Source organism: Sabethes cyaneus, chromosome 2, assembly GCF_943734655.1.
Source record: "Sabethes cyaneus chromosome 2, idSabCyanKW18_F2, whole genome shotgun sequence".
NCBI lineage: Eukaryota > Metazoa > Arthropoda > Insecta > Diptera > Culicidae > Sabethes > Sabethes cyaneus.
In genome coordinates, this window is record NC_071354.1 from 184241242 (window position 1) to 184529599 (window position 288358).

The following is a 288358-nucleotide window of genomic DNA, read 5'->3' on the forward strand; positions in this document are numbered from 1 at the left end:
CTCTCCAGCTATTTTTGTACACCAAGGAACTCAAAAAACCGAAGAAAGCTTCGATTGGGCGACACTGAGGTAGATTTGTGGGGTTGTGGTTTTTGGGTACAAATGGGCTCGAATGAGTATTCAGGAGCATTTGTGTTTGTTTGACGTAATCCGATTATGCTTGATCCAGTCGAAACACGTAGGGTAGATGATCCATTAGTTGCGCCACTAAGCACAATATAACTTCATTTTGCTTGTTTATTGAGGTATATGCTTCAATTAATGCTTGTGGGATATAAATTTATCAAATACAAGGTATTTGTCACAAGGCAAGACAATTGCTTTCGTTGTACGAGAAGCTTTATAAAGAAAAAATGAATTTTCCGATTCAATTATATTGTACCAACAGTTGCGCTAATGTTTCCTTAATTAAATTTGATGTTCCTTTAATTGTGGTATTCCATATACATTGCTAGGTTGCTAAGTGAAAAAGCATCGTAGCAAAACTATAGATGAGCGCCTATAGTTGTGCGTTCCAACTGCGCGTTGGATTTTGGAAAATTGGCATTTTAGCAAATAATATTTTAATTTTAAATGGTGTAGTCTATCTACCAATACTTCTAAAAACCTGTTTTATATAATGAATGTAATTGTTTTATCTAAAATTCTGCGGTGACGAAAATATGCATTAATAATGAATAGTAGCGCAACTATTGGATCAACTACCCTATTATCCAACTGCATGATATTTTTATAGAAACGGGATCAACATTTTCTTCAAACATTCATTCTGGTACACATCTTGATGGTTATCAATCAAGACCAGAGAGCTTGAACCATGGCATGCCTGTCTCGGAAATGGCAATGCACAGCATCACTTTCTGTTCAAACGTATGTTTAAACGTGTATTTTATATTCGGAGATGCAGTAGTATCGATCATTTCCGGGAATATGCGTCTTCGAAAGAGGGAAGTAATTTTCGTCATCCAAAACAACGCATTTTCCGGATTTTTTTTTTCAACCAGCGGCATTGTCCCTCAGTGTATTCCAGGGCTCTTGTCTTCTTTCAGCGCTTTATTTCGACTTTTTTTTTAAATATTTTGGAGATGTACAGGTGGGAACAGTTGAACTTTTTTGCGGCATCCCATTGGCTCACGGAATCCTTGTTGTCGAAGGCACGAGAAAAAGAACGAAGTCCTTCTGCGTCCAAATTTCAGACTGGTCTTCCATTACCTTACTTGCGAGTAATTGTTGGGGATCTTAGGATATGGTAAATAGTCGAAATAGCAACATAGAAGCGGATAACGCGCTCGCGAAATGCTTCTTGTTTGGACGCCATTTTGAGCAAAACTTGACAATCATGAACGAAACAAAAAATATTGGCAGAAAGAGGAGAGAGAGCTAACACTTACACACTCTCATTTCTCGTAGAGCTCGTTTGTTGTTGTGCATAGGGCCCCAGAATAAATTCCAAAATTTTAGTTGCCACCCGTTATTCAACCTGTGGTGAATATTTGGGACATCCTGTCAGACTATCGTAAACGATGCACACCGAAGCTTGATATGGGTAGGACCTAGGAGGGACAAACGATAAGAGTGTCTTTCCTCTCGACCTTAACCCATTATGACCCAGCGTATGATATATCATACCTCGTCTTCAAAACCTGTTTACTGCTAAATTTCAATAGTTAGCATTGTTAATATATCACTACAAGAGAGATAAGACATCAATCTGATGTGTGTGTGATATAATTTGTCAGTTTTTGTCATTTCATCTGTATTTTCAGCAGTGCAAAGTTGTGACAAATGGCGGAAAAAAAGTTGAAAAATTGGCGAAAAAATTTTTGTCTCCAAAACGCATGGAAAAGTCTACATTTAGTGACGAAACATTACCTGACATGTAAATTAGTATTTATATGTAAAGTCTATCACAAAATTCGGTAAGAAATCTGTAAAAAACTTTGTAATTTGTTTGTTTGAAACAGAGCCTATAAAATATTTAACCTGCGATATTTTGGCCTTGAAAGCATTCCAAATGATGATTTTGCGTTTCCCGACACATTCGAGCCATAATATAATAGATTACAGAGTTTCACTTCATTTGGTCCAAATTTAGGTATACCCGGGTCATAATGGGTTAAAGAGATTCAGCAAGAAGTGGGATAGACTAATTAAAGCACCGACTCCCGTCTGAACTCTACAAAAATGGGAAAGAACCAGCTGCTTACGGTACATCATTAATAAATTTCATGATTTAGAAGGAAGAGAAACTATCGAATAAAGAAACTGACTAAAGAAGTGACAGGTAACTCATTTTCGGTTCGTCGAAACCAAGTGCGCATGAATCTCGATGAAACCTTCTGAATCTTTTGCTCGAAAACTTGCGGAGTATCAGTCGATGAACGCGACTGAAAATAATGACTGCAAGCAAACGACAACAAATATCATCGTATCATCACGAAATCAATCCGTGCTGCCTAACGAAAACACCAGGCAATCAAATTTGTATCGTACAGTTCATAAAATCGCCTAAATGTTCAAACTCGAAAAAATATTGTTCGAACTTTTCCTTGCAACTTTGAACAGAGTCACGCACAACAATCATCGTTGAGCAAATCAGGTTTAATGATGACAGGAGGCCGCGAGTGACTGAGCTCCAATGTCTTTTCTTTAGTCAAATTCTTTACTATCGAAGGAAGATGTGGTTTGTCTCATGTAGCGATGGGCTACGTTACGCGATTATGCGGAGGTACTCTCGATTTCTTTCGAATCGCGCAGAAGGATGTGGCAAGGTGATGTCTTGTATGTTATTTAACATCGCTGTTAAAGGCGTGATTCGGCAAGCGGGCATCGAAACAAGAGGAACGCTAAATCTTCCGCTAAATTAACCCACGATTTTTCTTTTTTCCTAAACTTACATTTTTGTTCGTTTTCAAATTCTACTCAGTCTCTCTACGAAGGAGTACTCTGGTATTCGTTCGAAGGTTTTAAATATAAAATAAAAACGAAAAGGTGATTTCATTCGAAATACGAACGTTTTATTTAAGCTAAGGATTATGATGATCAACATTTTTGACCTATATGGCACAAATTTCTTCAACTTTGTTCTTTTATTACCATATCTGAATCAACCGCAAATAATCTAACTGTGAAAAAAAAACTTTTTATCAGTGCATTTCTCTTTTGCATAACCAAAAATGATAAGATTGGGTGCGACGGTCAGGTAGATCAGTATAACTCGTTGCAGTTTGTGGTTCTCTTCTAGGTGGTTCGCCGGCAATGAAGTCCGTTTTGGTGATAATTTGTTTCTGTTTAATGTTGGTTCTGTCAATCGTTGATGGGTTCAACATTCTATACATCGTCGATTTAGCCTCTGAAGGTGAACTCATTTGGTGCGAGAAGTTTAACTGTGTGCTCAATCAGAGATAATTAATTTTTGTCATATTCCAGGAACAAACAATTGATGTACGGTCTAGCGGCCAAAGGTCACAACGTAACGGCGTTAACAATAGACGTAGATAAGAATGCTCCGAAAAATGTTCACTTTATACAATTGAAAGGAATACACGACACTAACAGGAATGATTGGATGAACGAAGGGAAACGATTGAGTCCATTCCAAACGTTGTACAATGAAGCAAAACTCTCGGTTAAGTCATGCGAAATGATTTATGAAACGAACGGATTTGCAAGGCTTTTAAACTACCCAGACGATTTTAGGTTTGATTTGATCATCAATACCAATACAGTTGGACCCTGTGTTGCCGCAGTTGCACAGCATAAATTCAAACTCTCTCCTCTGATGACGGTTACAGCTTCCAGTTCGCTGACGAGCACATCATTCAGTACCATTCCTAACCAACATTTTGACTCAACCGAAGATATGTGTTTTCTGAAACGTGCCAAGAATTTCCTTTACAATACATGGGAATATTTCCTTGAGCAGTGGTATGTGCTGCCAGCAATGGATAAACTAGCACGAAAAATCTTTCCAGATATTCAAAGTGTTGGAGAATTATCTCAGTTGGTTCGAATTCGTTTGATCAATGCCAACGCAGCAATTCAGTACCCCGAAGCGGCTTCTCCGGATGTTATTCCGGTGGGAGGTTTACACATTCAAAAGTCAGAATCACTTTCGAAAGAGCTTCAAAAGGTTTTGGATGATGCACCGAATGGTGTGATATTTTGTTCACTAGGTTCTGACGTTAACAGCGAAACGCTCAGTGATGTCCAAGTGAATGCAGTTCTGAATGCAATTAAGCAACTTTCGCAATATCACTTTTTGTGGCAATTCGAGCTCAAAACGCTCCCCGATGACGTGCCAAAGAATGTTCGCATTCAGCCACGATTTCCCCAAAATGATCTTCTCGCGCATCCCCATATGAAGCTTTTCATAGCTGAAAGCAGTGTTTTGAACAGTCAGGACGCTATCTGGTATGGAGTTCCAATGATTGGAATCCCATTGGCAGTCACTCAGTACAGGAACATTAACTATGGGGTGAAGCAAGGAGTAGCAAAGCGGCTGTCATTTGCTGACATTGAGGCTGGTCTTTTGAAATCAGCTATAGAGGAAGTGATGACCAACGTGTCGTGAGTAAAAGCAGTTTAGGTGCTAGGTTTAGAGGCTTTCTAATTTTATAAATTGCAGCTTCCTCGAAAATACGCAACTGATGTCGAAGACATTCCACGATCAACCGGACAATCCACTGGACCGGGCGATCTGGTGGATTGAATGGGTTGTGCGGAATCCGCACGTTGATCGGTACTGGCGATCGACCGGTAGTGCTGCAATGTGCTGGATTACCAGGAATGGCTACGATGTGCTGCTTGTGGTATTCGCAACGATTGCTATTTCGATGCATATCCTTACAGGCCTTATCTACAGAGTATTTTTCAAAAAGCAGTCGAAAAAAGTGAAAACAAAGCGGGAGTAAATTTAGTGATGTCCATTATCGTTTTCAAGATTAATTTAAAAATCTACCAAGTAATTTGTAAATGCTCAGATTGCTTAAACAAATAAATTACAAATTAATAACGGACATATGATATAATAATACATTTATAGTGAACAACATAAAACATAGTCGCACTTATGTGTTGAATTCATATTTGAAATTCGGAACACTCCCTGTGTTCCTTGTGCGTTCTTTAAACAGGGCATTTGTGATTGCAAAGTCATCCGGTGTTACATTTTCAAACATGTATACGAATTTTATTAGCATTTTTAGTTTTAATTACCATATTGTATTTTCCATGTACAATGAAGACTGACTTAGTTCTCGTTTTTTGTTTTTTGTGTTATTTTTTGCTTGTTTGTTTTTTTTATTCTTGTTTCACACACCATTTACACATTTATAATTGAATATAAGGTTTTACTTTTTGTTTAACATTTGTATTTCTGATACCGGATCGCTGGCCAAGGTCCAACCGGCGGTGAGTCGCGTAACGCGCGACCCCTGTGGTTGGACCCACCACTGTGGTTGAGGAAAGTGGGGGAACGGGGAGCAGGGAAATAGACATCCAATTACGAATTTCAAATATATTTTCATTCTATATAGAATCAGCCACTGACGATTATTTTGCTGGAGACTTTCACTCGTTATTTGATATTTGTTGTTTTGAGAGAAACTTGCAAGTTGTTTGCTATGAACTTCACACATTTACTGTATAGTCACGATCGGTCTGATAAGCATATCGTCATAGCGATAAGTGCGTTTTGTTTGATTCACTTTAACCCCCTGCTGGCCAGTAGTTCTTTCTCTGATATTTACAAGATCTGCTATGGAACTACCCAACTGAGCCAGCTGAGCTGAGATGGCGACCGTTTGTTTTTTCTGATACAATGCAAACATCCACACGATTGCTCATGATTTTGTCTTTACTTGAAGAGTTACCCTTACTTCGATATTCGTTTAGTTTACTACACTTATTTCGGTCTGAGTATGTTTTTAGACTTTGTAAATAATTATGTACAGGTAAAAGCTAAGATCTTTCCTTACGTGTAAAGATGTTGGATCTTTTTCACTGGTAAAACATAGTTTTTCCTCAATAGTTGTAGACGATTGCAGTAAAAACTGTTGCGAGAACAAAATTTTAACAAGTGTCGTTAACTATCACAGTCTTTGTATGTACGAATATTTGCTTTTGCTTTTTAATACTAGAAAATAAAATAAAACAGAATGGAAAATATGAGTAAAAGTTTTTTTAAATAGCATTTTTGCACTGTTTGGTTATTAAATGTTACAAAATAGAAGACTAGTTCTTTTTTCAAGTTTGTTAATACTTGCCAATTTGCATGTAGATATCACAAAAACGAACTGAAATATTTTCATGTTTTTTTAATACAATATTTTCCTATGTACAGACAATAAATAAGTTTCTTACAGTAATTAAATACCTACGATGACTCGACTATTCAAGAAGACTAGATCATTTTCTTTGTTGTTGTGTTGTGACATATGAGAATTGTTTGTTTTCGTTTACACCAAAAATATTGCTAGTATACACTGACTAGGGTCTTCGCTCTGTTCGGCTGCCTTGTATAATCTTACCATTTAAAATATGTATCTTAATATCTTTCTTTTGATTTTTTTTCTGTGTGTGTGAAAATTTAAAAGTTGAGACATTTGCTTAGATGGTCTAAAATACATTTATCTAGGTTGCGCCGGTAGAGCTGCTCGCACACACTGCTGTCGGCGGGTGGCTGATGCTGTTGCTATTATTCGTACGGTGACAGCTTTTTGTAGATGTCAAAGTTGTCGACCTGCGAGTGGTGATGGTGATGGGTGGAGGTGGTGGTAGTCGGTGACGGTCATGCGTAGTGCGGGTACGAACCCAGATGGGGCGCAACGTGAGACGGTGTCACGTGGGACATCGTGTGCGAGGGGTACAGATTGGTGGCTGGGCTGCCCCAGTTGCCCCAGGAGGCGGCCGACGGGAAGATGGAGGCTGCAACGAGGGAGACTGTGCGTTAATCGCCGCATTATTGTTTACTTGGTAATAGTTTGTTTAGAAATAGGTAAATTTAGAAATGAAAATCAAGATAATATCATTAAAGTTATTTGATTTTTAACGATCAAAAAACCTAAAAATAAAAAGCAAAATTGAAACAGGGATCACATTTTGAATGGCTCTTATTTTGTAATGAATTACTCCATTTGGTTAGAAATTCTTCTGATAATCGCTTGGTAATGGATTAATGGCCACCCTATTCCCCCTTTCAGAAATCCAGCCACTTGCACAACTACTATTGTTCTAAGTCGCCAAACGCGCTATTGTTCCAAATCTAAACACACCGCTTTTCCCAACCTTCCTCTTCTTCATAAGAGATCGTCTTCCTCTTTTGTTGACCTCGCCGCGCTTATTCTTTTATGTTAAAAAAATGTGTGTTGACAAACGTTTCAGACGTTCCGGAGTTATGATGGAACATACATTCATAGTCGCGTTCCGTGTCTCCCCCCGTTAGCTCCCTCTTCTGTCACGTAGCTAAATATGTATCGGTTTGCTCTATGAAAATTACTATAACGGAAACGATTCTCTTATGTCAAGTAACATTTGTGCCATGTTTGGTAGAGAACGATCAAGGCGTTCTGGAGTTATGGCGGAACATACAAACAAACATAATCACGCTCACTTTTATGGCAGACCCTAAATTTATGAAAGTATAGTTGTTGCCGTTCTCCATACATGTCAGATTGTGTTCGTCGCACGCGGTAATCTAGTGTGCTATGCGTGATGTAAGAGTTCGTGCAAACTATACGTTTAAAACGAAATTGCAACGAAACTAAAAGAGATAAGCGATTCACGCCAAAGACCGAATTGTAGATCGGTACCAGAGCTTCAAACTAATGATTAAAAGCAATCAGTTTTAATACACGTTTTAGGAGAAATTTGATAAAAACGTTTTGAGAAACACTTTTAAAGCCTTAGCCCTAGCCCTAGCCCAAGCCCTAGCCCTAGCCCTAGCCCTAGCCCTAGCCCTAGCCCTAGCCCTAGCCCTAGCCCTAGCCCTAGCCCTAGCCCTAGCCCTAGCCCTAGCCCTAGCCCTAGCCCTAGCCCTAGCCCTAATCCTAGCCCTAGCCCTAGCCCTAGCCCTAGCCCTAGCCCTAGCCCTAGCCCTAGCCCTAGCCCTAGCCCTAGCCCTAGCCCTAGCCCTAGCCCTAGCCCTAGCCCTAGCCCTAGCCCTAGCCCTAGCCCTAGCCCTAGCCCTAGCCCTAGCCCTAGCCCTAGCCCTAGCCCTAGCCCTAGCCCTAGCCCTAGCCCTAGCCCTAGCCCTAGCCCTAGCCCTAGCCCTAGCCCTAGCCCTAGCCCTAGCCCTAGCCCTAGCCCTAGCCCTAGCCCTAGCCCTAGCCCTAGCCCTAGCCCTAGCCCTAGCCCTAGCCCTAGCCCTAGCCCTAGCCCTAGCCCTAGCCCTAGCCCTAGCCCTAGCCCTAGCCCTAGCCCTAGCCCTAGCCCTAGCCCTAGCCCTAGCCCTAGCCCTAGCCCTAGCCCTAGCCCTAGCCCTAGCCCTAGCCCTAGCCCTAGCCCTAGCCCTAGCCCTAGCCCTAGCCCTAGCCCTAGCCCTAGCCCTAGCCCTAGCCCTAGCCCTAGCCCTAGCCCTAGCCCTAGCCCTAGCCCTAGCCCTAGCCCTAGCCCTAGCCCTAGCCCTAGCCCTAGCCCTAGCCCTAGCCCTAGCCCTAGCCCTAGCCCTAGCCCTAGCCCTAGCCCTAGCCCTAGCCCTAGCCCTAGCCCTAGCCCTAGCCCTAGCCCTAGCCCTAGCCCTAGCCCTAGCCCTAGCCCTAGCCCTAGCCCTAGCCCTAGCCCTAGCCCTAGCCCTAGCCCTAGCCCTAGCCCTAGCCCTAGCCCTAGCCCTAGCCCTAGCCCTAGCCCTAGCCCTAGCCCTAGCCCTAGCCCTAGCCCTAGCCCTAGCCCTAGCCCTAGCCCTAGCCCTAGCCCTAGCCCTAGCCCTAGCCCTAGCCCTAGCCCTAGCCCTAGCCCTAGCCCTAGCCCTAGCCCTAGCCCTAGCCCTAGCCCTAGCCCTAGCCCTAGCCCTAGCCCTAGCCCTAGCCCTAGCCCTAGCCCTACCCATAGCCCCAGCTAAATCAGTTCATGATACATCCGAGATTTGACTTACAGCCCAGCTAAATCCCTAGCTAAATCAGTTCATGATACATCCGAGATTTGACTTAAATTATTCAAGGACGCTTCCTATCGACTTTCGTTCTTGATCTTTAGTCATTCACATTTTGTCTTAGTTTTTCCGTCCTTCATCTTTCTTTGTTATGTGTACTCTGTCACCTTTTGCTGTCGTCTTCTTGTCTTTTTTTGTTGTCTTTAATTTCTTTTGGTCGTTTTTCGACCTTTCTAACACCTGGTTTCCTTGAATCTCTAAATCGTCTTGTAGTCTCTTTTCAGCGTTTTGTTGTCATCTGGCTCGTTTTGTCATCATTTATGGCCTTTTTTGGCATCTCTTGTCACTGTTTTACCTTCTTTTTGTCTGAAGTTTTGGAGCGTCTTAGTAGAATACGAAACCTTAAAATGAAAAATAAGAAAACTTATCCAATTTAATTCTACTATGTGTATTTTATTCACGACAGATACGTATTTCGCCTACGACTTGCAGGCTTCCTCAGTGTCTGTTTTCGAACACAGACACTGAGGAAGCCTGCAAGTTGTAGGCGATATACGTATCTGTCGTGAATAAAATACACATAGTAGAATTAAATTGGATAAGTTTTCTTATTTTTCATTTTTAGACTTCTTTTTGTATCGATTTTTCATCGCATGTTCTGCATCTATTTATACACTTGTCGTCGTTTTTTGTTTATTTTACATTTCTTGCGCTTCTTTGGTTTGGTTTTGGTTTCCAGCGTCTTCTCGTCGTCTTTTCATAATCTTACTGTTGTCTGCTTACTGTCTTTTTGTCATTCTTGTATCGTCCTTTCGTAACCTCACTATTATCTTTTCGACGATCTTTGAGTCATCTCTTTGTTGTATTTTTATTTGTTTTTGGTATCACATTTTTGGGCGGCTTTTTGTCACTTTTGTGGTATTTTTTGGCGCTATTTTGCCGTCTTTTCATCGTTATTTGGTCGTCCTTCTGTCGTATATTCGTCGTCTTTTTAACCCTGTTTAACATCTTTTCTGTCTGGTCGTTTCCTGTCGTGTTTTACATTATTTTTTGTCACTGTGTTGGAATCTTTTTGTCGTCTTTTCAACGGTTTTTTGTGTTTTCTGTTCAACAGCTTCCAATTATTGCGTAAAAAAATAAAGCTAATTAATACAAGTAGGACAATAATTTTCTGTGAAATTTGTGAAAAACCGTAAAAACGAGCACTTGCTCCGTAGGTAGACCTGGCTTTACTGTCAATTAGGGGCAGAGAGCGAAAGCTAAACGATACGATGCCTGCTGGGAATTCAAAGTGCATAATAATGGACGACGAAACATACGTGAAATTCGACTATAAATCCTGATCAGGGCTACAGTATTATACGTTGCGAGAAGGTCTGTTTGCAACGTCCAATGAAGTCGAAAAATTTAATAAAAAGGCTATGGTCGGGCTATTTGTGATTGCGATAACTAGGGTCTTGCCGTGACGAGAAATCATTGGTAGAGTGGTATATCTCAAAGGTTGTAACATTTGTTTCAAAGGTCATGAGTTTCGCAAATTGCTCGCAAATCCGACCAATTGAAGAATTATGTGCGTTGACGAAAACCTATCAAAGGAAACCTGTCTCTCCAGCAGAAACCAATAGACAATTGGAAATCAACTGGAAAAAAAAGTGTCCGAACTTGTAGCTAGGAAGCCGTTATTGAAACTCACGAAGAGCATTCGCTAAACGATGCGCCAGCTTGCATACAATCGATAAATAGTAGAAATTGACAACACCATATTGCACACTTATAATGGTGTGAGCAAATTTGGTGTAATAGAACCTAAATTGGTTATACGTGATTTCCGCGTGGTTGAGATTTGAATCCTGGTTCTCGGCGTGAGAAGCGTGAATGCTAACCACTATACCACAAGACCGCTTCGGTCTATGATCGATCTATTATTTGTGTGGATTAAAATTAATTTTTAAAATACTAATGTGGAATCCTAAAACAACATTAATTATTAAAAATACATGATTGTTTTTGTTCCATTACTTAATGGACCAAGCTTTCCTTTAATAGCACTGTTGGCTATTTGTCATTATCAGGGCCTTTTCTTAACTTTTCATTTAAACCACAGGGCTATATAATCATCGTTACTGAGCCCTACCGGAGCTGTCAAAAAACGCAGTTCCACACAGAGAAAGAAGAAGAAGAAGAACTTTTCATTTGTACTTTTCTATCAAATATTCAGAAGAAGGCCACCAACTTTGAATGCAAATAAATTGAATTTGAGTAACATTTCCTACAACGTAACGCATATTTTAATTAACCTAGTCAATATCGACAAATCGTGCCTGACTTTAAGTCGTCGTCAATTGAAACAGCTACCAATTTCAACTGAATCTTGCTTGAAACGTTCTGTTCAACAAAGGAAGCAACTCGCTTCATGTATGAAGCGAAGGTAAGAGGCAGTCAGCTTCATTTATTTGCTTCGACATTATTCGACTTAAGGGTGCAACGTGTTATGGAAATATGGCGCCGAAAATCTATTTTTGGGTAATCTGGTGTTTCGGTCGAGCAAAAAAAAAATCGAAATCATTTATTATTTCTATGAAGCAACAAAGGAATTTAAATTGTCTTAAATTGGAAATTAAAGTCTCAATGCACAATCAATTGTCTCAAAATCACAATAGCACAAGAATCTAAGTTTATTCGTTTCAAAACTTTAAAAAAAATTAAGTTCGACTTGGAAAAAATATCTGCCACAACCGTAGCGAAAATCGATACCAATTTTGCGTTCCCCCGGCGCTCCCTGTCGATACGTTCGCTTGTTCACTTGAAATCCAACTTTCACTAAACAAATCATATTTCCTATCCACCCAAATAACCGGGAAAACTAGCTCCTATTCGAGGCATCATATTCCACAACTCCAAACGCAAACTAAATTCTCCACTTCCCGTTAGACTTTCCCAATCAGTTCCTGCCGTCTCAGCCTTCAGACTTTAGTTTCCCCTTCCCTGCAGCCCAAACCATTCACGCATACATTGTAAATCCGGCTGAACTGATCGAATTTCCCATACCAGCTCAGAGGGCATCATCATTATCCCCGTCGAACACCCACACAACTGAGAGCCTGTCTGCGTGTACACACCAAATCACCGCAGCCAGCCACCGCACCCAGGCCCATGCCCGGTCGTTCGGCCGGTCGATGGTGTTGATTCGCTATCCCATCGAGCGGCTGAGAGCAGGAAACCTCCTTCATCCCGTCAAAGTGGGTGGAATCGACCGGCGCAGACGGAAGACCTCAAGTATCATCTTCTTTCCTTCGCATCCTGTCTCACTCTTCGGAGGGGCACGTATCGTCACCGCACACGGGTAGTCGTTGTCTCTTTCTTCCGCTTCGAAGGCAATATCTTTCCTACGCGCACAATTGTCAGAATCATTTCGTCGGTGCTTCTATTAGTTCTGCTCTGCAAAAGCTATACACTTCGGGGACCGTCACTCGGTTGCTGCTGGCAGCCTTGTTCCTTTTGGGGTTGGTTTGAGGGCGCCTATTGAATGCCTAGAAGAGGGCAGCCGTGCGACGTAGACCCCTAGCCACCATGCCCACACCGGACGAGTAGGAAACGAAATCGTTCCTCTGGCTTAATTTCTGTTTCCCTAACTAGTTCCGTTTCGGAACGGCTTGTTTGTTAGGAGCTTCCGAAGAGCCGTCATTTCTTCGTCAAAAAATATGCACCCATCGAAAGGGTGGTGGGGCATTGAGAAAACGAACGGGGAATTGCCTGGTTTAAATTATTTTTTCCCTCCAAACCGTTTTTTTTTTTTCCATGTGTGGACTCATTACTGCGACCAGTATAGTTGATCTATTGTAATATCGCCCGGGTGTTTGCTGTATGACCTGCACTGCATTTCTTTTTGCTATAATCGCTATTGAGTGAGCGATATGCTTATTTTAAATTGTATGCGTGCTTGCGTGTATTGGGGTTTACTCTTCCTTCAAAGCTTGATCTACTTTACCCACTTATTCCTCGCTGCCAGCACTATCCCATATTATAGCCGTCCCTGGCGAGGACTCATTCGTACCTCTTACCAGTATACTTAACTATAGGAGGGACATTTGCACTGTCAAGAGGCTTCAGAGGGTAAATATAGAATTCAGCACGAAGGAAGGGTAAATGGAGGGGCCTGAGAATAAACTCATGCTAAAGTCACTTGATATCGAATGGCTTGATTCTACTAAGATTCGAACTCACGACCACTCGCTTATCAAAGCAGACTCGGTAACCTTGCGGCTAAGGAGCCCCCCCTCCAAACCGTTTACTCAATCAAGTTTCGGTTGGCAAACGGCAGAACCTAGGTCCGCTGACCTTGCTTGGAAGGATACGATGGAATGGCCGGTGGTACCATATGATACTGACCTGTTTGATGATTCACTATCTATCCGGTGGAAGAAAATGATTAAATGTTATGACTTGTGATGTCATTGATTAGGTGAGTTCAAAAGAGTTATAAAATAATCTAACCATCTGCATCTTTTTGTATCATAGCAAGAAATCTGAAGCTGTGAATTTATTTTATTATTCTCTGCGTACCATTCTCGATGCCTTAGCATAGCATAAACAGGTGCACAAAATTGTAATTGGTGCCAGCAACACGAAATTTGGGGATACCAATATGAAATTTGGGGTTTAATTTCAGGCTCTTAAACAAAAGTCAAATCCCTCCAAAGCATGGTCACCGTCCTGGCAACGTCCTAGCAGCTGTTGGGAATGGTCAAGGAATATTAGCCCAACATTTACTTAAGAGAACCGCAAAGAACTCTACGTGCCCTCATAAATGTCCCGGGAGTTGGGAAATACTAATAAGTAAGGGAAACTCTAGGAAACATTTGGTAGATGTTGCGGGTTCAAAATGATTTTTATTAATTTGTAAATTATTTTAATGATAGTATAAAAATTTAAAAGATATATTTTTTAATATTTTTGTTGAAGATTTTTATTGAAGATTCTTGTCGATTGATTTACAATGCGCTTTTATTTGATGGCTAAAAGGTTAGAGAATTGCTTCTTGGTGATTTAATAACTAGCTCAAATTAAGATCTATTATTTTTTTTTAGTAGCAAATTGAACTCCAGACTTCAGATGAAAGGAGTGTTGCTATTTCTACTATAGCCGTAAACAAATAAGAAAAACTTTTAGGATTAGCGACAAGCTCATACGCGCCAACCAAACCGTATACGATCCAACAAGCTACTGAAGGAAAAAGTAATTTTTTTCATCATTCTCTGCGTACCATTCTCATTGCCATATCATCATAAATTTATTTGCTTAAATTGTTCACGGTAATTCGCAATAATTACTGCAACAACAAAGATCCGTTTTAAGTACTTTAAAGATTTTTACAGCGTCTACATAAAAAGAGCAAACATCAGGTGGCAAGAGAGCTGACAATTCATTAAAAAAAAAGAAACAGCAGTGGTCCAAGGTTGCTGTAGTTTGCCAGAGATGTTGCAGATCAAATAGAAAATCTTGAACCTGATCTTGTTACTCAGGCTACGGTGTATTACGTACGAGTGTAACCATTTGCAGAACGGTGCTGAAGCGCCCAGCTTTTCAGACCATACAAGGAGAATACCTCAGCGTCGGGGACTGCACTATTTCGTCAACGCGGTCCTTAAAACTCCAGGGAGTCATGGTCGACGACAAGCTCAAGTTCGGGAGCCACGTTGACTATGCCTGCAAGAAGACTTCCTCATCTATTTCGGCATTGTCTCGTATGATGTCTAATAGCTCTGCGGTATATGGCAGCAAGCGAAGGCTATTAGCCAACGTGGTCCACTCCATACTCAGGTATGGCGGTTAGGTACCAAAAGCTATCTAGCCAAGCTGGAAAGCACCTATCGTCTCTTGTGCTTGTGAGTGGCGAGTGCGTATCGCACAGTTTCACATGGCGCAATCTGCGTCTTAGCGGGTATGATGCCTATTGGTATCATCATTAGCGAGGACGTAGGTGCTTCAACCAACGTGGAACTAGAGGCATACGGAGTACCACAAGATCGGCCTCGATGACCACATGGCAGCGGGCATGGCCTAATTCCACAAAAGGCCGGTGGACACATCGACTTATCGCGGAACTATCCGGGTGGGTCAGCAGGCACCACGACGAAGTCAACTTCCACCTGACACCAATTCTGTCAGGGCATGGTTGTTTTAGACAGTATCTGCACAAGTTTGGGCATGCGGAGTCCCCCGCGTGTCCCGAATGCGTGGAAGCTGTGGAAACTGCAGAACATGCTTTCTTCATATGCCGTCGTTTCGCGGGCGAGAGAAGCAACATAATGGCAGTGAGCGGACAGGACACTACTCCGGATAACTTAGTCCAAAGGATGTGTTCTAGCTCGGACGTCTGGGGAGCGGTCAATGCGGCTGCTACCCAGATTCTACTTGAGCTACAAAACCGCTGGAAAGCCGATCAACGGCGAATAAACAGCCTAACTACCATAGTACAGTAGTTATCTAAGAGTGTGCTTTAAGCACATTAGCCCCTCCCTGAAGTTATACCGATAAGGTGGTGCCAAGGGGGATTGAGGCTGGAGACTTGAGTAGGGTTTTAGTGGGTCTGGATCCTCACGCCCCAGAAGGGGGGTCGGGATACCAAACCCCACTCCTTGAGTTGTCTTCTCAGGTGTCTGATAGCAGATTTCCAGAAGAAAAGAGGATACCGTGATCTACACGATCAAACGCTGCTTTCAGGTTCGTACATACTGGATCAACTTGTCAATTGCAAAAAAAAACACCGTTATAAAAAATTGATTATATGCCTGATAATGATATGCCTGACACAGACAAACAGATATAACACTCTCTGTTCCATTATTCGCATACTGGAACAGTCATTTCAAATTTGGTTTTTGGTTGGGAATGTCTCCGTATTCGTTGAAGTGGCGTTTTTCAAAAACTGACTGCAAAACACTCCGTGGGATACTTCTGTTGTAAGTTAATATTAGAGATGTCGTTTATAGATGGTGCTAGTGTGCAACCATGCGCCCGCATGCAAATATGCGTGACGATATTTTCGTAAGATTTTCTTCAAAGAGTTATGTATGTCTATCTATGATATAGAGGAGCTGACACCCTTTTGGTCTACTGTTGAAGTACAGCAATCTTCCGAATAGGGCGTTTCTCACTGTTTCTCACCGCAATTTTGCAGGTTTCTTCAAATAGATATGGCTGATTTTTGGTACGCGATTAGTCTTTGTTTATTGTTTATTGTGCAACTAAGGCTGTGAACCATTTCGCGAAATTTTTAACTTTTCAGTTAAAATTTGACAGCTCAATAGTTATTTCACCTTCTGTCGAAAATAACTCTCCTCTGGAGCATGGTTATTTTTGACAGTTCGATGGTTCTTCTGAGAGCCAATGAGATATGCACAGGTGAGGAAGAGAGCTTTGGTGTTTTTCACTGATTTTTCCTTGGATTTGTTTCAATGCATGGTTGCTTATCGTATAACAAATTTGATTCTTTAATTCGGGTTGAAATGAGATGATTTTTATCTATCAAATAAGAGCAAATGAACACCAAAAATTCATCCAGTTCTAAGCCGGACTGAATAAATAAACTCGCTGTCACAAAACATATCTCCTCACCTCTCCTCACCTTATATGCTCTCATTGAGCAAAACAACTATCCATGTGTTAAAATTTGAAATGGTTCGCATTCAGAATTTTCGTGAAATGGTTCACAGCCTAAGAAATTACGATAGGCTCACGCGTAGCACCACCCATTACGTTATAAGAGGGATTATTGTACGAGTGTTATGGTTATGGCTTGTTGCCTGCTGAAAATAGGATTCACATAGGCAGAAAATAGCGATGAAAATAGAATCGCAGGCTTAAAATAGTCGCCGCAAGCTCATCATTTATTCTGCCCATAACTCAAATTTAAAAGCGTTTTACCAAACTGCACTTCGAAATGTTATCAAACCAATTCGTATGAAAAACATGTCTCGAGTAAAAAAATTTCAATATAAATCATGAATATTGCTTAAACTGCCCTTAATAGGCTGAAAATAGGTCTTCTGCTTTATGTGTTTAATTCAATAGAGCAGTGACTTAATATTACAAAAGGTGAATTTGAAATAAAAGGACTTAAAGATGAATTTAAACTATAATATAATTTGAAAAACCATTATAAAGATTATAAATAATAAACTTTTATCGATTCGAATGAATCTTATATATAAAAATGGATTTCTGTCTGTCTGCCTGTCGGGATGTTCCTTATAGAAGCAAAAACTACTGAGCCAATCGGCGTGAAAATTTGCATGTAGAGGTTTTTGGGGCCAGGAAAGGTTTTAGTGATGGGTAGAGACCCCTCCCCCCACTAAGAGGGGTGGGGGGGCTCCCATACAAATTAAACACAAATTTCTGCATAACTCGAGAACTAATCAAGCAAATAGAACGAAATTTGGCATGTGGATATTTTAGGTGACAAGAATTTAGTCTATGGTAAATTGAAACCCCTCCCCTCTTTAGAAGGGAGAATTATGACTCCTCTCCCCTTCAAGAGTGGGGGCTTCCATACAAATGAAATACAAATTTCCTCATAACTCGAGAACTAATCAAGCAAATGGAACTAAATTTGGCATGTTGGTGTTTTTGGAGACAAATTTTTTTTCTATGATGAATTAGGACCCCTCCCCACTTTAGGAGGGGGGGCTCCTATACAAATGAAATACAAATTTCCTCATAACTCGAAAACTAATCAAGCAAATAGAACCAAATTTGGCATGTGAAGGTTTTAGGAGGCAAAAATGTTTTCTATGGTGAATTAGAACCCCTCCCCACTTTAAGAGGGGGGGCTTCTACACAAATGAAATACAAATTTCCTCATAATTCGAGAACTAATCAAGCAAATGTAACCATATTTGGCATGTGGGTGTTTTTGGAGGCAATCATTTTTTCTATGATGAATTAGAACCCCTTCCCACTTTAGGAAGGGCGGCTCCTATACAAATGAAATACAAATTTCGCCATAACTCGAGAATTAATCAATCAAATGGAACCAAATTTGACATGTAAGTGGTTTTGGAGGCAAGATTTTTTTCTATGGTGAATTGAGACCCCTCTCCTCTTTAGAAAGCGAGTTATGACCCATCTGCCCTTTTAGAGTGTGGGCTTTCATACAAATGAAATGCAAATTTCCTTTTATCTCGAGAGGAACCAAATTTGGCATGTGGGAGTTTTAGATGGCAGAAATTTTTTCTATGGTGAATTCCGACCCCTCCTCCTTTTAAGAGGGGGGCTCCCATACAAATGAAATTCAAATTTCCCTATAACTTGAGAACTAATCAAGCAAATGGAACCATATTTGGCATGTAGGAGATTTTGGAGTCTTGAATTTATTTTATGATAGTTAGACACCTCTCACCCCTGTGGTAGGGGGATATAGACTCTCATACAAATAAAACATAAATTTTTGCGAAATTTAAAAACTAATCGAACTCGAGAAATTCTAGACTCTTCCATAAAACATTAGTCAATAACAAGGCCACAAAAACGATCTATAGTAATACTAGATCATTCAGGACGAGACGGCCGCGAGTGTTGCCGGCGACCCGCCGTCGGAAGCGCCGCCCGCTGGGGGGAGGCAACTCCCCGCAGAAATCACTACTGTCTGGGTTTATTTGTTTTCCTTGGTCTATCTGGGTTTCCTGGAACGAGCGATAGCGAGTAAGGAAAGGATCGCGAAATGGTACTTTCCACAAAAAAGTTTTCGGTGAAATGGTACATTCCACTTAAGGTTTTTCGCAAAATGATAATCGGCGTAATGTTGTACAATCATGGCGAATATTACTATCCGCTATCTGGCTATGCAATGAGGGGATAGGGGAGTTGTTTTCTACTTTACTGTGAGGAAAAATTGCAAATTTGTATATTAAACTACCCATTCCTGGTAACTAATAAGCATTAACATAAGCAGCAAATCAGCATATCTGGCATTTTATACTGCACGTTGTTATATATTAGCTTTTTGACTGCACAGGTGTTGTAAATTGGCATCCAAAATTGTATTCAAATTCTTCGTGCCGGTAATTAGCTGTAAATTAGCATTGTCAGCACTATAATAAGGTTATCAGTAAAGTGGCTGTATATTTTGCCAAAACAACATTTAAGTAGCATTTAAGGCGACTAAATGCTTATTGATGGCCTACATTTGAATAGCATTGGTGATGCTTATTGGTTACCTGGGATACTTTCATAATTACGTAACTGCCAAAATGAATCATCTAAGGTTGAACTCCTCAGAAACTTGCAAAACTCGAGATTGTGACAAAGATCATCCGAGATTCATGATTTATGTACAACACAGGTTTATTTGTGGCAATACGAAGTTTGTCGGGTACAAATACAAATATACAAATACAAATACAAATATTATGTCAATCTGTGAAGAGGTATAAAAAATTGCACTATTAAGAATACCAAAAACACATAAAGATACAGTACCGCCCCGCTAATCCGACAAATTTATAGCCGGATTAGCGAATTTTGACTCGATAATCCGACAGTCAAACTGACGTCAGCGTGAGTTTGAAATGTGGTTTTGTTTACATCCATACGTATACAACTCCGGAAATTTTTGAAAATATTTGTCGTAAGTACGCAATAACTATGTTTTATACTCGGTAATACTCAATTTCGTCAACAAAATACTTTAAAATTCTTAGTTAGTGTCGAAATAAGCGCAAGCACATCAGTCTATTGAGAATAGCAATGAAAATATTATAGCCATGGCAAAAGTGAACGTAGTTAGAAGCAGCATCATGTACCATTTCCATTTAGTTAGAAAGAGTGCCATTCTGACTTTAACGGAGACGCCAAACGAAGGTAGTGTTCGATTGAAAGAAGTCAAGTACAATACGTTTTAATTCGGAATTTTCCGGATTAGCGAGATCCGGACTATCGAGTCGTCGGATTATTGGGTGTCGGATTAGCGGGGGGATACTGTATAGAAAAAATGGCAAAAGAATCAACATAAGACAAGAAATGACGCCAGAAGTTATTCCGAAATAAACTGAAACACCCCGTTGGGCGCCCGTTCAAGGCGATAAACTCACCGGAAGATGACGTCATGCTGTGGTGTGGGCTCATAAACGAGCTCAGCTTGGCCCCGTGGTGGTACGGCGACATGAACAGATCGCTCTGATACTTGTACGTCGGATCCGTTTGCGGTTGCGTTGCCGCGGCCAGTCCCTGAAAGTCGAATTTGTATGCGTAACGCTTGCCGTGCACTTTGGTCATGATGTTCTTATCGTAGTAATATCTGTAAAAGGAATAAAACCCGAAGGCGAAAAGAGTGTATGAGAAAAGTGTCTTAATCAGTGGTCGCACGTGAAATCCGGCGTGGACGAAGGAAGCGTGCAGCGGGGGGAAAGAAGGAAACTTGTCTACGATTGTCCTGATTTTCCGACCGTGATAAGCTACACGACATCGAGCTAATTTTCTCCGTTTTGAATGGCGATTGTAACGAACCACAAGCACGCTCTTTTGCTACGCTCCATTCTTCGCTCTACTAGCTCTGGGGTGGTTCGGGATGGTAAGTTAGTTGCTTCAGCCGAAGGGTACGTATTAAGGTCACACCCTACTGACGTACGAGTATTCGGGTTGTTGTGGTCCTGTCAACCAATCGTCACAGGATCCACGTGCTTGATAGAAGTCGAAAAGAAAATGCCACACAAAAGCAAAGCAAACTGAATTGATTCAATGGCTGGCTACTGCGCTCCGTTGAGAGAAGAAAAAAAAAACTAAAATAAAAGCCGACGGTTCTATTCACACACAAGGGACGTGTCGCGTCGTCGCTGTTCGGTGACTTTGAAGCGAGTAACATTTTCCTATATTGTGTTTTATTGTTGTGGCTGCATTGTCACTCGTGACGAGTCGTGACATTTTGATAGAAGTTACATGTTTCTGTGGCAACAAGGGCTGCTCGATCAACCGTGATATAGCGAGGTTATGGACTGCGGTGGATGATAGGATTCTGTTTTTCGGAACTAAAGTATAACTTTAATCGATATTAAAGGAAGCCGAATTGATATCATTGAAAGTGTGTCGTGAAAAAGTCACAGTGCGATAAAAATTTACACTGCTCTCGAAATTTTAGATTCAGACGATATATACTGACTGCGACAGTTCGCAACGTTGACAGTACAGTAACATAGATAATGTGTAAACACATTACCTACCAATTTTATACACTTGAGAAGAGTAAATATCGTAAAATCGTTGTCAATTCAAACGGTTTACGATTCGTAAGCGCACAGCTTAGCGCGCGGCCGGAGAAGCTCCGTTTTTCTCTCGACATGGAGAACATACATTTGCATTTTAACATCGCATCGTCGGGAATGATTGCTGCGGATGGCACATCATAGAACGGGAAAAATGTTTGCATGCACATACCTGTATGTATAGGAATTCTACTAGAGGGGAAAAGCTGGTAAATATTACTTTAGAAGGGTTTTGAAGAGTGTAAATTGTCGAAAGTAATGCAACAACGAAGAGGATTGGGTGTGGTTGATAGATATATGAGCATTTAAAATGCCAGTAAAGTAGCACCATATTCAGAAAAGTATTTTCAAGGTTTGTACAAACCAAAAAATATCGATTGACTTATGAATCCAATCTATGTGCTGTCTATAAATAGGCGAGAGCGAACGTAGATATAACGGATATGGAATATGAGAGATGATGCTGCAACCATGCCCTTAATAGATGTAATTTCGAATGTCGATTGACAACGAAAGGAATATGGAGTTTTATCTTTTCCAGTGGGAAATAGATGATATTTGTCGCCGAGTAAGGTCAATGCCTAGTGGATGTTGATTTTTCTTAGGATATATTCGATTAAGATTATTAGTAATGTTTATGTTGCTAAACCTTAATAAACAATGAATACAGGAATGAGGAACTTGAGAAAGCAATGCATAACAACATAACCTCAATTGTGCGGTTGTTTTATAATGATAAGCAGCCCTTAACTCAGGACAGATCCATGACATTTTTTTGGTGAAAAATTTTCTTATTGAAGAACAATTGCAAGTTACGTAGATTATAATCTTGACGCCCCTGAACTAAAAAATTAGGGTACTTTCCGTAAGACTTGACTTTATCTCTAATGGATTTCTATTGATTTTTATGCAACTAGTCTTAAAAGAACCACATTAGATCGGCCTTTCATTGGCCATCACTTTGTTATCACTGAGATACGTTTGCGTATCGCACGTGCCCAACGACAGGAGGGGAAAGTAGGGTGTTGTTACGACGTCCGCCGATTGGAGAATCTTCAGGTGAAAAGAGTCTTTGCCGAGCAACTAGAATCCCAAGCCACGGAGTTGCTACTTGGTGGAACCGTCTAACAGCAACATCGCGCAGCGGGTGGAAAAAGTGGATCTCGGATGAAACTTAGAGGAAGATCGATGAGCGGAGACAGGCGGCATTGAGCGAGTGCGGTTGAGACAGCTGCCTGTCAACGTTACGCCGAACCAGAGAAGGCTGTTAAATGAACTTGTAGGCGGGACAAGAGAGCCTGGACTAACTCCCTGGCCGAACAAGAAGAAACCACCGCCGCCTATGGTTTGTAATACGATATTTTTCACCGCCTTATTGTTGCCAGGATGAATACAAAAATGCCGCTAAAGGACAGAGCTGGTCAGCTACTAACTGACCGTATAAATCAGCCTAAGCGGTGGACTGAACACTTTGAACACCTCTTCCGAGTTTCAAATGTCAGAGACCAACAAAACCAGTAGCATATGACGCCAACAGTTCGTCGAATTTATCGCGTCAACTCGGAGGCGCCATCGCTGGACGAAAATGAATCAGCCATCAAGAGTATGAAATTCATAAGAGCGCTAGGGATAGATTATATTTCAGCCGAAATGCTCAAAGCTGACCTGTCTTGGTCAGTCCAGATGATGCACCAGCTTTTCTGCAATATATGGGAAACCGCAACTTTTCCGGTGGACTGGATGCAGGGCATATTGGTCAAAGTGCCTAGAAAGGAGACCTAACTGAATGCGGTAGCTGGCGTAGCATCACGTTGCCCGATCCAGAAGAAAATGGACGCAACTCTTCGGCGGCAGCAACCTGGATTCCATACTATCCGATCATGTGTAGACCATATCACAACGCTCCGCATTATATTGGACCAGATCAACGAACTCCAGCACTCTCTTTTGTTCGTTGGCTTCGAAAAAGCGCTTGATTATCTTAACCACGAAAACATCTGGGGCGCACTTAGGCGTAGAGGAGATCCAGATAAGCTAGTCCAGCTCATTGAGGCTCAGTACGAGGCACTCTCGTGCAAGGTGTTGCACAACGGCGTCTTGTCCAACCCTGTTAGAGTTACTTCTGGTGTGAGACAGGGCTGCATTTTATCACCACTGCTGTTCCTCATCGTTATGGACGAGATATTGGTAGGAGCGATTGACAGTGGTGGAGTAGATAGTAGACAACAAATTGAGTACATGGACGTCTTTCATTTATTTTGGTAGCCAGACAACGATGGTAGTACCAAAATTGATATAGACACACGGTTCAGGAAGGCCACAGGTGCCTTTGCAGGTCTGCGAAACATTTGGCGCATAAACTAGATCACTCTATATACGAAAACCCAAATTATCAATTCAAACGTTAAATCCGTATTGCTGTATGACTGCGAAACGTGGTGCGTCTCAGCGGAGACAACGCAAAAATTGCAGGTATTAATTAATCGGTTCCTGCGTTATATCATTCGTTCCTGGCGGCCTGACAACTGGATATCCAATGAGGAACTCCATCGTCGATGTCATCAACGGCCGATAGCAACAGAAATTCGTGAACGTAGGTGGAAGTGGATCGGACACACCTTGAGAAAAGGAGAGAACGAAATCTACCAGAGAAGCACTCGATCGGAATCCGCAATGACAACGTAGAAGAGGCAGACCCAGAGGCTCTTGGCGACGCTGCTTAGCCAACGACATCCAGGCTGTAGATGATAACCTATCCTGGCGACAGGTAAAAGTTATGGCGGGTAACCGTCAACAGTGCAGTTCTCGGATTTCATCTGCCGGACCGGCGGACATGGACACATAAATAAATAAAATATTCGGCAAGGCAGTCTTCAGAGAAAGTTATTGAGACAAAGCTTTGATGTTTTCCCGACGTTTCAGGGGCGGACTGGGAGCCAAAGGGCCCACCGGAACTTTCAGATTAGGGGCACCAGTTTGCAATATTCACATGATAGTAAATTAACATAAAAATGACATCTACTTAAAAGACATCTGCGTTACAAGGACAGTAAATCGAATGAATATGGGCGCTATTTTGTAAGTCATGTTGTGCAACTCGACTCGACTCAGGCACTGTCGAGTGTCGAGTACCGGGAGAACGGGCAGCATAGCGGCTCGATGCTCGAAACAAAACAAACTCAGTCGCTATTAGGACCGAGTCACCAGCTTCTAGCGTGTGAGTCATATTAGCGGTTCACGGTACTTTAGTTTGGACGCATTTTTCTTCAACCCAATGTTCGCTACTTTGAGTTTTAGTTTGTTCAGCCACCACCACAGATGTTGTTCTATCGACAATATCTATTTCATTGGCAAAGCAGACGAACTAACTAGATTTGCTGAAGATTGTGCCTGTGTTGCTCCTTTCATAACAGCCTGTAGCGGCATGTTGAACAGCCCACATGAGGGACCATCACGTTGACAAAGTCCCCTGCGAGGTTAGAATGGCCATGATTTTACGGTCGATGGTATCATACACAACTTTGAAATCAATGAAATAATTGTGCATTGAATTCTGTATTCATGGACTTTTTGGAAGATCTGCCGCAGCGTGAATATTTGATTTTTTACTGACCGTCTTTCAGCGAACCCAGAAGAGCACTTTCCACATTCTGATGAGTGTCACTGTGCATCTTTGCCACCATTGCAACGTTTTTCTCATCTATCACCCATTTATATTTCTGCAGATTTTAAGTTATAGGGTTAATTACATGCAAAATTGCAAGTATCAAATAAGCTGATTTTATAAATGATAGGATGTCAACAGTTCAATATATATGAGTAGCTTACTCCGTCTACACGTCAGAACAGAACAGTTCGTAGTGCAGACGATTCGCGTGCCGAGCTATAGCTATCCCTGAGATTCAACTTTCGGATTCTCCTACCGTCATCCGGGGATACTTGCAACACCGGGGTTACTTGCAACACTTTGGCGCATCGCACTTTTGACAGCTCTAACGCATTTGTTTGTTAACATAAAAATTTGTACCCAATGCCATTTTAAAGAAGGGACGTTTACCTATTGTTTAGTTAAGTTTAATTTATTATATCATTGTTTTGCTTGTTTCTATACGATTGGAAAGTAATTTCACTTTCAGAGTAGGAAAAATGGATTTGCAATGTTGCATCAGTTCATTGACATGAAATTATTTTTTATCGTTTGGTTCCTGTACACAGTTAGTGCATCTTATAAGCTAACAAATAGCAACTTTAAGCTTTCTTTATATTTTGAACTTGGAGAAGAAACGATGAATTCATGTTGTTATTTCCAATATGGCGCGGCTTGCAGCACTTGTAAAAATGAAAATTATCGTAATAGACAGTATGTACAAACTAAGTTTGCATCTGTACGATATTATTTTGTCTACCACCATCTCCAGAAAAATTAAAATTGTGAAAAATTTCACGTGTCTTGAAACGGCAATTTGGAGTTCGCCGACATGCTGCATTTTCACCGAATATCTTTAAAAAAGCGATAGACGAAATTGGGAAACAAAAAACGCCTCCAGTATCTCTTGTTTTACTACAAATGCATCCAAAATAACTAAAAATAGTCATTCGCGGTTTGAAATCAGATTTAATATCATAAGAAGCGCAAAATCAGAAAAGTGTTGCAAGTAACCCCGTTCACTGGGTAACTTGCAATACCCCTATTTTCGGTTCATTCTCCAGACTAATTTAGTTTATATTTTTTCTCACAATCATAAATCAAAAGTACTCACCACTATACAAGTTTTGGCTACTTACACTTGGACCTAAACGGTATACTTCGAAAGTTATACTAAGTCAAGGTCAAAAGTGTTGCAAGTATCCCCGGATGACGGTATAAGAATCCTGCTTCTATAAGCAAGGTATTCTGTGCGAATCCTGTGCAGAATTGCTTCACACGATTCCAATGTGAGGAATCCCAGAGACTCTGGGCGAATCTTTTCGGTTCGTCCTGGTAGAGCTGCGGAAAAAAAGAACTCACCGTCTAAAAACGCCAGTACGAAGAGCACGTGCCCGCTAGTCCAGAGGAGAGGTTCGCCAGCAACGGCAAACGGAGTTTCTACAAAACGGTCAGGTGCAAGAATTTTGCCATAGGTGATAGATGCTCTCCCTGTCCTGTGTTTTAGACTGAGACCGTTAGCGCTTGGTTTTCATGAGGGTCGCTTCACGATGGATCAGATATGTGTCTAGTAACTGACGAGTTCCGGGAGTACAACTTGCAGACTCATCATATTTTTATGGATTTCAAAGCGGCATACGATTCAGTCAAACGAAATGAGCTGAGTCAGTTAACGCTAGGACATGGTTTTCTCATAGAACTAGTTACGTTGATTCGTGTGACGCTGAATGAGTAAAAATTAAGAGTCAGAATAGCAGATGAGACCTCACGTGCTTTTTGATTTTGCGGATGACGTCGATATCACCGAAATCAAAAGAGAAATTGGGACTTACCATTAACACCGCCAAAACGAAGTACATGGTGTGTAAATCCAAATGGTGTTGCTGTCGAAGAGTAACTGAATATATTTTGGTATGCTCGTGACCTGTGACAACGATGTAAGTCGCAAACGACTAATTTCAGCTGCGAATTGGCCTTTACGCAGGTATTACATCTTGTAGCTGAAGTCCCGTAGCTTGCAAATTCGCATAAAACTGACGCTCTAGAGAACACTAATTCTCTCGGTAGCCCTTTACGGACTTGAATCATGGACGCTAAAAGAAGCTGATCGACGAATGCTTGGGGTTTTAGAGTAAAAATTTGGAAAATTCAAAATGGAATATAGCGCAGACGCATGAACCACGAGCTGTATTAAGAATGCAAATATGCTGTTATAATGAAGATAGTACAGTGTGGCAGTCTGCGCTGGGCTGGTCACGTGTCTAGAATGCCCGACGAAAGAGTAGCCAAAATTATTTTAAGCAGAGAATCAAGAAGAGGTCGTAGACTTTGGAGTAGACATCGCACTGATAGATGTGCGCTATCGAGGATGATGCACGTTCAGCTGGTGTTCGAGGGGTTTGAAGAAAGCTAGCCCTGGAATGAGTACTGGAGGATCATAATTCATTCGGCGCAGGATCGATAATGGACCGTCGCCACTGAAGTAAACTAAGTATGGAGCTTAAGCCTACAGTTCAATATTTATAAGTAGTCAAATAACTGCGGATGAAATACTTATTCTACTTTTAAATACTCCGCATTGAAGCTGGTAATATTTTCGGAGCTTGGACCCCAACAGCTCAACTTAAATGATTTCATGAATCATGGGGCCCCAGCAATTGAACATTCGTGAGTCATAGAAAAAGTTTAATTGAAATAGAATTTTTGGTTTAAAGTTCGGGGCCCCAACAGTCCCATTTGAAGCGGAATTTTCAATCATCAAATCGGTTGATTTCATAAATCATGGGGCCCCAGCAATTAAACATTCGTGAGTCGTAGAACGAGTTTAACTGAAATAAAAATTTTGGAAAATCTCATTTTGTGTAACGACAAAATTTTTACTGTCTTAGGACAATTCTCACCGTTTTTAACTGTTTTTAATCAATCATGTACAGAAGTTTCGATATTTGAAGACCTTGCCAATTTGATGGGCTTGCCAATTTGGCTTTAGCTCAGCCGTTCCAAGTCTGACGCTATTTTGTGCCGCTCTTAATTCAGCGATTCATCTTGCAGTAGTATTGCCATCATGAGCCGCCCCTAATCTGAGAAATATTTGGCCACAAAAATAGCTCTCCAAAATTTTGTTTTGTTTTGTGTTTGGCCTCGCCTGTGGTTTGATCCATTTCATCAAGCATTGGTAGAATCGGTAAGCTGACAAGGGCTGTGAGCTGTGACAGTTCTCGGTTAGAAGCGACGTTGCTTCTCCAAAATAGTGTCAGTATATTTATAGTATCATAACGTTTAGTGCAAGAAGGTTGGAAATTAATTATAGGTACGTTTATTAGACCATCTGGGCATCCAAATAGGTTAATACCAGCAAAAAGTGATATCTTAGTCCAACCTCGTGTTGTTTTGTCTTGACCTTTGTAATGAGGTTAGGCATTCAGTTAATTTTTTAAAACAACAGTGTTTTAAAATCGACAGAGAGAACGGTAGCAGAAAATAATGAAATAAAGGTGTTGATAGTATCTCCAGGGCGAGACGAGGCATGTAGGGGAAGCAGTGGAAAAATAGGGTAACGAGTGTCTTTGATGCAAAGCCTATTACGTATGTGTAGGTACCGTCCCTTTTTATCCAAGCTGAGAAATTGCTGATCGAACCAAACTATAATGGAATCCAATTATAACCGGATTCGGGGGGAGAAATTGAGTTCGACTCCAAATTACGGTACACTCAAGTACTTTTTTTAAACGGTTTGCTTTTTCGATTATCAAGAAAGGAGCAACTTGTAAACCGCTCATTTATTATTTGGAATGATACTTCTATATCTTTTTTGATTTTAACATTTACTCTTCAGTTATTAAAAATGGCGTACAAGGTAGAGGAGCAGCGTAGTGACAAATGCGAACTGCTTCCAAAACCGTTAATAGTGGCCAAATTAATTAATTGTCATCAACGTAGTAAGAGCGTTCGAGGAATGTTGGTCGACAACCAAGAAGCTTGGACCAGGGAAAACCGACAGCCAGAAGCTGCAGCGACGACAAAAAGAGTGATCGTCATCGTGGGTTCGAATCTCGACAGAGCGGTGCCGCTATTGAGTCAATAGGATCTTTACACTAGCTCCGTAGTTTTCCTGTACTCTAATAACCGGCTGCGAAGTCTGTGGATAAAGAAGGGTCAATTTCTAAAAGAGGTTTATACCCATGGCCTTTTGAGTGTCTGGAAAAACAACTGCTGCCTTTTCAGAATCAAGATTCGTGCTGCCTCGGCCAGATTTGGCATCCTGCCATTACGGAACAGAGACCATAGCCACCAACAACGCGCACGTGGTACCCAAGGACACGAATTCTCCCAACACGTTAAGCGGGACCTGAAGAAAACCCAAAAGACGGATGGAAGCGAGAAGCAGTTAAAGGAAGTGAACGAGGTGGTTGTATATAATTTGATGGCAGGAGTTCGGCTCAGGCTCAGTAGTTCGGATTTGGTCAGTCGGAAGCTAAGCTGAATATTTTGTCTGTGTTGAACGAACTTCGAATTTCACCTTTTACTGTCTCCTACTAGCACAGTTGCTACAACCCAGTTGTGGCAACCGATATACGACTATTTTTAGTCATAAATAAGTTACTACAACCAAAAATGTCATAAATGTGCTGCTTGGGTCGAATTTACAATTTTGAATTGTTTACCGATTCCAGTGTTTCGGTGTTCAAAATTTTTTTCGAATCCACCTCTGTAAAAAATCGACTGATTTGGATGAAGCTCTAAAAAGTTACAGATCGATAAAGAAGGACCAAGTCTTAAAAAGACGTTTAAGCCCAAGGCTTATTTAGTAGGTTTTTTGTGGCTTTTTATTTTGTTTCGTCATAGTTCAAAATGATTTGATAAACAGTCATAATTTCCCCGATATCATAAGATTATTCAGAAATATGTCAACTACATCGATCGCACTGCTGGGTGGATTCGCTTTGAAGCCGAATTTTTTTTTCTGCTCTGACTTTCCTCTGATACAGTGAGCTGTCAGGTCGCTCAGTGTACTCGCTGCCGCTGGTGCCAGTGGCTATTGAACATTCGTCGACCGTGTCGATGAAATGAATATCGCGAGCAATGCAATGCGATGCGATCAGGGCATTATTTCGCCTTCTGTCGATTTTTTTTCTGTGTGCTATTTTTGCATGCACGTCACGTGTGCTGTCTTTCGCGCAATTTGACATGATTTTTTTTCGAGTTTGTTCGCGTTCAGGATTGGCCTGGCTCTCGTTCGGTTATATACGAGCAACAAAAAAATAACACTTTCGCCGCGGGAAATTACCTCCCAGCTTGAGACGTCAATTTGCGATATTGCAATAAACCATACAAGTTGGACGGTTTCGAACGGATTTTTTTTTTGGTCGAATGGAGGCTAGGCAAAAAATTGAGCGCTGGAATTTTCGAAGGCTTATCGGACATTCGTTGCACCTAAATATCAGGGTATGTGAAGATGATTTATGCGTGATAGATTCCAGCGTTTGCCATCGAGGAACTTAGACATACAATATCGATCCATTTTTTTAGTAGTGAACGAACATAGTTGCTATTATGAACCCATTATGCAATGGCGGACGTTAAAATTTGGAAGCTTCCGGATATTTCAACACCTGCACATGTGAGTGCGCATTCTTTTCAAAACGAAGGCGTTTTAAATGCACCATATCACAGGCGGAAGTTGCATCGATTAGAACAGCACATATCAGCACATTTTCCCAAAAAAAAAATTATGGCAGAAGCCATCCATTCAAAAGTATGACCTATATCATACTACATAGTGAAGAACGTAGCACTGCGTCTTTGATGTCACATTTATTGCAATTTTCACTCAATTTCCCTCAATCGTCATGAATTAGCCGTAAAAGACAAGACTATAGAATCTTCCCCTTTTGCGATAGTTGAACAGGCAATAAAGCTTGTTGGTACGGTTTGCAGCCCACACAGAAGCCAATAAAACAGCGTTTCAGGCAATGGATTTCCTTGCGCTTCGGTTAGTTTTGGTTGGATTCACCCCTGTTTTTCTTGCCCATTTGACGGCACCATTGAATGAATTGTATGAATGTGCTCAGCACCGAACTAAGAATCGTACACAGCATCCACAACAAAAGAAATCATCACAGTAAATCAAATTGTCTTTAACGATCACCGCCTACTACCTACTACTCGTATTTAGGTTGTTTTGGCTTTTCGTGTGCGGGGTACAAAAAAGTATTTTTTCCGATTTTTCCCCGATTTTTTTTTCCTGGTTGCTCACACAACATGTTTCCCGCATTTGATCCCAAACGAAACATATCCTGCTGGGTGATGGGAGTTTGTGTGCGTGTGGGTGGAGGAAGGGAGAAATTTGTGCTACTCCTCCGCAATCAATGGCTTGCTGAGATTCGTTGCTCGCTGACAGCAAGCTGCCGATTTAGGTTATGTTTATAGCAGTATGTCTATAATGTAGCAACATTTTCGATTCGCTCGCCTACCGTGGTCCAGTAATGGGATTTTTATTCGGCAATAATGAGACGAATAGATAATTATCATTCTTGATTATTGTTGGTGAATTGGATTATCGTTTGCTGTAGGAGTTTCACTGTTGGATATCAGGATTTGTTTCGTTATTGCTAAATCTCAAAGTGGGCTACCAAAACGATAAGATTTTTTTGCATCGGTGAAACAGGACTTGGTGAAACTTTCGCAATGTAGCTTTTTCGAATTATATGACAAAAAAATAAAATAGACTATGAAGATTACAGCTTTATTGATGAATATTTAATCAATCAATTGCTATTTTAAATGGTCAAATGAACTGCCAATAACTCAATAAAAGTGTTCGGGGCATGAGTCAGTATACCTGGATCAGATGGAAATCGAAAACCGGAAGCCGCAGCAATGACAAAAAGAGTTGCCAGTGCTTTTAAGCGTAACACCAACCTCAACGTCCAAAATTTCGCAAACATGCTGGAAATGTCTTCCACAACCTTGCATTGAGCTATAAAACGAGCCGGATTGTCAACTTATTAGAAGGTATTGACTTATAATAGCGACGACAAACAAAACTTGATGACGACGATCAAAACGGCGAAGCTGGCGAAGTGCGATTGCGTGGGGATGGACGAAAAATCTTTGTCTAGGTTGACTTGATAAAGCTTGATGGGCATGAGTTTTATACCCCAAACGGAAGGCGAAAGATGATAGACATTTTCAAGCATATGAAACCGTCAACATTCACTAAGAAATTTTTAGTTTGGCAGGCTAACTGTACCTATGGCTGGAAAAGCGACATTTTCCTTACAACCGGAACTGTCAATTAGCAATTTACATAGGCGAGCGCCTGGAAAATCGCCTGTTATATTTCGTGATGCGACACGAATGTTCTGTGCTATTTTGGCCGGATTTGGGAACTTGGTAGAACAAAGGTGGTAGAGTGGTATGACGCTTGCAACGTGCAGGACGTGCCCAAAGACAAGAACGCTTCAGAGCGCCTCTCGCAATGGAGAAGCATTGAATCATAGTCAAGTAGAATCTGACGGAGAGCCAAAAGCTCACGGAAGTAAGAACCAACGTTAGGGAAACTGGCGTTCTGTGGCGAACAAAGTGGACGAAGTAGTTGTTCAAAACTAATGGCTGGATTTAAATAAACGGTCCTGCAATTCGAATTCGGTTTCCTGAAAGCTCAGTTGTAGAGTAGAGTAGAGTAGAGTAGAGTAGAGTAGAGTAGAGTAGAGTAGAGTAGAGTAGAGTAGAGTAGAGTAGAGTAGAGTAGAGTAGAGTAGAGTAGAGTAGAGTAGAGTAGAGTAGAGTAGAGTAGAGTAGAGTAGAGTAGAGTAGAGTAGAGTAGAGTAGAGTAGAGTAGAGTAGAGTAGAGTAGAGTAGAGTAGAGTAGAGTAGAGTAGAGTAGAGTAGAGTAGAGTAGAGTAGAGTAGAGTAGAGTAGAGTAGAGTAGAGTAGAGTAGAGTAGAGTAGAGTAGAGTAGAGTAGAGTAGAGTAGAGTAGAGTAGAGTAGAGTAGAGTAGAGTAGAGTAGAGTAGAGTAGAGTAGAGTAGAGTAGAGTAGAGTAGAGTAGAGTAGAGTAGAGTAGAGTAGAGTAGAGTAGAGTAGAGTAGAGTAGAGTAGAGTAGAGTAGAGTAGAGTAGAGTAGAGTAGAGTAGAGTAGAGTAGAGTAGAGTAGAGTAGAGTAGAGTAGAGTAGAGTAGAGTAGAGTAGAGTAGAGTAGAGTAGAGTAGAGTAGAGTAGAGTAGAGTAGAGTAGAGTAGAGTAGAGTAGAGTAGAGTAGAGTAGAGTAGAGTAGAGTAGAGTAGAGTAGAGTAGAGTAGAGTAGAGTAGAGTAGAGTAGAGTAGAGTAGAGTAGAGTAGAGTAGAGTAGAGTAGAGTAGAGTAGAGTAGAGTAGAGTAGAGTAGAGTAGAGTAGAGTAGAGTAGAGTAGAGTAGAGTAGAGTAGAGTAGAGTAGAGTAGAGTAGAGTAGAGTAGAGTAGAGTAGAGTAGAGTAGAGTAGAGTAGAGTAGAGTAGAGTAGAGTAGAGTAGAGTAGAGTAGAGTAGAGTAGAGTAGAGTAGAGTAGAGTAGAGTAGAGTAGAGTAGAGTAGAGTAGAGTAGAGTAGAGTAGAGTAGAGTAGAGTAGAGTAGAGTAGAGTAGAGTAGAGTAGAGTAGAGTAGAGTAGAGTAGAGTAGAGTAGAGTAGAGTAGAGTAGAGTAGAGTAGAGTAGAGTAGAGTAGAGTAGAGTAGAGTAGAGTAGAGTAGAGTAGAGTAGAGTAGAGTAGAGTAGAGTAGAGTAGAGTAGAGTAGAGTAGAGTAGAGTAGAGTAGAGTAGAGTAGAGTAGAGTAGAGTAGAGTAGAGTAGAGTAGAGTAGAGTAGAGTAGAGTAGAGTAGAGTAGAGTAGAGTAGAGTAGAGTAGAGTAGAGTAGAGTAGAGTAGAGTAGAGTAGAGTAGAGTAGAGTAGAGTAGAGTAGAGTAGAGTAGAGTAGAGTAGAGTAGAGTAGAGTAGAGTAGAGTAGAGTAGAGTAGAGTAGAGTAGAGTAGAGTAGAGTAGAGTAGAGTAGAGTAGAGTAGAGTAGAGTAGAGTAGAGTAGAGTAGAGTAGAGTAGAGTAGAGTAGAGTAGAGTAGAGTAGAGTAGAGTAGAGTAGAGTAGAGTAGAGTAGAGTAGAGTAGAGTAGAGTAGAGTAGAGTAGAGTAGAGTAGAGTAGAGTAGAGTAGAGTAGAGTAGAGTTAGAGTAGAGTAGAGTAGAGTAGAGTAGAGTAGAGTAGAGTAGAGTAGGAGTAGAGTAGAGTAGAGTAGAGTAGAGTAGAGTAGAGTAGAGTGGAGTAGAGTAGAGTAGAGTAGAGTAGAGTAGAGTAGAGTAGAGTAGAGTAGAGTAGAGTAGAGTAGAGTAGGAGTAGAGTAGAGTAGAGTAGAGTAGAGTAGAGTAGAGTAGAGTAGAGTAGAGTAGAGTAGAGTAGAGTAGAGTAGAGTAGAGTAGAGTAGAGTAGAGTAGAGTAGAGTAGAGTAGAGTAGAGTAGAGTAGAGTAGAGTAGAGTAGAGTAGAGTAAGAGTAGAGTAGAGTAGAGTAGAGTAGAGTAGAGTAGAGTAGAGTAGAGTAGAGTAGAGTAGAGTAGAGTAGAGTAGAGTAGAGTAGAGTAGAGTAGAGTAGAGTAGAGTAGAGTAGAGTAGAGTAGAGTAGAGTAGAGTAGAGTAGAGTAGAGTAGAGTAGAGTAGAGTAGAGTAGAGTAGAGTAGAGTAGAGTGAAGTAGAGTAGAGTAGAGTAGAGTAGAGTAGAGTAGAGTAGAGTAGAGTGGAGTAGAGTAGAGTAGAGTAGAGTAGAGTAGAGTAGAGTAGAGTAGAGTAGAGTAGAGTAGAGTAGAGTAGAGTAGTAGTAGAGTAGAGTAGTAGAGTAGAGTAGAGTAGAGTAGAGTAGAGTAGAGTAGAGTAGAGTAGAGTAGAGTAGAGTAGAGTAGAGTAGAGTAGAGTAGAGTAGAGTAGAGTAGAGTAGAGTAGAGTAGAGTAGAGTAGAGTAGAGTAGAGTAGAGTAGAGTAGAGTAGAGTAGAGTAGAGTAGAGTAGAGTAGAGTAGAGTAGAGTAGAGTAGAGTAGAGTAGAGTAGAGTAGAGTAGAGTAGAGTAGAGTAGAGTAGAGTAGAGCAGAGCAGAGCAGAGCAGAGCAGAGCAGACTAGACTAGACTTAGACGGCTGTTTTGCCCTTTGAGTTGGTCTGGTTGGTGTTTTTTTGTTGTTGTTTGAAGTCATTTTTGGTATTTCTTGGTTGTTCTTGTGAGGTTTTATCGTTTCTTTACTGCCTTTTCTGCATTTATTTATAACCTTCTTGCGTTTTTTTCGTGTTTTTAGGCGTCATTCCATCGCTTTTTGTCGGTTTTTGTTTATTTTCATCGTCCACTAGTGATTTTTTCGTTGTCTGTTCACTGTGTTTTTCGTCGTCTATTTGCTATTTTTGCGTCATTTTGTTAGACATCTTATTGTAGTCTTCTGTTATCTCTTATGGTGTCGACTTTTTACGGTCTTTTGGCTAACTTTACATTTTATTTTCGTCATTTGTTGACGTCTATTCGAGAAAACGAGAAAAATTGGATTTTTATTCATTCTACTATATTTTTATTTTGTTTTCTACTAAAACGCTCGAAAATTTGAAATTATTCTAACAAAAGTGTTGGTTTTTGCTGTCTTTTCGTCGTTCTTCCGTATTTTCGTTATCTTTTTCGCAGGTTTTGTGGCTTTTTACCGGTAACGTCCTTTGGTAATTTCAGATCTTTTTTTGTTTTATACGCTTTTTGACTTCTTTTTATCGTTTCTTCATTGTCATTTCTACGTCTTTTTACCATTCACTTTTTCGTCATTTGTTATCTCTTTTTCGTCATCATTTCATCGTCTTTACACCGTTTTTTTGCCGTCTCTTTGTTCTTCATATTTTAGTTTAGTTATAAAGAACAACGTAATGCGCTTGACAGTAGTAAAGGATTTTGAAGTTTTATTGCATTTACCGAAATTATATTAGGAACTGTCAAAATGTTTGTAGGAATGGAAATGACAATACTTTACTCTTTTCCTGCACTTTCCCGTAGGAGTAGGAGTTAAAATAGAAGTAGAAGTAGGAGTAGGAGTAGGAGTAAAAGTACAAGTAAAGTAGCAGTGGCAGCAGAACTAGAAGAACAAGGAGAAGTAGCAGAAGAAGTAGAAGTAGAAGAAGAAGTCGAAGTCCAAGTCCAAGTCCAAGTCCAAGTCCAAGTCCAAGTCCAAGTCCAAGTCCAAGTCCAAGTCCAAGTCCAAGTCCAAGTCCAAGTCCAAGTCCAAGTCCAAGTCCAAGTCCAAGTCCAAGTCCAAGTCCAAGTTCAAGTCCAAGTCCAAGTCCAAGTCCAAGTCCAAGTCCAAGTCCAAGTCCAAGTCCAAGTCCAAGTCCAAGTCCAAGTCCAAGTCCAAGTCCAAGTCCAAGTCCAAGTCCAAGTCCAAGTCCAAGTCCAAGTCCAAGTCCAAGTCCAAGTCCAAGTCCAAGTCCAAGTCCAAGTCCAAGTCCAAGTCCAAGTCCAAGTCCAAGTCCAAGTCCAAGTCCAAGTCCAAGTCCAAGTCCAAGTCCAAGTCCAAGTCCAAGTCCAAGTCCAAGTCCAAGTCCAAGTCCAAGTCCAAGTCCAAGTCCAAGTCCAAGTCCAAGTCCAAGTCCAAGTCCAAGTCCAAGTCCAAGTCCAAGTCCAAGTCCAAGTCCAAGTCCAAGTCCAAGTCCAAGTCCAAGTCCAAGTCCAAGTCCAAGTCCAAGTCCAACTCCAAGTCCAAGTGCAAGTCCAAGAAAGTAGAGTAAAGTTTCAACATTTGTTTTTCCAAAAATATTGCATTGGCTAGTATATTATCACGCTAAATGACTCCAAGATTTTGAAAGTGCCTTAGCTTAGTAGAATATAAAGGAATCAATCAACTCTGACTTACCTCAACGCCCGGCTCAGCTTGTCGTAGTTCATGTTTGGCTTGGATTTCCGTTCGCCCCAGCGCCTCGCCACCTCGTCCGGATCGGTCAGTTTGAACTCGCCGTTGGTTCCTTCCCACGTGATACAGGCGGCATTGGTGGAGTCGCTCAACAGTTCCAGCAGAAATTGCCACAGCTGAATTTGACCTGAACCTGAAAGCAAAAGCAAAACAGAAACACGGCACAAGTCGCAAATCAGTATGGGCTACCAACTTCAAGGATAGATTTAGTACAGGAACAAGTGGTTGACAACCATAAATCTCTCTGTTCAACAAGCAGTTAAACTTGCTCCGCTTACGACAACGTGGATTACCCTTCCCCTTAGCTAGCTCACACAGGAGGCAAAAATTAATAGCGACAGTAATAGCACGACAATACACAATGGGCTAATTATCATAACATCATCAATAATAACACCCCCGATGGGTTACCATATCGAACATGTGGAATGTTCCTAGGTCTGCTGGTTTTTTCACGCTATTCCGCCCATCACCATCATCATCATCATCATCGTCGTCATCGTGTTGCTTCTTCTCCCGTGAAGAACGTGAGTGGTTTTTTCGGGGCCATTTAGGAGCAATCTTGTTTAACATCGGCAGCTCCTGGATCTACGGAGGGTGCGAAACCGGCACAGGACCGAGGGCGCGCCCGGGCGAGTGGATTATGATTCATCATTAAGGTTCAGTTGTGCGGAACGCTCGTTTTGTGATCAAAGAAATGGCAAAAAAATGCATCCATCCCTTCTTTGTGCGAGGAACCTGCCGTCACGGGGTTGTGGAGCATTGATAATAATGGGTAATCGTTCTTAACAGGAGCTCGGATGGATTGAGATTTCGAAAAGAGTATGACAATACACATTCTGACCGTGAAGAACGATGTACCAAAAATGATGATAATATTAAACACAGCAAGTTACAGGATAGATCAAAATTGTAGAATTGTAAAAGCTGAAATATTACTGAAGTCACGGAGTCGAAGCGTACGAACCGTCAGGCTATATCGCATGTGAATATCCATTAACTTTCATGCAATTTAATACACACACACTGATTGACGTTGCCACGTGGCGAACCGTCGTCACGCTTATTTTCACAAGCTGTCCCCCGATAAAAATAACAATCAGCTTATTAATATGTATTTAAAACAATTGAACGAAATCAACTATGAATCATGAATGACTAAATGCACGGCAAAGCGATTGCAACGTGAACCCTTGGTCGGCTATTTTTTTGCTTGCTTACCGTGTTCTCGGTTTGTCCGGCGGTTCTCGTCGCGATCCACCCTAAGGCAACAGTCAACCCAATAAACCTTAAATTATTTGATCGAGATTTTTTAACACCCTCCTTCGGTAAACACCTTGTTGTCGTTCGTCCCCTAGCGGTATTTAACCCCTACCATATCTTCTACCACGTAGTACCAACGGAACCGATAATCGTTCCGCTGCCTGCTGCCGCTGTCTAACGTTGACCCCAAATAGAGAGCATTTCCAGTCTGCTTTTGCCCCCACTCTCGGTGGCGCGTTCTGTAATATACGAACGTCGTTGTCGTCCTGTGCGTGTAAGGTTCTAGGTTATGTTTGCTAGGTGTACCTTTTTGCCGCCTCCGCCGCCGACGACGACCGGCGTGGCGGTGTAGTATTTATACTGCCAAATGGAAAGGCAAACAGCAGCAGCAGACCTGCTGAATCCCGATTTGGCCATGAATATCCTTTGCTTTGTGCCCTGCAGAGGGTGCAGATAACTCGAAACACCAGCAATAATGCAATATTCATGAGCATCTGTAGTGGATTTCAAGGAATGACAGGGATAAGTGAAATAGCGCAGTTGAAGTTTTAAAATAAACCGATACAAATGGAATGCTAAAATTACCTCATTATGCACAGGTTCAAGCGGTTTTTCAATGTAACCCCTTTCGAAAAGAAAGACAAAAATACGAAAAAAAGGAAAAACAATATAATAATAAAGGAACAGAATTTAATCACGCTAAGGATCAACCAGTACCACCTGGTCACGGGGTGAGTGGGGCAGCGATGGGTGGTGTCTGGGACGGTTGTATATTTGATGATTCGTTTCCTGGTTTCCGTGTGGCAATGCAAATTTTACACCTGGTTCCATGTAATCGTAATGTACCAACTCGCATACATTAGGACCGGTGCTGGTGGTCATAAATTTTTCGAACTCTTTTCCCACCTGATTTCCAACCGTTTCATCGGATGAAGTGAAAGGTTTGTTCGAACGATTAGCTCAGGTTAGTGCCGTTTTTATTCGCTAATTAGTGTCCGAAATTTGGGTTGTTAATCGGATTTATCTCTAATTTAGTTTCATGAATTATTCCTGTCTAGTGTGCTGGTTTCTTTACTGTATTATAAAGTTAAATATTTACCAAGTACATAGGTTTTAAAAGCTAGAAACTATTCAGTGATTTCACAATTTGACTAATAAAAAAAATCCACGTAACAATTTTAGTCGCAAATAGCCACAAAGTAAATAGGGTAAGTGCACCCTTTGTGGAGGCAGTACCAATAGTGGTGGTACTTGAATAAAATATGCCCGTTATGAGCGAAAGTGCAATTATGCTTCCAAATAACATACATAAAATGGGCACCTGGGTTATACGGTTCTGAATTCTATTGTTTTTTAATATTATTTATTTATGAATTTACGAACTTTAAATCTGTCGAAAATATAAGGTGAGTACTTGCTCTCATACACACATAAAGATCCAGTTTGTATAAATTTTGGTTGCAGTAATTAAATGTTTAATGTATTACCTCCATTATGGGTAGGGGAGAGCAGTCAACAGTGAGACAACAGGAACAGTGAGTCAACGGGATCAGCTACGTCATAAAACATTCAAGATCCATGACATTTTCATGGAAAGTGAAGCTACATCGCATAATGTAGTTTGAGAAAAAATTGAGAAAAATCAGTTTTGGGGGGGTCAAAGTAATTTTTTTGCAATGATTTTGAAGTGATTTCCAACAACAAAATACATATTAAATTAAAATTAAAATTACTCCATGGCATTACATAGTAATAAGAGTTAAAATTTGAACTATTTTTCATAAAACATTCCTATTGGCAACGGTGAGACACAGAGACGTGGGCGACACTGAGACATAGCTTTCGCCATACACATTTTTTTTTTGTGTTCAATTGCAAATCAATCCATAGGGATTGACTGTAAATGAACTCTGAAGTGTAAGTTAAAAGTCAAATATCCAGGATTTGTCCTTTATATGAGTATAAATGTATATGTGAAAATAATCGGAATTTTAAATCATATTCAACAATAATGTATACGTATGCGACACAATAAACAGCACCACCTCTAAACTATTCCTTATTACACAAAAATATGGTTTGAATTGGTTTCAAATAGGTGTCTCAGATGCAATACTCGTTGTCTCACTCTTCCCACCTATTGGTGAAGAGTGACTGAAGTTTTTGGAGCGTCTTAGTAGAAGTTCGAAAACAGACACTGAGGAAGCCTGCAAGTCGTAGGCGAAATACGTATCTGTCGTGAATAAAATACACATAGTAGAATTAAATTGGATAAGTTTTCTTATTTTTTATTTTTAGGTGAAGAGTGAGACAAAAGGACACCTTCGCTTTGGTGGCTATAACTAATTTAGCTTATAACCAAAACGGTTGAAACTTTTTCTAACAACTAGAAGGATATACCTTTCAAATGGATTAAAGAGCTCGTTGGTAGCTATCATCAAAAATTTTTAAATTGTTTGGAAAAAAAGTGTGTCAATGTAGACGTCTCTCCCCTATACGATGCCTCCACACGAAGGATGCATGCATGTCCGAAGGTATTTATTATTTAACTTACATGCACATCAGATTTCTCTTCACAAGATATTAGTTTTAATCAAAACGATTAATTTAGAGAAGGTCTTAAAATATACTATCTTGGGTTTTTTTGAAAAATTCTATTTTCAAGGTTATTTAGGGGTCATCCCCTCTCAAGAGATCATATCCATTGTAATCGACCACCTCCGATTTTAACCAAATTTGGTATAATTGCCTATTCCGACCCCATATTATATTTCTTAAAGTTTTGTATGGATTGAACAATCCCCCTTGCCGTGACACGCAGTGAAAAATGAGTATTTTCGAAAATCTGAGAAAAATTGAGGAGCGTCACTGCAAGTGGGATTGATCAATCCGTACAAAACTTTGGGAAAATGAATGTGGGGTCGGAATGAGCAATTATACCAAATTTGGTTGAAATCGGAGGTGGTCTAATACAACGGATATGATCACTTGAGAGGGGATGACCCCTAAAAAACCTTGAAAATTGAATTTTTCAAAAAACTCAAGATAGAATATTTTAAGACCTTCTCTAAATTAATTGTTTTGATTAATACTAACATCTTGTGAAGAGAAATCTGAGGTGCATGTAAGTTAAATAAAAAGTGCCTTCAAACATAGCGTGCTCCACTGTAGGAATCATACCACCACTATAATCCAATCCAATCCAATTTTAGAATTAAAAAGTCTTTCACTTTCAAAAAATTGTATTTTCAATGATTCGAACCGTCATTTTTAGAAAGGCTAAGAACATTTCAATCATATAGTGTGCTAATGCATGTATCTTCATTCTGACATTACGGTATTTTGACTAAAAATTTGAAATTTTATTACTAAATGCACCACTACTGGTACGCTTACCCTAAATAGATTCTAATACAGGTCGGACTCGATTATTCGGGTGAAATTTTTTTTTTAAATGGGTTTTTTGAAATGTGTTTACGTTCAAAACGTGTTTAGCGTAATAATTTTTTCTTCACCCGGATAATCGAGTTCGACCTGTATTTTTAGTACAACTCTCGTGTAACATTTGTGAGATTCTCTTCGTAACATGTGTGAGATTCTTCCGCCTATCACGGTGACATAAATGTTTTCCAATACATTTTTACCTCTGTTATACTAGGGTTTATTTCTAATTCCCGTCGTATTAAGGAAAGCCACTCTAATTTTCATCATTCTTTAGGTGGATTTAATGAATACTCCAAAAGCTCTGCTGCTGATTTGACTCAAACACACTTACCTTCCGATCCGTGCCCTTGGAATTAACTGAAAAGTGATTAATAAAGCATTTGATTGAAATTACGCAACTGACTTTATATCTAAAATTTGTCGTACCGTTTTAAAATCCGTTAATCAAAATTTTTCATCGTTCGAACTAAAAATCACAATAATATTTACGAAGCTAGCGGGCATGTATTTGTGTAGGACAGCATGACAACTGTTATTCTGCAAAATTTCTGTAGGTTATGCAAGTTTTCCCGGCTACAGAATACTAACAATGGGTTGCGTGAGTTATTTTCATTTTATGAATGACGGCAATTGAAACGATTAGTCGACATTTTCTTTTTCGTCGCACGAAAAAACGTAGGAAATTTGGCTGGTAGGACTTCTTTAATGATAAAAAGCATTTAAATAGATCTCAGCTCACTTTGATTGATCGCGTGTGAGAGGCTACAAACTAAAATATTAGGGAATAACTAATTTTGCATTGTGTGTCATAAAAATCGCTGATATTTTTTATTAATTTGTGTTGGATAGGACGGGAATAGCCAATTACGACGAAGCAGCAACATACCCTATATAACAAAGGTTTAGGAATTGGTCGAAAAACACGAAGTGAGTGTGGGTGTGAGTGTGGATGATGTATGTGTGTGTGTGATGCCTGGATTTTCTGTCGCCTATTTCTCGGAGATAGCTAAACCGATTCGTGCGCTTTTATTTTTGTTTGAAAGGTATTACTGCCTAGTATATCACTATTGAATTGTTTCGTGGTCCGACTTTTTGTTTAATGAATTGATTTTTTGGTCACCGTGTCTTTATGTACTTCTTTGGAATTGACACTTTTCGGTGAAATACTCAAACTCCTTTAAGTACGTTTCGGCCTACCCATATTTTTATTCGGCCATCCTCAGATACTATATAAATATAACAATTTTTAATTTTACAAATTTTAAATAAAACGAAATAAAACTTACAAACAATATTGTATAATTAAACAATTTATCATTTTTTGTCGTCCGATGTTTGTTGCTGACGACGCTGTTTGCGCCGGTGTTTACCGTTCTCTTCTGCTCTGTTCAAAACTTCTGAGCTTGTTTAAAGCACCGTCGTACATGCAGGAGAAGCTCAGCGCGCCCCTCTGTAAATTTACCGTTTTATATAGTATCTGAGGATGGCCGAATAAAAATATGAGTAGGCCGAAACGTAATTAAAGGAGTTTGAGTATTTCACCGAAAAGTGTCAATTCCAAAGAAGTACTTTTTGTTTAAAAGTTATAAGTAAAAATGTGAAAATTACGCGACACGATTTTCTCCGGAATCGATTTCAACGATCTTAGTACCAAATGAGAGCTCTTACTATTAGTAAACTTTTAACCCAATTTTATTGAAAACAAACAAGTAGTTTAAAAGTTACCGTTAAAACCCCTGTTTTGGCTAAATACAAATGAACGCCTGTTTCTCAGAGACGGCCAAACCGATTTATGCGCTATTAGTCAAAGTAATATAGCCGGATATATCACTATTGAATTGTTTTTTGATTGGACGTTTAATTTGAAAGTTATGAGCAATCGTGTATACATCAAAATTAAGGGGGGACCCTACCCTGGAAAGTCGGAAAAATCGCATTTTATTTTTTTGCATTTTCGAGACGCTTACACCTTCAGAAATGTCATGCCAACAGGTTTTTTTAATATCTGATCTCGTTGAAAACTTATGGCAAATATTGTGGAGTCACGTCAAGCGAAGTCCATTGCTGTACGCAACTTTGAACGCGTTTTCCTCAAAACCATTTTTCTTTAGCTGGCGGTACGTGTATCTCAGAATCTAGTGGACCGATTTGGCTGACATTTTTTTTCAGCATGTAAAAATGGAATATCTAAATTGTTACGTAGCCGTTTTTTTGATATCTCAATTTTTCAATTTTTTAAGAGCTTTTTTTTTGGCGATTTTTGATGAAAAAACACCTTTCTTTTGGAAAAATTGCCGCCATTTTGGTAATTTTTCGAATTTTCAAAAACCGCTACGTAACAATTTAGGTATTAACCTAAAGCTTCAAAATCATCCTTGAAATCCGTTCTACGACACTCCGATGGTTTCCGGCACGTACCGCCAGCAAGGAACTATTTTCTAGAGGACATTCACGCGCCCACATGCCACCAGCATAATAATCTCTATTCTGGTATCCAAGCAATACAAAATATATCTTCAAATATACCTTAACTAATAACAAAAATACCCCAACACTAAACTATAATTCAAGCATCTGAAATTTTTTTACAAAAATCTTTTATTTTTCGGTCTTCCAGAGTAGGGCCCCCCTTAACAGTAATTTATAATGATTTTAACCAAGATAATTTAACTAGCTTCCATTATTTTAGTACTAGCTTACCCGACAAACTTCGTATTGCCACAAATTAAACTGTGTTGTACATTAATCCTGCATCTCGGATGACCTTTATCACAATCTCGAGTTTTGTAAGTTTCTGAGGAGTTCATGGGTGTTTTAATATACAAATTTTCCTAATAGTAAAATAGAAAACAACTCCCCCATTGCTTAGCCTGATAAAATAAAGCGGATAGCATTTAAATATTCGCCATCATTACAAACCATTTCGCCGAATACCATTTTGCGGAACACCAATGCTCAGTTGACCACAACGCGAAATATTGAGTTTCGCAGAATACCATTTCACGAAAAATTTTACGCGGGATGTACCATTTCACGGAAAATCTGTTCGTAGAAATAACATTTCGCAGGGATGACCCAACTGAAGGAAAGTAATAGAGGTCAGTAGATCTAGAAAAATAAATAAACCTAGATAGCGGTGATTTCTACGGGGGGCTGCCCCCCCGCATTGGCTGGCGCTTCCGACGGCAGGTCGCCAACAACACTGGTGGCCTGTATCCATCTCGCCCTGAATCATCTAATGTTACTATTGATAGTTTCTGGTGGTCTTTTTGAGAGTCCTCATCCCCCTACCACAGGGGTGAGGGGTCTCAAACCATTATAAAAAAATGCCTGCCTCCAAAACCCCCGACATGCCAAATTTGTTTCCATTTGCTTGATTAGTTCCCTAGTTATGAAGATAGGAGGAGCCCCCCCACTATTGCAGGAGGAGGGGTCATAATTTCCCTCCTAAAGAGGGAAGGGGTTATAATTGCCCTCCTAAAGAGGGGAGGGGTCTCAATTCACCATAGAAAAAAAATTTGCCTGCAAAAACACCCACATGCTAAATTTGGTTCCATTTGATTGATTAGTTCTGGAATGATGAGGAAAGTTGAATTTCGTTTGTATGGAAGCCCCCCTCTTAAAGGGGAGAGGGCTCATAATTCCCCTTCTAAAGAGGGGAGGGTCCCAATTCACCATAGAAAAAATTATTGTCTCCAAAAACACCCGCATGCCAAATTTTGTTTCATTTGCTTGATTAGTTCTCGCGTTTTCCAGAAATTTGTGTTTCATTTGTTTGGGAGCCCCCCCCCTCTTAGTGTGGGGAGGGGTCTCTAACCATCATAAGAACCTTCCTTGGTTCTAAAAACCTCTACATGCAAATTTTCACGCCGATTGGTTCAGTAGTTTTCGATTCTATAAGGAACATCCCGACAGACAGACAGACAGACAGAAATCCATTTTTGTCCAAATTTATTCAGAAAAACTTTACTGATACGAATCAGGGGTACCAAAACTCAAAAACGCGATAATTTACAATAGCGTAAAAATGTGCAATTGTACGCCCACCAGTATATACTTCGTTTTAGAAGTATTTACATTCAACCCAATCTTCTCTGCTTCGCGTTTTAGTCTGGCGTACTGATTTTCCACCGCCTGAAATGTACTACCGGCAGCATCCACGTCATCGGCGAAGTTGATAAATTGACTGGATTTATTAAAAATTGGGCCCCGCGATCGCCGCTCGTCTTAGAACACCTTTAAGCGCGATGTTGAATAGCAGGCAGGAAAGACCATCTCCTTGTTGAAGTCCCCTGCGAGAATCCACCCGAGATTCTCACACTGCACTGGGTCCTATCCATTGTAGCCATGATAAGTCTAGTAAGTTTACCAGGAAAACCGTTTTCGTCCAGAATTTTCCGTAGCTCTTATCGGTTTATACTATCACAGGCGGCTGTGAAATCAATGAATAGGTGATGCTTGTGGACTTGGAATTCGCGGCACTTCTGTAGAATCTGCTGCAGGGTGATGGTTTGATCCGTGGTAGACTGACCCTCCATGAAGCCGGCCTGATAACTTCCGACGAATCTATTGGCTATTGGTGACATTGATGATGAACGATGACTTGGGATAGCGCTTGGTAGGTGGCTTTCAGAATAGTGATCGCTCGGTAGTTCTCACAACTCAGTTTATCGCCTTTCTTGTAGATAGGGCAATTAATCTCGTCTTTTTACTCCTTCGGTAGCCGTTTCTTATCCCATATCTTGACAATCAATTGATGCAAACAGCTGGCCAAACTTTCCTGCCGCTTTGTTGTTCTTCAGCCTCTGGCTGGCTTCTTTGACTTTGCTTATCGATGGGGGTTGCACATCTCCGTTGCTTGCTGCACCAATGAAGTCACTTCCTCCACTATCATGGTCTTCCGCTTGCACACCATTCAGATATTTATCGTAATGTTCCATCTTTACCGCTGCACATTTCGGTTCGCTGCACAAAGCCTTTGCGTGATTCGTTGAGTCTCTGATGGAACCTCCGTGTGTCGTGAAAGTGATACAGCTACTCGAGTTCTTCGCACTCCTTCTCCTCCTTCATTGGGGCTTCTTCTTCTGGAAGAATTGAGTTCACTGTCTCCGCTTCTGTTTGTATCGCTCCACGTTCTGACGAGTGACTCTTCTCATCATCATAGGATTATTCCGGGCAAATAAAGTACAGTGCATTGAAGGCCGAAAGAATCTCGCATGTCGGATATGCCTAGGTGGTATGTTGAGTCGCAGTTGTCCTAACAGCTTCAAGCTATCAACATTGTTTTGCAGGTCAAAAATAAATAATCCTTGCGACATACTTTTCCAATTTGTCAAAGTGGGCAGGCGTATAAGAGTGCACTGAAGCTCGTGGGCCGGCAGAAGAACTGAGTTATTCCAGGGCAGCATTCGCAGAGCGTACCGGACGAAATTACGCTGGATGCGTTTATTCCGGTTGGTTCGACCTGCATGGTAGGGTGCTCGTAGAAGTACTTAGTACTCAAGAATACTGCGTACAAATGCACAATCGTAGAAGGACTGCTGGCTGTAGACATCTTGGAACGGTTGCGTATTCCGTTTGATAAAGTCTAGTACGGTATAAGCTTTAGCAGTAGTAACTGCGACGTGCTGGGCGTAAAAAAGTTTTCTATCTAGAAAAATGCACAAATCTTTCATGGAATCGACCGAGTGATACTGACCAATTTAGCAACGAATCAATGTCGGATTGTCGGATTGGCACAACAGTCAACTCTCGAAGTTACTACTCGGTAGAAGTACAGGTCCTCGACAAACATACAGTTAGGAGATTCAATCATAGAACTCCAATTGTCCACAAAAAGATAAATAGTAGTGGGCCCAGATGGCTTCCTTGGGGCAAACCAAATTGCATCTCAAATGGGAGGGATTTGTAGGCGACATCGAGAATGCTCATAGATAGTACTCATAGTTTATCTTGTCATCTTTCTTGTAGATCAGACAGATATCGTCATCCTACTATTCCTCGGTGTCCATGTTCGGTGTCCCAAACTTTTACAATCGACTGGTGCAGACTACCGTGGATTGGCAGTCAGGGGCTTATCCGAAATTAAAGTTCCAAACTGACATGAAAGTTTATTAGATTATGTCGTGTTTGACCTATCCTTTTTTTTAAATTCGAACGGCTAACAAAATGGGGGACATTCAAAAATAAAAGTCAGTTTTTTAGTCGAAAAAATTGATTTGAAACTTTTTTGTGTCCCCCGCGCGCAACCGATAAAAATTTTTTATAGGCTTGTTACTAGATATTCTCGTTGTTGTATGAGCTTTCCTTTTCCGTATTGCCTCGTTATTTTGAGGCTTTATTAAAAAAAAGGATAACAACAGCGTTGGGCTTTGTACTTTATGTGTTAAATCTTGCCAGGAGATTGGGTTTTAATCAATTCAGAAAACGATTGTTTCGAGAAACAAAGGTAAAAAGCGTTTAAAATTTCAAAACTGGCAGAAAAACAGCCTGGAAGTCATCAGGCTTTATAAGTTGAATCGCAACACATGAAAATTCGCTGTCAATAAACAAATGATCCTTCTCATAAATCGCTATTAAGTTATGTAATTGAATCTTTGTGTTGCCATATATAATCTAATTTTGTTTTGTTAGATTATAGTCACTTTAACCAGCTAGGGTCATTCGTGACTTCTGCGGGATAGGGATTTGAACCCGGTCCTCGGCGTGAGAGGCGTGAATGCTAACCACTACGCCGGGACTGACCCCAGATAATCTAATTTTGATTTTCTAAGCCATTCTTTTACTATTAGCATGACAATATCTTAACCTTTCATTTATTGCCCGGTTGTCATAAAAACTTCGAAACTTAGCCTGATTTATCGAAGCAGTAAACTTTAACATTTAAAGGAAGTGAACCACAAAACTTTCACCAAGCTGCGAAGTCCAAATTTATTTGTTGCTGGTTTCCGATCATTTCACACCTCTGCTATTCTCACTTCCTTCCCGATTCCTACTACGGTTTTCCTTCAACTTGTTGAAGGCCTTCCTGGGCCACGGTACAGCCTCGAATCAAATCACTTCCTGACTTCCGTTCATTTTCGGGCACGGCGGCGAATGAAACAGTATAAAAACAATAACCAAAACAGCAGAAATCACCACCACAAATGATACAAAATGAAACGAAATGAAACAAAAACGCGCGCGTTTTTCTTCTACCTACCTACATGGAAACACACCAAGATTTGGCTTTCGTGCACTAAATTTTCATGTTTATTTCTTCATTATCAAACCAAAATGGGAACCGAAACAATCGGAACGGACAGAGGAAGAAGGAGAACCTGACGAGGTACAAGATAAGATCTGCAGCGAAACACACGGCAAAACACGTTCACTTTCGTTACATTCCGCCCTTCACCTGGCGTGTCCCGAGAAGGGGTGGAAAAAAGCTTTTCTTGAACTTTAGTGTACCTACCCCGTTTCTTAAGTTGTGCGATCCGGTGCGGCCGAGGTTAGGAAAATGTACGTTGCTGCAAGCTGGAACGATTTCCAGGAATTATCGCCGGCCGACATGCAAACCGGACATAAATTCAATACTGTCTTCTATGTGCTCCATTTTGTGATTTATACCGATTTTCGAAACGAAAAACCAGCGCCAACAGCCATGAGATGGGGCTTTATAGTTTCTCGAATAATTTAACGGATAGGTTCGATTTCCTGGCAAGTTTATGTGTTTTTTTTTTGTTGTTCTAGATTACACAAGCATCAAGCATGTTGCTTAAATTTAGTGCCCCATAGAAAAGATTCAAAAAATCCACCAACCCACTCCCTGCAGCTTTGATATATTATTGTTGCCAGCGACTAATTATCGTCCGGTTGCACCCTCTAATTAGCCCCGTAGCATTCGCTGCTCGGCCAGAACAGAAAATACTTGCATTCTCCGTGCAAATGAGCTCCCCATGGTATAAGGAGTCGACCTGCAGTCTACGGAGGCGTCAAACCGCAAAGGTCCTGACAAAAGCCGCGAAAAACCGCAAAGCCCCGGAACGCCGGAGGGGAAAGGACACCGAAGCAAGGCGAAAAAAAAACTACGAAATCATGTTTTGTTGTATTTATTAATATTTATGAATGGAAAAGAGCAAGAAATATAAAGCGTTTAATTAAATTTCCGGCGACGGAGCGGCAGCCGCCAGAGCTCCTGTGACACAAAACACACACAGACACACATTACACCGCGCGAAACAGCAGCGACAAAAAAAAAATCGCTCGTGAAAAGCTTTTGCCGCTGGTAATTAGCACTGTTGGCACTGAACAACAACGCAATGGCAGGCAAAGTCGACTACCAGCAATGGATCTTGTCAAAGTGAATGGAGTGCGAGAGCGAAATAAAAAGTATGGCACAAAAACTCTCGTAATACATGAAGCTCTGGCGAAAGGAAATAAGACTTTTCATTACTAATTAAAAGTATTAATTATAGAATCTCATTAAGATAGGAGGTCGCAAATGTTGGCAGCACCAGTCTCAAGTGCGATTTCAGGGTATTTCGCAACGGCGCGAGAATCCTTCGCGGCAGGATCCGCTTGGCCGTAGGCCATCAACCAACGAACCGTGCGTCGGTCGGTCGTTGGCTGTGAAGTACTGCTTCCGGCCAACGATAGCGGCCAACTGCAATTCTTCATCGCTGGTAGCGGATGAGTAGGTGTAGGGTTGTTATTTGGAATATAATTGTTTCAGCGGTGCAATTAAGCTCATTACACGGGGAGTGAGTGCGCAAATCAAACAAAACCATGATATCACCACAAAAGGCAGACTCCGGCAGAGGCTGGCACCGGGCTTAGCGAGCCCGAGGTATCATACCTGGTGCCGTTGGAGAGAGGTTTGAATTGGTTGACAGTGTCTTTCATTTTCAATTCTTTTCTACTGTATTTGTTTATTGTTAATATATACATACAATAATATAATATAATATATAATGTTAATAATATACGTCTATTAATGTCTATTCAACGTCTTGGTAGCTAACGTTCCGCTTTCGTAACTTGGACCTACTGAATTTTCTTCGACAGGTTTAGTTTGAAAACTTTAGAGCTTCGGGTGCAATTGGATTTAGAATCAAAGTTGAAATTCGACTAGAACTTAGACTTAGAACTTGAATAAAAATTAGAGTTGAAAATGGACTTGGATTTGGAGTTGGATTTAGAGTCATTCTAACTAGAAATTTTACTTGAAATTAAACATGAAATCGGACTTAAAACAGAAATTGAAATTTTTATTTGAAACTGACCCGACAAACTTCATATTGCCACAAATTAAACTGTGCTGTTCATAAATCGTGAATCTCAGATAACCTTTGTCACAATCTCGAGTTTTGCAAGTTTCTGAGGAGTTCAACCTTAAAAGATTCATTTTAACAGTTACGTAACTATGAAAGCCTGGGTAGTTTAATATACAAATTTTCAATATTTGCTCACAGTAAAGTAGGAAACAACTCCTCCCATTGCTTAGCCAGATAAAATAAAGCGGATAGCATTTAAATATTCTCCGATATTGTATAACATTTCTCCGAATACCATTTTGCGGAAAACCGGTTCTCGGTTCTCGGTTGACCATAACGCTGAATATAGTCTTTCACGGAATGCCATGTTTTATGGAAGAGTCTAAAATTTCTTGAGTTCGATTAGTCTTTGAGTTATACAATAATTTCTGTTTTATTTGAATGAGAATCCTCACCCACTACCACAGTGGTGAGGGGTTTCAAACCATCATAATATAAATTTATGCCTCCAAAATCCCCCGCATGTCAAATTTGGTTCCACTTGCTTGCATAATTCTCGAGTTATGAGGAAATTTGTATTTCATTTGGAAATTAAATTCCAGGTTTCGTATTCTACTAAGACGCTCTAAAAACTTCAGTGTATTTCATTTGTTTGGAAGCTCCCTCCTCTTAAAAGGTTCTGGTTCCACTTGCTTGCATAATTCTCGAGTTATGAGGAAATTTGTATTTCATTTGAATGGCAACTCTCCCTCTTAGAGGGGGAGGGGTCTCTAACCATCATAAGAACCTTCCCTGTCCCCAAAAACCTCTGTATACGAGCTTTCACGCCGATCGGTTCACTAGTTTCCGAGTCTATAAGGAAGATACAGACAGACAGAAATTAATTTTATAGGTATAGATTGAAAGTGCATAGACTTGAAATTGGATTTGAACCTAAAATTAAAATTTGACTTGAATTTGGATTTGAAACTACGCTCAAAATTGAATTTAAACGCGGAATTGTAGTTGGACTTCAAATCAGGGTTTAATTTTGATTTAAAATTGAATTAAGTTGGACTTGAATCTGGATTAATTTGAATTTGAAGTTTTACTTCAAAACGGACATGAAAACAAAATTGACATTTTTCATCTTATTCTCTTAAACCTCTTTGCAGTTCCGTTTTTTTTCTCTTTTCCAGTCCCGTTTTGTCACTTTTTGTTCCCTTTTTTCTCCTTTTCTGTATCGTTTACTTGTTTTTGTTCTCATATTCCTTCCGTTTTTCCTCTTTTTCTTTCGTTTTACTTTTTTCTGTCCCGTATTTCCTGTCTTATTACTCTGTTTCACTTCGTTTCCGGTCTTATTTTTGTTAGTTTTCAGTACTCGTTTTCCTCCTATTTTTCACTCGCTTTTCATAATGTTTTTCCTGGTTTCTTCATCTCTGTTTTTCTCTTCTTGTTTCCAGTTTTCGTCTTATTCTAACTTCTTTTTATCTGCTGTTCTTCTCGTTTTCCGTTTTCGCTTGTTCCGTTTTTCCTCTTTTTGATGCCCTGTTTTTTGTGTTTTCTGTCATGCTTATTCAGTTTTCGGTTCCCTTTTGTCCCCAGTTTTCCTTTTTCATCACCCGTTTTTCGTCGTTTTCTCTTTCGTTTTACCTTTTTCCCTCAGTCTGCTCTTCCAGTTTTTCTTTTCTTCTTTATCTGTCCCATTGTCCTCGTTTCCACTGTTAGTTTTCTTTTTTCTCTCTTTTGCCTGACCATTTTTTACTTTTTTACATTTAGTACTTTTCTCCGACTGATATGCAGTTGAAGGTAAAACTCATTTTTTTGGAAGGGAAGAAGCGTATGGTGCGAAAAGTGATAAATTGGATGAACTGGGAAATTTAAATATGTAAACCAAAAATATATATTGATCAAGGATTTCAACCTACAACCTTTTGGTTGGAACCCGAAGGCTTCCCGTCGTCTTTTCCCGCTTATATTGGTAGTCCAATATCCAATTTTATTCCCCTAATTCTATCATTCCATATATGTACCACACGCTTCCTCACCTATCTTTTTCTTTTTGCGTTCACTAGTTTTCTATTCCGTATTCCCTTTCTTGTTATGTTTTCCTCTCTTTTCTTTCTCGTTTTTTTTTCTTACCGTTGTTTATTCCTTTTTTGCTCCTGTTTTCTTTTCTTTTCCAGCCCCATTTTTCGCTTTCGTATTTTTTCGTTTTTTGTCTTTCGTTTCACTTGTTTTTTAGCCCATTTTTCCTCTTTTTCTGTCTCGATTTTTTGCCATTTTCTGTCATTTTTCGGTCCCAGTCACAGACCACGAACTTCAGTTTTTAACTATAGTATACTTTTCTATCCAGTTTTTCCTTTTCGTCTGTTCCAGTCTTTCTTGTCATATCTTGCTTTTCCTTCTTCTCTGCCACGTTCTACTTTTCTCTTCTATTTCATGCCTTTTGTCTTCTGTTTTCATTTTTTTCTCTCGACTTTTTTTTGTCTCGTTTTTTGTCTATTTCTGTTCTCGTTTCTGCACTTTACTGTTCCCATATGTTCTCTTGTTGCTTAACTTGTACAACATCTGACTGCAGCTGTACACTGCTGTCTGTACGGAAACCCACATTTTCTTCATGTATTCCTCAGATTTGACATCCTTGGGATGCTTTTGAAATGCCTGCTTCATTCTAGCCCAGTATTTTTCGATGCGCCTTAGTTCCGGTGCATTGAGGGGGTTCATGTTTTTGTGTACAAAAGTAACTCCGTTGGCTTCATACCACTCCAGGACATGAATAGTGGCATGAAGCTAGATCCGGCCAGAAGATCGTAGGGCCCTCGTGTTGCTTCGACAGAGGAAGCAGACGCTTCTGTAGACACTCCTTGAGGTAGATTTGTCCGTTTACAGTCCCGGTAGTCACGAACGGAGCACTCCGTTTGCCACAGGAGCAGATGCCTTGCCAAATCATGTATTTCTTGGCAAAGTTTGAAACTTTCTGCATCCTTACTTCCTCCGGAATATCAGATTTGTGCTGGGCGGTGAAGTACAGTAGCCCCGGAAGCTGCCGGAAGTCCGTTTTGACGTAAGTCTCATCATCCATGATGAGAGAGTTGAGGATTTTCCAGGTGTTCGCGCAAAATTAATTTGCGACATTGCTTTTCAGGTGACGCCATTTTCCAATTTTCGAAAAACTGAGAGCGATAAAAATACAGTGTAAGCAATACACTCTAAACTACTTCTACCCAAATTTTTAAGAGAAAATACCCAATAGGTAATTTTCTACAGCGTTTCTTCCGTGGTGCAATTTGATGTGCGACACCCTTCATTTTTTTTTTCTCTTTTTATGTGTCATTGTCCTTCTCATTTTTGTCGTGTTTTATTTCATGCCATTTTTTTGTTGTTGTTACCTTATGGCTTTGTCTCAAAAATTGTGGAATAATAAGCTTAATTAGTTTCTGAAGCTGGTTTTGAAGAGTCCACATGCTATGTCTGAAAGCACTTATTATTTCACCTTCATGCACCTCAGTAGGATTATTGCTCTAACCCCGCAATTGTCCTGTACTCTAATAGCCAGCTGCGATGTCGGTCGATAAAGAAGGGTCAAGTCTTAAGAAAAACGTTTAAGCCCAAGGCACCCAAGGCTTTGCACCTCAGATTTCTCTTCACAGGATGTTATTATTGGTCCAAACAATGAATTTAGAGAAGGTCTTAAAATACTCTATCTTAGGTTTTTTACAAAATTCAATTTTTAAGTTTATGTCACTTGAGAGGGAGTGACCCCTATTATAAACTTGAAAATTGAATTTTGTAAAAAACTCATTATATTTGACCAATACTAACATCATGTGTAGAGAAATCGAAGAGGCATAAAAGTTACATAATAAGTGCCTTTGGACATTACTTACTTTACTTTAACAGCCGAGAGCCGCGGTGGCTCTTGCCGTATTAAGAATTCCTCTCCATTGTACTCGGTCCTGGGTTATTAGTCGCCAATTCGTTGCGCGTCTCGATACACGCAAGTAGGCTTCAACCTGGTCAAGCCATCTAGCATGTTGGGCCCCTCTATTCCTGGTGCCGGTGGGGTTCTTGAAGAGAACTGATTTCACTACACAGTCGAGCTGCATCCTTGCAACGTGGCCCGCCAGTTGTACGATGGGAATCTCTCCAAGCAGTGCCTGTAGCTCGTGATTCTTACAGCTCCGCGATTCTTCGCTTTCCGTTTGTACTCCGCTAAAAATAGTCCGCAGCACCTTTCGTTCAAATACGGCTAGTACACGTATGTCCTCCGTAAGCAAAGTTACCGTTTCAAGCCCGTAGAGGACTACCGGTCTTATTAGCGTTTTGTACATTGTCAGCTTTGTGCGGCGGCGTATGCTCCTAGATCGAAGCATCTTGCGGAGGGAAAAGTAGACTCGACTTCCAGATTGAATGCATCATTGGATCTCCTTACTCGTATTATTGTCGGTGGTGACCAGAGATCCCAAATATTCGAACTCATCAACCACCATCAACCATCAACCATCAACCAATCCAGTTCATCACCATCAATAGTCACTGTCCGTGGGAGGGAAATGTTGCTTTCTCTGGAGCTTCTTCCTACCATATATTTGTTTTTTCGACGCACTGATTTGTAACCCTATCCTCCAAGCCTCCGTTTTTGGTCTGGCGTAGATTGCCTCCGCCGTCCCAAGGTACCTAGTAATGATGTCGAGGTCGTCTGCGAAGGCTATGAGTTGGCTACTCTTGCTGAAGATTGTTCCTCTCGTTTCGATGCCCGCTCGCCGGATCACACCTTCAATAGCGATATTGAATAACATACAGGACAGTCCATCCCCTTGCCGCAACCCTCTGCTCGATTCGAAAGGACTCGAGAGTGTCCCCGAAACGCGCACGTAGCACATCACTCGCTCCTGAGTAACTTTGATCAGCCGCGTCAGTTTGTCCGGAAAACCGTACTCGTGCAATATCTGCCATAGCTGTTCTCGTTCAACTGTATCGTATGCTGCTCTGAAATCCACGAAAATATGATGCGTGGGCACGTTGTACTCTCGACATTTCTGGAGAATTTGTCGGAGAGTAAAAATGTGAACCGTAGTAGCACGGACCCCCATAGAGCCAGCCTGATACTGCCCTACGAATTCTCTTGCTATTGGGAATAGACGACGCAACAAAATCTGGGAGAGCACCTTGTAGGCAGCGTTGACCAACGTGATACCGCGTTAATTGCAGCAATCTAGCCGGTCGCCCTTTTTGTAGATGGGACAGACTACACCTTCCATCCACTCCTCCGGTAGTTTCTCTTCTTCCCAAATCCTAGAAATTATCTAATGAAGTGCCGTTGCTAGCGGCCATTATTGTAGAGCTCTACCGGGAGTCGGTTCTTTCCGGCAGCTCTGTATCATGTGATATCTAATAATTTGATTTAATACACAAAGAAGCTGTACAAATTGTAAATGAAAGGTAAACAATGATTAGTATGAAGTAAGCAAAAAAAAAAAAAAAAAAAAAAACTAAGTAGTGACAGGCGAGTAAGTAATGAGAAATGAGTAATAATAAATGAAAAGTGAGTAGTAGGAAGTAAGAACGACTGGTGAGAAAAGAGTAATGAAAAGTGTGAAAGCAGTGAAAAGTGTGTAATGACTATTGAGCAGTAAGAATTTAGTAATGAGAAGTTACCGCTCAGCTGTAAGTATTAACTAATAACAAGTAAGTACTGAGGTGTGAAGAGGTGAGTAGTGAGTAGTGATAAGTAAGTAGTGTGAAGTGAGAATTAAGTAGTAAAAGTAAGTAGTGAGAAGCGAGTAACTAAAGTACGTTGGTACGCTGTCACTGTCTGGTACTGGTACTGTCAGCGTAACTAGGAAAATGAACAAATCTAGACAGATAGGGGTTCTTTGTAGTGAACGCCTCACTCGCAGTGGTTGTCACTTTTGACTGTGAGTCGCCGACTTCGCATTGATATTCCTGACTTTTAAATCATTTTTCGCATCTCATCTGATAAGCTTCCATATTGTCCATTCTGTGGAGTTGCCTCCCAGGATTTCTGAAGCTGGTAACGATAAGCGGTGGGTAGTCACCGGGAGGACATAACTTTTAGAGGAAAATAATACCAAACCTTCAACTATTAAATATAATAAAGCAATATTTTATGTAGTTCTCTAATATGTTGCTGTTGCATTTTGCATTCTTTTGCAATTTTCCTAAATTAACTCGTTTAATTAATCAGGTATCAAACAAGATTTTTAAAATGAGAACTATAAGCGTTATTCTTAAACCATTAACGTTCATATCGCACTGGTTTTGTCAACGAACGAATTGTCCAGATCTAACACGATTAACAATGTTTTCTTCGAGGTAACTTTAACGATCACTAATTATTTACACCAGCCAGGAGAAGGAATTGGCTGATTTCCTTACCATCGCGGCATAGCGCCAACAAAATTACATCGCGACACCGACCACCAGAGAAAAAAAATTCCCGTAATGATGATTTTCCGACAGACTAGACTGGTGACCGCTGCGCTGGCTGCCGTGGGTTGTGACTTAATTTCTTCCAGCTTCTTGCCCGGACGGAACGGAAAGCCGACAAAACGTTGCCACTGTTGGAACTACTGACTCCCGGGTGGAGAGAGCGAGGTAAAAGAATTATAATTATTCTATAAAGAAAGCGGAAGCTAGTGCGGAGGGAAAAAAACTTTTGGAATTAATTTTCTGTCGTGCCTTGCCAGCCGCCCAATCGATGCACACGAGAGATTCTTGGCAGCCCACCACCACGGTTTGCCTGAGGCCGAGGCTCCATATCACGAGAAACACACGACGACAAGCGTGGCATGTCTGTTGCGGCTCGGTTGGTGGCCGGTGAACTCCGGCAAGCGGAAAGTTATCAAGATGGCTGTACAGCAAATCGGAAAGTGGAAGTTATGAATAATCACAGGGAAAACTGAGGGAAAAGAAAAAAAAAACATTTAAGAAGGAAACCGAAGAATAGCGGGGCGGAATACACTAGTGAAAGCTTAATGTATTTCTAACCCATAAAGGAAGTGGTAATTAATCAACAACAACTTCGTGTATGCTTTGGCCACACTACGGTTTGTGGTCCCTTTCTGGTTGGGTCAGGGAAAGAGAAAAACAGGAAACCGGCCGGAATTGGTTCGGAAATGTCGGAGCGCGAAGGCGTAAATAAAGGTCATGTTTCTTTATGCAAAGTTATCGATTTTCTGACAAAAGTACCGCTTCTGGAACATATAGCAGCGCGTGATTCGGAGTCGTGGGGGCACCCCCTTCAAACCGCCTTGTTCCGTAAGACGACGACGACTGTACGTGTTCATACAACAGGAAAGTCATATTTGGCACCTCTCTCTCGTGTCACGAAGTGTCGGAAGGAGTGTAGCCTCGAATTTCCTTGAACTGTTTTGAGCCACTGGATGAATTGGATTCTCGTTACCGATTCGTGTTCCGGGTTAGGACGCTGGTTGTTGAACAGAGTGACAATTTTTGTTTTTTTTTGGGAATTTTGCAACATACCTGAACTAGCTAGTCTACTGCTGGTGGGACCAAACATCTGATATGGATCTGAAAGAAGAGGCAGTAGAAGAGAAGAAATCAATGCTTAGACTTTTTGTCGTTGGTGCAGTGGTGCGATTTTGATTTTATGGTTGGTTTTGTTGTTCCGCGAAACCTTCAGAATATGTACGCATTAAAAATTTAATTCAAGCAACTCTTGTTGCTTATTAAACGAGCATTATTATATTTATTGGGTAAGAACGGTAGTGAATTCTTTAACGCGACAATTGTATTGGTAGTAACGACTCCGTCGCACTACATTTATAACACAATCCAAATCAAAGTCGAAAATGGGCCGGCAAAATAATTGACCAGTCGGACCAAAGTTTTCCGAGGTGTAATTTAATTTTATTATTGTGGAAATGTCTATATTACCCGCTCGATGCCAGACAACCAGCCAGCGCAGCGGCTCGAGTAGACGAAGGGGCATAGGAAGGAGCCTAGCAATAAAACGGCACCCTTCTTGCGATAATTCAGGCCTTCCGCTCGTGGTTCTTCGAGTCGGGCGGACCATTCCGCTTCGCCTGTCACGGTGTGGTCAAGTGGCAAGGTAACTCTCCAGGGTAACCGGCGCACGGGTTGTACACAAACCAGGGCGGCATCACATAAACAAGTGCTTGTGCGAATCATGATACAGTAGTCGAAAAGCCACATCGTTGTTGCTGCCGCCACCGCTCGCCGGTAGCCAGAATATTGCCAGAACATTGCACGCATACAGAGCCCCCGAGCGGCCTGGTTCGCTCCCTCACTTCCGGATTTGGTGCGAGGCGCGCTAACGACTTACGGAAGGAAGAAGGAAGAAATGCTGAGAAAATATTTAATAATAACTTTCCTCTCGGGCCCACCCCCCATGGACACTAGCCCTCAAAAGAACTTTATGCACTTAAGGCTGCCACCTAGCTATATGTATGTCTGTACATGCATCGACTGTGTATATACTTTAAACCGGAAATGACAAAGAAAATGCAGGTGAGAAAAATGGTTCGATTTATTTCAACCCTCAGCGCCCTCAACGTCCTCGAATTTTTCCGCTGGTGTTACCACCTTTCGGTTCGGTTAGGAGTTTTTAAGAATATGGTTTTGTGATTGTTGCAATGCCCGGATACGGTGATGAGGAATTTACTTATTAACGCCATAAGAAATGCAGGCACAACGGATGGTCAGAAATTTTATTGGAAGACCTCCTGCATGAACAGTGCTCATTCTTTATTGGAGTTGAAAAAATGGCATCGGCTCAGTATCGTGCATATTTTAGCTAATAATTTTTGTACAATTTCAAATTGGTGACTTCGTATGTTTTAATAGCATTTTCGTTCATAAGTCAATAAACTATACTCGTTTCAGTTTCTGTACGTACGCAGGCTTCATTTTGAGTTTTATGCTCAGTAGATGCTCATTTGACTGCAGCGCCTCAACGAAACAGAATTCGAAAAAGTAGTGTAATAGGTAATTGTAGAGTTAATTATTATCTACATTATTGTTGAAAAAAGCATAGTTCTATCTTTTGTATTTACGGCGCTATGGGGCTACTACCCTCTTGGTAACAGCGCTCATTTGGCTACCAACAGGGTAAGAATCGCATAGCGTCGTAAATACAAAAAATAAAACTACACTTTCTTCAACAATAATGTAGATACTAATTAGCTCTACAATTGCCCTTTATACTACTTTTTCGATTTCTGTTTAGTTAAGGCGCTGCAATCAAATGAGCATCTACTGAGCAAAAAAACTATAATGAAGTCTGTCTTTAGATTATTGTTAGACTTTTTGACATTGCTGATTTCTGGGCTTTGAAATTCTATTTTTTTTTATTAAAGGTGGAGGAGCGTTTGGTGAGGAAGAATGGTAGACTGGATGATATTGCGAAACTTCAATATGGGGCCAAAAATATATGGCGTAGTTCATTTGAAATTTGAAATTTTTCATGTTTTCAATTGGGTATTTTAATTTTCCCAAAAAAGTGGCTTTTTTCACCTCATTTGATAGCCCGTCGTATTCTGAATCTCACAGTTCTTTTTTTATTTCAATTAAGTCAATATTTAATGAAAAAATTAATAAAAATCAAAAATAAAATGATTTGCTGTTTGACAGATATCAAGCAAGCTGATTGATTGAAATGATGTCAGAAGTTCTCTACCTCTCTTCTATCTTTCTGATAGAGCTCTTCATTTTGACCGAGCTTTTGACAGCTCCCATATGAAACCTGTATCGTGCGATGACCATAGTTTATCTATTCACTGTGTTGTCTGAGGCGAGCTGAGAAGAAAGTGGTTTACTTATAAGCTATCGTCTTTTCCCAAAAAAAAATTTTAGATTAAAAAAAGGCTTTTTTTATTACTTTTACCCGTCAAATTTGAAAAAGTCTTCATGTGACGATACAGTGACATCATATATTACCATAATATGTGAAAATTGATATACCGTTAAAATACCCGATTGGCAGCTCAGCTTGTTATCTTTTCGAACTTTTCTATTATTCAACATTCAGACTTTTTCACCGACCGACATTTTGGTGTTTCGAGATTTTAGCTTTTTGATTTTTCAACCGTTCACTGCAACCAATTTTTCGATTACTGACTTTTCAAGGTTTAAAACTTTTAACTTCTCGATTTTACATTACTTTGATATTTGCTTTTATAACATTTTCAATTTCATAGCTTTTGAAATTTTCAATTCTCTTCAATTGATTTTTTCTATTGTTGACTTGACCTTATTACTCTTTATAATGTTTCAGTGTTTGGCTTTCCAACTATTCGACTGACGATTTATCGTTTCCTCGATGTTTGATTTTTTAAACTTTCCATTTTACTGAGATCTAAACTTCTCGACTATTCAATTTTTGGCTTTTCAGCTTTTTGATTTTTGACTTTTCGATCGGCAAACCATTCACTTTTTACGCTTTTGGAATTTCGTGTTTTCAATTTCTCGATTCTTTGGCTTGTTGACTTTTCGATTATTCGGCGTTGATTTTTGACTTAAAATATTTCTTTAATTTATCTTCTTTTAATTTGTTTTTCACTTTCTGCCTGTTTTTGACTACTTAACACATTGATTCCTTAACTTTCTAGTCTAGTTTTTTGATTCATCTACAGCGCCGTGCCATGCAGTTAGCCAGATTGGCCCCCGCCAAGGGCGCTAGCTCTAAGGGGCACTACTCTTGAGTGTAGCGAAGTATTGGATATGGGAAGTTGTACGAATCATGTAATACAATCTAATTCAAAATTTCATGGGAACATTGATTTAAGAAACGAGTTGGGAGGGGGGGTGGCGAGGTCTCCACAATGACACGCATCGTGGTCCAAAATTTGGTTTATAAGCTGACCTAGTTTGAGAGTCTGGTCCACAATTTGATCCAAAATCTGTCAAAAAATAATGCGTTAGAATCTAGTACAGGTTCAAATCTGGTCTTGGTCCAGATGTGAGATCAGATTCACATCTGATCCAAAATCTGATCGACAATGTGGTCCAAAATATTATCTAAAACCTGGTCCAAATGTAATAAAAATGTATTCCAAAATCTGGTCTGGAGGTGCAATATCTGGTTCAGGTCCAGAATCTGCTGCAAAATATGGCCAAAATCTAATTAAAAATATAGTCCAAAATCTAGTTCAAATCTGTTCCGAAGTTTGGAAAATCTGGAACAAAATTTGATAAAAACAAACGTGATCCGCAATCTAGTCCAGATCCAAAATACGTTTTAGGTCCAGAATCTGGTACAAAACTTGATCCAACAGCTGGTTGGTGGTTTGAAATCTGATCATAACTGTGGCCTAAAATCTGTTTTAAATTGTTTTATAAGGTCCAGTTCCAGAGTTTGGATCCAAATTTGATGCAAAATCTGGCACACAATCTGATAAAACATGTGGTTCAGAATCGGGGCAAGGTCCACAAACAGGTTCAGTTCTAGAAACTGGTCCAAAATTTGATTAAAAATGTGGTCCAAAATATTATCCAAAATCTAGTCCAAAACAGATAAAAGATCTTGTTGAGGTCCAGAATCATCAAAAATAAAAAATAAGGTCCAATATTTGATCAAAAATGTGCTATCTAGCAGCACCGCGCAGCCGAGATTCGAACATACGACGACTGGCTTGTTAGGCAACCATCGTATCTCGAAACCAACTAAGCGATGGTTCAAAATCTTATTTGGAATCTGATCCAAATCTGATGCAGGTTCAAAATGTGGTACAGACCCGGTCTTGAATCTGGGTTCGAACTCTTATCCAAAGTCTGATTCAAAACCTGGCCAAAAATATGGTACAAAATGTGGTCCAGAACCTAGTCGAAATCTGTTCCCAAATTTGTTACTAAATCTTCTTCTATATAATAAAACCAAGTTGGTTTGTTTGTTTGTAAGGGATAAACTCAAGAACGGCTTGACGGAATTGCATGGTTCTTTTTTCAGTTGTTGTGTTTTGGTCTGCGTCAGGTTTATATGTAAAAAAAGTAATAAAATTTCACGAGAAAAGCTGGAAAATAGTAAAAAACCGCTATTTTACTTTTCCCGCCATCCATTGTATAGACAATTTTTTAGATTGCTATGATTATTATTGGTGCAAATCAGCCGACCCGCATTCATTATGAAGCAACGTCGCGACGTTGCTGGGCAAACAAACACGTTGATGAAGGTAACTTGATTAAATAGTGAATTGTGCCGAATTTTCATAGAACATCTGTTCGTTATAACAGTGCTAAACCATTAGTTAGAAATGGTGTTCTTTCCAAAATCCGAATGATTACTGCCGAATATTCTTTGGAAACATGTGGAAAATGTTAATTTTTCAGTTCTTAGGACTCAACAGTTAAGCCGGCTGTCAATTTGTTTGTTGTAAAAGTAAACTCGATAGCTTTAGATTCCGTTCGATGTAGTTGATTGTCAAAATGATTATATTCAAACGAAATCTTATTCTTGCTAATAAACGATTTTATGAACTTGCAAGATTAGAAAATAATAAACGTTGTATGTGTTATGGGTTCAGTTTATCAAATAGCCTAACTGCCTAGAGCTAATTCTTTCACCTCATTTATCAAATTAATGTAACTAACCAAAACTGGAAACTTTCTACATTAGGTGAGTATCTAATGCATGTTTACAAATGTTTTACACACTAAATTGATTGAATAAAATATACTTAAAGCTATCTGACTGTCAAGTGAACAATATATTTTATGTAATAAAAAAATGTAAATAAAATTTTGTATTGGAAAGGAATATTGGCTGGATTAAATTGGCAGTAAAAAAGTTTTACAATGATGGTAACCCATTATAATAAATCGTATTTGAATATTGTTAATATTTTTTTGTCTTTTACACTTCCAAGTGGACTTCTTACAAGTGCAAAAAGGCTCATGAAATACCAAAGGAATAAAGAAAACAAGAAATGATTTAAAACAAAGCAAAGGTTTAATATCAAACAGAATTAAAGATCTAATAAATATTGACATCGGATACATATCCAAATTGACACATAAAAATTACTGTGGAAATCAAAACAAAACTCTGATTACGATAGAGGAAATGTGATCGACAGTGTCAAAAAATTATTTGTTTATTAAACCAACAATTTGCGTAAAAAACAACATGTAAAATTTCAACCTAATAATGGGCGAATGCACAAAAGCAAATAGAAAGCGTTTGAGGGCGGAAATGAAAATATAGTTGGTGGCGCAATGATTCTGTTCTCAAAAAGTTTTGAATATATATTGCATATCGTTAGTCGGTTAACCGCAGAAGACGAAATCGAGTTTACTTTTCCAAAAAATAAATTGACACCGAGCACTGCGAATTGAAAAATCGACATTTTTCACATGTTTTTAACGGATATTTGGCAATAAATGTTATGATTTCGTAAAGATTGCTATTCCCAACAAACATTTTATTTACTATAGTAGATTATTCAACCGTTATATAGTCAATGTTATATTAATAAGCAATTACATATACAGCTTTTGTTAAACGTTTGTTGGGTTTCTAACTAATTGCTAAACGATTGTAGAAAACAGACGTTCTGTGAAAACCCGGCATTTAATTAACCATTCCCTCAAACTTCTCAAAACAAGTACAAAACGTAATCTATACTTTAAAAACATCCGCGATTAACAATTTACGTCTTTTAATACAATTGGTGGCGGTACGAAGTTTGCCGGGTCAGCTAGTTTGGAATAAAATCTAACAAAAAATGTGGTGGTTTAAAATAAAAAATGTAGGGTACGAGAGGGTATTCCCATCACGCTACTAATTTCGGCATACATTACCTTTTTTGGCTATACTTCCCAGACTTTGCCGCTATATAACAATACTGAAACGAATGTAGCACTCATAGGCTTTAATGTGTTATAACTATTTTCATCAAAATGTAAGTAATTTCCTTAATTTTATTCAATAAACATCAAAACCACTGTTTTTCCACTAGCACGTAACCAGGCTGAAAAAACTAGCAGCAATCGCTTACGTGTATCCGCTCTTGATGATGGTTTGGAAAACACACAATTATGATCACGTTTACTTATTCTAGAAACTAAACAGCTGTGAATATGCTATCACAGAACAATTCTACTTCTTTTTATCACGGAAGAACACAAAAATTCCCCTCTGATATATAAATATAAATCAATTTTCATTCACTAGCCGTTAGCAGCATTTTGTTTTTAATTCCAGCGTATGGTGCGTTACTTACACTTCTACCAATATATGTGCTGACATATCTGGTATTTGAGTGACAACTGGCGCTAGTGTATATGACCGATTCAGTGATACACTAGCGCCAGCGGCAAGCTGTTGTCACTGCAAAACTAATTAACTACAATGAGCCCGGAATGTAGGCAATAGCGAGGATTTATTTTTCGGTCTCCCTTTTCTTGTCTCTTTTGATCTGTTTTTGAAAAGCATTTAGTCGCTGTGCTAGCTATTTCGGCCTGTCGGATTTAAAAAACACAGACACCACTATAGAAAATGGGCTCAATTTAGTCGCAGCGACTTCATCATTTCTCGCGACTATAACTCAAATTCAGTAGCGTTTTATTAAAACCAAAATACACGCCGATATTCAGTAAATATTATTCTATCAACTGGTACAAAAATCTTGTCTTGAATAAATATAGTTTTAACGTAGTTCCTGAATATTGTTCAGGCTACCGCTTAATGGGCTGGAAATACCCACCCGTACCCTATGGTCTAAAATATAATTTTTTTAATAAACTTAGAAGGAATAAACGAGTACTAAAGTGGATTTCTAAATCCTCTCCACAGTTTGAATTTGTAACCTGGTTTTTTGATTTGCTAACTGTATGGATTATCGAAAGATCGGCGGTGGCCAGGCGTTGGAAACAACATTTCGATGTACTGTTTAATGGTGAACAAGCAGAAGCTGTCGACAGAAGTAGGATAAAGATTGAGTTGTACAACTTTTATTAGCGATTACCGCTGTTTCTAGGGGGATGCTCCACGACGGACCAAATGTTCACCTTGCGTCAGATTCTCGATGAATTCCGGCACGTCAACTTGTAGACTCACTATTGTTCTCACTCACTGTTTATGGACTTCAAGGCAGCGTAGGATACAGTTAAACGAAATGAGTTATGGTAGTTTGTGCTCGAAAATGGTTTTGCAACAAAAGTGGTTAGGCTAATACGTTATTGTCTTGATGGTTCAATGATATGCGTCACAATAGCTAGTGGGATCAGGGCTTGAAAATTGATCCCAAGTTGACTGTGACTGCGTGAATGCGTACGCTTTCTGCATTCAACTTCAACTTCAAATATGATTATTTGACTATTTTCCGAATGCACTAAATGCTCAAGAGAATCCAACAGTCGTTCTCTCGCCGCTTTGTGTTCATATTAAAAAGTGTAAATGGCAAACTGACTTGAAGCATAAGGTGACGTTTTTTCGTTTCTCTTTTTGTCTCCAAATCGACTACTCAGCGTAAAAGTTTGTCGCCCGGCGTTGGTCCGACACAAGCAAAACGTTTGGCTTTGTCGGATGGAGGCTGACCGACTTCTTTCATGCACATGTAGTGGTTCTTTTTTTTTATAGTATTGAATCAAACGATAGCGCGGTTGCTTTTTGTTAGTGTGGTGACTGCCAGTCAGCTGACTGTTTTGCAGTCATTCGCCACACCAAACGGTAAAAGAAACTTAATGGAAACGAAAATGTAAAAAAAGATCAGAACGCATTCGTTCTGCTGTATATTCGGAGGTATGACTAAACGAAGGCTGGTGGTACTGTGCATAACGTTCCAACTTCAGCACAAAACAGACCCTATGAATTTGAATGAACGGTGGGGCTGACTGCTATAGAAAAAAAGGATCGGCAAAAATCCTGGGAGAGATATCGGTTTTTTTTGACGTTAGAAGGTTTGCAGCAAGGTAGCGAACTATCGGATTTACGAAAAATGAGAAACGAGAAATGAGGAACGACAAATGAGGAACGACAAATGAGAAGCGAGAAATGGGAAGCGAAAAATGCGAAGCAAGAAATGAGAAGCGAGAAATGGGAAGCGTGAAATGAGAAGCGAAAAATTGGGAGCGAGGAATGAGAAGCAAGAAATGAGAAGGAAGAAATGATAATCGAGAAATGAGAAGGGAGAAATGAGAAGGGAGAAATGAGGAGCGAGAAATGAGGAGCGAGAAATGAGGAGCGAGAAATGAGGAGCGAGAAATGAGGAGCGAGAAATGAGGAGCGAGAAATGAGGAGCGAGAAATGAGGAGCGAGAAATGAGGAGCGAGAAATGAGGAGCGAGAAATGAGGAGCGAGAAATGAGGAGCGAGAAATGAGGAGCGAGAAATGAGGAGCGAGAAATGAGGAGCGAGAAATGAGGAGCGAGAAATGAGGAGCGAGAAATGAGGAGCGAGAAATGAGGAGCGAGAAATGAGGAGCGAGAAATGAGGAGCGAGAAATGAGGAGCGAGAAATGAGGAGCGAGAAATGAGGAGCGAGAAATGAGGAGCGAGAAATGAGGAGCGAGAAATGAGGAGCGAGAAATGAGGAGCGAGAAATGAGAAGTAAGAAGTAAGAAGTAAGAAGTAAGAAGTAAGAAGTAAGAAGTAAGAAGTAAGAAGTAAGAAGTAAGAAGTAAGAAGTAAGAAGTAAGAAGTAAGAAGTAAGAAGTAAGAAGTAAGAAGTAAGAAGTAAGAAGTAAGAAGTAAGAAGTAAGAAGTAAGAAGTAAGAAGTAAGAAGTAAGAAGTAAGAAGTAAGAAGTAAGAAGTAAGAAGTAAGAAGTAAGAAGTAAGAAGTAAGAAGTAAGAAGTAAGAAGTAAGAAGTAAGAAGTAAGAAGTAAGAAGTAAGAAGTAAGAAGTAAGAAGTAAGAAGTAAGAAGTAAGAAGTAAGAAGTAAGAAGTAAGAAGTAAGAAGTAAGAAGTAAGAAGTAAGAAGTAAGAAGTAAGAAGTAAGAAGTAAGAAGTAAGAAGTAAGAAGTAAGAAGTAAGAAGTAAGAAGTAAGAAGTAAGAAATACCACGTTCTGCTTGCTTACCGACCAATTCCGTTTTGGCCCTTCATACAAGTCCTAGTAAATATGACCAATCGTTGAATATGTACAATTTTTTTTATCATGATCAGCCCGTGGTTATGAACTTTAGTTCTACTACAGTAGGTGGCAGTACCATTCATCATCATGATCATCACTTAGACTTGACGCAAGAACATTTCTTGAGTCAATAAGTTGACTCATTATGCAGCAAAAATAAGTTTGCTTTGCTTTTTCCGTGTAAATGGAAAGTAAAAAACTCTTTTATTCATACAGCCTGTTTTGATTCCATTTTTTTTCTCCATTTCAAGTTTTCGATATTTTGATATGAAGTTAATTTTACGACTGTTCATTGTTGTCTTTTTGATCCAAATTGCAACTAACTCAAATTGCAGGTTTTTTATTGTTAATCAGCAAACCTTTTATCTAAACCTAACCGTTCAATTCCTAATCTGAACATCAATCTGAACACGAATCAATATCACTACCGTTAGCAACTCTATATTAAATTTATTTCATACATACATACATTAACTGGTCAGTGCAAACGGTAGATCGACAATCAATCACAATAAAGAAGAAATTTAACAATAAGGTCGAACAGTAAATAAATGCCGGCAAATAAGCAAATAAAATCGTTCTTTCGTTCTGGACTTCTGGACGGTGTCAAAGCTGTTTTCGGAGCGGGGGGAAAATCCACCCTGCTAGTAGGGGTGTGCCTGCCAAATGGTCAAACAACTCCCACACACAACCATCAATTGTCAATAATCGCATAACCTAGGCTAACTATGTTTGTTCTTCAAATCAGCAAACGGTAAAACTTCCAATGCCATCTAGCAATAGTTGGCTGCTGCATTGTGAGCTAAAACGGGTCCGAGAAAGTAGACTGAAGGTTGATTGGGATTTACTTCCTCCTCGTCGTAGTGCAAATAAAATTATCGATTTCTTCTCCCGTGCTAAATTTAATCGTTCCTTCTCCATTTCGGCCGGTGTTTCACTGCACCATTCACGCTTTTCTAATGATTTCTTAATTCATCTTTAAAGTAACGATTTGTCACAATTTTGTTCTTCAACATCTCACCGCAATAATGCCATCAAGTACCCATTTACTCGCTTGTGCGCTACGCTGCGCTCAAATGTTGCAAAACTTTTAACTGTTATTTAAAATCGTGCACTCGTATTCATTTGTGGCGGTTCAAAAACTTCGGCGTTTCAAGTAGCTTAATGTTTGCCGTACTTGTCGCACGTGCCAGGCGCCTCTTATCGCTTAGGTAGGCACTCGCCTCTGATGTGTGGCGGGCGTAAAAAGCGACCGTTTTTCTCCCTTCATCGTCGACGACAATGGAACCATGTCACCCAGCGCAGCCTTAAAGAGGAGCATATCCTTGGCAAATTCGACCGAGCCGAGGTTTTTTTGTCCTTTTTGAAGAACCTCTTGAAAACGTTTCTTTTTTCCACCTCACTTTGCTCGCTATTATTGTATGCTGCAACCCACTGTGTGCAATGGTTGGTTGGTGGACTCTCGACAGAGAATGCTCTAAAGTTCGCACCAGATAGCAACTAATTGAATCTATATATTTATCCCAGCGAGGGTCCTGTTCTCCTTACTGCGATACCGAGACCACTTACGTTCTCGATTGGCATTGGATAAGTGCACTTGATGTGTCGGATTTGCAAGACATTCGGGGAAAGGTGCACGAAATTTAGGTTATTTCGAGCCGGATCGATCGTTGTCGATTGGATCGAGGATTGCGGGGCGGCGGCAGGCAGTTGGCAGACAGGCAGGCTTTAATGCGCGACAGTTTGACGATTGTGGTGCACCGAGAGGGTTTTTATTTTATTGTTATGCTTTTCGATTCAAAATAATTTTCATTTAATTTCACTCTATAAAAAATAGCCCGTCGCATTGCATCATTTTCAAATGTAAAAAAAAATAAAAAACTGCCTCGTAGCGCACATTCGAGCGGTGCTGAATGCAGCAGATAATAAAAAAATAGTACATCAAAAGTAATTACGCAACGGTAATTAATAGCGATTTTTATAACTGCAGCCTTGGAACGAATTAGGTTGACGCAGCACTGCGTTTCCAGTGGACGCTTCTAGTTGGTCGCCCGTAGATGTTTTGCGAACTGCTGAGTGCAGAGTTGAAGGGTCAGTTTTATAGTTTCTGGATTAACGGTAGTGCAGTAAAAATTTTACATCAAATATACCCATACATACACGGTTGGAAAAAAGCGGAAGCACAAGTCCCCACGGTCCTGCAGGACGAACAAAGTGCATAATCAGCCAAGCGTAGCGAAATATGCAAATTAAGACACTGCGCGGGTTACAGAGCAAAAGGCAAGTGAATTCATTATAAGTTATTAAATAATTATTGTGAAGTGTTGCGGAGCAACTCTTTTATGTGGATTACTGTTTGCGGCTAGCTTGACTGCTGTTTGTTCTTTTAATGGATAAATTTAAATGCTGCGGTTCAAGTTATCCAATTTGGTCGGGATCAGTTGCAATTATTTTCCGTCTCAGGACTCTAGATCTTAAAAGTGCGAAAGTTGAATGAATTCAGCAGATGATAGACGAGTTAATTTCATTCTTCAGTTATTACAGTGGCGTGAAATCAGCTTATGTTGAAGTACTTTGCTGAAAAAAGATAAGCAATAGCTCCTTCATGATCGGCAAAGGAAAGTTTCTTATCCATCAGAACTCCTAGGTCACTAACTTCGACTTCGACCTAGGTCTTCGACTCTGTTGAGCTTAATGCCTTCTATGTGGTAGTCGAAAATAATTGGTTATGCAATACGATGAAATGTCATGACGGAGCATTTAGGGACGCTGACAATCTGTTTGTTGCGTTAACACCAATCAACAAAAATATGTAGCAATCCTTATAAACGGTAGCAGTCGTCGATACATCTCACCACAGAGTATAGTTTTAGTCAGCGTGAACGAGTTTATGGTCACCATCGAGCAAAGATACAACATCGTTGAAGAATATCGTGAACAGCAAAGGTCCTAGGTTGCTCCCCTGAGGTACTCCACTCAAGTTACCAAACGGTGACGAAATACATGTTTCCAATTTCACGCGTAATGTTCTATGGCTACGGTAAGAGTTACGCCATTCGGTCAAATTATCGGAGGCTCCCAGATGACGTAGCTTATGCAAAAGTATGCGATGGTCAATTCTATCAACAGTCAGTATAAACCACATCAACCTGAGCTTTCGATTCAATTTGTGTGAAACAAGTGAACGTGAACTTCAATAAATTCATGGTAACGGATAGGCCAGGCATAAAACCGTGTTGATCTGGAGAGAAAGAATACTTTGCGAGACAATTATCTCGAATAATTTCGGTGCTGCCGAAAGACTAGTAATTCCACGATAATTACTAATATTTCTTTTGTCGCCTTTGTTGAATACGGGGAACATAAGCGATTGCTTCCAGATTTTTAGAAATTCACACTGTTCGAAAGAGCTATTAAATATCAGGCCGAGTGGTTAAGTAAGCGAGGTAGCGCATCGACGATAAACAACAGCAGGCATTCCATTAGGGCTAGAAGAAAAAGAATTCTTCATTCTGTTAATTGCAGCCAAGCTCGCGGGTTGAGTGATCTCAAATGTGTCCAAATCAACGGTGTTAGCAGGAACATCCACAATTGCTTGTTCAATTTCTTGGTCTGAAGCAACGTCCGATGCAAAAACAGAAGCAAAGAATTTTGCAAACTGTTCCGGTTTCCGGTGCCGGTTTCCGATTTCGTTGACGACTATTTATTATCGAAAACCGTAAGTTACGGTATACCTGAAGGAGGTTCTAGAAGCATTTTGGATTATGCCTCAAATTAGATTGTACACGCAATACATACGATTACTAATGGGCATTACGCACTCATTTTAATGTTCTCAATTCAGCGGTGCTCCACGCTGGGGAGCTAGGACGTTTGCTAACTGGTACGTTCGATGACGTCCAATCACAAATGCATGAACAAAAACTTTCTGCCATATCATCTACGTCATTATAGCTCAGTATTACGTTTAAATTTAATCCTGAAAGGTAGTCGAGTAACACATGGAAGTCAATTTTCCGGAAGTTGAGCCTATGTTCAGCACTGGTGTCAACATTCCTGGCAGTAGAAAAATATATTGATAGAACTACAGGAGCGTGATGGGGATCAACTCGAAGCAGCGGCGCAGCCTATTCGTTGATATCGACTGAATCAGAATTAGTGAAGACCAGGTCAAGAGTTCGGTTGAGATGATTTTGTAGTGAATTTTGTAGGTGAAGGTTCAAAAAATCCATTTCATCAATAAGCGTGCTGCTACACGGTGTAAATAAATATGCTAGTATTGCAGCAAGTCACACAGACGTCGTTAATGGACAAATGCAAGTGTGATTGATTGTAGTCACCACATACTAATATGGCTTCGTTTGGTGCTGCATTACCGCATATTTCACAGATCGATGAAATGTGTTGTTCGAAAGCTGCAACCTCACGGCTTCTGTCCGGCGGCAAATAAACAGCACATAACGAAAATTGCCTTCCGCGAATTGTAGTCGTAACACATACCTGCTCAATTGTAGAATGCACATTGCACAGAGTTGATGGAGTCATTGAAACCGGATTCAGTTAAAATGATGATGCCATAACCGCAGTCGATTGAAGCTAGAAACAACTCGTCAATTTTTGTCCTTAATCCCTTTGAATTTTAATAGTAGATCCATACCTCATCAGTACAAGATTCGTGCTGCAACGTACAACAACACGACAGCGAAGCAGAGCCGGCGTTACAACGCGCGAGGCCCTGTGCAGATTAAGCAGCGAGGCTTTTTTGTATGACCCAGGGGCATTGGATTGTAGTCTTGTTCCAAAATTTGGTGCTATATGGTTAATAAAATCAATTAATTTGGGATTTGGGCTCTAGAAAAGAAACGAAACTTTTGACAAAGTTGGGCCTAGATAAAGCTAGAGCCCCGTAGTTGCACAGCAAATGCGCTGAACTTTCAAGTTCAGAGTTACAAAAGTAGCAGGTTTCGGTGTCATCCGAAATTCTTTAAATGTTAAAGAGCGGGACAATGGCCAGTTAGGACTCCCGTAATTGTACGTAGTTCACTACAAGTTAAGTTGAGTAGTTTTTTAGCTACTGTAGAATTTGGATAGATAAATTGTATAACTGTTTTGTCTACAACCCTGTATTTGATTCTAACGGGATGCTTGCTTAACAGCATAATCTAGGCCCAGTTAAGTTTTTTATCGAAAATTATTCCGTGGAGTTTGATTTCATTACTGAATAGTATGTTTTCTTCGCCTAGAGAATGATAACAACTGTTTCTACACGGAAAGAAATTTGATTCTAAAGCCATGAATGAAATAATGAAATCATGAAATGTGAATTCCTGTCAAATCATGACTGAACAGCCGTATCAGACAGCACAAAATCATGAATAATAGTTCATGATTTTGCGTTGTGTTGTACTGCAAAAAGTTCGTGATATAATGATTATTATTCATGGTGTATTTTCATAAACCATAAGCTAGAAACCTGGAATCATGAGTCATTTTGCTCGTTTTGGAGATCAAATTTCTATCCGTGTATGGGGTTTTTATTATGTCCGTTATAAGCATCATAACACGGTGGTGTTTAGAGGGCCTAAAAACAACTTAACAGTACTGCGTCAAACTATCCTCTGATGATAAGTTCTACGTCGACGGTTTAAGCAATAAACGGCTCAAAACCAAGCTGCGGTATCTTGTGAAGGAGAGGGTCGGCCATCAGTGTTCAAAGCAAGGGAGAGAAAACTCCTTGTGGGCATCCTTTGATCACCGAAATTGCGACTGACATATCTCCCAATGATGCTGTAATTTATTTACTCGAAAGCATTGCTTGAGTCTAGCTCATTGTAGTGTGTTCGATTCCGTTTTGAAAGAAAGCCGTAATGATTGAAATGAAGGACGTGCAATCGAAGGCTCCTTCAATATCAAGGAAAACACAAAATGCCGCCTTCTGATATTTGAGTGATTTCTCAATTAACGTTCGATCTTTAAAAACTCGTTGCGGATAAAGTTATCTGTGATTTTTTTCCATCATTGTCAGACTTATTGGTCTGAAAGCCTTATGCATGGTTTTATCTTTTTTATCTGCCTGAATTATGAAAACCACCTCTATTTTCCGCCAATTCTCCGGAATATATCCCAAAGCGAAACTGGCTCGAAACAGGTTGATGAGCTTGGACATTAGGTCATATGAATAAAAGAATTTTCATTACTTCTCCCATAAGATTTACCTGGGAAAAGCAAAGCAAACTGTTTTATTCATTCGGCCTATTAACGTCGTCCATTTTCTGTAAAAAATAGGTAAAATACCATCCTGACTTGGAGATTGCATTAGTTCAGAAGAATTATTTGATTGAAACCTCCGTAAAAAATTGGCGTGCAAGCTGAGCCGAGTCGTTTGACACATTATGTAATAACCCATTCCAAAGCAGCGAGACCTAATTTCATCGATTTTTTCTGTCCACTAGAATATTTTAAACATTTTTGTCTAATCATCACCAAGCGCGAGGCTCTGTGCGACCGCACGGGTTTGCCGGCTCTGCGAGCTAAGTCTCTTCCAGTGAAGCAAGGAGATCACGAAGAAAATGTATGGGGTTGTTTGACCTTGAAACTTTTCGTTAATTGTCACTCATTAGAGCTTGAAAAAGAATGTTATAATATAAATCACATTTCACATACTCACATAAAATCACATAATTGCTACATTTATGATGAGTCGATCGGTATCCAAACCACGAAAATCCATTCATAATTAGCAGAACTATTAGCGTTAAAAATCTTTCATGTTTTCGTGACGCTCGATTTTTTTGATTTTTTGGAATGACACTCAATCCATGACCTTGCCGTAAGACGTAGTCCTACGTCAAAAGCGCGTGTGTGACATTTTTTGGGGCGTTTGGTGATCCGGGACGTCTGATCAGTGTAATGACGAGGAGTATACAGTTCCCCCACAATTATGAACAATTTAAGCAGAAGTTTGATTTTAAAACAATCAATTACAGCGCATACTATTGTTTAAAAGCAGTTTATAAATGTTTTTAGTTACAGAAATATGTAATCTTTCAGTTGATTCAGTTATTAAACCCATTTAGTGCAAGTTTTCCACGGAAATTAAGCTTATATTATGACTCATCAAATATACAATTATGGATCACTTTTGGAAGCGGTCACAATTATGAAACAATTTTCATCATATTATGGATCAAAATAAAAATACACTTTTTGCAGCAAATTCACTCGATGAACTTTATTAAAATCATATAATAACATAAAATTAACATGTTTCAAATCATATGGAAGACATTGTGTGGCTTTTGGTCTGTCTTTAGATGCCTGCCGTCCTTCTTCGAAGACACCTACCGATCAGCCTTTGGGAATGCTTTTCGCGATTTCACGACTGATTAAAAGAATCATAGCAGCTCACCAGCTGCGTTGGCTCCGAAAAGACTAGTATAGGATGAAGTTTTCTTTTTTCCGAATTGTTATTAACGATGTAGGTACAGTGGATCTCGGAAAAGTTAATCGATGCAAGAGTTTAATTCAATCGCTGCTATGATGCGACTCTGTATGAAACAGTGGAAAGGCGACAATAAACCGAAAAACCCGAATTAATCCACCTAGCGGCGTGACCTAGCCTTTCTACTGCCACAATAATAATTATTTAATTTCTCAGGAACATCTATAATTAACTTGACTATATTTTTACCTTTGTTATACTATAACAAAGGTTTAGGAATTGGTCGAAAAACACGAAATTGATCCGAGGCCCGGAGGGCCGAGCCACATATACCAATCGACAAGGTTCGACGAACTGAGCAATGTCTGTGTGTGTGTGTGTGTGTGTATGTGTGTATGTATGTGCGGGGTGCAACTTTTCTATCGCCTGTTTCTCTGAGATGGCTGAACCGATTTGTTCGCTATTACTTTTGTTTGAAAGGTATTATTGCCTAGTATATCACTATTGTATTGTTTCGAGGTCCGACATTTCGTTTAAAAGTTATAAGTAAAAAAGTGAAAATTACGTGACACGATTTTCTCCGGAACCAAATGATTGATTTCAACGATCTTGGTATCGAATGAAAGCTCTTGTTAACACTAAATTTTTCGGATAAATTTTATTGAAAACAAATAAGTAGTTTAAAAGTTATGCTTAAAAGACCTGTTTTGATAAGGTAATAATTATCGCCTGTTTCTTCGAGATGACTTAACCGATTTAGGCGTTATTAGTCTCATTCGATAGGTAACATAACCTAATAGATCACTATTGATTTGTTTTTTGATTGGACGTTTAATTTGAAAGTTATGAGCAATTGAATACAACTCATTAAAATTTACTATAATTTATAACGATTTCATCTAAGATGATTTATCGAGTTTGAATTATTTTGGCATCAAATTAGAGATTTTAATGCTGCAAATATATCTGCAAAATTTCAGAAGAATCGGTTTTGTCGATCAAAAGATATTAACCCTCCAACACTCGCGCCAACTTTTGTAATATGGTTACTCGCGCGCAATGGCCCAAAGCCAAAAAGACATGCGCGCTAGAATTTTGACTGGGAAAACTTGGTTTTAGGTTTATGGAACCTTCGGAAGAATTTCTTGAAATTGAAAGTTCTATCATCTGGCGCAATTTAAATTTTGAATAATCCCCCTAAAAGTGAAATAAAAAAAAATATTTTTCTTCAGTTTCAATGTGTTATATTCAATTCAATGTGTTATATTGATGTGTTCTGCAAAGTTTTAGAACATATTATTACAAGAAATTTTGTTGAATACAGTAACCTTCTATCTATTCAGCGAAGATAGAAAAATCTTGTTCATTGTATATGAATTTGTAAAATCAGTTTTTTCTCTTTCAGCTCTTTTTGTAATTGTTGTATGACTTTTTCATGTATTACAAAATTGTATAAATAGTAAAAATACACAACTTTGATGAATATAGAGTATCTCTATGTTTGTTTGTTTAGGTACTGTAGAACTTTGATTAAAAAAATGCCTTGATTTTGACCCCGAATGACTCGACTACCAACAGATACATTTACATTTTATATTTGCTGATAGTTTTGCTGCATACAGATACCATTTTTCCATATGAAGAAACGAGAGAAAATTCCAGGGCCAATCGCGGTACACCTTGCATGCCGATTGCTTCGTTTCTGTGATGTCAGTTTATGCTGATCTATTTTCTCAACAATTTAAAGTATTAATGCATTGAATAATTATGACGTTTTGCTCATAACAAGTTAATTGAAGAATATACATTAGTTGAACAGCGATTTGTAACTTTATAACAATATGGCATTCAAAGAATAATATGTTAAAGAATAATATGTTAAAGAATAATATTTCCTCTTACAACTTGCTTTTACTTGCACTTACTCAAATTAGTAACAACCAACTTACCCGTACTCAGTAATTTCATGAAAAAAAGGATCTATCAAAATTTATAGGTGCTGCTATTTTGTTCAAATTTTGTAAACTTATTCAATTTCCAAAAACTTGAAAACCTACGCACTATGCAACGTTAACCAATGAATGAATTATGTTCCGAAGACGTGTTGATTTCTATCTCAAAGAGCAAGTAAAACCGTATAACAAAGGTTCCTTTCACCACTAGGTGGATTAAATCGGGTTTTAAATATCCGTTCCGTATTCCTCAAAATCCTTATTTGCCAGTAAAATTCACAACGTATTGCGAAGAATAATTATATTTTCTTTCCTTGGGTGCGTAAATATTTGTAAGCGTCATTTATGTTATTTGATGAACACCTTATTTAGTTTTATAATCGGTCGGCCTTAACTTTCGGGTTTCAGAGCCACATACGAAACTTGTTTTGAACTGACAATATGAGATATGTTTTCATAGCAGATTTTTTGATATTTTTTTTGAGTGGTTTTAGCCCAAAGGGTAGATTTTTTTTTGATATTTTGATATTAATACCATGCGTTCAAAAATTAGCATCTTTGAAAAACAAGAGTTCAGAAAAATTATTATTATACTTCGCTTTTGAAGAAAAAGGATACCTACAACAAAATGATTAATCTCAAAATTTTAGTATTAGTTTGCTTGGCTTCAATTTTGCAATATATCTGAATTAGAAAAAATAACTGAATAGAGCATTAGATATGAAAAAGAGAAATTGAACTTTTTCTTAGCTAGCGCTCCTTCAGATAATTATTTTTGCATGAAAATCAAAACTTGACCTTCTTTTGAATGTACTTTCATGGAAAGATAGTCATTAGCTTGATCGCATCGTTTTTACAATGTTAGAGGATTAGGAAAACAAGATGAGGTCGAAAAATACTGCAAAAACTGCGCCATAAACATGCTTGATAATGAGAAATATGATCGATATGATTTCCAGTGCTTGTCATTTTTGATTTATTTATTAAAACATGATACATGACATAAGACATCTGTCCTTTAAAATGTCACTAACGAAAACAAATCTTACAAAGTTACTACCGTGCAACGTTTACTTCCTATTTTTCATATAACATTTCTAAGCTCTAGTATCTATTGATTGAAAAGAGCATATATTGATGCGCAAAATTTGTTTGAAATTTGTATAAATTTATTTGGAAAAATCAACTCACTAGTATTTTGATCCTATACACCACTATACTTATATACTTAAATTAACTGCTTTTCTCCCTCCGCTTTTTGCTTTTTTTGTACAATTGTGAGCAACAGCAAGTGAAGAAAATGACTATTGAATTCTGAAATCAAAGAAAAGATAAAACTTTTCGATTGAATCCCACTATTTAATATTTATTTGCAACAGATACGTAGTTCACCTACGACGTGCAGGCTTCATCAGTGTCTTATTTCAAAGCGTATACGTATCTGTCGCGAATAAATATTAAATAGTGGAATTTAGTCGGTAAAAGTTTTTTTCTTTTCTTTTATTTCAGAGTTCGTATTCCACTAAGAGGCTTCAAACACTGCTGACTATTGACATGTTTCTCACTTTTCTTGAATTTCATTGCAAATTGTCATCACATACACATACATACATACATACATACACACATACATACATACATACATACAAACATACATACATACATACATACATACATACATACATACATACATACATACATACATACATACATACATACATACAGACATACATACAGACATACATACATACATACATACATACATACATACATACATACATACATACATACATACATACATACATACATACATACATACATACATACATACATACATACATACATACATACATACATACATACATACATACATACATACATACATACATACATACATACATACATACATACATACATACATACATACATACATACATACATACATACATACATACATACATACATACATACATACATACATACATACATACATACATACATACATACATACATACATACAGACATACATACATACATACATACATACATACATACATACATACATACATACATACATACATACATACATACATACATACATACATACATATATACATACATACATCGCACACATTGAATACAAGCAACATTTGATTGATACGTTTTGATTTCACACGTTTTAACGGTTTAATATACGGGGCTTAAATGTTAAAGTTTGAATAACTTTTGAATGAACCGTCCGATTTCAAATAACTCGGTTTCGTTTGATAGATCTCAGCAGTAATTTTCAAATAATAATAAAATGTGTGATGTTTTTCATTGAATTAATTCTTAAATGTTACAAAAATATGTTTTAAATACTATTTTTTCACATTTCTTTATGTAACTTTCAAACTACAAGTCCAATCATCATGAAATTTGGAAGTTAAGGGTTTGTAAGGCTCCTCTTTCATATGCAATCAGTTTTGTTCAAATCGGTTAAGGGTTCTATGAGATAATGAAGTCCCATATTTTTCGTATTTTTATACATAACTTTTGAACTAAAAGTCCGATCAGTATGAAATTCAATAGCGACCAATGGGACACCTAGACCTTTCATTTGACACTAAGAACATTAAAATCGGTCCAGCCATCTCCGAGAAAAGTGAGTGAGATTGAAAAGCGTTACATACACACACACACACACACACACACACATACATACACACACACAGAAAATGCTCAGTTTTCGAAACTGAGTCGAATGGTATATAACATTCGGCCCGCAGGACCTTCTTTCCATTTCCGGTTTTCCAAGTGATTTCTATACCTTTATACTATATATTTATATAGTAGAAAGGCAAAAATGAAAAATAAACATAGAAGGAAATCGCGCGTATCTGACCGAAAGCTCAAAGGACCAGTAAATTCAAACTCTCTAAGAAGTTAAGGAATAAATTAACGTTTTAGATTGTTGCATGAGAGCTAACATTCGCTTAACTTTTGCGATGAATCGTTGCATATGAACCATCATAGCGTTTTACTGCCTTACGTAGCTTTCCTGTCCTGCGTAGTTCAGAAACAGCATTTTCCAAACACTCTGTGCAGCTTTCGATTCTTCTTAAAAAAATGTTTGTAATAGGTGCTTAACTGTTTTAATTTGTAAAAATTACATTGGAATCAAAGTGATCCATAATTGTGAAAAATTACCTTGTTTTGGTCCCTATTATGGATCACTTCGAAAATCACTTCGTAAAGAACTTAGCTTGATCTTTATGTACGAGTCATTTTTTGCTCGAAAATTGGTGATTATGTCACATAGCAACCTTATGAATGAGAAACGTACTGCTTATGCTGATTGAAAAAACGACAGACATTTTGATAGATTCTCGATACACTCCCTCCACAATTATGGATCACCCACAATTATGGATCACTTTTGTGTTTCAAGTTAAATAACTTAGTTAAACAAACTTTTTGAAGGTATGAAGCATTTTTGCAACAAAATATACCATATTAACTAGCTTTTAACACATAAAACATCCTTTAAATCCCGACATTGATGCTTTTTCAATGAGCGTACAAAGTTGTTATCGAGAATCTATCAAAATGTATGTCGTTTTTTCAATCAGCATAAGCAGTACGTTCCTCATTCATAAGGTTTCTATGTGACATAATCACCAATTTAGGTGCAAAAAATGACTCGTACATAAAGATCAAGCTAAGTTCTTTACGATTCCGCGAAATGTTGGTGGTTGCCAATGATTTTCCTTTAAAAATAAGTAATTTTCAAAGTGATCCATAATAGGGACCAAAACAAGGTAATTTTTCACAATTGTGGATCACTTTGATTCCAATGTAATTTTTACAAATTAAAACAGTTTAGCACCTATTACAAACATTTTTTTAAGAAGAATCGAAAGCTGCACAGAGCCGAGTGTTTGGAAAATGCTGTTTCTGAACTACGCAGGACAGGAAAGCTACGTAAGGCAGTAAAACGCTACTTTTTAGAGAGTTTGAATTTACTGGTTTTTCGAGCTTTCGGTCACATACGAGCGATTTCCTTCTATGTTTATTTTTTATTTTTTCGGTTTATTGTCGCCTTTCCACTGTTTTATACAGAGTCGCATCATAGCAGCGATTGAATTAAACTCTTGCATCGATTAACTTTTCCGAGAGTTTACTGTACCTACATCGTTAATAACAATTCGGAAAAAAGAAAACTTCATCCTATACTAGTCTTTTCGGGGCCAACGCAGCTGGTGAGCTGCTATGATTCTTTTGATCAGTCGTGAAATCGCGAAAAGCATTCCGAAGGGCTGATCGGTAGGTGTCTTCGAAGAAGGACGGCAGGCATCTAAAGACAGACCAAAAGCCACACAATGTCTTCCATATGATTTGAAACATGTTAATTTTATGTTATTATATGATTTTAATAAAGTTCATCGAGTGAATTTGCTGCAAAAAGTGTATTTTTATTTTGATCCATAATATGATGAAAATTGTTTCATAATTGTGACCGCTTCCAAAAGTGATCCATAATTGTATATTTGATGAGTCATAATATAAGCTTAATTTCCGTGGAAAACTTGCACTAAATGGGTTTAATAACTGAATCAACTGAAAGATTACATAGTACTGTAACCAAAAACATTTATAAACTGCTTTTAAGCAATAGTATGCGCTACAATTAATGGTTTTAAAATCATACTTCTGCTTAAATGGTCCATAATTGTGGAGGAACTGTAACAACTTTGTACGCTCATTGAAAAAGTATCAATGTCGGGATTTAAAGGATGTTTTACGTGTTAAAAGCTAGGGTATATTTAAAATAGGGTATATTTCGTTGCAAAAATGCTTCATACCTTCAAATAGTTAGTTTAACTAAGTTATTTAACTTGAAACATAAAAGTGATCCATAATTGTGGGTGATCCATAATTGTGGAGGGAGTGTACTATTAGTTTTGCTCATATATTTTAAAACAAAATGGTGAATCCACCTATACATCGCCAATCGTAACAACAGAATGTCAATTGACATCGGTTTCAATTGATTTGCAGCAGCCATGACGAAAATAGTCGAGTAACTACGCTTGATGCTTTGTTTACAATGGTAGTTCCACCCCGGAGCGTAAAAGTTGAACATCGGGAGGCACTTCGTGTCCGTCGGATGTGATATAGGTGGTCCGACATTTACAACCCTCTTTCGTTTGGAGAAAGGCAAAAGTGACGAACGGAAACCAAGTTTTGGCAGCCCGTTGATGCTGCACGACCATAAAGTGCTGCAAAAGCTGAAGAGGAAGATGAAAGTCTGTGCTTTGGGCCAGGAGATCGGAACAGCCAACCAAACGGCGAAGAAGTACCCGAACAAAATCGACATTTTTATGCAGAAGTCTCGGCCAGCCATGTCTGATCAACAGGCAATCATGCAGAAAGAGCGGCTGACGGTGCGGTGAAAAGCATCTTTTTGGTGAAGCGCGATGTGTTGGTCATAAATGGATGACAAGAGGTACTTGTCGCTGGACAGCAACTACTGACAAGGGACCGGGTACTTTACGTCCACCACTAAGTTAAGCTGATGTCGTATTTATCTCCCACATCAAATTGTTCATCATCGTTGATTTTTGCTAATTTTTGTAGATTTATTTTATTTTCAGATTTACTTTCATTGAACAGATACTGAAGTTCTTTCAGGTTTAGTAGTTCCGATCCCTCGCCGACCATGCAAAGGATCCTTCGCCAGCGGAATTTGCAAAGGTGTCGGCGGCAGCTCACAGCTCTAGTTTAAACGTTCTTTTGATTTATCCTTAAACATTTGCTTTTTAAGCTCCTGAGTTAAAAAATTTTCAGTTTCAGGGAATTTTTGCGTGAATATTTAACGTTGTTTTAAATTAGTTTCATTCAATCCTACTTTAACCCAATTTTGTCTCGTCACTGTCGTATGTGAGGTGAAATTGAGAGAATAATAAAAATATTTTATGTTATATTGTTTGGAGTCTGTAAATTTTTTTCATGAAGTGTACCTAGGCTGGAATCGATTATTTGTTTCTCTCTGGTTTAGGTATTAACCAATTTTAAACTTTGGTAACCAATTTTAAAGATCAAATTAAGTTTTATGTTGAAACAATCATTTAACTTAATTTGTAATGCAGAGCGTGAAAGCATCAGTTCATGTAGGTGTGTAATTTCTAAACAGACCTAATATAACTTAAAATTTTAAAAAATCAATTTTTTCAGTTTTAATTTTTGATGCTGAATGGTCCACAAAAAGTATATTTTTCTCGAAAACGTTGAAACATTTCCAGCAAAATAAACAAAACTCGGTACATTTGCCGGCAGCGATAAAATTACCGGCTGTTTCCTTCCTTGCATGACTAACTTCTCGCCCGGCAGGAAGAGATTAGTGCCGAGCGGAATTTTCACACCTATAATTTATTCGCTCGCTGATGCCGGTAGTCCACATCCACATCCACATCCAGCTTCAGTCGGTCGACCGGCAATGACGATGTCGATGGTGGCTGTGGCATAAAATGCGGTACGGCAAGTGTGGATGCAACTGTTTCTGAGGACACTCTAACGATATTTTTTTCTCCCCGCTTTGTTCAAGACCATAATTTGAAGAAGTGCCTACCTATCCTCGCCGGTATGTGACAAAACTTGTCCGTAGTTACCGCCACCGCCGTCGTCGCCGTCGATGGCCACCGAGGTTTGCGTTTCTCACTCAACAGCAGCAGCAACTCATTTTTCCGATCCGTAAGCACGGACTTTTTCGAGCTGGATGGAAAAGTTGTTCAAGTGTCCCATTCTAAATGTGTAATAATAATCATCAGGAGTGGGCCAAAAGTGTGTATTTATGTACGGCTGGATTTGGAGGTATAGCGTCGGAGATGGTCGGACCACCGCCGTTGACAAGAGTTCAGTTTTTCGCCATTATTATCGGGCCGCCGTCGGGTGGTTGTATCACGAGGGAAACCCCTCACCCAGGGTTCTTGTTGCTGGAATAGGGACGTTTTTGAAGGCATTGTTCGACTCAGCTTCCACCGCCCGAGCCACGCGTTCCCACCCGCGCATGCACCCGGCAAACCCGTTGGCACTGTTTCTACCGGGCGGTGGAAAACAAAGCCCTGTATTGAAAATTGTTATGAAACATTTTCTATTGTTCGAGCGAACAACTATTGTGTGCCATTCCATATTATATTTTATTTTATTTCATATGAAGAGCGAGCAGCATAATAATAATTTCAAAATTTCATTCACGTCATTTTTGCTGAACGAGTTACGAGCGCTCCACGTCGGTCGTCGGTCGGTCGGTCGGTGGACCGGAGCTGCCTTTGTGAGTGTGCTTTGTATGTGCTACTGTGTGAGTGATTTTGTTTCAATGCGAAAACGACAGAATTCTGATGTTACACATATCTTCAACATGTTTGACATGCAGAGATCTGACTTCAGTAGTGGGATTGAATTTTCATTTATGAAAAATTCAAAATGAAAAAAAATTAAATCTTGATAAGTGACGCTTAATTTATTTGTTACTAAAGTAAAACGGAAAATTTCCGGCTCTCAACAGACAGTCAAGGTTCTTGAATCATGAAAACTAGCAGTCATTATATTGTTAACCGAATCTGGCTTCTAAGCACTTCAAATCCCCTGATAGATCATAGTTTCGCGATAGCAAATCCTATTTGGATGAGCTACCAAAACAACCGAACGTACTATCATCTCGAGTGTCAGTGCTTGCTCATTGAACGAAATTGCTTCAGTGAGTGAGTCCGTGTTTAGCAAACATCACTCCGAACGGAACGGTTCATCTCGTGTTGTACTGCAGATGGACGATCCGGATTCCGAATCCGCCCGAGAAGCATCCATCGGGGGAGGAAACATCGCAGTCCAAAAATGCTTTTAATTACGTTTCGTGTTTGCCAACTATCCAACTTCATTATTCGTCTGCTTGTTTGCTTCCACGTTCGTTTCGCAGTTCGCTGGACGGCAAAAGTCAGACTCGGAAAATTGATCCCCCCGCTTGAGCTTAGAGCTCTCCCATCGCACCCCGTCCCACCATAGTGAGCCTTCATCAGTCCTGCGGGATGCTGCACTAGTCCCGGTGAGTCTGACTCTCTGAATCTGGTGGTCGAAGTGAAACGATGTTTATCGATTATGAATAGATGTAGCTGAGTTGTTGTGCTACGTACACACAGATCTCTTGTAGTAACTTGTGTACGTGGCAGAGAAAATCTATCCTGGCGAAAATTGCAATCGTTTGGCGAAACAGCGGTATCGGATGTTTGACGGTGGAGGAGGAGAAGAAGGAGGAGGAGGAGAATTGCAACTGTTAAGGTTAAGCTGTGAGAATGGTATTTACCTGGCTGTCTAAAGTGTGAATGTGCATCTAATGAGGTTTTCCCGACGCTAACGCTGCTCAGTGCATTCGAACTGTAGCCTGAAAAAAAATAAGAAAAATGAAGAAAATATTAAATTAACGGTAAATCGGGAATATTTTCGTTCTAGATTAATTTGAAACTTTGTAGAGTCTGTGTTAAGTGCTGATTCATTTGCTGTGTAGACAAATTCTATCCAAACCTAAATATAAGGAGCACGATAATTAGTTTAAGTTTTCGAGAGTTGATGTCTTCACTTTTCATCGACTTTTGCTTTCGACTAGTTTGTCTGGATTATCTTTTATAACTCATAAACTGCACTTAGTTTTTGTTTTAAAGTTGTTCTACCCGCCTTAAGATAGTAGCAATGTTATTTTTTATTTCAATTTATTATTACTGATTTTAATATCACTTAAATTCGATTTACCTTATTGACTAATTTATCGTTAATGGCGAAGATACGTCAGCAAGAAACTATGACGGCCCAAAACCGACGCGATGTCTGTCGTTCGAGACGCTCGCCGATTCCCCGACGGAAGCGGACAGTGGACTCTCGCATGCAAATAACTGATCTGCCGGTTTCCTAGGAAAAAGGAACCTAAAGGCTAGCTCTTTATTTTAAGCTTGAATACGCCCCGATAATTGAGTCGGTGAGTATTTCTTTTTTGCACCCCGTTCTTACCGGATTATTGTTTGCATTTCATCAAACAATTCGCTATCGGTTTAAAAATGGGTCTGCTCATTTCACATAAAGTATTATTGGCATAATGATGTTTGACATAATGATTTGGCATAAAAACTTTGTCATAATTATAATGGCGCATTTGGCATAATTCCTTAAAAATCATTTTAAGAAATTTCATAGATGATTCAGGGTGAAACGACCGATATATAAACAGGCATATAAATATGAAACTGAAATTTGTCAATTGTCAATGTAATCCTCATCTTAATGTATCGTTGGTAACATTTGTGTTTTGCCATTTAGCAAAGTATTTTGGCTTATTGAAAAATCGAAGTGCTTTGAGTGGTCCCAAATATATAAAAATGTCAATTTTAACTTGAGAGACGAAAAGCGTGGAAAAGCTTCCGAAAAAATTCCAGGACAGTGAACAGCAAGCACTTTTGGACAAAAATGACACTTAAATGTGGCTCAAGAGACTATTTGTTTGAAGGTCATGGAAAAATGCAGAAAATCTGGCGATGAAAAGTGGATTTATATCAAGAATCCTACGCATGAAAGATTTTTCGTAAGTCCGGGGGCCTCACCAATATCGGTTGCACGGTCAAATAGCTGTGGACGAAAGACACAGTGCAGTGTTTGGTGGGATTAGAACGATCTACTACTACGAGCTACTCAAACCTGGAGAAACCATGAATACTGAACACTACCGACAACAATTGATCGATTTCAATCGAGCTTTGGGTGAAAAACGACTACCGTTCCAAAAAAGGTAACACAAAATGGTTTTGTGACATGCCAATACTCCATCACACACTGCAAAACTGTTCAAGGAACCAGACTTGGCTCCTTCCGACTACCACCTGTTTGCATTGGGGGGTACGAACTTGCCTGCTGAAAACATGGGAAATAGTTTGATGAACGGTTTGCTTCTAAAGAAGAACAATTCTTTTAGTGTGGTATCCCCCAATTTCCTGACAGATGGGAAAAATGTATAGCTTTCAAAGTAAAATATTTTACATAAATAAAGTTTAACATTTGGATTGTGATAAACGTGTGATTTCGGTTTTATACACCTTTTAGCTCTCGCACTGATTCGTCTCTTGTAAATTACTACTTCGACAATGCTCGAGGAGGACGGAGGCGGATGATGATCCATGAACTCGAACCCATTATCCAAAAGGTGGCTAAAGTTGGGCGGATACGATGGACAAAGTTTGTTGCAAGTATGCCGGACAACTACTCTGCAAAGATGGTGTTTGCCTCAATCCGGTATGATCAAGACGACCAGGAGCACAGCGATCAAGATGGTAAGACTAGGTGGAGCGAGATCTGGCGGAGGATACTCGGTGTCCGAGGAATTGCAGAGCGGTAGCGTACAACCGAGTTAACTGGAGAAACCTTGTTGAACGGGCTTTGTCTTAGGACGGCAAGCCTCTTAAGTAAGTAAGTAAGTAAATAACTACTTAAAATAATGCTCGTGTACGCGCTCTTCACCCTGCCAAACGGGCACGCTGGAGTTATGACGTCAACCTACAAAATTGCGTTAGAAAAGAAAAGCCCAACAATGAACACAGCATTATCTGCCTGCATAATGCAGCAAACGGTCCGTCATTTACCTCCCTATGAGGGCTTCCGTTAAGCCCCCCAGTTGGTCTCGAGGTATGATGCTGGCCAAATAAAATCGCGTTTGAATCTCGACTGGGAGAGGCTGCAATTGTCCTGTACTACAACAGCTGGCTGGATGGTAAATGGTTGAATAATGCACTCCAGAACTATCACGAAGTTCCACAGTCTCTTATTCAGCAACTCCTATCTCTACCTCCTCGTGGTACCATCCGGGATACGTTTCTTAGTGGAAATCGGACAACCGGTGGAAACTAGGGTCATATGCGGATAGAGAAGGGGCACTCATGCGAAGGCTGAGTGTAAACTCTCCGCCTGCAAGACGGTTCTTGTAGGAGGTAAGACTACTAAGAACCTAAGCAGAGGGTCCAAACCCCTAAAAGAGGATGGTTTTAATAGCTGTTATCCATGGCTATTATGTAAAAACTTGAATAGATAAATCCCCAATCCAAGGTGTGATGCGACCCGTGCCAAAAGATGAATGGTGGAGGGGGTTCTATAAATTCTCTCGCCGCAACGGACCCTGTGGAGTGCCAGGGCGCCTTCCACAGTAATTTGCCCTTGCTGCATCGAGCCGGTCACGGATGCAGTGGATAATTTCTTACCATGCATGCTCTCTCTGCCGAAAAGCAAAGAAACGAATGAGGTGGAGAGGAGAATAGGGAAGGAGCAGGACTTGAACGATGCGCTAGCAGAGGTTCAGTCCTGATCTTCGTCTATACTCAACACGCCGTTGTGAGTCGACAAACGAATATATGATATTTAACCTCGGAACACTTGCTCTGCAATCGTGGAGCACAAATAGTACGCTGCTGTATCTCAAAAAGGGGAGATCTGGCTGGCGTCGCCGATCAGTAATAAAATCAATAAGTAATAAAATAATAAAACGGGGCATACCACAATAGTTCAAAATACTGGACGCAGTGGTAAGAGTACCCAACAGTGGAGGGAACAGCTGGCTGCGAAGTCTGTCGTATAAAGCTCCAGTTTCGATAATGGAATGTAACACCAATTAGGGTAAGGAACGAGTTAAGCAGTGTCACCTATTTTAATCAGTTATGAATAAATGAGCCGAAAATGCACTTTTTTATTCATATTTTCAAAATCTTTTGATAGGATCATCATCACAAATCACTTAACCAGACATTTGATTCACACAAACACAATTTACTGGGTTTCCGACAAGAAATATGATGAATTAAAAATTGATGTCCAAAAACGTACATTTTTCAGCAGCTGAAGGCAATCGCCACCTCGCTACTAACGAATCCATCACATTTTTAGCACTGATTACAACCACTCTAAAAGTCAAGCACTCAATCGTCACGTACCATATTATTCACTATCTTTTTCTCTATTATCTAAGGCTTTGTCACTAGCTGAAAGTTTTATTATGTTATAACAAAACTGAAAACAAATTCTGAATTGACGGAACCTGTTCACCAGTAGCAGCAGCTGCAGCACAACTGATGAATTATCGTGTTGCCAACACACTGTTTCGGTTCTGGAAATAAGAATTAAAGGTTTGAAATTAACTGAAACCTCCAATGGTGAAAACGTGGTTCAATACTTTCAAGAGAAATAATTAATTTTTCTTTATTAAAACAACAGAAAAAACAGCTTTTTCAATAATTTTCGAAGATTTTCTCAGTGATTTAATGAAGCAACGATGTGTTTCAATGTTATTTGCTTTGACAACACTGTTCTGAGTCGGACCGTGCGTACTGCTATATGTTTACCTCTTTTGTTCTCCCACCATCCTTATGAACAGCGAGTGAGACGTCAAACTCGCAGTTTCCCATAAGAACACTAGAGAATAAAAGAGACGACGAATACCGTTTGCCGAAGGTGCGGTGAGTGTATGCCCCGATAATCAATTTAGACAGATGGCATTTTACGCATCTATGCCGATACGCTATGCCGACTACGCATCAGATGCCGATTTGTAGGTCGCGGATAGGAACGCGAACTTACTGAATAGGGGGAATAGTTCGAGTGATTTTTTATGGGGACGTAAGAAAATTCAGATTTCAGGATTGCTTAACAAAGCACCTTGAGGATGAAAATATGTGCGGTCTGATCAAAATGAGTTCCACCGCTCCAACTTTTAAAGCGAAAAATCAAAAGTTTAGCTGAACAATAGTGTCTTCCAATTGTAACAGCTTGAAGAACTAAAGATATCAAGAAGATTGGTATGCTGATATCCCCCACTTAGTCAACCCATCGCTTGTAATAAGGTAAAACAATCAGTGACCCGCTTAGACTGCTTAAAACCGGTTCTTTACCCTACGATGTTGATCGAAATGAAATACCGTCTGATGTCTGCGAAACCTAATGAACGCGTCAGTTGGAATCTTAATTCCAATAGGAATCATGTGACTTTAATAGCTACCCCCTACCCGGTGGTGTACGTACGAACAGTTCGAATGCCAGTGAAGACTGATTGCTGCTCGGTCCGTAGAAGGAATCGCGTTCACCGCACTTAATATCACAGATTAATGCGTCCGGTTTGTAATAAATGTACTAACCAGTGATTCTTTTGTGAATCACAGACTAAATAGTAAGCTTAATGTCGAATTTGTTTATTCAATCCGGATTGGAACTGGATGAACTTTTTGTGTTCATTTGCTCCTATCTGACAGATAAAATTCATCCAGTTTCAACCCGGATTGAATAAACAAATTCGACATAAGACACTTTAATAATGTGGTGACCTATAAGGTTTTGCAAGGTGACGTCACGAATGAACCGGACTGAACGCAATTCACCCATTTGACATCCACTCGTGGTTTGTTTACTATTTGTTAGGCGAACGCGATATGCATAAATTGGAGTTCAACGTTTTAAAAGCGTATTATCCAGCAGTGTCGTCCTCCAAACTACTCGGAATGGCAGTTTTTGTGCTTTTCTGACTTGCCGTTAAGGGCTTTAGCAATATTCAGTTTCAACATGTTAACCCATGTTTCAAGTCCATGTAAACAAACCACTGATGGACGTCAAAGAAGTGAGGTTATGCTCGCCCGTGCAAAACCTTATTCGTTTCGTGGTTCACCGGAAACTACTTTATTATTTGCAGTAGTTAGTGAGAGTAATTTTGAGAGCTTAGCTCAGAGAGTACTTTCTTATGTGCCTCTAATTGAGAACTGGTATAATATCGCTTTGTATGTCCTTTACTGCAGATGTATGGGCCGCGTAATAGTATGTAATGCACTATGAGAAAATTTGCGGCATTTTGTCGGCATAATTTCGATGTGTAACACATGTTACAAAGTGGGGAGTGCGAATTGGACAGTGAGAAATAAGGAGTGAGATGTGGGGAGTGAGAAGTGGCGGGTGAGAAATGGCGGGTGAGAAGTGGGGACTGAGATGTGGAGAGTGAGAAATAGAGAGTGAGAAGTGGAAAGTGAAATGTGGGGAGTGAGAAGTGGGGAGTAAGAAATGAGAAATGAGGGTAGAGAATGTGAAGTGGGAAGTAGGGAGTAAGAAATAAGAACTGACAAATGAGATCAGTGCTTCTGTGCTTCTAATGCTATTAATGCCGATAGTTTGGCGGAATAGATTGCAAAGATTTTCGATCGTACCCTGCGGGAAAGATTTTTCCCGTCTGTTTGGAAATCGGCTAATTCACAAAACGGGCAATCGCAGCTGTGTCTTCAACTACCGTGGCATTTCGCTACTTTGTTGCCTTAGTAAGGTATTAGAAAAACTAGTTCACAGCGCGCAATTAAAGCAATTGCACTAGTCATCTCTGAGACACAGCACTGCTTAATGAGGAACTGGTCGACAACCAATAAACTGATGTGCTACGTCTCTACTTTACCTGGAGAAGTCGAAGCAAAATGACAAGTGGACTCGGAGCACATGGACTGTGCAATAGCTTAAGACGCTGTACCACATATTCTGGTTATCGCCAAGTTAAAGCACTTGGGCCTTCTGAATTGGATTACGGAATGGCTCTATTCATATCTGACGGTGCGTGTTATAGTGAACTCCACTCACTCTCCAACATTTCTTATTTCTTCCGGCGCACCCCAAGGAAGCATCTTCGGACCATTGCTCATTGGCTAGGAGGTCATGATCAATTAACAACAGATATGCAGGAGATGAAAGGGTGTCAAGCGCCAAAAACCAAACAATTCTCGATAACGCTTTTTAAAATTGTTTTTCCTCGCATAATATTTAAACTGTTTTTTATTATATTGAGAACCAACAAATGCAAATAGCCACAGAATAACGGCTGTTGATTGGTGGCCAACGATGGGAAACTCCGTACCTGGAATACCTGAAGACTCCAAGAAGCGGCTACTTACTCGGTAGCCTACTTTGTCGCTTAGTAAGGAGTGGAATGGTTAAAAATTGGTCAATCATGATTGAGCGCACACTGACTGTGCCATTATATAAATAACCCTAACTTTATTTCTTTTTAACGTTTAATATCTACGAATTGTTGGGTTTTACATATCACCCCTTGCATCAGGTTGTGTACTACTGTTGTAAAGGGTGTCCCACATTATATTGCACCACGGAAGAAACGCTGTAGAAAATTACCTAATCGACCGATCTTTTTCAAACTTTCAGACAACAAATGGGTTATCTACCCATTAGTATGATTTTGGTATATTTATTTCATCCAACTTTAATACCATTACTGTTTGCTCGCACCTTACGCTTAACTCCACTCAAAAAGTTTTGTTCAACCTGGCTGCAACTTCATCTGTATGGAAACCCACTTGTTATTCATGTCATCCTCAGATTCGACCTTCTTGGGATGCTTCCGGCAGAGCCTGCTTAATAATAGCCTAATATTTTTCGATGGGCCTTAGTGCCGGTGCGTTGGGAGGTCCATGTCCTTGAGTACGAAAGTGACACCGTTGGCTTCGTACCACTCCAGGATATCTAGGCACGAAGCTAGATCCAGCCAAAAGATCATAGGGCCCGCGTGTTGCTTCAACAGAGGAAGCAGACGCTTCTGTAGACACTCCTTGAGCTAGATCTGCCCGTTTACAGTCCCGGTTATCACGAACGCTGCTCTCCGTTTATCACATGAGCAGATCGCTTGCCAAATCATGTATTTCTTGGCAAGCTTTGAAAGTTTCTGCATCCTTACTTCCTCCGGAACATCAAACTTGTGCTGAGCGGTGAACTACAGTAACCCCGGAAGCTGCCGGAAGTCCGCCTTGACATAAGTCTCATGATTCATAATGAGAGAGTAGAGGATTTTCCAGGTGCTTGCGCAAAATAAATTTGCGGCGTTGTTTTTCGGGTGACGCCATTTTTTCCAATTTTCTAAAAACTGACCGCGATTAAAATATAGTGTAATCAATACACTCTAAACTACTTCTACTCAAATTTTCAAGAGAAAATACCCAATGGGTAATTTTCTACAGCATTTCTTCCGTGGAGCAATTTCATGTGGGACACCCTTTATCCACCTAATATGATGTAGAACGTTGATTGACTTTGTACTGTCTCCCATTTCTATTGTCTGAGTTTCCTTAAGGTTCCGCTTGAAGCAATCAATACGTTTCGACGTTGTTGGCAGGCCTACCTGGGCCTGGGTGGCTGCTAATTCCGTTATCGAAATTTGACCTTCTGTTTTTTTATACGACAGACTTCGCAACCAGCTGTTAGAATACAGGACAGTGCGGGGTCAGTGCTACAATCCTATTGACTCTAACAGTCTCTCCCAGCCGAGATTCGAATATACGACGACTGGCTTATTAAACCAGCGTCTTACCTCGAGGCCAACTGGGAGGGAGGTTGTTGGCAGGATTCCTAGCAATTTACCCAGTAGTGATAGAAAGCAAGGTTAGGCCAAAACAGCACCGATTACAGTTCTTTTGCTGATTGCCATTGTGGCGTGCAGTTTCCATTACAGACCGAATAAGGCTCTTAAGATATAATTATATTATTAGATTTTCATTAAAGCTGTCGCAGTGGCCTTTTAACCCAATGCCCTTTTGGCATACAAAAAAATTAGATTTGTGAAAAACTGTGGAATATCTCTTGTGAAAATACTCATTCAGCAAGTTTAGGTTTGGTTTTGTTTAATTTTTTTTGCATTACTACTAAATCAGCCAACAGTAACAGTGCTATGCTGTGACTTTTTTATGTTATTATAACTGGACATTGTAAAAATTTAAACTCTTTTCTTCAATATTTCACCTAAGGGATGTACCAAGGTGAGTTAAAATAGGTGATCTAGTTTTCACAGTTTGTAGAACAGAAGTGGATGTACTAGTTTAAAACATCAACTGTCGATTTTTTGTGTGAAAGCTGATATGACATTAATAGAGAGGCAACCTCACGGGTTTACAGGATTGCAATGAATATAGATAGGAACGATGAACTCGTAGAAAACAGTTTTAAAACTTTTATTGAATTTATTATGACCAAAGCAATGTTTCGTTTTATACTCTTTTGCTAGCATATAAATCCCTAATATATAGTTGAAATAACAAATTTTTCCATGGAACAATGGAAATCGTTAATATAACATCATTCTACTGCTCACAGCGATAACCGAAACGCTCTAATATTGAAATAACAATAGCAGATGTAAAATATATCGCATTCCTCCAAAAATCACCCAGCTTGGGCTAAGCGAAGCGTTCGCATAAAAAAATAACAATAAAAAAAAGTTCGCCCAACATTCGATGTTTGTAAATTTGCCCGAATTTGTCTGATAAAATATATCCAATGAAGGATAACAGTAAGCATAAAATACCCAACGCGAGCAGAGCCAATCTGCACCGACCGAATAGGATTGGCTCCGTTGTAGTCGTTGTTGGGTTTGGGTGGTGGAAAAGGACGAAAACCAAACCCATTCACTCATATGGGACGATTCTTTTGATCTCTTTTTTTTTGTTCCTCCGTTCATGGTTCACAAACAACGGCGAAGTGTAACATTTTTTTATTTGCCGGGATTTGCTATGTTTATAGCGATAAAAAATACACCCGCCTGTGAAGGGAACAGCATGCAGGACGATTGTGTAGGAAAAACCAGCCACTAGAACATGGTTTTCAACCAGCAGACGCGCGAATGTGCGCGTAATTGGTAGGAAAATAGAGAGATTTTTGGGTTGAAAATGCTTTTTTCCTGTGCAAATTGTTACGAGTTGGACGATTAAGTATAAAGCTTTGATTAAACGAGGTTCCTTTGATAAACTTTCTTCATATGCAGATGCATACGTTGTTTACCCAACCAATAAACGAAGCAACCCGGTCTGAAATCTGCCTTCTAAACGGTTCTGTCAAGTCTAATCGAATCAATAGTGTTTGGTTTGGAGTCTTCAGTGAATATTTGTTTAATTTTGAAAGGATACCATGGCAGAATCCAGTCCGGTAGCTCCGCTTCATTTCTGGGTTCGATACTGGTTTAATCAACTACTTAACTAGGGTAAGATATGATCCTTTTATCAATATTATTTTTTTTGTTTATGGACTTTAATATTTTGAGAGAAAATATTTCCTTGCTGTTCATAGTTTCACTATTCTAGTGCTTCACAAACTGATTATAAACATATTCCTCAACTCCTCCAAACCATGTTATGCATTCGATCCAAAATTCGCTCCTGTTCGAGTTTTCTTTTTTTTTTCTTGTGTACCATCACTCAAGCCGAAACTCACCATCATCACCCGTAAATGTACGACAATGTGTGGGTGCGAATCCCATTATTCGGCGGGCTAACATCAACACGTTCCATCGGTCGGTCCTGCCTGACTGATGGTAACGGGTCGGTACGTGCGGGAAAAGTCCCCGAAAGTCCCGGAGGCGAAGATGACACGGTTCTCCTCTGCGGTTCATAATGCGCAATCAAAGCTGGAGCCAATATCAAAAACAAATGTTACGCTCTCTTGATCTCATTCAAAACTTCAAAGAACCCTGCACTTTGACATGTCGTCGTTGTCGTTGCCATTACCGTACCGTGCCGCGGTGCCTCGGTCTTTATCAAACCCTGACTGCTGATGATGATGATCCGGCCTGCTCGAGGGAATCTCTCGGTGGGGAACTTTTGCGCTGCCTGTTTTCGATGTTTCTTGTCGGCTTGCTTTACGGTTAGACAAGTTTTTCCAGCTGCGGGCGAATTGTCCTATTGCACAAAGTTTTCGCAGCAAGTTCGAGCCCTTCGTGTCGTAACTTATGGATAGCGCAAACTTTGTTAGCCGAGACCGTAGATCTACTGATGAAGGAACTTGCCAATGGGGAAAGACCGCCTCTTCGATTCAGATGCGGTGGGTGGATAAAACCAACCGAGAACTCATCGGGGAACGAACACCCGTGATGGTGTTACAAATTACACCCCAGAGCGTTTTCAGACATAACATTAAAATTAAAGTTTAACCGAGCGAGATTGGATGGCCTCTGCCTGGCTGCCTGACTTTGTGACCGAACAAGGCTAGGTTGTGCACCGAGACGACGACATCAGGGCATCAGGGCGGTGGATGTTGGTTTCGCGTGAGGTAGCACAAATGGAAGCGCCACATGCTGAGCGCGAAGAAAAACAGATTTTCCAACTCGTCCCTATCCCTACATCCGATCCGTGTGTGCGGTGCGGCGACGGATTAGAAACGGGTTGACGGCGAACGGCCGCGGCGTTCCCCGCCATTTGCGCGTGCTTTTCATCGGAATCAAATTCAATTTGAATGTGATCAAAAAGTGGTTTGATGATTTGCTCTGATTGTAAACAATAAAACAGAGTATTCTTCTTCCCCGGGGAGGGTGCGAAAGCAAAGACGCCCGGAGGCGATTTTCACTCGTTCCCTGCCTCTCGATAAACGGTCGTCGGTTCGGTTAAGTGTGATTATTGCGCTTTTGGCAGTCACTTTTTGGTTTGATTCAGTTTTGATTGTGTTTTGATAAAGTTTTTCAAGAGCCGACCGCCGGCGATTTTATTTGTGCTTCAGCAGCGGTAATTTACAGTGAGATGCAGGAGTTTGACAAATCGAATATAGAGTATAATTGTTATAACAAAAACCAATACTTTTTTTTATATTTATCAACCAGTACAATAACTAATACGTTAGTATTAGTAGAATCGCGAAAGGTGAGCTAAAAGATTGGCAGACCTCAGAAGCAAAATTAAATAGTTAAGTAATAGAGGAAAGCATTGAAGAAAAACAACTGACCAATAGCTGCATTAGTTATTTTATGTACGACTTGCATACGATATTGCTCTATTAGTGCAGTGGAGCAAACATTTTTAATTTTTTTTGACAAAATACCACTAAATTATATTTTTGTATAATACTTACTTTGACTTTGTGATGAACTGTGCGAACCCCATGATGATTTATACGATGAATCTGAAAAATTGAAAAAAAAAATACATCAGACAAATTTTAAAAAACTTTCGGTTAAAATTAGAGGAAGACAGTGTATCTTAGGATTGGTTTGATACCAAAATTATTTAGCGGTAATAATAAAAAAAATCGTTTTTTTTTCAGGTGCGCATGAGTGCTGCTAGATGGAAAAAAATGAACTCGGCTTTTTATAATAATTTCAATATAAAATATCCAAAATTTATTATTATGAAATTTGGCTTTTGAAATTCCTTTGTTATTTATAAGAATAGTTTAAACAAACATAACATGGAATATTGGAATAAAATGGTCTGCTAGTAATTTTCATCAAGGAGGGAGAATGTATTAAGATGTAAAAAGTAAAGTAAAGTCTAGGTGATACATTCCGTTTTAGAAACTTGGTCAGCTGATCTTGTTCGAGAGACTTCACAAGCAAAGCTGTAGCGTAACATTGTAGTGCCCTTAGCCGGCTTTAGCGCTCCCCCGTTTCTTACATCAGTGCAGTTACAAGTTTATTATCTATACCTATCAAAATGGTGTTCTGTCTGTCTGTCGGTATGTTCCTTATAGAATCGAAAACTACTAAACCGATCGGCGTGAAAATTTGCATGTAAGGGTTTTTGGGGCCGGTAAAGGTTCTTATGATAGTTAGAGACCCCTCCCCTCACTAAGAGAGGGGCTCACATACAAATGAAATACAAATTTCTGCATAACTAATCAAGCAAATGGAACAAAATTTGGCATGTGGGTGTTTTAGGAAACAAAATTTTTTTCTATGGTGAATTAAGACCCCTTCCCTCTTTAGGAGGGGAATTAGGAGCCCTCCCTTCTTCAAGAAAGGGAGCTCCCATACAAATGAAATACAAATTTCCTCATAACTAGAAAACTAATCAACCAAATGGAACCAAATTGGGTATGTGGGGGGCTTTGGAGGCAGGAATTTTTTTAAGCTGGTTTTAGACCCCTCACCTCTCATACAAATAAAACAGAAATTTTTGCGTGACTTAAAAACTAATCGAACTCGAGAAATTTTAGACTCTTCCATAAAATATTAGTCAATAAGAAGACCACCAAAAACTATCGATAGTGATACTAGATGATTCAGGGCAAGACTGACGCAGACCGCGAGTGTTGCCGGCAACCCGCCGTCGGAAGCGCCGGCCACTGCAGGCCACTGCCACTGACTTCTATTACTTTCCTTCAGGTTGGTCCGAACGCGCGACAGCGAGTAAGGAAAGGATAACCCCCAGCGAAATGGTACTTTCCACGAAAACATTTTGCGTGAAATGGCACATCCAATACAAACAACCACCTGTCATTTTTTCTTGTGGTAATAATTGCGCCGGATATTATTCCGTTCGGAAAATTGAAGTTTTAATTCACTTGCGTGTAAAATTGCGCCATCTGGACGTGAAATAATATTTCTTATGAGGTGCGTACTGCTTAAGAAATCGTAAAAGAAATCGATTTCTTGAGCATTTCTTGTCCTATCTTTTTACCCATTACTTTTCAGCAGCGTACCCCGCTTAAGGTTTTTCAAGAAATGGTATACCGCGAAACTCTATATTCCGCGTTATGGTCAACCGAGAAGTGATGTTCCGCAAAATGGTATTCGGCGAAATGTTATATAATCATGGCGAATATTTTATTGCTATCCGCTTTATTTTATCAGGCTAAGCGATGGGAGGAGTTGTATGTTTCTTGTTTCTTTACTGCGAGGAAAATTTTTTACATTAAACCACCCATGAACTCCTCAGAAACTTGCAAAACTCAAGATTGTGACAAAGGTCATCAGATTCACGATTTATGTACAACACAGTTTAATTTGTGGCAATACGAAGTTTGTCGGGTCTGCTAGTTATCTATACCTATCAAAATGGATTTCTGTCTGTCTGTCGGTATGTTCCTTATAGAATCGAAAACTACAAAACCGATGCGAGAAAATTTGCATGTAGGGATTTTTGGAGTCATGGAAGGTTCTAATGATAGTTAGAGACCCCTCTCCACCTTAAGAGGGGGGGCTCCCGTACAAATGAAACACAAATTTCTGCAGAACTAGAGAACTAATCAAGCAATTGGAACCAAATTTGGCATGTGAGTGTTTTTGGAGGCAATTTTTTTATGGCGCATTGAGACACCTCCCCCTTAAAGGGGGGGGGGGGCTTCCAAACAAATGAAATACAAATTTCCTCTTATCTCGAGAGCTAATCAAGCAAATGGAATCAAATTTGGCATGTGAGGGTTTAAGGAGGCAAGAATTTTTTTCTTACAAATTAGGACCCCTTCTCCTTTTAAGCAAATGGAACCAAATTTGCCATGTGTTTTCTATGGTGCATTAGGACCCACTCCTTTAGAGGAGGGGCTCCCATACAAATGAAATACTGCTAAAATGAATCATTTAAGGTTGCACTCCTCAGAAACTTACAAAACTCAAAATCGTGACAAAGGTCATCCGAGATTCACGATATATGTACAACACAGCTTAATTTCTGGCAATACGAAGTTTGTCGGGTTAAGTAGTTTATAATAAAGTTTCAAGCCAGCAACCAGATTTTGAAACTGCACTAAATTCCGAGCTACACTTTTTTATCAAATTTTGGAACAAATTTAAACTAGATTCTGGACCGAATTTTGGACCACATTTCGATCACGTTTTTGACTAGATATTAGACCACATTATGAACCAAAACCTGATTTTGGACCTGGACCACATTTTAGTCAATTTTTTTAAATTAAATTTCGGACAAGATTTCAGATCAAATTTTGGATTAGATTCTGGAACTGGACCAGGTTAAACACCAGATTTTGGCCCATATTTTTGAACATATTTTTTAAGCCAGATTTTGGACCTCGGACTGATTTTGGGCCAGAGTTTTTTTTATCAGTTCTTAAACCGCCAATCAGATGTTGTAGTTAAGTGAACCAAATTTTCTTGAAACTTTTGTTTTAGATTTTGAAACGGATTTGGACTAGATTCTGAACCAAATCTTAAACCACATTTTCATCAGATCAGATTATATTTTTGACCAGATTTTGGATTAGATTTTAGGACCAGATTCTAGACCTGATCTGGAATGATCTGGACCTGCATCAGATTCTGGATCAGATTTTAGACCACATTTTTATCAAATTTGCACCAGATTTTGGAACACATTTTTGTTCACATTTTGAACGTCATTTTTTGATCAAATTCTGAATCAGATTGTTGGCCTGAACCAGATCTTAGAGCTGCATCAGATTCTAGACCAGATTTTGAACCACATATCAGATTTGGCTCAGATTTTGAATAGTATTGATTGATTATGCACCGAGTCCTGATTCTGTAAATTTTTATCAGATTATAAACCAGACTTTGAATCAAACTTGCATCTAACTTCTGAAATTGGACCAGAACATAACCCAGATTTTGAGCCGCAATTTTGATCAGATTTTAAACCACAACCCAGATTTTAGATCAGGTTTTGAACCAGATTTTACACCTGGAGCTGCGGACCACATATTTATGAAATTATGTTCCAGATTTTGGAACAAATTTTGGAACAGATTTGCACTAGAATCTGCACCAGATTTTGGACTACACTTGTATCAAATTTGGAGCAGGTTTTGGACAATATTTTACACCATATTTTTTGGGCCATTACAAATATTTAAAAAAGTTTTTGTCCTGCCGGTGTTGGCCAACTGAAGCAAGGGGGTGAGATTTTTTAATCAAGCAAAATAAACTGCGTTAGTAGCATTTTTACTAAAAGTTTAAAAGTGAAAACTGAAACTATTCTTGCTTTTTATATATAAGGCTTGTTCGCGACAAAATTTGGACACCCCCAAACACACACTTCGGAAATACATTAACAATGAGTGAAATATTTTGCAGTGTGGTAGACGTATGTCTGTTCTTTCTGAAAATATAACACTTGTTTATATTGCAAGCGCTCAGCGTAACATGGCGTCGAAAGAAGAGCGGGTGCAATTGTGTGCGGTCGCAATGAAAATCCGGATCTCTCGTTAAAAAACTTGCTAAAAAGCTTGGATTTCCTCCAAGCACTGTTCACAGTGTTTTAAAATCGTTCGATACTCGCTTGACAACAGCTAGGAAGAAGGGAAGTGGAACAAAAATGGATCTGAGAAACCACCACAAGGATGCGAAGGTAAAACAAATGTTACGGAGGAGACCAGATCTTTCTGTACGTACCATTGCTCGTAAAATAAAAATGTCGCCAACATTCGTGCACACTTCTAAGCAACGACAAGGCATGAAGTCTTTCAAGGTGAGGACTGTGCCAAACCGTAATGATAAGCAAAATACGACGGCCAAAACACGCGCTCGTAAGCTTTATCGCGAATATTTAACGAAGTTTCCATGCGTTATAATGGACGATGAAACGTATGTCCTAGAAGACTTTAAACAGCTTCCTGGTATGTCTTTTTACACTGCCATGAAACGGAATGGCGTTGCAGAGCATTTTAGGACAAAGAAGAAAGCCAAGTTCCCCAAAAAATATTTAGTATGGCAGGCCATATGCAGCTGTGGTCGAGCAAGCAAAAGTTAATGTAATGTAGTATAATGTACCCCCCTTAAGAATAAATGGATATATTTCAAAAGGGCTTCCCAAGAATAATGTTATAATTACGAATATATGTTAATTTTTGAGTTGAAAACCAATTGCAACTGTTTACTTGCTTTAATTTTGTAGAATAAAAATGCTACGAATTATTTGAAAACGGCGTCTAAAATTAGGGTTTCTCGTCTATGCAGGCAATATGCCCCAGCAGCAGTATATTACGCTCCACGTTGTGTTTCAAGTATTTGTGCAATTCATATGCCTACTCTATTTTGTAGAAAGTTAAACTTTCTTAGATATTGTCGAAATATTGTATTTTCATATAAATTAAACCTCGTGTCGGTCTCCTGGAATAGCTTTTCTTTTCTGCATGGGGCATATTATACTGCAAATAGGGCATATTACCCCGCATAGTTAAGTAATCTGCAATTTATCTGGAATTTAGACGTGGTTGATAAATTATTCCTAGCACTTTTCTTCTACAATACTAACTGAGGCTAACAGTGGCAATAGACTGTCACTTATATCTATTTATCTGTATTTATAGTCTGCTATGGGGTATATTGCACTGTCGCATGTGGGGCATATTGGCCGCATTCGACATGGCGGGAAAAATATTAACTAATTAAGCAAACTAAGCGTTTCTCACCGGTTTTTCGCCTGAGATACTGTTTTAAAGCTTCACATTACGCAATCGAATCGCTACAACAGGATATTTACAGACTTTAACCACACAGAAGGTTACGGAACCGACGCAAAAAATTACATCGGAAGCTGGTAAAAAACAAATTTATTTTTCTTTTGGGTTGATAGCCAGTGACAACTGACAAACTTGCATAGTAGGCTGTTTTCATCGAATTTTAAGGTTTCTCATTAGTTTTGCATTTTAATTTGTGCTAGTTTGGGAATAAACGAGCTGGGGCGTATTGCCCACATTATACACATGGCCCCTTCATCACTACGGGAACGATTAGCAAGGAAATATACCGTGAAGACTGCCTGCAGAAACGATTGTTACCGTTCCTACACAGCCATGATGTACCTTCGCTGTTTTGGCCTGATTTGGCATCCTGTCACTACGCCAAAGATGTTTTGGAATGGTATGATGCTAATGGAGTCCATATTGTACCGAAGGAGGCGAATCCGCTTAACTGTCCGCCTCATCGAGCGGTATTGGGCTTTGGTGAAGAGAGAGCTGTCCCAGCACAAAGAACAAGCAACGACTATAGATAAATTTCGAAAATCTTGGACAAACGCAGCTAAATTGATTGCCAACAAGTCTGCACTGACCCTCATGGCAAGGGTAAACTCCATAGTTCGCCAATTTTTCATGCAGATCAAATAAGTAATGTTAATTTGTTTGATAATTATTAACGATATACACATAAATGATATAAAATCGTTTCATGGAGTAAACTTCTAGCAAATTTGTTTTATTGCAAAATTGAGATGTCCGGATTTTGTCGCGAACAAGTCGTCAACACCTTTTCCATATAAGACAGCAGCTTTGAATAAATTCTTGGAGTATATGGATTCAATCGGGCGAAAGATAGGGTTGTTCACTCACTTTTTTATAATTGTTCACATCATCACTGTTCAAGACATCGAATTGGACCAAGTTGGCGTGCATAACTGTCGTCCCTGCCTGTGAACTAAGGCGATCACGAAGAAACTGTATGGAGTTATTTGACTTTGAAACTTTTAGTTAATTTTTACTCATTCGTAATTAAAAAAGAAAAGTATAATAGAAACCACATAATTGCTACATCTGTTATGTGTCGATCGGTAACTAAACCATGAAAATCCATTCATAATTGGCAGAGCTATTAGCGCTTAAAATCTTTCATATTTTCGTAACGGTCACTAGAACTTAAATTATGGAATTACACCCGGCAGGAAGACATAATCCTACGTTAATGACTCCAAAGAAAATTTCAATTAGATTTTCAAAGGCAAAAAACTAATCTTCTCTTCATAAAATGCACACTTGTCTTCAACTGCGCTGGCAGATTTTTCTACAAACAAACGCAACGAAGATTTTATCCTCAAGAAAGTTGAATTGCATATTCCAGGTGCAAAATAATTTCAAGATGGCGAGGATACTACTTGACGTCCTCATGTGGGAAGCATTCGAGTTATTGTAAAACTACTGAATTGTATATTTTGAAGACTTTTGAACCTCAAACAATCGGCTTATTTGGTGTGTTAGTAACGAAATTTCAGACAAAAGCACCATTTATAATCATCAGTATTCAAATGATGGCAAAACCAACGTTCTCTTACGTTCTCTTTGTCAAACGGCAGAAGATTCGTTGCAGCCAATTGCGTTGTAACCTATTTACAATTAATTTTGTTGATTGATTTAATGTTTCAAAAAAAAAAATAAAAACGTGTAATAGAGTATGAAAACTGTTAATGGTTGCATAAAAAACATGTGTCTACCGCTTCATGTCACAGTAACTCAAATCCCCAATGAAGTTTCCAAGGATCCTCGCCGTTTTGCTATCATTTTACACGCTAACAGTCAGATGCGAAATCATTCACTCGGAATATGAAGCTTAGCTAAACATTTGCTTTTATTTTTATTAGAGTATTGTATTGGGCAACTATTTCTTAGGTCGATTATAGATTTATTTTATAGAACAGCTTGATCCTTTAAATACTCAATATAGGCAGAAATCTTTGTGAAGGAGAAGATTCATCAGATTTTTTTGGTATTCTGAAACAGACAATAATTTTTTTCATGAAATGATTTTTAATGTTCAAAATGACGAATAAATAAAACTCAAAAAGTTTCACAGGCATCAACTCAAGGAAAAATGCACTGCGTTTTAGTTTACGTCATTTTCTGCACAATTGAAAAGATAAAGGTTAAAAACCTGAAGTTTTCTTGAGAATTACCAATAAAACCTGTATAGAAACGTTACTTTCACCCCCAATTTTTGACACAATTAATATGTTTTTCAAACATAACTTTTGTGTCTTTTTGCAATGAAAAACACAAAGACTAAGTTAGTCTACTGTTTACCAGTAAACATCGTGTGCCGTTTACAATAATTATTAAAAAAAAAAATAGAATACAATTATCACTATTTTCATGACGGCTAGCAAAGAACGAAAACATAATCCCTTCGACTTGGATCAATGATAACAAGAACTATCACTATTTAATTACCGGCAAGTAGCATTGAGAAGTTGCCGAACGATCCCCCGGAGGACCGATTCAGATAATCGGGCGAACTTTTTATGTCGATCATAATTCGGCTGGTATCGTCAACACTGCTGCTGGTCTCGCGTGGCTTTCCAGTTTTTAGGCGAATCTTGAAAGCTTTCTCGTCGAACCGTGCCGTGTCGAGACCGATCGGTCCACCGCCGTGACCGAGGGTACCGTCGCCGCCGCTGCCGTCGATTTTGCGGCTGATTGCTGCTATCAATCTGTTCGGGACACTTCACGAAAAACACTCGTCCGGATTCGCACTTTCACTACGAATCCAGCGCATTGCTCTTATGATTCCTATGTTGGCTGTCACTTTTTGTCAGTTCACCTAGTTTCACTTTCACTCGATTCGATCAATAGTTGCGACCCGTTTGGGCCTGCACGTAACGCGCAAAAAACAATTGAAATTATTCACTCCTTTTCCGCATCCGGTATCCTGCGTCCCTATAAATACCAAGAAGCAGAAGTCACACTCTGCTCTATTCACGGCACCGCAGTTGACAAAAACGCGTGGAGCACAATCAATTTTGTCGGCAATTTTTCTTCGCCCGTTTGCTCTGTTGCTCTCGCCTGCCAAAGGTCCTCGATACGGTTGTTATAGTACACACCGGTTGATGGCGGACATAAAAATTCTTCCACACCTAAAGGGAACTCGTCCCTTGCAGTGGTCTCTTGAATCCTTCGGTTGGTTGGTTGGCTGATGGCCACAACGAATTTAAAAAAAATACTAGAAAATTATTTATTTAGGGGGCCTCTGACCGACCCACAGCGAGACGTTCTCTTCCGATGGCGCTGCTGGTGCCTGGTTCCGAAAACAATAGACCGCAGCCAGGAACCGGTCGTTGCTGGTCACGACGACGATGAGGCGACAAAAAAGGTCACGAAAAGTGTGTGTATCGGAAGAGGAAAAGGAACGGGAAAAGTGACGATCGGAACCGGTTAACGTTACCGGACACCTCTATTTCCGGGCACTGTTATTCATCCACACTGGGCACACACAGTGCAGAACACAAATCTCGCTCTTTCCCTCTCTGTCTCTCTCTGTATTTGTATGTGTTTTTCACTCGCTCCTTCTCTCTGGATAGGCTTTGGCGCTGTGGCTCCTCTGTTGGCCGTCCTGGTGGGGGTTTGGCCTCGACAGACGACGACGATGATGGCCTGCTCCTGTTGCAGCAAGCAACCGCTGCCGCTGAGCTTTTGGATGCCTGCTGGGCGATAATGTCTGTATTGGTGCTGTGCTCCGGAGGTAGGCTTGAAAAGTGCCGGGAGCGTGGTCGGAATCAAAAGGACCACATAGACACACTCACTGGTCGCCACAGCAATGATAGCGCGACTACACGTACATCCGGGGTCTTTTCACCGCACACTGTGCCAGCTGTTTCTGGTTGCACAATAGGAAACGACACCACTACAGGTGTTTGCTTCGCTGCTGGACACAAAGGCTACTAGGATGGTGATGTGTCCCTTTTTTCCCTATCCGGTGGCACCTTTTTTCTCCCGCTGATCAGTGGTTGCACCAGTGCAGATATCGGTTCCCTGCATTTGCATAAAAACCAGTTGAGCGTGAATTCCGACTTTTGAGCTATATCCGGTGATTGGAAAACTATTAAATCGTATCCGGAGCGCGATTCCTTCCGTCCGGGAAAACAACGTTTCTATGACTAGTGTTATGTAACGATCGCTTCTAAACAGTGCGAAAAGTATTACTTCCGGTGGGTGATCAAATCTCACGCCGACTTCCTGTCGCTGCGTCGCTGCCTTCGCCGGTAGCCGATTTGCGATCCAGCTCTTATCTTCTCACCCGAGAAGCCAAAACTATGTGTGACGTGCCGAAACGCGCGGGGACAACTAAACGCGTTCCGTGTGTGTGATAAAACAAAAATCCTTATCCGCCGCTTTTCCCCGTTTCTCGGCAGTAACGCAATCGACAACAATCGGATAGGATCTCGGAAAAGCGCACGGCACGGTACAGCCGAAAACAAAAACAACAACACACATCGACACCCCGGGACACTGCCGACTCCGACAGCAAACTATCCGCTTCACATTTTAATTCCCTTTTTTCGGGGGAAATGTTTTACAGCGAGGATAATTGAGCCGACTATAATGCCATTCGGACGGAGTGCACACCGGCGAGCCTGTGTACGTGAGTAGTAAGCGCAAGAGCGAGAGGGAACCACAGAGAGTGAGAGTTCGTCCTAACAAACGATGATCACACTCTGGCTGTCCGTGCCACGTTTGACGGAGCACGCGTGTATCAAGGAAGGCGGAGCTATAAATTTTCCCTAGCAACCACCAATCGCACAGGGTGAGTGCGGTTGTACGTGTGAGTGTGTGTGTACGTGTATGAACGCAGGACTTTGGGTGCAATGTGTGATGTGCGTTTTCGAGAGAGGATAATAATGTGCATACTTATGCTGGTCTGGTACGGCTAAAAGGTTCGGGGTTTCTGGTCGGTGATGGAAATGGGAAGTGCAATTGTTGGTGGTGGTTGTTGGGATTTTCCGAGCTCGGCACGAGCGGGCGAATCTTCAGAGCTGCGATGAATTGCGCGGAAAAGAGACGGATCCTAGAACCACTTCCTATTTCCTTCCTTTTCCTTTTTCCTTTCAAATCAAGGATATTTGTCATTACACACCCTCGTCGCTGCTGGAGAGTTTTTGTCGGTCCGTGTATGCGCAACAGCGTGTTTTGTTTCTTTTTTTGCTGTACTCACGAGACTGACAGAGGAACCCGTCGGATCGGAGGATCTGTTTCTTTGGGATTGGGGACGGCTACGAAGGGACATTGCAAAGTTATATTTCATCCAAAATGTAAGAAATGGTTACTAATTCAATATGAGGGTAGGTATAGGGTTTTGTCAGCTGGGAAAGGTTTCGGTCTTCGCCTTGGGGCAGTTTGATGTCGACTGCGGACCGAGAATTTGCGGCAAATAAGTTTTATAGGACCTGAAAGGCTTGGCCGTGTGCGCTCTTCTGGCGGAGAGGACTGTTTAGTTGTTTGGAAAAAGTTACCTTCAGAAGGCTTTTTAGCATGAGCAACCCAAACGAAACAGACCGAGAGAAATGGATTTCATTTTCCCTCCGCTGGCTGGCTGCAAAGCGGAGACGGCGGACAGCACGTTTTGACGATGGAATGGTGGAGAAAATTGAATTTTCCGTTCGGTCTATGCCTGAGTGCCGAGAGTGGAAGGAAAAATCAAATCAGTCTATTTAGGTTTTCAATCAGAAAGGAAAAATATAGGTGGGACTGGAAGCGATTCTAATCCTATCAGACAACGCAAATTAACGTTTCTGCTAATGAAGTTTGAATCTTTTTTGTCAGGTTGGAAAATAAGTTTGCACAGTTTATCATTTGGTTTGTTGATTTGAAAAACAAACAGTATACTGCACACTCAGGTGTTGATTGTATAGATCAAATTCCATTCACTTGCCGTGAGTTACCATACTGATTGAGCTAGGATTCGCACTGGTTTTCCTGGTTTCACATGAGAAGAGTGCATATTGTCTGTAAGAAATTCTGTAGAAAAATCCATAGGATTCCTTTGTAAATGATAACGTAACTCTATTTTTCTTCAATTTTATTAATATGGCTAACTTTGTCTCAGTTTTGTATGAAATTGTTTCTGATACTTTGGGAAGTTTGCCATAAAAAAAGTTTCCGTTGAAGTTTTGATTTTATAATTTTTATTTTACAACCATTTTATAATGATCCATCCTGAGGAAATAAATCTACTGTATGTAAGAACACCGCTCTTGTAAAATTGGGTTTTTTAACTTCATGTAACTTTTCCATGGGATTGAAAGCAACCTTTTTGGGTTATTGGTAGGCGTATGAAGTAGACTTTCACAACCTGTGAGCTTTGTTAACAAAACACAAAAAAAATAATAGGATAGTATGAAATGGGGAAGGTTACTAGGAAAACGCGCCCAACATAGCTTAACCAATCCTAAGCCCCTACCTAGCGCTTCCACGTGGCCATACCTGGAATTACTTCAATTTATATATGTTAGTACTCGGAGGTGCGGGGTCGTGTGGTTTTTAGTTCCTAACCTTACAATTGTTACAATTTTAGGCAACCATTGACCCACACGACTTTATTTTCAAGTGTTAATTATTTAAACTAATATTTTTGGTAGACTAATCTATCCTTGGCCAATTACAGCCTGGCTTCTGGTCTAAATGCCATTTGTTTATCCCCTAGAGTCCGGAGTATCACTTAACCTTTATTAGCGAAGATACTCCCAACGATTGTAAATAAATCATAACCTATACGGAAAGCGTTTGATACGGGAGGTCCACGCTTTCGCTTCCCGTTAATTTCAAGGAGTTTAAGGGAATTAGGTATTATTTCTGGTTCCACTTGATTCCTTGGAATTCTCTGTGTGGTATATGCTGCGCAGCTGGCCTGGCCGTTGACAAGATAAATGACTGATTCACGTAATCGCCATTTTCCGTCATTGTCCTGTACTCTGATACACAGCTGTGAAGTATGTCGATAGAGAAGCCTAATGTTTTAAAGGCACTTTTATCACAACAACAAAATTATTTTTCATTGAAATTATTGAAAATTAATTAGGTTAGGTATCTGCGATTCGCTCTCAATTAGACGTGATGCTACAGCTAGTAATTCATAATTCTCAAAAAAACTATTATGATATAAAAATATTGCGTCTCATTTTATATAACTATAGATAAAGTTAAAACCTATAAATTTCAAATCACAAGTGCGTCATTTTGACTTATATCTAATTTATTCTATCAAAACGGTAAAAAACAAGTATTTCGCAAATAGAATACAAAAATTATACAAAGATTACAATAAAAAACACATTTACTTCCTCGTACGAAAATACTCTCGTATTTTCTCGTATATCAATGTACGAAAACTATCGTAAATATCCCCTAACAAACTCGAAATCGTAACTAAAGCTGGATAAAGTGGGATCAAGTTGATTTTTTGTCGTATATAATGATAATGACTGACATACATACGATTTTTAGCACAAAATCGTAGAGTAGTACGGAGCGACACGCGTTTAATCGGATATTATCGTATATAAATACTTATATAGTCGTAACGCTCAAAATTATTCGTAATCACGTATATCGCCTCCAAAATAGTACGGATATGCCAATTTTGCGCCTGAATACGAATTATTTAGCATGTATATCTGTACGTAATGCTGATTTTTACCTTTTTTATACATATGAAAATGCTAGTTGGGTACATATATACATACAATACAAAAATTACATAAAAACTACGTAAAAATGGTACAAAAATATACAAATAACATGACATAAAAATTAGACACAAAAGAAAAAAAAATTACAGATACAAATCCAAAATAATTCATAAATGTATATAGATCAACACAAAATTGAAACCAAATTAATACAAAAACAACGCAAAATGATGCAGTAGAAACACAGCAGTACGGCCATTGCAAATTATTTTTAAAGTATTTGTCACTCGCCCCCCCTTCGTAATTGGCTTAAAAAATCGGAGGATAAAAAAAATTTGTAGAACATGAGTCAAATTTTTTTTATACAATCAATTGTCTGCGGGCTCTACAGTCTGAAAAACTCGAAAAATGAGTGTACGAGTTGAGTTAACGCTTCTAGCACGAAACAGAAATGGAAATTCGAAACAATGGAATTTCCGAAAAAAGTCCAAAAAAATTTTCTTTCGTTTTTGTCTTTTTTCGTAGATTTTTGCATGGAAAATAATCTATACCTATAAAGAAGGATTTCTGTCTGTCTGTCTGTCTGTCCGTATGTTCCTTATAGAATCGAAAACTACTGAACCAATCGGCATGAAAATATGCATGTAGAGGTTTTTGGGGCCAGGAAAGATTTTAGTGATGGTTAGAAACCCCTCCCCCCACTAAGAGGGGGGGCTCCCATACAAATGAAACACAAATTTCTGCATAACTCGACAACTAATCAAGTAAATAGAACAAAATTTGGCATGTGGGTGTTTTCGGTGACAAGAATTTATACTATGGTAAATTGAGACCCCTCCCCTCTTTATAAGGGGAATTATAACTCCTCTCCTCTTTAAAAGGGGGGGCTTCCATACAAATTTCCTCATAACTCGAGAACTAATCAAGCAAATGGAACCAAATTTGGCATGTGAAGGTTTTCGAGGGCAAGAATATTTTCTATAGTAAATTGGGACTCCTCCCCACTTTTAGAGGGGGGGCTCCTGTACCAAAGAAACACAATTTTCCTCATAACTCGAGAAGTAATTAAGCAAATGGAACCAAATTTGGCATGTGGGTGTTTTTGGAGACAAAATTTTTTTCTATGATGAATTGGGACCCCTCCCCACTTTAGGAAGGGGGGCTCCTATACAAATGAAATGCAAATTTCCTCATAACTCGAGAATTAATCAAGCAAATGGAACCAAATTTGGCATGTGAAAGTTTTCTAGGGCATGAATATTTTCTATGGTGAATTAGAACCCCTCCCCACGTTAAGAGGGGGGGCTCCTATACAAACGAAATACAAATTTCCTCATAACTCTAGAACTAATCAAGCAAATGGAACCAAATTTATCATGTGGGTGTTTTTGCAGGCAAGAATATTTTCTATGGTATATTTTCTATGGATTTCCCCACTTTAAGAGGAGGGGGTCTCCTATACAAATGAAAAACAAATTTCCTCATAACTCGAGAACTAATCAAGCAAATGGAACCAAATTTGACATGTAAGTGGTTTTGGACGCAAGATTTTTTTCTATGGTGAATTGAGACCACTCTCTTCTTTAGAAAGCGAGTTATGGCCCATCTCCCCTTTAAGAGGGTGGGCTTCCATACAAATGAAATGCAAATTTCCTCTTATCTCGAGAACTAATCAATCAAATGGAACCAAATTTGGCATGTGGGAGTTTTAGATGGCAGAAATTTTTTCTATGGTGAATTACCACCCCTTCCCCTTTTAAGAGGGGAGCTCCCATACAAATGAAATTCAAAATTCCTTATAACTTGAGAACTAATCAAGCAAATGGAACCATATTTGGCATGTGGGAGATTTTGGAGTCTTGAATTTATTTTACGATAGTTAGAGACCTCTCACCCCTGTGGTAGGGGGATATGGACTCTCATCTCATACAAATAAAACAGAAATTTTTGCGAAACTCAAAAAGTAATCGAACTCGAGAAATTCGAGACTCTTCCATAAAACATTAGTCAATACAAGACCACAAAAACTATCTATAGTAACACTAGATCATTCAGGACGAGACGGTCGCGAGTGTTGCCGGTGACCCGCCGTCGGAAGCGCCGCCCACTGGGGGGCTAGCAAAACTCGAGATTGTGACAAAGATCATCCGAGATTCATGATTTATGTACAACACAGGTTAATTTGTGGCAATACGAAGTTTGTCGGGTCAGCTAGTCTTATATATAAATATGGATTTCTGTCTGTCTGTCTATCTGTCTGTCGGGATGTTCCTTATAGAATCAAAAACTACTGAACCAATCGGCGTGAAAATTTGCATGAAGAGGTTTTTGGGCCCAGTAAAGGTTTTAGTGATGGTTAGAGACCCCTTCCCGCACCAAGAGGAGGGGCTCCCATACAAATAAAACACAAATTTCTGCATAACTCGAGAACTAATCAAGCAAATAGAACAAAATTTGGCATGTAAAGGTTCTTTTCAAATCTCAAATCTTTTCAAGGTTTTTATTCAAATCTTTTTATTTTGAAACTTTAGTTTCAATATTGTTGCTTAGCAAAGTATAATTTAAGCAGATATTATACTCTTAGCAATTTATTTCCCTTACTAGAACGAATTTTATTGCCAACCCTTCCAACAATTGAAAAAACTTCCAGTTTCATCGATGTCTGGCGAATGGCTCTAGGCGCATCAGGAATTTTCCTTTCATTTCTTCAAATTTATAGTAGGGAAACCCGCCTTTAATTATTTACAAAATATCTTGTATTGTAGCTTCCAGCATAATTAATGCCCCGGTCTCGTACAGCCTCTCAACAATTTTTTCTCCATCCCCAAACCTAAACTCCTGCATAACGTCATCATCTCATCGTTCACAAATATTTTCTCTTCTCTGTTATCAATTCCACTATTCTAAGATAGTGGGATGCAGATTTCATCTCCTTGTTTAATCAATGTATGACTCGAAAGACTTGAAAAATATTCCAAATTCTTTCCGGGCAGAGCCTTTGATGGCAAGAATGCTCAAAAAGCGCAAAGATCCCCGTATTCTGATCAGGGCCCGGCATCGTCGGAACAAATAAATGAAGCTAACTTTTCCTTACCTTCGTTGCATGAAGCGACTTGTATCATTTGTTGAACATAACGTTTCAAGCAAGCTTCAGCTGAAGCTACTGACTGTGTCAAATGACGGGGATTGACAGTCAGGAACGATTTGTCGATGTTGAGTAGATTAATCATAATATGCGCTAAGTTGTAGGAAATGTTACTCAAAATCAATTCAATTGCATTCAAAGTCTAGGCTGACCTTTTTCTGAATATTTGATAGAGAAATACAAATGAAACTTTAAAACCGGTCGTCATAATGAAGTGAAAATCGTTTCAATGACGCTGATTGAAGCCAGTTTTGAAACGAAGCGGCGCTGCTTCTGTTGAAACTGAAGCTTCTGTACTGCATTGTTGAATAACAGTTTACTATTGTAAGTGACGTTTCTGGGCCCTGATCTTGTTTCCTAAATTCGTCATTTGAGAGCGTCGAATAATTTGGTGGCTTTTGAATATCTAGTTGATCAAAAACAAATTGAAACGCGACGTCTGGCTCATACAATTTTTACAGCAAAGTTACTCTACAGTGCCTTAAACGGTTTCAAGAGCTATTTGAATTATTTGACCCACAATTTCACTCTCTTTATTGTTAGTAGCCGAAGAATGTCGTCGGCATTAACACCAAGTTGTTTTGTTGTTTTTAAGTTTTATAATCTTTTATCAAATTTAGTTCTTATTCGAATAAAGAGTTGTAAAAAACAAGCAGATTAGAAAATACTGGAAATACCGGTTTTTTGCCTTTCCAAAACCGGTATTTCGGTATCAAAAACTTGGCCGGTATTACCGGTTTCGGTACTACCGGTACTACCGGTTAAACAGCACTATGTACAACACAGTTTAATTTGTGACAATACGAAGTTTGTCGGGTCAGCTAGTAACTTATAAATAACACAAGAATGCTGAAAAACTGATAACACTAATGGCAAAAAGGTACAAAAATGTTGTAAAGATGGCATAAAGGCTAAGTGAGGGTGGTAAAAAACAATAAGTTATTTTTAATCACAAAAAAGAAATTAGCGTTTTATGCATGTTTACATTTTTAGTTTAATCGTGAAAACCAAATCTATTCTTGCTTTTCATATATACGTTATTATTTTCGATGCAGAAACCTACCAAGAGAAAAAAACTTTATAAATGATTTCAAAAACTTTAAAAATATTTGCAATGGCCTAATTAGGCATTTTAAAGGCTGCATTAGGTGCTCAAAATCTTACCGCTTCTAGATTTTTATTCTTTTTTTCATAATAACGACTCATAATTCAACATCAGATCATTGTTTACAAATTGACGGTTTGAAAATATTTAACTTACTCGGAAACTCCCACTTACGAAGTGCCAACTTTCCTGCGATATGCAGAAGCAGTTCGAGATCATTAAAATCCCAGAATGGGTCTAATTTGATTTACTGTGTTGCAGCGTAAACAATCAAATTTTTAATGGTTTTTGCTTGCTCACAACAAAACCTTCGTATTCAGTTCTGTCCCGAATCGGACGAAAGGGTGCTTCTTTCGCACGAGGGACAAACACCGAAATCTCTACTTCCGTCTCGGTCTGTACGTTCGTTGCACTCACGCTGGGAGAGATATCAATAAAAATAAATATTATATCACAATTGTGTAGGTTAACAATGGTGATTAATTTTTTTGTTCGTTCCTATGTTAGATAACAATAGCGACGGGTGGGGTGGTGCGGGTGGCAGTAGCGTAACTATTTTGTAACCGTGTGTAGATTAGTAACTTATGTTAACTGTATGCTTTAGCACACGCTTGCCGTAGAAAAAAAAACTTTCGAACCATGCCTCTACGACTCGCGACTTTCCGGAAGGGGGAAAACTTACCCTTCATCGGCAGCATTACGGGAAGTTTGTTGCATAATTATTGCTAGGGATGACCAAATTTCCAAATATGCGCATATGAACTTTATACTACTTATATGCGGCAATTCATTAACTAATTACTTCCATAGTTAATACAAACAAAAGTGACTAACTACAATAACCAAGAATTGTAAACTGTCAACAGTTATAGTGGACATTCTGGGCATCTCTAGATCGACCTGATTCGCACTATCTTTCCGCTTCCTGTGCTCGTATGCGGTGCCCGATTACCGAGTTGATTATTATTTATGTGCATTGTCACTTTTCGTTGCTTGCGTCGCTCAAAAAGGGTAAGTCCGAGGGAGGGTGTCACGGACCAAAACGCACCGGATCGCAACGCTGCGCAGGGAAGGGCGCAGATAATGACTTCAAGTGTTGTGCTATTTTGATTTCAACGCTTGACTTTACCGTCGTCCGTGCCAGTAGTGTTGATGCCGAGCACGGATTGACTCATTGACTGGTTGGCTTGGCCGTAAGTCGGTAATCGTGGGAATTCGGTTCCATGAAGTGTGTCAGTAATTTACAGCTCGATTCAACCAAAGAAGGGCGCCGATATACGGTGCATTGTTCCGATGACAATGGTGAAGGGAAGAAAAGATACCTTTTCTAAAAATCTATAGTGCTTTGGTCCGTTTGGCATACGGACGTGTACAATTAAGAGTGTTTAATTGATCAAAACAAATTCACTTCCGCAGTGATTGCATTAATAAGCAGTTTATAATACTTCAAAAAGAGAACAAACAGTAATAGGTACATATCACGTAGAAATTTTTCACCGAAATTGAAAAAAATCAATTGTATGAAAATGCATTTATTTATCACCAAAATTGTACCGACTGATTTATATTTATAAACTATGTTACTATGTTACTATGTTACGTCACTAATCCATTTTTTTTAAACTGACTTAGACATGTCGAAGTCGAATATGTCACACACATGAAACATCGTTGGAGACTCGAAAACATGAGTTTAATGCGTTGTTCTGGCCAAAGTGCGTCTAGTGGAAAGGTATTGCAAGTAACTGCATATCTTGTAGTTACACCACGCGGTTATTATCACACCATATTAATAGATTATTTAAATCCTCTTACAGCGCCGTACAGTCCGAAACCTGCTGGATTTTTTTTAAATGATCTGCGAACGAAAATACGAGTGATGACTTAAGGGCAACCAAGTTGTTTATTGAATATATTGAAGAGCAATGGTCCGATTACGTTTCCTTGGGGTACGCCTGAAAGAATAAGAAATATTCGATAGCTTTTGCAAAATCGATGAAGTCTGAGTCCACTGGTCGTTTCGCTTCGACTTCTGCGGATAAAGTAGATACCACCCTACTAGCACGGTTGTTGTAAAGTTTGTTTCCATGTGTGGACTCATTACTGCGACCAGTATAGTTGATCTATTGTAATATCGCCTGGGTGTTTGCTGTATGACCTGCACTGCATTTCTTTTTTATAATCGCTATTGAGTGAGTGATATGCTTATTAAATTTTATGCGTGCTTGTGTGTATTGAGGTTTACTCTTCCTTTAAAGCTTGATCTACTTTACCCACTTATTCCTCGCTGCCAGTACTATCCTATATTAGAGCCGTCCCTGGCGGGGACTTATTCGTACCTCTGACCAGTACACTTAAACTATAGGAGGGACATTTTCACTGCCAAGAGGCTTCAGAGGGTAAATATAGAATTCAGCATGAAGGAAGGGTAAATGGAGGGGCCTGAGAATAAACCCATGCTAAAGTCACTTGACATCGAATGGCTTGATTCTACTAAGATGCGAACCCACGACCACTCGCTTGTCAAAGCAGACTCGGTAACCTTGCGGCGACGGAGCCCCCCCCTGTTGTAAAGTTGTTGTGTTAACCGAAATATGACAAATTTCAGTCGTAATCCGGTTGCTTCAACTAAATGGACCTAAAATGTGCTACTTGGGCAATGACCAATGTCAGAAAACCGCCTATAAAACTATGAGCTTCACCAGAACTTCCTGATCACCGCTATAAAACTGCCATCCGACCAAGTGGCCAACTCTTCAGAAAGTTTGTATAAGCTCTTCAAGAATCAGGTTATAAGCTCAAGTAGTCGTATCATGCTCTACTAAAAGTAGCAATAAAACCGATTAAATTGTCGCTGCTTGCTAGCCAACGCCATAATCTAATAAAGCTTTTTGCTCTTCGTTCTGGTAAAAACCTAAATTAATTCGCAGGCTGTCAACTTGAAAATACATCTGTGAGCAGAAAACTTGAAGTTTTAAGTCAGATCATCCTGATCGATTTGGTTTATAACGACCGTAGAGTAAAATATTCCATAGAGTATTTAATTAAGTTTGAGCAATTTCGTTGACTTGCAGCATTAAATTCTATCGTGCATATAATAGTTGGATAAAATCAACGCGCCATTGAAATTTTCGATAAATGGTTGTTTAACTATATTCAACAAACTATATTCAGATCAATCTCAATTTCTAGCAAAATCATTTTAGTTGCTTCCTGTGACATGAAAACCGATTGATGATAATTTTGTTTCTGCAAAACACTTAAATGACGTAACCTTATTGCTGGGTGTAGGTGTAAAGCTAGTATATGCCGATGATTTAAAACTGTATCTTGTTGTAAGATCTATCGATAATTGTCGCCGATTGCAAGAGCTCTTGGATATATTTGTGAGCTGGTGCCGCAGAAACTGGTTACTTACTAGTATTGCTAAATGTCATGTTATGACGTTTCACCGTTCAGTGAACCCTGTAGTCTTCCGCTATCAAATCGACGACCAAGAACTCAGGAGAGTAGACCAAGTTACTGATCTTGGTGTTCTGCTGGATGCCAAACTCTCTTTCAATCTACATCGTACGAATCTGATCACTAAAGCAACACGTCAGCTCGGTTTTATCTTCAAAATCGCTCGGGATTTTAATGACCCGCACTGCCTGAAGGCACTGTATTGCTCGTTGGTACGGCCACTACATGAATATACTAACGTGGTTTGGTGCCCTCAACAGCTTGTGTGGATTTTGCGAATCGAACGCGTGCAGAAAAGGTTTGTTCGGTTTGCATTACGAAACCTGCCCTGGCGAGACCCAGTGAACCTCCGTACCCTGACCGCTGTCGACTCCCCGGGCTTGAAACTCTTGAACGACGCAGGAAATATGAACAAGCAATGCTTGTTGCTAAAATTATGAATGGTGAGATAGACTGTCCGGATCTATTGGCACAGCTGAACTTCCGTGCCTCGCAGCGTTTGCTTCGATCAACTGGTTTACTACAGCAGAATTTTCATCGCACGACGTTTGGTTTTAATGAACCGTTAGCCTGCTGCATTCGTACTTTCTGTAAAGTGGAGGACCTATTTGACTTCGGCATGCCGTCTCATAAGTTTTTACAGAAGTTACTGTCGTGTGTATTGTTATGAATTTGACCACAAATAATTTATGTAGACTTATAGTCAGATAAATTTTATACATATAAACAATAAACAATAAACAATAAATGAGTCTACCTGTAAATAGGTAGGGTTTAGCTATAGCTAGGTTAAAGCTACTCAAAATGCCCTTAAAGTGTACAAATTCTAATTTTGGGGAAAAATGCAACTAACTTTGGCTACTTGCTACGGACAATTGAATTATTCTCAGCGACAAATAACGCACTTTTAAGTTCCTGCTACCAATTTTTTGGTTGAAAAGCTACTCAAAATCTGAGTTTGTACACTTTAAAGGCATTTTGACTAGTTTTAACCAAGTTTTAGCTAAATCCAACTAATTTACAGGTTAATATCGTTTAAGAGTGTATGGCATATGGCCTTGCATAAAAAATGATTTTGGTGTAGACCTCTAATATTCTTCATAATAGTAGTAATAAATCTGTTTGGTCAGGCTGTTACCGTTTTAATCTTATATATAAAAATGGATTTCTGTCTGTCTGTCTGTCTGTCTGTCTGTCTGTCTGTCTGTCTGTCTGTCTGTCTGTCTGTCTGTCTGTCTGTCTGTCTGTCTGTCTGTCTGTCTGTCTGTCTGTCTGTCTGTCTGTCTGTCTGTCTGTCTGTCTGTCTGTCTGTCTGTCTGTCTGTCTGTCTGTCTGTCTGTCTGTCTGTCTGTCTGTCTGTCTGTCTGTCTGTCTGTCTGTCTGTCTGTCTGTCTGTCTGTCTGTCTGTCTGTCTGTCTGTCTGTCTGTCTGTCTGTCTGTCTGTCTGTCTGTCTGTCTGTCTGTCTGTCTGTCTGTCTGTCTGTCTGTCTGTCTGTCTGTCTGTCTGTCTGTCTGTCTGTCTGTCTGTCTGTCTGTCTGTCTGTCTGTCTGTCTGTCTGTCTGTCTGTCTGTCTGTCTGTCTGTCTGTCTGTCTGTCTGTCTGTCTGTCTGTCTGTCTGTCTGTCTGTCTGTCTGTCTGTCTGTCTGTCTGTCTGTCTGTCTGTCTGTCTGTCTGTCTGTCTGTCTGTCTGTCTGTCTGTCTGTCTGTCTGTCTGTCTGTCTGTCTGTCTGTCTGTCTGTCTGTCTGTCTGTCTGTCTGTCTGTCTGTCTGTCTGTCTGTCTGTCTGTCTGTCTGTCTGTCTGTCTGTCTGTCTGTCTGTCTGTCTGTCTGTCTGTCGGGATGTTCCTTATAGAATCAAAAACTACTAAACCAATCGGCGTGAAAATTTGCATAAGAGGAGGGGCTCGCATACAAATGAAACACAAATTTCTGCATAACTCGAGAACTAATCAAGCAAATGGAACCAAATTTGGCATGTGGGAGTTTTGGAGGCAGGAATTTTTTTATGATGGTTTGAGACACCTCATCCCTGTGGTAGGGAGATTAGGACTCTCATACAAATAAAACAGAAATTTTTGTGTAATTCAAATACTAATCGGACTTGAGAAATTTTAATCTCTTTCATAAAACATTAGTCAATAACAAGACCACCAAAAACTATTAATAGTAACATTAGATGATTCAAAGTGAGACGGCCACAGGCCGCAAGTGCTGCCGCTGACCTGCCGTCGGAAGCGCCGGCCACTGCGGGGGGCAGGCCCCCGTAGAGATCACCTTTAACTAGGTTTATTTATTTTTCTAGATCTACTAACCTCTATTACTTTCCTTGAGTTGGGTCACCCCTGCGAAATGGTACTTTCTATGAATAGATTTTCCGTGAAATGGTACATCCCACGTAAGGTTTTTCGCGAAATGGTATTCTGCGAAACTCTGTATTCCGCGTTTTGGTCAACCGAGAATCGATGCTCCGCAAAATGGTATTCGGCGAAATGGTTTGTAATGATGGCGAATATTTAAATGCTATCCGCTTTATTTTATCAGGCTAAGCAATGTTTTCTATTTTACTGTGAGGAAAATTTGTATATTGAAACACCCATGAACTCCTCAGAAACTTTCAAAGCTCGAGATTGTGACAAAGGTCATCCGAGTTTCATGATTTATGTACAAAACAGTTTAATTTGTGGCAATACGAAGTTTGTCGGGTCAGCTAGTAGATCTATAAAACTAACAGATTTATTGCATGTTAACAAGCTACCGTAATAAGATCAGTTTTGATTGGTGCGCCATATTGTATTGCTACGTCACACTTATGGTAATTATATAAGAGACGCGGTGCAGCCAACCACTTTTATCGTATTAGCAACCACAATGAATTTGCTTTGTTAACAGTTTTATTATGGTTTTGTAACAAGCTATAAGTATGTTTCGATTCGTATCCCCTTGGTATTGCGTAATACCATAATAAAACCAGAGGTAAGGGTTAATACCGCAATAAAACCTTTACAAAATTCAATTAAATCCAATTCATTATTAACCCAAGTAAGAATTTCGGTTTTATTACACTCTTATGATGGCATTTAAGACCAAAATTGGTCATGAAAACCGCCATTGGAGTAGGCAACAAAGGAGCAAAACACCACGATAGTTGGAAATACAGCTACGATTACCCGATTTGTGAATTGAAACAATATAGGCCGATTTCCAAGTAGACAGGAAAGCTCTAGACAAAAGCGAAGTCTAGAAATCTGTCGTGCAAGTTAACGAAATTGCACACTTGTCGTAATCTCGCATTAAGCAGGCCTTCGTCCTTAAGTTGCCAGCGAAATTTAGGTAGGTTGAAGTCTCCTATTGATAGTATAATATCAGCATCCGAAGAACGATCGGAATATATTTCAGTGGTCAAGTGGGGGGAGGCGCATATAGTAGCAACGTGCATATAGCATAAGCATGCATAAGCATATAGTAGTAGTGATCGATGAGGCAAATTTATGCATACTGATATTTGCTCGAGGTTTTCGCAGTTAGCCAGGGGCTCACCGTACCTTCTCAAGTGATTCTTGATATCAATAAAAACTTCGTCACCCAAAGAATGAGGGCCGGTAGGCGGGTTGCGAACACAGCGAAAAGCGTAGTTGATTTTAGTTCGCAAACCTCTCACGTTCTGATAATAAATTAGGAACAGGTGATCGGATGTAACTTTTACTTCATTACGCGCGATTGATGACCGGAAGAATACAGTACTGGACGAGTATCGAGATTACTACGTTACGAGTAGTTGCCTGCGATAACGGGTCTCTCCGTGCTCGATTATCAGACCAGGACGGCGCTGATGGGAATAACTCGACTGTACTGAGAAGGGACTTCCAAATGCTTGCAGGCGTGCAACCCGATAGCGGCAGGTTAAAGGTGAATCGCTACACAGTGACAGATGAAACGATTTATAACATTCAAAACGTTTTACGTTGACGTTTGACGTTAGGCATGGCAGCAAACTTGTTCTGGTTAGCACGCTTTGTAGCTGGAAACAAGGGCCGGATCAACACATGACGAGGTCAAGAGGTAATATAACTTGCCATTGATGACAATTTGGAGAACTTCTTCGCCGCTACCGTACACAGGACCGAGATGACCGTTGCACGCTGGCTGCAATGTGGCGAAGGGATCAGACGTCTCCATATTGCTACGTAGGATCTCAGTAAAATGAAAAATTTGAAAATTGCCACTGATCTACGTGGTAATCCTAGCTGATTCTGGTTAAAGCCAGATTCACTTAATATCTAGACGTAGGTACTACTCATTTTACTACAATGATACTATGTAGCGGTCGGATTGAGAATCTCTTAACAGCAGTTTAATTAAAGATGTTTCCTTTTTGTGGTGAAAAGTTGATTACGCGTTGACACGACTTTTTTGTAGATTGACTGAGTACAATATCACTAGGGTAGATGATCCATTAGTTGCGCCACTAAGCACAATATAACTTCATTTTGCTTGTTTATTGAGGTATACGCTTCAATTAATGCTTGTGGGATTTAAATTTATTAAATACAAGGTATTTGTCACAAGGCAAGACAATAGCTTTCGTTGTACGAGAAGATTTATAAAGAAAAAATGAATTTTCCGATTCAATTATATTGGACCAACAGTTGCGCTAATGTTTTCTTAATTAAGTTTGATGTTCCTTTAATTGTGGTATTCCATATACATTGCTAGGTTGCTAAGTGAAAAAACATCGTAGCAAAACTATAGATGAGCGCCTATAGTTGTGCGCTCCAACTGCGCGTTGGATTTTGGAAAGTTGGCATTTTAGCAAATAATGCTTTAATTTTAAATGGTGTAGTCTAACTACCAATACTTCTAAAAACCTGTTTTATATAATGAATGTAATTGTTTTATCTAAAATGCTACGGTGACGAAAATATGCATTAATAATGAATAGTAGCGCAACTATTGGTACTACCACAACTATTGGATCAACTACCCTAATTGTTAATCGGAAGTTGAAAAACAAAGGCCAGGTAATTCGGGATACTGCTGCAGATGGAATAAAATCCAAAATATGCTGGGAGGTATTTAAGAAAAAGTTTTTCGAAACCAAATCGGAATAAATTGTTTAATATTTTTCTGTGGAAATGCTATAAATACCTTTAGATAACTCTTAATAGGCCGTATGAATAAAAGGGTCTTCCATAAGATTTACACGGGAAAAAGAAAACTGTTTTATTCATACGACCTAATGTTTTTTTAATGTTAAATCAAAGCGTGGTAGAGTTTGTGCGTGTGATTTTGGGCGTTCAAATATTACGAAAAACGAACCTAAAAAAATGAATAAAGTCCAATAAGTCAAGCATAAGCCAGTCTCCATACAAAATGCGTTGTCTTTTGCTTTGTAAGAGGAACACAGCTGCCCACAATATAACATTTCCAGTAGTATATCGACACCCATGAAGCATGCTGTTAGTATGACGCCTTTGCAATGAAGCTGCTATAATCGGTTTCCGTAAGAACACGCAGCACTTCAACAGTGTTTAATTGTACTTTTCCGCCATACACCACGCACTTACGACAATAATCACTAACTAAAATAATAGTGCATGGCACAACTCACCATTACCAGACGCAACTGCATGCTGCAGAAAATCTAGAACATAAAAATCGCGTACGTTTGTATCCATCATATTTTCATAAAATTTTAAGAGGAAAACATACATTGTATTTTTTAAATCATTTAAATAATACTTCCGATTCTCATGAAATTATGACAGAAGTGTTTCTTGGAATTAATTTAGAAGTTCGTAGGTTTGTCGTGAGAAATTCAAACTGCTAGATTTGTTGTGTGCCCCTCAGAGTAAACAGATAAAATGTTGAAAATTTTTTCTTTTCCGCAAAGTGTAGCACGATATCGAATTTCAAACAGCCAAAAAGTCATCCCAACAAATTAATCATTTCACTTTTCACCACCCTTCCTCGCTCGCTGGTACATTCCACTTTTCTATCATCCCACCGTCGATTGTTACGTGCATTTATTCGATTTCCCGTCGCTCGACGTCGGCTCTAGGAGTATCCCTGCGCTTACCAGCGGAACGCCAGTGAAGTGTGAGATAGTTTTCCAACTTCAAGCCCACAAACAACTTTATTTTTTATTCACCCCTCCCGGCAGCAATTTATTGTTGCTACCGGCCGACGGTGATCCGGTCAAATGGTGTCCTGGCTGGCTGGCTACGAACGAGGGTGACAATCGCCGCGAAGATACTTGTAGCATCATCATCGGAACGATGGGATGATCACGCGTGCGAAATTGATCCCACTCGTTTTCTGAGTAGTCATCATTTATTTTGACTCTCGGGAGAACACAGCATCTAGATATACCATAAATATTAAGTAACATATTTTCCACATCAAGCGGCCGAAAACGATTGCGTTGGCTCTGGTGTGATAAATTACCAACCCGCCGTCGGACCGAGCGACGGCCGAGGGCGTCGAAAACGATTCGCTGGTCGACTTCGAAGGACCTCCCGAAAGAGGACGACGAGCGATGGAAAGAAAGAGGTATCGCTAAAATAAATAATAAATTTTTATACCCTGCTGACAGAGCGTGTGCTAAGAGGGTTGGTTGCGAATGAAGTGAAAGTGCTTAACAACGCGCGACGATCGTTGAAACATTTATTTCTGTTGTCATATAAATATTTAACGATTTGCCTTCATTTGGCCGCAAAAAGTGGGTGCTCTTAGGTGGATCAGCACTCTGTCGGATAGATTCTGTGGAAATACAATTTTCAAGATGGAATCTCTATAAAAAGTAAGAAAAAAGTTTGATAAGGTCCTACCTTACAGCATTAAAAAGGAACATAAAAGATACGTGGCAATTTTCTCCCGTTCGAAAGTTCTGTAAAAACGCTTTTCAAATCAAAGCGACCCTGCAAGGAAGCACGTGTCCCTTCATTCGCCGTGTCATTCATACGTCATCGCGAGTCACGTGCCAAATTATGGTAGTTGATTATTCCTGGAATTTATTACCATACTTCCAGCCGGTAGGTCTAACGCAAAAAATATGCTCCGATTCACTTTTTACGCCGACGGCTGTCGCTGTGCCGCGCCGTGGCCATATTTGCTCCTGCTCGAAACTTCTTGTATTTATTCATTACCCAACAACGCTGCCGATTCCATCCCCTGCGGGCGTACCGGGATGTTGTTCTTTTTGCGAGATTTTTTAATTAAATCATTACCAAGATTATGTCATTTCTGCTCATTTTGCTGCACCAACACCTTGCCGTCACAAGCCAAGCGTGTCAGCGAGATCCCCTCGGTGTTTGTTGGCGCTGCTGTTGCCGTATGTTTTAGGTGAAACCTCCCTGCCAAGGTGGTCGGCAGCGTCGCTTTTCCCAGTCTCCGACGCAAAAAGCCAGGCAGGGATTCCAACCCAAACGAAACGGTCTCTGCGATGTGATAATGCGAAAATAATGGAACGCCTGCTGGTGAGAAGTGTTTTCCTAAAGTATTATCTCTATGACACTCGAGAGGCTGAGTCGAAATTAATCGTCTGTTTACGCTGCTTTCGCAGGATTATGTTCGCAGCATCTACCGACGAGCTCGGTTGCGCGATATTGTCAATCGGCGTGTGAAGTTTTCCCCCGATGGGCATTACTGACGGTAACTTTAGGGACGTCGGTGACTTGCGATTCGGCAATGCTAGAGCTTTGGGATACGCTGAAGAATAAATGTGTCACATACATAGATTGCAAATTTTTAGCAAATAATTTAAGTATAAGTTTTTAATCTGCCACTACAGTAATAAATTATTAAATTATGATAGGTTCTTCTATATAAATATAATTCGAAAGACACAGTTCAGCATTTATGTGTAATTATAATTACTGGCGTCGTGCCCAGACTGGGGAACACGGAGGTACGTGCCCCACCTTCTATAAAAGATTTATTTAAGGTAAAAAATTCTCAAGTTGTAACCCCGAAGTCTAGGGAATTCAGTTTTTTCGCCCAGTAAATTAACTGCATAAAAATAGATCAAGTTTCAAGACAGATTTGGGTCCTATTTCAACTTCGGGCTTAAGCAAAATTTCAAGATCGAGTCTAAATTCAGTTCAAACTTTGATTTAAGTTGAATGGACACCTAACTTAGAGCCCATTTTAAGTAACCTTTCACATTTTATTTAAAATTCATATTTTATGCCAAATTTGAAGAGAAATTTCGTGTCCAGTTTCAAGTTGATGTCTGGCTTTAATTTATTTTTGCTTCTTTATTACTTTTAGATTTTTGATTTTCAACCTTCAACATTGAACTTTCGCCTTTTGATGGATTTGCAGTAGAATTTTGGCTATTGGCTTTTGACTTTCGACTTTCGAGTTTGAATTTTCTCCTTTTTATTTTTGACTTTTAACTTTTAATTTTTCATTTTTGGCTTTTGATTTTTGACATTTGCCTTTTGACTTTAGACTTTAGATTTTAGACTTTTGACTTTTGACTTTTGACTTTTGACTTTTGACTTTTGACTTTTGACTTTTGACTTGAGACTTGAGACTTGAGACTTGAGACTTGAAACTTGAAACTTGAGACTTTTGACTTTTGGCTTTTGACTTTTGACTTTTGACCTTTGATTTTTGACTTTTGACTTTTGACTTTGGACTTTTGTCTTTTGACTTTTGACTTTTGACTTTTGACTTTTGACTTTTGTCTTTTGTCTTTTGACTTTTGACTTTTGACTTTTGACTTTTGACTTTTGACTATTGACTATTGACTTTTGACTTTTGACTTTTGACTTGACTTTTGACTTTTGACTTTTGACTTTTGACTTTTGACTTTTGACTTTTGTCTTTTGTCTTTTGACTTTTGACTATTGACTTTTGACTTTTGACTTTTGACTTTTGACTTTTGACTTTTGACTTTTGACTTTTGACTTTTGACTTTTGACTTTTGACTTTTGACTTTTGACTTTTGACTTTTGACTTTTGACTTTTGACTTTTGACTTTTGACTTTTGACTTTTGACTTTTGACTTTTGACTTTTGACTTTTGACTTTTGACTTTTGACTTTTGACTTTTGACTTTTGACTTTTGACTTTTGACTTTTGACTTTTGACTTTTGACTTTTGACTTTTGACTTTTGACTTTTGACTTTTGACTTTTGACTTTTGACTTTTGACTTTTGACTTTTGACTTTTGACTTTTGACTTTTGACTTTTGACTTTTGACTTTTGACTTTTGACTTTTGACTTTTGACTTTTGACTTTTGACTTTTGACTTGAGATTTTATACTTTAGACTTTAGATCTTTGACCTTTGACCTTTGACTTTCGACTTTTGACTTCCGGAGTGATTCGCGATAAGGGCGCAAATAACAAAGTGTAAACAATGAGGAATATCACTGTGATAATTTGCCAGTACATTTTCAAGTCTTAATTTAAATAAAAGTTACAAAAATCAAGTTTAAAGACATACATTGGTGTAGAATAAATCAATCTTATAATTTCACAACAATACACTGAAGTCGCTTTTTACGCGGTTTTTTACGGGACTATTTTTACGCGGTTTTTGGAATTTATGCGGTTTTTTTTACGCGGTTTTGATTTACGCGGGACGTATCCTTCGCGTAAAAAGCGACTTGAGTGTACTGCATTAAATTTGTGCATTCAAGCTCAAAATCTAAGTTTTATAGTTGAACCCATTGGAAAGAGCCTCAAAGCATTTTGACAATGAGATTCGCCCAGCCCTGTTTCGCCTTGTTTTGATTTTTTTTATTTAGTTTCGCCTGTTTACAATGCGCCTGTGTTTTGAAAACAACGCAGTTTTGCTATCGCCTGTTTAGAAAACGATTTGCAAATAAGCCTGTCACTTCATAACAATGCAAGGGGCTAAACTGCAAATTGTCTTTTGTTTTGATTAAACACTTCTATTGCCCATCACTAAAAACTTGTTTTAAATAATTCTAACGATTGAAACAGAAGAAAGGATTCTTGCCAAGGATATTATCAATCTTTTTAAGGCTGATGGTGTAATTAAACGATTTGTTTACAATTTGCCAGTTGAGCCCCAATCGCGAATCACTCCGGACTTTCGACTTTTGTTTTTTGACTTTTGACTTTCGATTTTTGAATATTGGCTTTTGACTTTTAACCTTTTATTTCGGCTTTCGATTTTTGGCTTTTGGATTTTTGACATTCGACTATTAATTTTGGCTATTGGTTCTTGAAGCTCGACTCGAGTGAATCGTGACTTCTGTGATGTTAGGATTTGAACTCGAGTCCTCGGCGTGAGAGGCAAGAATGCAAACCACTACACCGAGATTCAGTGCTGTTCGTATTTTTTTAATTTTAGCTTTTAATTTCGGATATTTGACGTTAGTAGTTATTTAAAAAATTTAACTTTTTCCTGCAGCTTTTGACGTTTTTCGTGTGGCTATTAACTTTTTTCTTTTGATTATTTCACTTTTTACTTTGAAATTTGAGCTAAAATTTTGACTTCTATGTTTTCGACATTTAACTTTTGACTTCAATTTCAACTTTAAATCCGAATTCAATTCCAGTTTCATTCCTAGTTCAAGTCCTATTTCCTGTCTTATTTTTAAGCTCTAGTTACATTTCAAATTTGAATCAAATTTGTACTTAAATTTGATGTCCAACTTCAAATTAAATTTCAAGTTTAACTTATATTTCAAATTTCAATTCACAATTTAATTTTAAAAATTGGGATTTCTAATTTTATGTTCCACTGGTAAGCCTAGCCTGTGGCAGTGCTTAAAAACCTCATACTCAATTTATGCAATACGCCTGATTTGATGCAATATACTGCTTATTCTTTGCTGTTTCTAGTACCGATGAAATGAACTCAGCATTGCCAACCTCTTACGTTCATGTTCGTTTTATTTCTCTACATTCATTTATTATCGACAATAGTGAATGCAATCAAATGTGAATCATTCATTCATTTTGAACTGCCGACGACGGTAAACGACATTACAATAAACGTAAACATTGCTCTGAAGTTTTAACTTTGAGATCTAAAATATCAGTCACGAGCAAGAAAATTAACTGACCGGTTAGTCAAGCAATCATTCAACACTGCAATTCATGAATGAATTGTTTTAAAGGGTGGAAACCCAAAAGAGACAAACATTGTCAGCAGTTCAGTAGTCATGTCAATTGACTGACAGATAAAAGAATACTATCAGGGGTAAAATTTTAAGCGCGCGTCAATATTTTTCCGAGCACTGGCATGAGGCACGTGCCCTATCTTCTCTATATTAAAATTGAAAAAAAAAGTCTTGTGATCCAATTCGGAAGATCTGTAGACTTGCATAAAAATAGATCAGCTATTAAACTTGATTTTGCGTTTCAATTAATAACTTATTCTTTTATTTTTAATTAATAATATTTTTATCTCTGTTGTGACTAGATTCGGATTGATGTTCGAATGCGACCCACAACTTTTTTCAACAATAATGTTCTGTTTGTAAATTATTTTTAAAGCTTTTTTTTTACACATCAGCCCCTTTCGCTTTAAAATTGGTTGTAAAATTGTTGGATATAAGTAAACATTTTTGTATAACAGCAAGTGTATGGAGTGTTAACGTGGACCAAAAAGCGGTGATTTTTTTTTTCCTTTTTTAAAGTTCAAATTTTTTTTTTTATTAACGACCTTTTAAATAGGATTTCAAACTTAAAGGGGGGGGGGGGGGGGGGCAACACTGGAAAGTCGGCAAAATCGAATTTTATTTTTTTTTTTTGCATTTTAGAGACGCATATACCTTCAGAACTGTCATGCCAAAAGCATTTTTTGATATCTGAACTCGTTGAAAACTTACGGCAAATATTGTGGAGTCACTTCAAGGGAAGTCCATTGCTGTACGAAACTTTGAACGCGTTTTTCCCGAAACCATGTTTCTGTAGCTGGCGGTACGTATATCTCTGAATCTTGTAGACCGATTTGGCCGAAATTTTTTTTCAGCAAGTAAAAATGAATTATCTAAATTGCTACGTAGCCGTTTTATGATATCTCAACTTTTCACTTTTTCATGAGCTCTTAATTGGCGATTTTTGATGAAAAAGCTCCCCTATTTTGGGAAAATTGCCGTCATTTTCGTAATTTTTCGAATTTTCAAAAACCGCTACGTAACAATTTAGGTATTGACCTAACGCTTCAAAATCATCCTTGAAATCCGTTCTACAATACTCCGTTGGTTCCCGGTACGTACCGCCAGCAAGGAATTATTTTCTAGAGGGCATTCGCGCGCTCGCCTGCAACCAGCATAATAATCACTATTCTGGTATCCAAAAAATACAAAATATATCTTCAAATATACCTTAACCAATAACCAAAATACCCCAACACATAACTATAATTTTAGTATCTGAATTTTTTTTACGAAAATCTATTATTTTTCGGTCTTCCAGAGTAGCGTCCCCCCTTAACTAAAATTTATGTGACTTATAACATTTTTTTCATTTAGTACTTTTACATTTTTAAATTATTGACTATTTCGTTCTTCTCAGTTCTGACTTTATAATAGTACGATATTACACTGATTTTCAATCGTTCACTCCGTGAAAGATTTTTCCCGTTTTTCCCGAAATCGGCCTATATTGTTCCGATTTACAAATCAGGAAATCGTAGCTGTGTGTCCAACTACTGTGGTGTCTCGCTACTTTGTTGCCTTAGTAAGGTATTAGGTAAACTAATCCACAGCACGCTATATAACGCAGTTGCACCAGTCATCTCTGAAACTTAACACGGCTTCATGAGGAACCGGTCAACTACCACTAATCTGATGTGCTACGTTACTACTTTATCCAGAGAAGTCGAAGCTAGACGACAAGTGGACTCGGTATACATTGACTTTGCAAAAGCTTTTGATACTGTTCCACACATTCTGGTTATCGCCAAGTTAAAGCGCATGGGTCTACCGGATTGGATTACAGAATGGCTCAGTTCATATCTGACGGACCGCACGGCATACATGGTAGTGAATTCTGCTCGCTCTCGAACGTTTCTTATTTCCTCCGGCGTACCCCAAGGAATCGTACTTGGACCACTGATGTTCAACATTTTCGTAAACTACCTGGGTACATCTATGTCATCTCCTGTACTTTCGTTCGCCGATGATTTGAAAATTTTTCGAGCAATACTGTCGGTTTCAGACTGCGTGGCACTGCAAGGACTTAAACAAACTATTAATTTGTTGCGACAGCAATGGCATGCGCGTCAACTACAAAAATGCAAAATAGAAACCTTCACTCGAAGCAATAATGCTCTACACCATCAATACTCATTGGGGTTAGACATTGTAGATCGCGTTTATTCAATATGCGACTTAGGCGTCACAATAGGGGGGCTCTGTAGCCGCAAGGTTACCGAGTCTGCTTTGACAAGCGAATGGTCGTGGGTTCAAATCTTAGTAGAATCAGGCCATTCGATGTCAAAGTGACTTTAGCATGGGTTTATTCTCTGGCCCCTCATCACCCTTCCTTCATGCTGATTTCTACATTATCCCGAAGACGCTTCTTATGGTTAGTATACTGGTATGAGGACCTAATGAGGTAATGGTTTTGAACCTCAGGAGGACTCTCCAGTGCTAACTATAACGAGGCGAAACAGGTTTGGTATAGTAGGACATGCATCGAAGCATGGGTAAAACCCTCAACACATAAGCACGCATAAAAAAATATAAGCTTATCGTTTACTCAATAACGATAAAGCACAGAAATGCAGTGCAGAATACAGCATACACCCGGGCAACATTACAATAGATCAATAATGTTGTGGTCAAAGTGATAAGCCCATACAAAAAAAAAGCGTCACAATTGTCTCGAAAGTCAGATTCAACGAGCACATCAGAATTATCACCGCGAAGGCATTCACCACATTAGGATTCATTCGTCGTCATGCTTCCAGCTTTAGCGACATTTACGCAATCAAAACGTTGTATTGCGCGTCGGTGCGTAGCATCTTGGAGTACGCGTCTGTAGTTTAGTGCCCGCATCAGGTTACGCAAACCCTTGTAATCGAACGAGTACAGAAATTTTTTTTACGTTTTGCTCTGCGCAATTTGCCCTGGAACGATCCGATCAATCTTCCTCATTATCAAGCTTGGTGTCAGCTGATCAAACTCGATCTACTGTCGGGTAGGCGTACCAATCAACAAAGAATGTTCGTTTTTGACCTAATGCAGGGAAACATTGACTGCCCAGCATTATTAGAACAGATGCCAATCAACGTACCTCCTCGCCGGTTTCGCGATACGCAGTTACTTGCAATACCTTTCCACCGGACGCACTTTGGCCAGAACAACGCATTAAACTCATGTCTTGAAGCCTTCAACGCTGTTGGTGAAATTTTTGATTTCGACATGCCAAAGTCAGTTCTTAAAAAACGAATCAGCGAAATTACATAGTAAAACATAGTTTATAAGCATATTCAGTCTGTACAATCTTTTATCGAAGGCGGTGTTAAATAAAATAAAAAATAAAATAAAAATATTCTAAACTTAGTAGTCGTAAAATTTTACTTTAGTTTTCTTTTTGACGTAGGACTACGTCTTACGGCAAGGTTTGGGATAGGGTGTCATTCCGAAAAATCGAAAAATGCGAGTGTCACGAAAAATGATAGGTTTTGAGGGCTAATAAAAGCTTAGCGGTTTCCTGATCGATTTTCAATATTTTTGCACTAATCGTTCAGAAAATCTTTTACGCATCCACACCAATAACGAAACCTATTGATTTCAAAGTACACACTTTTGAAAAATTGATATGAATGAAGCATTGCCCAACTGGCAATCCTCGCTTCATGATTGGTTGCAAAAGACGCCATCATAGTTTTAACGTATGTTTAGAAAAGAAGTGACAAAATCTTCCCGTCCCAACAGGTCGAAGATTCTTTGCGACGATTGAACCCAGACTAATTTGATCTGTGCTTGAAAAGTACGTCAGAAAGAGTGATAAGGTCACTTCGGCCAAACAAAATTTGTTACGACCGCAATTAAACCTAGTCCGATTTGATATATGTGCTTGGGAAGTATGCCAGAGTGCCAAAACACGCCTCTTCTTCAACCGGTGTCATTGTTTAAACATTAATTCTAGTCCAATTTGATGTCTTGAAAGTGAAACTTCATAGAAAAGTGAGCGGTTGCCCTTTCCTTTTGCCAGATTGTATCAATATACCGCAAAAATTTGTTCGGAATTGTTGTCTTGCTTGGAAACAGGGCTGAAGGGATATTTGTGCATGTGACGTGACGCAACAATTCTCAAAACGAGGAAAATCATCGCCTCTCTCATCCGAGAATAGTTTTAAACGTTTCATTTGCTGCTTTGCGTCAGTTAGTTGCCTACAATTCTTTGCATAGTAACAATAGTCAAGCATTACATTTAGGTTAATTTCTTTCGAAAATGATGGACAAAACAAGGCAGGAGGGACCCGTAGTGATTTCAAAGTCTATTTGACCGTCAGCTTGGTATAAAGGCAGTAAGGTACAAAACATTTTCCAAATAACTTTAACTTACTTTCAATCATGAAAATGAGTAAAAACATGTAAAAAATATATCGACTTGCAAAAATTTGAATTTCTCAACCTGCAGTACTGTCAAGCTATTTTAACACAACAATTTTTTGATGTCATCAAAATACATATCTATGTAACTAATGTTTGATGTTGAAGTGAGATTTGAGACGCTATTAACATTCATTTAAAAATAATCGAATTTCAACCTGCAGTTAGTCTCAACAAATGCTGCATGTAGCATGATGTACAAGAAGAATCGTATTATTACATGCGAGGATACATGCTACTATCACTACAAAGAGACTTACGTAGTCCTGCGTCACCTATGCGGTCGTGTCTTGAACACAGCCCCTCTGATATTTTCTCTCTAAACGTACCAATCTCAATGTTTACTTTTGTTCAAAAGTTCTCTCCACAGGACTAATCGGCGTTTGACACGTCCTTTCTAAATTAAAGATAGGGATAAAACGTGGCATATCCTTGCTAGAAATTATGTATTCCATCCACCGACTAAAGCGGGCGCCGTAAAGCATTTGCTTTTTCTTGCACAAGCTTCAGGAAAGCAGCGCGTATTCTGCCATCTGGTGTGAAATCTGGCTAGGCGGAACGAAAAAAGCTAAGCATTGTGTTGGTGGGCTTTTCATAAACGCGTGTGCTTACGCGTAATTTTTTTGTTCAAATTTACAAATACTTAATAATTTCTACAAAATTTTATTTTCTGATATGATATTGAATCACATATCATGTAAGAAAATTACCTTTGTTTATAATAGTGAAGAAACAATTGAAGAACCAGAAATAAACGTTTTACAAAGAGTTGGCATTTTTAAACGGCATATTTTACAAAGTTTGACCAATTAGAAAATATTAAATAATTTTTAAATAGCAAAAAAAAATGTGGTGATGCAGGTCGGACTCGATTATCCGGGTGAAAAAAAATTTTTTAATAGGTTTTTTGAAATTTGTTTACGTTCAAAACGTGTTTAACATTATAAAAAAAATATTTTCATCCGGATAATCGGGTCTGACCTGTAAGTACATAGCGAAATCGGTTTGAAGATTATTTTCAAATTCAAAACATTCATTTGCAACATAATTTTTTCTTGGCATTTTTCTGTAATTCAGAAAAGTGGACTTTCTTTGTTACTTGGAAATAAATTTTAAATTCTTTCTTTGACACTCTGCAAAGATTAAGCTATTTAGATATCTAGTGGTACGTTTTTCAAATAAAAATCCCATTCTTAATAACAAATTACGTAAAATTTAATAATAAGGTTCGTAGTTAAATGTTCTGTTTTTTGTTCCAATACATTTAAGTTTTTTGTTGATTTGACCTGATTGGAGCTCAGCAATTTTGAGTCAAACTCTGTTGCATAATAATTATAAAAGTACTCGGCTATAATTGTATAATTGAGCAAATGAAATTAAATTGTCAACAAAAGCCCTACTTCAGTGATCGAAATACTTTCTAACAAGAGCACCATGCCACTAACATAGTTAAAGCCAGAACGTCCTTCAACAACGGTTCATTTTAACGGAAACGATTCAGCAATTATGCTCTAAAACTATTAAACAAACATTTACCGAACAAACCCGGAGAACACGGTCATACGGTCGAGGGCCCTCTAAACCCGTTTCCCGCTTGGAGTTGACATTTTTCCCAAATTGTTTGCTTTTTCAATCAGAGCACAAACACAAGTCAACTTCACATCAGCAGCTTAGCCTTTGACACAGACACACTGTTTGGTACGATCAACTCTCCCTTTGGGTCGAGCACCGAGGACTTTCGGCATCAGAGAAGGGGTTGCGACCTAAACGCGTGACACGATATTTACTTTTTTATCGTGATATGAATAATTCTAGCGCTCTAGTAAAATGTTCGTAATATCGTTTAACATTGGTGGCAAAGTGTTAACACACAAATTAAATAAAATCCTCACACCACAATTGGACTGTGGAAACAGATTCACCGTGTGAGGAAAAAACAACCCTTTCTTTTATTAATCCAATTGTTTTTCGTTAAAAAATTTGAAGCTAGCTGGAAAGCATTTCTACGGGAAGGACTAGAATGAACATCGCACCGGCCGGTGCGGTGTGACCGCCTCCTCGAGTCTAGACAGTACCAGCAGCAACGTATAGACCCGTCCGCGACCAGTTCCGTGCGATGACAGAACTTTGCCGCCGCCCGCCGGCGGTCGTCGGCGAGCGTGAAATGGGCGGAAAAATAATTCGTCTTTGCTACACAGTAGCGCACGTCACTTGGACGGTCAGAAAACGAAATATACACGGTGTCTAACCGGCCATCCCATTCTGCTCCTGCGGCGGTGGCGACGGCCGGCGGCCGCAAGTGAATTAATTAGCCGCTAAATGTTACTAATGAAAAATCTGCACGCGACCTGCGACAACCGCAAATGGAAAGCATTTTCTGACTTGCCAATAGCAAACTTTACGTTGCAGTAGTTTAAAGCTTGTAATATTTTGACGCAATAGAGGTGTTTACTGGCCTAAAAATAATTTTAATAAATTGTTAAACATGGAATATCTATGGGGTTGATAAAGGGCAAATTTGAGTCTGGTAATGGGATGATCTTCTATACAGGATATGTGGAGAGTGCCCAAGACATGACATAAAATTAGTCATCGGGGATATAAATGCGCAGGTTGGACGTGAAGAGTTATTTCGTCCCGTTATTGGTTGAGGAAGCCTCCATCCTACCACAAACGACAATGGCCTAAGGCTAATCAACTTCGCTGCACCCAGAGGAATGGTTATCTGTAGTACCCATTTTGCACGATGGAACATTCGGAACCTGGAACACCCTAATGGAGAGGCCTGCTCTCGGATCGACCACGTTCTGGTTGATGGACGGCACTTTTACGATCCTTTCGGGGACCAAACGTCGACTCGGATCACTATCTCGTGGTAAGCAAGATCCAGCGCCCGGTTGTCCAACGTATTCAAAACGAAACCAACGAGGAAGATACGACTGAACATTCGGCGGTTATCAGCGGAAGGAGTACTCTGCAGCGTACGCTCGGAAGACTGATGAACGGATCGGTGAAAATCTCGTAGAGAACCTGAACGAACAGTGGAGACACATCCACGACGCGATCACTACTACAGCACGGCAAGTGTTGGGTACTACTGCTGCAGCCACTTCCAGTGAGTGGTTTGATGCAGAGTGCCAGCGAGTGACTGATGAGAAGAATCGACCCAGAAGTCACATATTGGCTGCAACGCAAGAGCAGAGAAAGATACCGAGATGCTAGAGCTGCCGAAAAGAGACTTCACCGTCGTAAGAAAAATCAGCGCTGGGATCGCGTTCTTGCGAAGGCGGAGAATTGTTTCCAGAGGCACGATACGAGAAGCTTCTTTAAAACGATCAACGGAATCAGGAACCGGACCGTGCCAACTCCTGTTATGTGCAATGACAAAGAGGGGAACCTGATTACCGAAAGATCGGAGGTGGCTAGGCGTTGGAAACAACACTTCGATGCATTGTTGAATGGTGAACAAGATGGAGCGGGCAACAAAAACAGGATAACAATTGAGGATGATGGACAAGCTGTGGATCCACCAACTTTGAACGACGTTAGGAAAGCAGCGAGACAGCTGAAAAATGGCAAAGGGGTTGGAAAGGACGGCAACCCCGCTGAGCTTTTGAAAGTCGGGAGCGAACGGCTGAATTGTGCAATCCATCAGGTTATACTAAAGGTATGGACTGAGGAGAAATTACCTACGGACTGATTAGAAGGCCTCAAATGCCCTACATTCATAAAGGGCCATCGACTCGAATGCAGCAATTATCGAGGCATTACTCTCCTCAATTCTGCATACAAAAATCTCTCTCGCATCCTGTTTCTCAGACTGAGGCCGTTGCAGGAAACCTTTGTTGGCGAATACCAGTACGGCTCCAGGGACGCTCCACGACGGACCAAATGTTCACCAGATGGAACAGATCCTCAATAAATTCCGGGAATTCAATTTGCCGAATCACCATTTGTTTATTTGTTCAAGGTGGCGTACGATTCAGTTAAACGAAACGAGCTGTGGCAGATAATGCTTGAACATGGTTTTCCAGCAAAACTGATTTTGCGTGCTACCCTTGATGGTTCAAAATCAAGCGTCAGGATAGCGGGTGACATCGGATTCGTTTGTGACGTTAGATGGTTTGAAGCAAGGTCTATCGGACTATCGAATTTGCTGTTCAACATTGCATTGGAAGGTGCTATTCGAAGGGCAGGCGTGCAGAGAAGCGGTACCATCATCATGAAATCTCTTATGCTCCTAGGGTTCGCGGACGACATCGATATCATCGGTGTTAACCGTAGAGCTGTAGAAGAAGCGCACACGCATCTTAAGGGACAAGCTGCGAGGATAGGGCTTATCATAAATTCTTCCAAAACAAAGTATATGGTGGCTGGTAGAGAACGTGGTAGCCCTTCGGATGTTGGAACTGTGGTGATGATAGATGCAGATACTTTTGAAGTTGCCGACGAATTTGTTTACCTTGGTATGTTAGTGGCATGTGACAACGATGTGAACCGTGATGTAAAAAGGTGGATAGTGGCTGCCAACAAGACCTTCTACGGATTACGTAGCCAGCTGAGGTCCCGTAGCCTACAACTCCGTACAAAACTCGCGCTCTATAAGGCGCTAATTCTCTCGGTGGTGCTCTACGACCACGAAGCGTGGACATTGAAACAGTGTGACCGACGAGCTTTTGGCGTTTTCGAGCGTAAGATCCTGCGATTAATTCATGGCGGTATACTAGACGAAGAAGTGTCGCGCAGGCGCATGAATCATGAAATCTACCAAGTATACAAATGGATACGTTGGATGGGCGCTGTTGACGAGGATGCTAGAACAGCGGGTGTTAGGGGCGACTGGAGAGTGGCAGCCCAAGACCGAGTAATGTGGAGACGGCTCCTGAAAGCGGATTGTCGCCGAGAAAGTAAAGTAAAGTAATGGAATTTTGCATCCCATTTGAGTCATTTTGGTTTTGGAACATGGAATGGTACATCTTACATTCTGCATTCTGAAGATCCTAACGTAAGTCTGGTTTCATTCCGCTCCAAAGCTCGTTCGGTGTGACATCATGTCCACGAGTTGGTGAGCGATTCAGTAGACACACTGCCGTCGACACAGCTTATGACCACAAAACATTTTTGCAGCTTCGCTTTGGCAAGCATACTCTCAGTCAGTTCCGGAATGTTGCTATACGTGGTTTGATACCGAATGCCAAACTTTGCAAGGTACTCCGAACTTCTTTGGTAGGCATATTCCAGTCCGTTATTGGTCCGAATGATGTTCACCTTCTGTTTAGTCTGCTGTTCTGCCATCACATGGAACTTCCAGAACGTATCTAGAACTTCATCCATAGATTATCCATAAAGTACACGAACATTCATTTTGTCTTGCCTTCCACAGACACAATATATCTTTCTATCGACATCATTTCCATCGGACCATAGATGTCCGAATGTACAATTTCCAACAGCTTAGGGGCACGGGAACTCTTCTTGCTAAATGGATAACGGTTGTGCTTTCCCATCCCAGCTCAGCTGAACGCCATGAACCAGCGAACCTGCAAGCTTTGCAGTCTTACTGGATTTGTATGACCCATCCGTCTAGGCGAGTGTCTAGGAATACTGTTAAAGAATATGCAAGTGCCTTGTTAACGCGGGTTTCCAGGGTACTCATTCTGGAAGACCGCAATACATTCTTCCGATGTCTTGAAACCAATCCCGTTCAGTTGCTGATCCGTCGAAATTACCTTATTGACATATTCCGACATTGACGAACAGCTTCCAAGGTCTGTCTTCACCAGATTCCGCAGTAGTGCTACTCGCCTAGTGAGTCCGGTATCTTCAAACGCTTTCACCAGGTTGTCCCAGGCTTGTCTCGTTATCTGATTCATCGGAACCAATAAAAGAATTATCGTCGCTTTTACTTTCCAGTTCTTCGTAGGGCCAACATCCTTGAAAGTTCCGTCGTTTTTCTTCTCCGGGTTGACAACCTACCAGACAGGGTTCGAGGTAGGTCTTGCGGGCAAACTTCCAACTGGTACAGTTCTTTCGTCCGTACAACCGTTCGATTTCGGGTAGTCTTGAAAAACCGTGTGCTTCCGAAACGTGCCCAGAATTGTTGTCATTTCGAATCAGAGTTTCTATCCGCAGCGAAGAATAGGATACTGTAAGTACTTGCGTGCCAAGGCTGGGGCACGTGCCCCATCTTCTCTTTAAAATTTAATAGAAAACTACATAATTTCTGGAACCCAGAGGTCCACAGTTTAGAATTGTCGATGTTCTGTCGATATTTTTACGATAACTAAATTAATTGCGTAAAAATAACTTAAGTTTCAAGGGTAATTTCATATTCAGTTATAAATTATATTTCAAGTTTAGTTTCGAGCCGAATTTAAGCCTAATTTCCCCTCAAACTTAATTCCAATTTCTTACTCTATTTCAGCACTAATCTTAAGTCCATTTTAAAATATAGTTTCAAGTCCAATTCAAGATGGTCAAGCTGCGGAGTAGTTGAAGTTCAAAAGGTGATAAAAGTGCTTAAAAACGGAAAGTCCGCTGAGAAGGTCGGAATTCCGGCCGAACTTCAGAAAGTGGAGAGTGAGCAGCTGCACAAAGCAATCCATGCCACGATCGAAAAAATCTGGATAGAAGAAGAAATGCCTTGAGACTGCCTTGATGATTTTATTCCCCGATATACAAGAAGGGACACCGAGTCGATCGTAGTAACTATCGGGTCATAACACTTCTAAATTCCGCCTAGTAGGTACTCTCCCGTATTCTGTTCAACAGATTGAAACCGTTATCAGAATCCTTTATCGGCGATTACCAGTGTGGTTTTCGAGAAGGAAGATCGACTGCGGATCAAATTTTCACCTTGCGTCAAATCCTTGACAAAATTCGGGAATACAACTTGCAGACTCACCGTCTGTTTATGGATTTCAAGGCAGCGTACGATTCAGTGAAAAGAAATGAATTATGGCAGATAATGCTCGAACACGGCTTTCCGAGCAAGCTTATAAAACTGTATCGTACAATGCTAGATAAATCAAAATCAAGCATCAGAATAGAAATATCAGATGCATTCGATCCACTCTCTAACCGAATGTTTAATATAGCACTTGGAGGGGCGATACGAAGAGCAGACGTGCAAAGGAATGGAACCATCATCACCAAGTCACACATGCTCCTAGGCTTTGCGGATAACATCGACATTGTTGGTGTTGATCATAGAGCTGTAGAGACATTTGTGCCTTTCAAAAGAGAATCTGCGAGAATCGGACTGATCATAAACACTGCCAAAACAAAGTACATGATTGCTGGCAGAGAGCGTGGAAGTCTGAATGATGTTGGATCTGAGGTGGAAATAGAAGGGGGAACGGTACGAGGTTGTCGACGAATTCACATATCTGAGAACTCTGGTAACGTGCGACAATGACGTCACTCGAGATGTAAAGAGACGTATTGCTGCTGGAAATAGGGCTTTCTAGACACTCCGTAGCCAGCTGAAGTCATGAAGTTTGCGGACGCGTACAAAATTAACTATGTACAAAACATTAATATTGCCGATGGCCCTCTACTGTCATGAGTCATGGACGTCGAGAGAAGCAGATCGGCGTATTCTTGGTGTATTTGTACGAAAAATTTTGCGGTCAATACTTGGCGGCAATATGGAAAACGGCGAATGACGTTGGCGCATGAACCACGCTGGATACATACGATGACATTGTAAAACTGGCACCGGTGGTTACAGTAGGCTGGACATGTAGCCCGAATGCCAGAAGAAAAGTTAACGAAAATAGTGTTCAGCAAAGAACCTGGGTGTGGTCGTCGGCTTCGAAGTAAACCACGCACTCGTTGGGTGTATGCGATCGCAGGAGGAGTGCAGGGTAACTGGACATTGGCAGCCTAGAACCGAGAGCCCTGAAAATCATTAATACATTCGGCTAGGATCTGCTAATATGGATTGTCGGTCATTAAAGTAAAGTAAAGTAAAGAAAAGTAAGTTCAAGTCCAATTCCAAATACAATTTCAAGTGCAATATGAATCCAATTTCAATTCTTACTTTAGGTTCCATTTCGAGACTAATTTCAAGTCCGATTTTATTATGTCCAATTTTAAATCCTTTAAATACCAATGGATCTTGAGGTAGTCCGTCTCCCTGTGCTCTACAGAAAAAGAAGCAAAAAAGCTAAAATGACACAGAAGGAGAAAAAAACGCAAAAAAAACATGAAGAAAAACGTGACAAAAACTGTACAAACGAATTAGAAAAAGCAAGAAAAAATCGAAATCGGGAGCAAAAACGGGATACAAAAAAAGAATTAAGGCGGAAACGAAGAAAATGAAAGAGAAAAAGAGGGAAAAAGTGGCAAAAATGGGGAAACAGGATAGAAAATGATTGAGTATAGAAGAGAGAAAAGAAGGTAAAGGAAATAGAAGGAGAAAGAAAATGAGGACAAAATGGACAGAAAGGAGAAAAAACGGGATAGAAAAAAAAGAAAAAGAAAAACAAATAATACAGGAGTAGGAGAAACGAGAACAAAAAAAAGAAATGAAGAGAAAAAATCAAACAGAAGACAAAAGTGTTAAAACAATATTGAAAAACAGAACGAAGATAGGAAGACAGAAAAAAATATATATATGATATAAAAATAAAACAAGTAGTTGAAAATGGGATAGTGGCGAAAACTGGACCGAAAAAAAAGACGGATCAGAAAATGACAAAAACGAGAAAAAAATCGGCGAGACTTGTGACAGAAAAAGAAAAAAAAACAGTGAAAGAAAAAATAGCAGATAAGAAAAAGGAGATCGAGAGAGGACAAGAAAAAAACGTTACAGAAAAGGCAGAAAAACGGGATAAAAAATGGTAATACGAGAAAAGAAAGGTGAAAAGAAAAGAAGAATAGCGAAGAGAGAAATAGAATACCGATCGAACAAATGGGGCCGAAAACAGGAGAAAAGAAAAAGGTAAATTAGGAAACAAAACGATATTGAACGAGAGATAAAAATGAAACCGGAGAGTAAATGGAAAATAGGGAGACAAAAATAGAAGAAACTTCGCAGAAAACAGGGAAAAACGAGAGAGGAGAAACAGAACAGATGAAGACGGAAAACGAGTAGCTGTTTTTCTACTAAGAAGATTTAGACAAGACGAAAACTGGAAACAAAAAAGGAAAGAGAAAAGACAACAAACTGGAAAGAAAATAACCGTTAAAAACCAGGGGATTGCAAATTCAATAAAAGAAACAGAAATAATGATACAGGACACACCGAACAGAAAAATAGAATAACGGTAGATAACAAGAAGATACGGAATAGAAAAGAGGTAAAAAATGCGTGAAAGTAAAACTAAAAATGGCAATCAAATAGCAAATAGTTAAACAATGTTTAAATAAGTACATCACATCGCAATCGTTTTCAAGTTAAGAAAAGAATATTGCGAGTAATGGAAATGTTGTTGATTAAACGATTATTAATAGACGATTCACTGGGTCAAAAATAATATTTAATTGACCAAATAATATTCGATTTTACGTCAAATATTCACAAAAAATCGGACAAAGGCTTCTGATAGCTTAGTTCTGATAGCTATCCGTCGTGGACTGCAAGCGAGGGCCATCGAGAAGGACTCAAGGAACTGCGTAGAACAGCTTTGGGCGGCCATCAAGCTGAGTGATCGCTTCCTTTTTTATGTGCCTTATACATCCCACCTGATCGTGTCCGCGACAACGATCTAATTGACGCTCACTGCCAGTCAGTTCACTCAGTAATGAGGCACGCTTCGCCGCGTGATAAGAAAGTTATATTGGGCAACTTCAATTTGCCAGATTTCTCGTGGAAACCCGCCGAAAGCGGTTTCCTCCACCCTGATTCTGAAAACTCTACGATCTATGCCGGCACAATGAACGGATGGTTATCTTGGTAACACTTGTTACGTGAACTATTCAAAAACTGGAGTCCGAATTTAGATTTTTTGTTGTATACTAATGCTTACCTATTTGTTTCATTAAGTATATTCTTTCAAACCTATGCCGCTGCCAGCGTAATAATAATTTTTGCTACTACTTATATTGGATAATACCTAGTAGGCCAGTTTTTCGCAGAGAAGTTGACCGAATTACGCAGCAGTATTGATTTTCCATCTTTCATACAGGTTAGCATCCATAATGATGCGTTTAATAGACCGCTTAATCGCGTGACAGCTTTTGAACTCAGTCGGCGCTATCAAGAATACAACAAATCATCGCTAAAAGTGTGGAGTTGCGCCCGAAGAAAGAAAGTCCTTCATCATCGTATCGAAATTAGTGAAAGTGGCATCCTCATTCCGATGCCGGTGCCGATGCCGATGCGATGATGGCCGTCCTTTTCAACGAGAGTTCGTTCAGGGCGAGAGTTCCAGGCTACGCTCTTGTCAGGTTCCAAACGTCTTCCCGCAGGGCGTAATCAGTGAAAAGCGATCCATTTATCATTGTTAGTTGGTATGATTTATGGCCGAGATGGAGTTCGCAGGCCATAGCGCCCTCCTTTGTGGCAGGCAACACAAAATGCCAGAAACGTACAACACCAGTTGTTGCTATTGGGCGCTCATAACAGTCGAGGCAGAGAAAGATAACTTCTTTGCAAAAAAAATGAAGCCAAGTCCCCGTCGGTGGTGGACACCAGCGGGGCAGGAAATCGGATGGGGTGCGTCATCTCTTTGGTCGAACCTTTTTAAAGAGATTTATAATCCTACAGCACAGGTCATAAAGTAATCAAGAAACAGAATTTTATTCTTAGATAAAAAGAAGCAAGAATAATTATCCTTTTCGGTTCATTTTTTCCAAACAGAATGTTGAAAAAATTTCTAAGTTTTCTTTTCACTCACGTGATTATCGAATCCAAACGCCGGGGCTCACGCTTTCCAGCAAGATAAACAAGCAATTCGCTTAATCGAGAATCACTACATTAAAAGCCGCATTGTTCGCTGCACGCGTCACCATTACGACCTGCGCTGCAATAGAAGTGACAATCGGGAGCGACCCTAAATTTGAGCCAACTCGACCGCATCGACGACGGTGACGGTGACGTGACTCAACCAACAGAAGCAGGGAAAAGGCCATCGCACGTTGCGTGAGAAGCTTCTTTCCGGCTTCCTACCGAGTTCTGTTTCCACTCAAGCATGCTCCCGTATCGGGAGGGGTTGTCCATTTTCGGAAGACTTCCTCGGTTGGATTTGTGTCGAACAAAAAAAGCAAGTATTGCAGTAATTTATGAGCCTACGCCGAACGCATGCAGCCAATTTATGAGAACATCATCATTGTCACTCTGCTATCATTATATCGATACACACGCGGCATTAGTGGCACTCGACCTAGGAGGTTCCCTTTTGCTGGCTGGCTTACGGAAAAGGGTCGCCAGCCGTAATGGTAAATTATCGATAATCCCAACTTTCCCACCAAACATGTAAACAAGCAAGAGACTCTTCCTGGCTTGCAATTTGCGCACGATATAGGCTACTGGAAGGCATACCTAATCGAGTTATTGAAGGTTAGAACCGAAACGAAACTGACTGAAGTGGTTGGGAGTGGCTGGTTTGAATCGAGATTATGTACAGATTTATGCTTTTCACGCCGGTGCAATGACTGGTGCAATTGGTAGCGGCGACGGCAATCGGCTTCCCATACGGGGAGTAGCGAAAATGCGTAGCGAATTTTTCTCTCGATGTAGTGTTGCAAATTGAGGAGTGTGTTTGGATAAGATTTCCGTCTATTGTTTTGTATTGAATTGCTGATGGGTATATTAGAGAACCTTTTTTCAGTCCTCTTGAAGTGGCCAGTAATTTACGATCCGAACTGAACCAGTTTAATCATGATAAACGTGAGAATATATTGATGATTATGTGCTATCACCACATTAAGTCTAATTATTTGGTTTTGGATTGGCTTGCACTTGTCATTCACACAAACAGTTCATAAAATTTTGTTCTGTTAAATTTTGTTTGTTAAATTAGCTTTCCATAAATCGCCTAATCAGTCGTAAAATCTGTCATGCTCGTCACGTTATTTGGAGAGTATAAATTATAGAATCGGATTTTTTTGTGATGAATTATAACAATGATAATAATTGATAAGAGTGTTCATTATTCACATACAAAAAGTTAAGAAAATTGCGTTGAAAATTATTCCGCACATTGAGTTTACTTAATAAATACAGAAAAAATATCACTGGATTGAAACATTTTTTTATATAATTTTATAATTGCTGGGTATGAATTAGGGAAGGCACACTGAAACGAGAACCATGGTATCTCGCACCATTTTCCTGAAAACGCTTGTTTTTCAAAAGAACCATGAAAAAGCAATTCAAATTCACCATGATTCTTGTACAAGCAACATGTTCTAGACAATGTAAACGAAATGCAGCTTGAGAAAACGAAATTAAAAAAAAATATGGCTGAAAAAATAAAATTCTGTTATCTTTTTCTTTTTTCTCTGGTTGTGTTTCGTTTACAAAGCTCAAAAGTTATAAAAATCTTTGTCAAGCTACTACCAACAAAACAAAAAAAAGTTTGTTCCAATACATTGTGTAGTTTCTGAGGAAGAGGTAGATAAAGTTTGAAAATCGTGGTTTTTCAGGAGCGGCGTTTTATTCCGTCGAAGTTGTTCCACACCGCACTGGAACGCTTATGTGTATGACCGTTTTTCGGCCACTTCCCGTGGTCGGATCATTACAAAATTGGTATCAAAATAAGCGGACAAGACTGCAGAATCAAAATCTGGAATAAAATAGTAACGAAACATTTAAAAGTTTTAGTAGTGGTTTATATCCCCTTAAGCAAAATAGAAATCTTTTCTGCCAAAATTTACTTGTCTTAAATTTTCCCTCTAATATGGTAACAGTTACCATGGTCCTTGTTTCAGTGCAAATGGGAAAGCGTCCAACACACACACTTCGAAAAAATCTTGTAAATTTACAGCTATTGACATGCACATAGATTGAGCATTGCAAATCATATAACATTACGTGTTATTTCACTTACAGGCTTATTCCTCTAACGGGTAAGACCGTCTGTAGACGGCCTTCACTTTTGGAGCTCCAGAGCCGCATACGAAATTTGTTTTCAATTGGCAATATGCTAAATGTGTTCAGAACAAATTTCTTGACATTTTGATACTAATATCGCAAAAGTAATACAAGATTGCTTTCATGTCATCGGACGCGACTTGCTGGATCTTGTTAATGAATCGTTGCAAACTGGGCACGTGCCTAAAGTTTGGAAAGAATCGCTTGTGATTCCTATTCCCAAAGTTAATGGAACGGATAAAGCCGAAGAGTACCGTCCTATTAACATATTGCACACATTAGAGAAAATCCTAGAACTTGTTGTCAAAGGCCAGCTAATGAATTATTTAAACAGTCATCATTTGTTAATTCCAGAGCAATCAGGGTATCGAGAGGCACACTCTTGCGAAACTGCATTAAATCTGGTACTAGCAAAATGGAAAGAAAAAATCGAAGCTAAAGAAACTATTCTTGCTGTATTTTTGGATCTAAAACGCGCGTTTGAGACAATCTCCAGGCCCTTATTGTTACAAACCTTGAAGCGATTTGGTATTGGAGGGCTAGCATATAAATGGTTTGAAAGCTATTTATGTGATAGAACTCAGAAGACTCGCTTTGATAATTTTAATTCTGAGTCCATAGCTAATACACTTGGTGTACCGCAAGGGAGTGTATTAGGGCCGCTTTTGTTCATAATTTATATAAATGACATGAAACGAGTTTTACGGTTCTGCGACATGAATTTATTTGCTGACGACACTGTTCTATTCATTGCGGCTAAGGATCCCAATGAAATTGTAACACTTCTGAACCAAGATTTACATTATCTTTCGGATTGGTTAAAGTTTAAACAGCTTAAACTCAACATTACCAAGACAAAATATATGATTATTTCAGCCAACTCCAGACCAGACGTAAACGTTGTAATTGATGGTGAGACAATTGATCGCGTAAATGAACTAAAGTATCTTGGAGTAATCATTGATGACAAGTTAAATTTTAAGTCTCACATCGATAATGTCATCAAGAAAATGGCGAAAAAGTACGGTGTTTTGTGCCGCTTAAAAAATGAATTGACAATTAGTAGTAAAATTCTTTTATATAAGTCAATCATTTCACCGCATATAGATTTTTGTTCATCCATCTTGTTCCTTGCAAACGAAACACAAATATTGAAGTTGCAGCGCTTACAAAATAAAGTTATGCGATTAATTTTAAGATGTAATAGATACACTTCCTCACATATTATGCTGGACGCATTGCAATGGCTTTCTGTGAAGCAAAGAGTTTATTTTTTGACAATGGTGTTTCTTTATAAAATTCTTAATGGAATGCTGCCTCGATATTTGTGTGATCGAATTGAAAGGGGAAGTGATTTGCATACGTACAACACTAGAAACGCGGAAGATGCGAGAACACCAAATTTTTTGTTTGGAAGATCACAGAACTCACTATTGTACAAAGGAATTAACTTTTTTAATTCGATGCCGCGACAAATAAAACGTGCAGCAACAATGGCAGAATTCAAAAGGCTATGTATTTTACACATTAAAGCTACTTTATAGACGTAATTTGATTTATTTTTTGTATTGATTCAAGAAGATTGTATATTTTTTTAATTTTTGTATATTTAGTGGATATATTAAGTTATCATGTTCACTGATGATGATGGATTTAAAATTGTTATTATTATTAATTTAAAAAGTATAGAGAAGACTACACATGTTTGAGCCACGCGCGCGAGAACAGACATAGATAATCTTGAAATTGAATGATCAGGTTAAAGTCCTGAACAAAGGGTTCGGAGCAGCAGCTGGACAGGCTTGGGTTCGCTTGTGGACTTTGGAACTCGTATACCATCGCTCACGGCGGTACCGAGTACCAAAAGACTGCAGGATCTCCCTCGTAGTTCTAGATCGTTATCTAGAACCCATTCTGACCAGCTGTAGCTCAAAATATTAGGTTCGATTCCTAATCAAGTCCAGATAATTTTCGGGTTGGAAACGTTTTGGACTAGCCTTGGACATTTTTTGAAATTTTGATATTCACTTGAAAGTTTGATATGTCTGTATTAGAAGCCAGTTCGCTATTTGTTTTTATCACCTGGCTACATTGTTATATTATAAATATCTTAATTAGATAAATCGTCCCGCTCAAACCGTTGTAGGGGTATGAGGTGGGACCATCATCATCATTATCATCATCATTTAATATCATAACATTCTGACCATGCATTCAAAAGTTATCATTTTTCAAATACAAAAATTCCGAAAAATTTCGAAAATAATTAATGCGCGAATATTCCCGTTTTTACTTTTGAAGGAAAAGTACATCTAGAACAAAATGATTGACCTAAAAAATGTTTCTATGAGTAAATTTCATGCATTATTTTAATTTTGAAATATATCTGAATTGAAAAAATATCTGGGCAGAGCGTTAGACATGAAAAAAGAAAAAGAGAAATTGAACTTTTTCTTACCTGGCGATCCTCCAGATAATTATTTTTGCATGAAAATCAGAACTTAAGGTTTTTTTGTGTGTACTTTCATGATAAAATAGTCATTAGCTTGATCGCATCGTTTTTACGGTGTTGCCCGTTAGAGGGTTATCCATTTGGTTTGATGTAAAAATATGTCTTTAAAAACAGGTTAGGATATTTACGTTTTATTTGATGGAGACATAATCAAATGATGCAACTCTATTCCATTCGAAGGACTGCTGGTGAGGTTGTTCTATTTTTGCCCATATATAGGGTACGAGAGGAGCATGCTACTAAATTTGGCATACATTACCTTTTTTTTGTTGCGCTTTCCCAAATAAAAACATTGCCGCTATATAACAATACTAAAACGAATGTAGCACTCATGAGCTTTAACTGTTATAACTATTTTCAAAAAAATGTAAGTAATTTGCTAAATTTTGTTCAATAAACATTAAAACCACTGTTTTTCCACTGGCACGTAATCAGGCTGAAAAAATCAGCAGCAATCGCTTACGCGTATCCGCTCTTGATGATGGTTTGGAAAACACACAATTATGATCACGTTTACTTATTCTAGAAACTAGACAGCTGTGAATATGGTATCACAGAACAATTCTACTTCTTTTTATCACGGAAGAACACAAAAATTTCCTTCTGATATGAAAATATAAATTAATTTTCATTCACTAGCACTTGCAGAATTTTGTTTTTATTTTAAGATTATGGTGCTCTATTTACACTACTACCAATGTCTGAGGTAGTTACTCCTGAAACTATTCTATCATGTTGACATAACTAGTATTTGAGTGACAACCACTTGCTTCTGGTGCTAATGTATATGCACGATTCAATGATACACTAGCGCCAGCAGCAAGCTGTTGTCACTGCAAAACTAGTTATCTTCAAAGAGCCGGTATATATGCTATACCGACACGTTATTCATCGGTCTCTCTTTTGATCTGTTTTTGAAAAGCATCTAATCCCTGTGCAGGCTATTTCGACCGGTCGGATTTAAAAAAACACAGACCATTATAGAAAATGGGCTCAATTTAGCCGCAGCGACTTGTTCAACACTGGTTTCAACACTGTCACCTCGTTACTCGATCTTGGCGGAAAATTGATATAATCTAAGATCGCTGTTTGGGATTCATAACTTTGTACTTTGTACCTATCCACTAAAGACTTCTTACTTCCTGCATCTTCTTCCTACACTCCCGAAACCGCCGTTAGGTATTACTTCGGCAGGAGGAAGTGCCCTTGCACTACTGAGTTTTTTTCCTTGTTGGGGACCTTGGACCACTGCGCTACTGAGTTACTCGAGGCGTGCACCAATGCGGGGACGGAGACCATCTTGACATCCATCCCTTCACGGTCACATTACGCTCTTTACCCATCGAGACGTGATCCGAATCAGAAGTGCTCTCCAACAAAGCGCGCACTTAGTCACAGCTACCCTCGCGGGACTTCTCTATCTGTTGATACGTTGTTACTCTTACTTTGTTACTTGGTAACTGGTAACTTGTCCAGAGCTGCTCAGCGGTGTGGTGGTGAGGGAGGAGGGATAGTGAAGGTTCGGGTGGCAAACCCCGGCTAAACTGCAACTCACCACTGACTCGCGGTACACTGATAGGGAACAAAGAAATGCGAATCTTCAATCGATGCAACACCAGAAGAAAGATTATTACAGGCCAATCCATGCTATTGGCTCAAAACGCTATACTAAAGTGAACCTTAAACCCCGATTAGCAAAACGACAAACAACTAACTCCTTTCGAGTTGAACTAAGCAGATTCACGAAATGGTGCAAAATGGAGCTATCTCTGTGTCTTGAGGAATACAGATTGAATTAGAATTTTTCTGTTTATTTCCCTCCCGTACACTCGTCAGTTTCCTCTTAATTACTAAGTTTTGGCTTAAATCTATTTACTTATCGTGCTGGTGTTACGGATGGCTATTTTTGTACAGGTCGTTTCACGACCAGGAAGCGTTGAATTTTCAGCAAATGCCGATCCCTGATCGGCGTATCATCTCCTACGCTCGCCGGCGTAGCGCTGGTTTCACGAACGGTTCTTTTCAGCAAATGCCGATCCCTGATCAGCCTACCACCGCCTACGCTGGCCTCGCGTAGCAATGGCATCTATGGTCTATCGCCACAATGGCGGATGTATTGATTACTGGAACAAACGGTGTCCTCTACAGAGGCTATGGCTGACGTATTGTTGGCCAAAACAAAGACTATCCTCAACAGAGGCAATGGCTGACGTATTGTTAGCCGGAACGAAAACTATCCTCCACCGTGGCAATGGCTGACGTATTGTTGGCCGGAACAGAACTGTCCTCAACAGAGGTACCGGATGAGGTATTGTTCGCCGGAACAAGCACTCCGAAATAACCTTCCGGTTCAAACGTCGCCTTCGGTAGAATGTATCTGGAACCAAGATAAAAAGGTCCCTCTAGGACCTGCCGAGGGATATTAGCCACTTTCCGTATTAATTTTAAGCCTACACAACACCAGCACACCAGCAATACATAGTTTATACATAGTTTTACATTGTACATAGAATTTACCTTTTCATTTATCTTTTTATAACTTTTAACTGTAGTTTCTGTTGTGTCGTCGCTTTTTACTTTTCTTAGCACTATAATACAAACGTTTTAATTAGCCGTAAGTTTTATACACATTTTATCATAATAGGTTTTAAATAATTGACTTTTCTTCTTTTACACGACTGACACAATTGTATCATAATTCTTCTTTCTTTACCTTTCAGAACACTACTTTTTACTGAGAAAGACTTTTATTCTCTATTCTTCACTTTGCACCACTATTATTTTTAAGTAAAATAAAAACTTTTTACGCGACTTACTGTCGTTCGCTGTTACGACAGAATAAAATTCTTTCAGCATAACAGCTGAGCCTTTTAAAGGATCTGTCAGTTGAGGTTCGGGAACGAAATTTTCCCGAACGTCAACAATGCCCTATTGTAATGGCAACCCTTCTTGTGATTTTGCACCGCGGCTTTGAATGCCAGATTCGTCTTTCCCTTTGTATCTGTGAGCGTACAAATATTGGTGACCACTCCGCCAAGACGCAAACCGCGCCAGGCTTGGAGTGATATCAGCTATATTGCTGTGAGTGGCAGTGGTGAATTCAGTAAAAGCGTACTAGTTAGAATGACCACTCCGCCCAGGACGCAAACCGCGCCAGGCTTGGCGTGCTATCACTCAAACCGCCATCTGCATTCTACCTCTCGATAAAACTTTCCAAGGTGAATCATCCATCCGTCCGCAGACTTGGAAGGTTATCACCCACCTCGTTGACAGCTCTCCCGGAGAGGGATGCTTTTACAAAACATCTACTTTTGAGTAAACTTTCCTCCGTGAGTGGCCTCTGCATCCAAAGACTTAGAGAGCTACCACTCCTTCTGTCAAAGTTTGCTCAGAGGTGGACTTAGGAAATAGGAATAAACTGAGCAACTAGGGACAACATTTTGGATTTTGGCGGAGCTAAAATATAAATTGTAACCAACGGTTACAACGTGAATCGATAAGAAAGTACCCTCCCCCGTAACAACATTCCAAATGTCCTTGTTTAGACACATTTTCTAACAATGTTTTCTACGATCAGTGCGGGCATATCCTCGTGCACCGTTTCAAATCTGGGGCAAGCAAAGACCGCATGCTCGGGTGTTTCTTAAACGTCGCCGCACTCTGGACAGAAGGGCGACCTTGCATGCCTGAATCGGTGTAAATACCGTCTGAAGCAACCGTGTCCCGAGAGAAATTGTGTTTGATAGAAGTTCACTTCTCCGTGCTTCCTGTTTACCTAAGCTGAGAGTACCGGTATTAGGCTAAGCGTCCATCTTCCGTTAGTTCGGAGTTCCATTCTAGCTGCCACTTTACTGCAAAAGCAACCATGTGAGTTTTATTGTACTCCTATGGCGGTTTTCATGACCAATTTTGGTCGTAAATGTCATCATTAGAGTGTAACAAAACCCAAATTGTTACTTGGGTATTGACTCCGCTCTCATCTTTTCGAATTTCGCTTGTATCCTTCCGCCTATAGCATTCGCTGTTTTCTGCCAAAATGATGTATATGGGAACAGGGCCCGACAACGTCACCTTCAAATGCAAATCTTCACTCAACAATGAAGCAATGAAACTTCGGTTTCAACTGAAGCAGCTCCGCCTCACTTCAAAATTGGTTTCAATCAGCGCCAGCGTCAGTAAAACGGATTTTATTTTGCCGCGATCCATGACGATAAGTTTAGCAGTATCATTTTAGCTTTTCTATCAAATATTCAGTAGAAGCTCAGCAACTTTGAACGCAAATGAATAAAATTTGAGTAACATTTCCTACAATATAACGCATATTATATTTAACCTAGTCAACATCGGCAAATCGGGCCTGACTTTCAGTCGTCGACACTTGAAACAGTCACCAACTTCAACCTCATTCTACGGAGCGCTAGAGTAGTGGTTGCCTCCCAGCTGGCACTGTTGAATGCGTTCTTGACGTCAATCGTTATCACTGCACAGTATCAGTTTCCCCTAAGCTTCTGTATGGATGCCATCTCAACTCTTTCGATCACTTTGCAAATGGCGTCCACCGTAGCTTCCTTTCTTCTTCTTCTTCTTCTTCTTTCTTAGGTGGCTTGCCGTCCTAAGACAAAGCCTATTGAACAAAATTTCTCCATGTAACTCGGTTAAGGGCTACCGCTCTCCAATTCCTCGGACACCGAGTACTCTCCGCCAGATCTCGCTCCACCTGGTCTAACCATCTTGCTCGCTGCGCTCCTGGTCGTCTTGTTCCTACCGGATTTGAGGCGAACACCATCTTTGCAGGGTAGTTGTCCGGCATTCTTGCAACATGCCCTGCCCATCGCATCCGTCCAGCTTTAGCTACCTTCTGAATACTGGGTTCGCCATAGAGCTGTGCGAGTTCATGGTTCATCCTCCGCCTCCATACTCCGTTCTCCTGTACGCCGCCGAAGATCGTTCTTAGCACTCGTCGTCCGAAAACTCCGAGCACCCGCAGGTCCTCCTCGAGCATTGTCCATGTTTCATGCCCGTAGAGAACAACCGGTCTAATAAGCGTCTTGTACAGGGTGCACTTTGTACGGGGACTTAGTCTGCTCGACCGCAATTGCTTGTGGAGCCCATAGTAAGCACGACTTCCGCTGATAATACGCCTCCGAATCTCACGGCTGGTATCATTGTCCGCCTTTATCAGTGAGCCAAGGTAGACAAATTCATCGACTACCTCAAACTCATCGCCGTCGATCAATATACTACTGCCCAAGCGGTGTCGTTCGGCCTCGGTTCCGCTGGCCAGCATGTACTTTGTTTTAGACGTATTTACCTTTAACCCAATTTTTTCTGCTTCGCGCTTTAGTCTGGTGTACACAGATGTTCTGCCGATAATATCCATGTCATCGACAAAGCAGACGAATTGACTAGATTTGTTGAATATCGTGCCCCGCGTGTTGATATCCGCTCGGTTCATAACACCTTGTAGCGCTATGTTGAACAGCAGGCATGAAAGACCATCACCTTGACGAAGCCCTCTGTGTGATTCGAATGAACTTGACAATCCACCCGAAATCCGAACACAGCACTGTGTACCATCCAACGTAGATTTAATCAGTTTGATGAGCTTCCTGGGGAAGCTGTTCTCGTCCATGATTTTCCATAGCTCTTTCCGGTCGATGGTATCATATGCGGCTTTGAAGTCAACGAATAAATGATGCGTGGGAACTCTGTATTCACGGCCCTTTTGGAGGATTTGCCGCAGTGTAAATATTTGATCCGTTGTAGACCGACCTTCGACGAAGCCGGCTTGATAAGTTCCCACAAATCTATTCGCAATTGGCGTAGCTTCCTTTGTGAAACCCGAACTCTCTCTCTGAGAGCCCGTGATCACCCTCCAACCCTCCAAAATGATCTTGTCCAGTAGTTTTCCAAGTGTATCCAGCAGGCATATAAGTCTATACTGCTGGACCGCCATTCGATACACAGGACAATTAAATTGCCCCGTCATGTGGTCGTTGCCGCTCTTTCTTTTGCAGAGCATGACCTCGATTGTCTTTTGCAATCTCTGGCAAAATGTCCCTCCTGTCAGCGGTTCCTGCACAATTGAGACCTGTCGGGAGTCCCGATAGTCTCGGGACCAGCGCAGTTTCTGGCCTGGAGTGGTGACCATAGTTCATACATTTGAAGCACTTTTCCAATTGGATGGGAACACGAGGAATAGTCCTGACCCACTGGCACTGCCCAACTGACGTGCATTATCGCTAACTTCAACAACTTGTATGCTGCGTAGAGATGCCAATACCGGGGGGTATTTCGAAAACCGGTTTTTCGGTATTGATAAAGGCAATACCAGTAAAACCGGTAAAAGTTAATAGTTAAAAACAACATTTACAAATTATATGATTTGAAGAAAATCTCTCTATAATCAATGGTACTCAATTTCTTTTGACATAACTAACTGATTAGTTCATTAAAAAAATAATATTTAAAAATGTGAAGAGCAAAATTTTTATGAATTTTTAAAGAAAAAACTTCCAGAGGTAGAGAATTCGGTGTCCACAGAAAAAGGAAGTGCAATTTCCACGGGTAAATTTGATATGTGACGTAGGAAAACCCTTGTTCAAGAACTTTCAATAAGCGGCTTTGATACTGACACTTATGATAAATTAATACTGACAGTCCAGGAATCGCTTAAGTAAAGCGTATGCTTGTTTCTTAAATCGGACAAAGACGTTCGAAGCGATGATTAGAGCCCGTATAATTGGCTTAGCCCTGTCAACAGACTATTCTAACTATGCAAATTTTTATTCTTATTTATATTTTTTGTACTAGCAACCGAACAAATTCATCTTCCGCGGTGTGTTCTGACATTTCTCTAGAGTAATCTGGTAATTTTCACTGAAGATTTTCTGAACAGCTTCACTGTATATCGCACATTTCTTGTATTGCGCAATATTCTTGATTGATTGGCGCATTCAAGCATGAAATCGGACCTACTTTGCCTTTCGCAAAACGCTACGATCAAGAAGCATACGCCGCCGTTCTAAGCTGACAATGTACAAAACCCTTATTCAACCCGTAGTTCTTTACGGAGTTGAAGCTGTGATGTAGCTCACAGTGGAAATATGCGCCCTTGTCGTGTTTGACCAGAAGATGCTGCGGATGATATTTGGCGGAGGAGTACAAACTGAAAGCGAAGAGTGGCGGAAAAGTTTTATGAATCCCGAGCTGCATACACTTTTTGGAGAGATTGCTGGCTAAAGTTAATAGGCTACGGTGGGTCGGACATATCGTAAAAATGCCGACTGACAGTGCGACAAAAGCGGTTCTCAATAAGCCTTCCGGCACCCGGTGGGATCGACGCGCAAGATGTTTCGACCAGATCAAAAGCGACTTGTGACTTCTTAGACGTCTGGAAAATTGGCGACGAGTGGCCCATGGAGTGGACCGAGTTGAATGGAGACGATTGCTTAAAAAGCGCAAGGCACTCCGGCTCTATGCTGATGCTGATAGCGGTGGTGTATTTTGGAGCTTTCCCTGTGGAAGAATTACATAATCGAGTTAGTATTTGTAGAACCTTCCATCATGAAATTTAGTTCGCCCTATAATTTAAAAGTTTTACCAGCGATTCAAGTTTCTTGAGTTGTTATTTGATCATACAAAAAATACCGAAAATACCGGTTTTCGTTCGTGGAAAAACCGGTAATTCGGTATTGGAAAATAGCCCGGTAATACCGGTAAAACCGGTTTCGGTAAAACCGGTTTCGGTAAAACCGGTAAAGCATCCCTAATGCTGCGTCTGTTGAGAGACGTATTTTCGCGGTCTGTGTCTCGCGAAACGCCTTCCTTAACCGAATTCTCATCGGCATCTTACCCAGGATGGCTTCTGCCTCAGATCATTCTCTAATAGTAATAATACTAAGCTCCATACATGCGATCGTGGTCTCCTGAGATAAGGCTCTCACATTCGCCCCGTCACCTAAGACCTTTTCAACAATGTCCATGAATGCTAAGCTTTTAAATTCCGGATTTTTTTCAGTTCAAACAGCAATTTACCATTCTGGGTTCGCCTGGATTTTATCACATTCTTTTCAAAACCTTTGAGTTTCGGCTCATCTCTCATCCTTTGGAAGAGAGTAGCGTATGACGCTTTACCTTTTGCTTCAACGATAAGCGCATCACCTTTGCATCTTACCCGGCTGGAATTGGTGTGTGTGTATTTTTTTTTCTCATAGATAGCTGAACTGTTTCGTCCAATATAACTTTTATTTGGAGCGTATTATTGTCTAGTATATTACTATTAAATTGTTTGTTCGATTTTTCATTAAAAATGTGAAAACTACGAGACACGACGCGACATATAGCAATCTGAATCCTCGTGTAAGTACAGTACAAAAAATAAAGAAAACAATAGCGGTCTAAAATTGCTTCCTTGTGGAACGCCAGAAGGGTTACAAAATTCGCTAAAGGAAACATCGCCTAGTTTTACTGAGAGGCCAGGTATTAACCAGATATGATTTTAATCAGTTAAAAAAATTTGGTGTTCTAGCTTGGTTAAAAGCAGATTCTGATCCATACGATCGAAGACGGCTTTCAGACCAGTATATACTGTGTCGATTTGAGCACCATTTTCAATGTTTCGTTTACAGTATGATGTAAATTCTACAAGATTAGTGATAGTAGATCGCCCAGAGTAGAATCCATGTTGATCACAGGAAGTGTGTCGCTTAGCTTAGTACATTAGTTACTTGCTCACAAGAATCTTAAACAGTTTAGAACCACTGCTCAAGGAGGTAATTCCACGGTAATTTATTTCGTCGCCACGATCTCCATTTTTGAATACCGGGAATAAAATGGACTCCTTCCAAGCATTTGGAAACGTCGGTTGGAATATGGACTGATTGCAAACAGCTGTGAGAGGTGCGCGGAGAACATCACAACATGTCTTAAAAATAGGGTGATTTATCTATTTTGGACAAACGTTACGTCTACTCTATTTTGGACATTTTCCATTTTATTTTGCCGTAAAAATCCAAAATAAAGCACGCATAACGCCTGTCTAAAATATATAAATCAACCTAATAGGCGGAATGTCATCTGGTTCAGGTTGCCACGATGTTTTTAATTTGTAAATCGCACTTTTATCATCTTCTTGGGAAAACGTAAGGATCCGCTTTAATGCTTAACAAAATATTTAAACAGAGATTTTTATTGCGGTTTTTGATCTCAGCATCAGTAATAGTTTTAAACATCGCTCCTGGAAAACCACGATTTTCAAACTATTCCGTGTAGGTTGTTCCATGACGCACTGGAATGCTTATGTGTATGATCGCTTTTCGGCCACTTCCCGTGGTCGGATCATTACAAAATTAGTATCAATATAAGTGGAAAAGACTGCAGAATCAAAATCTGAAAAGTAAAACTAATGAAATTTTCAAAAGTTTTAGCTGTTTATGTCCCCTTAAGACCGATTCCAAATAGAGCAACATAACATAAAAATTACAATATTGTAAATTGTAAAACAAATTGATATTATCAGCAGTGATAAGCCATGTGACTTGCTAACTTACTATACAGAATAAGCGTTGGAGTTACAATTTTACCACATTAGTGATTAAATTCTCAGTCAAAATGGGAAATTATCAATTTTTGGATACAAAAATTATAAAACCAACTGCCAGACGTTTCATTGGTAGTGTTTTGCCCTCGAATTGACTGCATCATGAGTACCTTTACAGATAACTAGATAAATTTAATGTGCAGAACTTACTCAACAACCACCGTGCTGAAAATAAAACCAACCTACATATATCGGCCTCAGATTCAGATGCGGTGCAAACAAAAGCCACCGAAGACTAACGTTAAAAGCGAACGATTTCATTCCCCGTCAGCGAGCCAAGGGAGGAAACCCACTTTGATGGGGTGGAAAAGTGAACAAAAAGATTCAGTGCTCTTGGCTGGTTGCGCTGTAGGTATATGTATGTTCCGTTACGAGGGACTTTCATTGATGTAAATCCGGTCGCCGTCGACGATGTTGGCGATGTTGCTCGATGGAAGAGCTCGCCTATATGTTACTAAACATCGAAGGACATTTGCGTCTTTTTATAACTTGGCGCTGCCAATTCGTGGCTGCTAATGGCTTGCTGATGTGTTTATTGATAGTATAAGGCTATAAAAACGCACATTCACCGTACCAGCTTTTTTTCTCCTCTCTTCCATCCGCGTGGAAAATGGTATTCCCAGAGGGAACCAACTGATAACCGAAGCCATTACGAGGGGATTGTAATTGATAGGGTGTAGCCTATCAAATTGCTTAATTGGCGTGAATGTACATGTTTGCTATCGCTCTAGTTTATTTTTGGTCGACACGATACGGAGTGGGAACCTTTCAATGGAAAACTTTCCAAAAGATGAAAGTGCTTCAATTTAGTGACGTTGAATACCCGCTGGAAAAATGTTAGTCATACCAAGAAGCCAGCCAGCCAGCCAGCAATTAAAAATACCAGCAATGAAATGGTTTAACTATCTGCATTGGCATTAAAATAATGAGCCTTAACTTTTTACGTCACAAATTCAGTTCCTCCGACGAGGAGGCGTCAAACTACAAAACTTGTTTTTTTTGTGAACAGAATTTTTATGAAAGGCTACAGTTAATCATCGGTGGTACTCATAATATAAATCTTTAACCAGCGAGCCATATTTCAGGCTTGCAGTAAATTCTACCAATAACCTGTTAGGTGAACCACCGGGACCCCGAGACATTTTCTTCCATTACAAATGACCTTCCATCTTTTATGTCCGATTCCTTTGTGCTGAAAATAAAAAGAAAATTTACTCTCGAATGAAAATACCACCCTTTGAACCGCAATGCAATGGTGGCAACAGCAGCAGTAGCGTGGTGGCCATCAGGGCGGATGGCGACAGGTTGCATGCAATGATACTTTATTCGCATAAAGTATGCTTTCATATTCTTCCTTAGGCAGCGGGGGAAAATAGTTCCTTTGTTATGTCCTGTCTTAGGCTACATTTTTTTGCTTGTCTGGCCTTGTCTCTCTCTCTTGCTCTCCCCATACAGACCGGCGAATTTTTATTATTTCAATTTTTGGCAATTCTCCTAATTTGAATACCATAAACGCGGGGATAGTATCATGTGCTGGCGGCTCTCACATTAACATTTTTGCTCAACGGACGGGAACAAATGGAGGAATTCATTACCTCAATGAAGCCATAAATACGGCTGCTGAAAAGTACTGGCGGTGACATTAGAATGCGATTCCGATTTTTTTAGCTGTTGGATTCTTTTTTATTGTTTTTGTATGTGTTCCAATTGGGCATAATAAACATCGTTGAAATGCTAACAAAATTGACTGGACTAATATTTTCGAACTGCTGCCCTTTTATAATGGTATGGATTTAATCACAAGGTTTTTGGAACATAATTTATTGCCAAATTAAAATATTGTTGAAATTACTGATTTCGTTTCATAACTTTTCTATTTCTAGCACAGGACTCTAAGGTGAATGCAATATATTTTGTTCAAGTTTTAAATACTCTCAGCTTTTGACTTTTCTCTGTTGAATTTTGTTTTAATTTTTGATAGTTGACTTTTAATTTAAATTGTTTCTTTATTCTCTGGCATTTGGCTTTTTGCTTGCGACTTTTGACTCTTTATTTTTGATTTTCAATTTATATTTTTGACTTTCAACTAAAATATGAACTTTTGTGTGTTCGACTTTCCGCTTCAGACTTTAAAGTCCAAATTTAATTTCGACTTGAAGTTCAATTCTAGTTCTAACTTCAATTAAATAAGTTTTTTTTCACGTATTATGCCTTATTTTAAGCTCTTTTCCATGTCTAATGTTAAGCCAAAATTCTTATCAAATTTGAAGTCCGATTTCAAATGTAACTTCAAATTCTAGGTCATCTAGTTCAAAATCAAATTCAATTTGAATATAATATAATATTTTAATATAATTGGACTGTACCAATTTTAGGTCTAATTTCATATTTTATTTTGTAACCGTTGGTTAGGCTTTGTACACAAATTACGTAACGCTTAGAGGGGAGGGAGGGGGGTCGAGCTTGCGTTACTTTTTGTTACATAGGGGGGAGGGGGAGTCATGAGAATAGTTACGTAACAAATTTATGATACAAAAAAGGCCAAACGAGGATAGGATGTGTTGGAGGTGGAAAACAGTGATTCGATTTATACTGATGAAAATTCTGGTACAAAATTATGGTTTGTAGCTGAATGAGATAATCCTATTAAATTTCCAGTTACATATTACGGTTCAAGACCATTTCAGCTTAACATGGGCCGATGGCCGATTGTGGTTTTTAATATGAAGCTCTTACTGATTTGGTTGAATTCTTTAAAAATTAAATTAAATATGCGGTTTATGCCATTTTTATTCAATGTTGAGTACCAGGGGGGGAAGGTTTGGTTAACGTTACGTAATTTAATTGGGGGGTTGTGCCAAGCGTTACTGAATGTTACATTGGGGAGGGAGGGGGTCAAAAAACCGGAATTTTTGCGTTACGTAATTTGTGTACCACGCCTTACAGTTTATATTTTAGCTCTGCCGTCGGTTGGGTATGGGGGGCTCATGGTGAAAACGGTCATTTTTGATAAAATCCAATATGGCGACCAAATTCAAGTTGGCCGCCAAAAATTTTTTTACTCCATTTGAAAGCCCTTCTTCTTCTTTACAGAACCGGGCCATTGTAAGTTGTTTCATGGAAAATTTATGAAAATTTATCACATGATTTAAATCTCAAGGTTAGCTCAAAATTCAACTTTTTTTAAAACTTTTAGGCCCCTAGGCGAAGAAGAGGTCCACTATTTCGAGGTATCAAAAGTGTAATTCTTATTTTTTAACCATTTTCAATCAATTAAGCGCAAAAGTTCCAATATTTGATGACCTCGTGTCAGTAGTGGCCCCGTTTCAGCGAAAAATACTCTGTGCTTACAATCAAGTAGTTCAACTTGCACCAGTTCACGAAGACGTCTAGCAATCCAGCCGGTGACAATCGTCGATGGAACGCACGGGAAGAAACAATTCAAGGTCGTTAGCGTAAATAAGTGCGCATCCGGCTTCAAGCAGTGTAGTCACGTCGTTTAAAAATAGAATGAAGAGCAAAGGTTCCATGTTGCTTCCTTGGGGGACACCAGATTTATTGGTGAACACAGATGAAACAACAGATTCTAGTTTGACTTGCAAGACTCTGTCGCATAAATATGAACTAATCCACGACAGTAGCCGCTGTGAGGCCCCCAGTCTCTGAAGTTTTCGTTGAAGGATACGGTGGTCTATAAAGTCAAATGCAGCTTTCAGGTCAGTGTATACTGCGTCCACTTGTGCTTTTTTCTCGAGTAGCACAATGCACGTGGAGGCGAAATCGAGTAGCTTAGTTGAGACCGATCGCCCAGACATAAACCCGTACTGGTAGAAGGATATATAGTTCTTCGTACGATTGAGAATTTCGCTGCTTACCATAATTTCAAAAATCTTGGAGCCAACAGACAAGCTTGTGATACCTTTGTAGTTCACGCTATGTCCGAAGGAAATTATTATTTAACTTTCATGCACCTCAGATTTTTGTTCACAGGATGTTAGTATTGGTCAAAACTATTAATTTAGAGAAGGTCTTAAAATATTCTATCTTGGCATTTTTACAAAATTCAATTTTCAAGGTTATATAGGGGTCATTTCCTCTCAAGTGATCATATCTGTTGTAATCGACCACCCCCAATTTCAACCAAATTTAGTATAATTACTCATTTTGACCCAACATTCAATTTCCCAAAGTTTTGTACGGATTGATCAATCCCCCTTGCAGTGGCATGCAATGAAAAATGAGTTTTTTTTTCGAAAATCTAAGAAAAATGGAGAAGCATCACTGCAAGGGGGATTGATCAATCTGTACAAAACTTTGGGAAATTGAATGTGGGGTCGGAATGAGTAATTATACCAAATTTGGTTGAAATTGGAGGTGGTCGATTACAACAGATATGATCACTTGAGAGGAAATGACCCCTATATAACCTTGAAAATTGAATTTTGTGAAAAACCCAAGATAGAATATTTTAAGACCTTCTCTAAATTAATTATTTTGACCAATACTAACATCCTGTGAAGAAAAATCTGAGGTGCATAGAAGTTAAATAATAATTGCCTTCGGACATAGCGTGTAGTTCCGTACATTTCGGCGATCACCACTCTTATGGACGGGGAATATGAAGGGTTGCTTCCAGATACCTGGAAATTTGACTTGCGTAGAGGATTTGTTGAATATGCGACACAGCGGCATAGATAATTCTGACGCGCAGCGGCAAAAAATAGCAGCAGGAATTTCATCGGGCCCAGCGGAGAAGGATCGCTTCAACTTAGGGGAACTGTGGGTAAGACGAACAGGATGGAATTCTAAATTCAGGAATTCTGAAATGTTACCCATTCTTCTTTTTCTTCTACAGCAGCATAGAGCCGGGGTGGCTCGTGCTGTTTCAAGCACTCGGCTCCATTCAACTCGGTCTTGGGCCACTCGTCGCCAATTTCCTAGTCGTCTCAGAAGTTGCAAATCGCTTTCGACCTGGTCGAGCCATCGTGCACGTTGGGCCCCCCTGTTCCTGGTGCCAGTGCGGTTGTTGACTATTTTCGTCGCACTGTCGTCCGGCATCCTTACAACGTGTCCGGCCCACCGTAGCCTGCTAACTTTCGCTAGATGTACGATGGGAGTCTCCCCAAGCAGTGCCTGTCTGTAGCTCGTGATTCATACGCCTTCGCCACTCTCCGCTTTCAGTTTGTACTCCGCCAAATATCGTCCGCAGCACTTTCCGCTCAAACACGGCAAAGGCGCGTATGTCCTCCGTAAGCAGCGTCACGGCTTCCCTACTAGCACGGTTGTTACAAAGTTGTCGTGGTAACCGAAAAATGACTAATTTCAGTCGTAGTCCGGTTGCTACAACTAAATCGACCTAAAGTGTGCTACTTGGGTTCAAGTCCATATAGAACTACCGATCTAATAATGGTTTTGTACATTGTTAGCTTCGTGCGGCGGCGTATGCTTCCTGATCGCAGCGTTTTACGAAGGGCAAAGTAGGCCCGATTTCCCGCTTGGATGCGCCGCTGGATCTCCTTACTAGTGTTGTTGCCCGCGGTCACCAGCGATCCCAAATATACGAACTCCTCTACCACTTCTAGTTCGTCGCCGTCAACGGTTACCGTCCGTGGGAGGCGCGCATTTGTTTCTTTTGAGCCTCTTCCTTTCATGTATTTGGTCTTCGACGCATTTATTTTTAGCCCAATTCTCCTAGACTCCGCTTTCAGTCTGGCGTAGATTGCCTCCGCCGTCGCAAGGTTCCTGGCAATAATATCGAAGTCATCTGCAAAGCCTAGAAGTTGGCAACTCTTGGTAAAAATCGTGCCTCTCGTTTCGATGCCCGCTCGTCGGATCACCCCCTCAAGAGCGATGTTGAACAGCATGCAGGATAGACCGTCACCTTGTCTCAACCCTCGTCGCGTCTCGAAGGGACTCGAGAGTGTCCCAGAGAAGCGTACGAATCACATCACTCGATCCAATGTAGCTCTGATCAGTCGCGTCAGTTTGTCCGGAAAACCGTATTCGTGCATTATCTGCCATAGCTTGTCTCGATCGACTGTATCGTATGCTGCTTTGAAATCAATAAAGATGTGATGCCTGGGCACGTTAAGCGTGTAGGGCGCTATATCTCTGCATATTAGCGTTGATAGGAGGAAATGCTTATCAACTTAGGAACTATATGGGCTTGTTTCATTATGCCTGATTTTTGTTTTCAGGTATAATAAATTCAAATTTGTCACGAGGTTTTCGAGTCACTTTAAATCTCACATGTGCATAATATTTTTAGATATAAATTATCAAATTATGGTTGTATATGAGCACCAATGGCATTATATTAAATTTATTAAAAGGTATTTTTTAAAGGTATCTTAATTTTCGTAATTACTGGCCTTACCAGAAATTTTTTGAATAGTCAGGTTAGTCTCATATAACTCCCCCCATCTACTAACAACAATTCCTTTCCCGAAATACTTGTGAAGATGCAGAGGATTCCGTGGTCTTTAGTAGCAACAAGTATTGGACTAACATTCCTTCCCATCCCTCCAGGACCCGCATTCGGACGTGGCCGGCGTCGGTATTGATCAGCATGCAGGGACCTGATAAGGTTGCACAATGAGGAATAGCGTGCTGTCCCAAGTATGCTCTTTCCAGCCATCATTTTGCAATTTTCATCGGTTCTGGTCAATAACGGAGTAGCAGCACACGGGCGGTATCCTATGCTTATGCTTATGCTTATGCTTAATAAAGATGTGATGCCTGGGCACGTTGTATTCCCGACATTTCTGCAAATGGTACCCATAACATGCAATATTTCAATTTAATACCTTTTCAAGTAACGTCTGCATTGAAAAAATTTTATTTGCATATGAAAAATTGTGAACGTTTTAAAAAAATGTATAATGATGGGGTGAAATGGACAACTGCTAGTGTGGGTAAGATGGTCAGTGAACATATTATAATAAAATTGTTGATTTTGCTCATGCATATAAATGAAAATTTAACCGGCAAATGTGGACATCAAACAAATTAGCAGCAGCCAGGCATGAAATAGATTTTAGAATGCTGGTTCATATTGCCGATGTCAAACAATTTTCGGTTGGCTGTCACTGGTGGAAGGGGGGGACTACCCCTTCACTTTTTGCACGCTACATCACCATATTTTATGCATTTAATTTGTTAATGGTCAAAAATAATAATATGCTCTCAGTTGGGGCGATTTAGAATACCTGTCCATCTTACCCCCACACATTGTCCGTTTCGCCCGCAGCAATAAAAAATTCGGACCATTTTTAATACTCAAAATACACATTGAAAAACATTTTTTATTAAATATTTCACTAGCCGCTTTTGAAAACAATATATTGTACTGAAGTAAACTGTATTTGACACATTCCGCGGGCCGGTATACCAACCAGACATTTTATAAAAGTTGCTTTTAACATTGTTGATTATTTTTCCATGATTGGGCAATGTTTAAACCTTTCAAAACTGCTATAACTGGTATTTTAGCATTTTCGGAAGTTATATAAAACGTGTATCGAAACTAAATAAAATATACAAGAAATAAATGATTTTTCGTGTTATTTTAAAAAATTGCATTTTTTAAATTGTTATTTTAAATAATTGCACTAAAACATTTTATAATATCACTTGTTTTCAACAAACTTACAAAGGAATATATGCTGAATTCATTGCAAAAATAGTTTGGATGTAATTTTGCAATTATTTTGAATTTCAAGTGGATGAAATAGGGCAATTTTTTACGTTGTAACGTCACGAAAAAGATGTACTTTTTCGCTTTCGCAGAAAAGTACAAATTCGAACAATCCAATAATCCATATTCTCTTTGTACTCAAAAATACCTTTAAAACGGCGCCTAAAGAATGAACAAAAGTTAAGTAGAACTTAAGTTACAACTGATTGATGCTCGCGTTGTAACGTCACGGCAGGCAGCCGAATTTTCTTTATTTTAAGTCAGAAATGATTGCTGTCTACAGAATATTTGTAGAAAAACTAATTTTAAGAAACTTCGTTGAACACTGAAAATTTTTATTTCTTACATGAAAAAAGTTATAGAGCCAAACTCTTAGGGATATTCTTGAAATCATTTTTTTTATCTCTTTAATAACGCTTCGTACGCCTTTTAGATGTTCTAAGAAATTGGTAATCGAATTAAATCGCACATTTTCGTCGAAGATAGTAGAGATCTATCTTTTTCCCTTTAGGAGCTATCCCTTGTTTCTTTTATTTCTACATGTTCACCTACGGTTACCTATATAATAACTTTTTTTAGATTTTAAAAGTGTTCTACCCTAAGTTGTACATGGTGAAATACAGCATAAATTGACTCACGCAAAACAAGTGAGATTAGCTGCGCATAGCTGCTCTCCTCAGTGATACACCCCCTTAAGGGTACATGTAAAAATAAAAAAGCCAGTGATTGCTAGAGCTAGTTCCAAAAAAAATTATTTTGAAGGGTGTCCCTAAGAGTTTGGCTCCATAACTTTTTTCATGTAAGAAATAGAAATCTTCAGTATTCAACAAAGTTTTTTAAAATTAGTTTTTCTACAAATTTTCTGTGGACAGCAATCATTTCTGACTTAAAATAGAGAAAATATTTTTTGTATCTGCTTGAGGACACCCTAATATCCGAATATTTTTTCATCACTAGAAAGCGCTTTTTAAATGAAGAAACGTTTCTGAAGCAACTATTATGCTGAGTTTTAAGGTTCTGATGCTATTATTTATGTCTCACTTTCTTAGAATCCCTCCCACTGCGCGACGTAATTTGTGAACAACCTTACAATTACGTAGGCAAAATAGTGAAAGAAAAATTAACAACGCGTTTTTGGATTATCCCTTATGTACAGAAGACAGCAATTGCGATAATTAACGAATATTAACTGAACAGATTTTTCGTGACGTTACAACGGAGCTACGACCCTCTCTGTGTAAAGCAGAGCGTTGTTACGTCACGAAAAGTAAAAACTGTTTAAAAATTAACTTCACTAATTGTCGGAATTCTGAAAATGGCAAGTTGTTCAGTATTCATCTCTTATCAAATCATAGAAGAAAGTCTTTAGATAAAATTTGAAAGAGAGCAGAATTTTCATGTTTTTCAACAGAAGAACCAAAAGCGTTGTAACGTCACGCTACATTTTTGCTTTCCAAAACAATCTGGGTAAAGCAAATGCTATTAATTTGTTCACTTTTAATGGGAAATTTTATGCTCTTTCCAAATATATAATAATCTTTGGGGGTTTCTCTACGATTTTCCCAGCTGAAACACAAATACTGTGCAAAGAAGAGTCAAAACGTTGTAACGTCACGGCGGAATGTGTCATTTAGGTTTTATAAATCATAAGCTCTCTGTATTATATTAGATGTTCTTCTTAACCTGTTCGTCTTACCCACAGTTCCCCTACGTGCTGCTTCAAGAACCATTATTGGGGTAATTTCAAAGGTGTCGAAGTCAAGTAGTTTTTCGGGAACGTTTACCGCAGCCGATACAGCTTCAGCATTAGTAGCGAACGTATTGGCGAACACTGTGGAGAAGAAAGATGCGAACATTACACAGGAGTCCGTGACGGAACGGACCGCACCTCGGAGCCGTCAAGATAAACATTAGCAGGAATAGAAGCACTTTTACGTTTCGAGTTGACAAAACTCCAAAAACCTTTTGGGTTCCTTCGCAGGTCAGTTTGTACACGGAGAACATAAGACTTGTACAGGGAGGCATTGAGCTGGCGATATTCGTCATTAGTCCAATTGAATTCACGTTTCGATTCTGCGGATCTACGTTGTCGATGCTTACGAAGATAAGCGTTACGTGCTCGTTTTAATAAATGTAAATGACTAGTACCCCATGGCGGTGTGCGACGTTGCTTAACACACGGTAAGTTAGATCGGAGCCACAGGTTGATAGTGTCACAGAATAAACTCGCCATATCATCTAGCTCTTTCATACCAAGTAAATCTTCCCAGTCAAAGTTCCGTAAATACTGTGTGAGCAAGTCAAAATCTTTTTTGCGATAGACCAATTGTCGGTGTACAATTTCGGGTGGCAAGTAATTCTCGAGATAACCATTAATAACTGGTAACGAAATCAACATCTGTCATATGTAACATTTAACAAAATAGTAACATTGTATACGTTCAATCCTCAATAGATTTCAGAGTAATTTCTATGAATTGATTGGATGTATGTCGTAAGTGGATAGCGAGAGTTGCAACCTAGTAGGGTTGGGGTACCAGTTCTTAAGTCTCTTTCTATTTTATATCGTGCCAGCAGTATATCCAAAACAATGCCAAATTCTAGTTATATTCAGCAACCATTTGCAAACGAAGGATTTCTAAATTTACATCGCTTTCTTATATTGGTATTGGTGTGGATAAGTAGAAAATTTGTCAATCGATTGGCGCAAAATTTTTGAAAATCGATCTGGAAACCCACCCTGGAATGATACCCTATTCCGAGCCTTGTCGTAGGACGTAGTCCGTCGTTGAAGAAAAGCGAAAATAACAGCGGTCCCAAATTACTGCCTTGCGGCACGCCTGACTTAATCTGGAACTCTTGGGACTTGCAGTCTCCTAATTTTACTGATAGGAAGCGGTTGGATAGAAATGATGTTAGCCAAAGCACAAATGAATCAAAAGCTCCTAGACGCTTCAATTTTGCTAAAAGTAGACGATGGTTGACACGATCGAACGCAGCTTTAATATCGGTATAGATTGTGTCCACCTGGTCTCCAGTCTCGATATGCTGGATACAAAATGAAGTAAAAATTAAGCGCACTATTATTAACAAATTGAAACAAAATGATTGCCTGGAACTTCTTTTAGACTGTATGACTATAGTATTGCGCTACAGTTAATAGTTCTTAAGTTATGAATTTTTCCAAATTTCATATGTGAAAAATCTAAGGCCTTCTTTAAAAGTTGGTCTATTTAAGTTCATTAAAGGCATGTTGAAAGTTTCACTATAATCGGAGAGGGTCACACAAAAAAATAAAATATAAAGTCTGTGTAGAGTAGTCTTAGTTTTCTGAAAAACTGTGGACTAACTTTTCTATCTAAAGATATATCGTCTGTTAGCTTCATCTGCCCGACTTGGACCAACTTCAAGCAATCGTAGAGAACGAAAACGCTAGCAATCTTGCAGCAAAGCATTTGAAAGAACGCGCAAGATATAATTCACCCTTCTGATGCTCAACGCTTTGCTTTGTACAACTTTATCCTCTCGCACCAATACTAGCGCAAGCCCCAGACAAGACAACCACATTTCCTTCGAACTGCTCGTGCAAGCATGGGGGAAGACGTGGTGGAACCCCATCCAACCGCCGGTTGACGGCTTTTCGCTACACTGCATACGATTAGGTGAGTGAAAGCTGGGTTGGGTGGGTGGAAAACTAGCAAGGAGGAGTCAACCAGCAGACACCGAATGTGCGCATTTATCAAGCGTATAAACACAATCCGGTAACCATAGCAACATCATCCTTTTCCGATTGGTGAATTCCTTTTTCCACCATCGTCGTCGGCGGAACGAGTACTCTTTTCTGTGCTTGTGGTTACTCTTTTCTTTGCTCGTAGCAGTTGGGGAGTATTTTTCTCTACTTACCTTGCCTGGGTTTTACGTCCAGCGACGGGGATTCCAGATTCTGCGACAATATGGACGACGGTGTGGAAGTGGTGGTCGGCGATTGGGTTGACGACACTAGATTCAGATTACCTGTCCCCAATAAATCACTCCGATGTCTTTGGGACGTGAGCCCGTTGCCCACCAGCAGATTGCTTGGCGAAACAAGAGAGGTCGCATTAATCACACTGATGGCACTACTGGAACCACTACCACCACCACCACCACTGCTTCCGCCACCACCTCCGCCTGCGCTGGCACCACTACCGTTGTTAGCACTGCTGCCAGAGTTGTTAATACTGTTGTTGTTACTCGTGGTTCCACTTGCGTTGTTATTGCTATTGCTACTTTCGGTGTTATTATTGTTGTTGTTAGTGTTAGAACTATTGTGCGATATCACATTTTCCAACGATTCTGTTAGCCGCGGGGAGGAGTAAATGTCACTGGGAGGATAAAAGCGAAAATTTATGTGTAAATATTCGTATCACTAAGATAAGTAAACTATTGGAAGATCAATTAGTTAAAAAAAAATATATAAAAACTCACCTGAAAGCACTAGAACTGCCGAGGAAAACTGTCCGATCCTGCAGTGCGGCTTTAGCTTTCTCTACACTTTGCTTCAACTGTTCAAAGGTCGACTGGTGGAAACGGTACGAACCCCAATCGGTAGCACACTGGGTCAACCCGAGACAGTCCTCGGACTTTACCTGGTGGGTAATCAGCGGCGAGGTGGCCCGTTTCAGATCCAGCGCCGTTTGGTAGGAGCAAGAGCTTTCATACATCTTGCTGCCGAACTTCCGTTTGACCCTGTAAAAGTATGAGAAGATAACGGGCACCTATTATTAGGTTAGGATAAACGCATTATCGATCTACTACTGGCCATCAATTTATTCGAATGTTCACGACAATGAATAGAGAATACTTGACTGGAAAGTTGGTTAGATAGTGGCGTCCGTTGTTATTAATGCTGTACGTGGGCATTCAATAAATTATGACGTTATGACACTTGCTTGATAAAGCACCGGACTGTGTGTATTGTACTCCCGAGCTGCTTCGAGCACCTTAAACAATAATTATAATTTATACTGTCATTTACATTAATTCAAATGTTTTATCAGTGGAGAATGTTTCATCCTTTCACCCCAAACAATTCAACCAACGGTAGGTAGGTATATTGCTCCCGGCAAAGGACAGTAATGAAGAGGCGTCCTTTCATTGGTACTGCTATTATTATTATTGTTATTATTGATAAGGGCTCATACAATTCTACTCGGCTGTCATGATATTGGCTTCGCTCGGTTAACAAATGTAACAGACCACTATATAGGTATCGTCGTTGCATTTGGTCAAAATGAGCCGTAGGCATGACATGGAATGGCATTGGAAACAAAGGCGATTAATGAAACGTAGAGCCTATATAGCTCGGAGAATGCCATTGGTTCGTAATTAATAGAGGTGATCAAATTGTGTTTGTTATTCATATCTAATGAAATATAATTGATTGTTGAAGGATTAGTTAACTTTCTTCAATTGAATAAGTAGTCCAGAAAATTCACTGACCTTTTATAAAAGTTGCCTAGAAAACAAATTCGCCAAATTTAACTGCTTGTACAGCGGTCTCTCGAAAAGTTTAACTTTCAAAAAATTAATTATTCGCAAAAGTTAAGCGGATATCAGCTCTAAAAAGTTAATGAAGGATTGTGCCAACTCGACTAGAAGTGGGCATGAACCTCTCAGAATTCAATGAAGCTTTGTGTGCGTGTAAGAAATTCATAAAAATTAGTTACTTTGCATTTTTTGAAAACAATTATGTGGCCTGCAATTTTCCATTCATCGCAAAATTGGCATATTAAGGGAACAAAGTTTTTCTAATAAAACAAATAATTTTATTTTCTGTGTATAATATCAACGTGAAATCAATAGATTGTTACTCTGAAGTAAGACCATTACAAATATTTTATAAAGTTTTTGTCCGGAGGGGCGAAAAAAACAAAGAGATTTTTTTTAAACGAGCAAAAAATGGGTTCTAAGCATTTTTATTTAAAGTTTAAACGTGAAAACCAAATTTAATCTTGCTTTTAATATATACGTTATTATTTTCCATGCAAAAATCTACGAAAAAAAGACAAAAACGAGGACAATTGATTTTATAACAAAAAATTAACTCATTCCTACTACCCATTCCTGCCCCCGATTTTTCAAGCCAATTTCCAAGGGGGATGGGGGGGGGGCCTAAAAACCTTCAAAATTAATTTGCAATGGATTAATTATTTTGACGATTAAATCAAATTTCTTAACTAATAAGGCTGTTTCTGTAATTTATGTTTATTTTTTGCCATGTTAAGAGATATTCAGGGGTTGGACAAAATGATCAGAACAGGCAAAATTTTGACAAAATTGAAATAACCATAACTTTCAGAATACAAGGCTTGTTTAGATGAAACCTATTGCATTCAACGTGAAAATTGTTCTAATTTTTCTAAAATATTTCGAGATTTACAGGAGATATTCGAGGGTTTGTAAAGAACTGATTTTTTCATCGTTAGATGATTGGTGAAAAAGAACGGAAATCCGTTGAGAAATAACCAAATTATGGCCATTTCCGTGAGATATCAATATGAACATCAAACTTTAAGGGTTTAAGATACTGGAAACTTTTCTCGGACCGAAGCTCGCCAGTGCAGAGTAGTCCAAAAGGGCGAAAAGTGGAACTTTTTTCCTAGTATCTTTTTTTTCATTTTATCATTTATGGTCTTTAGCACTTTTGTTCGTATGAATATCCCCCTTAATCTAAAACTGTCAAAAGTTAGTCATCGCTTACTATAATGAAAATAAAAAAAATAACTTTTTCATGTTAGGAAATACAAACATAGTTTCTTAGGCAACCTTTTCTGAGTACCTCGGCGGAAGTGGTCCATAAAGCCAAATTGGCCTTAAAGGTTGGGCGTTACTGACAGCATTTCAAGAACTAATTTGTCAAAAATGATCATGTCTCAATTATTTTTCGATAGATTTGCGTTCTTATCTCACTGAAAATCGATTCTAGTTTTTGACAAAAATATAAATGTAAATGAATTTTCATACTAGAAAAAGATACTAACGATGAAAAAATCAATTTTTGACATACCGCTGGATAGGGCCGTCCTGCACGGAGTGCACCTCTTTTGCTTATTTAGCTGTAGACACATTCCAGCGTGTCCCGTTACGACGAGGACCCGACTTTAATTGACATTTTGCTCCCGCTAGCATAAAAAGACTTTTGTGACTAAGTTATTAAACAAGTTTGAAATTATGTCTGTTAAATGTACTTTCTAACGTAGTATTTACTTTTTGATTTAGATTGGGATTTAGGTAGGCATAACAAGGTGCATTTTGTAACGGGACACCATTGCAGAAATACCGCTTTTCCACCATGTTTTATTATGTGTACACTTCAATGTGCTAATTATTAAACGTTCTGTATGTTGATTGTAGCCGCAAGGTTACCGAGTCTGCTTTGACAAGCGAATGGTCGTGGGTTCGAATCTTAGTAGAATCAGGCCATTCGATGTCAAAGTGACTTTAGCATGGGTTTATTCTCAGGCCCCTTGTCACCCTTCCTTCATGTTGAGTTCTACATTATCCCGAAGACGCTTCTTATGGTTAGTATACTGGTATGAGGACCTATTAAGGTAATGGTTTTGAACCTCATGAGAACTCACCAGTTCTAACTATAACGAGGCGAAACAGGTCTGGTATAGTAGGACATGCATCGAAGCAAGGGTAAAACCCTCATACACATAAGTACGCATAAAAAAATATATGTAAGCTTATCGTTCACTCAATAACGATAAAGCACAGAAATGCAGTGCAGAATACAGCATACACCCGGGCCACATTACAATAGATCAATAATGTTGTGGTCAAAGTGATAAGCCCATACAAAAAAAAATGTTGATTGTGTTTAGAACTACGTTTTCTTTGTAGTTCAATAATCACTGGTTCATATCCAGTATAATATGAGTTGAAATATGCAGTTTTAAATGCCGATTTCTTGATGTACAAGTGCGTGGAATGTGTCTGTAATACCTCTACGAAGCAAATTTCGAAATTGTTATGTACGGAATATTGCACCACTCAGTGTGAGGTGGGAGTGCGCCGTAAATACTAAATGCCCCATAAATAACATTTTCGAATTTTGCTTCACTGAGGTGTTAGTTACACTTAAATAAGCAAAATAGGTGCACTGAGTGCAGGACAGCCTTGCCCTTGGATGACCCGGTTATCTCCAGTATGCCACTGGGCACCACAAATCTTGGAATATTTTGAGAAAAAAATTCCCCGTCGAATGCAATTGGTTTCGTCTAAAAATGTCTCATACAGAAGTTATGGTGGCTAACATTTTGTCAAAATTTTGCCTGTACCAATCCTGCCTAACCCCTGTAACATCCCTTAACCCCAATTTGATAACAAATTTAATTTAGTGCATAGTGTCGTCGTCCCGCCAGTAAACACAAAGTTAGATTAAACTTCTCGGTCGGTGGTTCTACAGTAAATGGAGGAAGAGGCACGATCTGTGTCAAAAAAAACCCAACTCATGTCGCTACCTTAATAAGGGGGTTTGCGCAGTCTCTTTTTGTCCAGCGCCTCTATGGTTCAAAGGTAGAAGTACCAGCGCCAGCGAGCCACTTGCCCTGGCGGGTGTTGTGGGTTCGAATCCGGTTGTAATCTCAGATTCGGTTGGACCCATGCATCTTCCAGCATTGGATAAAAGGTAGGAGTCACAACGACAACTTGTTAAGCGTAGCTACCAATAAGCCACCCCCCCCCCCCCCCCGTCCTCACCTTTTCACTCTTTCTCCTCCATTTTCAAAAAACTTTTCATTACTTTCCCCTACCGTCCCTTCATCAATTGTAGAACCACCGTTTCAAAAAAATATATTAATTTATCTGTTTAATAGAATAACAAATTGTATGACACGTTAGCTCTCTTCTCAATCTTCTAACTGCATGAACAATATTAAATTTTAATATTAATATTAAATCTACGCCATATCCGATCTAGCTTGTCCCTTTGACGGATCACTGATCACAGTGTCAACGCAGCACGTCTGGATCTGTTGCGTAGAGTGCACAACCGCAACATCCTCCCCCCGTAACACTGGCCAACAAGGCTATCTTAGATAGTTGCCTACGTAACATCCCTCTTGCAGTTTGAACTACAGCATGACAACTTCTGCCGTCGTTCCATTTAATGACACTAGCACTATCAACTAAAAGGTTTACTTTGTCGAACCATTTCATCCGCTGCGAAGACTGTAGAAAACACCCAATTTCTCCTAGCCGATAGAGAATCGATGAGCATTGAAACTGGTTGTTTCACGTTACTGGAGCTTCCTAAAAGAAAGTGGTTGGGAATGAAGGCGTCTTCATCCACATTTGTAAGGCGTCTAGAATTGCCCATCTCCTCGACTTCAACCACCAGTGTCTGCAACTTTTCATCATCTAGTTGTCTACTGTTATTGTACAGGGGTTAGACAAAATGATCGGGACTGGCAAAATTTTGATGAAATTCAAACGGCCATAACTTTTACAAAATTGAACATTTTTAGATGAAACGAATTGCATTCGACGGGGAAATTTTCCTAGTTTTCCAAAAATACTTCAAAATTTGCAATAGTCAGCGGACACCGGAGATATTCCGGGTTGTCTGGGGGTATGTCAAAAACTGATTTTTTTAATCGCCTGTATCTCTTTCTGTCATGGAAATTTATTGATTTTCGTATTTTATCCCAAAACTAGATTTCATTTCCAGTCGATTGGTCGAAAAAGAACGGAAATCCGACAAGAAACAACCGAGATATGGCCATTTTAGTGAAATCAGTTCTGGAAATGTTGCCAGTAATGTCTTACCTCAATGACCATTTTAAAACATGACCAAAACTATTCCAATATGGATGTCAAACTTCAAAAATTTACGAGAGTTGAAAATCCTGAAGTTTGACACCCATATTGTCATGATTTCGAATGTTTCCTGAAACGACCACTTCCGCCGGGGTACCTAGAACCTGCTACAGGGTTCCCATTGCACGCTGCGGACCTGAAAATGCTTCCAGTGTCAATGGCTCATTAAACCTTAACGTTTGATACTCATATTGACAAGGTTTGCGTCATGTCCTAAACTGGCCAGAGCAATAGATGATATTAGTGGTGATTTTACGAAACTTGTCGTAACTTGGCTGTTTCTCGTCGGATTTCCGTTCTTTTTCGACCAATCGACTGGAAATTAAATCTAGTTTTGGGATAAAATATGGATATGAATAAATTTCCATGTCAGAAAAAGATACAAGTGATGAAAAAATCAGTTTTTGACATACCCCCAGATAACCCGGAATATCTCCGTTGTCCGGTGACTATTGCGAATTTTGAAATATTTAAGGAAAACTAGGAACATTTTCCCGCCGAATGCAATTGGTTTCATCTGAAAATGTTCAATGTAGTACAAGTTATGGCCGTTTGAATTTCATCAAAATTTTGGCTGTCCCGATTATTTTGTCTAACCCCTGTATATGGTTTGCATAGCCGATTTTACCGATCGCGCCATCCTTTCCCAGGCGCCACCCGTGTGGAGAGGGGGGGGGTCTCCCGGTGGTATAAAAACCTTTTTTGTATGTAATTTAGTATAGGTGTCTTCCTACTCTTCACGTATATTTGCAATATGTTCTTTATTTCACTAGCGCCTTGAAAGTTGGTGACATTGTCTGTATCAATCTCCGCCGGGAAATCTCAACGGTAGACCAAACGTTGAATTGATTTCAAGGATGATGGCATAGAGAGACTATGTACCACCTCAATATGAACGGCACGGGTAGTCAAGCAAGTGAAAACAGGATACTGGCAAGGGTGCCATTCGGGTTACAGTAGGTTTTCTTGAAAGGATTACCGGGTACTTTGTGTCAAATGGTAATGAGGGGAGGCTCCAATTCTTCCGTCAACGCATGTCACTCCGTGCTCATCAACAGTTGATGACGGTTGGTATAAACTAGTTGACTTTTCTGCTTGTATTTGAGGGCTTGATAGTCTAACCATTTCTTCAGGGTACTCCTGTCACTGTACCGTCCGCACATAGTCTTCAGACAGGCCCTGTGAAGCACAAACCCAGAGGGTATTCATAAAAATGGATCACACCGAGTCTAGTAGGAGAAGTTGAGTTTGAATCCGGTTATAATTGGCTTCCATTCCAGCTTGGTTCGATCAGCGGATCTCCCAGCTTGGGTAAAGAAGAATGGTACACATACTTATTTAGGTGTTGCTTCAAAAGACCCTCGCATACCTAATTTTCTGTTCTTTCCCCTTCACGTTTTGCCCCACTCTGTTTGGATACTATACACACCTTTATTTCTTTACATTTTTCTACAGTCCCCTCCGTCGATTGTAAAAACTCCCTTTCTTTACCTGGAATTAAATAAAAAGAAAACTTATCCAATTTAATTCCACTAAGTATATTTATTCTTGACAGATACATATTTCGCCTACGACTTGCAGGCTTCCTTAGTGTCTGGTTTCGATCTAAAATTGGATATGTTTTCATTTTATTTTATTCCAGGTTTCTTATTCTACTAGGACACTCCAAAAACTTCAGTCCCGTTCTTTAATTTATTACAATTAATTTAATACCTGACCCCATTATAAAAGTCAAGACAAAAACACGTGGTTGGTAGTAAATTTTCAGTAGTTTCCGAAGTAGTACAGCATACGCGCGTCAAATTTTATGGTACTTATTGGTACGATAGGATGATCAAATCAACGCGCCGTCGGAATTTTGTAATTTTTGAAAACCAAAATGACTGGGGACAAAATAAATATATTCATCTAGTCAATCCCAATTTCTAGAAAAATTATTTTAGTCGCTTAGTGTGATTGATAATGATAATTTGAGGGTTAAAAATATTAGAATATGACAATATGGCCTCGCATAAAAAAATGTTTTCGGTGTTGAACTCTAATATTCTTCATATTAGCATCAATAAACCTGTTTGGTCGGGTGTTACTATATTGATAGCACTATTAAACTAACAGATTTATTGCAGTTTGACAAAGAACCGCACTTACTTACTTCTACCTGCGGAGATCCGAGGTGACTCTTGCCGTATCAAGTATTCCTTGCCACTGTGGTCGGTCCTGGACTACTCGTCGCCCATTCGTTGAGTATCTCGACACTCGCAAGTCGGCTTCCATCTGGTCGAGCTGTCTAGCACGTTGAGCCTCTCTATTTCTGGTGCCGGTGGGATTCTTGGAGATAACGGATTTCACTGTACAGTCGTCCGGCATCCTTGTATCGTGTCCGGCCTACCATAGTCTCCCAACTTTTGCCAACTTTTTGTGATAATGAGAATCTCTCTAAGTAGTGCCTGCAACTCGTGGTTCATACGGTAAAGCCACTCTCCGCTATCCATTTGTACTCCGTTAAAAATAGTCCGCAACACCTTTCGTTCAAACACGGCAAGTGCTCGTATATCTTCCGGCAAAGTTACTATCTCAAGTCGGTAGAGGACTATCGAAAGAATGAGCGTTTTGTGCATCGTCTGTTTTGTGCGGCGACGTATGCTCCTTGATGGAAGCGTCTTGTGGAGGACTCGCCTTTCAGCTTGAATGCATCGTTGGATCTCCTTACTCGTATTATAGTTGGCGGTGACCAGAGATCCCAAATATACGAACCACCTCCAGTTAATCGCCGTCGATAGTCACTGTCCGTTGCAGAAAAACGTTGTTTTCATTGGACCCTCGTCTACTATATATTTGGTTTTCGACGCATTGATTTGTAATTCAATCCCGCTAAGCTCCATATTTAGTCCGGCGTAGCATGTCTCCGCCGTCCCAAGGCTTAAAATCAGGCGCTCATTTTTAAGGCGTGAGGAATAATTTTAAACGATTCACTTATATCGGCATTTCTATACGATAAGATCCGATTAAGCGCAATTGGCTTCTTTCAGCTCTACAACTTTGTGCTGAAAATCGCATGTTTGTCAGCAACTATCATTATAAACTATCATTATAAATATGTGAGCTTTGCTATTTGACATTTACGATAATTTTCGTACCGGTGCTGGCTGGACGCTCGCCGCATCACACCTATCTTCAATAGCAATGTTAAATAACGTACAGGACAATCCATCCCCTTGCCGCAACCCTCTGCGCGATTCGGAAGAATTTGAGAGTGCCCCTGAAACACGCACGTAGCACGTCACACGCTCCAGGCTAGCTTTGATCAATCGCGACAGTTTATCCGGAAGACCGTACTCGTGCATTATCTCCCATAACTGTTTACGCTCGACTGTATCGTATGCTGCCCTGAAATCCACGAAAATCTGATGCGTGGGGACGTTGTACCCCGGAGATTTCTGGAGGATTTATCGAAGAGTAAAATTTTGATCCGTAGTTGCCTCCATAAAGCCCGCCTGATACTGCCCTACGAAAGCTCTCGCTCTTGCACCGAAACCGACTGATTTTGCAGTACTGGCATGGGTACAGTACCTGTACTGGCATGGGTACTGGTACGGTACTGAAATGGGTACATGTTTAAATTCATTCCAACAGCAGGTGAAATGAAACTGATATTGAACCCTAACAAATTTGTAATACACAATGATGTTTGCAAAACAAATATACATCTATATCTCAGCTTAGAAATTTGGTTTATCAAAAAAAAACATGTCATTGATTTTTAAGACTCGTTCTGATGACAGAAACCGTTCATTAACAAAGAGAAAAAGATTTAAGACAGTTTCAGCAGTTCAACGAATTCGATTATGTTTAAATTGCTGACTGCAAAGTCTGTCTACTAGGGTCCAAGACAACTGCAGGCTACAACTGCTGTCATATTTACTCTATCGGTCTCTCCTAGTATTAGAGATCCGAACACACGACGACACTAAGTATTGAATGAAGGAAAATTTCTCACGATGCAAATGATTTGTTGTTATATGAATTATACTAACTAGATAGATCTCCGGGAAACAAAATAATTTATTCATAATACAAAACAATCTTCAGCTTTACTTAAAACATTGGACAATGATTAGAAGATCCAAATGATCAGAAGGAGAATTTATTTTTGTGTTTTCCTTGCATCATTGAAGGCTCATCCCTAAATAATTCGGTTATTGTATGGCACGATGCGATGGTTCGATGTTCGGTCGCTGGTAACAAACAACATGAAATCATGGATGACAGAGTACCACGTCCCACCAGCCGGGGCAAAATTATATGTAGAATACGCATTTCCGAAAAACGGATGTCGGCGTATACAATCTTATCGAGAAACGCAGAGTTCACCCGAACCGAAGCTACCAGAGTTTGCATGAATGGAAAGGCGAGTTTCTACAGTTGGATATTGCGTACGATTGAATGTACCATGCAATCGTACCAACAGGGGGAGTTTACGGATCGAGAGATTTATAAACGTAAATCAAACGTTGTACTTCCGGCAGAATTTGAATATTCATGTTCAGATTACAAACCAAGCGGCAAGCTTTTGTGTTGTGTAAGACGGTCTTAAAGGGCCATGCTTTAGCCTCGGTCTCTGATAGTTGTATTTACTGTTTATGGTAGATAATCCGATGGAAGTTATTTGCAATCTGATGTGTATACTAGGGATGTGAATGAATCAGTAAACATACCTCATTGTTTAAGAATTTTACTTTAACCGAGCACCGAAAAGAATGGAGAAATTGGCCGAAACCAAACACTAGGACCAACCGAACTGAGATAGTTTTCCCATCCGTAACTTTCTAACCGATAGCGCACGCGACACACCGAACTAAACTAAATAAACAGCATCAACAAGTGCCCGGCTCGAGTGGCCGCAGTCCAGCAGAGCGTCCAGCAGGGCAGCAAATATGAAACAAAACAAAAAATTACTACACAAGCAATTGAGCATTTCCGGTACCGGACATAAATCGAATTTCAAGCACAAACGCACTGCATTACGGTGAGTATAAACGAGTAAACTATTTTCTGCCCCGACCCCTCTGCTTAGCTCTTTTCCTATAGTTCAGCATTACTCTGACAGTGCTTAGAACGCTTATCAGCGGAATCTCCCCACCAGTCGATAGGGGAGAAAGGAAAAAGGGTTATCTTTGAATCAGCTGCTTTGTGTATCTTTCGTAGTACCTACTCATTTCGATGTTTGATTTAGTCAGGAGCAACGATTTTATATGTAGGTACATACCTGTACAATTAATAAGCGTTCATCATCCATAGCAAATATTGAGGTTTTGAATAAACCATGTGTGAAAACGTTTGATCTTGAACGTGATAACCGAGACGTTGTTTGCATTAGAGCAGTAGACAAGCGCAGTATCATCTGATCGTTCGGTTCGCGTGATGCAAATATTGATTTGTTGATTTTCCGTAGGCAGTCGTTGCAGAGTAAATGGCTAGATCGAATATAAATTGCAGTGTTATTCCCGTATCTCGGTACCTACTCAAGCTGTTTATTATTCACTGGTTGCGGTTGTTAATTCAATTGAAAATCTAATTATAGATATAAATAACTTGCAGATAACCTTAATACCGTTTCCACTAAAATGCTATCTTGCAAGTTTTAACTAAATGAACATCACTGCTTAGTGCTTAGGAATTGTCTCTCCCAATATTGTACCGTTCATATAAATCGGTAAATAAACAAATAATGGTGATACAATTCTGAATTATATTTGCATAAATGTTTGAATTCTTTTGTCGCTTGCACGCGTTTTCGTTGTCGTCGGGATGGTTTGTGTTATTTCAAGCAGTCATTTCTATTGAACTCGATCTTGTGTAACTCGTCGCCAATTTTCCAGGCGTCTCAGAGGACAAAAATTACCTTCGACATGGTCTTGTACGTTGAGCCCCTCTGTTCCTGGTGCCGGTGGGATTGTTGAAAAAACCCACTTTCGTCGCACTATCGTCCGGCATCCTCACGACGTGTCCGGCCTGTGAGATACATGTATGTGAGGTGCATGCAGGACTCTATATATAGTCACTCTACTTCCCCCTTAACGACGAAAGTGTTGGCAACGCTGTCATGTGAAGCTGTCACAGTGCGCGATTATCATTGGCAACATTGCTCGCGTATCGGCCCTCTTTTCCAGCAGACTCTTGGACAGGTAAGACGTACTTTGTTCACACAGCGCTTCTCCACGTCGAGTGATTTCTACAGTGCGATTTATAATGGCGTCTGGCATGAAACCTGTTATGCTATTGAGTATTCACACGGCCCACCATAACCTACCGACTTTCGCCAGATGTACTCTCCAATTTTAGTTTTTATTCCGCTAAATATCGTGGCATCACTCGAACACGGAAAGGCGCGTATGTCCTCCGTGAGCAGCGTCACAGCTTCAACGCTATAAAGAACTATCGATCTAATGAGGGGTTTATACATTGTCAGCTTCGAACTGCTTATTGATGCTGTTTGATCACAGCGTTTTGTGAAAGGCAAAGTAGGCCCGATTTCCCGCTTAAACGCGTCACTGAGTATCCTTACTAGTGTTGCCCGCGATCCCCATCCATAACAAATATAAGTACGAACTCATCTACAACTTTTAGTTCGACGCCATCAACGGTTTCCGTCCGTGTGAAGCGTGCGTTTGTCTCCTTCGAGCCTTTTCCTTTCATGCATTTGGTCTTCAACGCGTTTATTTTTAGCCCAACCCTCCTCCTAGACGCCGGTTGCAGTCTGGCATAGATTGCGTAGGTGTTGGCTACCTTTGGTGATAATCGTACCTCTCGTTTCGATGATCACTTGTCGAATCACCCCCCAAGAACGGTGTTGCACAGTATGTAGGAAAGGCCGTCACCTTGTCTCAACCCTTGTCGCATCCAAGGTGAGTTAAAAAAGGTGATCTAGTGCTCACAATTTGTAAAACAGCGGTACGCGGAACGACTGTTTTTTTTTCCTGTGTGGAGTCCATTACTGCGACCAGATAATTGATCTATTGTGATATCACCCGGGTGTTTGCTGTATGACCTGCACTGCATTTCTTTTTGCTATAAGCGCTATTGAATGAGTGATATGCTTATTAAATTTTACGCGTGCTTGTGTGAAATAAATTGAACAGCTTAAAAAGTACTAACCAAAGTATACATTGGTTACACTGTATACATGTATACTTTGGTTAGTACTTTTTAAGCTGTTCAATTTATTTCACACAAGCACGCGTAAAATTTAATAAGCATATCACTCATTCAATAGCGCATTGGACTACATTGGATATAAAAAAAAACTTGTATAATTGATACCGTCGTGCGGGGCTTCTTTTGACTTTTTTTTCAATTTTCTGACTTTAAGAAAATGTAACTTTCATAATGATGGGTATATTTTCACAATTTTAATGTATATTCATTGTGTATGTATATGCAACACTTAGGCAAAATATTAGCTAAATTACCTGAAAAATAAAAATTTTGTACGGCTAGTATACGGTATACGGCTAGTATGTAGTGCTAGTGCATTCAACAGCTCATTTATAAGACTTCCGAGTCGGATTTTTAGTACCGATGCATTCTTTGACCCTTCACTAGAAGGGTCACTATAGGGCGCCATCGCCCTATAATTTTTCGCCAGTCCCGCTTCAATGGAGCAAAAACTATTGCAATGCAAAAACTATGGAGCGACTATTGTTAGTTTTACGATAATTCCGCACCATTTTTCAACCTAGAAGAAGTAAACAAATATAACTGTGCAATACGGCTGCTAACGAAATATTGAGCGCTTTGGGATTTTTTCAAAAAATCAATTACCGTTATCTGGAATAGCGTGAACAATGTTTACACAGAACAAGTTCCAGTAGCTGACGGTTACCGCCGTGCGACTTTCAGAGTTCTTTTTGTTTTGATTTTGCGGCGGCAGATTTTTAAAACTTATTTTACACCTAGAGGTAGATTAAATGTTGTTTCATAAAATGACATGGTTGTGATATGATATCTATCTTTTTTTTGTGTGTGTGGATATTATCACTATAGTTACTATATATATAGTTTGGTGGATAGAAAACCAGGCAAATTGGCATCCCTGATTTTTTAAATTAAATTTGAAATTATGGAAATGTGCAGGTTTTTACGAAAAATAATCACTGGCGGGTGTTGAAAATGACTAGTTCTATGAAAGTAAAGTGTGTTTTTTAACATTACTCCTGCATTTTGGATTTTAAAAAACTTTTGGCTCCGCTTTTGACGTTTAATTTGGCTCCGGATTTTCTATCCGCCGAACTATATATATATATATATATATATATATATATATATATATATAGTAACTATAATTATCACATCGAGCAGCATTTTGATCTATTGTGATCTTATCCAGGTGTTGTTCCGCACTTCGTTGTTATTGCAGTATCGCTATAGAGTGAGCGAACTGCTTATTATCCGTGCTTAAAGTGTCGGTGTGTTTTCACCCCGTTTTCCGTCTACGCTTCTTACAACTTTTCAACCAATCTAGCTCTAGAGCCAGGAAGTGCAGAGACTAGTGTTGCCCTTGAACAAGAGGCTTCATTCGCACCTCAAGCAAGTACCACTTTGATAACTTGCCATGGAAAGACGCTTTCATTGTTAGTAAATGCAGAATGCAGTAGGAAGGATGTGGAGGGGCCTGAGAATAATCCCATGCTAAAATCACTTAACATCGAATGGCCTGATTCTACTAAGATTCGAACCCACTACCATTCGCATGTCAAGGCAGACTCGGTAACCTTGCGGCTACAAGGCCCCCTATCATGCCTTCTGTTGAAATTGATTAAAAATTTAAAGTGTCCAAAGTAGCCCCGCATTTCAAAAGAAACCCCGCACGACGGTACCCCAATGGAATATTTAATTTATAAAAACAGATTCTCACGAAAAGAAAGATTAGCAAAATTGCATCTGTAGTAGAGTCACTCAGCAATTTCATGAAATAAATACTATTAAAATTTGAAGTTTTCATTTGGCACTTAAGATGCCTCCAGTGATGGTCCCAAAAACACCTTTTTACCTTTGTTATACTATAACAAAGGTTTAAAAATTGGTCGAAAAACACGAAATTGTTCCGAGGCCCGGAGGGCCAAGTCACATATACCAATCGATAGGGTTCGACGATTTGAGCAATGTCTGTGTGTGTGTGTGTGTGTGTGTGTGTATGTATGTAATGATTTTTTCTATCGCCTGTTTCTCAAAGATGGCTGAACCGAATCGTTCGCTATTACTTTTGTTTGAAAGGTATTATTGTCTAGTAGATCACTATTGAGTTGCTTCGTGACACGACGTTTCGTTTAAAAGTTATAAGCAAAAATGTGAAAAATATGTGACACGGGTTTCTCTAGAACTACATGACCGATTTCAACTATCTTAGTATCAAATGAAAACCCTTATTAAAGCTAAATTATTCAGAAATTTTTAATTGAAAACAAACAAGTAGTTTAAAAGTTATGCTTAAAAAACCTGTTTTGACAAGGAAATAATTATCGCCTGTTTCTTAGAGATGGCCAAACCGATTTATGCGCTATTAGTCTCATTTGAAAGATAATATATGCTAATAGATCACTATTGAATGGTTTTTTGATTGGACGTTTAATTTGAAAGTTATGAGCAACCGTATACACCACACCAAAATTAACAATAATTTATAATGATTTTAACCAAGATAATTTACCTAATTTCAATTATTTTAATATCAAACGAGAGGTTTTGACACTACGAATATATATGCAAAATTTCATAAGAATTGGTTGTACCGGCCAAAAGATATTACCCCTCGAACACTCGCGCCAACTTTTGCAACACAGTTACTCGCGCGCACTATAATCCCAAACCAATGAAAACGTGCGCACTAGAGGTTTGACTGGGAAAACTTGGTTTTAGGTTTATCGAACCTTTAGAATAGTTTCTTGAAATTAAAAGCTCTATCGTCTGGTGGAATCTAAATTTTGATTAATCCCCCTAAAAGTGAAATAAAAAAAATTATTTTTCTTCAGTGTCAATATAACACATTGATGTGCTCTGCAAAGTTATAGAGCATATTATTACAAGAAATTTTGCTAGAGACAGTAACCTTCCATCTCTGCAGCTAAGATAGAAAAATCTTATTTATTGTATATGAATTTGTAAACTCAGTTTTTATATTTTTGCTCTTTTTGTAATTGTTGTATGACTTTTTCTTGTATTACAAAATTGTACAAATGATAAAAATACACAACTTTGCTGAATATAGTATACCTCTATGTTTGCTTGTTTAGGAACTGTAGAACTTTGATTATAAAAAATACCTTAATTTTGATTACGAATTACTCGACTATCAGCAGACGGATACATTTTAAACATTTTACATTGGCTAGTTTTGCTGCATACAGACACCATTTTTCCATATGAAGAAACGAAAGAAAATTCCACTTGGGGTCAATTGCGGTACACCTCGCATGCTGATTGTTTCGTTTCTGTGATGACGGTTTATGCTGATCTATTTTTCCAACAATTTAAATTATTAATGCATTGAATAATTATGACATTTTGCTCAGAATAAGTTTATTGAAGAATATTCGTTAGTTAAACAACGATTTGAAACTTTATAACAATATGGCGTTGAAAAACCTACACGTGTTGTACAAAATACAACAGCGTGAGTAACCGAAGGTTAATAAAAATTGATTAAAATTATTCAAGTAAACTCTATTGATGTGAATCAAATAGAATGGCATTACAGGAAATTATGCATAGTTCAAAAACCTATAAACTAGACCTTTACTAGGCAATGTATATGTTAAAGAATAAGATTTCCTCTTACAACTTACTTTTATTTGCACTTACTCAAATTAATGACAACTTACTTATCCTTACTCAGCAATTACATGAAAATAGGATCTATCAAAATTTAAAAGTGTTCCTATTTTGTTCAAAATTTGTAAACTTATTCAATTTTCAAAAATTTTATGTAAACCAACGCATTACGCAACGTTAACCAATAGATGAATTATGTTCCGAAAACGTATCGATTTCTATCTCAAATACCAAGTAAGACCGTATAACAAAGGTTCCTTTCACCACTAGGTGGATTAAATCGGGTTTTTGCCATTAGAACTGTTTTAAAAGATTCATATCTCTTGAACCGTTGAATACACGCACCTTCTTGGGTACGCTAAGTAGAAGAAAAGTGAACTAATCGATACGTTTCGAAGTACACAATTGCAAATAATTCAACATTCTAGGCTTCTGAATCTGAATCTGCTATCTGAAATGTAGGACTGTACAGGGTGAATAGTAATAACTGTCAGTGTCTTTTTGACGTGTTTGAATAAAAATGGTCTAATCACAGATGTCTCTGCGTATTTTTCGTTTAGAATGTATTGAAATATCAACACAACTTGTAAGTTTGTTTTGAATTTTCATTCGTTTAATAGACGTGGTAATCATGGACGCAAAAAACTATAAGGTATACAGCCCTAAGTGGTGTACGAAAGGATGACGTAGGACTATATCAGATCATTAGATCAAAGACTAATGTAAACTGCATTTCTGGCATATGTATGTTTATAAGAATCTGTGAGTGCCATTAAGAGCAAAAGTGAAATATTCAGATTCAATTATTCATTGAATGCAACAGTGGCTTTGAAAATACGTGGACGGGGGTTCATAAGTACAACGCCTGCAACGATTGAGATATACAGATTTCTTTTAAAAATCACTTGTGTGCCTCATAACGGTTGAAATAGTAATAAATAACCAGCCCACAGATTATTGTACCCCCGTTGCACTATGGGCAAAAATGCGAGAAAAACCGGACGCAATTAAGATACGGTCTGCAGGCTTATAAAATATAGGTGATCTTATGTAAAATTTTCTGGAGAATCGCATGGCGCCCACCCCTTTCCTGTTTGTCATCGGGAAGTGCCCCAGTTTGCACATTTTCCCCTATTTTTAATATTTTTCACCCTTGTTGGACTGTTCCAAACAAGGCTTTGAGGAAACAAAAGTTAAAAACCTAATAATTTTTGTTTTCTCAAAACCTTGCTTGGAATAATCCAATAAGGGTGAAAAATTTAAAAATAGGGGAAAATGTGCAAAATGGGGTACTTCGCGATGGAAAACAGGAAAGGGGTGGGCACCATGCAATTCTCCGGAAAATTTGACATAAGATCACCTATATTTTATAAGCCTGCAGGCCGTATCTTAATTGCGTCCGGTTTTTCTCTCGTTTTTGCCCATAGTGCGTTGGTAAGCAAAGCAAAGCAAAGTCGTGGGCTTAAACCGTCATTAGACATTACCCTTCTTTATCGACAAACTTCGCAGCCGGCTGTTTAGAGTACAGGAAAATTACGGGGCCAGTGTAACGATCCTACCGACTCTATCAAGCAGTGCGTTGCGTATGACCTTCTTTAATCTGAACATTTTTAATCTGGACCCCGGTGGAATGAATGCGCTCACATTAAAAACCGATCAAGCGTAACACACAATTGACGTTAAATTTGACCGGTAATTTAAAAAAAAGCAAAAAATCCTAATGCGTTTCCTCTTGCTTAGGAGCTTCGGCAATATAGCTCATATGCAACTTAACTCTCTCCAGCACTCAAAATAGACCACTTCAGTCGAAACTGCCGAGCCAATTTCGTCTTTTACAAACCGAACGTTTAGAATTCGCGCATGTTTGAAATGTTTTCAAAACTTTTGTTTTCGTCAAATTAAAACAACAAGTTCATAGGGTGCGCATCTTGCGCGTATGTGAAAATGAATAGTGTTACCAAATATTCCGATTAAAAATGAACTCGCCCAATCTGAACGAGCTGTTTTTCATATTAGCGGGGGTTGAGTGTATTAAATATGATAATGTGTAGCTTGACATGTTTCAGTAATCTTACTTTAACTCCCTTGTGGCCCTTAAAAGAGCCATTGCGTACAAATAACATTAAAGCCAAAACACGTTCATTGCAAATATGACGTGCCATTCGAATGTCTTTTTTGATATGAATGGCAACGGGCACGTAAGTTAACGGCGTCGATTCACTGTCTTTTGCTCCGAGAAGGTTTAGGTTTCTTTCACACCTTACCGCTTGTTACAAAGCAGAAAATATGGCATATGAGAGTCTTTGACCTCCTACCATATGGGTGAGGGGTCCCAAACCACTATAAAACAAATTCATGCCTCCAAAAACCCCCACATGCCGAATTTGGTTCCATTTGCTTGATTAGTTCTCGAGTTATGAGGAAATTTGTATATCATTTGTATGGGAGCCCCCCCTCTTAGAAGGGGAAGGGGTTTCAGTCCACCATAGAAAAAATTCTTACCTCAAAAAACCCTCACATGCCAAATTTGGTTGCTTTTCCTTGATTAGTTCTCGAGTTATGAGGAAATTTGTATAAGGTACCCCGGGGCAAGTGGGAATACGGGGTAAGTGGGAACGGAGCTTATAACTCTCCTCAACCTCATTTTCTCCAACCGAACCTTTCTAGAAATGAAAGATACAACCCAAACGCATGTATTAAAATTATAGATTATTTATAATAAGCATTCCAAACATCAAAATTGGACTTTCAATTTGAGCGTTATTTTCAATTTGCGTTGTAAGTTTGACACACCTTTTTAAAATTGATATTTTGGCCACAGGTTTTACGTAAAAGTACATGTTTTTCTGACAGTAGGTAAACATAATGAGTGTATTAACAAATTCCACCCGAAAACTAGTTTTTTAATTTGACAAACGGCATTAAAAAAATGGGTCGAAATAAGGTCGGCACTTCAAAGCACCCGGAGCAAGTGGGACTTATTAAAAATAAAGTGTTTCAGCACAAAACTTCCTGTCTTAATACATTTTTTAGATGAACTATCGAACATTTTCAGTTCAATTACATAATATTTATACCAGTAAAGCTTTAAAATAAAACCAAAAAAGACTAAACCAAGGGGCCCCAAAAAAGAAGTCCACATGCACAGCTTGTGCGGGAACAAACAGTTTGGTCACATTTTGGTTACACCTAAACGATGTTAATTGAATTTGGAAAGTCAAATTTGATATAATTAAGCAAATCTGCAACTGGAATCGAAACAATAAAGTGTTGTGGTTGTTAAAACGTAACTATCTCTTATGAGTAGCTCTACCGAATTGGGCATGGTAGAACAAACAGATCATAATCGTATTTTCGAGCTATTAAACAATGATTAATCCTAAATTACGTCTCGCAAGAATTGGATACAATGACATATTCAACTACATTTCATTACAATAATGCTTTACAGCGTAATTGCTCACGATCTGTGTTTTAAATAAATTATAAAGTTGCCCGTTGTGATCTGATTTTGTTACGCTATTTTTGAATGAACCCTTCGTACAAATATTGTTTTGATTGCTTCTTGCAATGCTTTAACATTGCTGTATATTAACTTACACAATTTACTATTATTTTATGCTGTTTAATCAAATTTGAATATAGGTCACACTTTCCCCGGTAAATTGGGCAAGGGGAACCTATCGACATAGTTTTGAAAATTCTCCTCCAGATTTATTTCATGTAAATTGATAGGTCTTTTTCGTAATTAATCCTTCGAAGTGATACCACTGAAGAGTTTCTGTGCTAAAAATTTTGAAATAATCATAGGTATAGAAAACACAGTGGAATAAACCCAAACTATGCATTTTTTAGGTCCCACTTGCCCCGGTGTACCTTATTATTTGTATTGGAGCCCACCCTCTTACGCCCTTCTTAAAATTGCTCATACCTCAGTACACCATGGAAAAAAATCCTATCTTCTGAAACCCCCACATGCCAAATTTGGTTCCATTTGCTTGATTAGTTCTTGAGTTTTGAGAAAATTTATTTTTCATTTGTATTGGAGCCCACCCTCTTACCCCCTTCTTAAAATTGCTCTCGTGTCCCCCAAGCTGGTGTTAAAATCAACACTAAATATTACATCGATAATGTTTTGAAGAGCCGTTTGCTTTCCATCGTCGAAAAACAATACAAGGATGTACCGTACTGCTTTCAACAAGATTCAGCACCGTCTCACCAGCTACACAGACTTGGTGTGAGGACAATTTTCCAGGCTCTTCGCCTGATTTGTATCCTCTCAACCTCTATGGATGGGGTTACATACTAGGCAAAGTAGAGAGTATCAAAGGTTTGACTTTGGATACTTCCAAGCAACGTTTGGAGTAGATTTTGGTTTGAATACCTCAAGATATCGTGTGCGCCAGTTGTAGCACTGTTTAACAATGATTGCGACTGTTAATTAGAGCAACGGAGGAAAGTTTTAAAACCACTTTAAGGCAAATGCTATGGATGTACTTTCACGAAATACACTCAAAATTATAATTTATATAAAAGTCATATTTTTGTTACCATTTGACACATTCCAGCGTTACGGAACACAATTAGCACCCATTGTTACCGTGTGAATCGCCTGCTGTTTCACCAGTTTTTCGGCAAATACCTCGTAAAATATTTGTTTAAAGAGAACTTTATTTTACACTAGAATGCCAGGGATTTGATGAAACAGGAACCGATCTGCATAGTAGGGATAGTGCCCCGTAACAGCTAGAATCGCATTTACTTTACTGGCAGTAATTATTACTCACTCTGTAATTAGACATACAGGGGTTAGACAAAATGATCGGGACAGCCAAAATTTTGACCAAATTCAAATGATCATAACTTTTTACGAAAAAGACATATTTAGATGCAACCAGCTGCATTGGACAGAGAAATTTTTCTTGTTTTTTGAAATACTCGGAGACTTGTGGATGCCAGAGAACACCGGAGATATTCCAGATTATCGAAGGGTATGTCAAAAACTGATATTTTTGACCGCTTGTATTTTTCTTCAGTGTAAAAAAAATGTATTGCTTGTTTGTGACACGACCGATATGGATGTCAAACTTCAGGGTTTTATGAATCAATGACACTGAAAGATTTTACTGGTACTCAACTTGCTTATGGCAGGTTCCGCGTACCACAAAATATTTTGATTTGGCAACACTTTTTAGAAATTAATACAACAGTAAAATGAACAATAATGAAAACCTAGTTGCCCTGTTCTGCCCCTGGCATTTAACAACAATCGAAATGACTCGACTGTGAACTTGACTGGAAATCGATTCAAATATATTAAAGAATTTTAATGATTAATTTACCTTATTTTAGAAGCTTTCAAGCGCTGTTGAAATATTACAGTACACTCCTGATTTATCACACAAATACCATTGAGTTCATTCGTACGTTTTAAGTTTTTGAATCTTTAAATGTAATAACTACGAACGTTCCAAATTAATCTACGAACCAACTTTTATATTCTTTTCTATTCTGAACTTGTAACCAAATACCGAGCACAATTCTCATCGAACACACTATCTTCAAACAATAGATCTGGTTCGCCCTTTGCAATGGTCTTTCTTCTTCAGTTTCCAACTATGCCGGCCCAGGGGGGCCGTTCAGGATCGAACCACAACAACAGAACAACAACCACTTGCTGCTGCATTCATAAGTCTATTAATAATCGATAAGTTATCGCGTCTCACCAATCGACAAATCACCGCAAAACTACCTACAAATACACCATACAGTTCGAAGCCAACAGCCACTGCCGAGCCACTACCGAGCTCCGTTCCGGAAGCTATCGCCGTATCTTTGGCTGGCAGAACTCTGAAACGTGGTGGCGAATTCCGCGGCGGAAGAAAGCCAGTTCTCTAGCATAAAGCAACCACTAGGCAAAAAAGTGCACTTTTATTTACTCGCTTGCAGAACGTCGATACTTTGACATAATTTCCACGTCCGGCCGCGCCGGCAACAGCAAGGCAAGCAGAGACTGAACGAGTCTCGTCTTCGTCGTGCGCCGGAATTCAACCGTTTTTTTCCTACTTCCGAGCTTCGAAGGGCCAGCGAGAAAGACGGCCACAGATTTGGATTTGACCACACACTCCAGGACTGAGCCTGCTGATTGTGGCTTCGGTCGTTCGAAATAACTACAGACAAATATCTAGACCGCACACTGCACGCACCGAACGAAGGCAAAAATCAGTTATTGGTAAATTCCGGAGCGTCGGAGCGAAAGACCTTGGCTGATGTAAAGTGGATATCCGTTTGGAATGACTGCCAACAACCGACCCAAACCATGCCAGGAGCGGATCATCCGCTTGTTGGGGGTTTTTCAGAATGGCGGTTACTGTTGTTGTTGCTGCTGGTACCAGCGCTGATTTGTTCGAATCGACCTGTGCTGGAAAAATTCTCCTTCAAAGGATATCAACGACGGCGCACTTACCCCAGGCAGGGTTGGCAGTGCAACGTGAGAGCGAGTGAGAAACAGCGGCAACTTACCGCTCGTTAGTGAGACGAAGGGGATGATAATAAAGGCGTGGCTTATGGAACTGCACATGTGTTCTGCACCGTGTCCTTTTGCGCCTACTATTCGAGCCCGTCGAGTCGCATGCTGGTGTGTGTGGATGGTGACGATGATCTCCTTTCTAACCAATGATGCCTGACACAGTAAAGCCTTCGCTGATGGTAGTGGAGACCTCATTTACGAGAAGCAGCAAGGATTACTTTGTTGGAAAATTTCTGCTATCTGGCGTAACCGCTCCTCCTGTTCCGATCTCCAGCGCCGCCACCAAACCCCGCTTGCGTAGATGTTTTTGTTCCTGCACTTATCAGAGGCACTGGTTTGGTGTGTTATGGCCATGGGTAAAGCACTAGCGCTTGCATAGCGTTGCATTGCATCGACAGAAGCATAAATTATTCGTGAATCCTTTTTTGCAGCTGCCAACTTTTTTTCGAACATATTTCAACGATGTAGGTTTGTTTATGTGCCACTTGTAGTATGGAAAACTCGGTCCATTTTCAGTGTGGGTCGTTCGGGCTGTCGCCGTTGACATCAATATTGCTGGCAGCGGAACCTTTAAAACAGGTGGCTGCCCCCGGAGAAAGCTTTAAGTGGAACTTTGCCCTTGATGAATTGCTGGAATGGAGAATCAGAATGATAAAACTAGAGTGAGCTTGCGTTGGCTTGTCGCTTGAGCTGGAAGAAAGATGTGTGACAGTGAATTTTTGAACGTGAAAAAAATCAATGAATTCTTTTCAGTTTTTCACTCTAGTTATAACTGTAGCGAGAAAAAATTTAAAAAAGGAACATGAGTAAATCATTGTTACCCTCTAACGGGCAACATCGTAAAATTGATGTGATCAAGTTAATGACTATTTTATCATGAAAGTACACTCAAAAAAACCTTAAGTTCTGATTTCCAGGTAAAAATAATTATCTGGACAAGCGGTAAGTAGTAAGTCCAATTTCTCTTTTCTGTATTTCCTGTGTCTAACGTCTAACTCTACCCAGATATTTTTTCTATTCAGATACAATACAAACTTGAAATAACTTTTGCATTAAAAAAACGGACTTTTTTTCGGATGGTGATGAAAAAAACTAAGGAGCTAATTGAGTTTGGTAAATTTCCCAGGAAAGGTAATTAAATTAGCTTACTTGCAAAAAAATTCTACGCTTTTACGAGCGGCCTTCCTGCAATCAACCGGAACATTCGCTATGGCGGACGAAAACATGCGTGTAGGCAGATTTTTGAGTTCTTTCTTCGTTTTATTTTTCACTTCCTCCTCAGTTTTCACGACAAAACTATTGGAGTAGATCTTACGGTTCAGGTTTTCCCAGAAATTCTCGATGGGAAGCAGCTGGGGGACGTTGGGTGGGCTTGCTGACTTGGATACCAGCGGCTCAATGTCCTCCAACGATCGCTGCGAGTAGTGTGCCGACGCCACATATGGCCAAAACACTATGTGTTCGCCCTTATGGTATTTATAGATGAACGACGCAACTTCCGGTAGGCACTTCGTATTATAAATTTTCCTCGTCCACGGCCAATCCGGAGCGAAAGAAGAGCGGCTTTGACTTCCCCTTCTCGCTGATTGTCAGCCACAGCAGCACCTTCTTGGGGAACTTGATGTTTGAAACGAACTTCATCTCGGAGCTCATTTCCTTCGTGGAGGAAGTAAAAACGATATGCCCTGCTAGACGTGGCCATCCAGGGTGAGATAGGTCTCGTCGTTCATCACCACCGCCACGTCGGGATTCGCCGAGAAAATCGTCTTGACCATCTTATTCAGCCGCTGCCGCTGTGTCATTGCCTGCAGCTCCGAGACCAGTGCAGTGGACGGGACTGCCGCTTCCTGACATGTATGTCCATGTTCGCCAGGTACTTTTTCACTGTTTGGCCGGTTGCACTGACCTCTTGGCCAAGCAAACACAGCGATGTAGCCACTTTTCTCTCGGTCATCCTCTTCAGCGCCCTTTAGAGCTTCTTGTCGCTCAGGGCCGTTGGCCGTCCGGAACCGGGCTTTCTTTCGATGCTCTGATTGTTGTTCATGCCAAGATGTTGTAGATGGCGAAACGGGCGTATTTGGCGTCTACAAAGTGCCGCACGATGTCCGTTTTCGATACGGCGGGGTACCGTTCTTTGAACGCGCACGCTTCTGTACTGTAGAATTTGAGCTGTAGAGCTGTAGAATTTTTTTGCAAGTAAACTACTATAATAACCTTCCATGGAAAATTTATCACACTCAATTAGCTGTCTTAGTTTTTTTTATCAACATCCGAAAAAAGTCCATTTTTTTAATGCAAACGTTAAAGCATGTAAATTACTCCTGGAAAATTTTTATGATCAACCATTTTGTTCTAGATAGGTATCTAGATTTGTTCTAGATTTCTTCAAAAATAAATCGGGGAATACCTACCTATGTGGTAAAAATTGGGAAGTCGTTATTGAGAGAATATATGAAGTCATGATGATTACATTCGGAAAAGAAACCTCACGGATTCGTAAATTTAATTTAAAGGCAAAGTACATTTTTAGCAAGGCAACGTTCACAAAAGCATTGCGGTTAATTCTGGATTGTAATGATGAATCAGGATATGTGACCCACTGGGACAACTCGAGCCTTTAAAACAAGTAACCAATATCATATCAAAAATCTCGTTGAAACTATGCCAGTTGTGTACACAAGCGTAAAGATGAAAAATAGTTTTCCTAAATCTGACATTTAACGCACTTCGCAGAATAATTACACATAGAGTAGACGCTCCAGTAATGGAGGAGTTATGCCAGGGGATAGTATTTAAAGGCAATTAGAACGCTCAATTTACCAGTTTCCAATTGAACTATAAGATAATATGATGCACCACAGGGGCGTAGCCAGAAAAGTATCTTGGGGGGGGGGGGGGGGGGGGGGGTTACAAAAAAAATCGAATATAGCCTAAACTTATGCAGTTTATTCAAGAAATGGAGAATTATTTTCAGTTAAAAGCTATTCATTTGACAAAAAAATCGAATTAAAATAAAATAAGAGAAATGTTAAAATTTTGCTTTTAAGTTGGCATCGAGGCATGTTGTGTGTTCGAATCTCGGCTGGGAGAGGCTGTAAGAGTCCATAGGATCGAGTCCCTTCGAGACGCGGCCTGGGTCGGAACAAGCTGACAACTTATCCTGCATGCTTTTCAAGATCGCTCTTGAGGGGGTAATTCGACAAGCAGATATCCAATCGAGAAGTTTGATTTTCAGTAATTGTAGCAAACAACGCAGGCTTTGCGCTTTGATATTAAAGCCAGAAACATTATCACGGCGGAGACCATTTGCGCTAGACTGAAAGCAGAGTCCAGGAGGATTGAGCATAGAATAAATGCGTCGAAGACAAAATACATACATGATAGAGGTCCTAACGAGACCAACTCGCGCTTTTCGCGGACGGTAATTGTTGACAACGACGAACCAGAAGTGGTAGATTTGTGGGATCGCTGGTGACCGCGGACAGCAACACAAAAGGAGGAGATCCAGCGACGTATTCAAGCAGGATATCGAGTCTACTTTGCCCTCCGCAATACGGTACGATCAAGAGGCATAAGCTGCCGTACGAAGCTGACAATGTACAAACCCCCTACTAGACCGATAGTTTTTAGGGATTTAACAATGCGCACTGAGGACATACACGCCCTTGCGCACGATATTTGGCGGAGTACAAGCTGCAAGTGAAGAGTGACGCAGGTGCATGAATCAAAGGACACTACTTGAGGAGACTACCAATGGTTTTGGCAATAGTCAGAAAGCTACGGTGAACAGGATACGTCGTAAGGAAAACGGTTATATTCAACAACCCCACCGTCACCCAGAACAGAGGGACTCAACGTGCGATATGGCTTGACCGAGTCTAACCGACATTTTTTATTTTTTAAAAAGAAAAAAATCTACAAGTTCAGAAACGCCTGCGAAATGAGCGACGAGTAACCCAAAATCAAGTTGAATGAAGCTTAAAACAGCACGAACCATCCCGACTCTAAGCTGCTGACGAGGATCGTACAACCAGCCCTGTAAATTTTCTTATGCTCTAAACTAGGACCCGGCATAGTCGAAACAAATAAATGAAGCTGACTTTCTCTCAAATTCGCATCATACATGAAGCGACTGGTTTCATTTATTGAACAGAACGTTTCAAGCAAGCTTTAGCTGAAGTTGGTGACTGTTCCAATTGACGACAACTGAAAGTCAAGCACGAAAATTGAATATTACATGTGTGGACATACATATAGGAAATGTTACGCAAATTCACTTCATTTGCGTTAAAAGTTACTGAACTTCTACTGAATATTTGATAGAAAAGTGAAAATGAAACTTTAAAACCGATCGTCATGCTGAAGTGAAACCCGTTTTACTGACACTGATTGAAGAAGCTTCATTGCTTCATTGTCGAGTGACGATTTGCAATTGAATGTGACGTTGTCGGGTCCGGCTCTAAACTGATGGTTGTGAAATTTCAAGCTTGAAAGTGTAGAACAAATTTTCTTCTGGGGGGGGGGGGGGTTGAACCCCCAAACCCCCCCGTCGCTACGCCCATGATGCACCATAATGTTGGCTTTTAATACATACCAAAATTATACGATTCTGTTGGTTATTATGTTTAAAATATTGATTTTCCTGACATTAGTCTGTGCTCCAAAAGCAGTGGTAATGTTCCTGTAATAGTGGAAAATTTGCCTATAATAGAGGAATTTTGTTTACCGCCCTTAGTAGCAGGAAGCAGGTGGATAACAGCGTAGGCTTGATAAAATGCTATGAATTGTTGCGAATATCTTAGCCAATTGCACTTTATTGGTCTGTTCAAAAGATATTTATCATTTCTGTACCAATATGCTAAAGTTTAACTTCATCTACCTTAGATAAAACTGTTGACAAATATATATTTAACAATAGAAAATTGAAATTCTGTTGGAATTATTCTAAAATCCGCCAAAATTATGAAATGATTCGAGTTTCCACTATTACTGGTACACCCACTATTACTGGTACATCTACCCTATGAAATTGAAATCTGAATATACATTGATTTTTAAACTTTCAAAACTTCCATCGGCCATGCCGGCCATGACAAATGATGTAAGTACCAACCGATGTAATTACTTTCTGCTCGGAATCTTATGGAGCCTAACAATCTATCTACTAGCCGAAATTCGAATATACGGCTTCCATCTTCCTATACCAGTGTTGTGCCTCAAGGCCACCTGAGAAGCATGATTATGACCATATCGACATTATTTCTACATGCCACGAAGACCGTGACACGGAGATGTATCGTCTCAAGAAATCTTATAAAATTTAACCCCACTAAAGAAAATTAATTCAGTCATGAACTAATAGGATATCTAGGAATATCATCCGCAGTCGATCATTGTTTTAGATTTTTAATTGGCTGCCCAAAGTGCTTTTATAGCAGCCTGGCTATCAGAACAAAAGTAGATAATCTTGCCCATCAATTGTTTCTGAAGTGTAAACTGAGCTCCGCACATAAAATGCAAAAATTTCAGCCTGAAGAACGGTGCAGTAACTACCCAACGAACAGGATTTCTCAAATTACAGCTCACGGCAGTAAACATCAGCACCCGCGCAACCTTCGTACAAGGAACCATCGGCATAACAGACCACATAGTCGGAACTTTTCCTTTCCTCGTAGCCTGACAACCACTCTTCTCTAAGAGCAAAGTTACTTGAGAAAGTCCTATATGGAAAATTTGGCATGAGCGTTACATCGCTAGGAGCATGAACAAACTTTTCCTCAGCAACAACTTGCGACCACAATTGAGTATGACTAGTGTAATCGTCCACAGATTGCCAAAGACCCATCACGGGTAGTCGATAAAAAAAAGCAAAGTCGTGGGCTTAAACCGTCATTAGCAGGGGCGGACTGGCCCACCGGGCAACCGGGCAAATGCCCGGTGGGCCCCAGTAAAATTTTTGTCGTTACACAAAATGAGATTTTCCAGAATTTTTATTTCAGTTAAACTCTTTCAGCGACTCACGAATGTTCGATTGCTGGGGCCCCATGATTTATGAAATCAACCGATTTGATGATTAAAAATTCAGCTTCAAATGGGACTGTTGGGGCCCCGAACTTTAAACCAAAATTTCTCTTTCAATTAAACTTTTTCTATGACTCACGAATGTTCGATTGCTGGGGCCCATGATTCATGAAATCAACCGATTTGATGATTGAAAATTCAGCTTCAAATGAGACTGTTGGGGCCCCGAACTTTAAACCAAAGTTTCTCTTTCAATTGAACTTTTTCTACGACTCACGAAACACGAATGGGCCCCGTGATTCATGAAATCATTTAAGTTGAGCTGTTGCTCCAAGCTCCGAAAATATTACCAGCTTCAATTCTGAGTATTTAAAAGTAAAATTAGTATTTCATCTGCAGTTATTTGACTACTTATAAATTTCGAACTGTCGGCTTAAGCTCCATACTTAGTTTACTTCAGTGGCGGCGGGCCGTTATCGATCCTGCTCCGAATGAATTATGATCCTCCAGTACTCAATCCTGGGCTACGTTTCTTCAAACCCTCGAACACCAGCTGAACGTGCATCATCCTCGATAGCGCACATCTATCAGTGCGATGTCTACTCCGAAGTCTACGGCCTCTTCTTGATTCTCTGCTTAAAATAATTTTGGCTACTCTTTCGTCGGGCATTCTAGACACGTATCCAGCCCAGCGCAGACTGCCACACTGTACTATCTTGTAACCTCGTGCTAGCCAGCGGAAATCCCTGGTAGGGAGATAGGTCAAAAATATATACAGGGGTGTCTGATGTAATCCCTCTGCATCAAACACCTATACTTACTTCAGTAGGGAGGTCCCCGTGTCACTCGCTGACAACTATCAAGGTGAAGCAACAGGAAGTGGAATCTCACGACAATATGAATCTCACAGACGCTTCTGAATATTCCCGATTTGTGAACCTAGACAGATAGAGGTTTGTTGACTCCTTTTATGAGTCCGACTAGCGAACAGTAAACGAGGTGTAAAATCTATCAATTTCAAGGCTGCACTCAGATATGACTAACTATCTTGTAACTTTAACATTGTACAATTTATTCTACAAGGTACCATTTTGAGCTCATTTCGGTTTATGACTTAACTAATTTACTTGCGGTTTTGGGCATTGATGGTGGTATACTTCCGGAACGCTGCTCCAACAAGACAATGGCTGTCGTAGCCACCGCCGATGACTACTCTGGTCGCTGAATGATGGATGCACTGGACAAAGCGTGCACAAGATGGCTGATACACGGCATGACGAGGCATGCATAAGATGGCAGATACACTAGACGGGACCAAGTGTGCACTGGTTTACGGAAGCACTGGTCACAGCATGCACTAGATGACGGATGCACAGGTCCAAGTAGGCACTAGAGGACTGGCGCACTGGATGACGGAGGCACTAGTCGACGGATGCACCGGTTGAAAGAGGCACCGGCCTATGGTACACGTGTTCCTGGATCTGTCGGTGCTACGACGAATAATTGACACGTTGAACGCAGCCGACAGTTGGGCCGGCCTTCACTGATTATCGAAGACAGTTGAAGCGGTTTTCACGGAAAACCCGCCAAAACGGAACGCAACCCGGGGTAGTTGCAGTTGCTAGCAGTGGTAAGCCAGGATAACCACCGCCGAACCTCGCTGCGTCCGATTGAAGCCACTCACGTCACCAGTTTGTGATGAATTTAGCGTATCACCAAAGACCATTCACCAGCTCGTTACTGGCCGTCCACAAGATTAGATACCGGTGTGCGTCCGGGTTGTCCACTGTGCCCATGGAAATCTCGAAAAAGATCAATAATACAAAAGAAAAAGGTCCGCTGGACCTGTCCCGCGCTATTAGTTTCATTTAGTGTCACTAGTTTTACCACCTTTAGCCCATTCCGCATATCAACGTTACTTATAAGTATTACAATGGATTTACCTTTTTCTAACACAATAGTTATTTTAACACGAAACAATAACAGGATTGTCCATATTCAAAGATGATAATTCTCTTTTCAGCCCTTTTGATCTGGCTAAACAATAAACAAAGCATTAACTATTCTCCGCCATCACTCAATAGTCATTATTACTGACCGTACTAATTACTTTCCTAAGCACTCTATTAATAGCTTGTTTCAGGCTTAATTCTTACTTAGTCACGTTTTAATCACACTTTTCGGCTTAGTGTTCAACTGATCTGTAAGCAAACTCTAATTAATCGAAATTACACCTTTTTAAATAAAACTTTTACGAACACGGCGCGCACTTCTATCATCTGTCCTAGCTTCTGACAGATCAAAAAAATTCATACTGTGCGTCGAGTATTTATGGGCTAACTTGGCGGAAGTCGTGAGATGAGACAACATCAACCCGAGTATCGTCGAGAGCGATACTTTGTCTACCTCCGCTTCGTAAAACTTCTCTAGCGTAATTCTCAGTCGACTATGATCTGCGCTTTCTCCCTCACACCCACTATTGTGTTGTCCCCCACACAAGTTTGATGTCTGCATGAAAATGAGATTACTCGGTGAGTGACTTCTCAGTTTAGTACAACTTAGATGCTCATCACTCACGGAGTCCATCTAACACCAGGGAAGGACTTAGGGATAGTGACGGAAAATTTCCGCTAAGCACTTAGTGGTAATTCACGTTAATATTGTGGCGGACGCCACAACTTAAATTTGTAACCAACTGGTTACAATCTTATTATAACAGCAAATTTACATTCTTAATTAGCTCGTGGTTCATGCGTCTGCGCTACACGCCATTTTCGATTTTGCAAAATTTTACGCTAAAACCATAAACATTCGTCGATCAGCTTCTTTTAGCGTCCATGATTCATGTCCGTAAAGGACCACCGAGAGAATTAGTGTTCTCTAGAGCGTCAGTTTATGCGAATTTGCAAGCTACGGGACTTCAGCTACAAAATGTAATGCCTGCGTAAAGGCCAATTCGCAGCTACAATTGGTCGGTGTTAAATCAGACCGGACCAAGTCGCAAAATTTAAAAAAATTAGTTAATGAACGACGATCAAGAAATTTCAAAGCAACATTTTACTCCAATCAGACTACATAAATATTGCAAACAGTCATAGTTATGAGATGATTTCTAACGATTGGTAGCATATAAACCATACAGAGCTGCACACTTTGAACGCATTTTTCTCGAAATCAGAGTTTTGTCACTTGGTTCGGTCTGACTTAATACCGACCAATTAGTCATTTTATTTTGCGATTTACACCGTTGTCACATGTCACGAGCATACCAAAATATATTCAGTTCCTCTTCGACACCAACACCATTTGGATTTCCACGCCATGTACTTCGTTTTGGCGGTGTTAATGGTAAGTCCCAATTTCTCAATAAATGACCTAAAGGCTTCTTTCACTGCTCTACTTTTGATTTCAGTGATATCGACGTCATCCGCAAAATCAAGAAGCACGTGAGGTCTCATCTGCTATTCTGACTCATAATTTTTACTCATCCAGCGTCACACAAATCCACGTAACTAGTTCTGTGAGAAAACCATGTCCTAGCGTTAACTGTCACAGCTAATTTCGTTTGACTGAATCATATGCCGCCTTGAAATCCATAAAAATATGATGAGTCTGCAAGTTGCACTCCCGGAACTCGTCAGCTACTAGACGCAGGGTAAATATCTGATCCATCGTGAAGCGACCCTTATGAAAACCAGCTTGATACTCGCCGACGAAGAACTCAGCTAATGGACTCAGTCTAAAACACAGGATAGGGAGAGCACCTTATAGGCAAAATTGAGCAATGTAATGCCTCGATAGTTTTCTCAAGTCGATGTCCGTTTTTAAAATTTTGGGAAATGAGGCAATCAACCACTCCTCTGATATTTATTTTCCTCCCATATTCTGTTCCTGACAATGAGGTAGCGAATTGTTTCGTACAGCTGCTCGCTCCTCGCTTTTAGAAGTTCAGCCAGGATGCCATCCTTTACAGCAACTTTACCGTTTTTCAGCTCACTGATTGCTCTTTTGACCTCCTCCTGTGTTGATGGCTCCACAGTTTGGCCGTCGCTCAAAATTCTTATCCTGTACCTGCTGATCTTCGTGTTTACTTCTCTATTCAACAGCGTCTGGAAATACTCTTCAACCTGGCTGCTACCGTCATTTTGTCAGTAAGTAGGTTGCCAGCACTATCATTGCACATCACAGGCATGGCAAAATTCTTGCACCTGACCGTTTTGTAGAAACTTCGTGTGTCGTTGCTGGCGAACCGCTCCTCTGGACTGGCGAGCACGTGCTCTTCGTACTGACGTTTTAGACGGTGGTTTCTTTTTTCCGATGTCGAGTTGCACGACATGACTTACTTGGGCCCTTTGGCTCCCAGTCCGCCCCTGCGGGCATTGAAGCGAAGGGAACCATCTTCGGCAAAAGTATCCAACTACTAACCTTCACAGACGACCTTGACGTCATTACTTAAAACTTTGGAACGGTGGAGACAATCTACGCCAGACTAAAAACGGTGGCAAGGAGGATTGGGTTTCAAATTAATGCGTCGAAAACCAAATATATTGTAGAAAGAGGCTACAGAGAAGCGCATTCAAGCTGGAAATCGAGCCTGCTTTTTCCTCCGCAAGATATTTCGATCAATAAGAATACGCCGCCGTATAAAGCTGACGATGTACAAAACGCTACTCAGACCGATAGTCCTCTACGAACTTCAGACAGTAACGTTGCTTACGGAAGACATACGTGCACTTGCCGTATTTGAACTGCTACAATGATAAGCTAAAATGACCCGCAATTGTGTGTGACCCATGATTGTGGACTAACTATATATATATATATATATATATATATATATATATATATATATATATATATATATATATATATATATATATATATATATATATATATATATATATATATATATATATATATATATATATATATATATATATATATATATATATATATATATATATTATACTAAACATTATATCCATTTGTCCCAACGTTTGAATTAGAAAAAATGATTTGTTCGGCAAAATAAGTCATTCGATGGTAACCTTCTTGCAATTCATTTATAGCTTTGACAGCAAACAGCACACAGGATAATTTCGAATTCTAAGCTGGATCGGACACTCGGCTAGTCAACGAAGTAAAATCAGTGCATAAATGTATACCGTGAAAAAAGAGACAATTTTATTGCCACTCAGCAAACGTAACCTATAATGTTTTCTCGGAAGATGACAGTGAAATTTAGTATGATTACTACACACGAGTTTATAGGTGCTACCACACAACATACTTGTATCAAAGACGTTGTGGATGAACAAAGTATAAAAAGAATAACCACAAACTGTAGTTTATGGAACAACATTTGTTTCGTTTCCAGGAACCATGGTTTCATTTAAGACAGAAGTGAGAATTATTGAGTTTTTCTTTTCTCGGGCACCATTCAGTCGCGTTTACGTTAGTCGGTTAGAAACAGGTGGAACAGTAAAATATTTCACAAGTTTCGTACCGTTTGTTTCTCGCCGCTTATGTCCATAATGTGTAAACATTTACAAAGAGCTAGTCCAAATGGCCAAAACAACCGCTGAATTGTATTCCAACCACGCGCAAAGAGTTGATAAAGGTCACTGCATGCAATCGCCTTCTCTCTGCTCGATCTGTTTCAGTTGTTTACAAAATATGAACTAGACGGCGAAGTTTTCGAATAAACCGGCAAAAAAAGTCACACAATTATTAAACATAGGTAGACGGTGAGGCGCCTCCATTTGTTGTTGCAGATCAAATCGGAAACTGCTACCACCATCACCACCAGCTGGTTAGTTAGAAAACTTGCTACCATTCGAAACCGCTTGTCACGTGCAATCTGATAGATGAATACTTCCAGTCAGGATTACGCTTCGTTTGGCTTGATTACGGCCTTTAAGTTGGCCAGGACAAAGAGAATAAGAGAATAACATCATACATGGCCTACTGCAACAATTGAAACATCCCAGTAGAACAATGGCTTATTGGTTCAGTTGAAATGATTAAAGCGTAAAGAAAATATTCCCCCCACTTTTTCGCGAACAAAAGATCATCGTGAATGATTATGTATGCGAGATTTATGTAGTGACATTTCAGATTCGTTCAACCGAACGACACTTGACAGCTGACAATGTACTGGTAGTGTGTATATTTGTACTATGTTTGTACTACGTTGTTTTGGAAATATCGAAAATTTCATCGAATAAAATACCAAAGATTTACATCTAACATTATTTCTTATGATTTCTACACCCTCCTTGCTTCGACTATTGCTAATAAATTGTGTTCAACACAAGCACAAGAACAAGATCTTATGACGTCAATCACGCACCAACAAATTGAAAACGATACAAAGTGGTTGATGTTCGAGGTCGAGAATTATTTGCACTTATCACGTAAGCCGGCTGCCGACCAAAGTGCCTCATCAAAGTACATAGAAAACTGCGTTCAACCGAAATGGGTGAGGGTATTTTCCTTGGTAGAAATTTCACCCTTCGACGGGCGCTTTTCGTCGTACCGATAATGGTTACAACTTCGGATCTTGCTGGAACAAGTTGGTGAATGAGACAAAAGAAACATGCAGTACAAAGCAGCTTCAAGCAGCGGTACAGGATGCCTCACAGTCTCTGACTCAGAATTCCTGTCAGAACCCCTAAACCAAATGGAAAGAAATTCACTTTATGACGTTCCCCATCGGATACTATCCTACCGGTCGGCCTAAGGAACCCATAAACCGAGCAGCACCGAGGGGAATGTTTATCTGTGGCAGATAATCGCTTTAGATTTTAACAAAACATTTAAACTGCCTATTAGCAGGCGGCAGTAAATATGAGACCGAAAAAGGGTGCGCGATTGAGGCGGCTGGCGTCAGTTGTGGGCGTTTGATCTGATTGAAGGTTTCAAGTTACACCCGCGGATCATTCCCCGCCCCCGCCGAGCCCGGGCAGGCTACGCTGGCTGTCACGTGTTGCAAGAAAGCGTTCCATTTTTGGTTTATGATTTGTTGCCGCCGTACGAAACTCTGTCTTCAGCACTTATTATTATCACGAGCATATTCTGAAGGCGATGTTCATAAATATAAGCAGTAGTTATCTATGGGACCAACTCCCACTTTCCTGCCACCCACTACGATGAGGCGGATTGAAGCGGGAAGGATGATACCTACTTTCGACACTGCTGCTATCGTTCAGTGCTTCGTTTGGTCGTAAAAATCCAGCTGAATCGTTGAAGATTGGACTGACCGATAAGAACGCACATATATTTTCAATAGGGTTATAAATTTTAGCATTTTTTCCAGCTCGCACCTGGTTATTACGGAACAGTAAATCATAATAACTGGTAAGCATTTTAATTCTAACATACTGCTTCGCGGTAATTGAATTGTTCGAATAAGGAAAATGTAGTGGAAATGTAAAATGTTCATGATATATAGTTTTTAATAAGATACTACTGACGAACTGAAATTGTTTTACTTGAACAATGTGTTAAATTGCATTAGTATCGCCGTAAAAAGCGGAAGAGAGGAGTCACGAAAAGAATCTCTCATTGTCAATTTGAAAAATTACCCGAGATTTTATACTTTTTCCCAGCATTTCAAAATAAGCTTCCGTAGAAAATAGTGTTGTTTTCAATAGCGGCATTTTAAGGTTAAAAATTTCATCATAAATAAATTACGAAATTATTCGCAATTGATGTAAAATGAAAATAGATTTGATGTTTTGAAAGGAGACATACATTTTCTTATTATACCTAAAGGTTGAAACATATAGTAAAAATAAATTTTGTATGGGTGGTGAAGACTGGGGAGGGGGCGAAGGCTAATGCATCTCCCCTATCTGAAAACTGTACGAATTCATACATCACGCATTGCACTTTAGATCACCACGTGCGACAAACACGGTTTGACACGTAAAAAAACAACAACGTTTTTTTTGTTAAATCTAACGTTAAATTGAGAGTTTGTCTCCACTTTTGCTAGCATAATTCTACAAATCTCAAGCCACTTAGTTTTATCTTCAGGCAGCATCTCTTCAACCTGTAGTGTGGAAAGGGTGCATTTTTACAAAGTTCATCACGCTTCACAGCTTCCAATGTGAAATGGGGCAGTGGAGTAACTTGGCTTATGCTTGTTTTGGGATCATTTCCCATAATCCGTAACATTTCTCGGGTAATTTTTCAAATAGACCTAAGTGACAATGAGAGATTCTCTTCGCGTCTCCTCTCTTCCGCTTTTCACGGTGATACTAATGCATTGAAAAGAAAATTTTCAAAACATTTAGCTAGGCAATGACACCGGCAACCGATTCATGCAAAGCTGATGTACTAAAAATTGTTAGTTTCGCCGTAAAAAGCGGAAGAGAGGAGACACGAAGAGAATCTCTCATTATCACTTAGGTCTATTTGAAAAATTACCGGAGATTTCATAGTCAATCGCTGACACCACTTGCTGATGCTGCCCTCCTCGAAACCTCGTTGAAAACAAAGTTCCTTCTCGGAAACGTTGTTGCATTTGTAAAAAAGTTCCTGAATTAAAATCATTGTGTAACAAAACGAACACTTCTGCATTTATGTTTACTTCTGCTTCTGCTTACTACTGTTATTTCACCTTTCTTCTGCTGGGCTATCATTGCAACACAATTAGCGAAACAGTAGTAAAGTAGTGTGACTGTACACAAGGTCTTCCGGAGAATACATTTTGATGCTGCAATCGTTTTCAGAAACGTCCCAGAGAGACCCGAGAAGTCTGTTTCGTCATTGTTTTCGATAGGCGTCAGACCGTGTCCGTCGCGCGGTGATCTAGTGTGTTATGAGTGATGTATGAATTCGTACAGTTTTTCGATACTAATTTAACTACGTTTATATATATAAATTACAGCGAAACTAAAAGAGATAGCTGTTTTACGCCAAAAAACAGATTTTGAAACAGTACCTGAGTTTTAAATCTATTTATATAATCTATTTATCTATTTATATAAGAGGCTTATGTCTGTACCGAAAACCAGGTCTCTGACAGGACGTCATAAGAGGCACATTAGTTACTAAAAACAGGTCCCTGACAGGACGTCATGCTTTCGTAGCAATGGGTTGTATTCTCAGACACCTAACTGACCGACTGCTGGACTGCTCGATTGCTCAACTGTCAACTGGTTGACTAGACTGCTCGACTGGACTGATCGATTAGACTGCTCGACTGGACTGCTTAACTGAACTGTTCGATTCGACCACTCAACTCAACTGCTTGATTGTACAGATCGACTTGACTGCTTGACTGAACTGACTTAACTACTCGATTCGACTGTTTGAAACATTTGTTTGACTTACTGCTCGACCCGACTGCTCGACTTAACTGCACGATTGAACTAATCGACTGGACTGTTCGATTCGACGCTCGATTAAACTGCTCTATTCAACCGCTTGATTCCACTGCTCGACTGGACTACTTGAACTGCTCGACTCGACTGCTGGACTCGACTGCTCGAATGAACTGCTTGACTCAACTACTCGATTGGACTCAACTCAACTGCTTGACTTAACTGTTTGATTCGACAGCTCAACTTAACTGCTCGATTCAACTGCTCGACTGGACTACTCGGATGAACTGCTCGACTCAACTGTACGACTTAACTGCTCGACAGAACCGCTCGACCCGACTGCTTGACTCGACTGCTCGACTCAACTGCTCGACTAGACTACTCGACTTAACTGCTCTATTAAACTGCTCGACTGGACTGCTCGATTAAACTGCTCGACTCGACTGCTCGGTTCAACTACCCAACTCGCCTGCTCGACTCAACTGCTCGGCTGGATTGCTTGACTTGACAGCTTGATTTAACTGCTCGGCTAGATTGCTCGACTCATCTGCTTGACTTCTGTTTGATTTGACAGCTCGACTCAACTGGTCGACTGGACTGCTTGACTGAACAGCTTGATTCAACTGCTCGACTAGACTGCTCGATTTGACTGCCCGACTTGACTGTTCGACTCGACAGCTCGACCCAACAGCTTGACCCGATTGCTTGACTCGACTACTCGACTCGCCTGCTCAACTCGATTGCTTGTCGCGATATCATATGGTCGGTGATAAATCGGACAGGACCAAGCCGCAAAATTTTAAAAAATGAGTTAACGATAGCAAACGATCAAGAATTTTTTAAGCAACATTTTACTCTAATCAGACTACATAAATGTTGCAAAGAGCCAGAAGTTTTTATTCAGTTAAATAAAATTAAATACGACCATAAAAACTATGTGCTTCAGTTTCCGGCTATGACTCTTTTATGGACAACATCTTAGAGCTGTATTATACAGATAAAAGCAGTCTATTTTATTACGCTTTTTTGGGAAACGTTTGAGGAAAACGCCTTCAGAAACACATATTTCAAAGCTCTTTGCTTCTGAGAAATTCCTTGACGTAAGAAGTTTAAGGACAATTTTCAGTACAAAATTTTCTTATTTACTTAAGGGGACATGAACGACCAAAAATTTTGAAAAAATATTATTTTTTTATTTCAGATTTTGATTCTGCAATCTTTTCCGCTTATTTTGATACTAAATTTGTAATGATCCGACCACGGGAAGTGGCGGAATAAACTGCCGCTCCTGGAAAACCACGATTTTCAAACTTTATGTACCTTTTTCACAGAAACTACACAACGTATTGGAACAAACTTTTTTTGTTTTGTTGGTAGTGACTTGGCAAAGACTTTTATAACTTTTCAGTTTCGTAAACAAAACACAGCTTGAGAAAAACGAAAAAGAAGAAAAATAGATGCCTGAAAAAATAAAACTTTGTCTTAACACCTTCTCTCTCTATCTCTCTCTCTCTATCTCTCTCTCTCTCTATCTCTCTATCTCTCTATCTCTATCTCTATCTCTCTCTCTCCCTCCCTCTCTCCCTCTCTCTCTCTTTCTCTCTGGCTTCACTGGTGTGTCCCACCTTCTCTTTAAAATAAAGTAATTGTTGTAAACCAGAAATCTGAAGTTTTTAATAAAAGGAGAATAAATTTGACAGAAAAAGTAAAAACATGGCATATAAAAAAGAAGAAGGAATAGAAAACAAAAAGATGAATCACGGGAGCAGCAGAAAAAGAAGTAAGACGGGAAAGAAAAGAAAATAAAATGAAGGGAAAATATATAAACGAGAGACAAAATGAATAAAATGAAAAATAGAACATCACAGAAAAGAAGGAAAAGCAGGACATAGGAGAGGTCGAATGGAACAGATGAACGGGAAAACGAACGAAAATCCGGATAGAAAAGGAGTAAAAAGCGAGGACATAAATAAGACGAAAACCGGCATCGAAATAGAAAAAAAGCGGAATGAAATTTTTTGGAGTGTCTTAGTAGAATACGAAACCTGAAATTAAAGAACAGAAGAAAACTTTTTCCAAATTAAATTCTACTATTATTATTTATTCCCGACAGATACGTATTTGGTATTTCGCCTACGACTTGCATGCTTTATCAGTGTCTGTTATCGAACTTGAACTCAAATGAAGCCTGCAAGTTGTAGGCGAAAAACGTACCTGTCGGGAATAAATAATAGTGGAATTTAGTTTGGAAAAAGTTTTATTCTTTTCTTTAATTTCAAGAAAAAAAAAGTGAAAGGGGACAAAAAATGACAAAAAAACGAAACAGGAAAAGATGGGAAAAGGGTTCAAAAACGAAGTAAAGTGGGATGAAAAAGGACGAAAAACGAACAAACTCAGGAAAAGGGTACAAAATAGAACAAGAAAACAAGAGAAAAGGAGCCGAGAAAAAGGAAAAGACGACAGAAAAAGGAAAAAGAGAGGAAAGAAGGAGATAAGAGGGCAAAAAGATTGAGAAAAGAGGGAGAACGTGACAAGAAACAAGAACGTGACAACAGAAAACGAGAGAAACCAAACGGGAAAAGAGGAATAACGCAAGAGAAAAAAAATAGAAGGAGAAAACGAGAATGAGTAGCGGACAGGAAAGGGAAAAAAGGAGCCAAAAACAGAATTAAAAGAAAGTAAATGGGGTACAGGCCGGACTCGATTATCCGGGGATTCGATTATCCGGGGACTCGATTATTCGGGTTTTTAGACTCGATTATCCGGGAGAAAAAAAATTTTTTTTTTCAATGATTTATTTAAAATCTTAATGTTATAGTTTTCATGCTACATGATGATTCCGACTTGATAAGTATTGATTCATCTCCCTAAAGCTACAACATTCCTTTCTTACATCCCTTTTATCGGCGAACAAAACAAAAATAAATCCTGGGATGATGAATCTTTTTTTTTACTTCAAAATCATCATCATCATAATCATTAGTGCAAAAATTGCAAAAAAGGAAAAAAATAAATAATAAAATCATACCTTCAATAACTAAACAAGAGGGAAGAAACCAGCGTTTATTTTTCAATATTAGGCCATTGCAAATAATTTATAAAATTTTTGTCCCCCCGCCCTTGGTTGGCTCTAAAAATCGGGGGACAAAAAAAAAATTTGTTAAACTTGACAAAAAATTTTTTTAATAAAATCAATTATTTGTGGGTTTTACAGCCTAAAGAACTCGAAATAAGAGTTTACGGAGTGCTAACGCTTCTAGAACGAAACAAAAGTGGAAGTACAAATAATGTAATTCCCGAAAATCGACAAAAAAATTTTTTTCGATTTGGACTCTATTTTGGAGGCTCTTTGCATGAAAAATAATAACGTATATATGAAAAGCAAGAATAGATTCGAGTTTCACGATTAAACTTCAAGTAAAAATTCCTGAAAATCTTAATTTTTTTTTGCGTGATTAAGAAAATCTCTTTTTGTTGACCACACCCCCCTTTTGCCTCAATTTAATTCGGTTCTTTTAAAACAAGTAGAATTAAAATGGAACGAAATTTAAAGCTAATGGCTCTTTAGTCTGATTGCAAGCACCCCAATTTTCGACGTCGGGAACTTAGAGATTAAGCAAAATAGACGCCTGTGACTTGCAGCAGGATTCAGAAAGCTTAGTTGGTGAAACAAAGTTGATCAAGACTAACGGGATAATTGTTTTAACTTTGCACATATTGGATTATTTGGAAATGTAAACTCGTTGAACTGTAAAAAATCTGCTTATAACTAAAGAATGCAAAATAATAGTATAACACTTTATTTTTTTGCCCCTTCAAATTTCGAAATATTTTGAAGGAGGGGGCGGGGCGCCATAAACTTTTTTTCAAATTTGTATGAGCCTAACTTTATTTTAAAATACACTTTGTTTTATCCAAAAAGCAACAGCACATGATTTTTACTCTCTTCTAAAACCAAAAGGTGTAATGATGGCATTTGTAATTATAAAACACGTTTATAAAATACTTTACTGTGACGATGATAAACAAACGTCAGTGTAATTTATGATTGTTTTACCAGACGGTTTTATTAAGGAGTAGAGAACAGCTATAAAATAATTTTTTTTAAAGCTGAGAGTTTCTTACTTTACCATTTGACTTTATAAGGTACTAGCTATAACACCCGCGTGTCGCCTCGCGTCTAATTGAGGGCAAATTGGAGGTACGCTATGTAACGCTAACGCTATGTAACTCTATGAAGTGCAACTACGTTACTTTTGCTCGTCTTGAATGTAATCTGGTATGATTGGTTTGAGTCTTTGCTTAATGTGGGCGATTATTACCACGAAAATACATATCGCGCCCCTCGTTTTGGCGACAGACATAAGCCTCTTATATTTATGATGATTACAAACAGCTTAAAGCAAAAATATGAGCTACCTATTTTGTGCTTTATAAAAATTAGTTTGTAAACCAAGAAGCATGCCAATTGCCGTTATTAAACCGTTATAAATTATCATGAATGCTAAAACGCTGTTGTATTGTTACTTAATTATCTACCTTCCAGAAAAAATTCATCAATTTCTGGAATGAGCTTTTTGGCAAATCGAATTTTAATTTTTAAAATGCTTTTTTTCTCAGCGTCGAAATGATTTTTATTTTTTTCAGTATTTTTTTCTCAAAATTCAGAAGATTTTCTAAAAGTCACACATAAATCATTTTTTTGTAGGTGCTGTATTATTTTCGAAAATACTTAAATACCTTTTTTCCAGGAAGGACTTAAAAAAGTTTTTGTTAGAAAAAGTTTTTTCCCTTAAATATGTCCATTTTGCATTGTATGGAAGAATTGTAGGCCATATAATTATCTATCTTCAAAAAATTTCATCAATGTCTGATAAGGCTTTTTTGGAAAATCGATTTTCAGTTTTTTAAAGGCTCACGGCATTTTTTTTCACGGTGAAGAAATTAATTTTTATTTTTTTCAATAATTTTTTATGAAAACTCAGAAGATTTTCTAAAAGTCACCCGTAGATCCTATAATTTTCGAGTTATTTTTTATAATAAAAAATAGAAAAAAAGTTAAACCCCTTCCAAAAGTTAGTCTAGACCAATTTTCGAAAAACTAAGTATGCAAAGTTGTTTATTTACATGAACTCTTTACACACAAAAAGTTTCATTGAAATCTGAGAGGGTGCTGCCAACCCCCTAAACGAGTTGACGTGAAATCCGTCAAAGGAGAAAAAACAGAACAAACAGAGGAAAAACTGGACTGGAAAAGAAAAAAACGGAACAGAAATGAGGTAAACCGTGAGAGAGAATAAGATGAAAAGTGTCAATTTAATTTCAAGTAAAACTTCGTATCTAATTTCAAATCCTTGTCCAACTTGAGGTAAACTTTCAAGTTCAAATTAGTCCAAAAAAGGCTTGGGTTATAAACGTCTTTAGGACTTGACCTGCCTTAACGACAGTCTTCGCAATCGGTTATTAGAGTACAAGACAATTACGAGGCTAGTGCAACGAACCTACTGACTCTAGCCGCACTGCTCAACCGAGATTCGAACATGCGACCACTGGCTTGTTAGACCAGCATCGTACTGGCTAAGCTAACTGGCTAGTTTTGAAAGCATTTCTTGTTAATTTCTTTGCCCTTATTGTAAGTTAGTGTAGCTGTTTTTGTAACTCAACCGCAACTATCTAGCTTGCCTAGTTGATTAAAGTTTAATCTCGTTTAATAGAAACCAGGTTGTTTTCATTCTGTGTGACACCATTCCGAGCTAAACTACAGCTAATCTGATAGAGTTAATTTGCAGCAATCGAAGTAGACAAGACGGCCAAGAAGGGAAGCTATCAACTGAATCTGTATTAAAGACAGCCTGCATTACTACTGAAACATCGAAAGCTTGCTATTCCGCAAGTACCGGTTTTGAGTCGACTTGAAATTCGTCAAAGTAGAAAAAAGTTTTTATGGTTATTTTTATCATGATTTAATTTTTGTTTTGTTATTTAAAAAAACTTATTCTGTTGCATCCAATTTGGTGAAGCAGGAAACTTTGTGGAGATAAACTATTCGTTTCTGCATTAGATCAACACTTTTGGTGCTTACGAATGTGCCTTGCATATTTTAGTCATGGTCTGCCGTCGATTGCTCTATTCTGACCAACTCTGTGAACCCTGAGCTCTCTGTCTCTCGACGCTGAAAGCGGACCAAAATGCTTGTTGCAGTGGTAAATTTATGTGTCGTGAATAGTCGTCATTTGCCCAGATTTCGAAATGGATATTTCATATCGTATCAATTCTTCGAACCAAGACCAGAAATAATATCGATAATGATAATACTAAAATTGGTTAGATGGAACCAATGACGAATACTTGTTTCGCATTTCCTTACTGCTGGCACGCTACTCAGTTCAAGCTTCTCAGCTGCTTAGTTTAAATACGAACCCTGAAACCATGTTGACACGCAACGATGTTGAATATAAAGATGTTAGTGCATGCATAAACTTGAAATCTCTCGTTTTCTTTACAATAATATCTTTTTCAAGAATCGTTAAAATAAAATGAATAGACATTTCGCTATAATAATAGATGAAAAATGATCAAAAAATTTACTTATCGAAACGACCAAATTTAAGCATGCACAAATATCGGACATCGTTGCAAACGCGATACACATATGAAAATATTTGCTTTCTCGCAGCGGTGGCTATCCCCCCGATAAGCAGAGGAGAAGCGAATTTATGACGTATTCATAAATCAATTAATGTATTGTAAATATGCCGACTCGTGCTGGAAACAAACGGTTTCCATAAATGCTGCTGCTGCTGTTAATTGTTTATTGCCGAATGCATACGGTGTGAAAGCAAACAAATTCCGTACCTACCGATCAACCGCACCGCGAGGAAATCGAGGAAGAATAGGTGTATGTACACGCGAACGAGCACAACCAACGCCGCAACGAACCCATGCTGACCGCGAGTCCGCGAGTAGGTTTTCCGATACGACGGACGGTTGCCTGCAGGCCAGTGTGGCAATGGTTAGTGAAGCTACCTTGCGTAGGCTACGGCGGAATTGTTGGGAAAAGTGCAAGACCGTGACCGTGGTCAAGCGCATTTCCAATCATTTTCGTTTACTAAATTATTATGTATTGGGCGGTCATGTTGTAATGCCAAACGCGTTGGTATAAGATGTTGTAGATTGTTGTAGATGTAGAGCATAAGTGTTGTTATACTATTTCTAAAAGAGGAAAGGCATAAGTGAAAATGTGTGTCACCCTAATGGATGCATGCTTGCGTGACGGACCAAGACAGCGACTTTGCGTAATACGAAACAACCGGTCTCTCCCAGCTGCGCTTATGTGCTTCTAGCGTGCCCCACTGCACTGTCTGTACCGCTGACTGGCTGTGACGATCGTGCCGGACGTCACTCGGTTCGGGTAAAACGGAAAATCGTACACTACCAGTATCGATTGCACCAGTCTCGTTCTCTGGGTAAGGTAATAAAACTTCTTTACCGGCCATAAATTTAAATAATTTGAAAACCAAGTCCACGCACCCGAGAAGCCTCCACGCACTCACAGAACAAATAAAATTTTCATTCGCCCCAACTGCCCAACCAGAAATTCCGCCCAACGACCGTCGGTCCATCGGTCGGCCGTCGGTCGTGCAAAGCAAAACATCAACATTCAACATATAGGTTGGCGGCGATGTGCCTTGTAAAAGAATACTCATTTACGTTTCCTCCTCCGAACCGAGCGAACATTGAGCGAAACCGTGTGCAAACGATTTAACTTGTTTTGCGCGGCGCGTCTGCCATTCCGACCATTGAATGCAGCAGCAGCAGCAGTAAAATTCGTGACGGCGTACGCGGAGAGTGACCTCGGTGTGAAATATATTGTTAATTGGTAATAATGGACCGTTAATAACATCCAATCAGAAATGTTCGAATTCGTGCTAACTGTGATGAAGGTAGCGTTCAGCACCGCGGCGTTTTACCTCAAGGCAAAGCTGCTCAAGTTATGGCCTCCGTCCGATCGTCCGATAGTAACGGTACGCCAAGGAAAACTTCGCGGTGTCACGGCAACGCTACCAAATGGATCGCGATACCATTACTTTAAGGGTGTCCCTTATGCGAAGCACCCGCTTGGGGAACTGCGGTTTAGGCCTCCGGTCCCGCTGGATGCCTTCTCAACGCCCGTCGTCGAGTGTCTGGTGGATCGAAGTGATTGCATTCAAGAGGATTTGTTCACAAAACGTGTCGTCGGCTCGGAGAAAGGACTATACATGAACATATACACGCCTGATTTCACCGCTGAAGTTACCAGCGAGAAACGAAAGTTTCCCGTTATGGTTTTCATACATGGCGGTGGTTTTCTGGCAGGATCCGGCAGTAGCATTGTTTACAATCCGATCTATCTGGTTCAGGAGGGGGTGATTGCGATCGCCATGAACTACCGCTTGGGGCCTTTCGGATTTCTCAGCCTGCCGGAGGCAGGAATTTACGGCAACGCCGGACTGAAAGATCAAGTAATTTACCGGACTCTTTGTTTCTGTTATTGTTACCCCTAAAAATGTGACATTTTTTGCAGTTGCTAGTTCTCAAATGGGTTAAAGAAAACATCGTTCAATTTGGTGGAGATCCCGACAACGTGACGCTGTTTGGCGAGAGTGCCGGCAGTATTTCCGCCTATTTGCACTACCTATCACCCAACTCGAGGTAGGTTTAGTAAACACACTTTATTGGATTAGTGCAAACAGTATCCATTAGATTACGATAACAAAAGATAACCGGCCAGGCAGAAGGTGACGACTCATTCTGCGCTTAACGTAATGGATTGGATATAATCAAGCCGCCAGTCGGCGTTCTCTACATTAGCCGTGTACTAGCTAAATCCAGCATATCATGCTGTTCCGTGGAGCGCCGAGTCTAATTTGACAAACATCTCAAACGACGAATGCTTGCCGGTGATGTCACACATGGCACACATGGTGACCTTTTTGCCGCTTTTTATGCTGGCGTGTCTATTAATTGGCCTTCATATCTCTGTTCGGAGTGCGTGTGGAACGACAATTTCAGCGCCACTTGGGGGAAATGCGGGCAAGTGGGGTCACTTGGGCGGAAGTTAAATACGTTGTAAAAATGACATAATATACTGGCTTGAGGAGAATATGGACATACACTTATGTTTTTGCTAAAAAAAAAACAATAGAACCATCGTTTTTCGTTTCAGCATTTATAACAGGTGAACACTATAAAGTTGTTCCATTTTCGGAACACACACAGTTTTCTATGGCCCCCAGTTGGCTTCGAGGTATGACGCTGGTCTAAAAAGCCAGTCGTCGTATGTTCAAATCTCGACTGGGAGAGGCTGTTAGAATGGCCCTGCAAAAATAAGCACGGAACAAGGAACATAAACGTAAATGAACATTTCTAGTTAGTTTCGGTCAAACCTTTGCAGCTAGATTTGCAAATTCTAGTGGAATGCCTGGTGAACCAGTTTTAGAACCTTGTATATGATAATGACGTAATTTCCTTTACGGTGTGGATTCTCCTTTGGCCGGACTTCAGGGGCCAGCAGAAAAAATGCCAAAATTTATGGCAGACTTCTGGCTCTTCACATTAGTACAGCAGTCCTTTTTGCGGCATCTAAATTATTTGAAATATTAGTCAGTGATACTGTCTCGCACTAAGAACTACATTTCAGGCTCAGAACTGTTTCAAGCATGGTCGGTCCGTCTTTACTAATATGTTAGAATTTATATTAAAGTGTATTTATATAAATGGAAGACAAAAAACAAATCAATGTTATTTATACAGATTAAAAGCGGCGTTTGATCGAATTGGCCGTTAATTTACTTACTTCTACCAGCAGAGAACCGGGGCGGCTCTTGGCGTACCAAGAATTCTTCTCCACTGTACTCGATCTTGGGCTACTTGTCGCCAATTCGTTGCGTGTCTCGACCAGCGATGTCAACCTTCCAGACATTTGAGCATGCATAAATTTGGGACCCACCAATTATTTCAGTTCCTGTGAATTCTGGTTTTACTAATGTTGCTTAACCTTAAAGTACTCCACTAACTATTTTTGTTATACAAAAAATTAGACTGAGAAAATAAAACACTGCTAAGAAAATGATAGGGTCCCAAATTTATGCATGCACTAATGTCTGGAAGGTTGGCATCGCTGGTCTCGACACACGCAACTCGGTTTCAACCTGGTCAAACCATCTAGCACGCTGTGCCCCTCTATTCCTGGTTCTTGAAGACATTGAATTTCATTCGACATCCTTGCGACATGACCGGCCCGCCGTAGTCTCCCAACTTCCTCGTGATTCATACACCTACCCCACTCTTCGCTATCCGTTTGTACTCCGCCAAAAATAGTCCGCAACACCTTACGTTGAAATACGCCAAGTGTACTTATGTCTTCAATAAGCAAAGCTACAGTCCCAAGTTCGTAGACGACTACCGGTCTGATTAACGGTTTGTACATCGTCAGTTTTGTGCGGCGGCGTATGCTCCTTGATCGAGACTCTTACGTAAGGCAAAGTAGTCGTCGTCCTGAAAGTAAAAACAAGTTAGATAAAAACTTTTCGGTCGGTGGTTTCTACAGTTGACGGAGGAAGAAGCAAAATCTGTGTGTCTTAAAATAACCCAAAAACTACTAGGTATACAGCCCTAAGGGTTGTACGAAAGGGTGACGTAGGACTATATCAGATCATCAGATCAAAGACTTATGTAAACTGCATTTCTGGCATATGTATGTTTATAAGAATCTGTGAATGCTATTGTTTAAGTGAATGTTTAAAAGAGAAGAGCGAAATATTCAGATCCAACTCTTCATTCAATGCGATGGTGGCTTTGAAAATATGTGGACGGAGGTTCATAAGTACAATGCCTGCAACCTTTGAGACATAGAAATTTCTTGTAAAAATCTCTTGTGTGCATCATAAAGGTTGAAATGGTAATGAATTATCAACCTACCACAGGGGTGAGGGGTCTCAAAGCATCATAAAATAAATAAATTCTTGCCTACAAAAAACCCCACAAGCCCAATTTTGTACCATTTGCTTGATTAGTTCTCGAGTTATGAAGAAATTTATATTTCATTTGTACGGGATCTCCCCTTCTTAAAAAAGCAAAGGTTCTAATCCACCATAGAAAAAATTCCCACCCTGTTAAAAGACGGATGGGTCTCATTATACCATAGAAAAAATTCCTGCATTCTAAAAACCCTCACATGCCAGATTTGGTTTCATTTCTTCGATTAGTTCTAGAGTTATGAGGATTTGTATTTCATTGGTATGGGAGCCCCCCTTCTTAAAAGAAGAAGGGGTCTCAGTACCATAGAAAAACATCTTACCTCCAAAAACCCCCATAAGCCAATTTTGGTTCCTTTTGCTCGAATAGTTCTCGAGTTATGAAGAAATTTGAATATTATTTGTATGGGTGGGCTCCTAAAGAGGGGAGGGGTCTTAATTTACCATAGAAAAAAATCTTGCCTTCTGAAACCCTTCATTCCAAATTTGGTTCCATTTGCTTGACTGGTTCTAGAGTTTTGAGGAAAGTTGTATTTCATTTGTACGGGAGCCCCCCCCCCTCTTAGAAGGAGAAAAGGTCTCAGTACACCGTAGAAAATTAATCCTGCCTTCTGAAACCCCCACTTGCCAAATTTGGTTCCATTTGCTTGATTAGTTCTCGAGTTATGAGGAAATTTGTGTTTCATTTGTATAGAAGCCTCCCTCTTACACCCCCTAAAACATTGCTGGTCATTTTATCTATCCAACGACGCATAAATTGTTCAGTTTCGTTCAGAAGTTTAGTAGTTATTAGCATTTGAAATCTTTCATTCAAACGTTACACTTCTATTTTCGTTTTCACAAAGTGCTACCCAGTCCCAGTATAGTAAACAAAGACGTAGTCCTACGTCAAAACCAGATCGGTCGCTGCATTAATAAGGGGGGTTGCGCAGTCTCCTTTTGTCCAGCGCCTCTATCGTTCAAAGATACACGGGTACCAGCGAGCGGGAGTTGTGGGTTCAAATCCGGTTATAATCTCTGATTACAGCTTGGTTCGACCCATGCACCTTCCAGCATTGGACAAAAGATAGGAGCCACAACAACAACTTGTTAAGTGTAGCTACCTATTACCCTCCCCCTTCCTTTCCACTCTTTCCTCTCTTTTCCCAAAAAATTTTATTACTTTCCGCTACCGTCCCTCCATCAATTGTAAAACCATCGTTTCAAAAAATATTAAGGAAATGTCGAAAAACACGACACGTTACACTTAATAGCATCAAAGGCGGCCTCGTTATGAAGCTGCCCGTGGGTTGGAACATCGATTGAGCATTACCGCTCGCTTCACATTAACACACGCGCTGAGACATAAAAATTCATAACTTCTAGAGTTTTCATTTCTCCATTTCCAAATTTTGCATGCTTCTTCGAGAAAGATGAACAAATATTTTAAAGTAAAAAAATCGAGAAAAAAAGCTCCAACTTTGAAAAAATTGCAATTGTTTATAAAAATGCACTAGAGTAAGCGTACCCTTAGTGGAGGTAGTACCAATAGTGGTGGTACTTCAATAAAATACGCCCATCACTAGATATAACGCAATTATGCTTCTAGATAACGTTTATATAATCTGCACCTGGGTAATACTCGTTTACTTGAAATAATCGTCCCTTCTCTTAGTGGTAAAATGAAATTTATAGAAATATTCCACTGGTTTTGTTAAGATTTTCTGAATAAAATTTAATTTTGCATAGCTGCTAAAATAGGTTCTGAATTTTATCTTTTTCTGATATTATTTATTCATGAATTCAAGAAATTTAAATCTGTCGAGCATATAAAGTAAGTACACAAGCTCATACAAACAAGCAGAACCAGTTTATATAAATTTTTATTGCAGTAATTGAATGTTTAATGTGTTGCCTCCATTATGGGCTCGCGATGCCTCCAATCTAGGGACCTCGGTAGCAACCATACCACCACTATAGGCAAACCAATGATCGTAGAAAAAATCTTTCTCTTTAACAAAGTTTGAATTTTTAATGATTCCAAACGGCATTTTTAGTAAGATTAAGAATGTTTCAATCATATCGTGCGCGTGTGCATGTATATTTGTTCTGATATTACTGTATTTCGACCATAAATTTTGAAATTTTACTACTAAATACGCCACTACTGGTACACTTACCCTATTTAACTATTGAAAAACAATCGAGAGGAGGTATGGTATACCAATTTTGAAAGCTTGTGAAATAGTGAACACATCTGGTAGAAAGTCATTTTTGATATTACAAACTATGTTTACAATCAGTATTTAAAAAATAGTGATTTTTTCGGATTACAATACTTTAAAAAATCATATCTTGCGAATTCCAACAGTAACATCGAAATACAAAAATACGTGTCGATTTTTTTTGAACAAAGAACGTAGAAAAAATATTCCGAAGAGAAAAAAAATTTGACTGTAAATTTCCCGTGGAATGACCCATATATAAGTAGTAAAATGGAGGTAACAGGCGTGCCAAAATTTTGACAAGCATTTGTAATTCTATCTTGCATTCTATTCAACAGTTTTTATAACACGCAACTTAATACTCCTCAATATACGATTGAGCTAAAACTAAATGTTACAATTATCTATACTGCTTTATAATTTACAACCATAAGTTTTATATGACGACACGCACGACTGCAAAACAACTTATTGTACACTTCGCTTTGACATACTCTAATCATTATGCAATCCCAATGTAAAATTGACATACATGCGACTTGACGAGGGGCTTTCTATTACGATCTTGTGTTATCTGGGACCTAAGTTAACTCACGTTCTTTCTCGTTCTGTTATATCGCCATTGAGATGCTCATCGAAGAGCTGCTTCTATCTATCGACCACCTTGCGCTCGTTTGTGATAAAATTCCCTCCCTCGTCCCTACACATGACAGGTTACGAGTTTGGTTCATATTCTCGTAAAAGTTGCGCGTGTTAGTAGCCCGGAATATATGTTTTAGCTCTTCACGATTTCTGTGCTTCTTCTGGCGTTCGTGATCAACTCATTCCGCGCTCGTCGATACTTGACCAAATGTTGCTTCGTGGTAATGCTTACATAGTTTTTCCAAACTCTTCTTTCCCTCTCTATCGCTTGTTGGCATTGTTATCAAATCAATCATTTCGTGGGCTCAAGGTTTCCTCACCTAACACCACGGTTACGGCCTCATTGACGGCTCCATCCGTGTTCGAGGGTCGAAGCACCCAGCTCCATATAGGAAGGTAGAGCTTCATCCAGTACGCGTGCGTAGTTCTTCGCAACTCGCGGGGTGGATAATTGCCAAATGTTTAATCGAGGAGAGCGGCTTTGTCGCCAGGTATAAACCGTTGATGTACTCCAACAATGTAATGGTCCGAGTCGACATCCGCACTCCGTAGGAAGCGTACGTTAGTGATGTTCGAGAAAAATCGGCCATTGATGAGATTACAGTCGATTTGGTTCAAGGTTCGTATGTCTGGTGGTTTTGTGAATATTTTTGCGGGGAAAGAAAGTTCTTCTGATCACCAAGCCTCGGGAAGCTGCTAAGTTGATGCATCGCTGGCCGTTATTGTTCGTGTCGGTGGAATCCGATCACCGGTCTATACATTGCTTCACTTCCGACATGGGCGTTCATATTCCCGATGACGATCTTGATGTCCCCGTGTCGAACAACTGTTGCACGTCGCCTCCAGCTCCTCCACATAGAACGCTTCCTTCTCGTTGTCGGGTCTACCCTCATGTAGACAATACATGTTTATGTTGGTGTAGTTGAAGAAACGACCTTTTATCATCAGTATGCAAATCCTCTCGTTGATCGCTTTCTAGTCCATTACGCGATCCTGCATTCTGACCATCACTACGGAGCCCATCTTCTCAGCATTTCGGAGCTCATCTTGTAGCATTTCTTCTCAGCTTTCCTATGGTGGTCTTAAATGAAAATGGGTTGGGAGGCTCATGGTGAAAACAGCGATTTTTTGATAAAATCCAATATGGCGACTAAATCCAAGATGGCAACCAAAAAAATTTTTACTCTATTTGAAAGCCCTGTTCTTCTTCTTTACAGAACCAGGCCAGGGGTTTGCTCAAAATTCAACTTTTTTTGAAACTGTTAGGCCCCTTGGCGAACGAGGGGTCCACTATTTCGAGGCATTAAAAGTGTAATTCTTATTTTTTAACCATTTTCAACCAATTAAGCGCAAAAGTTCCAATATTTGAAGGCCTGGTGTCAGTAGTGGCCCCGCTTCAGCGAGAATTACTCGTATAAAAATTGATTTGCCACCCATGAAATGAACTCAAATAACTTCCAAATGTGGTCTAAACATCAGAAGAATCAAATTCCATCCATATTATGCGAAATGCAAGAACAGTCTATTTTGCCAATTTCATCTCTAAATAAATAGTAAAACCTAATTAAAGCGATTTAAACTAACTCAAAGGCCAGGAAATAAACTCGAATAGCACCATTTGAATTGAAAAAGATCAACAGAGTTAAATGTCATCGATTTCGTACCGTGAAGAATTCACTAACGGTTCGGGCCTGATCCTCTCGTAGATCCGCCCATTGTGCTATGCTGATATTCCCACAGAAATCTGTAATAAATTCCCTGTTTTTGCTCATTTCTCCTAGGCCATGGCGTCCCATGATGCATTCATGGTTCATGTTGTTAAAGCCATTCTTCAAATTGAAATCGCCTAAATGGAATTGAATGTCGCCTTTCCGGATTTCCTCAGTCACGCTGTTCAGCGGATTGAAAAAGTTTCTTTATCTTGAAGATCGGCAGCATCTGTTGGCGCATTGCCCCGGGTATTGGCATAAGATTCGTAATGCGTGTTCTAATGCCGATTATTGTTTCGTTGTTTCAGTTAAGTAAAAATCCAATTGCTCGCTTCTGGGTGGCATTTTCATCTCGGCTATCATTTTTCGGCTAATTTTTGCCCTTAGTGCATCGTCCAAAAATCTAACTGAATTTATAAAGCCCAGACAAAATGCATACGACTTTTGATACGTTGCGGAAATTTGCCAGTTTTTCCATGGATTTTCTGAACAATGCGTTCGTTTCATTTGTTCATTAGAAGTTTTTAATTGAACAATGCGTCTCCATTGATACGTACTAAAAAGAGAACGCGCGGTTCTTTCCGCAATGCCGGACTTCTAAGAATGCTAAACAGATTTGCGAAATGTAGTCTCTATAAAATTGTGAAATTAGTAAAAAAAATCTACCTGATTAATTGACATTATCATTTGAAATACAGAAGCATTATTCACTTAAAAATCTGAAATTGTCTTCTGATAAGCATGAATAGTTTAGTAACGTTTGCATTAACTTGAACTTAAATTAAAAAATCGCATTTTTACTAATGCCATTACTTACCTTCACTGCTTCATTCTTTGAAAGATACAATCTAAATAAATCCTACATTTTCTTTTTCTTTCGCAGAAAGTACTTCCATCGCGTTATTTGCCAAAGTGGAATTCCCAGCAGCGAAACATTTTTCCAAACATCTGGCAGTGTAAAAGCGCGAAAATTAGCCGAGACTCTCGGTTACGTTGGTGACTCCGACGAAGAAGCATTGCGTAATGACATAAACAAATTCGATGCACTTCTCCGCATCTCTAATCCTCCTTAATTTACCTTCCATAGAAACACTGCTGAAAGCACCGGCCGCTGCGCTGGTTAAAAACCAGCACAAAGTCTTGACGAGTGAGGAAAAACGAATGGGTGTGAAATTTGCCTTTATGCCGGTAATCGAAGATCAACTCAGCGAGGATAGTATAATCACCCGGACCCCCGAGGAGATCATGAAAACATTCGACACATTCGATATGCCCATCATCGATGGGTGCAACAGCGGCGAAGGCATCCTGTCGCTCTTTCTGATGAGTAGCCGAATTCATCTGGGAAACAGCGAGCCGGAACGGTTCGTTCCCCAGCTGCTGGGGTCTTCCGAGGAGCTGGATCGTGTTGAATTAGGAAAATCCATTCGGCAGTTCTACTTCGGTGATCGGCCGGTTTCTAAAAGCACGTACGATCAAATTAGTGACGTGATGTCGGATAATTATTTTATCACCAATTCGCTGATCAGCGCAGAATGGATGGCAAAGTATCAACCGAGAATACCGCATTATCACTATCGGTTTACCTTTGATGGCCGGTTTAGCTTTGCGAAGCGGCTGTTCAACCAAACTCAAACCAAAGGGGCTTGTCATGGTGATGATTGTTTTTACATTTTCTGGTAAGATAAATTAGCTGATTTCATTATGACCTTTTGAAACCTTTTTTTTTGCATTTTAGTCCCTACTTTTTACCTAACCTTCCGGATAACAGCGCGGAATGTCGAGTACGCAACACGTTCGTGAAACTATGGAGTAATTTTGCCAAATATGGGGATCCTACGCCAGATGACAGCGAGGAAACAAACGAAAGCCTAGGCGTCAAATGGAAGCCCATTGCTAAAATGAACGAACATTCTAATGACTTTAGCTTAGACTGTTTGGAAATCGATACCAATCCAAGAATGATTCAAAATCCATACCCGGAACGGATGAAGCTCTGGAGGGATCTGCTAAAACGGTACAGAAAAGGATTTTTGTAAAGTGGTAATATTCATGTGATCATAGGGTATGTAGCGGTTAAGAATGTTCATTCGATGTTCATGTAAATAAGGGTAGAATTAAATTGTATGGTTTCTATGAAATATAATCAATGTATATGTTGGTTGTATTACTTACCGAGTCATGACATAGTTTATATTAATATGTCATGTAAGAATCAGACTTAATGATGACCTCAAATACGCTAGTTCATATCTGACATGTGCTCGACAATCTCTGCTTAGACTTGGGCTGACCAGACGTACCAGATTTAAATGGCTTATCCCGGATTACCAAGCATCCCGGAGAATGTTCCGCATTGATTAATTTTGTATATGTATTCATTTAAACAATTTATCAACGATGATCGTAAATTTTCCAGTTGACTCTCCAAACCCGAAAAGTTCTTCAACCCAAGAGAAAATCCGCACACAGTCACTGGTTCGTGATATTCAAACGTTGTACGATATAACTCGGTATGCAACAACGCAATGGTTCGTAAAGATCTTTGCGAAGCACGAAAATATCCTTTTGAAAGTAACATCGGTGAAACGATGTCGTTGTTTAGGATTTTCGCCACTAGCCTTGCCTGCTGAACTTTCCGGCGCCGTTCTCAAGTGTCCAAGCCAAGTAGACAGTAACGTGCCGCCGGACATGGCTCGAGATTTTCAGGATGTCGCCGAGGTAAATCTCTAAGAGCCATACGGATAAATCTTCTCGGGATACGTTCGATTCTTAAAGCCCGGGTGAGCTGAGAAAGTTGCCGTATTACACTTGATTTTCAAATACAGGACGGACCAAGCTGCTGGGATGGTTTAGAAATAACTGTAGAACGGTGAGCGTTGATCGTAAGTTTGGAGTCGAGTAAGATGCCAAGATTTTTAACCTGATCAACTATCCGTATGTCCGTCAATGAGATAATCAAACATAATCGAGCTCTGAATACGAAGGACTGTTGTTGAATATGCTGTTGATACGATGCATAGTGGGGAATCGCTGGCCAGCAGCCAAAAAATGAAAGTTCATTTCGACTCTCCGTTGTATTTTTCCTGTGATTCTATACTATTGAAGTGTTCAAATCCAAAATTTTAGATCAATATGACAAAATTTGAATTTTCTATGAATTTTGAAAGTATGCTATCTCAGCATGTTTTAGCGTTTTTTTGAAAAATAACCCAATATTTCAAAACATGCTAGAGGTCAAATGGTAGCTCGGATTTCAACGGTGTCTAAGGAAAAGTTCTTCAAAAAATAGTGCTGAATAAAGCCCATTGATTGAGTATGCAGTAATTTTATCATAGTATGCCACAATTTTAATTTTCATTAAAAAAGTGCCATATTTTCGCGTAAAACACGCTTAAAAGTTTTGAAGCCAAGGTTCGCCACTATTGACACTACCGATAAAAGTTAGCGTAAAATATGAGCTTTCAAATGGATATAGTCTCATTTAGCGCAGAGTAGCGCAGAGCATAGATGTTACGCTTGTAAGGCTACTATATCGGAATTCAATAATATAGACAAAATGCAAACACTCAGAGTAAACGTAGGATATCTTAATTATGGGATATCTCCTTTACAAAGTTGGATAAGCTGCTTCGAATGTATGGTCCATATTGCATATTGACTAGATTTTAGAAGTTGAAGGAAATCTGGAGGATACAGCGATAGTAATGACGGAAATACAGCTCGTAGATCTTATGCCAATCCTGGTATTAGTTCTGAAATTACGGGTATAGATATGAAATTAATTGAAAGGTTGAGAAATTTTCTTATAGCAAGTTCTTGAACAGATTATTTCAGAAAAATTCGAAACTTATTGTTTGTATACCAAAAACCTTTATCTCAGGATATAGTCCTCATATAATACGTCCACTGCAATGCAAAGAATTTGAATTCGCGGTCATAAATGAATCTAGACAACTATATTGCTGATAGGACGAATGACAGAAGAAGCACAAAAATAAGTTTTTTTTGTTCTATAGTCACTTTAACAACTCGGGTCATTCGTGACTTCTGCGGGGTTAGGAATTGAACCACGATCCGCGGTGTGAGAGGCGTGAATGCTAGCCACTACACCGGTATTGACCCTCACAAAAATAAGGTTATTGCCTTATGCTAAAAATAGTGATAAAAATACAAGACAATATTTTACATGCAAAAATGAGTGTGAAAATACAAATCGTGATAGAATTATTCGTCTTTTTATTTCTCCGGATAAAGCTTCTTCGAAACGGAAAAATGTAATTAGAAAGATCTTTCTGAGAACGCTGTATTGCTATTGAAGACGAAACGTAAAACGAGTGATTCTGCAGAAGGAGGAGAAGAAGAAGAAGAAGAAGAAGAAGAAGAAGAAGAAAAAGATGAAGATGGAGATAAAGAAGATTAAGAAAACTAATAAGGGGAAAAGTTTTGATTTTTGATTAATATTAACTTGGATATATGGATTGGACTATGGATTTTGTGTTGATTATTAAAGCTCATACCAACTTTGTATTGCTTTATATAATGTTTTATCCTATAAAAATTCATCTGCAATAGTTTCCTAAATGACCCTCATTTCTTGTACGTCATTATACTTAAAAAATACTTGAAAAATAGTTGAAAATTCTCCTTAACACAAAAAATATACGTTCTAATGCAAAATAAACCTGAAATTCGGGCTCAGCACCCAAAAATTACTTAGGAACCACCATATTATCCTTGATTTAAAGAGATTTTTTTGCTTGGCCAGCATTTGTATGGGGTCGCCCCACTGTGCGATGGTCCGTAATTACTACACATTTTGCTATACCCACAATCAAGTAGTTCACAAAGACATCTAGTAAATCTTGCAGTCGATGACAACCCTCGATAGAGCGTACGTCAAGATACAATTTGAGATCGTCAGTGTAAACAAGAATGCATCCGACTTTAAGTAGTATACCAACATCGTTGAAGAATAGGATGAAGGTCCAAAGGTCCAATATCACTTCCTTGGGAAACACCAGATTTAATAGTACGGTAACGGTAACCGCTCAGCTAGTTTAATGATAAAATTTTCATTTTTTGTTGTCCTGAGTTACGGCTAAAACTTCGGATTTCCTGTATTCATATACCGCCATCCGGGGTGAGATTGTGCCAAAAACCGAAAATGTTTATTTGTGAAAATTTATTATATCTATAGAAACTGGTGACCTAAATTCAAAATGATGATGAACATAACATATTTATTCATAACTTAGAATGGAACACAGATAATATTAGCAAACTATTTAGCCTAAACAGGGTTTCAAAGTTCGCGATCAAAAATACGCTTGTAAAAAATGTCCCGCATAAACCAACCCAAACAAGAAATCGCATCAACTTGCTATCTTGAAGGTATATAAACTAATCATTTACAATGTATTGAAAGGTTATTATGCGTTGGCAAAGGTTTTGATTACGAAAATAATATTTTTCGAAGCTTTGTACTATTCGAGCTTCACGGGGGTGAGATTGTGCCAAGCCATAATGATCGATCCAATTTGTGGATTTCACATACACAAAAAAAATACGTCAGTATACACCAGCACACTCACATTCTTTACTATTGAGCACAATATTTTGACAGATTAGATTGCATCATCCATTTTGGAGCAAACAGCATCATAGGTCTGCTAAATAATTTAAACTAATTTTTTCTTTTTCAGATACTTTGAATAAACACTCTAATATAAGACGAATATATTATACCGTGTTTATACGGTATAATATACGGTACGAATATATTATACCGTGGTTATGCCAGTTTTAAGGAGGGGGAGGGGGTGGGATAGGCCACATGTTCTGCGGCCGCGGGTTCTCGAGCGAAGTAATGGTTACTTTTGTTAAATGATCAAATAGGTATGCCCCCTTAGGATACACCCCTTCATATATTTCCCCCTTGTTAACCCTAGAAACGCTACTGGCTATATAAAGGCTGTCCATTGACTACGAACTCATTTTTAGTTATTTCAGACTTCTCCGGGTTATTTTCGTTCATACTTTTTATATGATACGTTGTTTTTGGTCGACCCCCTGCCCCTAATAGTCCAGTTAGATCATGGACGGCCCCATGTGAACTACTTTATACTGATATTTATGTGTATTGTTTATAAACATGCTAATGTTCACTGTTTAGGTTTTTAGCCTAACTTTATGTTTTTGGCACAATGTCACCCCATAGAAGGGGTGAGATTGTGCCAAAGTTCATGCACTTCCAGTAAAATTAGGTTTCATTGTAACTAAACCATCTCTACGGTAGTTGTTAATTGAACAATTTAGTATATATTGACAGGTTTGAAATCAACTTAGTTGCTAAATTGTGTGTATACTGACCTAACGAACAAAAATATATGCTTTTTTGGCACAATCTCGCCCCGGATGACGGTAATTTAAAAATTCATTTCTCATGACTAAAACAACGTAGAGCAAACAGTTTCTTACCGATTACGGATTACCGATGGATCTAAAGCAGTGGTGGCCATGCTATATACATGATGCCGGTCAAATCAGATCTTCTCATTAGTTCCGCGGGCCGGAGTGACTTCTGACATTAATGAATTTAACCTATAGTTCAACCCGCGGGCCGCAGTTTGACCATCACAGATCTTAAGGTACACAGCATTCGTGCGCTAATTGCACGTCCGCTAATTGCACGATCGTGCAATTAAAAAGCATACATAGTAGAATTAAATTGGACAAGTTTTCTTCTTTTTTAATTTTAGGTAAATTAAAAAGCAGTTATCTGTCAAACCACACGTGGTTGCCTAGGTGGTTGCTATAAACAAAAATGCAGCGTGGCCGAATAACAACTCTGTTTTTCTCTCTCTGCATTACGTAGATATATTATAAACAAATTAATACAAATTTTACTACACTTTGACGAATTGGACACGTATTCACCAGGGCTTCGGTTGGTTTACAAAGATTTAAATGTTTTTCCCAAAATCTGGCGTGCTTGTGAGTGCATGTGAAGAGTTCCTTACGATGTTAACGTTTTACAATGTATGTATGTATATATGAGGACTACCACCTATCGCAGCAGAACAACTGTTCATAGCAGTGGGCTTATCTGACAAGGGGAATCGTACAAACATAACCATTGGTCACGTTCACCAGGTCCTGTATGAAGGGCCAAAAGGGAATCGGTCGGCAACCAACATCGCTTGCACGTACCAAGGGTGTTTAAGAATCTCCTTCCAGAAGCTAGATCGCATGAGTCAATCGTTAGTAAGCCCTCCCAATGCAGAATGACCCCAATAGGTGGGGAGAAGGGCCCGCTCATCATCCACAATGTGTTAGCCGGGCCAAGGTTAACCTTAGGAAGTTGACCACTTCACTTTCCCTAAGCACACTGCTTCAAACAAGTACCCTGTTGGACTTTCCCTTTCATTGATGTTATTATTTTTATGTACTTTAAAAATTTGATTTGGTTAAGTGCTCTTTTTTAATTCTTTCTGTCAGCACGTTTTACAATAAAGAAAAATTAGACAGAAGAAGAAAAACGGCAAAGTACACGAAAGAAAACGAGACAAATACTGGAAAAGAAAAAGAAGTAAAATGCAAGAGAAAATAAATTAAAAATTGGCATGAAAAAAGAAAAACGAAAGAAAAATGTGACAATGAAAGGGAAAACGTAACATAAAAAATAAAACATTAGCAAAGAAGAAAACGGCAGAGAAAAAAGGCAAACGGAGCTAAAACATGGGGAACTTGAACAGAACAAGGTGAAGAACGGAAGAGAAAAAATTAAAAATGAGAGAAACGTTTTAAGATTCCTAAAGAAAATGAGGAGAACGAGAAAGCAAATGAGGATAAACTGGACAGAAAAGGAGAAAAAATGGGACAAAATTTGGAAAAACAAGATAACAGGAGAATGGAGAAACAAAAACAGAAAACGAGAAAAACAGAACGAAAAATGAAAAATGAAGACATAATGAATAAAACGGAAAGAAACAACAGAACGTGACAGAAAAGGAGGAAAAGTAGGGCATAATAAAAGAAAGAACGCAAAAACGAACGAATGAACGAAAAACGGGATAGAAAAGAAGTTAAAAAGCGAAGAAAATACGTAAATCGTAACCGAGAAACAGAAAAAATCGTAATGGATTAGTAAATGCCAAAATTCAGGACTCAGAAAAGAGACGAAAAACAGAACAGAAAGAAAAACAGGAACAGGAGAAAAAGAACAGTAAAAAGGGGAAACAGCGGGCAGAAATAATAAAAAAACGAGAGAGAGAAAAGGTAAAACGGGACAAGAAAAATCTATAGAAACCAAAAGGAAAAATAAGGTCAATGAGAGAGAAAAGAAAACCGAAGGGGAAACGAGAAAAATGGAAAAGAAGGTCAAATGGGAAAAGAGAAATCTAAAACAAAGAAACGGGAAAATATGACAGAAAATGAAGAAAAGAAAAAAGCAAAAGAGAGAAAAGGTATAATGGAGGATAAAAAGATGAAAAACGGATTATAACAAAAGAAAACAGGAAAAGAAAGGGAACCAAAAGCGGAATAAAAACAGTAAAAAGATGAAAACACGAGCTATCAAAAAGAGGAAAATGGCATATACGCATAAAAGTGTTACGAAGACTGGAGATGATAAAAAAGAGAAGAGAAAAAAGACAAAAGACTGAAAACCGGAAGGGAAATAACGAAAAGTGACTGAAAAGTATGAAGGAAAAAAATGGAACAGAAAACATAGAAAAAGGGAACAACAGAAAAAAAGGAAAACGAGGAAAACCAGATGGAAAGTGAGAGTCAATATGTCAAAAGATCAAGAACACTGGATAGAAAAGGAGAAAAAACTAAAATAATACCATATATGTCAATTTTAATTTCAAGTATAACTTCGTGTTCATGGCCAGTTTGAAATGAAATTTCGAGTTCAACTTAGTCCAAACTCAAGCCTAATTCAATATCCAAAGCCAATCTCAAATTTGAGTTCAAATTTAAACTATGATTTTAAGTACAATTTCAAGTATAATTTGAATTCCATTTTCAAATCTAATTTCAAATGTAATGTTTAAGTTTAATTTCAAACTGAGTTTCGAATCCAATTTTAGGTCAAATTTCAACTTTAATTTCAAATCCAATTTCAGATCTAACATATATCCAATTTCAAATAAAATTTCAAGTTCAATTTCAAATAAAACTAAAAACAAATAACACAAACAAATAAAAAATTTATTGTAGGGCATGCATTAATTTTTTTATAAAAACAATTGCCTGTGGCCTGTACAGCCTGAAAGACTCGAAAAATAAGTGTACGAGTGGAGTTAACGCTTCTAAAATGAAACAGAAATGGAAATTCAAACAACGGAATTTCTAAAAATCAGCAAAAAAAATTTTTCGCTTTGTCTTTCTTTTTGTAGGTTTTTGCAAGGAAAATAATAACGTCTATATGAAAAGCAAGAATAGATTTGGCATTTGACATTTAAGTAAAAATGCTTAAAACGCATATTTTTTTTTATCGAATAAAAAAAAATCTTTTTTTTACCTCCCACCCGCCGTTCACTTGCCCACCACCACCACCACCGGAAGGACAAAGCCTTTTCAAAATATTTGTAACAGCCTTATTGCTCACCAAAATAATTTTCAAATGTTATTTATGCACACCTCACGCCCAATTGTAGCACAGCTTTTGTTTTGACTTTTCCCCAAAACCACAAATACTTCAGAATTACCTTAACATTCATTATGCATCTGGAAATCTAACAATAAACGGTAAACAATGGGAAAAATCGCGATACGGAAAACTACGGAAAACGGGGCATCAAAGAGAAAACGACACAGACAAAGACGAAAAACGAGAGGAAAAGAAAATAAAAAAGTTAGAAAAATATGAGAATTGGGAACGATACAAAAGAGAAGAAAAAAGACTGAAAATGGGCTGACGAAAATAATGAAAAATGACTGATAAGCATGAGGAAATAATGGATTAGAAAACTAAGAAAGTCTGAACAAACGGCACAGAAAAAAAGGAAAAATGAATGAAAAGTGAGAGCAAAAACCAAAAAACGGAACAGAAAAGAAAAAAAAAACATAGAAAACAGGACTGGAAAAGAGAGCTGAACAGAAAAGATGTAAAACGTGTGAGAAAATAAAACCAAAAATGTGAATTTTAATTTCAAGTAAAACATCGTGTCCGATTTGAATTGAAATTTCAAGTTCAAATTAATCCAAATTCAAGCCTAGTTTAATGTACAATGCCAAGATCAATTTCAAGTTCAATTGCATGTGCTATTTGGAGCCAAATTTCAGGAACATTGGAGCCCCCCCCCCCCCCCCCCCCCAGGAACAGCAGAAAAGTGAAAAAGGAAACGGCGTGCAGATATAACGAAAGACGAGAGAGAGAGAGAGAGAGAGAGAGAGAGAGAGAGAGAGAGAGAGAGAGAGAGAGAGAGGAAAAATGGTAACAAAACTTAACAGCAAGGAAAGCAAGGAAAAACGGTTGGAAAGCGATAACAAAAACCAAGAAAACAGAACAAAAAAGGAGAACAATCGGAAAAAAGGTGGAAACAGTACTGGAAAAGAGAACAAGCGGAACAGAAAAGAGACTACGAGGCTACGAATGTGAATTTTAATTTCAAATAACACTTCGTGACTAGTTTCGTGTCCCTGTTCGGTTTGAATTGAAATTTCAAGTTCCAATTAGTCCAAATGCAACTCTAATTTAAAATCTAATGCCAAGCTCAATTTCGAGTCCAATTGCATGAAGCCCAATTTTTAGCCTGATTTGGTTCCAATTTTAGCCTAAAATTAAAAAAGAAGAAAACTTATCCAATCGATTGGATAAGTTTTCTTCTACGAATTGGTTTCGTATTCTACTAAGACGCTCCAAAAACTTCAGTCCAATTTTAGGTCAAATTTTGATCAAAACTCTGACTTTAAATCCAATTGCAAGTATTATAATTGCAAGTACTTTGAATTCCAGTTTCAAATCTAATTCCAAGTCTCTAGTTCAATTTAAAATTCAACCTACACCAAGGTTTCAAACCCAATTTCAACTTTAATTTCAAGTCCAATTCCAGGTCTAATACATATCCAATTTCAAATAAAATTTTAGGTCCAATTTCAAATAAAAACTGTTTAAATTCTGTTAAAAATCCAATTTCATATCTAATTCCAAGTGAAACTTCCAGTCCAAATTACTTCAAATTTTAGCTCTATTTCATATCCAATTTCCAATTCAATTTGAAATAAAGCTTTAAAGCCTAATTATTCCAAACACAAGTATAATTACATATATCAGAACATGTTGTTGTCGATGTTCTTTTTTCTCAATTTTGTTACTAATTGTTTTTATGTTTTCTTTTATTTTATCTACAATTTTTTAACATTACTTTTATTATTTTTTTAAACGTTTTTTACTTGAATGTATGCTTTCCGACTGTAATATGATATTTTCAGGTTCTGTTTTTCGGCTATGTAGTCTGTATTTAACAGCTAAAACGATGTTTTGCTTCTATATCCGACGTATTCTGTTGAAAAAGGTGAAATAAAACCACCGAAAACCAGCCAAAAAGCAGAATCTGAAAATAAACGTTTTTTTATTATTTATGTATTCTTGCTGATCAATCTTGTATCAATTCGAAATTTTAGAAAAACCAACCCATTCATGATCATTGATCAGTCAAACACTCGAATAATCGAATTTTTGGTTAAAGAAAATATCGACTAACAGCAGTAAGAGAACGATAAGATCACCTTTTCTGTTAAGTATAACTCTAACTACGACGCTTTCCTCTACTATCAGTCCAGAGTTCATTCGCGTTGAATGAATCGCCATAATTTTATCAAGCACCACGCGGGCTTTGGCTTTTACACTCGCCGGCAACAGATATTCCTGATTATGGTATTATTGGGGTAGGGGCAACCCGGTCTAAAGGGGCCCAAACCAAGACACATAGTCTAGTTATAATTGCACAGTAACCGTGCAATAAATTACAGATTGGGTTGAAAAGCCGGTTTTTTAATTTATTTCGGAACCTTTCGTACCTTTCCCTAGTGAAATAAATGGGTTCCATTCACAACAGGTTCATCATGAGTGGCCCCTCGGTTTACGCGAACACTCACCACGATTGGAATGTTTTTGCTTGGCGTTCGACTATCAGTTTATAACACTGCCGCTGCCGTGTTCACTGTTGTATAATGGCTCAGTTGTAATTAAACACTCGCGAGGTTCGGACCGTTCGTGACTAGCGTGCTGGATGTTATTATACAGTCTGTTTTGGGAAGTGATTTTGCAATTATACGTCATTCCGACAGACAGATAGAGCTAATCTCTAGGCTGTAGGGCAGCGAACTTGAATCAAATGCGATGTTCGGAAATATCAAAATATACTTCTCGGCGTTTATCGCCTTGATAAACTATATGATATCAAGCCGATTGCTGAAACGCTTCCCGCCAGCAGTGAGACCCGTGGTCCAAGTCCGACAGGGTAAACTTCGTGGCGTTACGTCAACACTTCCCAATGGAGACACATACCATTACTTCAAAGGTGTTCCGTATGCAAAACCACCGCTTGGAAAGCTTCGCTTCATGCCACCGGTTCCGATCGATAAATTCTACACCGAAGTGGTCGATTGTTTGGTGGACCGCAGCATGTGCATGCAGCCTATCGTTGGATCCTGGATAATAGGGAAGGAGAATGGACTTTATCTTAATGTTTTTACACCGGCGTTACCCGGTGACGGTAGCGCGCGAGATCTCAAGTTACCGGTTATGGTATGGATTCACGGAGGTGGATGGATTACTGGTTCGGGAGCCAGTTTCATGTACGATCCGGTGTACTTAGTGCAAGATGGGGTGATTGTGGTTACGATGAACTACCGTCTTGGGCCACTTGGTTTTCTTAGTTTGCCCAGTGCGGGAGTGCAAGGTAATGCCGGCTTGAAAGATCAGGTTAGTGAAGAGTTAGCTTTGTTGCTGCTATACTAATGGTTCTCTATTTACAGCTACTGGTATTTAAATGGGTACAGGAAAATATTACCCTCTTCGGGGGAGACCCTGGAAACGTAACAGTGTTTGGAGAAAGCGCAGGAAGTATGGCCGCTTATTTGCACTATCTGTCACCGAATTCCAGGTTTGTGGCAAATTTGCATTACTTAAAATGAAATATTTAGACCAACCATAATGTGAAATAATGAAATTTTGATGAAATGATGATGAAATGAGGATCATTTTTTGAAAGTCTCCTCTGCATGATGAATAAAATAAGCAACTCATTTAGTCGTCGGCACTGCGCTTACTCACCGCTAACTTCTATCTGTCGGATATGGAGTATAAGCGATTACATCAGACATTTCGCTTTTGCTATTTATGCTGTTTCTCGTGAATGTTAAATTGCCTTTGATGCTTACTTCATTCGCCAAAATTTCTGCATGCTTCGACGGACAAGGCGCTGTTGCTGCCACTGTCTATTCAAGCTTTTTTTTCTAGGAATTATTAGAAACGGTATGCTTGATGAATCTCACTTTTCTATTATCATATATAAAAAATCAATTTAAAATTCAAATCATAGGATCCATCGTGACATACGATCTAATTAGACTAACCTTTTATTTCGATATGTCACTGATTCTTTATCGCTATTTCTTAAAGTTGTTTTGCTTAATGAGATTAATGAATCCCTGTCGTTTATAGGCGATGCTGGCCTAAAGCATCGAGTAAATTAGGTATAAATATCTTTCGTTTACACCAAACACCATATCAATACTTATGGAAAGTTATTTCTCTTTTGATATCAAAATATTAAACCTTACCTAACGACATTTAGAGATGTTAGGCTATATGAACAAAATATTTTGCTTGATTTACATTGATTGATTGATATTAATTGATTATCAAATGATTATAATTAATATAATCTTCAATTCACATGGAGCTTACCACGGAGATAACTACGGCTTCGAAAAATTTTTCATTTGGCACAAGGTCCATATCAGATTCTTCAATCTGATCCAATTGACGTTTTGAAAAGAAGTGGATCAGCTGAAGCCCAAAGAAATCTTCCACCACAACTTTCATAGAGGACTCTCTTCATCGATTCCCCAAATATCCGGGAGCAAGGTGTTCCAAAGGACTTTCCTTAAAAGGCACTTCGGTTGTTCGATGCTGTCATGTGCCGATATCAAGAAAAAATTTTAGCAGCCGAACAGGTCTTGGCTTGCCTTTATTCCAAATCTAGAAACTCATAAGAGTATTATCAATATAGAATGCCAGTGTCGCTGCAGTGCGCGTGGTAAACATCACACATGTTCAGATAATGTATTTACATTATATATGCAAATGTGTGTGTGCCTGAGATTCATCAAAAGGGGAATCTCATTGTCAAACTTTGACGACCAGTTTAAAATTTCAAATATGGCTGCCAAGTAATGTGATTGGAAATTTCGCTTGCTTCAAATTTCTGAAAAAATCGGTGCAAAAGGGCGCAGTTGTGGGATTCTATTCATCCGGACGAAAAGAAAAAGAACGTTTGAAACCATTTCACTGGCATAAAAACACAACGGAGAACGCACTGATGACAGCACCAACCAGCGCACAGATAAATAACAATGAGCAACTTTGACAACGAAGTTCCCGATTCACAGACTTGATACAGATTGTTAGCATCATGTTTACCACAATGAGTCCTATAGAAAAACAGCGACACTGGCATTCTATATATATTGATTCTACTCTCATAAGGTATCGTGCAGCAAAATAATTAGACCCAGCAAATTAACAGAAACCGCAGCGGCATTTGAAGAAATTTCTTGTAGACCTACCAACGGTGAACTCTCTGCAATGCAACGATTCAGCAGTGCAACTGACAACCTAGCTATCGTCAATAGCACTCTTTTGTCTATTATTGATAAACATGCTCCGTTAAGTTCGTTTCTCATTTCAATTCAACCCACCGATTCGATTATTACGTCAGTTTAACTGACAATAATTTTTCGTTCAGAGGTTTATCCCAAGAAAAAGTGCTTAATGAATTCAATTCGGCTCCGTGTGACTCCTCTCAAACTGATATCATTCCTTTACATGTTTAAAGAAGACACTTTGTGTTACGCTGCCAATTGTAAAACATTTCTTACTCGCTTGCTGATTATTATCGGTGCTGTACCTCGCTTTTTTCGAATGTTCAACAACGCTGAACTGACTTTCTCAATTGTATTCTAACAACCCTAACTTTTTCTTGTGCCTGGAAAATCGCTTGTGTTGTATAAATCGCCAAAACTGATAATCCTTCCACTCAAGCAGATTATCTGGTCTAACTAAAATCTTCGAGTGGCTTATTGCCAAACATTTATATGAGTATTTAATACAAAACAGTCTATTCTGTCTATAGTGTCCTTTCTATTGGATCGTACACTTGTCACTGTCATGGTACTCCTCGACTTTAGCAAAGCTCCATTTACCACTCCCTGCTTTGTAGACAGTTCAAGCATTTATTCTTACTTGAAAAATGTGTTATTGCTCTACTCCATTCATTTCTTTTGGATAGGTTGGAATACGTGAAATTTAACGGCATGAAATCAAACTTATCCAATGGAAGAAGCGGGAGTCCGCAAGGGTCAATTTTCGGGCCGCTTTTGTTCACTATGTTCATAAGCGATCTGCCTGAGCAACTTCAACGCTGATAATTTCACTTTTAATTTTCGCTGTCAATTTTCAGTTAAAATTTTCCATAAAACAAATGAAACTTGCGACATAGTGAATAAGCTAAATGTAGACAATAATAAAATTGTTGAGTGGAGTAGGTCCAATGGCATTCAATTAAATGCGGTAAAAACTCGCTCATTTTTAAAAGCAAGAGAATGGTTCTTGATGAAGTTGCTAATATTGCGGTTGAAGACAAAGTTTTAACCTAATCTCAATTCGTTCAATTCGACACAAGTAAGTCGGCTTCAATCTGTTCTAGTCATCCAGCACGTATTCCTGGTGCCGTGCCGGTGGGGTTCTTGAAGAGAAAAGAATTCACTGTTACCTTTGCAGGCCTTGCAAGCCAGCACCACTAAAAACGAAAAAATCTTCTTCGAAGTAGACTTGAAACAGTTTCTTGGGCAGGAGTTTTATACGCCAACCGGAAGGGGAAAGCTGGTAGACATTTTCAAGCATATGAAACTGTCACAACTCGTTAAGAATTTTTTTTAGTTCAACAATCTATTTGTATCGATTGCTGGAAAAGCGACGTTTTCCTTGCAACCGGGACGGTCAATTAGGAATTTGTCAGAGCCTGGAAATACGTAGGTTGCTTTTCGGAAGCGACACGAATGTTTCGTGCCTTTTTGGCCGGATTTGGTAACTTAGTAGAACAGAGGTGGTAGAGTGGTATGAGGCCTGCAACGTGCAGGAAGTATCCAAAGAAAAGAACCCTTTCAACGCTCCAAAACGCCCCTATTCGAGAAGTATTGGGCTATCGTTGAGTGAATTCTAGAGTAAACCCGAAAACTGCTGAAAGCGAAAATTAATTTATGGGAAACTGGTGTTCTGTGGCAAACAATATAGACGAAGTAGTTGTTCAGAACTAGAGGCAGAAGTTAAATCATATGTTTTTCAGACTAAAATATAGATAACTGATTGATAAATACTTTGCATAATATTAAAAGGTAGTACTTTTTCTGTCGTATATAATGATAATGAGTCTCCAAAATAGTACAAATATGCCAATTTTGCGCATGAAATACGATTTGTTTAGTATGTGTATTTGTACGTAACGCTGATTTTTACCTTTTTTATAGATATGAAAATGCTAGCTGGGTGATTTATAATCCAATTTGCCTCTGGTTTTAGTATGGCGTAGATTGCTTTCGCCGTCCGAAGCAAATCACTCACTTCACTGTCCACTCCACCCTCGACTGTATCATATGATGCCCTGAGTTTGAATAACATACGCGAGTATGGTTTGATAGCTTATAATCGACTGCTCGCTCGATACAGAAAACTATATAAAACAGTGGTATAAACCTGTAGTTCCCAACCTTTTTCGGTTCACGAAACCTCTGGCAGTGCTCCGTATACTGTTTTGCAATAAGCTTAATTTCCGATTTGGAAAACGCTGGTAAAAGCAGAGTCATGGCTATAAACGTTCTTAAAAACTTGACCTTTCTTTACCGACAGACTTCGCAGCCGGTTATTAAGGACACGATCCTACTAACTCCATAACAGCGCTGCCCAGTCGATGAGTGGTTGCCCATGATGCGACGAAAGCGGAACTTAAACAATTTGATTCCTGCTTCCCAGATTCCGCCGTAGTGCAGCGACCGGGCCGGAATGTAACGCAACGTGATTCCGCTTTCAATGCTGTAAGCTTTTCGGTCCTCAGTATGAAACTGGCGAAAAAAAACTCCTTTCGCATGTTTCGAAGCTCGCGGTTCACCCACACGAACGAGGTGTCATTATCGTAATACAGTTCGAGTACCCAACTGGCATTTTTATATGTATATTTAGGTTACAAATGAGAATCACGTACCGGTATGTATCCAACAAAATCGTATTCGACGTGCAGAACCCGCTTAACCGTACCATTTTGGAGACGATATACGTACGGAGGGATAATTATAAGCAATACACTTATATAGGTATTTTTATACGATGAGATCCGATTAAGCGCGACCAGCTTCATACAGCATTACAACTCTGTGCTGAAAATCACATGTTTGTCAGTTACTATCGTAATAAGCGATAGAATGTCAACTTGTGCGCACTTTATTAAGCCTTATTTACAGTTCCGAATTTGATATTTACGATCATTTTCGTACAATGATATACGAGTTGTCTGGGTGTGAGCTGGTATGATATGAGCTGGCTGGGTACCCCATTGCGACGTTACACATCGCTTCACGGTGTTAATCCAAGCGGATGACAACAGATCGCCGATGAGTTCCAGGTGCAAAGCCTTCACCACAGTAATCCAGCCCAGAATACAGAAATGGTCTAACAGGCCTGACACGTACAGCAGTTAATGGAGCTATGATTTACTGTATAAACCGTGGTTGACACCGGAAGAATGCCGTGCATTTACGCACCAACTTTCGAGCTAGTTGACGACTTCGAAGTAGCCAAATCCATTAACGCGTTGGACCGAGGGACCGTGTAGAGTACGGACATGATTGGATGTACCAAGCTATGATCAAGCTAAGCTGATGATCGACTGGTAAAATTATCGGAAAGCGGGAATCGTAAGCCAATGTTCAATAACCTTCTGCTGATTCGGAGCAAGCCGAAATGATCCATAAACAGATTCTAATCTTTCAGTGATGATTTCCACAGGTTTTCCCTAGGCCTCGTTATTACGTCGTCTAGCTTTGGCACTTAAGAACCTCGCTCAGAAAAACTATTAACTGTGCATATTGAATGAGAGCGTTCAGAGCTGGTTCACCTTCTTCAGGAGTTAGCAGATTGAGGTAATGTTTGTTCTTTGCACTTTTACGATTGTACAAGAATAGGAAAATGTTTGTAGCGGTTTTGATTTACAGGCAAGAACCGGTTAAATAGTGAAAGTGTTTGCAGTGAGCTCACTCGCCATAATTCTACGAGTTATCCACTGATGTGGCAATATTAGACATACTATTATTGGTCAGACGTCGTAATTCTACGATTCGGTTTGAACCGAACATCTTCTAAATACTAGACGGCAATTTGGTCCAGTGTAGAACGATCGTACAATCTACCCAAAATGTTCGGCTCACGACGAATTCGGTCGATTGACAAATGTTATCGACAAGATGGCTGCCGAGCAAAGCAACGCCGAGTACCCCTTATAATATTTCATCCCAACTCCAGATTTTCGGCCAACAGTTTCTGGACAAACATCTTTGCCTTGCACTACAACAGGACTCAGAAGGCCAAGCGGTTCGAACAATTGAGACAATTCGAATACAACGACTCGTTTTCTAATAGCATTCAGCTCCGGTAGTACTGCAATTTAAAATTAGAAGATATCTGTCTACGGAGATCAGAATGGTCCCAGTGTTTTACGGTTGTTGAGCAATCAAATTCGAGTTCTGGGGAGGTTTCTAAAAGCTGATCACTAGAAATAAGTTTGTTAAATCAGTACAAGTGAAAAACAGACGACGTAATCCAAAAATAAAAGTCCTGTAACTGAACCTTCAAACACTTTAGAGGCATCGGTCCGTTACCGATCCTGCGCCGAACGAATTATGGTCCTGCAGTACTGTCGGTCCTGGGCTGCCGTTCTCCAATCCCCACGAACACCAACTGATCGTGCATCGTCTTCGACAGCGCACACTCATCGGGTGCGAGGTCTATCTCGGAGTCTACGGCCTCTTCCTGGTTCTTCGCTGAAAATAGTTTTGGCAACTCTTCCCTTCAAATACTTTTCTCAAATAATCGGTTTTGTGGATAAAACTAGAATCGGGTAAAATACTCCATTCAATGCAATAAAATGTGTCGTACTTGTATGTTTACTTTGAATATTGATTTTGAAATAGTCAAAAATACTGGATACGTAAAACAAATAAAGCTATTTATTTTATCCTATCTTTCACAGAAAATACTTCCACAGAGTGATATGCCAAAGCGGAGTGGCTACTTCCGACTCTTCTTTTCAGCAAAATCCAACGGATACAGCCCGAAAGCTAGCTAAAAGTCTAGGTTACGAAGGAGATGACGATTTACAAGTTCTAAGTATGTTTCGGTACTTTTCCTATTTTTTTATTATCATCCATTACATTATATACAAACTAATTGTTTTCTGTTTTCTTACTAGAAACCCTGCAAAATGCTCCAGCGAAACTACTAATGCAAAAACGTAACGAAGTTATGACTCCGGAAGATAAAAAGCTATCCCTCCATATACCTTTCCGGCCGGTAATTGAGCAAAACATCGACGAAAACAGCATCATAACCGAATCACCTGAAATCACCCTCAAATCATTTGACACACTTAAAATGCCATTAATCAACGGGTGTACCAGTGGAGAAGGTTTGCTAGGAGTTCGAATGATGCTGGGACGTTTGGAAGAGTTTGATCGCGACGACAGTCGCCTGGTTCCGCAACTGATGGGAAACCCTCCGGGTTTGGATAAATTCAAACTCGGAGCGGAAATTAAACGGTACTATTTCGGCGAGAAGCGAATTGATAAACATTCACTGAACGAACTGAATGATCTTATGTCGGACAACATATTCATCACCAACACGGTGGTGGGTGCCGAGTGGCTTGCCAAGTACCAGCCCAGTGTCAAACATTATCACTACCGCTTCAGTTACGATGGACAATTTAGTTGTTGTAAAAAGCTATTCAACTTAAGTCACGTCAAAGGAGCATGTCACGGAGACGACCTCTTCTATTTGTTTCGATCGAAGTTACTGCCACAACTTCCAGAAAGCAGCGACGAATGCCGCATTCGGAATCTAATGGTACGAATGTGGACGAATTTTGCGAAATATGACGATCCTACACCGGACGGTGATGACCCATTGTTAACGTGCAAATGGGTTCCAGTAGGAACTGTCAGTAAAAACGAGGACGTGTTTGATCTTAACTGCCTGGAAATTGGAATACTGCCCAAAATGACCGTGAACCCTGCTGAAGAGCGGATTCAACTGTGGCGAAAATATCTTCAAACTTACCGGAAAGGATTTTTGTGATGAATTGTTAATAAAAACTTAAAACAAGTCTTTGATTTCTTTCATTATTTTAAAAGTAATTAACTTTAAGAACCACAGATGCTATCGTAACATGGTTTCGCAATGCTGCTTCAGCGTTCGTCGCCAAAAGTTTAGCCGTTCATTGCAAGGGTTTCGAACCATCCGGGGCTGCAGACCTATTTCGAGACAATCAAGGTTGAAGTTTCCCGCTGTCCGTTTCGAAGATTTAATTGGAAGCCACTTAAATGATATTGAATCATCTTCGTCGGGTGTTGGATCACCAAACTTTGCAAAATTTGTCCACAGTTTAATCATATTCTGCCTGACCGTCACTTCGTCACATTTTTCTTCTAACTTAGGAAGAAAGCCCGATCTGTAAAAAAAGAATATTACAAAATTTTACATTAAACTGAATCCTAAAAGCTTACTTATACATGTAAAACAATTCATCAGTGTGAGAGGCTCCTTCTAGGTGTCCCAAGTTGAGGCATAATTTTCCAAAATTATAACGTCCATTATAAGAAAACCGATAGTGAAAGTGGCGAACTTGGGGCTGATGTTTGGCCATCCACTCAGCATTTACAATCGAATCGATTAGAAACGTCGTATCCGATTTGTAATCACACATCTCCTGTACCACACTCATATCGATTCGTCTATCACCAAAATAGAATTTCTGTATCTTCCGTCCGAGCTCTGATCGATCCTTTACTCGTAAATTGTTCATAAACTTCGGCACAAACCAACTTGGCTCATGATTCAACCGATCCCAATGTTGCCCCATCATGGTAGTCGACAGGATGCCTTCTCTGCTTGTGCATCCATTCATGAAAGGCATCCGCAAAGTGTTGTAATCCTGAAGGATCTCTACCGGCGGTTTCGTGATGATGCTGTCGGTCGTTTCGAACCGCTCGATCACCGGACGAAAGCATAACTTCAGCACCAGATCCGTCGATCGCGCGTTGGCCCGTCCGCTGTTTTGTTGGCCTGTCAGCTGACAGGCTGGGGCCTTCAGTAAGGTATCTGTTGGAGAAAAAATGACGAAGGAATTGAATTTGTTTTTAAACTAAATAGTATAAATCCTTCGGCAATAAAACAGTTCGTGTCATGTATGAAACAATTAATAAATTAACATCCTTCTATTCTTCTTGGCGAGAAGCCGCAAGTGCTCATGAAATTTTCAGTTAATTTAATTCTTCTCTGTTCATACTGAGTGGTACAATATTGCTTACCCAATTTTTTACTTGTGGATGCGCCAACTGACTCGAAAGCGCATTGCTACTTTTTTTGTTCTCAGTCGCAAAGCTACAAAATCATCACATCGAGAACGGCATTAGTTTTGTTTTGAATTGGTGTTATTTTTTACCTCAGCATAATGGTTGTTTTTATTATTTATATTTCTATCTGTTTCATAACCAAATAATTGACCGTTTGACGTAAGTTTGTCGCTACCATGCATGTAGGGATATTATTTTAGATTACGTCACGCTTCACACTCGATAAGTGTTGTTAACCATTATTAACTGACCGATGTCGCTGCGTTTGCAAATGCCACGCAATTTTATTTTGTTTTCCAGAATACTGCTTTAATATCTAAAGAAATTAGCAATTAATCCGTATTCTAAAAGATTCAAAACATGATTTTTAGCAGCAGGTTTCAGAGATTGTCAAGTAATTGAAAATCAAGCGTTAACGACGAAATCGTCAGAGTAGTTGTATGTCAGTATGGCACCCAATTACTCCCCTACCGTCCCTTCTACCCTTTGCCAGTATGTTCCCATTACCTTAGAAAACCATCAGAATAAACAAAAATTAAAGCAAATAACCTACTATAAATAGTAAAAATTTGTAACGCTACATGTAAGGTACCCTGGGGCAAGAGGGAATACGGGATGCGTTGGAACGGAGGTCATAACTCTCTTCAACCTCATTTTCTCCAACTGAACCTTTCTAAAAGCATGCTTAAAATTATAGATTTTTTATAATTGGCATTTCAAATGCCAAAATTGAAGTTTAAATTTGAGCGTCATTTTCAGTTTGCGTTGTAATGCTGTTCGAAAACATACACTGAGAGAGCCTGCATGTCGTAGGCAAAATACGTATCTGTCAAGCATAAATATACATAGTAGAATTAAATTGGATAAGTTTTCTTTTTATTTAATTCCAAATGGTAAGCCTGCAAGTTGAATTCACGGAATTAATCGCCGATCTGTCGCAAGGTGAACATTTGGTCCGTCATGGAACGTTCCTACCGAAAACCAAATTCCAAAATTTAAACTTAAAGCTGGCAATAGTGTTTAGGAAAATTTTATTACACATTGTATACTTGCTTTCACAATAGAGCAATACGATTATCTGGAAATACGGAAATTTGGGGAATACAATGGAATTAGAATTTTTTAGATCAAATTGTATTCATTGAGAGAAAAAAAGAAATTTACGTTTCAAATCGAATTAAAAAATACTTGGCAGCACTGGTGCTGAAAAACATTATTTTTTCGAATTCCTTGGGCAATTTTCTTTGAAAACGTAAAATAGTGTCTTTCTAGACTTGATATTTCTGGAGATATAAGCAAAAGAAAATAAGCGGATTTGACGAAAACAAGACGTTTGCTTATAAAAGGGGGGGCTCCCATAAAGGGACGGGAGTCCAAGCGGTACCAAACTTGCGATTTTTGCTTTTTGACCCAAAACGAACATTCTGGCTGAATTTGGTAAAAATCCGAGAAGGTCGATTACACGGGACACTAGGCATGGAATGACCCAGCAAGATAATCCAATGCAAAAATCCTTCAAAAATGCTGCTTCGATGGAGCTATTCTGTGTAAAATGAATCAGGGTTGAAAATTACAGTCTGTTATTTCTCTCTGTTGACCAATAGGGCGCCAGATCGGCTAAATCGATGACTTATTTTTCTTTATCTATCGAAACACTTCCGAGATGCCCAAAACAGGTTAAAACGAAAAGAAAAGTAACTGCCAAAATGAATCAGCTAAGGTTGAACTCCTCAGAAACTAGCAAAACTCGAGATTGTGACAAACAAATGCACAACACAGTTTAATTTGTGGCAATATGAAGTTTGTCGGGTCAGCTAGTAATTAATAAATTTTAGCAGTTTACATTGGTTTGTAGCACGTGCGCATTAAATTTTATCGTGTATATTGATATACATTGATATACGCACCATCGAAATTTTGCAATTTTTGAGAACTGGTCATTTTAATAAAATAAATATAGTAGTAGCAGTAGTAGTAGTAGTAGGAATAGTAGTAGTAGTAGTAGTAGTAGTAGTAGTAGTAGTAGTAGTAGTAGTAGTAGTAGTAGTAGTAGTAGTAGTAGTAGTAGTAGTAGTAGTAGTAGTAGTAGTAGTAGTAGTAGTAGTAGTAGTAGTAGTAGTAGTAGTAGTAGTAGTAGTAGTAGTAGTAGTAGTAGTAGTAGTAGTAGTAGTAGTAGTAGTAGTAGTAGTAGTAGTAGTAGTAGTAGTAGTAGTAGTAGTAGTAGTAGTAGTAGTAGTAGTAGTAGTAGTAGTAGTAGTAGTAGTAGTAGTAGTAGTAGTAGTAGTAGTAGTAGTAGTAGTAGTAGTAGTAGTAGTAGTAGTAGTAGTAGTAGTAGTAGTAGTAGTAGTAGTAGTAGTAGTAGTAGTAGTAGTAGTAGTAGTAGTAGTAGTAGTAGTAGTAGTAGTAGTAGTAGTAGTAGTAGTAGTAGTAGTAGTAGTAGTAGTAGTAGTAGTAGTAGTAGTAGTAGTAGTAGTAGTAGTAGTAGTAGTAGTAGTAGTAGTAGTAGTAGTAGTAGTAGTAGTAGTAGTAGTAGTAGTAGTAGTAGTAGTAGTAGTAGTAGTAGTAGTAGTAGTAGTAGTAGTAGTAGTAGTAGTAGTAGTAGTAGTAGTAGTAGTAGTAGTAGTAGTAGTAGTAGTAGTAGTAGTAGTAGTAGTAGTAGTAGTAGTAGTAGTAGTAGTAGTAGTAGTAGTAGTAGTAGTAGTAGTAGTAGTAGTAGTAGTAGTAGTAGTAGTAGTAGTAGTAGTAGTAGTAGTAGTAGTAGTAGTAGTAGTAGTAGTAGTAGTAGTAGTAGTAGTAGTAGTAGTAGTAGTAGTAGTAGTAGTAGTAGTAGTAGTAGTAGTAGTAGTAGTAGTAGTAGTAGTAGTAGTAGTAGTAGTAGTAGTAGTAGTAGTAGTAGTAGTAGTAGTAGTAGTAGTAGTAGTAGTAGTAGTAGTAGTAGTAGTAGTAGTAGTAGTAGTAGTATTAGGAGAGGAGGAGAGGAGAGGAGGGAGAAGCACCCATCACTTCAAGGACTTGCCAATGTATGTAGGTATAATTACAGTAGATTCAAATTTTACTACCAAATGAATTCCAGACTAAGACTATTACAGTATGCTTCTCAGGTGGCCTCGAGGAATGAAGCTGGCCTAATGCCAGTCGTCGTATGTACGAATCTCGACTAGCAGTGGCGGTTAGAGATAATAAAATAGTAGCAACTGGCCCTCCAATTGTCCTCTACTCTAGCAGCTAGCTACGAAGTCTGTCAAAAACAGGTCAAGTTTTGATAACGCAATGTAGCACCTAAGATTTAATTTGCTGTTACAGAAGGACCAAACGGGTCTAATGACATTTTTAGAAACATGAAAAACACAGCAAAATAGAAGTTTGTTTTCACTTATATGGAAACGTTAGATGGAAGCGCACTTTATAAGCAATTCCAGAACAACTAACAAAACGGTTTGTCGCAAATTGAAATAAAATTTTGCTGACATGCTGGATGCCACGCAAGGATCCATTTTCCATGAAATATAATAATTTGCGTTAAAACCAACTTTTCAAAAGGGTGTATTTATAATTAAGTATTCTGCTGTGTCAAATTCATGAATACGCTATGTTGGAGGTAGCCCTTAACGACATTTGAGTTTACTTATAAGCAAATTTGCATGAATTTTGTTTTATATTTCTTGGGAAATTATGGTTCACGACGTTCGTATTGTTTTTGGTTACTGAAATTTCACTTTTACAAAATTTAATACACAAAAATACGCAATTTCAAGGTTCACGAATAGAATTTTGCAAACCAAAAAGTAAAAAATTAAACTTTGGAAGTAAGTCCTCGCCGCTCCCTGCTTGTCAATAAACAACTACAAACCTTGCACTAACAGTTTCGTTGTAAGAAGTAGCACAATTTCACAAACTTGTACAAACCTAATACTTCCTCATCGGAATCACCCTTGCAACCGAGAGACATCGCCAGCTTCCTAGCTTCTTCACTTGCATTGCTTTGAAAGAACGTTTCCGAACAGGTGACTCCACTTTGACAAATAACTCGTTGAAAATATTTTCTGCACAAAAAAAAATCATTAGATTAGATTAGATCAATGTACCACTTGAATCACCTTGAATTTGGTGATAAATAGTGAAGATAGGCTGACATACTTCCGGCACTTTCACCAAATATTGTAATATTTTCTGGATCCCCACCGAATTGGGAAATATTTTCGTACACCCACCTGAACGCGAGCGCCTGCAATGTGAAACACGACAAGTATTTTTCGTTTGTTCACTGATCATTAGTACACTCACTTGATCCTTTAGACCTGCATTTCCTTCAATACCCATGCTTGGTATACTGAGAAATCCTAAAGCACCAAGCCGGTAAGTCATCGCCACAAATAAAACACCTTGTTCGAGAAAATACGCCGGATCATACAGGAAACATTTAACGGTTCCGGTATTGAACCCGCCACCATGAATCCAGACCATCACCGGTAGCTTTTTCGGATTTTCTTCCACTGCATATCCGGTCGGAAGTGACGGTGTGTACACACTCAAATGAAGTTGAGTCTCCGAACCCCGAAGAACACTTATAAAAACTGCTTGCTGAATAAACTCATCGCGATCCACATAACAATCGAGCACGGGTTGCGCAAACGACTGCAACGGAACGGGTGGTTGGAAGCGCAGCTTCCCAATGGGAGCTTCGGCATACGGAATGCCTTTGAAGTAGTGATACGGGCGACCATTCGGTAGAGTTCCGGTCGCTCCGCGCACTGCGCCTTGTTTCACGCGCACAATGGGTCCGTCACGCGGTGGCCATAGAGCCGTTAACTGTTCTTCGAGGATAAACTTCACGTATGTTACAATAGTTCTTAAACACATGACTAATTGTTGCGAATTTTGGTTCGTTTTTAACTTGCACTCTTTGGGGTGGGCTTCTTTGTCGTTGATCGTTCGACCAATTAACCGTCGCTCAGTTAAAAACTTAACATAATTGTAAAGCATCTGCACCATGAACTTGCCTTCGGAAAACATTGCCGAATTGATCCAACTGCACATAGGCAATTGACTGACGGTTGCAGCCTGTCGAGCAACAGATTAAACAGTAAATGCAACGCGTTTATCTCTCTACCTTTGCATTTGTTCTACTTCTCTAGGAATGCGTTTCACATGTCATCACGTACCTTGCGATTATTATCCAACGGTCAGGTGAATGCTGCAACCTGGAACCCATCCTGTTACTTCACGAAGCTCATAAGGTATTCTCTGTTTGATTGATAGTGATGCTCCTTTATGTAAGGCACCTTTTCTTTTGTTATCTGTTATTTCTTCACCGTTAGATACAGAGTTGCCCGTTACGTAGAGCAACCTTTTGTACAGTTTAATGCAACGAAAAAGTTATATTGAAAATATTCAATCAAGATGTCCTCTTTGCCTCTATTAAACATAAGTTTATAATTCTGTACTCACTGGCGTGTATAGACTGGGGCACACTGGAGCACATGTTCCTCCTCCTCTTTAAAATTTAACGTAAAACAATTTCTGTAACGTAGAAGACCGCAATTTTTCGCAATTTTCGCAGATTTTTTTTTCTTTTGTTAAATTATAGTCACTTTAACAGCTTGGGTCATTCGTGACTTCAGCGGGGGCGGGATTTGAACCCGGATCCTCGGCGTGAAAGCTAACCACTACGCCGGGACCCCTTTTCGTAGATTAATCGGCTGATATTTTTTGATGAGTAAATTAGTTGCGTTAAAATAGTTCCAGTTATAAGTCGAATTCCAAATGCAATTTCCAATGGCTTTTTGAATCCAATTTAAGCCCAAATGCAATTCCTACTTTAGGTTCAATTTCAAGACTAATTTCAAGATTAATTTCAGCCAAGCCTAATTTTAAGTACAATTTCTAGTCCACTTTTATGTCTAATTTTAAATCCTTTCAAGTTCAACTTGAAGTACGTTTTCAAATGCGGTTTAAGTCCAATATATATCCAATTTATAAAAATTTCCAATTTTAAGTAAAAGTGGTGGAAAACTCCACAGATCTTCATAAATTTTACGGAAAAGGTGAAAAATTTCTTTCAGTTTCTTTTCTTTCATTTCTTTCAAAATACGAATACACGAGGTTATATGAAATTTTTTAATATAATTCTTCTGAAAGCTATGTAGTGTGTAAAGGAAAAATTTACGAATTAAAAAGGGAAGATGTACGTTAATGTATCTCTCACTTTGAAGGCAGATTAAACTCTTCACATTAAAAGTAATACTGATATTTTTCTAGGTAGAGTACGGCAAAATGGCGGAATATTTTCGTTTTTATATTACATATTTTTATAGTTCCTAATATAAGCAAAAAGACGATAAGCAAAGCCTGTTATCGAAACTTGACCTTCTGTTTATTATACGACAGACTTCGCAACCATCTGTTAGAGCACAGGACAATTGGCACGAACTAGTCTATTTACGATTGCTAGTGCCACGATTCTATTGCCTCTAACAGCTTCTCCTAGCCGAGATTCGAACATATGACGACTAGCGACTGTTAAACCAGCGGCGAATCTCAAGGCCAACTGCGAGGCTTATTTATTTGCAACCCTATGTTGTAGTATAGATTTAAGAATGGGTAAAAGGCTTAAAGCCTATATTCGAAATACAAATCAAATCAAAATCTGAGTGATAAAAAGACAACAAAAAAACCGGAAAAATAATGATAAAAGACGAAGAAAATGTGACGAAAAAACAAATAAAAATACAACGACAACGAAAAGACGCCAAACCCACAACAAAAAAGATGATAAAATACCACCGAAAAAAGCAACAGTAATACTAAAAACAGAGGTCAGAAACGACGAACAGACAACGATAATAATATATAAAAGACCAGGAAACTACTACAAAAATTCGTCAATTACATAGAAAAGACAACAAAAAGATGACAAAAAACGGCGAAAAGACGTCTAGAAGACAACAATGAGATGATGACTAAAAAGACGAAAAAAAAATTGGAAAGGCAACGAAACAGGGATGACAAAAAAGTAAAAAATGATAGATAACCATAATACGATGATAAGACGCTACAAAACGCCAAAGAAGCAACTAGAAGTGAAAAAAGACAATAAAACACGACGAAATGACTATAAATAGAAGCAAAAAGGGCGATGAGCGGAAATGGGCGGAAACAATAAAAAAACTGCAATACAGTAACAAGAAATGCCTAAAAATACTTTAAATAAAAATATATATAAATAAAAATACACCATCAGGAGCAACCAAAACGCATCAAAAGACAATAACAAATAACAGTAAATCGCTGAAAAGAAATAAATGCATGATGTAAAGATGTCAGAAAGGCAGATATTAGAATCAACGAAACATGACTAACAGATATTAAAGAGACAACAAAAAAAGAGCAAGAAGATGACATCAAAAAGTGGCAAAGTGCACATAACAAACGCAGCCGAGAAATTACCGACAAAAAAGGAAAAAACTAAACGAGGAAAAATGAAAGTGAACTAATTTGGATTGAAAAAGGATTACTTTTCTTCAAAAAATCTTCAAGTGAAGCATATATGCCGGTTAAACTTTTAATTGATTTATTCGAAATTGGATTGAATTTAGCTTCTATTTAGCATTGAACTTCAGCCAAATCTTTAGCATTGATCTGGCAACGCTGCCAGAAAATGAGACAAAACAAAAAAACACGAAAAGGTCACTAAGAAACTCGTGACAAAAACTGGACAAACGGGATATAAAAAGAGGGAAAACACGAGAGAGAAAAAGAAAAAACACTGGTGTTTTAAAAAAGAAAAACGAATGAGAAAACGGGACTTCATGGGAGGGAAAACGGGATATAAACAGAGAAAAAATGGGCGGAAACGAAGAAAATGGGAGAGAAAAAGAGGGAAAAAGAGGGAAAAGGTGGTAGAAATGAGGAAATTGGAGAGAAAATTATATAAAACGAAAGGGCAAAGACAATAAATGAGAGATAAGAAGGGAAAAAGGAAATAGTAGAAACAAGAACACAACAAGAAGAGACATGGAGAAAAAAATGAAAACGGAGAAAATAAAAAAGAGACATAATAAGAGAAAGAACGGAACAGACAAAAACAAAAAATAATAAGAAAAAAAGCAAAAACCGAGACCGAAAAAGGCTGAAACGGGGTCGGGACAGAAAATGGAAAAAACTAGAAAGAAAATAGGAGAAACGAGCCAGACATAATAGGAAATGAAGCAAAAGGGGAGAAAACGAAGCAAACGGAAGGAAGACGGCACAAAGAAAGGGAAAACGTGACAGGAAAGACCGAAAAATTGGAGAGAAAATGAGGAAAACCAGACAAAAATGTAAAAATGAAACAGAAAACAAGTGAAACCATATGGTAAATACCGCAAAAAAAACAGATCAAACAGGATTTAAAAATAGATGGGACAACAAACAGAAGGACAAAAACGTGACAAAAGCTGGGCAAGTGAGATAGAAAAAAAGGAAAAACACGAGAGAGAAGAAAAAACTTGCTATTGAAAAAAAGAAAAACGGAGGACAAAACGTGACAGGATGGGAGAAAAAACATCTATAAAAAGAAGAAACAGATGGAAACGAAGAAAAGAGAGAAATGGGAGTAAAGAGGGTAGTAGAAAATAGGCCCTTAAATAGAAAAAATATTGAAAACAGATGAAGGAAGAAAAATTATGAAAAAGGCAAAAAACGTGATAGAAAAGGAGGTAGAGAAAAATTCGCGAGAAGGAGAAACGAGAACAGAAAAAGATAAAAAAGGAGGGAAAATGAAAACAAAAAAAGAAAAAACAAAACGTATCAACAACGGAAGACATAATAACAAAAAGAATAGAAGACGAAAACGAAAAAATGAAAAAGCAGTTAAAAAGAAAAATCATGCGAAATATTGCGACCAAAAAAACGAACAAACGGCACAGGAAATGGCCAAAAACAAGAAGAAATTGAGGACAAGCGAGGCAAAAGCCGTGAAGAAAAACAGTGAAAGTGGAATCAATGAGCAGAAGGAAACTATAGAAAAATGAAGATAAACAAAAGAAAGGAAAACGGGACAGAAAAGAAACGCGACAGCAAAGGCGCAAAAACAGGAGACAGGAAAAGAGGGACAATAAGACTATAGAAAACAAGTGATACCAAACTGGAAAATAAGAATAACGAGAGAGAGAGAGAGTTAATTTTAAAATCCAATTTCAAATTCAATTCCAAAAAATAATTCAATTCCCACTTCAAGTAGAATTTCAATTCCAATTTCAAATAAAAACTTCAAGCTCTATTTTGAGTCCGATTTCATGTCTAATTCCAAGTAAAACTTCCAGTAAATTACCCCGAATTTAAGTCTAATTTTCAATTGAATTTGATATAAAGCTTGAAGCCTAAACTAGTCCAAATTCAAGATTAATTTAATGTCCTATGTCAAGTCCGATTTCAAGTTCAAGTTTAACTCTAATTTTTAGAGCAGTTCTGTGTCTAATTTCTAGTCTAACTTTCATTTCGATTTTAAATCCAAGTAAGTTCAAAAGTCAAAAGTTTTTAACATAATCGGCCTATTTTTCATGATAAGTAATAATAGATAAGCCATTCTACGGTTACTTGTTTTTCCAGGCCAACCCAATAAACAATTTAGTCGAATAACAGCTTATCAAGCGCTTGTAACCCGGTATTTAGCTATACAACGGTTTATTCAACCTGCTGCTAGTCAACAAAAATGTTTATTGGGAAAACATTCTTCTAAAAGGTCGGGTGCCCCACCTTTTATTTATACCTGGGCACGCTAGTGTTAGTACTATACAGAATGTTTCTAAAAAAAATATCAGCTGAATCGGATTCAATAATCTTTTTAGTTATTTAAATCAACTAAATCGATAAAATAACACTTATTTCCCTTTTTTAGATTTTGGAAAAAGTATTTTCTCAATCAGTTCAAATTGAAAACAAAGTATTAACAAGTTATTTCTGATTTTCTAGATCTTGACTGACGAGATAAGCAAAAAATGCCAGTCAGTCTAATTTATTCGGAACCCAAAACACTGCAGTCGTAATATACCAAGCAGCAGTAGCTTTCAAACAAGACATGAAGTACTTAACTACTTCAATCAGCCATAAAAACGACTAAAATCACATTACTCGTTTCGGTTCACCGATCGAAACCGGCGACTCGTCGACACCTATACGTGTTATGTTCCCCCAAATATACGCTCAATTTCCAAATGATATTGCGACCTTTCATCAACGAGAGAAATAAAGCCTTTCAACATGCTGTAGGTAGGCAGGTAGCATACACGCACGCACGCGGTGAGCACCTAATTTGATGGTTTTTGTTTTGGGCCAAACGCTGCAAAACAACCATCCAACCAACTAGAATCAAGGACTTGTGCGTCAGAACAGGTCCGGTGGAATTAGCTTGTTTTGGTTTAGTTCGAGCTAAGCATTCGTCGGAAGCACCACTGCTGGCTGGTTCGTCGTTTCGCAGGTGAAATCTAAATTGCCGGTTTGAAAACGCAATCGTTTCGTGAAACTTTTATGAAAGTTCGGACCTTTACTAAATAACTGTAGCAAGTAAGTGTTTCAACATGTTCGAATTTCTGTGGTCTGTGTATCGGCTCGCGATCGGGTTTGGAAAGTATACAATTCGGAACCAGTTAGATCAGTATCGGCGAAATGCCGAACCTCGTCCTATCGTGCAAGTGAAGCAAGGTAAAGTGCGTGGTATCACGAAGACCCTATCGGATGGATCGTCCTGTCACTGTTTTAAGGCAATTCCCTACGCCAAACCGCCGATCGGTGAATTGCGCTTCAAACCTCCTGTTGCATTGGAAAAGTTTGACGTTCCAGTAATTGACTGTGCCCTGGAAGGAAACTCGTGCATGCAACTAAATGCATTTCTTACCTTTCTGGTGGTTGGATCGGAAGAGGCCCTTCATCTTAACGTGTACACACCGAAATTGCCAACGGAAGAAAAAAGTGACCTGCGATTACCGGTGATGGTTTACATTCACGGCGGTGGATACGTTAATGGCTCATGCAGCAGTTTTATGTTCGATCCCACGCCTATCGTTCAGCAGGGAGTAATTGTTGTACTAATGAACTATCGTCTTGGCCCTTTGGGATTTCTTTGTCTACCCAGCATGGGAATCTTCGGCAACGCTGGCCTCAAAGATCAGGTATGGCATTTTTTCACCTTCCAATCGAAAATAATAACATAAAAATCAGAAGAATACATTGACACGATGAGATAAAAAAATATGCATAAACATAATGGGACACAGTTGCAGACATGCTGCCATAAAAGTGGTTTACAATCAGCAACAACATCGCGACAACCTAGCGAGGTCAACGTGATGTTTTGTTTTCAGCTGATCACGAGGGTTTTTAGGGTGACGAGACAGCTATTTGTCCGGAACAAAATTCCCATTGATTTTAGTTATTCAATTTGTTGCGTCAAATGCGTGCCTTTTACTATTCGATGTTTTTTTTCAAAACTTGCTTTTGTTAAGCCAAGCGAAGCAATTAAACGGTTCATTTCTAGCGGTTAATTGGCTGCTAGTAGATAAAATGGATGATTAAATAGTTAAGCCACGGCCGATTATCGCACATTAAAAACTAGGCCTTTAGTAGAATATGTACTATGATACATACCTAGTTCGCTAGCAAACAACAAAATACAATGACTCGTGACATAGACTTAGTAAATTGAACTTTCAATCAATTCATCAGGAACTAAGAAGAAATACAACAGCATGGAATATCGATGAGATATAGCTGAAAAAATAACGAATTAAGAAAAAATAGTTAGGCCATTGCAAATTATTTTTAAAGTTTTTGTCTCCCCGCCCTTCAAAATTGGCTCTAAAAATCGGGGGGCAACAAAAAAATTTGTTAAGCTTGAGTAAAAAATGTTTGTATAAAATCAATTATCTATGGGGTTTCCGAACTCGAAACTCGAAGAACTCGTAAAAAGAGTGTACGGAGTGTTAACGCTTCTAGCACGAAACAAAAATGAAAGTACAAATAATGCAGCATCCGAAAACTGGTAAAAATTTGCGCATTCAACCACAACCCAATATTTCGATTCAAGATGTGGCCAAAACAGGTTAAATTTTCGGTTTATTTTGTGCAAATAACAATGACACGTTGTGGATTGCACGTGTACAAAGTTCGGATGGCACCGAACTGGTGTGACAAACAAAACACGGTGGTCAAAACAAAGCAGAAGGAAGTTGTTCACTAAATTGTTCTGTATTGTGATGAATGATTAAACCTACCAGACCAATGCCGGAACAGGAATACTGTTGCCACCTCTAAATTTTCAGTTCCTGAGAATGTAGGGTAAAGTGGTCCAGAATGCACCACTTAAGCAAAACATCATTTTGCAGAGCAACGGCGTGTTTGTTCCACGTTTTTCAACTTCTAGAAGACTTTGGGATCTTTTTTACACTTACTCCTGACGAAATTTCCTAACAAAAATCAGTATTTTTTGTTATTTTTGACGATTTTTGGCAAGAGTCAAAATCATTATGTGAGGCAAAACGCCATAGCCCGTGCACAAAACGCACCAAGTTTGCGCAGCTAGGCGTTAAACGCAACCAGCATATAATACATATAATCACGTGTTGTATGAACTCCTAAAACTAGGCTGCCGAAATGGCGGAAGCGTTCGTTATAGCGTTTGTTACATACGCTTGTTTGCTGGGATACAATGGGTTCATATCTCATCAAAATTGGCAATAAAATTTATTCATCTACTTTTCTCCAACTGATGTGTGATTAAATATTGTAAGTTAGACAATGTACAATTAGGTTGAAGGCAAATTCTAAGTCCTATACAATACATAATATTGCTACATTTTTAATAAATAATCCGAAACAAAAGATGTACGGTAAATTAAAAATATTTTATTACTGTTCGATCCCGCTGTGATGCATTCTGCCCCTGTTTTGAATTTTGAAGTTTTTTGCAATATATGTGAAAAACATGCCTAGTTAATGCCGTTTTTGTGATGAATCATTGAGTATGACAGTATATCAATTAGATAGACTGTATTTATTATGAAGTTTGCATACCGACTAGTGGTAAAAGCTTAAGAGAAAACCGTGATTTCTTACATGTAGAATGAGATTGCGGATAATCGCTTGATTTTATTGGATCTGGCTATGTTTAATGCTTTTACATTCTACACAAATCATGAAATTACGCATTGCACATGGCAGAAGTCATGTCAAACCTCATGGCAAAATAAATTCGCGACGTTGCTTTTCGGGTGACGCCATTTTTTTCAATCTTCGAAAAACTGACCGCGGTAAAAATAGAGTGTAAACAATACAATCTAAACTACTTCTACTCAAATTTTCAAGTGAAAATACCCAATGGGTAATTTTTTACAGCGTTTCTTCCCTGGTGCAATTTGATGTGGGACACCCTTTAGTCGCTGCGTGAATTTTCCAGTTGGCTCTCCAAACTCGAAGAGTTCTTCAACCCGAGTGAATGTCCGGACACATGCAGTCGTCGGTTCGTGAAATGCAAATGTGGTACGATGAAAAACGGCATGCAACAACGTTGTAATGGGTTAAGATCTTTGCAAAGCACGGAAATTAACTTTTCGGTGAATCGAAGTCGTTGTTTAAAATTTTTGCCACTAGCGTTGCCTGCTGAACTTTGCGGCGCCGTTCCAAAGTATCCAGGCCCAATAAACAACAACGTGCTGGATACGGTGGAAGATACGATCACGATCTCGCCAAGGCAAATCCCTAAGAGCCATACAAATGAACCTTCTCTGGATGCGTTCGATTCTTAAGGTCCACGTGGGCTGACGAGGTAGTCAAATTACACTTGAATTTTCAAGTACTGAACGGACTAATGCGCAATACAAGGATTTTAGGTAAAAACAATAGATGCCGAGGTCATTAACCTGATCAACCCTTTGAAAGATACTTCCGAAAATGTGGTAGTCAAACACAATCGGGCTGTGAATGCGATGGAACGAGATTAACTCACAGTTGTGCAATGCAGTTTTCGCAAGAGGATGCGGTGGTCAATCCGATCGAATGCAGCCTTCAAATCCGTGTATACTGCGTCCACTTGTGCTTTTTCCTCGAGTTGCCTGAAGCAAGAGGAAGTGAAATATTACTGATTTCTCCCAAACAGCCCGGGAAAACTGCTTGTGCTAGCTATACAGAATGAAAATTCGGCTTAAAGACGCGCTGTATCAAAACAATCGAAGAAATCCCGGCAGGTCCAGGCGTGGATCGCCTTCGTTTTGTTGTTGTTTAGGCATCATATTGTCAAACACACTGCTGAAGCGGTTGGCAAATAGATTTGCAACAGGTTTGGGTAGAGTTCGAAGAATCGGTATTGGAAAAATCGGCAGCTAAAAGCGGAGGATGCAGATGATCTACCATCATAAGCATCTTCGCCTTCAAAGCACAAATCGAATATTCGATTCATGCTGTTTGTCCTTAAGTTCAGCTATTTTATGTTAAGCAACGACAAATCATCGCTTAGAGTATTACTAACGGATGTTGAATTTTTGGACCCTAAATCGACAAAATCGGCAGTAATACAGCGGAGATAGAACTGCTGAGCTTCTCGACGACAGAATGGTTTCTCGACATATCAGAAGAAATGTAAACTACACCCAAACTTACGACCCGTTCGATGCAGTGAATGTTAACCCATAGATCCCACCCCTTAGTCATTGGCAATCTGAACCAGGCACGGAGACGAATGTAATGGGTTCTTGACAGCAACGAGCACACCGCCTCCTCGGGTTCTATCCGGGTCACTTTCGGATTGCGGTCTATCCTGTATACATTGTAGCTTTGAGCGAACAGTTGCACAGAAGTAAAGCCGTAATTCTGTATGATGACGTCTTATTTTTTGTCTATTATCACCACAGAAAAAACGGCTATCTTCATTCTTAATCTTCTGACATTTTGGTAGTAAATGCTAAGGGATTGTACGCGCGTTGGAGTCTTCGATGTTTTTACTCGAGTATGGTGGAACGGAATTAGCTGAGGTACTTGACAGGTTTTTGCTATCTAATTGTGCCGTTGGAAGTTGAACAGAGCCATGTTGTCGTTGGAGAGTAGAGAGCATAGCCACTTGAGTGCAGGGTAAAGGGTCACACGGAGACAAACTGTTAGTGTGCTGGATAAACTAGACTGCGACGAGTCTTCGTCTACATCTCGACACAGACGCAAAAAAACAGCATTAGAACCATCTTTGATGCGAATTACATTCGAACTATTACTAGGCATTCGTTATCGACGAGAAGATAATGTAAAAAAACAACATTTTTCACCCTTTTTCAAAAGAATAAAGCATTTGAGAGTAGTAGACACGTACTGTTTTTCAGAATGGGCACAAGCGCCAAGTTGCTATTTCCATGGTAGTCTTAAGTGAACGGGTATATAATACTTTGCGTCAAAATTGGGTCATGAGAAAGTTATATGCAGGATGGATGCTACGATTGCGCATAGTTAACTGATATCACATGAGGTATTCTAAAGAGATGTGAGATACCCCGCAATCCCATTAATTATCTGATTTAGATCCTACGGACTACGGACCCCCAAGGGAAATAAATATAACTTGCTTTTACTTTTACTTACTCAAATCAATAACAACTTACTTACCTTGCTCGGCATATCAAAATGATGTCGGGGCATTTCGATATTTTGCTAAACTTTCGCTATCCTACTTTCAGCTGCTAGCATTCAAATGGGTGCACGAAAACATTCAGAACTTTGGAGGCGATCCGAATAACGTCACAATTTTTGGGGAAAGTGCTGGCAGCTGGTCCACCTACCTGCATTACCTTTCGGAAAATTCCAGGTATGTATACTTAAATCTGAATTTGAAAATAGAGCTGCCAAAATAAATTGATTCCTTTTTATTTCTAGAAAATACTTCCATCGAGCAATATGCCAAAGTGGCGTCGTGTGTACGGAATCATTCTTCCAAATTGATCCAGCGAACAAGGCGCGCAAATTAGCCAAACTTCTCGGCTATCGCGGTAATTCCGATGTGGGGGTCTATGGTAAGTAGATGAGGGTTAGTAGGAATATGTAAGTTAGCAATAACTGCTTCATTTTAGAAACACTCATCAACGCACCGGCCAAATTACTCGTAAAACATCAGCACGATGTGGCCAGCGAAGAGGAGAAAAAACTGGCAATGGATTACCTCTTCCGACCGGTAATCGAGCAATCCGAATCGGAGGACAGTATAATCACACGGAGCCCGGAGCGGATTCTGAAAGATTTCGACACCATTCGGATCCCGCTGATAACCGGCTGCAACAGCAGCGAGGGTTGTCTGGCGCTATTCTGGATGCAGGAAAAGCGTCAGAAAACGGCGTTCGACAAGGAATCGCAGCGGTTGGTTCCCTGTTTTCTGAAGGAAAATCCTGACCTAAACTGCCTGGAAGTTGGTCGGGAAATTAAAAAGTTCTACTTCAACGACGATAGCTTCTGCAGACGCACCAGGCAGCAAATGTGTGATCTGATGTCGGACTTCACGTTTATCACGACGACGATGATCAGCGCCGAGTGGTTGGCAAAACATCAACCCAACGTTCGACATTATCACTATCGGTTCACATTTTACGGCAACTTCAGCCTATACAAGGCATGGATGAGCACCGGGGATCTCGATGGAGCAAGTCATGGCGATGATGTGTTCTATCTGTTCGAGTAAGCGTACTTACATCCTCATAATATGCTTATTTACATAACCCTTTTTTGACTTTGTCATGCGTAATTCTGTTATATCACTCTAATGTTATTTTGTTTTAGTTCTCCACTTCTTCCTTCCCTGCCAGTGAACAGTAACGAATGTCGGATACGCTCGAACCTGATTCGCTTATGGACTAACTTTGCGAAATATGATAATCCAACACCAGATTGTGAAGACACGAGCAGCAGCACTCCACTGAAGTGGCCAACCGTTCAAGCCATACCTCGGGATTCAAACGAATTCGAATTAGATTGTTTGGAGATTGGCAATGATCTCACTGTGATTCGGAATCCACAAAAACCGCGTATTGATTTTTGGAGAAATATGTTGAATCAACACAGGTCCGGATTTTTATGAGCAAACTGAACTAATTGTAGTTCGTGCAAAAGTTTTTGCATGTAATAGTTATAGCTATAGTTTAGTGTAGAACTAGGTACATGAAATACAATACACCACAAAAGACACAACGTCAGTGAGAAAGAGGTTCTAATAGGCTAAAAAGTCAAATTACTATCGTTGTGAATTTATTGTCAAGAGAAATAAAGCATGCCGATCAGTCTATGGTATGCAGACAATGGGAATGGCTAAGATAGCTATATTCGTTGCGACAATTGTCTCAATCCCACAAAAGCAACGAACATAATATCTATGGGCGTTCGGCGGCAATGAGACAAATCGGAATACTCGGTTATTACTTCAGATTAGCCAGTTTGCGTTTTTAGAAAAGGTACTGAATCGCGGTGATGTGATGATTAAACCTATTGAGTCCCTTACCCATTAGATTCATTTCCGAAACTCGCTTTAGTGGTCAAAACTCAACCCAATGAAACAGCAAAAAAGAACCCTCAGTCGGTTTGTTTACACGTTGGAGTTGGGCCCAATTGAAATGTTGGTCGTAATATCTTTAAACTTTGAATCATACTTTCATAGCCAAAGTGGACTGACCAACCCATTGCTAGTAAACACAAAATCTTGATAATTATTCAGCAGTCATTATCAGTATTGCGAAGCCCACACACGTGGGCAGTGTGTATTGCGAAGCCCACACACTGCAACGACCTCGTACTCCCGCCCGTGAGTAGAATCGAGGGCGAATATGAAGAAGAAGAAAAAGTGTGCAAAATTTGTATCCCAGTGCGCTACCAGCCCCAGGGAGAGCTGATTCCCCATGAGGTTTTCAACTCGGCAATAAGCTATGCTAGAGGACGATGTGAGGATGCGCGTGCGCGAGTGTGTGGGTAGCAGAATGTCTGCACACAGCCCCAGCGGCTGTTTCTTTTACGCCTGCGTGTGCGGCGTAAGCGTTGAATGCTGTTTCTCATACTCTTCCGCGTGTGAGTTTGCATGGTTGTTGACTTCTCGCTCGATTCGCAACATTGGTCATTATATATTCTGTTGAACGAACTATGCGTGATCCAATTGCCTTTTATTACTTTAGGGCCACTCTTTGATAGACACGCAATTGCACAATTTCCGCTTGTCGATTCATACATAATCATACCTATTGACGAAGTGTCATGTAGCGTATGCATTAATAAAAATGGACTTTTTTCGGATGGTGGTATAAAAAGTAAGACCGCTAATTGAGTTTGATAAATTTCCCATGAAAGGTAATTATATTAGCTTTTTTTGATGGGGATTTGACTACTTCTACTACTTTTGAGTTCTTATTCGTTTTATTTATCAATTCCTCCTCAGTTTTCGCGACAAAATCGTTGGAGTAGATCTTACGCTTCAGGTTTACCCAGAAATACTCGATGGGACGCAGCTGGGCAACGCTGGGCGGGGTCACCCACTTGGGTACCAGCGGCTCCATTTCCTCCAACGATCGCTTCGAGTAGTGGACCGACACCAGATCCGGTCAGAACACCGCGTTTTCACCCTTATGGTATTTCTTGATGAACGGTGCAACTTCCGGCAGGCACTTAGTACTACAAAAAAAATCCCCGTTCACGACCAGTCCGGAGCGAAAGAAGAGCGGCGTTGACAACCCCTTCGAGCTGATTGTCAGCCACAGTAGCACCTTCTTGGGGAACATGGTGTGTGTGAAATGAACTTCAACTTGAAGCTCACTTCCTTCGTGGGGGAAGTAAAATACGAGGTGCCCTGCCAGTCGTTGCTATCCAGGGTGAGATTACAGAGACTAGAGGCAGGGTTCCCAGATGCACAGATTATTCTGTGTTTAACAAATATTTGAAAGAAATCGCCAGTGCAGAATCTGTATGCATAGAATACAGATTTTGGCCAATTACACAGATTAAACAGGTTTTTGAGCTTTTACGTGAGAGTGAAAGAGACGGAAATAGTCAGCAAACTGACTCTCCGTCTCTTTCACTCTCATTGTTTTGCATTAAACAGATTTTCGCACAGAAATTTTTCCCCGCTGTACAGATTGCTAGATTTTTCCAACAAAAAACGTTGAATTATATGTGGCATCCCTGCCAGCAATATCAAAGAAGAACTGGACGAGAATATGACAGAGGTCCGCAGATTCTGAGCACGAGAATCGTCTAAAAATCACACTAAGTTAAATGAAAGTTTTCTAATTCTTCACGATCTCTGTTTTACTTTTGGCCCTTTTCACCTCTTATCTTTCAAGTAAGTCAGCTCAAGTAAGCTCTTTGGGTTAAAAACGGTGACTTGCAAAAATTAACATTTAAAGTTTTCGAATTTAATTTACCATACGATCAACGTTTTCCGACCGACCGTAGAGTTTTCCAGGTCACAGGTAAGTCATAGGTAACTTATGAATATCCATGTCGCAGGTAGGACAAGGCCTGTATGGCTGACTATTCATTGTTGTCGATGTGTATACAATTGAAAGATGGACGACGATCGTATTTAAAGCCATTACCCAGAACTCACAACTAGTTATAGAACATCAACTAGCACGGTCATCATCTCCAAGAGGAAGTACTTACCAGCTATGGCACCGACTAATGTTTCTTCGAGTGACCGCTTCACAGCTATGGCCGGGGAAAGACAATCCCGCAATCGGGACAATTCGGAGAGCAAACGACTTCATCAGTTGGACCGGCGTCATAACAATGTTCGTTCCGGTCGACAACGACTGAACCGGAATAATCGATCGGATTTGCGTCAAATGGCCGAGAACACTCTCGCCGAGGATTCCCGTGGACGTTCGATCCAGTCCCGACTAGGATGGAACACGCACGTTCCTAGACGCTCTTATTCGAACAACAATCGAGTGAATGAGGACAGACTCGAGAATCATTCAGGAGGCCGCAGAAACGGAAGCGTCTTTGATCGTCTTGGTGCTAGGCCCAAGGCAGATACCAGCAATACCAAAGAAGAATTGGACGAGAATACGGAAAAGAGCCGCAGATTCCGGGCACGAGAATCGTCTAAAAACCGTACTAAGTTAAATGAACGAAACGCTAGCACTAGGCTTCGAAATTCAATACCTTCTAAAACTAAGGAAGAACTAGATAAGGAGCTAGATGACTACATGGCAGCCTGTTTGGATTCAGATTAAGGTTTCGAATCAATATTGTTTAGGATTTAATATATTAAATGACTTGAATTTTACTAATTTTACTATGTATTTTTCAAATGTACGTGTAAATAAAAAAAAGTATTGAAAATTTAACATTTTTTAACTCATCCGTAGTTCATTTCACGATATTTCTTTTTGAACGCTTGTTAGGTCGTAGAACTTGTGCGTGTCATTGGCCCGGTATAGTGATTCTAATTCTTCACGATCTCTGTTTTACTTTTGGCCCTTTTCACCTATTATCTTTCAAGTAAGTCAGCTCAAGTAAGCTCTTTGGATTAAAAACGGTGACATGCAAAAATTAACATTTAAGGTTTTCGAATTTAATTTACCATACAATCAACGTTTTCCGACCGTAGAGTTTTCCAGGTCACAGGTAAGTCATAGGTAACTTATGAATATCCATGTCGCAGGTAGGACTAGGTATGTATGGCTGGCTATTCATTGTTGTCGATGTGTATACAATGGAAAGACAGACGACAATCGTATTTAAAGCCATTACCCAGAACTCACAACTAGTTATAGAACATCAACTAGCACGGTCATCATCTCCAAGAGGAAGTACTTAACAGCTATGGCACCGACTAATGTTTCTTCGAGCGACCGCTTCACAGCTATGTCCGGGGAAAGACAATCCCGCAATCGGGACAATTCGGAGAGCAAACGACTTCATCAGTTGGATCGGCGTCATAACAATGTTCGTTCCGGTCGACAACGACAGAACCGGAATAATCGATCGGATTTGCGTCAAATGGCCGAGAACACTCTTGCCGAGGATTCCCGTGGACGTCCGATCCAGTCCCGGCTAGGGTGGAACACGCACGTTCCTAGACGCTCTTATTCGAACAACAATCGAGTGAATGGAGACAGACTCGAGAATCATTCAGGAGGCCGCAGAAACGGAAGCGTCTTTGATCGTCTTGGTGCTAGGCCCAAGGCAGATACCAGCAATACCAAAGAAGAACTGGACGAGAATACGGAAAAGGTCCGCAGATTCCGGGCACGAGAATCGTCTAAAACCCATACTAAGTTAAATGAACGAAACGCTAGCACTAGGCTGCGAAATTCAATACCTTCTAAAACTAAGGAAGAACTAGATAAGGAGCTAGATGATTACATGGCAGCCTGTTTGGATTCAGATTAAGGTTTCGAATCAATATTGTTTAGGATTTAATATATTAAATGACTTGAATTTTACTAAATTTCAAATGTACGTGTAAATAAAAAAAAGTATTGAAAATTTAACATTTTTTAACTCATCCGTAGTTCATTTCACGATACTTCTTTTTGAACGCTTGTTAGGTCGTAGAACTTGTGCGTGTCATTGGCCCGGTATAGTGATTCTAATTCTTCACGATCTCTGTTTTACTTTTGGCCCTTTTCACCTCTTATCTTTCAAGTAAGTCAGCTCAAGTAAGCTCTTTGGATTAAAAACGGTGACATGCAAAAATTAACATTTAAGGTTTTCGAATTTAATTTACCATACAATCAACGTTTTCCGACCGTAGAGTTTTCCAGGTCACAGGTAAGTCATAGGTAACTTATGAATATCCATATCGCAGGTAGGACAAGGCCTGTATGGCTGGCTATTCATTGTTGTCGATGTGTATACAATGGAAAGATGGACGACGATCGTATTTAAAGCCATTACCCAGAACTCACAACTAGTTATAGAACATCAACTAGCACGGTCATCATCTCCAAGAGGAAGTACTTAACAGCTATGGCACCGACTAATGTTTCTTCGAGCGACCGCTTCACAGCTATGTCCGGGGAAAGACAATCCCGCAATCGGGACAGTTCGGAGAGCAAACGACTTCATCAGTTGGATCGGCGTCATAACAATGTTCGTTCCGGTCGGCAACGACAGAACCGGAATAATCGATCGGATTTGCGTCAAATGGCCGAGAACACTCTTGCCGAGGGTTCCCGTGGACGTTCGATCCAGTCCCGACTAGGATGGAACACGCACGTTCCTAGACGCTCTTATTCGAACAACAATCGAGTGAATGGAGACAGACTCGAGAATCATTCAGGAGGCCGCAGAAACGGAAGCGTCTTTGATCGTCTTGGTGCTAGGCCCAAGGCAGATACCAGCAATACCAAAGAAGAACTGGACGAGAATACGGAAAAGGTCCGCAGATTCCGGGCACGAGAATCGTCTAAAACCCATACTAAGTTAAATGAACGAAATGCTAGCACTAGGCTGCGAAATTCAATACCTTCTAAAACTAAGGAAGAACTAGATAAGGAGCTAGATGATTACATGGCAGCCTGTTTGGATTCAGATTAAGGTTTCGAATCAATATTGTTTAGGATTTAATATATTAAATGACTTGAATTTTACTAAATTTCAAATGTACGTGTAAATAAAAAAAAGTATTGAAAATTTAACATTTTTTAACTCATCCGTAGTTCATTTCACGATACTTCTTTTTGAACGCTTGTTAGGTCGTAGAACTTGTGCGTGTCATTGGCCCGGTATAGTGATTCTAATTCTTCACGATCTCTGTTTTACTTTTGGCCCTTTTCACCTCTTATCTTTCAAGTAAGTCAGCTCAAGTAAGCTCTTTGGATTAAAAACGGTGACATGCAAAAATTAACATTTAAGGTTTTCGAATTTAATTTACCATACAATCAACGTTTTCCGACCGTAGAGTTTTCCAGGTCACAGGTAAGTCATAGGTAACTTATGAATATCCATATCGCAGGTAGGACAAGGCCTGTATGGCTGGCTATTCATTGTTGTCGATGTGTATACAATGGAAAGATGGACGACGATCGTATTTAAAGCCATTACCCAGAACTCACAACTAGTTATAGAACATCAACTAGCACGGTCATCATCTCCAAGAGGAAGTACTTAACAGCTATGGCACCGACTAATGTTTCTTCGAGCGACCGCTTCACAGCTATGTCCGGGGAAAGACAATCTCGCAATCGGGACAGTTCGGAGAGCAAACGACTTCATCAGTTGGATCGGCGTCATAACAATGTTCGTTCCGGTCGGCAACGACAGAACCGGAATAATCGATCGGATTTGCGTCAAATGGCCGAGAACACTCTTGCCGAGGGTTCCCGTGGACGTTCGATCCAGTCCCGACTAGGATGGAACACGCACGTTCCTAGACGCTCTTATTCGAACAACAATCGAGTGAATGGAGACAGACTCGAGAATCATTCAGGAGGCCGCAGAAACGGAAGCGTCTTTGATCGTCTTGGTGCTAGGCCCAAGGCAGATACCAGCAATCCCAAGTAACAATTTGGGTTTTATTATACTCTTATGATGGCATTTAGGACCAAAATCGGTCTTGAAGACCACCATAAGAGTACAATAAAACTCACTTTGTTGCTTGGGATACCAAAGAAGAACTGGACGAGAATACGGAAAAGGTCCGCAAATTCCGGGCACGAGAGTCGTCTAAAAACCATACTAAGTTAAATGAACGAAACGCTAGCACTAGGCTGCGAAATACCTTCTAAAACTAAGGAAGAACTAGATAAGGAGCTAGATGATTACATGGCAGCCTGTTTGGATTCAGATTAAGGTTTCGAATCAATATTGTTTAGGATTTAATATATTAAATGACTTGAATTTTACTAAATTTCAAATGTACGTGTAAATAAAAAAAAGTATTGAAAATTTAACATTTTTTAACTCATCCGTAGTTCATTTCACGATACTTCTTTTTGAACGCTTGTTAGGTCGTAGAACTTGTGCGTGTCATTGGCCCGGTATAGTGATTCTAATTCTTCACGATCTCTGTTTTACTTTTGGCCCTTTTCACCCCTTAACTTTCAAGTAAGTCAGCTCAAGTAAGCTCTTTGGGTTAAAAACGGAGACTTGCAAAAATTAACATTTAAGGTTACCGAATTTAATTTACCATACAATCAACGTTTTACGACCGTAGAGTTTTCCAGGTCACAGGTAAGTCATAGGTAACTTATGAATATCCATGTCGCAGGTAGGACCAGGCTGGCTATTCATTGTTGTCGATGTGTATACAATGGAAAGATGGACGACGATCGTATTTAAAGCCAATACCCAGAACTCACAACTAGTTATAGAACATCAACTAGCACGGTCATCATCTCCAAGAGGAAGTACTTAACAGCTATGGCACCGACTAATATTTCTTCGAGCGACCGCTTCACAGCTATGGCCGGGGAAAGACAATCTCGCAATCGGGACAGTTCGGAGAGCAAACGACTTCATCAGTTGGACCGGCGTCATAACAATGTTCGTTCCGGTCGGCAACGACTGAACCGGAATAATCGATCGGATTTGCGTCAAATGGCCGAGAACACTCTTGCCGAGGATTCCCGTGGACGTCCGATCCAGTCCCGGCTAGGGTGGAACACGCACGTTCCTAGACGCTCTTATTCGAACAACAATCGAGTGAATGGAGACAGACTCGAGAATCATTCAGGAGGCCGCAGAAACGGAAGCGTCTTTGATCGTCTTGGTGCTAGGCCCATGACAGATACCAGCAATACCAAAGAAGAACTGAACGAGAATACGGAAAAGGTCCGCAGATTCCGGGCACGAGAATCGTCTAAAACCCATACTAAGTTAAATGAACGAAATGCTAGCACTAGGCTGCGAAATTCAATACCTTCTAAAACTAAGGAAGAACTAGATAAGGAGCTAGATGACTACATGGCAGCCTGTTTGGATTCAGATTAAGGTTTCGAATCAATATTGTTTAGGATTTAATATATTAAATGACTTGAATTTTACTAAATTTCAAATGTACGTGTAAATAAAAAAAAAGTATTGAAAATTTAACATTTTTTAACTCATTCGTAGTTCCTTTCACGATACATCTTTTTGAACGCTTGTTAGGTCGTAGAACTTGTGCGTGTCATTGGCCCGGTATAGTGATTGTAATTCTTCACGATCTCTATTTTACTTTTGGCCCTTTTCACCTCTTATCTTTCAAGTAAGTCAGCTCAAGTAAGCTCTTTGGATTAAAAACGGTGACATGCAAAAATTAACATTTAAGGTTTTCGAATTTAATTTACCATACAATCAACGTTTTCCGACCGTAGAGTTTTCCAGGTCACAGGTAAGTCATAGGTAACTTGTGAATATCCATGTCGCAGGTAGGACCAGGCTGGCTATTCATTGTTGTCGATGTGTATACAATGGAAAGATGGACGACGATCGTATTTAAAGCCAATACCCAGAACTCACAACTAGTTATAGAACATCAACTAGCACGGTCATCATCTCCAAGAGGAAGTACTTAACAGCTATGGCACCGACTAATGTTTCTTCGAGCGACCGCTTCACAGCTATGTCCGGGGAAAGACAATCTCGCAATCGGGACAGTTCGGAGAGCAAACGACTTCATCAGTTGGATCGGCGTCATAACAATGTTCGTTCCGGTCGGCAACGACTGAACCGGAATAATCGATCGGATTTGCGTCAAATGGCCGAGAACACTCTTGCCGAGGATTCCCGTGGACGTTCGATCCAGTCCCGGCTAGGGTGGAACACGCACGTTCCTAGACGCTCTTATTCGAACAACAATCGAGTGAATGGAGACAGACTCGAGAATCATTCAGGAGGCCGCAGAAACGGAAGCGTCTTTGATCGTCTTGGTGCTAGGCCCAAGGCAGATACCAGCAATACCAAAGAAGAACTGGACGAGAATACGGAAAAGGTCCGCAGATTCCGGGCACGAGAATCGTCTAAAACCCATACTAAGTTAAATGAACGAAACGCTAGCACTAGGCTGCGAAATTCAATGCCTTCTAAAACTAAGGAAGAACTAGATAAGGAGCTAGATGACTACATGGCAGCCTGTTTGGATTCAGATTAAGGTTTCGAATCAATATTATTTAGGATTTAATATATTAAATGATTTGAATTTTACTAAATTTCAAATGTACGTGTAAATAAAAAAAAGTATTGAAAATTTAACATTTTTTAACTCATTCGTAGTTCCTTTCACGATACATCTTTTTGAACGCTTGTTAGGTCGTAGAACTTGTGCGTGTCATTGGCCCGGTATAGTGATTGTAATTCTTCACGATCTCTATTTTACTTTTGGCCCTTTTCACCTCTTATCTTTCAAGTAAGTCAGCTCAAGTAAGCTCTTTGGGTTAAAAACGGTGACTTGCAAAAATTAACATTTAAGGTTTTCGAATTTAATTTACCATACAATCAACGTTTTCCGACCGTAGAGTTTTCCAGGTCACAGGTAAGTCATAGGTAACTTATGAATATCCATATCGCATGTAGGACAAGGCCTGTATGGCTGGCTATTCATTGTTGTCGATGTGTATACAATGGAAAGATGGACGACGATCGTATTTAAAGCCATTACCCAGAACTCACAACTAGTTATAGAACATCAACTAGCACGGTCATCATCTCCAAGAGGAAGTACTTAACAGCTATGGCACCGACTAATATTTCTTCGAGCGACCGCTTCACAGCTATGTCCGGGGAAAGACAATCTCGCAATCGGGACAGTTCGGAGAGCAAACGACTTCATCAGTTGGATCGGCGTCATAACAATGTTCGTTCCGGTCGGCAACGACTGAACCGGAATAATCGATCGGATTTGCGTCAAATGGCCGAGAACACTCTTGCCGAGGATTCCCGTGGACGTTCGATCCAGTCCCGGCTAGGGTGGAACACGCACGTTCCTAGACGCTCTTATTCGAACAACAATCGAGTGAATGGGGACAGACTCGAGAATCATTCAGGAGGCCGCAGAAACGGAAGCGTCTTTGATCGTCTTGGTGCTAGGCCCATGGCAGATACCAGCAATACCAAAGAAGAACTGGACGAGAATACGGAAAAGGTCCGCAGATTCCGGGCACGAGAATCGTCTAAAAACCATACTAAGTTAAATGAACGAAACGCTAGCACTAGGCTGCGAAATTCAATACCTTCTAAAACTAAGGAAGAACTAGATAAGGAGCTAGATGACTACATGGCAGCCTGTTTGGATTCAGATTAAGGTTTCGAATCAATATTATTTAGGATTTAATATATTAAATGATTTGAATTTTACTAAATTTCAAATGTACGTGTAAATAAAAAAAAGTATTGAAAATTTAACATTTTTTAACTCATTCGTAGTTCCTTTCACGATACATCTTTTTGAACGCTTGTTAGGTCGTAGAACTTGTGCGTGTCATTGGCCCGGTATAGTGATTGTAATTCTTCACGATCTCTATTTTACTTTTGGCCCTTTTCACCTCTTATCTTTCAAGTAAGTCAGCTCAAGTAAGCTCTTTGGGTTAAAAACGGTGACTTGCAAAAATTAACATTTAAGGTTTTCGAATTTAATTTACCATACAATCAACGTTTTCCGACCGTAGAGTTTTCCAGGTCACAGGTAAGTCATAGGTAACTTATGAATATCCATATCGCATGTAGGACAAGGCCTGTATGGCTGGCTATTCATTGTTGTCGATGTGTATACAATGGAAAGATGGACGACGATCGTATTTAAAGCCATTACCCAGAACTCACAACTAGTTATAGAACATCAACTAGCACGGTCATCATCTCCAAGAGGAAGTACTTAACAGCTATGGCACCGACTAATATTTCTTCGAGCGACCGCTTCACAGCTATGTCCGGGGAAAGACAATCTCGCAATCGGGACAGTTCGGAGAGCAAACGACTTCATCAGTTGGATCGGCGTCATAACAATGTTCGTTCCGGTCGGCAACGACTGAACCGGAATAATCGATCGGATTTGCGTCAAATGGCCGAGAACACTCTTGCCGAGGATTCCCGTGGACGTTCGATCCAGTCCCGGCTAGGGTGGAACACGCACGTTCCTAGACGCTCTTATTCGAACAACAATCGAGTGAATGGGGACAGACTCGAGAATCATTCAGGAGGCCGCAGAAACGGAAGCGTCTTTGATCGTCTTGGTGCTAGGCCCATGGCAGATACCAGCAATACCAAAGAAGAACTGGACGAGAATACGGAAAAGGTCCGCAGATTCCGGGCACGAGAATCGTCTAAAAACCATACTAAGTTAAATGAACGAAACGCTAGCACTAGGCTGCGAAATTCAATACCTTCTAAAACTAAGGAAGAACTAGATAAGGAGCTAGATGACTACATGGCAGCCTGTTTGGATTCAGATTAAGGTTTCGAATCAATATTATTTAGGATTTAATATATTAAATGACTTGAATTTTACTAAATTTCAAATGTACGTGTAAATAAAAAAAAAGTATTGAAAATTTAACATTTTTTAACTCATCCGTAGTTCATTTCACGATACTTCTTTTTGAACGCTTGTTAGGTCGTAGAACTTGTGCGTGTCATTGGCCCGGTATAGTGATTGTAATTCTTCACGATCTCTGTTTTACTTTTGGCCCTTTTCACCTCTTATCTTTCAAGTAAGTCAGCTCAAGTAAGCTCTTTGGGTTAAAAACGGTGACTTGCAAAAATTAACATTTAAGGTTTTCGAATTTAATTTACCATGCAATCAACGTTTTCCGGCCGTAGAGTTTTCCAGGTCACAGGTAAGTCATAGGTAACTTATGAATATCCATATCGCAGGTAGGACAAGGCCTGTATGGCTGGCTATTCATTGTTGTCGATGTGTATACAATGGAAAGATGGACGACGATCGTATTTAAAGCCATTACCCAGAACTCACAACTAGTTATAGAACATCAACTAGCACGGTCATCATCTCCAAGAGGAAGTACTTAACAGCTATGGCACCGACTAATGTTTCTTCGAGCGACCGCTTCACAGCTATGTCCGGGGAAAGACAATCCCGCAATCGGGACAGTTCGGAGAGCAAACGACTTCATCAGTTGGATCGGCGTCATAACAATGTTCGTTCCGGTCGGCAACGACAGAACCGGAATAATCGATCGGATTTGCGTCAAATGGCCGAGAACACTCTTGCCGAGGGTTCCCGTGGACGTTCGATCCAGTCCCGACTAGGATGGAACACGCACGTTCCTAGACGCTCTTATTCGAACAACAATCGAGTGAATGGAGACAGACTCGAGAATCATTCAGGAGGCCGCAGAAACGGAAGCGTCTTTGATCGTCTTGGTGCTAGGCCCAAGGCAGATACCAGCAATACCAAAGAAGAACTGGACGAGAATACGGAAAAGGTCCGCAGATTCCGGGCACGAGAATCGTCTAAAACCCATACTAAGTTAAATGAACGAAACGCTAGCACTAGGCTGCGAAATTCAATACCTTCTAAAACTAAGGAAGAACTAGATAAGGAGCTAGATGACTACATGGCAGCCTGTTTGGATTCAGATTAAGGTTTCGAATCAATATTATTTAGGATTTAATATATTAAATGATTTGAATTTTACTAAATTTCAAATGTACGTGTAAATAAAAAAAAGTATTGAAAATTTAACATTTTTTAACTCATCCGTAGTTCATTTCACGATATTTCTTTTTGAACGCTTGTTAGGTCGTAGAATTTGTGCGTGTCATTGGCCCGGTATAGTGATTCTAATTCTTCACGATCTCTGTTTTACTTTTGGCCCTTTTCACCTCTTATCTTTCAAGTAAGTCAGCTCAAGTAAGCTCTTTGGGTTAAAAACGGTGACTTGCAAAAATTAACATTTAAGGTTTTCGAATTTAATTTACCATACAATCAACGTTTTCCGGCCGTAGAGTTTTCCAGGTCACAGGTAAGTCATAGGTAACTTATGAATATCCATATCGCAGGTAGGACAAGGCCTGTATGGCTGGCTATTCATTGTTGTCGATGTGTATACAATGGAAAGATGGACGACGATCGTATTTAAAGCCATTACCCAGAACTCACAACTAGTTATAGAACATCAACTAGCACGGTCATCATCTCCAAGAGGAAGTACTTAACAGCTATGGTACCGACTAATGTTTCTTCGAGCGACCGCTTCACAGCTATGTCCGGGGAAAGACAATCTCGCAATCGGGACAGTTCGGAGAGCAAACGACTTCATCAGTTGGATCGGCGTCATAACAATGTTCGTTCCGGTCGGCAACGACTGAACCGGAATAATCGATCGGATTTGCGTCAAATGGCCGAGAACACTCTTGCCGAGGATTCCCGAGGACGTTCGATCCAGTCCCGGCTAGGGTGGAACACGCACGTTCCTAGACGCTCTTATTCGAACAACAATCGAGTGAATGGGGACAGACTCGAGAATCATTCAGGAGGCCGCAGAAACGGAAGCGTCTTTGATCGTCTTGGTGCTAGGCCCATGGCAGATACCAGCAATACCAAAGAAGAACTGGACGAGAATACGGAAAAGGTCCGCAGATTCCGGGCACGAGAATCGTCTAAAAACCATACTAAGTTAAATGAACGAAACGCTAGCACTAGGCTGCGAAATTCAATACCTTCTAAAACTAAGGAAGAACTAGATAAGGAGCTAGATGATTACATGGCAGCCTGTTTGGATTCAGATTAAGGTTTCGAATCAATATTGTTTAGGATTTAATATATTAAATGACTTGAATTTTACTAAATTTCAAATGTACGTGTAAATAAAAAAAAGTATTGAAAATTTAACATTTTTTAACTCATCCGTAGTTCATTTCACGATACTTCTTTTTGAACGCTTGTTAGGTCGTAGAACTTGTGCGTGTCATTGGCCCGGTATAGTGATTGTAATTCTTCACGATCTCTGTTTTACTTTTGGCCCTTTTCACCTCTTATCTTTCAAGTAAGTCAGCTCAAGTAAGCTCTTTGGGTTAAAAACGGTGACTTGCAAAAATTAACATTTAAGGTTTTCGAATTTAATTTACCATACAATCAACGTTTTCCGGCCGTAGAGTTTTCCAGGTCACAGGTAAGTCATGGGTAACTTATGAATATCCATGTCGCAGGTAGGACAAGGCCTGTATGGCTGGCTATTCATTGTTGTCGATGTGTATACAATGGAAAGATGGACAACGATCGTATTTAAAGCCATTACCCAGAACTCACAACTAGCACGGTCATCATCTCCAAGAGGAAGTACTTAACAGCTATGGCACCGACTAATGTTTCTTCGAGCGACCGCTTCACAGCTATGTCCGGGGAAAGACAATCTCGCAATCGGGACAGTTCGGAGAGCAAACGACTTCATCAGTTGGATCGGCGTCATAACAATGTTCGTTCCGGTCGGCAACGACTGAACCGGAATAATCGATCGGATTTGCGTCAAATGGCCGAGAACACTCTTGCCGAGGATTCCCGTGGACGTTCGATCCAGTCCCGGCTAGGGTGGAACACGCACGTTCCTAGACGCTCTTATTCGAACAACAATCGAGTGAATGGAGACAGACTCGAGAATCATTCAGGAGGCCGCAGAAACGGAAGCGTCTTTGATCGTCTTGGTGCTAGGCCCAAGGCAGATACCAGCAATACCAAAGAAGAACTGGACGAGAATACGGAAAAGGTCCGCAGATTCCGGGCACGAGAATCGTCTAAAACCCATACTAAGTTAAATGAACGAAACGCTAGCACTAGGCTGCGAAATTCAATACCTTCTAAAACTAAGGAAGAACTAGATAAGGAGCTAGATGACTACATGGCAGCCTGTTTGGATTCAGATTAAGGTTTCGAATCAATATTATTTAGGATTTAATATATTAAATGATTTGAATTTTACTAAATTTCAAATGTACGTGTAAATAAAAAAAAGTATTGAAAATTTAACATTTTTTAACTCATCCGTAGTTCATTTCACGATATTTCTTTTTGAACGCTTGTTAGGTCGTAGAATTTGTGCGTGTCATTGGCCCGGTATAGTGATTCTAATTCTTCACGATCTCTGTTTTACTTTTGGCCCTTTTCACCTCTTATCTTTCAAGTAAGTCAGCTCTTTGGGTTAGAACCGGTGACTTGCAAAATTAACATTTAAAATTTTCGAATTTAATTTACCATACAATCAACGTTTTCCGACCGTAGAGTTTTCCAAGTCGCAGGTAAGTCATAGGTAACTTATGAATATCCATATCGCAGGTAGGACAAGGCCTGTATGGCTGGCTATTCATTGTTGTCGATGTGTATACAATGGAAAGATGGACGACGATCGTATTTAAAGCCATTACCCAGAACTCACAACTAGTTATAGAACATCAACTAGCACGATCATCATCTCCAAGAGGAAGTACTTAACAGCTATGGTACCGACTAATGTTTCTTCGAGCGACCGCTTCACAGCTATGTCCGGGGAAAGACAATTTCGCAATCGGGACAGTTCGGAGAGCAAACGACTTCATCAGTTGGATCGGCGTCATAACAATGTTCGTTCCGGTCGGCAACGACTGAACCGGAATAATCGATCGGATTTGCGTCAAATGGCCGAGAACACTCTCGCCGAGGATTCCCGTGGACGTTCGATCCAGTCGCGACTAGGATGGAACACGCTCGTTCCTAGACGCTCTTATTCGAACAACAATCGAGTGAATGGGGACAGACTCGAGAATCATTCAGGAGGCCGCAGAAATGGAAGCGTCTTTGATCGTCTTGGTGCTAGGCCCAAGGCAGATACCAGCAATACCAAAAAAGAACTGGACGAGAATACGGAAAAGGTCCGCAGATTCCGGACACGAGAATCGTCTAAAACCCATACTAAGTTAAATGAACGAAACGCTAGCACTAGGCTTCGAAATTCAATACCTTCTAAAACTAAGGAAGAACTAGATAAGGAGCTAGATGACTACATGGCAGCCTGTTTGGATTCAGATTAAGGTTTCGAATCAATATTGTTTAGGATTTAATATATTAAATAACTTGAATTTTACTAAATTTCAAATGTACGTATAAATAAAAAAAAGTATTGAAAATTTAACATTTTTTAACTCATCCGTAGTTCATTTCACGATACTTCTTTTTGAATTCTTCACGATCTCTGTTTTACTTTTGGTCCTTTTCACCTCTTATCTTTCAAGTATGTCAGCTCGAGTAAGCTCTTTGGGTTAAAAACGGTGACATGCAAAAATTAACATTTAAAGTTTTCGAATTTAATTTAGTATACAATCAACGTTTTCCGACCGTAGAGTTTTCAAGGTCATAGGTAAGTCATAGGTAACCCTACTGTATACTGAATATACGGAAATGGTTTGAATCATACCTTACTGGTCGAACTATGTCAGCCAAAATGGGAAATACTATCTCTTTGCTCTTTTCGGTCACATCTGGCGTACCTCAAGGCAGCCATCTAGGCCCATATATTATTCTGCTGTACCTCAATGATATCCATCCTACTTTTAAATGCATGAAATTATCGTATGCCGACGATTTCAAACGTTTTTCCGTAATTAAGAATATGTCTGACTGCCAATCTCTGCAATCGCAGCTAAGTAGTTTTGCTGACTGGTGTAATACCAATAGGATGCTATTAAATGCTTCCAAATGCTCCTGCATCTCTTTTACACGCAAGAAATCAATTGTAACATTTGATTATAAAAAATCTAACGTTGTTCTAAAGCGGGAAACAGTTGTAAAAGACTTAGGAGTTTTGCTGGACTCCAAACTGACATTCAAGGATCACATAGCCTTCATCTGTTCTAAAGCCTCGAGAAATCTTGGCTTCTTATTCAGGGCCACAAAGCAGTTTACTAGCATTCCATGTTTGAAAACTCTGTACTGTTCCTTAGTGCGCTCTGTATTGGAATATGCCTCGAATGTGTGGGCACCGTACTATCAGAACAGTATTCAACGGAACGGTAATCCAACGGAAATTTGTGCGTTTCGCTTTACGGCTCCTACCTTGGAATGATCTATTAAACCTCCGAACCGAACCGGATTTGAACCGGATGTAATCTCTGATTACAGCTTGGTTCGACCCATGCACCTTCCAGCATTGGACAAAAGACAGGAGTCACAACGACAACTTGTTAACCATAGCTACCAATTCCCCCCCCCCTTCCTTTTCACCCTTCCCCTTCATTCCCGGAAAAAAATCCTTCTTCATTACTTTCCCTTACCGTCCCTTCATCAATTGTAGAATCATCGTTTCAAAATAAATATTAATATATGCCTGACCGCATTTCAAGGTCATGACTAAAGTCACGAGTTTGGTCAATCTAGTTCTTGTAAGTTATTTGTTGAGAAATCTATGTGCTCTTTGTTTTAAGTTAAAAAATGTATCATTTGGTGTAAATCTGTTGGTACTAAAAGATAGGAGGTTTGGTGCCTACTGGAGAAGGAACGTTATAACTGTTCCACTCCAGCGGGCTTTTCCCTTCTCAAACAAACAAACAAACAACCCATGTTGTAGGTAGGATTAAAATGTACGAAAATGTACGTACTATCGATGCAAAATGTACGTATTATCGAGGGTACGTACTAATGAGGTATACCTGTAATAGAATACATTATCTTGTAATTGTGCAAGGGAATTAGTGAAAAAATCGATTAGACATGTAATCGGACTTGAAATTATACTTGAAGTTGGACTTCAAATTGGAAGTTAAAATTGAACTTTAAGCAGTAATTGAAATTGAATAATAAATTGGATTCAAATTGCAGTTTAAATCGTATTTGAAATTGAACTTAAAACTAGACTTAAAATTAAACTGGAAATCTGTGTTGAAATTGGGTATGAAATTAGAATTGAATTTGGACTGAAATTAAGCTTAAGTTTGACTTGAAACTAAACTTGTTGTTTAATTTGTAACTAGACTTGAGAGTGGAAATATTTTTAGGCAATTAATCGCAGTTTATCGCGACAATAGTCGCAGATTAAATTATAAAATTGCAGATGAATAATTTACTATGAACTATAATACTATAATAATACCCAAAAGTAAAGATAAAACAAGTAATATGCCTCGTTCGTGTGACATTACAATTTGCATAATGCATAGTTGCGTACATAGTTATTAAAACAATGTGATTACTTCGCACACTTATTTCGACTGGTTGATAGGCTCTCGAAAGAAATCGTTTGTATTTAGCTCAGAGATTTCAAGTGTGAGAATATCGATATTCACACTCCACACTTCGGAGATAAATAAATGATTGCACTGTGAATTTATGTAGTTCGAAAACTATATCAACAAACTGGTCAAATGTAGAATACGATGTTGCCTTCCCGAGGAAGTAAATTGCTCTAACCAATTAGATTAAACTAAACTATACGATTAGGTTAACCATGGTCAAGTTAAACGTATCGTAACGGTTAAAGGGTAATCCATCGGATTTTTGCAGCTGCTCCAACCGCCGCCCACTGTTTACTGCTGGCCTGGCCAGCACGTGCTAACACAGGAGATAACTAGTTGAGGTTCACCAGTACAAAGTTTATTATTACGCTATCAGCACTCCAATTAAAACCGACGCAACAGTAAACACGGGCAGATAGAATATTGTCAGTTGCAGTATGCATTCCACTTTAAGCGTTCGATCAGTTAATCTCGCCGCGAGTGTGTATTAAACTAGCAAAATGTTTATAACCACCAACTTTGCGTGGCTTATTTATAGATTAATAATTGGATCTATAAAACATCTAGTCAAAAATTTTGTGATCATTTTCTGGCCTGGAATTGAAAGACCAATTGTGCAATTGAGTCAAGGCAAAGTTCGAGGCGTTACAGCTGAACTGCCCAATGGCAAACCGTATCACTTCTTCAAGGGTATTCCATATGCAAAGCCTCCAGTGGGAGAGCTGCGATTTCGTTCTCCGGTGCCTATTGAACGATTCCGTCAACCGATACTTGATTGTAGTCGCGATAAAGATTATTTCATCCAAAGAAACATGATATTTGAATGGCCTGTTCAAGGTACAGAGGATGGGTTATTTCTAAACGTGTATACTCCGGCTTTGCCGAACGAGCAGGAGAGTTCCCCGAAATATCCGGTAATTGTGTACATTCATGGGGGTGCATATCGATGCGGAACGGCCAGCTCACTGGCATACGATCCATGTCATTTAGTCCAACAAGGTGTCATAGTGGTGACTATGTTTTATCGTTTAGGGGCGTTCGGTTTTCTTTACTTACCGAGCGTCGGCATCAGTGGAAATGCTGGCCTCAAGGATCAAGTAAGAAATTTCCGCAGTAAACGTAGGAGCTTGATTTAAATGTATGGAACATTTTTTAGCGCTTAGCACTTCAATGGGTCCATGAGCAAATTCATCACTTCGGGGGAGACGCCCAGAACGTTACGCTGGCGGGTGGTAGCGCCGGCAGCTGGTCAGCTTATCTGCATTACTTATCACCAAACTCAAGGTGTGTGGTGCAAAACAATACAGATAAGTGACCAAAACAGAAATCAAACATTATATTTCAGCAAATACTTTCATCGAGTGATTTGCAACAGCGGGGACTCATGCACCGATGCGGCGTTTCAAGTCGATCCAGAGTGGAAAGCTAGGAGACTCGCTGAACTTTTAGGATGTCAGGGAAGCTCGGACCAACAGGTTCTAGGTATGGAGTCTCGAAGCCCTGTAGAATTCAAATAGTTTACAACTTTGTAAAATTAAAGTACTTATTTAACATCGACGCTTATTGTTAATCAAATTTTCTGTCACAACAGACACATTGATGAAAGCATCGGCACGGGACATAGCCAAATATCAAGACTACATTGTGGGCCCAAACGAAGAGTCATGTCCTCACAGATTCGTCTTCCGACCGGTTATCGAACCACAGCTCTCTGAGGACAGTATCATCACTCAAAAACCGGAAGAAATTCTAAAGTCCTTTAACTCCATCCAAATGCCTATGATGTCGGGTTTCACCAGCGCTGAAGGATTGTTGGCGCTGTACCTGAGCAAGTCTCGTTTGGACCAGTTTAACAAAAATGCAGAATGGTTGGCACCTCGATTCCTTGGCAGCCTAAGCCAAAACGATCGCACAGCTATCGGAAAACGAGTGAAGCAATTCTATCTCGAATCCCGGAGTCTTTCCTTGGATACCATCAACGAAAGCTGCGATTTGATGTCAGACTTCACGTTTGTCATTTCGGCGATGTTTAGCGCCGAACTGATTGCCAAATACCAGCCCAATGTTAAACACTACCACTATCTGTTTGACTATCGTGGGCAACTGGACTTAATCGAGAAAGTATTCAAGCTCCCGGCAGTTCAAGGCGCATCACATGGAGCAGAAACCTTCTATTTGTTTGAGTAATATATACAAAGTTGTGAACAATTGATTTTCTTATTATTTATTACAAATTTGATTACAGCTCTCCGATTCTGCCGTACCTACCGAAAGACAGTAGCGAATGGAAAGTGCGGAACATCCTCGTAAAGCTTATGACCAACTTCGCAAAACATGGGAACCCTACTCCGAAGGAGAACTCCCTAGGATTTAGGTGGACTCCTGTGCGACCGATACAACCTGATTCGGAGGAATTCGATTTAGATAGTCTGCACATTACTACGCATCCTGAAATGAAACTAAACGTTTACCAAAGACGGAAGGAGTTCTGGAGAACGCTAGCAAAGCAGTATACTAACATACTTTAAATTACCATTTAAATTACTGTCATCCGGAGATACTTGCAACACTTTTGAACTTTGACATAACTTTCGAATTGTACCGTTTAGGTTCAAGTGTAAGTAGCCAAAACTCAGTGGTCAGTACTTTCGATTTATAATTATGAGAAAAATTATCAACTAAATTAGCCTGTAGAATGAACCGAAAATAGGGGTGTTACAAGTTACCCAGTAAACGGGGTTACTTGCAACACTTTTCTGATTTTGCGTTTCTTATGATTTTAAATTTGATTTCAAACCGCGAATGAATATTTTTAGATATTTTATGTATATTTCTAGTAAAACAAGAGATACAAGGCACGTGGAATTTTTCGCAATTTTAATTTTTCTGGAAATGGCAGTAGACAAAATAACATCGTACAGATGCAAACATACTGTTTACATACTGTCTATTACTCTAATTATCTATTTTACAAGTGCTGCAAGCCGCGCCATGTTGGAAGTAACAACACGAATTCATCGTTACTTCCCCAAGTTCAAAATATAAATAAAGCCCTATTACTATTAAAGTTACTATTTGTCAGCTTATATGATGCACTAATTGTGTACAAGACCAAAATATAAAAAATAATTTCATATCACTGCACTGACGCAACTTTGCACATCCGTTTTTCCTACTCTGAAAGTGAAATTACTTTCCAATCGTATAAAAACATGCAAATCAATTATATAATGGATTAAAGTTAACTAAATAATAGGTAAACGTCCTATCTTTAAAACGCCATTGACTATAAATGGTTATGTTAACAAACCAGGCCGGTGACATCCCTATATGAATGCGCAGGGTCTGTTTGTAACACAAATTTTGAGCCCGTCTCGTTTCGAGCCCACAACAAACTTCGCTTCGGATAAAGTAGTATTCGTGAACCGTACGCAACAGCTTAGGTTAGATAAATATGTATTAGTTTCGGCTTCGTGTAAAGCATGTGGGGAGCGAGCTGTGATTCTAGTCACTAAAACATGGCTTCCTGTCATATGCCTGTAACAAACAAATACGTTAATGCTGTCAAAAGCGCGATGCGCAAAGTGTTGCAAGTAACCCCGGTGTTGCAAGTATCCCCGGATGACGGTACTAATAAATTGACTGAGGGAATACCGTTCAGTTCCGATCAAAATATCTGCAGGTTTGTATAGCTTCAATTATGAATAGCTTCAAGCGAAGCACACAATTTCAAGCCAAAATAGGAATGGATAAGGCACGAACAAACGGACATGATTCATTGTAGAAAAGCTCTTCGTCATACATATTTTGCTTGCACCTTGGCACCCTGTCCCTATGGGGAAGCTATTCTCGTCCATGTCACGATGCAGCCGCTCTAACTCTGCATATTCCTGCTCTTCCAAGTAGCTCTTTTTCTCCCATAAGATTTGGTTTCGCTGCATTTTCCTCTGTTTGTGTCTTTCCACGTTCTGACGTGTGACGTTGCGGTTGTTGGCCACCCGCGCAGCGTTCACCTCATCCATCACCCTCCTACATTCATCGTCAAACTAGCGACTAGCTGCTTCAAGCGCGCGAGATTTAACCGAGATCGGCACCGACTGTTGTTCACAACGGAGTGTTGAGCACCTGCTTAACCATCTCTAGGCAGTGGTCCGAGTCAACGTTAGCGCTTCGATAGGATCTGACGTCGATAAATTCTGAGAATTGCCGACAGTCAAGGAAACGTGGTCGGTCTGGTTTTCGATCTGATTTGGTGACCTCCAGGTATACTTGTGTAGGAGTCTGCGCTGGTAGAATGTACTACGTACGACCATATTCTTGGAGGCGGCAGAGTCGATAACTATAAAGCCCATTTCATTGGTCAGCTGGTGTACGCTAAACCCTCCTATTCCGGTTTGTATTTCACCTCCAAGCCGATCTGAAAATTGAAATCCCCGATGACGATCTTGGTATCATGTTTTGGGTAGCAGTCGTATTCACTCTCCAACTGTGCGTAGCGTTGAACTCTTCCAGCACGCCTTCTGCGGCGCTACGACGTCGAACTTGCGGCTCTTCAATACGTCGGAGAGCACTCGAAGCTCTTTTGGAAGTTGACCTAATTTGGACACAAACAATTTAATTTAGCTTTAGGCGTCCAAATTGAACAGCAATAGCAAAGCAAAGCCTTGGGCTTAAACGTCTTTCCAAGACTTGGTCGTTCTTTATCGACAGACTTCGCAGACAGCTGTTAGAGTACAGGACAATTACGGGGCTAGTGCAACAGTACTAGTGACTCTATCTAGTAGCACCGCTTAGCCGAAAGCTTATACAAAAAAGCCATTTGCCCTTCTCTGGTGGTTGGTGTTGCCCGCTTGCCATCGGTCTCGGTGTGATGCGTTTGATATGATGCGTTTATATGACTGTTATGCAACGTATAGTAAACGTTTATTCAGTACGTATATATATATATATATATATATATATATATATATATATATATATATATATATATATATATATATATATATATATATATATATATATATATATATATATATATATATATATATATATATATATATATATATATGTTTATTAAACTGCTGCTGAATTAAACTGCTGAAGCTACGTTTATTCCGCAACAGTTAAACATTGAGATAAGCAAAAAGTAGAAAGTAAAAAAATGTAGAAAGAATTCATTTTATTTTTTGTATTTCGTTACTTTCATGTTCATTTTCATATTCGTTTTGTCAATTGCAAGGAAAATTGTGCCATCCAAAGTGCGATATCGCTCATAAAAGTGCTATTTTGCATTAAATCGTTTCGGTCTCTTCGGCGCCCTTATTGCTTGGAATATAACGAAAAAGTGCGCCGAAGAAACCGAAACGATTTAATGCAAAATAGCACTTTTATGAGCGATATCGCACTTTGGATGGTACAACTTTCCTTGCAATAAGCAATATTATTATAGTTTAATGAGAGACTTAGGCTGTGAACCATTTCGCGAATTTTTTAACTTTTTGGTTAAAATTTGATAGTACGATGTTTTATCGAAAATAACCCTACTCGGGAGCATGGTTAGTTTTAACCAAGCTCTGAGAGCCAATGAGATATGCCACAGCACAGGTGAGGAAAGAGCTTCGATCAAGGGTAAGTCGCTTAGAACATTGTTGCAGGCTCAATTTAGAGAACCCTTGGGCACAGACTAACAGACGTAACACTGGAGCCTCATTCCATCGTCAATAAAAACGATCATTTCAAATTTTCGCTTAAGCCAAGACTCAAACAACAATCGCTGCGCGAGAACGCCACTCGCCTGCGCTGGCGCTGTTGTCAGATAATATACAAGTAAATTTATAGCATTGCTAAATTTATAGCAACTTACTCTGCGTAGCGCGAAGACTGCACCAAGTGATGCTAGTGTTTTCTCCAAGTTTTAGGGGTGTCATTGAAACGATGTTTTGTTAGAAAATTTGTTCGAGGTGTTACGTCTGTTAGTCTATGCCTTGGGTTAAGCTTTTTTTTCTTTTGGCGTAGGACTACGTCTTTATTTACTTTACATTTGTATCCAGCTTTTTACGCGCTATAATGGCGGACGCTATAAATTGTGTTCGTAATATTCGAACAATCTTTTTGACAACTCTGCATCCATCAAAACTGGGCACTCTTCTCATGTACGGCAGTGTTGCTCTTTCTATCGTTTACGCAAAAGAAGGAGAGCAATAGTTTTGTTTACATTTCGTACATTTTTGCTCTCCTTCTTTGGCGTAAACGAAAGAAAGAGCACGGTAGTGTTGCAAGAGAAAAGTGCCAGATTTGATGTATGCAGAGTTGTCAAAAAGATTGTTCGCATATTACGAACACAATTTATAGCGGCCATCATTATAGCGCGTAAAAAGCTGGATAACATTTGAATGAAAGACAAGGGTAAGTCGCTGAGAGCATTCCGTTCACCTCATTCATAGAAATTTTGTTCAGTCTGTGCCTTACTGTGCCGCTGAGGTGCTGATCGTGTGAAGCCTGTCAAACTCACCTGCGCCCAGCCAAACTGTTTTGATCGTTTTGACAATAACAAACAATAGCAGGGCTGCCAATTTCTAACATTTCAAAATTTAAATGTCAAAAAGGTGGGCCACAGTATGCCATGAACCGTGAAATATTGTAATCAATGAGGTAAGCTGTTCTCTAAATTGAGCCTGCAACAATTTTCTAAGCGACTTACCGTTGGCTAAACCCGGCGGATTGCTGAATTAAGAAATGTGGTGTCTCAGCATCGCGTTTCAGATTAAATATGTCCAGATTAAAT

The 288358-nt window shown here is 39.5% G+C and overlaps 5 protein-coding genes across 5 annotated transcripts; 3 read left to right on the plus strand and 2 right to left on the minus strand.

The window, feature by feature from the left end:
* The first annotated feature begins 2700 nt into the window (after positions 1-2700).
* LOC128736430 (UDP-glucosyltransferase 2-like) lies at positions 2701-4913 on the plus strand. Its single transcript, XM_053830912.1, has 3 exons — positions 2701-2771; positions 3430-4569; positions 4628-4913. Exons 1-3 carry the CDS (start codon positions 2701-2703, stop codon positions 4911-4913), a joined length of 1497 nt encoding a protein of 498 aa, XP_053686887.1.
* Positions 4914-6790: 1877 nt separating this feature from the next.
* On the minus strand, positions 6791-200918 carry LOC128736431 (DNA-binding protein D-ETS-3). The gene is made up of 9 exons (XM_053830913.1): positions 200761-200918; positions 170860-171120; positions 170296-170756; positions 97264-97314; positions 85685-85762; positions 58389-58436; positions 36883-37072; positions 20179-20384; positions 6791-6927 (listed from the first exon to the last, which is right to left on the minus strand). The coding sequence occupies exons 1-9, from the start codon at positions 200916-200918 to the stop codon at positions 6791-6793; spliced, it is 1590 nt and encodes a 529-aa protein (XP_053686888.1).
* Positions 200919-216689: 15771 nt separating this feature from the next.
* On the plus strand, positions 216690-226657 carry LOC128738386 (esterase B1-like). The gene is made up of 5 exons (XM_053833469.1): positions 216690-217466; positions 217529-217656; positions 225419-225555; positions 225623-226214; positions 226274-226657. The coding sequence occupies exons 1-5, from the start codon at positions 216879-216881 to the stop codon at positions 226572-226574; spliced, it is 1746 nt and encodes a 581-aa protein (XP_053689444.1). The 5' UTR covers positions 216690-216878; the 3' UTR covers positions 226575-226657.
* Positions 226658-236837: 10180 nt separating this feature from the next.
* Positions 236838-245173, plus strand: LOC128738707 (esterase E4-like). The gene is made up of 4 exons (XM_053834032.1): positions 236838-237472; positions 237526-237653; positions 244071-244207; positions 244290-245173. The coding sequence occupies exons 1-4, from the start codon at positions 236888-236890 to the stop codon at positions 245171-245173; spliced, it is 1734 nt and encodes a 577-aa protein (XP_053690007.1). The 5' UTR covers positions 236838-236887.
* Positions 245174-245254: 81 nt separating this feature from the next.
* Positions 245255-251463, minus strand: LOC128736432 (esterase B1-like). Its single transcript, XM_053830914.1, has 5 exons — positions 250735-251463; positions 250548-250675; positions 250357-250493; positions 245602-246196; positions 245255-245546 (listed from the first exon to the last, which is right to left on the minus strand). Exons 1-5 carry the CDS (start codon positions 251461-251463, stop codon positions 245255-245257), a joined length of 1881 nt encoding a protein of 626 aa, XP_053686889.1.
* Positions 251464-288358: the final 36895 nt, after the last annotated feature.

What these genes read in the sequence shown, in the direction of transcription:
- LOC128736430 (XM_053830912.1), top strand. Translation starts at nt 2,701, where the DNA reads ATGGGCTACGTTACGCGATTATGCGGAGGTACTCTCGATTTCTTTCGA. An exon ending in GCGCAGAAGGATGTGGCAAG is followed by an intron (nt 2,772 to 3,429) that starts GTGATGTCTTGT and finishes GTCATATTCCAG; the next exon opens with GAACAAACAATTGATGTACG. An exon ending in GAAGTGATGACCAACGTGTC is followed by an intron (nt 4,570 to 4,627) that starts GTGAGTAAAAGC and finishes TATAAATTGCAG; the next exon opens with CTTCCTCGAAAATACGCAAC.
- LOC128736431 (XM_053830913.1), bottom strand. Translation starts at nt 200,918, where the DNA reads ATGCCTCGTCATGCCGTGTATCAGCCATCTTGTGCACGCTTTGTCCAG. An exon ending in GGCAGTTCTAGTGCTTTCAG is followed by an intron (nt 170,757 to 170,859) that starts GTGAGTTTTTAT and finishes TTATCCTCCCAG; the next exon opens with TGACATTTACTCCTCCCCGC. An exon ending in GGACGTAAAACCCAGGCAAG is followed by an intron (nt 97,315 to 170,295) that starts GTAAGTAGAGAA and finishes TCAATTTTTCAG; the next exon opens with ATTCATCGTATAAATCATCA.
- LOC128738386 (XM_053833469.1), top strand. Translation starts at nt 216,879, where the DNA reads ATGTTCGAATTCGTGCTAACTGTGATGAAGGTAGCGTTCAGCACCGCG. An exon ending in ACGCCGGACTGAAAGATCAA is followed by an intron (nt 217,467 to 217,528) that starts GTAATTTACCGG and finishes CATTTTTTGCAG; the next exon opens with TTGCTAGTTCTCAAATGGGT. An exon ending in CTCCGACGAAGAAGCATTGC is followed by an intron (nt 225,556 to 225,622) that starts GTAATGACATAA and finishes TACCTTCCATAG; the next exon opens with AAACACTGCTGAAAGCACCG.
- LOC128738707 (XM_053834032.1), top strand. Translation starts at nt 236,888, where the DNA reads ATGTTCGGAAATATCAAAATATACTTCTCGGCGTTTATCGCCTTGATA. An exon ending in TATCTGTCACCGAATTCCAG is followed by an intron (nt 237,654 to 244,070) that starts GTTTGTGGCAAA and finishes TATCTTTCACAG; the next exon opens with AAAATACTTCCACAGAGTGA. An exon ending in TGACGATTTACAAGTTCTAA is followed by an intron (nt 244,208 to 244,289) that starts GTATGTTTCGGT and finishes TTTTCTTACTAG; the next exon opens with AAACCCTGCAAAATGCTCCA.
- LOC128736432 (XM_053830914.1), bottom strand. Translation starts at nt 251,463, where the DNA reads ATGTTTTCCGAAGGCAAGTTCATGGTGCAGATGCTTTACAATTATGTT. An exon ending in ATGCAGGTCTAAAGGATCAA is followed by an intron (nt 250,676 to 250,734) that starts GTGAGTGTACTA and finishes TTCACATTGCAG; the next exon opens with GCGCTCGCGTTCAGGTGGGT. An exon ending in TTCCGATGAGGAAGTATTAG is followed by an intron (nt 246,197 to 250,356) that starts GTTTGTACAAGT and finishes TTTCTCCAACAG; the next exon opens with ATACCTTACTGAAGGCCCCA.